Raw genomic sequence first — 288,358 nt, 5'->3', positions numbered from 1 at the left:
TGGAAAAGACTTGAGCTAGAGTTCCGTCGATGACTGGAGAAATTTATGAGTTTTTTTCACAACGTGGCTAAGTTAGTTTGTCTCAGGCGACGGTGGCATAGTTTTTTTTTTTTCCCCGGAAACTCGGGTTTTTCGTCCAAAAAACAGAAAATCGACCACAAAACACGCAATTTACAGACGGTACAAACAGAGCAATATGGCCTTATTCGCTCATGCTCCTAAAACCCTACCACCACAACAACATAAAGCTGGTAGGAATACTTTTTCAGTTTCTTAACACAGACATTAACAATCAGCCATCGAGAAGAAATGTAATAATCTGAAATATGAGAGTTATTTCTTGGATCAAATATGACAGGATCTTATGCAAAGAGGCGTTTAAAGAATACGGCAGTCCATTTAGAATTTTAATTTTGTAATAGAAACACTCACAAAGGTCGATCCACTTAAAATCGAGCCCAGATTTTAGGTATTTTTTGTTTCTTATAGCTATTTAATTAAAACAGATTACACTAGCCAACAAAATATTTTTTGTCACACCTCAGCAATTAAAATATGTGATTCAGGAGGAAATAAACGCGCTGATTCCAAAAATAACCATAAAGTCTCTATCATGTCTACATCAAAAGATGTGCCAACGTTTAATGTTAATATAAAGGGACACATATATATATATGTGTCCCTTTATATTAACATTAAACGTTGTTAATATAAACGTTGTTAATATACTCCTTTTACTGGGTTTCATATATACACACACGTATAATTCAAGTTTGTAATACAAGTATAAAAAGTATTAAACGTTCTCTCTAACTCATTTAACTTCTGAAAAATATCATAAATCATAGCGAAATAGTTATATTTCAATAATATATAACCAGCGTACCTGTGATTGTCCTTAAAAATGTTTGCTGCTAAGGAATGGAATTTTCTCTTGTATTCCCGCATACTCTCCCTCACAAGGGAACCAGCAGTAATCCCCAATCATTAAAGGATCCTAGCGACCTTGGTACCGCTTTTCCATCGTGGAAATATCTTGATGAAACCACTCCCCTTCTTCATCGCTCACATCTTCCAGATTTTAGGGCGGAAATTCCAGATGGGAATGGATAAAATGAATTTTCAACAGCATTCGACAGCTCGTATTTTTGTAGCACTCGAATAAATTAGACACCAACATTTCATAGTTTTCTTCTTTCCTATTACCCAAAAAACCATGTATTACCCCCCCTTAAATGATCGCCAATTCAACCTCCTTTTACTGGGTTTCAAACGCATCATATTTCAGGAGTTTCCTAATTTGGGATCCTACGAAAATTCCTTCCTTAATTTTGGCATATGTTAAATAAGGAAACACACTTCTTGAGTATGCAAATCCTTTGCCTTCTTTATTTAATTCTCCACGAAATTTTTCAACAATCCAAGTTTGATGTGCAGGGGTGGAAGAAGAATCTTGTTTGATTGCACTAAAAGAATATATTTTACATTACATTGTCCTGTTATGAATTCGTCCCGCTTGTCCCAATGTTCACAACGTAATGTTCTTCTGAGAAAAGGCAGTCCCACAAAAACAAAAAACAACGATATTTTGTGACCTCCCCCTCCCACCCGCAAACCAATAACCTTAAGATCACTGCATATGTTACAACCATAATCCTAGCATTTTATAGCATTTAGAACCCTAGACGCTTTCGTGACTTGTTTTAAGTCCAATTGAATGAAACACGGGAACTGATGGAAATTCGTTGCCATTATGAAGCAAAACAATTTTAAACTTAATTTTGAGGCATCTATGAATAAACGCCATTCATCTGACTTATGCACGACACCTAGTTCTTTCAGAAGTCCAATAATGTCTTTGCAAAAACACATACTGTCCTGCGTAGCAAAATATTTCGAAAACTTTTCATGTCTTTTTCGAATCACTGAAATCATTGCTTCTGCTGCTATATATTCCACTACTAACCTAGAACCTAACAGTTCAGTTTGTTCTTTCGGAAAATTTAGGTCTCGTATCATTCAAATCATTACAACCCTGAGAACATGTCAAATGTAACTCCCTCTATTGCTTAAAAGCAGCATTTAAGTTCTTGGAGCTAAAAATCGTGTTGGCTAGTGTTATTTTCGGAATTTGTTTTAAAAATACAATTTGTTTCCTAGGCATAAATTTTAACATTTTGTTTCATGACACTCCATTTTATCCCTTATCCTTGTAAAATTGTTTCGGAAACTGCTTTAGAATATTGAGGATAACAAATGAAACAAAGTAGAACAACTTATTTTTTATTTATAATTTTTTTTAATTGTAAGCGAGCAATTTTTCTTTTATAAACATTATCGAATCGCATTAAAAAAATACAATTTGGTAATGTTTCTTGTCTTTTCTGGGTTTGTGAGTAAGTGCAACAAGTGTCTTAGACGCTCCAGAAGAGAAACCACTGAGATTTTTCTCGGTACCCTTCTGATTCGACCGGGAAAATACCGAGAAGGATATGAACGATACCCATTTCGGTCTGACAGTGAACACTACCTAAAACAGGCGCGTGACTCTACACTGAGTGGACAGAAATCTTGGGATACACACCTAGTAACAGGTAGGCCCACCTTTCGCCGAGATAACAGCTCTCACACGGCGAAGCATTGAGTCCAGTAGTTCAAGAAAGCGTTCCGCAGGTATTTCCATCCACACTTGCTGCACCGCCGTCCATAATTCCGTTGCATTCCTGGGTGGAGGATCCAAAGCTCGAACGGACATTTCTACAGCATCCCAAATATGCTCCACAGGGTTCATGTCCGGTGAACGGCGAGGCCATTCCATGGTGGTAAAATCTGTGGAATGCTCTTTGAACCATGTTCTAGTCACCACGGCTCTGTGGGAAGGCGCATTGTCCTGCTGGAAGACTATATTGCCTGATAGATGACCATGAAGGGATGCAGATGGTTTGCAAGGATGGACACTAACCTGGACCGTTCAGAGATGCGTCTAGACGTACCAGAGGTCTCAACGTGTGTTGAGACCTCTCCAACGTGTGTGTTGTTGACATGACGGATGCATACTTCCTCCGGTTTCCTCCAGATATATACGCCCTCCAGTCCGATCGAAATAACTGGAAACGGGACTCATCGGTCCAGGAGACCTGTCTCCAATCATCCAGTTTACAGTGCCGACGTTCTTTCCCCCAGTTGAGGTGTAGAGTCCTGTATCGTGGTGTTAAATTTATGAACAACTTACAAACCCTTTACAACTGGATGCAAGTATCGAGAGTGAGGATTCTCTTGGACTTTTATCGATTTGCTATGGAAAGATCTCGGTTTCTGAATAGATTTGTCACTCACCTGTCCATTTGGAAGGGACAGGTGAAGGACAGACGAGAGTCATTAGTGAAGGGAAGAACTTAACTAAGCCTTTTCAATTAGCTGGTTAGACCACTCATTTTTTTTTCCTGGCTATTTTCGCTCCACCCCTCATGCATAAATTGGCGTGTCAGTAATCCATAGAGCTTACAATAAACTTCTGTCAATAGATTTTCTCCCCACCCATACCACTCTAGCAGAATTTTCTTGCGAAAATTTCTGTGGATTCTCTTTGATTTACGTTACAGTACTGAAATCAATCATCTCCAGAATGATTATTTCAAAATAAATTACATATTTTAAATAATCGTATTCAAAGCACTTGCTGAGTAACTTCAGTGAAGAAAGGCTATCTTTAAATTTGATCACCATCTAAATCTTTTATAACCAATAAGCGTTCAGGTCGCTGTTGCAGTACAAATTAGTCCTGTATTACCAGCCTTCCATTCACTATTTTCATGCTGTCCTGTTTCCTTTAAGATCTTTAGCCTTAGACACAGTAAGCTCTCCTTCTAATGCTTTCTTGACATAATCGAACATACACCATGTGCAGACATAATAAATACATGTAGCCTTAGATGCTAATGCGCTATATCAGTGCTACTCAAAGTGTGGGACGCGGACCGGTGCCGGTCCGCGACGAATTGGAAATTGGTCGCGGCGTTAATCTGATTAACTCAGCCTGAGTTAGTCAGGTGAGGGTAGCATGGTGTTTTCTCCTGGAAACTCGGGTTTTTCATCCAGCAAACAGAAAATTGACCACAGAACGCACGCAAATTACAGACAATATATACGGAGCAATATGGCCTTCGTCGTTGATGCTCCTAAACCCTTCTACAACAACAACAACAACATATGAATATAATAACAACAATAGTCCTTAAAAAGATTATCCTTTTGATGCCATATTTTTCAAAAATTTGAAAGTTAAAATTTCTATGAACTTTATCGTATACATTTTTTTTTTAAGTTCAACAAATCTTAAATAAAATTCATGTGCGATACCATACTTTCCTATTATTGATCTTAGCGTGAATATTTGATCCTGTGGTCTACACCTGACTCTTCTTCGCCAAGGTTATTAATTAATTTATTTATTTATTCAATTGATTGCTAGTTACAATCGCCCTTGTACAGTGTGCAAACTAGAGACGATAAGAAAATTACAACTCAGAGAATAAATTTATAAAAAATTGACAGTTTAAAAATAAAAAAGGTCCTTCGTGCTGGGTGTCTCAAAGAGGAGTATCCACAACATGTAAAGCTTAACACACTTCGCACACGAACAGCTTGTTGGCATCATAACACTAAGAAACAAAAATTATTATATTAGGGTAACCAGTAATTGATTACATTAACCCGTGTTTGTGTCTGTAAATTGAGTGTAGCCAGCGGGTAGTTGATTGGAGGAACAGACTTCCATCCCTTGTTGTGGAAGTTGATAGCCTAAATAAATTTAAGGCTCAGCTGGACAGGTATTTCGAACGAACGGAGGGGTGAAATGGGGTGTTTTTTTTTTTTTGTTGTTGTTTTTTTGTTTGGCTGATGCTGCATAAGCTTGCTTTCTTGCATCATATGACTCTACTAATGCTAATGTTAGTACTGTTGTCACTCAGTTGTTTGTTGGAAGATAGTCGTCCTGTAAGTCTTCTGGATCATAATTTTTCAGTTTACTTAAAACCGGTTCTGGATTTCCATTGTATTAAGCGGGAACATGCTGTCAAAGCTTTTCAAGGAGATTAGGTCGGAACGAAGTGGTTTGATTTGCAGACTGCATGATTACCTCAGACTTTGTAGGTGAGAGATGATGTCTGATAGGACTGGCGCATCATATCTACCTGTCAGTAACTTGCCCAAGGTATGAATATTTGTCCTGATAACAATAAATTTCCAAGGTGTCCACTCCATATTTGCATACAGAATGCCTCTTGAAAAAAAAAAAAAAACAACGCAGCCTTCGACTATGACCGAATAATTCAACCACGTTTTGAAAAATTCTCTGTGTCAGTGACTGAATTCGAAATCAAACCTTTTTTTTTGCCCAGCTTGGGAGGACGATGAGTATAACCACTGTGCTACTACGAAAGTTTAGGTTTTAGTGATCGGAAAATACGCTGCACACGAGAACGCATAAAGTTGGTAATACCATCAGTGTGCAATTGGGATGTAAAGTAGAAGATCCTGAAACTTAAGAATCAACTGTTAAATTATTATACAACCTAGACAACACCTCAAGAGGATTTACTTTTTCATTTATCTCGAAATTCTTTGTGGCAGACGCCTCCAGATAACGATAGCCGTTCACGGTCGTAATTAACAACTGTTCCGTCCTTGAACAGTGTGAAGAGAGATAAGCAACAGTCAGACTGGGTTTCGAAGTTCCTCTGATTAAAGATTCCACTAGGGAAGCAAGTTTTAGCAGCAATGACTTATCTCGCCGAGCTTTAAAGGAAGTTGATGAATACATAAGCACCTTGCTTATTTCATTTGAGTCTGATTCTGGGCCTCCGTAGAGAAATAGAGGGCCAGCACTGCCATAGCTTTATGAATCTTGCATTTCAAGAAAGGTATTTATAATTTATATCTTTCAAATATGTTAATTCCAATAAACTGTAGTTGTGATATTTTGTAGAATACAATATGACGTTAATAAATTCAGAGTTAATACATTCCAAACAGAATTTTTGAGGAATATAAAAACATGATTACTTTCTCTGGGTTTCATTCATTTTCTTCAACTATGAGGTGATAATTTTAAATGAGAATATATGAAAATGCAAATAACTTCAATTAAAAAAAGTACTAGAGACATGAAATTTACAACTCGCATTCATTATTCTGAATGTGTCGCTACTAGGGACAACCTGTAAAACTATGCATGCTCATGCGCAGCGCAAGCAGTAAATGAAACATGGCGTTCAATGCAGAAGAATGAGGAGTATTCATGGTGAAGTTCAGAATAGAGTTGTTTAAACTATTGAGCGTAATTTTTATAGGCAATCTCAGCTACGTAAGGCATCATCAAAATCTAGGGTATGTAGAGACTAAGAATGTGAATTTTGGGAGTTGTGTTCGCCCATCTACAGTTGTGACTGATGAACGCTAAAACAGGTCAGGAAGAGCCTGGAAACAAGTTCAGCTTCTCCCTAACCTGAGAGAAAAGGCCACACACACAACTCTTACTCGAGACCGTCTAATTAGGACGCCGCAAAAATGCCCATAAAAAGAGGTCGAAATGGGTTTGGAAAGACGGGTCGTCCCACCGAAATCTGCTGTACTATTCGTGACGACCATATGCACCACTCTCTGTGCCCTCGCGAGAAGCACGGTGGTTATAATCACTGTTCTTACATGGCGTGTAAAGGCGCCTCCGTAGCCTGGTGGGCAGAAGCAGCAGTGCGCAGCACACGCTTCTTGATTAGACCAGGGTTCCAGCCCGTGCCCATCAAATACGGAGGATGCCGAAAGGTCAAGGAATGACCACCGCATATCCCCGGAGCAATATGGCCTTAGTTGCTAATGCTCCTAAAAACCAAATAACAACAACATGGCGTGTAGAAAAGGCCTTGGTTAAAATCTATAATGAGGAGAAGAAGAACTCTAATCAGCATTTTTAAAACTGTGGCCCAGTAATTCGATGAAAGCAACAAATGTTTTTGTTTTTTTTACCCAAAAGAAATCTTGAACATTTTCGTCCAGCAAACAGGCAAACCAACCAGAGAACACACGCAGTTTACAGACTGGTCGTAAATGTGGCATATGGAACAAGTAATGACATTACGATCATCATGTAAACCACTGGCATGGTCCCAAAAAACTTATATAAGAACCTAGTAGCAATAGGCTTTCCAGAGAACACTTACATGAGTCTCCAGAAAACCATGATTCTGAATACCTGTAGACAGTAAGAAAGTTCCTCGACCAACAGTAAAAACAATAATAGTAACTGAACACAACCAACCACTCCATGCACTTCGTAGTAGTACAAATCACGGGGCAGAAAAAAAATCCCATAAAGGATAAAAAAAATCTTTAAAATAATAAATAAAACAACTGGTGAAAGAAAAAAAATCAAAATCAAATTTCTGATCGATGCGAAAAGCATATTACTCCCAGTGGCAAAAAATACGGCAAGAACATTCCATCAACAAATCATGGAAATTAAGGTTCAACAGTCCTTTTGTATACAGGCGTATGAACTACGGGTTATCAACTAGGGTAGAACAGTTGGTATACTCACCGTCCTCCCCCCACATCGAGTGGAAAAGATGTGAATTCTAATCCCGTCAATGATGCGAGGAATTTTTGTGGACTTTTTCACAATGTAGCCAGTTAAAAAAAAAAAAAAAGCGTGAAATACGGTTTGGGTAACAATCAAACAAAAGTATAGGGAATAGCTTGATGGCAGATGGTAGATAAAATGCCAGCATTTTACATATGCCAACTGAAGCTGATCAGAAAAGTGAAGGGCGTTTTCAAGAAAGACATTCACAGAAAAAAAACGAAAATTATATAATCAGAGGATCGAAGAATATCTGGATGCTTTCAAGCAGAACCTCCTTGCATTTGGTAACAGGAAGAAGCAAACAGAAAACTGGATATGAAAACCAGAGAGCCTTCTACAGGAACATTGGACAAGAGGAGAACAACAGACCCCCCCCCCCCCGAAAAGAAGGCACTTCAATTCTGGTGTAGCCTGTGGAGCAATGAAGTCAGCCATAATGGTCATGCCCCCTGGATAGATCTAGAATGGAAGAAAACCAAAGAATGAGAGATTTGGGAGTACAACAGTCGATCAGGAAGTCCCATAACTGACAAAAACCAGGTGTACATAACATCCACAATTACTGGTGAAAGAAGTTCAGCTACCCAAACAGGCACATAGAGCAGTTCACCCACATAACGCATCCTGACCCGATCCCAGCTTCTCTGACTCGAGGAATTGCCTTTTTGAAAGCTGACAAAGGCATCACAAGCCCAGAAAAATACAGACCAATCACCTGTCTCCTAACAATGTACAAGGTCCTGAGCAGCTGCATAACTAAGAAGATATCAGACCACTAGGAGAGCCAGAATACCAAGGCCAAGCAGCAGAAGGGATGTAAACCAGATTAACTAATCTGGTTAACTATTTTGATAGTGTCACTCAAGAGCTGGACTTAGGGAATAATTTCGCTGTTTATTTGGATTTCAGCAAAGCATTTAGACTTTGACCAAAGTATGCAAGGAGCAATAACTGCAGTGTCAATTGACCATTGATGCTGCAGTTATGGGGCAATCCTACAAGAAGCATTGCAACCTACAACATTCATCAGCTACTGCAAGGCCTTTGACTGCATGCCCCATAGCTGGCTGATAGAGTTACTGAAGATCTACAGTAACCAGACACTAACACACTTCTTAGAAGCAACCATGACAAAATGGAGGACCACTATCAGGGGGTCGGTGAAAAAAAAAAAACGACCAAACAAGTTACCATCAGAAATCTTCCGGGGAGCTACCGTGAGCCCACCATGGTTCTATCCAGCACTCAATCCACTATCCACTATTCTGAACAACAGCAAGTAAGATATACCTTTAAAAAAAGGAAGACCCTGTAAACCCTTTCTCCCCTACTCAAACTATATGGAACTGTGCCATAACAACAGACAAAGACAATCATACACAACAGACATAACCACTTAATGTACACGGATGACATCAAATTATATACCACAATAGATAACTCCAAAGCTATTCCGATCACCAAAGCCTTCAGAACTGACATCAGAGTGCAATTTGGCCTAGATAAACGCAAACCCATTGATTGCATCAGGGAAATATAGTTGGGCGAAACTGCCAACTTAAGACTGGTGAGGAGATTGCAGCCAAGACAGAGAGCCTTACAAATATCTGGGGATGATGCGGTCTCACCAGTTACAACACAAGGAAATCAAGGTCAATCAGACTGAGAAATACTATCTGAGAAATAGTATTTCTGAGAAATAACTAAGAAGCCTGCTAAAATCAAAGCTGAATGTTGGGACCATTGTCACAGCTGTAAACACTTACAGTTCCAGTACTAAGGTACTCCTTCAGGATCACAGATTGAACTAACACCAAAGTGGAGGAGATTATGAGATTAATCGGGATAATGATGAAGAGCCACTAACACCACGAAGTCGGCCATCAAGAAACTGGCCATAGCCTGGAAAGGCAGGAGGGGACTGACCTCACTGGACAAGAGAACGCAGTTAAGAACCTGCGGGATTACTTCCAAGAAAACGCAGCACAAATCTATCAAGCTATAAAGACAAATGGCCCACAACACCCAACCTTAACGAGGATACCCCACTCGCATGGATAGAAGATACAAAGACAGAAGGATAAAATCACATCCAATGCATGGTTCACAAACAGGAAGTTCTCCTCCAAGACTGAAAGATTCATGCTTGCCATCTAAGACCAGGTGATCCACAGCAGAACTGCAGGAAATATATTGCCAAGGATCCCAGATTGACAGATAACACATATCGATGATGCCAACCAGGCCACTGAAACAATCCAGCTCATCACTGCAGGATGCAGGTGATCACTCAGATGGAGTCACTCATATATACGACCAGGCAGCCAGGATAATGTACATCATAAGATAGCACAAAAATACCAGTTGATCAAGGAAAGTGAACCGCATTACAAATATAAACCCCAGATTGTAATAAAAACCCCTACTCAAACTATATGGAACTGTGCCATAACAACAGACAAGACAATCATACACAACAGACATAACACTCATTAAAAAAGAAGTAAAGGCCTGTCTACTTGATCGACGTAGAGGTGCCGAATGCCAACAACCTCCAGAAAACCTACTAGGAAAAGAAAACTTGTTTTTTTCTTAGAAAAGCTACTAGGAAAAAACAGTAAGTACACAGACCTAAGACACGAAGTCAAAGAAATGTGGCATATGGAACAAGTAATGACATTACGATCATCATGTAAACCACTGGCATGGTCCCAAAAAACTTATATAAGAACCTAGTAGCAATAGGCTTTCCAGAGAACACTTACATGAGTCTCCAGAAAACCATGATTCTGAATACCTGTAGACAGTAAGAAAGTTCCTCGACCAACAGTAAAAACAATAATAGTAACTGAACACAACCAACCACTCCATGCACTTCGTAGTAGTACAAATCACGGGGCAGAAAAAAAATCCCATAAAGGATAAAAAAAATCTTTAAAATAATAAATAAAACAACTGGTGAAAGAAAAAAAATCAGAATCAAATTTCTGATCGATGCGAAAAGCATATTACTCCCAGTGGCAAAAAATACGGCAAGAACATTCCATCAACAAATCATGGAAATTAAGGTTCAACAGTCCTTTTGGATACAAGAAATGAAAATGATAAGAAAGAAGTGGTTCTTGCTAGAGCAGGTATTGGATATGCTCAGAGCTGAACTGAATGGGATTCTGCAGAACCCATTGGCTCAATGTTGAATTCAGAGTTTTGTGTTGTGGAGAGAAATTAAAAATAGAAATAAACTGTTTTTTTTTTTCATCAACCTAGGAACTTGCAGTACCATTGAAATGTCATACAGGCCAATTGCTTATGTGGTATCCTATTGTCATTCTGCAATGGAAGTCTGATAACTCTGTCAATCGCTGCTTCTTCCATGCCTTCACCAATAGCACACTGGGTGGAAAAGACCCGAGTTCGAATCCAGTCAATGAAGCAAGGAATTTTTATGGGTCTTTTTCACGGCTGGGTTATTCTGTGTGTCTGCTTGTGATTGAAAGGTCGGAAGGGTAATTAACCAGTCAGGCCATTTTGTTTCAGAATGACTTATCTATATTGCTCAGTCTGATAAACAGCCACTGTAGTTTAATCATTTAAATGTAAGGTTTTACAAATGGAGAACAAAAATGCCGAAGTTACTTAAAAGCTAGGTAGAATGTAGTTAAAAGTGCTCCAAGGCAAAAAGGACAGGCTACAGTTCAGTCAGATGTGAAATTTTTCATGCAGTGTAAACAAATGGTTAGGAAGGCACATGGTGTCCTGTGATGTCACCTTCCCAAGGATGCCATTTTCATTTAGTCTGGTTGCCCTTCTTTGAGCTCTTTATAGAAGCTCTTATCTTTCTTCAAGTGTTATCTCCAGAACACAATATTCTAAAAGCAGTCTCATGTTCTGGAGATAACAATTGAAGAAAGATAAGAGCTTCTATAAAGGGCTCAAAGAAGGGCAACCAGACTAGGGAGGGATGCTAGTTGGTGCTCACGTGAAAAATGGCTTAGCAGGTGCAAATTCTGACAACTACACACCTTGCTCACAGAACCAGGGGACACAAATACAAAATTCTGGAAATAGAAAGCTGGAACTTGTGACACCTCTTTCAGGCAGTGTTTTAGATTATTGCAGAAAAAATTTAAATTATTGGAGAAAAAAGCAGTGAAATGACCATAATTTATCCAAAATAAATTAAAAATGTGGTACGAATGGCATCAATTTAATTGTATCTCATATTGTGACTATTCCTTCACAACGAGTTACTATGTATTGCATTACTTTGAATAAGTAACGCTTCACCAATGGAGACTATTGTTACGTATTCTCAGGGGATACCACCACACAGACAGCACCGTTTCAAGGCTAGCATCGGTGGGCGGGTAGGTACCCTAGTGTCGCAATCATACCAACCCAGTTTGAAGTATAATTTCACAATATAAGAGATGCCAGCTGGTGAATCCAAAATGATTGGTTAGTGTATCCGAAATGATTTCACTATTTTTATAGTGTATAACCAATCCGAAACATATTACGACTTGTAGCGTTTACTTTATTAATACCATTACTATATATACCAACTGGTATCTCTCGTATTGCGGAATTATACTTCACAGCTGGGTTGGTATGATTGCAACACAGGGGTAACTACCCGTCCACCGATGATAGGGCACTGTCTAGGTGGTGGTATCCCCTGAGAATAAGTAACAATAGCCTTCTCCATTGGTGAAGCGTTACTTATTCGAAGTAGTGCAATACATGGTAACTCGTGAAGCAATATGAGATACAATTAAATTGATGCCATTCATACTGCTTTTGTAGTTTATTTTGGATAAATTATAGTGATTTCACTGCTATTTTTATAGTGTATTACCAATCCGAAAAATATTACACCTTATAGCATTTAGTTTATTAATACTGTACATCTGTGAAGCAGCTTGAACAGGAGCAAGAGACTGAAATCACAGCTTCAAGTGCTGGTGATGCACAAGCTTTAATTTTTCAGCCACATTTTTCATGAATTTTTTTTTTTTATGCTCCCAAGCATCAAATGAGAAACTGCATGAGGCCCTGTAAATGCTTAACTAGCAATAGCTGAATAGACATAATTACAATATTCTGCAAGCTCCGACTTTTGAAATTATTACCAATGCTGTAAACTTGATAATCAGCCATCTGCCTCCCCGACCTCCATGTAGTATGTAGAGATTTTGATCTGATCCCAAGTTCGAATCTTAAGAATTCTATCCTCACACATCCAACATTTCTGGACTTAAGCAAATCAAGAGGCTACCTAGCAGAGGCAAACATCAAATGGATTTGTCCTCACACATCTGTGGCATACACCAATGAAGACACTCAAAATTACAGATTTACCATGAACCCGCCATCTTGGTGTACCACAGCCATTGTTGCCCACCAGGAAAAAAAAAAGTGAGCAGCTAGAGAGTGATAGAAGTGCCACACAATTTACAAAACTGGCCTCTCACCGGGTGTCAACGGCAACGACTGCAAGTAAAATAGCAACACGTGTCATTTCTGATGTAAACCACAAGCCAAAGGGTAAAAAGCATAAACATAAATAAAAATGAAAATAAAATTGTATTGTTCCCAAAATAACTGAAAATAAAATTTTTGAGCAAAATAATTTTTTTTTTACTAGGATTAAAAACGGAGGTATTTTGAAAATGGCTTGTCAACTTGACATTATGAAGATGAGAAATTAAAAACTGGAATCAACAGAAATTTCTAGAAACATAACTTATTGGTCTAATCCTAGTAGATCTGAAAACAGTAAAAAGCAAGTAGCCTTAGAATAAAATAACTTACACTGTAGAGGCAGTTTTGCTACCCCATGTCTCTACATTGTTATTTTTTGTTACACACATATATAAAATAGTTAATAATAATAAAAATTAGACATAAAAGAGATACAAAGCAAAAATAACCACAGTGGTTATTTATTCTTTATCTTTTATGCCTAATTTTTATTATTATTAATTAGTATAGGTTACACGTGTTGTGGATGTTTTATGCAGCCACTTATGTTTGTGATATTCTATTTTGTTTTTTGCCTGCATGAAGTGTTTAGCTGCTTTGCACTACTCATACTGCCTTCTACAATTGGTTCATATTTCAGATTATCCACTTCATTTCTTTATCCTTGCGGAGTGCTCAAACTTGACTGTTATTTCTGTTGCTGCATTAGGTCCTCTGGGGTGTATTTTATTCCTCTGGCAGGTTTATGTTTGAGTTTCTGCAAGTCGTGGTAATTTGCATTGCATTTGAAATGCAGAAATATTCACAGCCAATATGTCCAGTGGGCTTCTGATAAGAATAGATAACAGTTGTTTTATTTGTTCCTTGGGGTTAGTCTTATTTCTATTATCTTTAGTGGTAGGTTGATTACATTTCTCTTGTGATATTTCAAGTTTTGGCCGCAGCATTAACAAGTGGGCACTGGTCTAAATTTAGTATTCATTAGCTTTATTTGCCCTATATTTAGTATTTCAAAATTTTTATACATATTTTCCTACTTGTCTTCATTTTCCTCTTATGTCTGTGTTATGTTTCTTTGCTCTTCCGCTTTATATCAAATACATCAGGGAAACATACACATCAGCGTTCTAAAAGTACGGGTCTAAAACTGACCAGAATACTTGCAATATACCACACCCCATGTACGTTTTCTGACAGAATCTCAGTAAATTCAATTACTACTTATTCTCAATTGCCAAAATTATTTGCCGTATGATTCCTTTCGCCTCATATGTCCGTTCCGATATTCCCTGTCAGACTTGGTAATTTGGAATCTCCACTTTTCGATCTTCTCTGGCTTAAAATCTCTCTACCTCATTGTGTCAAATTCATGTTTTCTCTAGCATTCATCAAACTCCACTAATCATTTGGAGCTCTTTGACTTCCCCATTTGACTATGCTGCTGCAACAGGATCTGGAAAGGTTGAGCAGATGCGCTGAGAGGTGGCAAATGAAGTTTAACAATGGCAAATGTAAAGTACTACATATGGGAAACAGCAACCCTAGAGCAACGTATCAACTCTGTGGTACTACACTGACAGGGGTAGAGAATGAAAGGGACCTGGGGGTGGTTGTGCAGGCAGATATTAAGTCTCAGTGCAGACGGGCTGCAAGAGTAGCTCATGGTGTATTGTCAATGATATATAGGAATTTTTCTAGCAGGGATAAGGAGGTGATTATTCCCTTGTATAAGGCAATGGTCAGGCCACACCTAGAGTACTGTATACAGGTCTGGAGGCCTCATTTCAAGAAGGATGTACAGCTGCTGGAACGAGTACAGAGAAGGGCAACTTCTTTACTGCTGCCGAATGGCGTTTGCGACTTCGTTTTGATATTGTTCTGTCTAGCGCTGCGTGTAGAATTTGTGCTGTTGTCATGTGAAGCCAGGTGTTGATGTTATCTAGCCATGCCATTTTCGGTCTGCCTGGGCGTTTCTTGCCTTCGATCTTTCCCTCCAGGATGAGTGGTAGTAGGTGATATTTTTGTTGGTTCCTAGCGATGTGACCTAGGTATTTGCATTTCCTGCTGATGATGGTTTTGAGCAGGTCCCGTTCCGTGTGCATGTCCTGCAGGACCTGTGCGTTGGTTATCTTGGCTGTCCACGGAATTTTCAGCATTCTTCGGTAGAGCCACATTTCGGAGGCCTGGAGCTTTTTTGTAGTGGCTAATGTTAGAGTCCAGGTTTCTACACCGTAGAGCAGTATTGGCCAGATGTAGCATTTCAATGTGCGTAATTTGAGCACGATGTTCATGCTTCTGTCGGTGAGGAGGGTTCTCCATTTGGTGAATGCCTGCCTGGCTAGTAAATGGAACAAAGGGGTGCTCTTACGAAGAAAGGCTTAAGTTTTACAAATTACAGTGTCTGGAAACTAGGCACCAGCGAGGTGATCTGATAGAGGTGTATAACGCCTTGAATGGTTTGAGCATGCTCAATGCTGATGGGATTCTTCCTCTTGCTCAGAATAATCACCTGAGAGGGCATAAATTCAAATTGAGGAAAGACAATGTAGGATAGACGTGCGGAAATTTGCCTTTAGCCAGCGGGTGGTTGGTTGGTGGAACAGACTTCCATCCCTTGTTGTGGAGGTTGATAGCCTAAATAAGTTTAAGGCTCAGCTGGACAGCTATTTCGAACGAACAGAGGGGTGAAGTGGAAGTGGTTATTTTTTTTTTTTATTGGCTGATGCTGCATAAGCTTGCTTTCTTGCATCAAATGCCTCTACTAATGCTAATGCTCCCTTTGCAACTTGACTTTCTCCATTCCAACTTTCCTAAGTGAGGTAATTTTCCTTGGCGATTTTAATGTTCACAACTCCATCTGGCGTCCGTTTTCTAGTCACACCAACCCAGCACGTCGAGATGCTTGCTAAGGCTTTTGCAACTACTAATGACCTTGCACAGATTGTTCATTTACCTACAAGGATACCGGACAATACTAACCATACAACCAACATGGTTGACATTTTTCTCACAAATAAAACTTCTAGGTACACAGTCGAAGTGAGCGGTCCTTTAAGCACCGCAGATCACAACTTGGTGATTGTCTCTTCTCCAATGGAGCCTTTATCTCATGGCTATTCCCAACATCGTATTGTTTGGCATTACAAGAATGCAAAACGGGATGACCTGTGAGATTTATTTTCCTTGGTTGGATTACTGTTTCTAAACTTTTGTCAACGTTTGCTCAGATTGTGTCAGTGAAATTATTCTTGTAGGAATGGAATCCTTTATCCCACACTCCACTTTAAAATCTCACCCCTTATCTAAACGATGATTTTCCAATAAATGTGCTAAGGCTGTTCAAGAGAAGAACGTTGCATATCGTAATTGGCTTGTTCCCAATTCTTCAGTTTCATTTTCCGCCTACACCAAAGCTCACAACAATTGTAAAGCAGTTATTAAACAGTCCAAACTAGATTTTGAACAGAGTAGAAAACTTGCTTCTTGCCCCAAAGGCAGCCGAGCATTCTGGTCTCTTGCCAAAGCTATTGGCCACAACTTTTGCCCATCTCTGCTCCCACCTGTCAAAACCAGATGGTTCTGTTTCCGCTTCAACCAAGGATAAAGCTAACCTGCTAGCATCCCATTTTTCTTCCACCTCATGTATTAATGATCTTGGTAAAACACCTCCCACCATTCCCAACATGCTCCATTCAATGCCTCCTGTCAAAAGGATGTCAGGATTTTGACAAATCTTGATCTAAAGAAAACTCCAGATCCTAATGGAATTTCTCCACTTGTTCTCAAAACCTGTGCTCCTGTTCTTTGCCGCTTTTTTTCACTTTCTTATTCCCAAGGTGTTTTTCCTTCTGCTTGGAAATTTGCTCATATCCAGCCAGTTCCTAAAAAGGGTGACAAATTCCTCCCATCCAATTATCGTCCGATTACAATTACTTCTACTCTTTCTAAAGTAATGGAGAAATCAATTAACTGCCAACTTTTAAACTTCCGCCAGTGTCAATCCACTGATGATACTCTGGCCCATGTTACTCATTTGTGGACAAATTCAATGGAAAAGTTCGGTGAAACACAAGCAGTTGCTCTTGACATCTCAAAGGCTTTTGATCGTGTTTGGCATAAAGGTCTTCTAAACAAGCTTCCATCTAATGGTTTGTCAACTGTTTTTTCCAACTGGTTATCCAGTTTTCTCTGTGATCGCTCACTGAGGGTGATAGATGGCTCTGTCGTCTAACCTCTCCACTAATGCTGGTGTCCCCCAAGGTTCAGTTCTATCGCCCACTCTTTTCCTCTTGTATATTAATGACCTTATCCGCTTCAAATTCCTTAAATGCTGATCTCCAGGTAATTCTCTAGTGGAGCAAAGACAACTTAGTTGATTTCAATCCTTTTAAAACTGTCTTGTCTTATATCTCACAAAAAGGATTTTCTGCTCCTATGCTTATCTTTGGTGACACTCTTGATTTCTAGGCAAAATGATATATCTCTTTTGGTATTACCATAACTTTTAATCTGTCTTGACAGAAGCACATTACAAGTATTGCTTCCTCTGCATCTAAAAAAACTTTGTTTTCTCTTTTGTTCTCGGCATTACTTTTCTTCCAAACAGCTGTTCACTCTACAAATCACAAATCCACCCTACCATGGAATATTGTTCCCACATCTGGAGTGGTACCCTCAAAACCTCTCTCAGGCTTCTAGATTCCATTCAGAAGAGTGCAGTTGGGTTAATTAATGACTCCTCTCTAACAGAGTCTCTTCAATTGCTGTCTCATAGACATACTGTTTCTGCTGCATGCCTTTTCTACAGATACTTCCATGGGCACTGTTCTTCTTAATTGGCTTCTATAATTCCTGCTCTCTCTTTGAAAACAGTCCGAACACATGCTGCCTCCAGCCAACATCCATTTACTATCCAACTTCAAACTCACAGAACCAACTTTTCATCTTCCTCGTTTATTCATTCAACTGCTGTTTTCCAGCACAACCTTCCTTCTTATGTATTTCCTGAAAATTACAGTCTACAGAAGTTAAATTCTAATATCAACAAATATCTTCTTTCGTTTTGTCAACTTCCAACCCAAGCACAGTACCAAGTACTATAGGTTCTAATACCTCTCATGTTTGGGGGTTTCATAAAAAAAAAAAAAACATGTGAGGGAGCTGTTATTTGTTATTTGGTTTTAGGAGCATTAGTAACTAAAGCCATATTGCTCTGGGGATATGCGGTGGTCATTTCCTGACATTTCCGCATCCTCCGTATTTGGTGGTCACGGGCTCGAACCCCTGTCTAATCAAGAAGTGTGTGCTAAGCGCCTGCCCACCTGGCTACGGAGGCCCCGTGTGAGGGAGCAGAAATTCAAACTGAGGAAGGATAATCGCAGGAGAGATCCACCTGATCTGCTGCTGGCTGTAGGCCAGAAGGTGGTTGATTGTTGGAACAGACATTTATCTGTTGTTGTGGAGCTGGGTAGTTTTAATAAATTGAAAGAACTAGACAATTCATTGGAAGGAGTGGACAAGTGCCTTAGTTTTTTTTTTTTTTTTTTTTGTCTGATGTCTCCTAAGTTTTCTTTCTTGCATCATTTGCCACTAACTGAAGCCTAGCTTTGTCTCTAGTACAGATATAGCTAGGCTTCATCATCATCATCATCAGCCATTTTCAATCCACTGCAGGATGAAGGCCTCTCCAGCAACTTTCCAGTTCCTTCTGTTTTGAGCACTGGCCATCCATTTACTGCCCACAAACTCATGAATTTCATCTATCCATCTCCGCCTTTGTCTTCCAGGTTTTCTTCTAGCTCCTCTTGGGTACCATTCTGTTATTTTCTTAGTCCATCTGTCATCATGTCTTCGAGCTATGTGTCCTGCCCTATTTAGTAGTACAATGTAAACTAATTTATATTGTACTACTAAAGAATTTTTAAATACCCATCAGGTTGGTAATAATCATATTATTGCAAGTGCAGCTTTACTATTGCAAACAAGAACAAGTGTTAAAACCAGCATATTTTGAGGAAAAATCTAATCTGAAATGGATTTTCTAAGTAAATAAACAAACTAACGGCTACGGTACCAAATTGGAAACTTGATATTGGTTTTGATCTTGATTTTATTAGTAGTAGTGGTAATGAAGAACAATTTATAAGAAACATTTCTGAATTATCTGTGAATAATGTAATGCTATTGTATAGTGCTCTTAGCAGCCCTAAGAGCACAATACAGGCAACTGCAATGATCAATTTTGTATCTGCTCATAGCTGCCAGTCTGTATCACTCCCAAAAGTTTTCTGATCAACCAAAAACTGGCTGAACAGTATCAGCATTGTAATATCACAGAAAACAACTGTATAAATATTTACATTCATTTAAATAAAAGCTGTATTTTAATCATAAGGGGTAGCCTCATACGAGCCCTACAGTTATGGGTATATACACATTTATATTTCAATGAGTTCTGTGACTTTTTCTCTTTCAGCATATTTTCAGTTTTCTCCTTCTACCAATTACTATTAGGTATTTAGATATAGTCTTTATTGGATCGTAAGTATTTGATTTTTTTAAATATATTTAATATAACATCTGGAAATGCCATCTAAGATGGAATACTCTTCAAATAAGAATTTTGAGGTTGAAATAATTTGCGCCTCTTTAAAGTTTGCTGGTCTACATTTGTAATATCAGAGAAAACATCTGAATGAACTTTTACATTATCTTTTAAAAAAGGCTGAATTGTAGTCATTAGCGGTGGTTTTTTTTTAATTACAGGCTCTCGACTTATGGGTACCCGTTTATATTTCAATGAGTTTTGTGACTTTTTCACTTTTGTAGAACCAGTGGTTTTCTTCTTTTTCTGATTACTACTGGATATGAAATCCACATTGAAGTGCTGCTCCTTGTTGAAAAACTCACATTTGTTCTTCATGCGAGCAGAGTGAAGTTCTTCTTCTAACTTTTCAATTTCTTTCTTCAATGACACAATACGTTCTGTATATTCACTTTGCATGTGTTGCAATTTCTGAAATATAATAAAAACATAATAAATATGTTTGTATGAATGTCTTTGAATAAATATTGTACATATCTGAAAGAAGCATAATTATTCTATCATAGAAAAACATCTATGCATAGAATAGGAAGACATTTTATTCATACTATATATAAAAACTACAGGTATATACATACCAATACCTTTCTGGGGTAAATACTTTATTCCCACACTCTTATTTTGATGCCAGTGCACTAAATGCTGTAGTTTAATGTCTTAGTAGCAATTGCAACAATGTTATTGTAGCTTTTAAAAATAATACATCAGCATAAAAATATAAAATGGCAAAGCTGGATGTGCTAACCAACGCACAGGTCCTGCAGGACATGCACACGGAACGGGACTTGCTCAAAACCATCATCAGCAGGAAATGCAAATACCTAGGTCACATCGCTAGGAACCAACAAAAATATCACCTACTACCACTCATCCTGGAGGGAAAGATCGAAGGCAAGAAACGCCCAGGCAGACCGAAAATGGCATGGCTCGATAACATCAACACCTGGCTTCACATGACAACAGCACAAATTCTACACGCAGCGCTAGACAGAGAACAATATCAAAACGAAGTCGCAAACGCCATTCGGCAGCATTAAAGAAGAAGAAGAAGGATGTGCTAAAATTTAAAATCTGTCCATTTCTAAAAATGACTCCAAATTACGTGTTATTAATAGAGAAAACCAATTTATAGTGCAGTAAACCCCCGCTATTCGCAGTTTCGCGTATTCACGATCGCCGATTTAATATAAAATGAAACCTAAAAAAATGTGAATTTTAAAATGCGGTGAATATTTTCCGCCACAAAAAAAAAAAAAACATTGGCGTGGCTAAAATTATCTTTCCCGGTCAAAACAGCGCTTGGTGGGTGGGGGGGGAGAGGGGTGACAAAATCGCGAGCGTGGATGTTTCTCGCTAATCCTTGTTCAGTATGTGTTATGCGCTTGTCATGGAAGGTTTCGTCGTTTGCTTTTAATTTATATGCTTATAAATTGAATAAATTTATCAATTTATAAATTGATATGCTTACAAAAATGATAAATCTACCGTTTTGCAGTGTAAAACAGCCTTTTTCGAGTGTGTTAACGGAAGAAAGTGACTTTATTGTGGACAAGTTCTTTCTAACCCCTACAAAAATATGGCTACGAATAACAAGAGAAATGTGAAAATATCAAAGAAGGTGATGACATTAGCGAATAAAATTGAGTTATTAGATAAAATTTCTAATGGTGAAAGTGTCTCCTCAGTGGCAAAACATTATAAAATCGATGAGTCAACGGTACGGTCAATCAAAAAATCGAAAGAAATAATCCACCGTAGTGTCCATGAAAACGTGCTAATTGCTTCAAAAATTTTCTCTGTAACTCGTGATGTTAAATTAGAAAAGATGGAAAAAGCTTTAAATCTGTGGACAGAAGATCGAACTCAAAATAATTTACATTTAATATTAAATTGTTTCTAATTTTCATTTCTATGCCATATGCTTGCAATTCACTATGTACTGTCTATGTACATAGTCATATTACGAAGGTGCATACATAGACAAAATTTTAGACTAATTTTTCTTATATATTTCATACTTTGGAACGGAAACCCTTTATTACTATGGGAGCCATAACTCAGTATTCGCGTTTTCGGTATTCACGACATTTCTCAGGAATGTAACCCCTGCGAATAGCGGGGGTTTACTGTACTATAGAGGCAAAAAAGAATAGCTCAACTAAATTATACTTCACACACATTATATATATATATATATATATATATATATATATATATATATATATTATCAGTAAGGGTGATGTCATATGGTCACGAACTTGCAAGTTTTTGTTTTCATGAGCTTCTTTGTAAACAACTTCATTATGTATACTGTTTCTTTCCAGTTTTACTGTGCAGCACTATTAAAAATGTTGAAATATGAAGTTTTAACTTTAAAGGTAAGAATAGAAGTATGTGAATCAACCTTCTATTCAACCATGTCTCAACCGGCATGCTTTTCATTGCATAAAAGACTGAAAAAAATGTGCATCTCTTGAAGATTATGGTGAAATGTTTTATTGCCATAATCTTCAACGATCAAATTTTGAAGTCACTATTAAATAAATAATTTTCTGTTTATACTCTGGGATGACTGCATAAGATAACAGGAATTCACAAGAGAGAGAGAATACAAAAACATCACCATATTTAGCATCACACAGGATGCTCATTAAAATAAAATTTTCCTTATAAATGTAAAATTGTCACATTTATAAGAAAAATAATGAGAGAAACAAAGATAATGAATTTTGCATTTCACAATCCAAGGATGAAGACAATAATATGCTAGAACTTGATAATTCAGTCTCTTCAGAACAACCGGAACACAATTTCAGTTTGCTTAAAATCTCCTGCATCTTTTCTATGATTGTAATAAAATCCATTGGAAAACAAAATATAAATGAAAGTAAAGGAAAAATGACTGAAAATATTTTATTGCTGTTCAATGCACTAAAAACAACAAAAGCAGCATTGACTGAGTGTGATTATGTTTTTTCTAATGCTGCTAATTTTGGTACGAGAGCATTATTAAGCAAACAAATCCGATAACACTATGCTTTTAAAAAGTTATTTTGAAACAATTATTTTAATGAATTAGGAGCATTATTGTGATGTTAAAACTCCTTTTTCCTATAATGTTTTGCACATGTATGTTTTGTCCTGGGAATACCCAGAAAATTACAAGAATGGTATTTCTGGAAACACAGACACAAATAATAGCCAATACCTAACACTGTTCTTTGTATTTGAAATAGGACAACAGTAATTTTTACTTTTTTCAAACTTGTAATTTTCAAGAAAATACAAACATGGTATTCCTGGAAACACACACACACTGGTAGTATTAACTAAAACATTTTAGAAAATCTAGACAAGTATACAGAGGATGTTCCTCTGTACAAATCAGAATAAAAGTCTCTGCTATTAATTATAAAAAAAATGAAGCCAAAACCACAACATATACTGAGCCAAGTGATCTTAGTATCAAGGTAGATAATGTGCTGTTCTCTGTGCTAATAATAACACAGCTCATCCTTACTGCTTATTTTGACCTCCTCTCTACATGTTCAAGTAGTCTGTATTTGACGAAAAAAATCCAAAATTGATTGTTATCTGAAAAAGAAGAAAATTTTCCATAAAATGCTTGCAATTTATATAAATACTCCACAGGAAAGTTGGCAGGTGTGATTCTATAATAAACTAAAACAAAACTAATTTACTACTGCACCAAATTTACAAGAAATTTACCAATGCTAATAAAAAAAAAAAAACTGCGAATACACGCTATTTCAGATGTATGTAAAAAAAATAAAATAAACCAAAAAAATTGCCTTTCTGAAGATGTCATTGGCTGCACCACCTTGTGACACAGTAGTAATCTTTCCTGCAGTAATAATCTGCTCTTTCAAAATGGCCAAGTTTTCTTCATGCTAGAAAAGAAAATAAGTGGCTTCAGTAAATTTTAATCTAAACCATGTGTAAACAATTCCATTCATATAAAAGGAATATACTTTGCAATGCAACTTTAAAAATTATATACACAGTGGACTCAGATTATCCAGGGCAGTTGAAGAATATATTTTTGCAGATAATCAAAACCACAGCTAATCTGCAAAATGAAAGAAAAACTTGTCAATGCAACAAAAAAGTAAATTTACTTCCATCATATTTATATAAATACACTACAGTGTGAGAAAATTTGGAATAAAATTCAATATGTACATATTCTTTGAAAAAAGTAAACCATGCAGTTCACTCTTCTCTTTAGTTTGCTTTCTAGGGATGGTACTATATAAACTTCAAAGCATCTTCTTGAGGCACCTCCGAAGCCAGGTGGGAAGGAGCAGCAGTGCATAGCACACGCTTCTTGATTAGACCGGGGTTCGAGCCCATCACCACCAAATACAGAGGATGTGGAAAGGTCAGGGAATGACCACCGCATATTCCCGGAGCAATATGGCCTTAGTTGCTAATGCTCCTAAAAACCATATAATAACATAATAAGCATCTTCTTGTCAATAAAAGTGTGATTTGCTTGTTGTTCCATGTAGTCATGTAGAGCCTCACTAAATTTGATACTTGGGAAACTTTTTTCATGTTGGGTTTTTTTTTTTTTTTTTTTTTAATAAGCTGAAGTGTTTTCCAATAGAAAGATCAACCATTTTCTGTTTTTAACAAGATAAGTGCACATGGATAAAAATTAAAACAAGTTAGTACGCATGTTTGCAAACAGAAACAATTCATGATTTTTAACAAAAAAAAAAAAAAAACCAATGACTTTATTAGCATTAGCAGATGTATACAATGCAAGAAAGCAAGCTTACATAGCAACAGCATAAAAAAAATAAAAAAAAAAAATCTTCCCATTTCACCAATCCATTCTTTCAAAATGTTTGTCTAGTTCTGCCATGAATTTATTTAAATTGGAAGTTTGTTCCTAGTGGTTCCTTTATCTGTAAATTCTTAATGCATGAATAATCACTGCTGATAATCAGATCAATTTTTTTTAGATTGTGATGCGTTGGAGAATCATCCCCTTTGGTTCTCCCCGAACCACAGCACTTTCACTACTTTGTGCACCCTGCTTTGCTGCTCTAGACTGGGGCATGATTTCCATTTAAATAGAATTTAATTAACAATCAAAATTAATAAGATTTATAAATTTAATCGATAAATTGCCAATACTATACTAAACTAACAGATTTCTAATACAGTGCTACATATTACGTTATCTAGTTTTATGTTATACCTTACACTATCAAGTTCAAGATATCATCACACTATTCCGTATCGATCTAATATACTACAATAGCGAAAAGTTTCGAACGGTGCAAGTTTTACCAATACTAAGTAAAAACCTACAAAATCTCTATCTATATTCAAAATAAACTAAGTATCGTAACTATGAATATAAAGCTACTTCAAGAAAATAAATTGATATGCCAATTAAGTCAAAGTGGCAAAAATTTAAGAAAAACTTCTCTACTAGCCGGAGCTATAAAAACTTCCTATGCACAAAAATATTTTGCAAAAAATTCTTTTGCATAAATATAAAACAAATAAAACTACCACAACAGAAATTGAAAATTATGGTTGGCCTTCTATTTTCTACATATTTGTTTCAAAGTTATCTGTCGGGCTAAATGTTATCTTGCCTGTTTGCTGCTAAATTATAACCAAATTAGCCTTATGTTTAAGTTTAATAATTGGACCTAGTTACACAGGCAAATAACAATCAGAAACAGATAGCTCTGTTAATTATTGGTGGGATATATTTAAAGGGTTAGCCCTTGAAAAAGTCCCTTTCAATGTATCTATATATATCAATAATTAGCTACATAATCATTATTGTATTATATATTTATATATTATTACTAATTACATGTTTATTTCAAGGGTATGGGCTTGTAGGCCTACACAGGCTATCTTAGTCTTTATAAGTTATTTTGGCCTTATGGCCTGCTGTATACTGTTATGTTTATATACATATTCAGCATCTATACAGTACATATTATACTTTTACTATAATAACTAGATTACAGACTGATGTTGTTGTTGTTATTTGGTTTTTAGGAGCATTAGCAATTAAGGCCATATTGCTCCGGGGATATGTGGTGGTCATTCCCTGACCTTTCCGCATCCTCCATATTTGGTGGTCATGGGCTTGAACCCCGGTCTAATCAAGAAGCATGTGCTATGCACTGCTGCTCCTGTCCACCTGGCTACGGAGGTGCCACACACAGACTGATGTAATGTTCAATGTACTATCGATGGCATTAATCTGATCTGGCAAAAAACTTTTACATTTATCCCTATTTTCATATATATATATACTGTATATGTGTGTGTGTATATATATATATATATATATATATATATATATATATATAAAAAATGTTAAAATTATATATATAAAGAATGATAAAATTAACCATACAGCAATGACTAAAGGATTACTACTGGAGTAGCTACTAGGTAGAAAAAAAGGTGAGAATGAGGTGTATGAGAAATTCTGGTAATGTCTATAAAATGCAAACAAACACCTGTGATGGAGGATTCCATGTATTTGTTTCTGTCATCCAACACAGATTGACTTAGATTTTTGCAAGCTGTTACTCTGACACAGGATGATCAAAATTCTAGTGTGTGTGTGTGTGTGTGTGTGTGTGTGTGTGTGTGTGTAATCAAATCTGTTATATCCAGTGGTTATTGTTATTTGTTTTTTTTTTAGGAGCATTAGCAACTAAGGCCATATTGCTCCGGGAACATGCAGTGGTCATTCCCTGACCGTTCTGCACATCCTCCGTATTTGGTGGGCATGGGCTCGAACCCCGGTCTAATCAAGAAGCGTGTGCTACGCACTGCTGCTCCTGCCCACCTGGCTACGGAGGCGCCTATATCTAGTGGGTGTAATGCCACTAGTATTATATCAAACTAAACATCTGGCACTTTTGGGAATTGGGAGGTGCCAAATTTCAAAGCGGTAAACCTACTATAAATGAGCAGATTTAGAGGAGCCCATTTCAGTGAATATTAAACACAAACATCTGAACTTAATTACATTTGTGAATATTTATAATCACTATCTTGCCCTTTCACCTATTTTTGTAAACAGGATTTAAATTTTGTGGATAATGCAATAATCTTAATTCTTACAAACACAACAACTGGCCTAGAGAAACTAAGTAAAATAAACTAAGCATTTTACATGAACTAAGAGTTATTATTTGACTTATGAGACTAGCAGTAGAGAACAAAAATGTTGCAATTATAAATTATCAGGGGACAGTAAGATACCAAAAGTAGTACAAGCTAATCTACAATCAAGTCACTAAGGATGATTAGGCAAGCTAAGGAGGATTATCAAAAGTCTTTGGCTATGAATGCAAAGAAAAGTATCAAAGCATTTATTGCTTGTTAACACCAGAAGGAAAGGAATGAACCACATGGTTCATCAGACATGAATGGAATTAACTATTGACAATTCTGTTTAGATTGCTAAAAAAAAGTGAATATTTATGGATGAAGAAATATTTGGGGATGGGAATACCTAAAGTCTACCAAATTGTAACTGGGAGCTAAACAATTTTGTGACAACTGAAAAGAAAGTGGAAGAGAAATTGTTGAAGCTAAAAATAAATCTGCACCTGAGGCTAATAGAATCTATCCAATTATATTAAAAGAAGCAGGAGAAAGGTAAGCAAACCTTTGGCTATAATTATGAGAGCATATTTGGATTCAGAGTAGTTTCCTATACACTGGAAATGTATTGATGTCACATGGGTGGAAGGAGTTAAAGTGTGTAATTATAGACCTGTAAGCTTGAATTCTGTTTCAGGGCAACAGAATGGAGTCAGTAGTTAAACATTATTGCAGAATCATCTTAAAAGGAGTGAAGTAATAGAGAAATCATGGTGTGGATTTGTTGGGAGAACTTGTCTGAACAATCTGATTAGCTACAAAGAAGCACTAAACAAGCAAACTGGATGCAAAAAAAATAATAATTTTGACATCATACATTTAGATTTCAGAAATGCATTTGATGCTCACATGTAAGAAACAGTTGTACAAACTGGAGTTAGGGCAAGCTGCTGCTATGGATGAAGGGATGGCTGAGTGGCAGAAGGCAGAGCATGACATTATTATTAGCCATATGGTGCAAGGAAGCCAGAGGGTTATGCTGCACCAGCCAAAAAAATTCCGATGTTACCCTGAGAGAGAGAGAGAGAGAAAAGTATAAAGGAATCACCAAGAAAGAGAAGAATGATGATATCCAGCTCAAGACCCTGGGTGTGTCAAGTCCATACTCACCAGATGCGAGTCCATGGATTCATGGACTAATGTTCATGGAGTCCCTCAGGGTTCAATGCTGAGTCCCTTACTGTTTTCAATATTTAATAACAATATTGATGAAGGAATATCAAGCTTATTGTATGTCTGTCTGTAGATGATAAAAAAGTTGGCAGGATGGTTAATGACAAGATTCAAGTCCTATTACTGCAAAAAGACCTAGCAAAATTAGGCAGTTAAGCTGAGAGGTGGTAGCTGAGCTTTAACATTGATAAATACAAGCTACTGCACATGGGCAGCAGTAATTTCAATAAGATGGCAATTAGGTGGTAGCACAAACAAGGTGAGAGAGAATGAAAGAGACCTAGGAGTAATTTGGGTAATTGTACAGTTCAACATTAAGTTTCCTGAATAGTGCAGACTAGGGCTTGCATAAAACCGAGAAATTTCAAAACCGAGTTTAACCGAAGTTTACTCTTAAAACTGGTTTTAAAACCGATTTTCTCAGACTTAGGGAAAATAATTAAAAGCTACACAGGTATTTATTTTATCTTGGGTAGATTGTACAAATCGTAATAAAATCTTTTAAACAAAATCAATCACCTCTTATAGTAAAAAAAATAAAAAAATTAAAATGCTCCAAAAAAGTAACCAGCTTGAGATTATACAACATTACAAATTGTATTCAAATCCTTTGAATAAAAACTATCTTCTCGTATAGTAAACAAAAAAATAATAAGCCCTATAATAATAATAAGAAATAAATAAAAATAATGTGAAAAAAAACAGCTTGGGGAAATTACTTTACTATTTATTGCTCAGCTTTTTTCTGAAAATGATCCTTTAAAAAACACAGTATATTGAGCATTTTTCCTGATAGACTTGACCTTATTTTCGTGTTAAAGAGACCAGTGATCGAAAACTCTCTCTCAGATTGGACAATTGTTGGTTTAATGGTCAGCAGTGCTCTATAAACTTTCCCCAGCTTTTCACTTCTACTGCTAGTTGCCTCCAAAATTTTAAATTCTTTGCTGATTTCCAATTCACTCGAATATTTTGAAGGCTCTTCAGTTAATCTCTTTATTACACTATCATACTCTCGAATGAGTGTATCTCCAACATCGGAACTAGACGAGTCTTTGTTTTCTTCTAAAAGAACAGTTCGTTTATTTTCAGTTTCTTCATTCAACGCCAAGACTCCTTCGGAATGTTTTGCAAATAATCTCTGATAAATCTCTTCAGCATGCTTTTTCAAAACTTGCTTTCTTGGAAAATCAAAAGTTCTTGAACCTGAATCTTCTTTCCTAAACTTTTTGGAGTTGTTTAGATAGCTCAGAAAAGCCACAGTTTGGCAATTTCGTCTTGCATTGTAACATTGAAAAAAAGGCTTTGGTGAAACTTTAAAGCAAATGGGTTTTTTGCTGTATCAAGCAGAAATTCTATTGAAGACTCTACTTTAAGTCTGTCTTCTGAGGTATAGCCTTCAGAATCATTTCAACTGGTCGCAAAGTTTCACATAGCAATTCAAGTGTTTTCCAGTCATCGTCAGACACAGATTCAGTTGACAGTACTGCACATAGAGCATTTGGAATGCAATTTTTCAATTTCAAAAATCTCTCAATCATATAGAATGTCCATTCCCATCTAGTCTTGCAATCTAATATAAGTTTATATTCTTTCCCATTAAATTTTGCTTTAACAAAATTTTGTAATATGTTATTTTTGGTAGGCGATTTTTGAAAAAGCTTGCAAATTTTTCTGACTTTGTTAATAGTTTGTGCAATATTGGCCATTGGATTGAAGAAACAAATGAGCTCATCGGTAAAGTCGGTTTGATAAAACATGCCTTGCTGTCTTTCTTCAACTTCTTCATCATCACTACTTTCTTCATTTTCTTTGGGAGCCTCAGAGACTGTGGCACCATAATTGATTGTTTTTTCATCAAGTACATCTATAACTGACAGATGTATACAATGGGATATACATTGTTGATGATTAGGCGTAATTTGCTTGCCAAATTTAATCATCATTGCTGCTCCATCAGTGGTGCAGGCAACAATATCCTCATCCAAGTTCAAATCAAATTCCTTCAAGTGTCCATTCACAATTTGCTCAGTTCTCCTGCTATCAAGTGAACCATTAATCTCAATAAGACCTAACGACCAATGATTGTCTTTTGAATGCATATTTATATTCATATACCTTTTATTTTGTATAGACGTATATTCGTCTAGAGTCAATGCATACCGTGCACCTAAAACCAATGAATTTTTGAAATGCTGAATGAGTTCTTCTTTCTTAGTTTTATAATAATTCAGAACCATATTTTTAATTCCATTCACTGAGGCTGGGGGTAATTTATCGTATTTATTCCTATGAAGGTGAAGGCTTCATTGTATAAACTCACTCTTGGCAATTGAATTAAAATAAAATCCATCTAAAGCAGCTAATTTTGAAATCTCTTCTTCCATAGATTTTTTAACGATAAAGTTTTCTAATGTTCTTACCATTTTTATGAGAGGTTCACTGTTATTTGTTTAATGTCAATATGATGCATTTTCTTTCAATGCAACATAAAAAATGATGTAGATCCTCCAGACGACTTCATTATCTTCTGACATTCCGAACATTGTGCTTCATCTTTGCTTTTTCGAGCAAAATAATTCCATACATTTGATTTCATCTTAGTCATATTAAGAGTAATAAATATTAATTAGTAGGAATTTATATCACCGACAATTTTAAATAAAAATATTGAAGACAACAAAGACACAATACTATGCGTCACTCCCGCAAGCACTGAATGAAGAGTCTAAACGAGGCAAGTTTCAAAATTTTCACGATAGAAATTTTAATTTTATTTACTTGCAATTTTTTTTCCCCAATTAAATCTATTGTATTTTCAAAATTACATAAAAGCTAAATTTGGTGAAGCTGCTTTTTGGAGACCATTTGATCGCAAATTTAATAGGAATAAAGAAGCAAGAAACTTTCTACGATTGAAATTTGATGCAATATTCAGCAAATCTGTTTCTAGTGGGTAACCATCAATAAGGCGCGTTCCATAACTTGCCTGGCGAACAAGATAGATGGAACGGAGAAATGTTGATCATTTTCTTTTGCGCTATCGCTCCAACTCACTCAGTCGTAAATTTTATTTATTTTATTTTTAACTTTTATTATTATTATTATTTTTTATTTATTTATTTTATTTTTTATTTATTTATTATTTTTTTAAATTTTTTTTTAGGTCCTAGCCACTGAAATCCCAGGAAACTAGGTGGCAGGACCTGCCGGAGCAACTCGTCATGATTCTGGACACCCGGTTAGCCTCCACGTGGCAAGGTATGGGCAACGTCGGGCCCCACCAGGGGCCTGGCGGCCAATAAGCCGGACAAACAATGGGCACAACAGATGACATGGCCCACACACTTTCAAGTCTCTGGCTTGACAGTGTACTGTCCTCGATACAGCGAACATACGCGGAGATGGGAGAAATCCCAGGTGCCGTCTGACACGAACATACCTTATACCTTATATCAGTCGTAAATGAGTACACCTGCATCGTACCATGATACAGGTGGGAAGATAAGAGGTACCCCTCCTAGATTTGGGCCACTTGCCTGTGAGATTCGTACCTTAAAATAAAATAAAAAAAACATGTTTAAAACATAAAGCAGTTCAACGATCCAGACAAACGAACAAACGAAAGAAAATATGCGTAACAAAAACCTGTATTCGAGGCTAACTGAGAAAATATTCAAATCCGGTTTTAGAAGCTCGGTTTCGGTTTTAACAACTCAATATGAAAACCAATTTAACCGGTTTTATAAAACCGGTTTGCAAGCCCTAGTGCACACAGGCTGTTTAGGATATCTTATAGGATTCTGTCAATGATATACAGGAATTCTGCAAACAGGGACAAAGAAGTGATTACACTGTTGTATAAAACAATAGTTAGGCAATCTCTTGGATACTGCATACAGTTCTAGAAGCCTCATTTTAGGAAGGAAGTGAATCTGTTGAAACAGGGGCATAGAACAACAGCAAGATTTGTCAAGAACCCAAAAGGGTATACTCTTACCACAAGAGATTTCAGTTCAATGCAACACAACCTCATTAATCCAGCATGCTTGGGACCCAGCACATGCCAGATTTTTGGGTTTTTTTGAAGGCTATGCACATAGACTAAGTATTCGAGGTAATTTATTTTTATTAGATAATACCCTATTCCCTGTAATCTCTACACAATATTTGCCAGCATTAAGCCAAAATATTAACCTCTTTCGACAGTTTAGTCCAGTGAGTAATGTAACTGTCTAAGGAATAATGGTCACTGGTTAAAATGCTATCTCTGGTATGGGTGCGTTAAGACTGTTCAATATTTTTTAATATGTGATATAAACAGTGTGATATGATTTCAGCAACTGAATCACCTTAGAAACTAAATACAGGTTACTGTACTATTAAGTACCATAATGTGAACTAGTACTGAATATCTTGCAAAATGAATGATTTTATATATTGCAAATACATAATAACAATGACATACAGTACAGGAAATACTGTAAATGAGAAAGAAGCTGGTATTCGAAAATTACAGAAGAACCCAGATAAGATGTTTTCCAAGGGACTGGAGGTTTATAAATTCATACGCAGGAAAACTTTTTAGAAGGTAAAATGACCTAAGGGTAAAAAAAAAAAAAAAAAAAAAGAGGTAAAGTGCAGCCATTATCAACCCACTGCAGGATGGAAGCCTCCTCAACAATTCATGCTGAGGGAAATGGACCATAATCTGCCACGCTGGTCCAGTGCGGGTTGGCAGATCGACCGTATTCAGCAGTCAGGGGCTTGAACCCCTGGTCTACTCAAAGAGTGTGTGCTACTGCACTTCCGCTCCTGACCACTTGGCTACGGAGACCTAAGGGTATAAAATATTAACTACACAAATAAAAATGAAAAGATACACATACATAAGTTAAAGATGATTTTTAAGTACTATTTCAGAATTTATAAATATTTTACTCTGCCTATGGGAAACATTTTTAAACTGATGATTTTTTAACATTCTGTTCATTAAACTCATTACCAAGTTGGAAGAATGAGCTCCTTTGGAGTTTCAACATACCTTAAAAGGTCACAATTACAGTAAGACAGAGCAAAAATCAAAGTAATTCAAAACTGTTCACAACCATCATAACTCATCGTGGATACCACCACCCCTGGGTGGTGATATCCGTCGAGAATAAGTAACATCAGTCTTCTCCATTGGCGAAGTGTTGCCTATTGGAGGTAGTGCAATATCATGACAACTTGCTGTAAAGGCATTCACAATATGAGATATATCAGAAATAATGCCATTTCACCTACTTTGGTGGTTTACTATGAACTAAAATGATGCTTGGCACTCACTTGTCGATTACCAAAAGTTTATATTGTTTAATATTTTTTAATATTAAAAATAATGTGACCCTTAGCTGATTTATAGAGCTTCTTAATGTACCGTTATGTAATCGACTGAATAATAATAGCAATAAGAGCTTAATTGATGGTACTCACCTCAATTGATCTGCTTAGTTACATGGTATTGAAGTAGAAATGAATTAAATTAAGTTTAAAATAAATAGACGGAATTGTCAAAAACCTGTAATAAAAATTTGTACTACCTCATCCCTGTTTGTCATTTATAAAATATTAATATGAGAACTAAATGAAGCCAATAGTCACAACGAGTGATTTTGTGAAAAATGTCTTCAGTTGGCAATGATAGGAGAAAAGGAATTATGTATTTAAAGAATTCCTATGTTCCCATAATGCATTTTGAGACATGTAGGAACTTTACGTGCATAAGGTTCCAGACTGGTGAAAGCATGGTTGGAAGTTGTTTAGAACATTAAATTTAGTGTTATGGTGACACCATTCTACGACAAGCACCTCGTGTTGGAAGATTTTGTAACTAGATCCTAATTTAATAATTGCGATGGCTGAATCAATTAGGGGATTGTGGTTGTGAGTGTGCACGTGTATTGGAAGTTTTTGTGGTGCAATATTTTGCAGTAGTGCTCCCGATGTAGCATGCATAACACCCAGATTGACATTTAATTAAATATATAACGTTGTTGATGTTGCTTATTGGATATTCATGTGTCTCTTTATATGTATTAAAGATGGTCCCTAATTTATTATACGAAGGAAATATTAACGTTATGTCTGTATTGGCAAACACTTGGTGAAGCTGTCTGGTGAGTCTGCTAGACAAAATCTTGAATTGGAAGTTGATAGCTTAAATAAATTCCTCCTTGAATTTATTTAAGCTATCAACTTCCACAACAACAGATGTATTATTAATACTCAGTGCCAATAATGTTATATAAAAAAATTTTCATTCATATTTCAACAATCTCATATGTAAACAATTTTCGCAGAATAATGTTCATATAAATTTTAAAATTACTACTATTCAGTGAGATTTTAATTTTACCAGCAATTTAATGTTTAGAATCTCTTCATCCTTTTCCTTTGAATAATCAGCAAACGCTTCTTCAAGCTTTTTAATTTCATCTTCCTTTTGATTAAGTTGTTGAGTGTACATTTCAATATCACATATTCCTTAAATGGAAAAGAAAGAATAATTATTTTTTGTTCCTTACTTTTAATTTCATAATATCAAAATTACAAATATGTCAAAATAACAGTCATTAATGTAAGATAAATTAGAGAAGAAAAATCACAGCTAGAAAAAAACATTTTGTCTTGATTATTAAAAGCATATTTTTTTCTGAAAGAAAACTAATTTCATTTCCAGAACATTTGCACTAGCTACGGTGGGAGTCATTTTTGAAAGATGCTAAGTAGACTTTATTACTTAATTATTGGTTTTTGTCATCTTTTCATTTCAAATTACTAGTGCAGCTAACAATTGCATTTATCTGATAAAATACGTAAAATTCCTATTCCTTGCTTGGCATTGGAAATCACTCAATGACAGTCAAAAAAAGAAGAGAATTCTTTAACCATTACGCTGATATAGGAATGATATACATGCTATCTAATATTCTTTTATATAAATCCATAAGAGCTTAATTATTATTAGAAGTTTTTTTTAAGTGTACAAACTATAAATTTATAACAATACAAAACTGATTTTATAACTGTATAGGATAACACAAAATTTTATAGGATAACATTATTATTCTGCCTTACATATCACTTAGTTTAATATGGTATTTTTAACTTAAATTAAGGGAGAATTGCCAGGGGCAGTGAATCAGCATGAATCAGCATTTTATGAAATATGCTACTTGCTGCATGTTTGTGAAGCCATCAAATAGTGATACATGATACAGCCTTTGGTGTTTTCAATGCAAAAAAGTGTGAGGAGATTAAGCATAAATTTAACATTCTGATAAGCAATACGAGAACTCGAAGGATGGGACTGATGCCCTCAAAGGAATTAAAATGAGGGATAACACAGCAGAAAGCACTGGTCCCACAGGAAGTAGCTATTGTCAGTGACTCTATTGTTTGGGGAGAACAGAAAATAAAATTTGCAGAAAGGATAAGTGGAATAACAATTATTGGATGACTTAATGACATTGCAAGGTGTCATTAAATCATCCAATAAGTTCAATTCTTGTTGATTACAGAAATGTGGTGGTACTTCACTTCAACACTCCAATAACAAACGTTGGATTCAGTACTCAGAATACATACAAAAAACAGGAATAATTCCCAGTTATCCTGTTCACCAGATTCATCATACAATTCTGAAGTGTCTTCTCTGGAATGTTGATTGGAAATAGTAAGTGTTCATGTTTTGAACAGGAGCAACTATAGGATGCTATTGGGATAACCTACAGCTTTTCAATATGCAGATTTTAACTTTGATATATCTGTCACACAAAAATAGCAGTTGTCGTGACAGTACACGAGCTATCTCTACATTTGCATATACCAAAAAGAATACACTTACAAATAACATAAAACCATCCTTTCTATGCTGACTTTGCAACCACAGCAGAAATGACGAACCCAAAACTTGTCTTGATCACACATATGTATTTCAAAATAAGTTTCATAAGTACCAAAACTTGGTGCTTTATCTGATCCAGACTTTTATATAATATCCAAAAATATAGCAGAACAAGTATGAACATAACTTACACCCTCATTTGGTAGCCATAGAACTGTAAAAAAACTTATTACATGAATATTACAGGCTCTTATATATCAGAGCATTGACATACACTTATGTAAAACACATAAATGTTGCAGAAACAAACCTTCACCTGTACCAAATATTGTTACTAGAAGAAAAACCAATAACAAACGTTGGATTCAGTACTCAGAATACATACAAAAAACAGTTAAATATTAAAAAAAAAAAAAAAAAAATATATATATATATATATTAGTGTGCAACAAAACAACCCTGTCTTGCCATTAACAAGAAATAGGAAATGTGAAACAAACAGGAAGGAATAGGAAACAGGATCAAACCATTAACAGGAAGTATGCCAGATGATAGCATACTTCCTGATATCACTTACAAAGGCATCATTGGCAACACAAACAACATGGCACAAGTATTTGACAAGATAAACCACTGTTGCTGTTGTAAAATATTATATCACTATAACAGTTTCAACATTTTTATGCCATGCAGTTGAACCATATATCAAGGTGAGCTACTGCAACAAGATCTAGAAAAATTAGGCAGATGGGCTGAGAAATGGCAGTTGAATTTTAACTAACATTGGCAAATGCAAGGTGAAATGAACTAGTAAATGTCTGGGAGGTTTAGATCTTTTTGCAGATAAGCTTACTCTATTAGTTTGACAATTCATGGTGTATTCAATAGTAAGAAAAAGTGCTATATGAAGTAATGAAATTTTTGGATATGGCATACACATGGTAAGAACATACCAAGATCCTTGACATAACGTGGCCTTGACAATGCCCCCTCCGCATACACACTACTTGGACTCCCTCCAGGCACTATCTGGCAGAGTAGAGGTAGCAAGATTATACACTAGCTGATCAAGAAGCATCCTAAAGAGTTACAGATAGGTTCGGTCCGGTGTACTAACTTACGGCCAGCCTGCGAACACCGCTTTAGAGCTGTACCCTCGAAATGTAAGGAAGATTGGATCTCATCATGATGTTCATCATAACCTCAAAAGTCATCAGTCATACTGCATGATGGAAGAGATGGGGAAGGGTTGACCGGAAGTTAGCTCTGGAGACTAAACATGGGTTCCACCACTTCAAGCCTCCAATAAGCAAAGTGGTGGTATTGCACCAGTTGAGGAGTCATCTACCACCTAGTATTGCCTGGTAACACAGAGGGGCAGCATTCCTCCATGTGGTGTGGGTGCCACACCTCGACCACCCTGATTCACACCAGGGTGGTCACCCACAGTGTGCTTGTGCATGGAAGTTATACCCAGGATTACTAACAGTCCCACCATAATGAAGGTGAAAGCAGAGGATTTGGCTGTCGCTGACTGTCCAGACTTTCCTGAAATTGGGTCCACTTGACTTGAATGTTACCCGAATATCAGTTCCATCAGAGTTTTAAACTCCCAGTTAGCAAGTACAGCTTGTCTGGCATATCTAAGAGAATGTCTGACAACCTCAAGGACCAGAACAGGACCGAACATATTGGTAACTCTTTAGGAGGCTTCTGGATCAGCTTGTGTGTAATCTTGCTACCTCTACTCTGCCAGATAGAAATCAGACAAATAAATAAATTTGTCTGATTTCTACTGACCTGATTTTAATGAAATTTGGAATGGATTGACATATCTTTTTGAAATGTCCCCATAAAAATTTTTATGAAAATCCATCCACTGGGAGTTAAGTTGTTTCATGCAGATGACGATATGTGCATTATGCATACATGCTAATATATATAAAAAGGTGATACTCACAGTGTAATAGTGCAGTGATGGTGAACCTGTGAAATGCCACGTTTTGGGTGACATTCTAGCATTCACCAATACCCAACAACTGCTCCCTGTTTGAATTCAGTTCAGTTTTTGCATTCGTGCGAACAAAAAAGTCATTAATTTATTTTAATCAAATCAAATGCAATGTGTTCCATATTTTTTTTCTCAGTTCAATTCAAAATTATTATGAAAAGTAGGATAATTTTTTAGCGCACTATTTTAAGTCTAATTAATAGTGTGCATATTGTTTTCTCTATTGTAAATCATTGATTTTTCTTTTACTTTTTCTTACTTTATACTTCTGCATAATTGCGATTTCCTCCTGTTTGATTAATGTGTTGTATGAAACTGTTTTTAATAATGAAACAGTTTTTTCATTATTATTATTTTAGATGTGAGTTTGTTTTACTTATATTTCATTTTTGTAATTATTTAACATTTCAATTTATAATACATAACACCACATATGATTGGACTATTTTTTTTAAATAAATGAATATGTAAAGAATTATTTCTCTTTTGTTCTGGAAGGGGGGGGGACATGCCAGCACAGTCCAGTTAGGCATTTTCCGAACTGACATGCCAAGCCTAAAAGGTTCGCCATCACTATAATAGTGTATGTATCAATTGGTAATTATCTCTTAATCCTGAGCATTGCTTTGAAACCACTAAATTTTCATATCACATCCTAAACATTGACAGCTTTCTTTGAGCTTTAATTTTAATTTTTTTTTACAGGAGATATACAAGAATTAAGATTTATTATCTAGTAAGTCTGCAGCATAATGTAAGTTCTGATGCACTTTTCAAAAAAAATTTCATTAATTAATAAAAAATATTTTATTAGTTGCTAAACAATTTCCACATAAATTAGCTATACTCTGAAATTATCTAGAAAATAAGTGTTTACACTTACTCCTCATTTCTAAATTTTTATGAATCTTTTTCATTTCTTCCATCTCCCTTTTATGGGCTTCTTCTAAATTAGCCTGAAGTGATGTCATATTCTGTTTGTAGACCTACCAAAATAAAATGAATAAATAATGTCGAAAGCATTAGATGCTTTAACTGAATGTACTCATACTAGCAGAAACAATACATGTGTATTCAATACTGTACTGCATTTATTAACATAAAATTCAGTTTTGTGACAATGTAGTGTACAGTAGATGTACAAGTACACAAACAAATTTCTATAGAAACAACAAAATATATTTCCTTAACCACTCACGCATGAATCATATACTAAATTCCCTCTTAGAATAGCCTTTATATATAGGCGATATATGTTGGCACTTCTCCAATCCAAAGGAATCGCCCCCAAGTCCAAAGATGCCCTCATAATTAACCTCAATGGTTCAATACACTTCCTGGCAGTCTCCCTAAAAATTACCAGGTATATACCATTACCTCCAGGAGCCTTACTTGCTTTTTTGCTCAAAAGTTTTTCTAATAAAAAAATCATCTGTAATTACAAAATCACTAATTTCATATGGCTCAGCCTCACTCACACAACCTCTTCTCAGCATTTACTCATTTCATCAGTAAAGACCAATGAAAAGCACCTGTTCAATTCATCTGCAACATCAGCTGGATTATGTAAGACTTTTGCATACCCAGTGCACAAGGGTCTGATCTGATTAGCTTTCTTCTTCAGTGAATTCACATACGTGAAAAATTCCTTGTCCCCATTCTTTGCTTTATTAGCCAATGCTTTCTCATACACAACCTTCACCTCCCTAAGCTTATTTGTGGTACTATTACAGATCAACTTTTAGCTGTTGCAAGGCTTCAGTACTTTTCATCGCTCTGTAACTATCCCATGCTATCTTTTTCTGCTCTATTTGACTGGCCAGCTTCACACAGTCATCCATTTTGGCATCCTCCTGCAATAATTTCTTAATGGTATGTATTTGTTCATGGCTTCTGTGATTTTTGCTTTAAAAATATTCCATAATTCAAATGTATTTGCTTTCCCTTGGCAATCCACCCAACTTGTAGCCATATAGTGCTTTAAACTGTCAGTCTCCTCTTCTAAAGTTAAAACCCGTGCCTTTAGCTTTAACTACTGCAACATCTTTCATCTTCCAACTGACAATTGCATGATCACTTCCTGACAATGGTTCCTGTACATTAAGCCCCATGATGTCATCTGATTTGTTAGTAATGATGAGGTCAAGAATATTCTTACCCCTAGTACTTTCTCTATCACACTGGTGCAAATAATAATCTAGTTTATTTAAAAAAAAAAAAAATTCCCAATGGTGAGTTTCCCTCCCACTTATTCCAACCAATCTGGGCAGATTAAAGTCACCCATAACAAGACATTCATGACAGTCACCCATAACAAGACAAACAAACCTTCACCTGTACCAAATATTGTTACAAGAAGAAAAACCAATAACAAACGTTGGATTCATCCCATCTGCATGTAAAGACTTGTCATATTCTGCATGCTTGGTCATCCCATCTGCATGTAAAGACTTGTCATATTCTTCACCATCTTCTGGTCTGTAGATTACTCCCACTTTCATTATACCTTTCCTTTCAACTAACTCACACCACACAGATTCTATGCTGGTAAGATATAACTTCAGACTTAGCAAAATCTCTTTTCACACTCAGGCTGCTTTTGATAAGAAGCATGACTCCTCCACCCCTGCTATCTTCCCTAAATACATTATACATACCATAGTGGAACTCATTATCCCCAATTTCCAGGTGGCGCCACATTTCTCTTAGCCCTAATTATATCAGCATTAGTTGTCCTAACCAAGAGTTCAAATTCAGTCATTTTATTGACAACACTCCTGAAATTACTGTAGACACAGTTAAGACTAGGTAATCTTCTATAGTTTACTACCCTAACACGCCCCTTGAAGTTATTTAGGTTTGTCTCCCAAACTTTATCTTCTCCCTCACTTCAAACAATGCTATACACTCAGAACATCTTATCAAGATTGGCTGCTGTGGCAAAAACAAGAATTACTGAGGTGAGTGCAAGCAATACTTTGACCCATATCATCAGATAAATGTAGATCTAAATTACCCTTCTCCCTGCTAGTTAGAGGGGTTTTTCAGAGTATCCTCAATGATACTGGCAAAAATCCTTGCATCATCTTTGTTCAAATGGATACCATCTATACAAGGTGGGCATCTTTACTACTGCCCCCCCTTCTCTCTACCACTTTAACCCCCCACTTCATGTCTTCCTACTACTACCTTCAATCTTCCACTTTTTTTTCCTGGGATCTCCTTGTCTGTAGCCATAGCTACCACGGGGTTCGCTCTGCCAGTGCTTTACATCCCCTATTGCCTGCCCACCTCCTTGTGGCATTGGACAATAAACTAGAGGTTTTTGTGTGAAAACACAGGCCCCTAAGCTAAGAGGCTGGATGAACAACACAACCCACACAAACACTACACGAACACTCAATAACCTACATAAATCTGGCCTTTACAGAGTTTTGTATTCATCACATTGCCTGACGTGGAGTTGGGAGAAACCCACAGAGCTGCATTACAATTAACACTATACACTATGTAGTCCCCATATTCAAATTCTACATCCTTTATGTCTGAGTAACACTGTCTCCAATATCCTCCCCCCCACACAATGTCCACATTTGATGACTTAACCAGTACTTCAAATTAATAAAATTCATTTATTAAATTCTTAGCATTAGTGTATGCATGCACCAGTTTTTATTCCTGGTAACCTTAACCAGGCCCATGTGTTTGTTTGTTCCAAGAAGATGTAAGCTGGCCTTGAAATCCCTGATACTGTGCTTTCCAGGCTGCCACAACGTTTCAACAGAAGCAGTCCAAGAATCACTAACAGCTATGTGACTGCAGCTGCTGTCAATCAACAAGTCTGTGCATCTTTCCTAACTTGCAGTTTTCTGACCTACCTAATACAAGACTTAGCATTAGCAAATGAAGCAAGAAAGCAAGCTTATACAGAATCAGCCAAGCAAAAAAAAAAAAAAAAAAAAAAAATCCCATTTCACCTATTTATTCCTTCCAATAGTTTGTATAGTTCTACTTTGAAATATATTTAAGTTACCAACTTCCACAACAATAGACAGAAGTTTGTTCCAACAATCAACCACCTGCTGGCTAAAGGCAAACTTATACACATCTATACTGCATGAGTCCTTCCTCAATTCAAATTTCTTCCTCCCCCCATGTGTGTGGTCTGAGCAAGAGGAAGAATCCCATCAGCACTGAGCTAGCTCAATCCATTCAAAGCCTTAAACACCTCAATCAAATCACCTTGCAGGTTAGATGCTGCAACCCAGAGCAACGTATCAACTCTGTGGTACTGCACTGACAGTGGTAGAGAATGAAAGGGACTTGGGGGTGGTTGTGCAGGCAGATATGAAGTTCTCTGAGCAGTGCAGACGGGCTGCAAGAGTAGCTCATGGAGTATTGTCAATGATATACAGGAATTTTTCCAGCAGGGATAAGGAGGTGATTATTCCATTGTATAAGGCAATGGTCAGGCCAGACCTAGAGTACTGTATACAGGTCTGGAGGCCTCATTTCAAGAAGGATGTAGAGCTGCTGGAACGAGTACAGAGAAGGGCAACAAGATTAGTGAATGGAACAAAGGGGTGCTCTTACGAAGAAAGGCTTAAGTTTTGCAAATTACAGTGTCTGGAGACTAGGCACCAGCGAGGTGATCTGATAGAGGTGTATAGAGCCTTGAATGGTTTGAGCATGCTCAATGCTGATGGGATTCTTCCTCTAGCTCAGAAAAATCACCTGAGAGGGCATAAATTCAAATTGAGGAAAGACAGATGTAGAATAGACGTGCGGAAATTTGCCTTTAGCCAGCAGGTGGTTGGTTGGTGGAACAGACTTCCATCCCTTGTAGTGGAAGTTGATAGCCTAAATAAGTTTAAGGCTCAGCTGGACAGGTATTTTGAACGAACAGAGGGGTGAAGTGGAAGTGGGTTTTTTTTTTTTTTTTGGCTGATGCTGCATAAGCTTGCTTTCTTGCATCAAATGCCTCTACTAATGCTAATGCTAATTTGCAAAACTGAACCCTTTCTTGGTAAATCATCCCTTTGTTCACCTCACCGATCTTGTTACTCTTCTCTGTATTCATTTAAGCAAATCTACATCCTTCCTAAAATGAGGCCTCCAGACCTGTATGCTGTATTCAGGATGTGGCCTGACCATTACATTATACAATGGGATAATCACCTCCTTATCCCTGCTAGCAAAATTCCCATATATCATTAACAAAACCCCCATGAGCTGTCCTGGCAACCTGTCTGCATTTCTCAAAGAACTTCATATCCAACTGCACAATTATTCCCAGGTCTTTTTAATTTTCCACTACCCTGAGTGTAATACCATACAGTTGATACATTATTCTGGGGATTACTACTACCCATATGCAATACTTTGCATTTAGCAATGTTAGACTTCAGTTGCCATTTCTCAGCCCATCTGCCTAACTTTTCTAGATCCTGTTGAAGTAGCGTATTGTCATTAACCACCCTGCCAACATTTGTATCAACTGCAAACTTGGACATTAAGTCTGATATGCCTTCATCAATATCACTGATAAATACAGAAAACAACAATGGGCCCAACAACAAACCCCGGGAGACTCCACTAATAACATTATTCCATGAAGAGCAATGTCCATTGACTACCATTCTGTCTTCTCCCACTCAAGCATCCCTTTATCCATAGCAGCAACTTGCCCTTAATGCCACAATGCTCCAATCTGTACAGCAGTCTTTTATGTGCAAGAGTATCAAAAGCTTCCCTGAAATCTAAGTACATGATTTCAAATTTATTTTTTGCATCTAATTCCTTTGTGACCACATTACAGTACCCAATCAATCTGGTCAAACAAGATTTTCCCATAACAAATCCAAGCTGTTTGAAGTATAATTGCAGTCTTGTCTAGATGATCCTGTATTACTTCTTTTACCAGTTACTCTATTACTTTCTATTACTAACATTCTGAAATTACTCATGTCATACTTTGATACCCCTCCTTTGTGAATTGAGCATACATTCGCACATCTCCCATCCATGGGAACCTCGCTCCCCTGAATCCAAGGATTCTCTCATAATATAGCACCAGCCAAATTCCTTGCAGCCCTTCTATTTAAGTGTACCAGTTCCTGTAAAAAGTCTCTTAACAAGCAGAGACCAAGCTGAGTAATATCTACCACATGAGCCTTGCATAATCTCTCTTGGTATGAACTAATTGAGCTCTCATCATATACTCCCTCCTACCTTGTCTGAACAGAATTGTAGACCGTGTCAGTTTTAATGCTAACTCACAAATTTTTCTTAATGTTGCTCTATATTTGTTAATTAAATCCTCAGATCTCCTAATCAATATCATTAGCCAATGTGTACAACAATATCACCTTTTGTGCCCTTAAAAGATGATAGCTCCTCTATAATGACATCCACTTTAACAGCTGGCAGACATAACCTGGTCCTTTCCACCTGTCCATTTTGCCCAATATATTTTCCTTACAATTGAATCACTAACTAGAGCTACTTCCTATGAGAACAAGAATATCTGCTGTGGAGGATGTTGTGTTGTATGATGCTAGAGCATGGGCATGCATACGTACATACTCCATGGAGCCCACAAACGAATAATGCGTGCATGTTGCATGTGTACATATTTGAAAAAGGATTAATTGAGCCATTATTTTGAAGGATGAACTTTTCCGTTCCACATGTGGAGATCTTAGTTCAAGTGTCCAAGAGCTGAACTGTTTGCCCACATCTGAATTAGATCTATGAAACAAGTGCAGGAATAATAATTAGAGCCATTTATTCAAGTTTCATGCAACATATTACAAACATGTAACATATTATTCTCCTTCTCCTCTTTAAAAAAAGACATTTTTGCATGTATTTTTTTAAAGAGAAGAAGGAGAGTACATTAACATTTATTCTGGGAAGCCACACAAAATTGACTGGAGTGCTGTGGTCCATGGGCTACCAGTTGGAGAACAGTGTTACAAAATATGTATCTAAACTATTAAAAAAACAAAAAGGAATAAGGATATAAATATTCACATCAGCAACTTGATGATTTCTCTGCTTGAGTAATCCTACTTTATTCTTCAAGCACTCATTCTCATCTACAAATACAAAAGGTGGGAAAAATAAAATTAACAATAAAAGTAATCAATTGAATAATTTTAATTAATTTAAATAAATCAAAAATAAAATAATAAAATTACAAAATGCCAACTGAAATGAACAAAATTCCAGGTGTAAAAAACAAAAGCAGCTCATAATTCCAAAACTTGCCATTAAGTGATGCCTATAAAAGCCACCACTGTACAACATTTATGAAAAATCTATTCAGGCTTAATATACTGCAAAAACATCTACTGATAATAAAATCAAAGGCTCATGTTTTATCAAATTTCACTACTGGCAGAACAATGAAAATACTTGGTAAACACCACACATCAAGCACCACACACTCCCTTTAAGGGACCACACAACATGATCTCAGAGTTTGATGAAATAGAAGTCACTAAAGATAAGTTTGGCACAGGTGAAAAAAAGATTTCAAAGATGTTGCTGAAGAAATCATAATAGTAGCACTGAAGCAAACAAGAGACAGCACATAAATCCACCTCTATTCAAGTTACTGTATAACAGATGCATATATTGAAAAACTATACCATGCTTAGGGCAAAGTCCACAATATTCATCCACACTACAACTTTCAAATATGGAAGTTTACAACAGCAATAATAGTATAAATTTATTGGTTCTCAATAATGGAGCCTAGAAGAAGACCAATCATGAAGGTCACTTCTCAGAGCTGAAGATGGTTCCTTTGTTATATTCCAACCATTTTTTTTATGATAAAAACCAAAATATCTGGTTAAATCTGCAGCTGTAGCAACAATTTCATTATGAAATTTACTTTAACAGGTTTTCTTTAATTTACAGAATAAATTCAAAATGATAAATAAATTGAGACGTTCATAAGTGGCCACAGCATGACAGTAGTCCAGTAATAGGCATGCAAATATGGAGTTATGCATTTCATGTGCTCAGGTCTATGTTGCACCACAAAAGATAGTAAAATGTCCATAAAGAGCTCATTACAAACTCCTCTACCCTCTGAAATAAACACTGAATTTATTTATTTGACTTTCCTATTCTCCTCTGGTTCATTACACACTTGTACTTCATTGAGTCTTAGCGACCTGATAAATCTATAGAGACAGTTTGAAAATAAACACAAACAAAAGTGCTCTTTCCCTCGCACAAGAAACAATACTTCATTAGAGAAAACTAAGTATGCACAAAAAATAATGACATCCTAAATAAATTAAGAAAATATAAAATTTGCCATTTATTTTAAGCCATAGCCAAGTGGTCAATGCAAGGGTACAAATGTGCAAGCACTTAAATGACAATGGTTCAAGCCTTCATAATTAACAAGTACAGTGATGTTGAATGCTCTTTATCTCGCAAACTTCTGACCTTATGTGGTTGTCCCGGAATATAAACAGAAAATATATTTATTTAATATGTAATAAGTGACTCATTCAATTCTTCTAAGCATAATCTTCCCTGTGCAAAACATTTTTGTTCCATTCAAGATTTATTTTTAACCATATTAAAGAAGCATTATAAGCAATGTTGCCATGTATATTATAAAATGAGGCAATAACTGGTTTTTCTCTTGCATATGTATGCTGTCATCATTTGAGTATCACCCGCTGCTTTCGCTATTAGTACTGGTAATGTGATGTAAGGAAATAAAGCTTATACATCAACCAACAACAAAAAAAAAAAAAAAAAAAAAAAATCAACACCAGGTGGTGGAAATTTATTCTGACAATTACTCTTGGACTGAATATGAATTTCCACACATTTTCTGTGGAATTTTAATTCAAGAATTATTAGCATTAGCATTAGTAGAGGCATTTGATGCAAGAAAGCAAGCTTATGCAGCATCAGCCAAAAAAAAAAAAAAAAAAAAAAAAAGTAACATAAATAAATAAAAATAACCACTTCCACTTCACCCCTCTGTTCGTTCGAAATACCTGTCCAGCTGAGCCTTAAACTTATTTAGGCTATCAACTTCCACGACAAGGGATGGAAGTCTGTTCCACCCACCAACCACCCGCTGGCTAAAGGTAAATTTCCGCACATCTATCCTACATCTGTCTTTCCTCAATTTGAATTTATGCCCTCTCAGGTGATTTTTCTGAGCTAGAGGAAGAATCCCATCAGCATTGAGCATGCTCAAACCATTCAAGGCTTTGTACACCTCTATCAGATCACCCCGCTGGTGCCTAGTTTCCAGACACTGTAATTTGCAAAACTTAAGCCTTTCTTCGTAAGAGAACCCCTTTGTCCCATTCACCAATCTAGTTGCCCTTCTCTGTACTCTTTCCAGCAGCTCTACATCCTTCCTGAAATGAGGCCTCCAGGCCTGTATACAGTACTCTAGGTGTGGCCTGACCATTGCCTTATACAAGGGAATAATCACCTCCTTATCCCTGCTAGAAAAATTCCTATATATCATTGACAATACACCATGAGCTACTCTTGCAGCTCGTCTGCACTGCTCAGAGAACTTCATATCTGCCTGCACCACCACCCCCAGGTCCCTTTCATTCTCTACCACTGTCAGTGTAGTACCACAGAGTTGATACGCTGCTCTGGGGTTGCTGTTTCCCATATGTAGTACTTTACATTTGTCAATGTTAAACTTCATTTGCCACCTCGAAGCCCATCTGCTCAACTTTTCCAAATCCTGTTGCAGCAGCATAGTGTCAGTAGTGTCCTTGACAACCCTGCCAACCTTCGTATCGTCTGCAAACTTGGACATTAAGCCTGATATACCATCATCAATATCATTTATAAATACAGAAAACAATAAAGGCCCCAATACTGAACCCTGAGGGACTCCACTAATAACATTAGTCCACGATGAGCAGTGTCCATTGATTACCACTCTCTGTCTTCTCCCCCTCAACCACCCCTTTATCCATAGCAGCAACTTGCCTCCAATGCCACACTGCTCCAATTTGTGCAGCAGTCTTCCATGTGCAACAGTATCAAAAGCCTTTCTAAGATCCAAGTATATAATATCAAAGTTATTCCCTGCATCCAGTTCTTTTGTGACTGCATCATAGTATCCAATCAAATTGGTCAGGCAAGACTTCCCCTTAACAAAACCATGCTGTGTCCTAGCTATAACTGAAGTCTTGTCTAGATGATCCTGCAGTGCTTCTTTCACCAGTGCCTCCATTAATTTTCCGGGAACAGAAGTTAAACTCACAGGTCTATAATTACTTCTGTCAGCCTTTGATCCCCCTTTGTGAATTGGGGTCACATTTGCACATCTCCAGTCAATGGGTACCTCCCCTGAGTCCAAGGAAGCTCTCATAATTATGGCTAAGGGTTTGCTTACCTCCTTTGCTGCCTCCTTTAATATAACTGGATAGATCCCATCCACCCCAGGTGCCTTTCTTGTGTTTATCTTCAACAATTTCTCCTCCACTTTGCTCTCAGTTATTACAAGATTCTCTAGCTTACTGCTAGAATTGAATACACCTCTGGCATTCCCCTCGCTGAATAACTCCTCATGTGTGAATGTCGATGCAAAATATTCATTTAGTTTGTTAGCTACCCGAGCAGGGTCATCAACAGTTGACCCATCGATCTCAAGTGGACCAATCTGATTCATCCCCTTCCTTCTAGAGTTTACATAAGTAAAGAACTCTTTGCTGTTTTTCTTCGCATCCCTTGCCAAGGATCTCTCGTAATCTGCCTTCGCCTGCCTAACCTCCTTTGTAACTTGGTTACAGATCAACTTGTATCTATCATAGGCGTCCGTGTCACGTGTTAATTTGTATGTATCCCATGCATTTTTCTTCTCTGCCATATGCCTCATTAGTTCATCTGACAACCATTTATACAAGGGTTTTTGTCATCTTTATTGCTAGGCCCTTTAACATTATGAACTGTGTTCATGAGAAGAATATTTGTTTTTTTTAGGAAATGTATGAAATGATGATGGCATCCTTTATAAAATAAAAGTAGGGACTATAACACTTCTTTATTTGTTGTAATCATAAGGAATTCTGGGTTTATATTTTATAACTGTTCCAAACATGCTCTCTTTGAGGAGCATCTGACTTAGTTTGTATGGAGTGAAAAATTAACACATAACATTCTGTCCCTTAAGTCCACATGTGAGATCTAAAACTACTCTTATTCCTTGGTTTTTTGAGGTGCTTCGCCAGTCATCCATTCCAGGTCTGAGTTTTCAGAGCATTTACGAGGATGGTTCAATAAAGAATCGCCCTCACCTACTTCCACATATTGCAGAGTCATGATATTTTGTGTAGCATCATACATATCTCTGTACTAAAGGTGTAAAATTTGAGCCCTGTGTCTTAATGTGTTTTTCTCTTACAGAGCTGAACATGCGATGAAGTAGCATCATGGACAAAGTTGAAGCCAGAGCTGTAATCCGGTATCTGTTCTTGAAGGGGAAATCTCCTAAAGAAATCCACAAGGAGATGACTTCTGTATATAGGATGAAGCCCAATCCTATGGCATTGTGAAGCACTGGCATAGACAGTTTAAGTGTGGTCGGACATCGGACATTTTTGTTTTGTTTTTATGAAAACCCCAAACGCGAGAGGTATTAGAACCTATAGTACTTAGTACAGTGCTTGGGTTGGAGGTTGACAAAACGAAAGAAGATATTTGTTGACATTAGACTTGAACTTCTGTACTGTAATTTTCAGGAAATACATATGAAGGAAGGTTGTGCCGGAAAACAGCAGTTGAATGAATAAACGAAGAAGATGAAAAGTTGGTTCTGTGAGTTAAGTTGGATAGTAAATGGATGTTGGCTGGAGGCAGCATGCATTCGGACTGTTTTCAAAGAGAGAGCAGGAATTATAGAAGCCAATTAAGAAGAACAGTGCCCATGGAAGTATCTGTAGAAAAGGCATGAAGCAGAAACAGTATGTCTATGAGACAGCGATTGGAGAGAGACTGTTAGAGAGGAGTCATTAATTAACCCAACTGCACTCTTCTGAATGGAATCTAGAAGCCTGAGAGAGGTTTTGAGGGCACCACTCCAGATGTGGGAACAATATTCCATGGTAGGGCGGATTTGCGATTTGTACAGAGCGAACAGCTGTTTGGAAGAAAAGTAACACCGAGAGTGAAAGAGAAAAACCAAGTTTTTTAGATGCAGAGGAAGCACTATTTGTAATGTGCTAGTGACAAGAGAGATTACAAGTCAGCAGAATCCCCAAAAGAGATATCATTTTGCCTAGAAATCGGAGTGTCACCAAAGATAAGCATAGGAGCAGAAGAATCCTTTTTGCGAGATACAAGACAAGACTGATTTTTTGAAGGATTGAAATAAACTAAGCTGTCTTTGCCCCACTGGAGAATTACCTGGAGATCAACATTTAAGGAATTGGCAGCGGATATTCAAGAAGTTAAAGCTGATTGAGCAGGGCAAGGTTTCTCAAAATGGAAAGTGGAATGCAATGTGCTACCTCGGCAAAACTATGGATAGGATTTCAAGTCAATGGAAGGTCATAAATATACAAGAGGAAAAGAGTGGGGAAAAGAACTGAACCTTGGGGGACAGCATCATTAGTGGAGAAGTTAGAAGACAGAGAGCCATCTACCATCACCCTCAGTGAGCAATCAGACAGAAAACTGGATAACCAATTACAAAAATCAGGTGGCAAACCATAAGATGAAAGCTTGTTTAGAAGACCTTTATGCCTAACACGATCAAAAGCTTTTGTGATGTGAAGAGGAACTGCTTGTGTTTCACTGAACTTTTCCATTGAATTTGTCCATAAATGGGTAACATAAGCCAGAATATCAATTTGTCCATAAATGGGTAACATAAGCCAGAATATCACCAGTGGATCGCCACTGATGGAATCCACACTGGCGATCGTTGATCAGACAGAAGGTTTCTAGGTAGTTTAAGAGTTGGTGGTTAACTGATTTCTCCATTATTTTAGGAAGAATGAAGTAATTGCAATGTGACGATAATTGGATGGGAGGGATTTGACACCCTTTTTAGGAATTGGCTGGATATGAGCAAATTTCCAAGCAGAAGGAAAAGCACTTTTGGAATAAGAAAGTGAAAAAAGGTGGAAAAAACAGGAGTAAGTTCAGGAGCACAGGTTTTGAGAACATATGGAGTAATACCATCAGGACCTGAAGCTTTCTTAGCATCAAGATTCATCAAAATCCTTCTGACATCCTTTTGACGGAAGACCACAGGAGATATTGAATGGAGCGTGTTGGGAATGGTGGGAGATGTTTTAGCAAGATCATTAATACACAAGTTGGAAGGAAAATGAGATGCTAGCAGGTCAGCTTTATCCTTGGCTGAAGTCCAACAGAACCATCTAGTTTTGACAGAGGTGGGAGCAGAGATCGGCAAAAGTTGCAGCCAACAGCTTTGGCAAGAGACCAGAATGCTCAGCTACCATTAGGGCAAGAAGCAAGTTTTCTACTCTTAGCCTGTTCAAAATCTAGTTTGGACTGATTAATAACCACTTTACAATTGTCGCGAGCTTTGTGTAGGCAGAAAATGAAACTGAAGAATTGGAAACAAGCCAATTACAATATGCAACATTCTTCTCTTGAACAGCCTTAGCACATTTATTGGAAAACCAAGGTTTAGATGAAGGACGACATTTTAAAGTGGAGTGTGGAATAAAGGATTCAATTCCTACAAGAATAATTTCACTGACATGATCTGAGCAAACGTTGATATCAGAAATTTTGAACAGTAATCCGACCAAGGAAAAGAAAAGAAATCTCGCAGGTCATCCCATTTTGCATTCTTGTAATGCCAACCAATACGAGGTTGGGAATAGCCATGAGTTAAAGGCTTCATTGGAGAAGAGACAATCATCAAGTTGTGATCTGAGATACCTAAAGGACCACTCACTTTGACTGTGTACTTAGAAGGGTTATTTGTGAGAAAAAGATCAAGCATGTTGGCTGTATGGTTAGGATTGTCCGGTATTCTTGTAGGTAAATTAACAATCTGTGCAAGGTCATTAGTAATTGCAAAAGCCTCAGCATCTCGACCAGCTGGGTCGGTGTGACTAGAAAACGGAAGCCAGCTTGAGTTGTGAACATTAAAATCACAAAGGAAAATTACCTCAGTGTTAGGAAAGTTGGACTGGAGAAAGTAAAGTTGCAAAGAGAGGAAGTCAAAGAGCTCCAGGTGATTAGTGGAGTTGGGAGAATGCTAGAAACAACAGATGAATTTGACACAATGAGGTAGAGAGATTTTAAGCCAGAGAAGATCAAAAAGAGGAGATTACAAATTACCAAGTCTCTGACAGGAAATATTGGAATGGACATATGCACAAGTATCACCTTTGAGGCAAAAGGAATCATACAGTGAATAATTTTGGCAACTGAGATGAGCAGTAGTCGAATCAACCGATAACTGAGATTCTTTCAGAAAAGGTACATGGGGTTTGCAAACTAGTGGAAATGGACATCACTGAGATTAGAATTGAGGCCACGTATATTTGTGAAATGAACTAGGATGTGTTTGGGAGGTTTAGATCTTTTCGCTGATAAGCTTACTCTATTAGTTTGACAATTCATGGTGTATTCAATAGTAAGAAAAAGTGGGGGGGGAGGGACATGCTGTATGAAGTAATGAAATTTTTGGATATGGCGTACACATGGTAAGAATATACCTAGATCCTTAACATAACGTGGCCTCAAAAATACCTCGCGCATACACACTACTCTGACTCCCTCCTGTCACTATCTGGCAGAGTAGAGGTAGCAAGATTATACACTAGCTAATCCAGAAGTGTCCTAAAGAGTTACCAACAGTTCGGTCGGTGTACTAACTAGGGGCCGGCCTGCGAACACCGTTTTAGAGCTGTAACCTCGAAATGTAAGGAAAATTGGATATCGTCATGATGTTCATCATAACCTCAAAAGTCATTAGTCATACTGTATGATGGAAGAGATGGGGAAGGCTTGACTGGAATTTAGCTCTGGACACTAAACATGGGTTCCACCACTTCAAGCCTCCAAAAAGTAAAGTGGTGGTATTGCACCATTTGATGAGTCATTTACCACCTAGTATTGCCTGGTAACACAGAGGGAGCAGCATTCCTCCATGTGGTGTGGTTGCCACACCTTGACCCCTGCTTACGTTGGTTCACACCTGGGTGGTCACCCACAGTGTGCTTGTGCATTGAGGTTACACCCAGGATTACTAACAGTTCCACCATCGTGAAGGTGCAAGCAGAGGATTTGGTTATTGCAGACCATCCGGACTTTGCCAAAATTGGGTCCACTTTACATGAATGTTACCCGAATATCAGTTCCATCAGCATTTTAAACTCTCAGGTAGCAAAGTACAGCTTGTCTGGCATATCTGAGAGAATGTCTTACAACCTCAAGGAACAGTTGTGAAAGAAGGCTCAAATAAATTGCACATATTACACTTTTTCAACATAGTCCCCAGACAAAATGACACATTTTTGTCACCTCTCAATTCACTTCCACAGGGCAGTTTTGTAGAAGTCCTTTTAGTGTCATTCAACCCACAACGTGCTGATTCCAAAAAAACTGACATCACATTGCCATCATTTGGTTGCATCCTTGCCTTTTTTTTTTTTTTGGGAAGGAGGGTGATTCTGCATGCTTCCATTTTTTGACATTTATTTAGTTTCGAGATCATAGTGATGAATCCAAGTTTCATCCATGGTGACCAGCCATGAAAAAAAAAAAAAAAAAAAACTCTTCTTGCATCTCTTGGCATATTGACAACAACATTTCATGTGAACACTGTACCCTTTCCTTCTTCTGTTAAGGGTTTAGAAATCTGACAACCCATCTAGCAGACCCTTTACTCATATGCAACTGCTCATGGATGTTCTCCATAGACCCTATACTAATTTGGAGCTCTGCATATAGTTCTTTAATGCTAATAACAGTGGCCTTCCAGAATTATTGCCTCAATTTTTGCAACACTCTTCTGTTACAGCAGTTGTTGGGCATTCTGGGTTTTCTTCATCATGCACTGAGGTTCTTCCACATTTGAATTGTTTATATTAATGTGCAACAACACTGTAACCTGTGCAGTCTTCTCCATAAAAAGACCATGTTTTCATGGACTGTTTTGGGTGTTTTCCTTTGCAGAATGAAGAACCCCAATCATTGGTCTGTATTCCACTTTATCCACTGTGACACTTCAAATCCATTCAGGGCTGTAAATAAAAAACTGAACTGTCAGATCGAAACCAAAATTTGTGTAGTTGTTAGAGATTAAAAGGTATCAAAAAAAATTACCTTTCTATCACAACTACTAGGTGACTATAAATCTTTTTCGAAACCCCCCCCTCATATTAATTTACTGCTATACTGGTTATAAGACATAAGAATCCAGTAACTCAACTTGATCTACAGAATAGTATTTAAGTCACAATATCAGTATTACTTCAGAACAATCTACTGTATAGATAAACAATGATCACTCTGAAATGTTACTGATCTAAAAAAAAAAAAAAAAAAAAAAAATTGTCCACTTTCACTCTTTGTGAACAAGTAAACAGCTATTGTTTGGAATTAGAACAAAGATAACTTACGCCATATAGCTTCTCCACATTGTCATGGAACCAGCTGTAGCACAAAATTATGTTTGTGCTACAGCTGGTTAGTCTTACTGATGAAACTAAATCTTGGATCTTGAAAACATTGACAGGTTTAGATTCAAAACCCAATCTTGTCAAATGAGTTAAAAACTATAAATCATATTGGGTGAGTGAACAGCTTGTGTATTAAGTTCTTATTTTTCATATTTTTGTTCTTATTTGTTCTTGGTATTTTTTTAATATTTTTCTCCTTTAGCATATACTTTTAAAAACTGTGGTTTTGAAAAGAGGAAATCCATGAATGAGCATTTTCTGATTAATCATATATAAAAGATTAACACATCTTTCCTTCATTACTTTCATCCTTTGTTGTGGAAGTTGATAGCCTAAATACATTTAAGGCTGAGCTGTTTGCTATTTGGTTTTTAGGAGCATTAGCAACTAAGGCCATATTGCTCCGGGGATATGCGGTGGTCATTCCCTGACCTTTCTGCATCCTTCGTATTTGGTGGTCACAGGCTCGAACCCCGGTCTAATTAAGAAGCGTGTGCTATGCACTGCTGCTCCTGCCCATCTGGCTACGGAGGCGCCTAATGCTGAGTTGGACGTGTACTTGGAACGAACGGAGGGGTGAAATGGGAGCGTGTTTTTTTTTTCTTTGGCTGATGCTGCATAAGCTTGCTTTCTTGCATCATATGCCTCTACTAATGCTAATGCTTTCAATCTTGATATGTTTGCTTAAAAGTATATTAAAATGTTGATATATATATATATATATATATATATATATAAGTAATTCATTAAATACCTTTAGTATTTTTTATTTCAAAAAGTGCTTCCTCAAGATCAGAAACTATTGTCCTCAACTGCAATACCTCTGTGGAAGAAAAAAGTTTAAATATAATTAGAATTAAAATAATGAAAAAAAAAAAGCTATCTGGTAGCAGATTTAATTAAAAATTGATATGGAAGAATTATACATCTGTAGAGTATTTAATAATTTCAAGGGACAATAATCCTAACTACAATTTTGGGCCTTTTCTTTTTCTTTTTTTTTTTTGACTGCATTTATTACGCCTCTTTCAACTGAAAATGAAAGTTTCAAGATTGTATTGTAATAATCATTTAGCTCCAACTAAAATAATGAAGGATAAATATCACCCAATCACAATTGGGTGATATTTATCCTTCATTATTTTAGCCCTGACTATTGCCTTATACAAAGGGATAATCATTTCCTTATCCCCTACTAGCAAAATTCCTGTATATCATTGACAAAACCTAATGAGCAGCCTGTCTACACTACTCAGAGAACTTCACATCTGATGGCACAATTACTCCCGGGTATTTTTCATTCTGCACTACCCTGAGTGTAGTGCCACACAGTTGGTACATTACTCTGGGATTACTGCTACCCATATGCAGTACTTTGCCTTTGTCAATGTTAAACGGCAGTTGCCACTTCTCAGCCCATCTGCCTAACTTTTATAGATCCTGTTGCAGTAGCATACTGTCATTATTTTCTGCTCAAATGATTTGTGTAGCCAGTTTTGAAGCACCAATTTCAGACCAGGGATCCCAGAACCGAGCCCTGTGGACACTCCCGGTAAATATGCCTTTGGATCTGTTGGTATTTAGATTTTACTATGATCGACTGTTCTGAAAAGCAGCTTCGGATTAATCAATAGAGGTTGTGAGGGCATTCTGCCGATCTGAGGTAGTCCAGGTTGCTTTCCTACCACAGGCTGTCGAAGACCCCCCCCCCCCCTCAAAGTCAATGAACAGCCATTTCTTACTTGGAATTGGGTCTCCAGGTGTAGGACAAGGTCCAAGAGGGTCTCCTCACAAGAACAAGCTGGGGTAAATCCATATTGTGGCAAGATCAGATTCTGAGAAAAACAGATTTGTAATGAGTAGAGCTATTAACCATTCTAGGATTTTCCCAAGCTTTCCAGAAGGGCGATGGGTCTGAAGGATCTCGGCTCTGTAATTGATTTTTTGGCAATGAGACAGAGTAGTGCAGTCTTCCAGATTTGTGGGAAGCAAGTGAGAGAGACATTTGTTATATAACAGTAGGAGCTCAGGGTTAATTTTACCTAACGTAATGATGAAAGCATATTCCACCATGTCTAGTCCTGGGTATTTTTTGATGTTAATCTTCTTAAGAACTCCTTCCAGTTCCTGTTTTGTGAATGGTTCAATTTGCACCGAAGTTCAGTATTTTGCATTGTCTCTTCTTATTGTACTGTGTTCTGGAAGGTCTTCCGGGTGGGGGGGGGGTTATTGTCAGGAAAGAGTTCATTATTATTTTTATTAGCCATAAGATGCAAGGAAGCCTGAGGCTTATGCTGCAACAGCCAAAAAAAAAAACCGTGTTAACCCTCGAGAGAGAGAAGTAGAAGGGAATTACCAAGAAAGAAAGAAAGATGATTGTTGAGAATGTGAAGAAATACAGTACTACTGTAAGAAAGGTGCTGTGTGTTGAATGTGTAGTATTGTGTTGGTTTCTGTTGTGTATCCTGGCATTTGGCCACAGAGCCCCACACACACCGCTAGGAGGTAGCCAGCCTGCCCATTATTCTCTGGCTGTTTTCCGTCATGGTCACCTGAGCGGAGACCAAGTAAAAAAAATAAATTAATTAAAAAATTAAATTAAAATAATAAAAAAATTAATTAATTAAAAAATAAAATAAATAAAAATAAAAAATAAATTAAAATAATAAATAAAATAAAAAATAATTTTAAAAAATTATCTGCAGGGAAGGCAGCTACACGAGTTCAGTGGAGCAAGGTCCACCAGGCAAAAAAAAGGGGAAGGGAACAAGATTTAGTGAACTGCCTATGATTTAGTGAATTATTGGTGCAAGATTTGAAACATTGTTTAACAAAAATGGATTCAACCTCAGATGTAACCGACGTGGGCTATTCCATTAAGCAGTTTTGTTCTGTGATAGGTAAATACTTTATTATAGAATGCAGTTTTATTTTGCTGTTATGAACATTGAGGTTTCATTTACAGTTAAATTAATTTACTGATAATCAGTTGAAGACACCTTTATACCTTGGAAATGTGATAACGAGTCAATGATAGAAATTTCTGTCATCAGCTCATTATTTATACATTAATTAAGAATAATTGTGCGTGTGTGTATTAGACCATAAGTAGAAAAATAAAAGTACACAAAGAAGTTGTTTTTATTTTATCTTGTATCCTGAAAAGAATCCAAGATAGCAAGATATTGCAAAAGACCATCATATATCATGTATAGATAAAGATAGCTTAATGTAACAGCAGTCCATCAATCAGGTAGTCAGTTGCAAATAGCCCTGTGCAACTTTCCTGGCCAAAGCTAGATGTTTGTCTATTGAGGCCACAGTTCTTTTAACTCTTTTATTCTGCTGTTTACTGGCTTCTCACTGATGCTGATTTTTAAAATTTTCCTTTTTTTTTTATGTTTGAAAGTAAAGTAAAATCACATCATCACGCATACCTTTCCTACCAACATTCGCATGCAATAGTGTTTCTTGTAGCAAACTTTTACCACTCTTATCTGGAGTCTGAGATACAACATCTTGTCATAAGGCTTTGGTTTCACTAGCTTAAAAGAAACAAAACATGAACAGCTGACAAAAAATGGCATCTGTATTTAAATTTTCAATTCAGGGGATGAATGATCTTGAAAATTCTAAGAAATACTATGAAACATTCTTTATTACTGATTTCTCTTCTTTATTTTTGTTTGATATTTTGCAATGGAGTTTAACAGATCATAGTTAATAGAAGACAATTTCAGTTCAGTATATAAAGCTAAAAATTGGTTTTTTATAATTTGAACATAAAAAGATGCTTTTCAGATGCATTGTGAGTGTCTATATTCCACTTAGGATGCAAGGGGTTAAGGAATAAGCTCCTGGATACTTCTAATCTCACTCTGTGGATGTTGAAGGTAATCTTCAACCAGTAGTCCGCTGTGCCTATATATTTCATTTAGGATGCAAAGGGTTAAGGAATAAGCTCCTGGATATTTCTAATCTCAACTCCGTGGATGTTGAAGGTAATCTTCTGACTGGTAGCTGCTGGTGGTGGTGGTGGTGGTGATCCAAGACAGTTAGTTGCATTTCCAAAGATTTCAGCTTGAAATTGTCACACAAATTTGGAAAGAACACTCAGTAGTAGAATATGGAATTGTATCTAGAAAGACAGTTGATGAATTTCTTTTATAGCAATTCAGTTTGTTGTATCAAGGTTGTACATATCAGAGCAGCAATACAATATAGGAAGTACAGTTGCTTTAAAAAGAAGCACAGAGAACTGAGGGTCTTATAATCATGTCTGTTGTTTGAAGAAACCAATTTGTTTCACAGTGTACTGATGTGGGATTTCCTCAAAGATAGCCATCAGGGGTAAAGGGAAGGGTTTTTGCATTCGTAAAGTGACTACAGTTGACTCAGACAGTTTTTAAATTCTATACAGTGAGATCAACTGATGAAGTTACCAACAGCAAATTCTAAATGGGAAGCATTCAAGGAATTAATCTTGAAAGCTACTAGGCGTTTCATACCAACTAAGAAATACTGTTCAAAGTTTAAGCCTAAATGAATGTCAGATGAACTAATAAGACTCGTGGCAGAGAATAAAAATGCAATGGATCAGATGCCTATGGTAGATATAAAACAGTCCGTAATCAAGTGACAAACGAGGAAAGGCAAGCAAAGGCAGATTACGAGAAAATTTTTTTTGAAAAGTAAAGAAAAACAGTAAAGACTTATTTATGTAAACTCTAGAACAAAGAGGTTGAATCAGATTGGTCCACTTGATGTAAATGGTACAATTGTTGATGATTCTGCTCATATAGCTGAAAAACTGAATGTGTATTTTGCACCTACATTCACACACATGAGGAATTATTCAGAGAGGGGAATGCCAGAAGTTTATCAAACTCTAGCAGGGAGCTAAATGATTTAGTAATAACTGAGAGCAAATTGGAAGAGAAGCTGCTGAAGTTAAACATAAGGAAGGCACCTGGGGTGGATGGGATATATCCAATTATATTAAAAGAGGTAGCAAAGGAAGTAAGCAGACCCTTAGACATGATTATGAGGGCATCCTTAGACTCAGGGACTGGAAATGTACAAATGTTTCACAAAGGGGGTATTGAAAGGCAACACGACTAATTACAGACCTGTTAGTTTAACTTCTGTTCCAGAGAAAATAATGGAGTCACTGGTTAAGGAAGCACTGCAGGATCTTCTAGACAAGACTGCAGTTATAATTCAGACAGCATGTGTTCGTTAAGGGGAAGTCTTGTCTGACCAATCTGATTCGATGCTATGATGTGGTCACAGAGGAACTGGATTGAAAAAAATAATTTTGATATCATATACTTAGATTTTAGGAAAATTTTTAATACTGTTGTACACGGAAGACTGCTGTACAAATTAGAGCAGTATGGCATTAAGGGCTACAATAGATAAAAGGATGGTTGAATGGGAGAACACAGAGTGTAATCAATGGACACTGCTCTCCATGGACTAATGTTATTAGCGGAGTTCCCCAGAGGTCTACGTTGGGCCCATTGTACAAAGACAGGGTTGTTAATGACAGTAAAGACTGTACTACTGCAACAGGATCTAGAAAAGTTGAGCAGATGGCCTGAGAAGTGGCAACTGGAGTATAACATTGACAAATTCAAAGTACTGCATACAGGTAGCAGTAACCAACTGTGCAGTACTACACTCAGGGTAGTGGAGAATGAAGAGACTTGGGAGTAGCTCGTGGGGTCTTGTCAATGATATATGTGAATTTTGCTAGCAAGGATAAGGAGGTGCCCTGACCATTGCCCTTGTATAAGGCAATGGTCAGGCCACACCTCGAGTACTACATACAGGTCTGGAGGCCTCATTTTAGGAAAAACCTTGAGGTACTAGAACAAGTAGAGAGAAGATTGAGATTAATGAGTAGAAGTGTTTAAAAATATAAGCTTAAGTTCTGCAAATTACAGCATCTGGAGACTAGGTAACTGCGAGGTGATTTGATTGAGGTGTATAAGGTCTTGAATGGTTTGAGCAAGCTCAATGCTGATGGGATTCTTCCTCTAGCTCTGATTCTGCACCTGAGGGGGAATAAATTCAAATTGAGAAAACGAGGTTGCAGAAGAGAGGTGCAGAAATTTGCCTTTAGCTATTGATTGCTGGAAAAAAACTTCCATCTCTCATGTAAGTTGACAGCTTAAATTAATTCAAGGCTGAACTAGACAAACTTTTGAAGTGAATGGATGGGTGAAAAATGGGAAGGGATGTTTTTTTTTTTTTTTTTGCTGATGCTAAATAAGCTTGCTTTTTTGCATCATATGCCTCTACTAATGCTAAAGTCATGGGAAAGGGAAGAAAGTCACACAGCAAGGGAGCTAGGTGTTCAATCCTACTCTGTCAAAAAAAAGGGTTAGTAAATCCTACCCAGATACGATCAGGATTAGCAGATATATTTGTCAGAGTACAGCCTCTGAAATATATTATAATTATTAATATCAATTTATTTCCGAAGAAATGTCCCTTTACAGCTATGCAGCTAGAGGACATGAGTTACATACAGATAAAACATAAAATACAGACAAATGCATTGTATACAGAGCCAGATACAATATACGGCCTTAAACAGCCACTGGTGAAGATAAAAAACATAAAGTTACAACAAAACAAAAGTGCATACGGATACATCGGACCACGGATAGTGCGGCATCACAGAGAGCCCACCTAGAACATGACTAAGGCATACATGTCTGCAATAATGGAAGCTCTGTAGGTTCTGTCCTTGCAAAGTTTCTCAACATCTATGGCTAATCTATTAAATATTTGAAAGGAGTTATGTGGAAAGATGTTGTCCAGGGAGGACATGCTACGCAGCTTCGATCTGTATGGGGAGGTGTTGGACTGGCATCTTCTCCTGTCGGACAGTCTGGCGATGATATCCCATATATCGGGTGAGCTCAGTTTTCTGGATAGAAGCTGAGAGAGGGTAAGAAGGTTCCTAGAGATGATGAGATACCTCCAAGGAAGCGTATTAAGATTGGTGACCAGAACAGATTTTGGGATTGTTTAGCCATTGAAATGGCTAAATAGGGTTCACCCGGCAACCCTATTTAGCCATTTCAAGATCCAGAATTCCAGGGAGAGGAACCTGGCTTGGTATGATGAGGGTGCTGAGGACCATATAGTCAAGGCATATAATGGAACTGGGAAAATGCAACGAAGAATGTATTTGATGATAAGGTTTGGGTTATGAAAGTTGGAGATCTCTTGTTTTACTGCCCATAAAGCCGAATATGTTTTCGTTCGAGTGGCATTAAAGTGAGGCAAGAAGGTGAGGTCTTTGTCCCAGATGACATCCAAATCTTTATGTTGGGTGACTTTTTTAACCGGAGAGTTCGCTATAATGATGTTCACATCGTTGGTATTTTTCTTCTTGGTTTTAGAGAGTTGTGCAGGTTTCTCTTTATTAATGAAGAGCCCAGTCGTATGAAGGTAGTTTTCCAGTTCATGTAGCTGGCAGTTGGAGCTCACAGTAATAGACTGGGGGCATTTTGTGATGATGAAGAACTTAATATCATCTGTGTAGGTGGTAAAATTAGTACAGTTTGATAGGAAGGGATCTAAAGATGCGGCGAAGAGAACTTGGGGGAGCCCTCTGGAGCAGAGAATGTGGTGATTATGGTTTTGATTTCTGATCCATAGGGTCCTGGGCTGAAGGAGTTTCCTAAGGAGAACTAGGATGTTGCCAGAGATTTTGAAGTAGTTGCACAGTATGGAACATATTGCATGGGTGGAAAGATTGTCAAAGGCCACCTTAATGTCGAGGAACACAATATCCAGTTGCTCTTTGTTGCTTAAGGTACTTTCAATTCTGAACAGTGCGTCCAAGAGGTTGGTGATCATGGAACGTCCAGGTAGTACACTATGGAGATATGGAGGTTTGTGGCCGAACATGTGATGGGCGAGAGCAGAAAGTATGGCTTTTTCCAAGATTTTGAGGAAAGTGCATCCTAAAAATTGGTCTGTAGTCATTAGGCAATTTTGGGTTAGACTTTTTTGGAACACGAGAAACAATGTGTTCCAGATAGCAGGGTAAACTCCTGTTACGAGGATGGAATTGAATGCGTCAAGCAAGAGGTCAATGATATATACACTGCATAGTTTAATCGTGAAAATAGGGAATCCATCTGGGCCAGTGGTAGACTTGTTGTGAAGACTGTTGATGACCTCAGTAAGGCGTTCCTTTGTGATGGCTATTTTATCCAGTGATGTCTGGTTAGCTGGTGGATTAACCCGAATTAAGGGGTTTGGGGCAGATAGGGGCTTAGTTGCGAGCGAGTTAGTCCATGTGAGAAAGATGTCAGTGGTCATGGGGGACTGTTGGTTCTTGTTGGTGAAGATTCTTTTCCCAAGTTTCATTCTGTGTGCAATCCAGTCATTCTGGGCCTTCCTCCGAATGCTTAGGAAGCGTGCCCGATGTTTTTTTATAGAGCTGGTAGTCGGCTAGATCCCGTGTTCTTTGCCATTTCCCGTATAGTTTCTGTTTCATGATGAAGGCGAGTTTTGTGTCACTGGTAAACCAGTTCTTGGTCCTGGGAGACAGGCGTACAGATTTGGAGGCCCCTTCACAGGCGACGTCTTTTAACAAGTTAGCTAAATTGGTAAGCGTTTGATCAGGATGGCTAGCAGCAATTTTTTTCCAGTCTGTAGCTTTTAGTCTTTGTAGGATGATTTGAGGTTGCATATATTTTAATGAGAAGATCTTGAGTTGGGATTCTTTATGGTCATGTTGTTCAAGTTGTCAGGGAGAGCATAGGCTTTCACTATCAAAGGAAATTGGAAGGTGATCTGATGCAAACTTAAAAATCAGCGTTGTGAGAGTGAGATGGTCAAAGTTATGGAATAAGAGGTCGAGGTTTTGATGTCATCTTGTAGGTTGCGTATGGGTTATTCAGCTGGCTAAAGTCTGGGCACGAGCATGTACATATATATATGTGTGTGTGTGTGTGTGTGTGTGTGTGTGTGTGTGTGTGTGTGTGTGTGTGTTTGAGTGCACGTGTGTGCTGTGTCAGGTGGCCCCAAGGCATACGCCCATCTTCACCTAGAACTCCTGTTTTAAACAGTAATACCATTAAATGGGCCTGACATGAAAGAGGTGAAGAATGAAAATAGAAACCAAGAGAAAAAAATTTTTTTTTTTTTAATTTAGTTAAATTTATTTAATTGAGCTTAATTTAACAATTTTGTTCAATTTAGAACATGGCAGTAAATAAAAGGCATATAGGTATGCATGCATGTATGCATTTACATATGGAGTGTGCATAGCCATTAAGGTACACGCATGTGCGCATGCATTTATGCACGTGCCTGCATATGCATTTACATATGCAGGAGTACATGTAAATTGAGATTTGTGTGTGCACATATACATTTATGCATGCACGTGTGTGTATGCATTCAGGTATGCACATTTATTGAATAAAACTTCTACAGATATATAAATAACATAAAGAGATTTGAAATAGAATCAAAGTGAAAATAAATATTCTCTTAAAAATTTGTCTTTGGACAGGTTTTCAAAATTGTTGTAAAAAACCTGTCCAAATAAAAGAATATGGTTTTTATTAAACATATATTATTATTATTATTATCAGCCATATGGTAAAAGGAAGCCTGAGGCTTATGCTGCACCAGCCAAAAAAAAAAATTCCCGAGTTAACCTGAGAGAGAGAGAGAGAGAGAGAGAGAAGTAGAAAGGAATCACCAAGAAAGAGAATGATGATACTCAGCTGAGGAATATATTAAAATAATAAACAGATTCAGTTACAGGGGTAAATTATTTTAAAACATTATAATGCAGCAAATATTAGAAAGCAAAGAAAATAAGATTAATGACAAAAATACACAATTTATGAAAAAAAATTAAAGAAATAATAAAAAATAGAAAAGTGCAGGTATAGATGAAATAAATAATGAGTTACAGAAATCGTGATGAGAAAAGAATTACTGGAATATATTTTTAAAGAAAGGAACATATGAACTGATTGGGCAAAAATATATTAGTTTTTATATATATAAACTAATATCAGGTGGTTATAAAATAGGTTTCAGGAGACTCTAATGTCAAAACGGATAGAGATAGTACTGTGAAAATTGGTCGTATGTCATTTAGGGTACAGGGAAACGATTTGTAGAAGGAAAAAAAAAATTAGTTCAAATTTCTGCCACCAGGGGAGAAATTTGCACTGTAAATACGAGATGGAATACTTAACTTAGGATTAGATTTTAATAACAGAACTTAGAAATCCACAGATATTGTTCTATGTGCTTTCCTTCACTTGAAATGACATTCTGAAAACGGAAGACTGCGTGAAACACAATTTCGTGTAGCATCTCATTGGGGATGTTGGCAACATGCTGTTTAATGCTTGCTTTCAAATTGAAAAGCGTCTGTATGCTGCCACAGTAAACTGTCTTTCAGGTATCCCCATAGACAGAAATTACAGGGATTGAGATCTGCTGATCAGGCAGGCCAGAACTGCCGAAAGTCTCTAGAAATAATGCAATCATTTCCGAATGTTGAACGGAGCAATTCCTTCACTTGTCAAACAACATAGGGAGGGGCACCATCTTACATGAAGAAACACTATGGTCTCCAAGCATTGCCTTTCTTGAAGAGCTGAAATAATGTGATCTCTTAGAAGAGCACAGTACCATGCACTAATTACCGTACACCTTACGGTAACTAGTGCAAAGAAAAATGGTCCGATTATAAGCTCTGCTGTGAATTCACACCATACTGTGATGTATGGACTTTGTAGTGGTCTTTCAAGCACAGCAGATAGATGAGAATATTTGGCAGTTTTGTGCATTTGCAGACCCCATGAAGAGTGAAATGTGCCTCATCAGACCACAAGATCATTCAAGCCCATGTATCGTCAAGTTCCATACGAGCCAAAAATCGTAGAGCAAAGTTTGTTCGTTGTTGCTGATCACAAGACTTTAGTTCTTGCACTACGTGAATCTTGTACGGGAACCAGCGTAAAATTATTCGAAGCACTTTACATACGGTAGACCAAGGAAGGTTTAAGTCTCTTGACACACCTCTGGCAGGCATTACTGACTAGTAGTGTTTTGCATTCTGACCACTGCAACCGCCACTTCATCCACTACCTCTGTTCTGATACATGGTCGTCCCCTGCCTGGAATTACACCTAACTCCCTGTTCGTTTTTCAAATTTCTTTATTAGTTTTCAAAGCTCCACTGATGTCAAAGGTCCTTTACTCAAACCTTTAAGTTTTCAATATTCACTTAGTGCTGAATTAGTGTTACTATTATTCTGGTAGAATAGTTTTACTAAAAGGTCACATTCCTTTTTTTGTAAGAACCATATTGGTTATTGACGGTGGCGTTGGACTTGGTGCTTTTATCTAACAAGATGTCATTTGCATAAGCAGCATGCCTTGAAGTAAATGACATCTTTTACATATGTGCAGTGCCGTTTTTCCCTGGTGGCAGAAATTTGAACTATTTTTTTTTCCCTTCTACAAATTGCTTCCCCAAACCCTAAATGACATGGCCACTGATTTTCACAGTGCTAACTCTAACTGTTTTGACACTAGGATCTCCTGAATAGGAAAACTTATTTTATAACCACCCGGTATATATTTTATTATTATTATTACCCATATGGTGCAAGGAAGCCTAAGGCTTATGCTGGAACAACAGAAAAAAAAAAAAAAAAAAAAAAAAATTCCCACATTACCCCAAGAAAAAGAGTTTGAAATAGAAGGGAATCACCAAGAAAGCAAAGAATGATGATATCCAGCTCAGGACCCTGGGTTTGCCAAGCCCATACTCACCCTGGGGTAAAATATATATACAGTAGACTCTCGATTTTCCGGGATAGATGAAATAAAAATCCGGGAAATCAATTATAAATAATTGATTTCCCAGTTAATCCAAAAATACAGTACAGCAGATGTAAAACTCGACTTAAAAAGTCGAGTTACGTAATAACTCGGGAATGACTAATAAAATATTGCTCCTATATCCGTGATATGCTAAAATTACTAAAACCACATAATATCCTAAGAAGGATGAATAAAACTAGTTATATATTTTTCAATTAGCTAGTTATATATTTTTTATATATTAATTATATATATATATAGAAAAATAGTTATATATTTTTAAACAGCTCAATTAAAACTATCTGGGGAGAGCGGTGAAGTTGCTGGAGTGACACAAAGAAAACATTAAAGGAAGAAATTGACAGTAAAAATGATATATACACTGACATGCAAAACTTAAGGACCAACACTATTTCTGAAGGTTACAACCACAAAATCAAACGAAACAGCCTGTGGCGATTTGCAAACATGGCCGTTCAGTAGAAAGCTGGTGCACATGCAAAAATTTGAATCATGATAAAAGGGCTCACATAAACAGATAAAAGCGGAAGTTCAGCAGTTATGTGCAAATTACCGAATGGTGAGCACGATTGGTTTCATACAGTGCTATAGACAACAAAATGGTCAGAAGACAACATCTGGATGTCTTTACCCGGGTTCCAATAATCGGGAAGCTCGAGGAAGATCGAAGTGCGAGGAGTGTGGCAACAGAGTTCGTTATCACCCATAGCACTGATCGAAGTGCGAGGAGTGTGGCTACAGAGTTCGTATCACCCATAGCATCGTATCATGTGCGTGGTCGGTCTTCGGAATGACATGTACAGCTGTTCGAAGGACCAGTGGTGGTCATCCATGAAAAAGAACGTCCAATGATGACTGCTATATACTCCTACAGGCCAAGAGGGACCAACACCAGACAGTGGGATCCATTACAAACCAGCTGCACAGGATGCAGGATATCGCAGTTTACTGTGGCCAGGCAACTCCACAAAGGTGGACTGTTTGCCTGACGGCCAGAACACTGTGTCCCTTTAACTGTGTCCCATCGGAAACACTGTTTACAGTGATGCATCGAACACAAGGACTGGACAGCAGCGCAATGGGGTAAGGTACTCTTTACTGATAAAAGTAGATTCAGTCTCAGCAGCGATTCTGGACGTAAGCTAATCTGGCGAGAGGTTGGCACATAGTATCACCCCCGCAAACATCACTGAAAGGGACTGATATGGTGTCGAGGTGTTCTCGTCTGGGGAAGCATTATCTTGGATGGATGTACACAACTCCAGATACTGGAAGGCGGTACTGTAACCTGTGCATGCTACCGTACTGAGGTAATCCTTCCCCATTTGCATCTGTTCCGAGGTGCCGTTGGCCCCGAGTTTGTGTTTATGGATGATAATGCCACACCCCATCGCACTGCAGCTGTTGATATGCTTTTGGAAAGTGAGAACATTATTCGTATAGATTGGCATGTCCGTTCCACCGATCTAAATCCCATCAAACAAATATGGGATGCTCTGGGGAGACGCCTAGCAGCACATCCACACCCACCAGAAAATATTCACCAGCTGAAGATGGCGGTGACAGAGGAATGGACGATATTACTGCAAGAACTTATCAACAACATTGTTCTAAGTATGGACAGGCAGTGCAAAGCCTACATCGACATTAGGGGTGGCCATATCTCCTACTGAGGACCACCTCTTCCCTTTGTTTCATCTTTGGCAGTGATGCATCTGTGTCATGGCAGCCAGCACTATGTTGCCATTTTTGAATAAAGTCCCTTTGTACCGTTTTGTTTCCATTGTTGTTTCCTTCATCATTTCTGTACCTCACGAGGTTCCTTTGGTATGCTTTTCCCATATCCAGGCCACTCCTATGAGAAGCTACAGGTGAAAACCTGACTGGTCCTTAAGTTTTGCACACCAGTGTATTTCATAGCCTTGGTTATCATAGTTAACTTCATTAGTGCCAATCCCTTCACCGCTTCTCATATTCTGTCTTTGTCCTTTTTTATTGTGTTCACTGCTGCCACTGATAAATCTGAATTCTCCCCGCAATACCTGTTAATCTTTGGCCATTTTCATACATCCTTATTATTTTAATTTTCTGATCCAACTCGATCACTTTCCTTTTCTTGATAAATTTACTAGTACCGCTGTCACTTATTCTCTTAGTCAGTACCACATAATCAAAATTAAATTTTCTGACTGAAAAGAACTTCACAAGGTTAAAGCTAAAACTCACTATTAGCACCCCACGCAAGCTCACATTTTACTAAAACACATTTCTGGAGGTTACTACCATAAAACAATTAGCACTTTGTTAGTGCAATTCATTATAAATGGTAGTAAACTCAATTGTATTGAATTTGCGATAATACCGATAGCTGGAATTCTGTGGGATTTTACATTATTATGGTGAAACGTGCGTCTCTTTCACCGAAATCTTCAGTCTTAAAACAAAAAAACCTAAATAAATTTTAAGAATCTTGTCTTCATTCCTACTTTTAAGCTTGTTACTCCATATCACGCTTATGCAATTTGTGCGTGCCGTGATCGTCGGTATTGATTGCTTATTATTATTATTCTGTTTTAAATTTTAAAATCACAAAAAAGAAAAAAAAAAATTGAGTGAATTTTTTTTTTTTTTTGTTAGTTGTTGGCGCATCGGCTTCTGTCGCCATAATGCACCTCCCAAAGTTTTTGCATTTTACTCTGATCGAAGCCTGAGGTAGGATTCAAATCTGCGACCTTTGGGTTGCCAGGCAGGCACTTTACCCACCTGGCTAGCCAGGCCGGCATGAAAACAATTAACTTAAGTTCGAAGTTACGTAAGTCGGGACTTACTATATCCAAAAATTTTATCCAACCTACATAAAAAAATATGGCGATAGATAAAAAAACTTACCACACACTACTCGTGTCCAATACGACGCTTACCTTTATTTTTTTTCGATGTCAATTTTAAATCTAATAGCTTCCCTCTATTTTTTATAATGTCCCATATGGTTTCGTCACCAACATTATAATGGTTCATTAAAGATTTAACAGATGCACCATTTTTGTTTAATTGAAAGTGCAATAATTTTTTTTCTCTTTCCAGTGTGACAGAACACAATCGAAGCAGCACACTAAAACAAACTAAACATTTAGTTTTTTTTGAGCATCAGGTTTCACGACAGTGGGGATTGCAAAATAATAATCTCCCAATGACGACTTTATAATGCCCTGCTTATCACTTATTTACGACTTGAAAAATATGTTTATACCTATTCTAGTCATTACGTGAATTTCATGAGTTCTGGTTTATTTATTTTATTTTGAGTCGAAGTGTCCCGGTTATTCAAGTCTGCTGTGTATATATATATATAAATGGGTTTTCAATGCAACTCTTTTAAAAGAAAAGTGTAAAGAGTCACATAGAAAAGAGGTAAACAGTAGATGAAATGGTTTCGGTAAAAGCAAGATTAATAAATTAGGTATGAGAGATGCACCTAAAAAAAAAAAAAAAAATATATATATATATATATATATATATAGTTGTATTAATATTAAATTAAATTAAGTATACATAAATGGATGTGAAAGTTACACAAGGTGGCAGTAACTATAAAGGTGAGGAAAGTAGAAAAAGAATAACAGATTAGTAAAAGGTGAAAGAATATTAATATCCTACAGGTTATGATGAATTAAGTAACTTATGGGCTGAATTGCCAAGACAATATAAAGTGAGGGAACTGTAAAGTAAAATTAGTACAACAAAATACTAATAAAATGCAAATAAAAATGAAAATAAAATGGTATAACTGTCATCAGATATGGGGGAGAACATTTTTAGTAAATCGTCTAATATAGGTAATGCAAAAATGCTTAATCTGATGTCAGCTGAAATAAATATTGATACATGATCAGGTATTTCATCAGGGGACTACACCTGGCCATGTATCAGGAACTGCGTTTCTATGCTTATCCATAGTAGCAGAAGAAAAGTGAAAGGCTAAAAAGGAATGAAAATGAAATTAGCATTTTATAATACAGTATGGACAAGGTAAAGGTAGTCCCAATGCAGTGCAATTCATTTAGGTAAAAATTAATATAGGTAAAAATAAGTACCAAGTTGGGATAAAAATGGTTGATATCAATATGTTTAATATAAATATGTGGAATTTAGTGTAGGATTTAATTTTGTATACATAAGAAATCAATGTATTTTAAAAATAGATTTGGAATAAGCAAATGGTATAAGGGTGAGGTATTAAACTGAGGATGGGGAAGGGAAAAAGGAGTATTTTAAATAAAGGAGAAAAACATCAATAGAAGGAACGTTTGTTTCACCTTGTATTACACTAATAGTTTAACGAACTGAAAGAACTTTAGAATTAGACAGCAGAAAGATAAAAAAAGCATAGAAAAAGTTATTAAATAACGCTAAGCTTGCTGGGGTTGTGAAGCCCAACCTTGTAGTAAGGGCTCTGGCATTTGTAAGCAATTAAAGGGAGCTAATACCAAATGCTTGTATTTAAATGGAAAATGTGTGTCGAAACATGATGAGAAATGAATCTAAAACGAACTGAAAATATAAGACAGTGAAAGTGTACGATACCTGGAGTATGTCAAGAAATGCGAAGAGAAAATGAGCTGGCGGAAAAAATAAAGGAGAGGGGGGCTGAAATGCACAAATTCAGTAGAGTAGATGAATGCATGCAGGATTCAGCATGCAATTTATAGCAGCGAAGCGGACTTTGTAAGCTGCAAAGAAATTCAGAACAGTGGAAAAATAGAGACCTCTATAGTCGTATTTAGAATCAAGTGCATGGAAATAATTTATAATTAGTGTTGAAAAATGTAAAATAAAAAGAAACACGGTTGAAATAGCATCACTTTACAGTGATAGCCATACAAAATTAAACATTACCGTTAATATATAAAGAATTATACAGTGGCAAAAAACATGCGTACTCCAAATTATGGGGCTACGTTATAATAAGATGAAAAGTAAACGTATCAGAGTATGGTAAATAAGAATCATCAAATATTTTGAGAAATAAATAAATTAATAATTATAATCTATCCAAATTTACATGAAAGTACATCTAATGAAAAAGAACTGGTTTAAATCCAATGTAAAAATGTAAAATAACATGAAAAAAAAGTCCATGTATATGAAACAATTCCAAGGAAACATTTATAGTATAGCAGAACAGGAAATAATTCCATGCATATAATACTAGATAAATTCACAGGTAGTATCAAGTGTGAATTTACTGTGGAAATAATAGGAAATGAATCCAAGGAAAAAGAATCACTTGACATTACATACAATTATGAATTGATAACTCCAGGGATATAAGTAACATGGTGACTAAAGATGAAATAAATCCATGAATATGCAACAATTCCAAAGAAACATTTATGGTATAGAAGAGCAGGAAATAATTCCATGTATACAAAACTAGACAAATCCACAGGTAGTATCAGGTGTGATTTTATTATGGAAATAATAGTAAATGAAACCAAGGAAATATAATCAGTTGACATTATATCCAAAAATGCAGTGATATCATTCCAGGGATATAAGTAACATGGTGAATAAAGATACAAAGGTGGTGTAGTTAAGGATCCAATTATAAAAGAACAGGAAATAAGTCCACGTAAATTAAATAATTTCAAGGAACTTACTACAGTATGTAAGAACAAGAAATTAAGTTAAGCTATATCTACGATCTAGTAAGAACAGGAAATAATTCCATTTATATCAAAATTAGATATATCTACACGTAGTATCAGGTGTGGATTCACTGTGGAAAGAAAGAATAGTAAATGTATCCCAGGATAAAGAACCAGTTGACATATCCATTGGTAGTGTAGTTAAGAATCCAGTTATTAAAGAACAGGAAACAAGTTTATGGACACGAAACAGTTAAGTGGTATAGACCAAAGTCACTAAAATCTGAAGTCCATTGTATGATGTTAGTGGAAAAATCTAGAAATGGATATTCAAAGGTGTAGTACGTTAACATAAATTTGAAAAATCCAAGACCCACAAGGTAAATTCTACATATGATATCAACTGTATCCTAACAAATCATTAGAAGTTAGCCAAGACTCAATATGGACAGATAAATATAAGTAAGCCAAGATTCAACAAGGGAAATTAATTATAAGTAATTTCATGAATGATTATTAAAACAAATCCATTGGATATATGAGAAAAGTGAAAACATAACAGTAGAAACTTAGTGAGTAAAGAGCCAAAGTCATCAATCCAAAGAAAATAGTTGCATCAGAAATCATGTATAGCTGTTAACTACCAAGTAGTGGAAGTCCACCAGATAATATACAACTATACAGATACATTTAGAACTGACCAGTATATAGTAAATTATAACTGAATTTATTACTAATAACATGGAAAACTATATGGAAACAGTATTTTATAAAGTAGGTAGGGATATTATTGTTGATCGTCTTATTATAAAGGAGTTGTATAGCTTTGGTTACTGCATACATTAGCTAGGTTTGGGTACATATATTTTTATGTATTTTGTTGGAAATATTGGAATGCCATTTGGTAAGATAGATGACATCAAAGTTAAATTTATTTCTTTTATCATATATGTCAATATTATATGGAGGAGAAGTATTGTTAATAGCAATATTGAGGTCAAAGAAGTTGGCTGTGTGATTGGTGGAGTTTTCTTTATTTAGCTTAAGTTCACTAGCGTAAATAGCGTTGGCTATAGGTTCAAAGTTCGTATTTAAGACTAGAATGTCATCTACATATCTGAAAGCTAATAGGTTATAATTTGGATTATTTATGGTGTATTGTTTCTTCATAATGATGCAGGAATATGTTAACTCTTTAAACATTACCTTTAAAGAGTTACACTGAACACCCATTTATATTCCCTTAAGTTTTAGCAGTCTGTTGCTTTGCACAAAGCTTTTCTTTAAAATACGCCTACTTAATACTTAATGAATTTGATTATTAGACAGCCCAGGTATACAAATTTTTGTACTTGTTCTATTTGTTGATTTTGGATGTTTATGTCTTCTGTTTTTTCCGATTTGCATTACTTTGGTTTTATATATATTAATATTAATTCCATAATTGTTGCTTGCTTTATCGATGTTGTTAATATTTCTTTTAGTTGTTCTTTGGTTTCTGTTAAAATCACAATATCATATGCATATTTTATGTGGTTTATATTTTTTCCATTTATTATGGTGCCTCTTTTTTCTTCAATTGATTTCATTAGTTCTTCCAGGTAGATATTAAATAGATATGGAGATAAAGGGCATTTCAAATTTCTCTGTTTTAAGGTTGTTGAATTTTACTATTGCTCTTGTATTTTTGTAGAAATTATTTCCAAACATGATTATTTCATGATCAAGTGGGATTTTTTGTAGTTGCTTCATTAAATTTTCTCTTTTTACAGAGTCAAATGCCTGCTTGAAATTGATGAAGAACAGATAAAGAGGTTTCTTCTTATTCCAATATTTTTCTGCAATGATGTTTAATGTGAATATTTGGTCTATTGTTGATCTGCCTTTTCTAAATCCTGCTTGTTCTTCCCCTATTGTTTCTCCATACGTTTTAAGAATTCTATTTTGTAAGATCCTTATAAATATTTTATATATATATATGGTTTAAAAGGGTAATGGGTCTATAATTCTGACAATTTTCTTTATCTCCTTTTTTGTGTATAGGTACTATTATTCCACTTTTCCAGTCTTCTGGTATATCACCTGTAAAAATTAGACATTGCATCACCTCTGAATTTCCATAGTTCTGCTTGGATACAATAATTTCCAGGTGCCTTGTCATTCTTCATTTGGCTAATTGCTTTCTGAACTTTTGTTATCGAGGGTGCTTTATCTCTTCAGTTATCTAAGGCAAAAGTGTTTTTTCCTTCCCCTCTGAACAGGGTTTGGTAATATTTCCATATTTTTTTCATATTTCCATATTCTTTCCATTTTTTAATTTCGTACATGTTTCCTGTTTTCATATCGTTTTTATTTTTCATCATCAGTGTTTTCAGGCTGTATGTTTTAGAGAGTTCCTTTATAACCCGATAATAGCATAACAAGAAATAGCAAATCAAAACCACAAATATCATCCTGCCTCTGTGAAACCTTCTTACAATGCACTGAGATGGAGATAGCAACAAACAAAATGAAAGAAGGAAAAAGCAGTGCAGAAATAGAATTTGGGGAGTACAGTGTGTACAGACAGGATAGGAAGGGAGGAGGGGGTTTATGCTGTTAGTTAAGAAACACACACAAAATCTAAGGAAGTGCATCCAGTTAACATGGGCAGACAGTGCAATGTTGAGTGTGTTTGGTGTGGCATAAACACTGGGAAAGGGAAAATGAGACTAGGAGAATATTATAGGCCTAATGACTCTGATGAATACAATGAACAGTTGTGCAGAGAAACAGAATGGGCAGGTAAATCAGAATGTTTTGTAATGGGGGATTTTAACTTTCCAGATATTGACTGAAACTTGTGGGTTGGTCACTCGCACGTTAGTAAGACGTTTGTGGATTTATTGGAGGATTGTTTTCTACACCAACATGTTCGAGAGGCAACCAGAGTGAGTAATAATATCCTTGATCTGATTATCAGCAGTGATTATTCATGCATTAAGAATTTGCAGATAAAAGAACCACTAGGTGACAGTGATCACAGTGTACTGATGTGAGATTTACTTAAAGATGTAACTAACATCAAGGGTAAAGGGAAGGGTTTTTGTTTTTGTAAAGATGACTACAGTGGTCTCAGACAGTTTTTAAATTCCATACAGTGGGATCAACTGATGATGTTATCAATGGTGAATTCTAAACGGAGTCTTCAGGGACTTAATCTTGGAGGCAACTAAGAAATACTGTTCAAGGTTCAGGCCTAAATGGATGTCGGATGAATCAATGAGGCTTGTGCAGAAAAGAAAAATGCATGGAATGCATATAAACTATCAGGCGACACAAAAGCCTATGGCAGATATAAGCTAGTCCGTAATCAAGTCACAAACGAGATTAGGCAAGCAAAGGCAAATTACGAGAAATCTTTGGCAAAGGATGCAAAGAGATCTTTACTTATGTAAACTATAGAAGGAAGGGGATGAATCAGATTGGTCCACTTAACATAGATTATTCGACTATTGATGATCCTGCTCAAGTAGCTGATAAACTGAATGAGTATTTTGTATCTACATTCACACATGAGGAGTTATCAAGGAGAGGAATGCCAGAAGTTTATCAAACTCTACCAAGGAGATAAGTGATTTTGTAATAACTGAGAGCAAAGTGGAGGGGAAATTGTTGAAGTTAAACATAAAAAAGGCACCTGGGTCAGCTGGAATCTATCCAGTTATAATGAAGGAGGCAGCAAGGGAAGTAAGCAAACCCTTAGCCAATAATCATAAGAGCATCCTTAGATTCAGGGGAGGTCCCCAGGGACTGGAGATGTGCAAATGTATCCCTAATTCACAGAAGGGGGTTTCAAAGGGTGACACAAATAATTATAGAACTGTTAGTTTAACTTGTTCCGGGAAAATAATGGAGTCACTGGATTAAGGAGGTGATACAGGATCACCTAGACAAGAGAGCAGTAATAGTTCAGACACAGCATGGGTTTGTAAAGGGGAAGTCTTGTCTGACCAATTTTATTGGATACTACAATGTGGTCACAAAGGAACTAGATGCAAAAAATAATTTTGATATCATATACTTGGATTTCAGGAAAGCTTTTGATACTGTTTCACATGGAAGACTGCTATACAAATTGGAGCGGTATGGCATTAAGGGCAAGTTACTGCAATGGATAAAGAGATGGTTTAGTGGGAGGCAGCAGAGAGTGGTAATAAATGGACACTGCAACTACGTGGACTAATATTATTAGTGGAGTCCCCCAGGGTTCAGTGCTGGTCCCATAGTTGTTTTGTGTATTTATCAATGATATCGATGAAGGTATATCAGGCTTAATGTCCAAGTTTGTAGATGATACAAAGGTTGGCAGGGTTGTTAATGACAGTATGCTACTGCAACAGGATGTAGAAAAGTTAGGCAGATGGGCTGAGAAGTGGCAACTGAAGTTTAACATTGACATATGCAAAGTATTCCATGGGTAGCAGTAACCCAGGAGAAATATACCAACTGTGTGCTACTACACTCAGGGAGGCAAAGAATGAAAAAGACCTGGGGGTAATTGTGCAGTCAGATATGAAGTTCTCTGAGCAGTGCAGATGGGCGGCCAGAGTGGGTCATGGAGTTTTATCAATGATATATAGGAATTTTTCTAGCAGAGACAAGGTGATTATACCTTTGTATAAGGCAATGTTCGGGCCACACCTTGAGTACTGTGTACAGGTCTGGACACCTCATTTTATGAAGGATGTAGAGTTGCTAGAACAAGTACAGAGAAGGGCAACAAGATTGGTGAGAGGAACAAAGGGGTGCACTTACAAAGAAAGGCTTAAGTTCTGCAATTGCAGAATCTGGAGACTAAGTACCAGCGAGGTGATCTGATCGAGGTATATAAGGCCTTGAATGGTTTGATCAGGCTCAATGCTGACGAGATACTTGCGCTTGCTCAGATTAAGAACCTGAGGGGGCATAGATTCAAACTGAGGAAAGACAGTCATAGAATAGATGTGCAGAAGTTTGCCTTTAGCCAGTAGGAAGTTGATTGCTGGAACAAACTTCTATCTGTTGTTGTGGAAATTGATAGCTTAAATAAATTTAAAGCTGAACTAGACAAACACATTTGGAGTGACTGGATGGGTGAAATGGTCAGGGTTTTTTTTGGTTGATGCTGTATAAGCTTCAACTAATGCTAATGCATAAAAAACACCTGGCACAGACCTGCCAGAAATGGATGTGGTTAAAAAATTTGCAGAGTTCTACCCTGTTACTCTCCTAAGCCTACTAAAAAGGTACCTGACGGAAGGCACCTTTCCAACATCCTGAAAAACGGCAACCCTGAAACTTATAATGAAAAATCCGGACAAGCCACCACAAATTCCAACCTCCTACCGCCCGATTGCCTTGCTCTCTGTAATGGCCAAGTTACAAGAATGCCTTCTCCTATTTTGCTTAACCACCAGATATGAAAAACAAAAACTTCCAAATGACAAGCAATTTTAATTCAAAGCAAGTTGCAGCACAGTAGACACCATCAACAGACTTTGCAGTGGTCTTTGATCGACTATGGTGGCCCAGTGTTCTTCCGGTGGTCAAATGTTTCCAACAACCTATCAGCAGTTTAAGGTCATATCTAACTGGCAGAAAAGTCCAAGTTACCAATAGATTCCAGACAGTAACTAGGCACATCCACAGAGGCTGTCTGCAGGGCTCTGTGCTTGGTCTGTTCCTCTAGTCTATTGTCCTGGACAAGTTTCTGGGCATGGACCTAGGGGGACTGAGCCTTTGCAGATGACCTTGTCCTTTTTGATACGTGCCGATACCAGGATGACCCTGGAGACGATCGCAAATGGAGCACTGGTGAAACTTCAGAACTTGGCGGCCCTGCACAACCTTACCATCTCAGGAGAGAAAACAAAATCCATACTCTTTAAAAGCAGGCTACAAATCAGGAGACCACCTACAATGAATTAAACTTTACCCCAATACTGAAGTCAAGTACACTGAAGTAAAGCACCTAAGTGTCTTCTTAGACTCAGGGCTTACCTTCCACCACCACCCACCTAAAGCTAGCCAACAAAACTCAAAGGTACACTGCTATGATAAGACAGGTCAGCAGGGCAGACGGGGGGGGGGGGGGGTTATAATACAAGGCCCTTACCCTCGTACACCAAGTGGTATATATGCCAATTGTGTGTTATGGTGCCTCCATCTGGTACTGACAAGCCATCCTAGCAAAGAAACAAAGTAAGCTGGATTGAATCTACTACTACTACTATGTTCCCAAATCTTTTATTTACAAATACATAGTGCACAGTGAAAAGTTGTGGTGATTTTTATTTATATGAAAAAAATTACTACATTACATTACGAACATATAAAGGACTGTAGCGGTTGTAGTTTATATTGTATATTTTGAAGGTGAGTTTATTGTTATAAAAATATTATAAATACCATATAATAGGGAAGATCAGCATTTTTACATTCTGTCCACTCAACCACACATATACACAGTATGTGTGGGGGTAGCGTGTATAAGGAATGTATTGCGATCGTGAAAATTTTCAAAGTCGAATTTTTTACATATTAATTTTTACTAATTAATATGTAAAAATATGTGGGCAGAATGTCGGCAGATCTGCTGATACAGATTTTTTTTTACATATAACCAATAACGTTTAGTATTACTTAATATTTTATTAAAGAAGGTAAAATATAAAAAATTAAACTTTTTTTAAAATTTTTGTAAACTATTTTAATAATGCGTTAATTTGTGATTTTTCGTAATATTTTATAACTTCATTTACAAAATATACAGAATTAATAAAATTCTTTAATTTTAAAATTTTTCAGATAAATAATGTCCAAAAGAAAAACTGAAGGCGTAAATACTGTAAATAAAAAACTTGCAAAACATTTAAAAAGAATTGGCTTTTAAAACAAACTGATGCTGATATTCCATCATTAAACAAAAAAGCAAAGCCTAAAACTTGGAGATATTTTTCAATACAATGAAAAAAAAAAATGGTGTCGTCATGTGTACTTTTTGTGCAGAAGCAAAAGTTGAAGGAGAATTTAGTATAGGAAGAAAATGAGAAGAATGGAAACTAGATTATTTAAAATGGCATCTAAGTCAGAAGCTACATGTAGACGCAGTTATCAAAGTTACGTAATCTGAAAAAAGGTGGAATTTTAAGTATTTTGACGGAAACTGTAGAAGCATGTAACATAAAAAAGGAAAGTAGTGAATGATTGAAATCAAAATTTGATGTGGTTAAGGTTTTAATTAATGATGTGATATTAGCCATAAAAATTAATGCATCAATGAACTCTGTACAAGACATTCATGAACACATGGAAAAATTTATAGATATACCTAAAAATTGGAGAACCAAAAATTATTCATTTGAATTTGTTGAATGTATAAATTCTGTTCTCATAAAAATTGTATGAAATATGAGAATCTACTTTCCACATGTTAATTGTAGATGAAAGTACTGATATTTCAGTACAAAAAGTATGAATTTTGTATTTTAAATTTTGAGTAAAAATGAAACATATTACAAAACAGTATTTGGAGGTATTTTGAAGCTTACAAACTGTGATAGTATGTCCATTTTAGAAAAAAATAATTTTTTACGACAAATATGGGGAGAACAGATGGAACAAGTGTTATGCTTGGAAGTAAAAATGGAGTAGTAGCAATTCTCAAAAAGGAAATATTACATCTATCTGAACAACATTGTGTTGCACACAGAGAAGATTTAGGATTGGACAACGCATGCAAAAATGTATCTATTATGCCAAGATATAGAGACTTTGCTTAGAACCGTACACACAATGTTTAGCAGGTCTAGCATAAAAAAAGGAAAATTAGAAGAACTAGTTTACAGAACATGTATATTTTAGACCATTAAATGAAGTCAGATGGTTATCCAGACATTTTGCAGTTGATGCTTTAGTAAAAAATTATGAAATATTAATTAAATATTGCAATGAGCAGGTTAACGAATGTAATGATCCTATTAGTAAATACAGGTAGTTCTCAACTTTGAGTTAATTTGTTCCTAGCGCGCGCACTCATAAAGCAGATATTTATTTCCCATAGACATAAGGTTGAAAATAGGGGTTATGGTTCTCAACAATGAAATTAGTTAGCTAATTAGTTTATGTTTAAACAATGTTGTTGTTATTATTGTTGTTGTTATTTGGTTTTTAGGAGCATTAGCAACTAAGGCCATATTGCTCCCTGATATGCGGTGGTCATTCCCTGAATGACCTTTCCGCATCCTCCGTATTTGGTGGTGACGGGCTCGAACCCCGGTCTAATCAAGAAGCGTGTGCTACGCACTGCTGCTCCTTCCCACCTGGCTACGGAGGCGCCGTTTAAACAATGATTGATTTATCAAAAGAAATGAAAACGTAGCCTGTAAAATCAAGCAAATTATAATAATATAGAAATTATTTATGACTTACAAATGTCGAAGAATGTTTATTCTTCCTCATCATTGACTAAATGCACACTCGTTCATCACTCATTATTGGCTCGGCACTCGTTGGTTTGTTGCACAAGGAGTCATCTTCAGAAATGCTTCAAGAGGCATTTGTTTCCAAGATAATCTTCTCTTTTCTTTACAAATTTCAATAGCATGCATAAGCATTTTTTAACGGAATGCATAAATTGCAACTAACACGATTTGCGTGGAGTAACAAGTTTAGGAAAAAAAAAAAAAAAAAAAAAAGGAATGAAGAGAAGATTCTGAAAATTTATCTATGTTTTTTATATGATTGAAGATTTCAGTAAAGGGGAAACATTTCACCATAACTTAAAAACCACATAATTGCAGTTATTGGTATTATCGCAAATGCAAAGAGATCAAGTTTACTACCTGTTTATAATTGCTTGAAGCACCAGAAAAGCCCAATAAATAAGAAAGTGCAAATTCTTTTATTGTTTTATGATCATGACCTCCAGAAGTGTGTTTTAGAAAAATATCACAAAGGTGTTTAAAATTGATTCTTATAACGGAACATATGATAACGATGAACATGTAGTGCATTTTAATGATTTGAATTGGTAACTAATACAATTTACAAACCACGCTCACAACCTTTTATATGGCCCTAAGGTCACATTTGTGACCTTAAAAAATGACATTTTAGAGAGATAAATAGCTTAGTTATACAGCGAAAATTAACTTCAGAGATTTTGAAACGAATTACCAAAAAACAGTGTAATTGGGTTCACATTATGATATTTTCAAGATACGATATTTTATGATATGATAATGATATTTTAACGGTTCACATTATGATATTTTAATGATATAGTCTCTCTGGAACTGATATCATAAAGCAGGGTATATTGTATTGTATAGCTACACACGTGGTTTGGAATGCGGTATTTATGAATGTTTAACATTCATTTTTTGAAATTAATGTTCATATTTTCGATTTTGTTGATGCTTGATACTTAGAGGGGAAAAAACTCGTAAACCCGGGAACTTGTAAAGCGAGAACTGCCTGTACTGTTTACAAATTTTGACAAATATCATGTGGCATTAATTGCACTCAATGATATATTAGGAGGGCTTGCATCGCTTTGCAAATATCTACAAAAAAGTTGTTTAAACATTATTGATACACATCAATACATTAAAGCTAAAATAAACAAATTAAGAAGCCAATATCTTGGACAAAATATTTTCTGGAGTAAAAATGTGAAAAAGTATTATCAAAAATTCAAAGTGATGTTGACACTGCAGCTATAATTCACTTTATCAAATGAGTATGTGATCACTTAAATAACAGATTTCCTTAATAATGAATTAAACTATTGGAAAGTATTTGATATTAATGCTATCACAAATGAAAGCAATAATTTTAACTTTGGGAAACTTAATGTGATACGCCTTGCAAAAAAATATTCATGATTTATTACAAATAACGAAAGGGATGTTATTTCTAAAATATCAGAAGAATATTCGGAATTAAAATTTATAATTGCCGAAAAAACTAAAACTGGAACATTTAAAACTTTCAGTGACACTTTAAATTTCGTACTTTCAAATTTAGAGTTTTGCAACATATCCATTCTCTATGATATTATGGGAAGATTTCAAGCTTCACGTGCAGACTGCGAGTGAGGATTTAGCACTATGAATTCGTTTAAAACAAAAAATCGAAATAGAATACACAAAGATCATTTAAGTGACCTTATGAGAATCAAATTGCATTTAGCTAATGGTGCAACAATAAATATAGATGATGTCTACAAAGTATGGACTTCTACAAAGAACAGAAGAGAAAAATTCCAAGAAAAATAAATAATTAACTGTAAAGTATAAAGTATTTAAGGGCAAAGGCCTCATGCTACGAGGTAGAATGACTAATATGTAGGTTAGTGTTATACTTCATAACTGGATTGTCACTACTGCAACACCAAGGTACCTGCCCACCCACCGAAGAAAAGCCAACAAGCTTTGAAACAGTGCCGTCTGGGTGGTGGTATCCACTGAGAACAAATAACAATAGTCTTCTCCACTGGTGAAATGTTATTTATTCGAGATAGTGCAATACCATGGAAACTCGTTGTGAACGTAGTCACAATATGAGATATAACCAAAACAATGCCAATTTAATTAATTAATTTAACTACTTTGGTAGATAGCTATGTTAAAATGATGCATTTGCACTAACCTACACATTAGTTAACTGTAAAGTGTAAATTTATTGTTAACATTTTTTTTTTTTATTATTATGTATGTCCCTACTTATAATTAAAACAATTTGCAAAAAAAATATTGCACATATTTAATCTTGTCTGAATTTTTTTTTAATCAGGTGCATTTCTACACTGTGCAGCTATAAGAACAATTAGAGGGAGCATTGCTTATATCTACTGTAGACTTCTGCGTCACCTGATAATTTATATTCATCCCATGCATTTTTCTTCTCTGCCACGAGTCTCGTTAGTTCATCTGATCCATTTAGGCCTAAACTTTGAACACTATTTCTTAGTTGGTATGAAAAGCCTAGTAGCTTCCAAGAAAGTTTTCCAATGGAAAGCATGTTTTGAATGCCTTCCATTTAGAATTTGCTGTTGGTAACTTCATCAGTTAGTCCCACTGTATAGAATTTAAAAATTGTCTGAGACCACTGTAAAAGGTAAAGGTAAACTGCAGCCATTATCAACCCACTGCAGGATGGAAGCCTCCTCAACAATTCATGTTGAGGGAAATAGACCATAATCTGCTATGCTGGTCCAGTGCAGGTTGGCAGATCGACCATATTTAGCAATCAGGGGTTTGAACTACGGTCTACTCAAAGAGCGTGTGCTACTGCATTCCCGCTCCTGGCAACTCGGCTACGGAGACCACTGTAGTCACCTTTAAAATATATATATTTTAAAGTGTTTATAAAAGTTTATGCTGGTTGAAGAAGAAATTATAATTTATTTAAATAAGAAAACCAAAAGCTAATCCATTAATTGTTTAAACAAGTTAAGCTTGATATATTTTATTTTTATTTATTATTATTAGCCATATGGTGCAAGGAAGCCTAAGGCTTATGCAACACCAGCCAAAAAAAAAAAATTCCCGAGTTACCCTGTGAGAGAGAGAGAAGCAGAAAGGAATCACCAAGAAAGAGAAGAATGATGATATCCAGCTCAGGACCTGGGTGTATGTATATATATATATATATATATATATATATATATATAAAAACTCAAAAATCTTGTTAATTGTTTAACTGTATATGTTGTTAAAGTTTGGAATGCAATGCTATTCTCTTTATTCATCATCCTCATCTCAGCAATTTTTTTTCAAAATTGCTGAGATTTTTTTTCAAAATTGCTGAGGTGAGGACAATTTTTTTTTGGTAGGAAAAAAAAAAAATTTTTTTTTTTTAGATTTTAAAAGTAAAATAAATAAAAAGACTACCCAACAAGTTGTTTTTACACAAGGTTTAAAGTTTGAGGTTCACTGTCATATAAGTTGTGCCACTGCCCAACTCTGGTTGGTTTACTGTGTATAGAAATGATGCTATTGCAGTAACTTATATGACAGTTATATGATTTTGCAGTCCTAAATTGAGGCTTTTTAGCCCTAAATCCCATATGTATCAAACTGCGCCCCACTTGGAATCTCTTGTATTGTGAAAATAATTCATAACCAGATTGTCATTTGTATACTCTTCAGACACCTACCCACTCACCCATGAGGGATCAAAGAGCTCTGAAGCAGCCCTCTGGGTGGTGGTATCCACTGAGAATTAGTAGCAATAGTCTTCTCTACCAGGGAGGCATTACTTATTCAAAGTATAATGAGATAGGCACCTAGTTGAAGGAATTCACAAATAACAATGTTATATAATGAAGCCACTGTACAACTTCGGCTGATTTACTGTATATAGAAACTATGCTACTGAATAACTTACATGACAGTAAACTCAACTTGCAGTCAGCATTTTAGTTCCGGATCTTATGCATATCAAGTTTGAGATTCATTAATCCAAGATGGCACCCAAAAATACACATGCAGTACCACATCCACTCAAAGAAAGAACTTTGGATAGATGCAAAGCTCCTCCTAATCTTTATAATATTTTAACCATAATTTCTCTTTTTCTACCTTTTCAGTCATAAAATTATTCGATTCCCAGTAAATATTAGTTAGGTCTAGCTATTTCTGTGAGGGCAAATCAAATGGAAAGAAGATTTCTTGTTCCTAATGATAAATTGGATGCTAACCCCTACCGTTTCAGTGTTCTAATGGGATAGGATATTAATTTATGTTATTTGTTATGCATACAAGCAGAGGCATGATTGCATTTGGTAATAAAAATTTCAAATTTAAATTACTATTGAAGGCCTCCATAGCCGAGTGGTCAGGAACCCCAGTCTACTCGGGTTCAAGCCCCTGATTGCTAAATACAGTCGATCTGCCAACCCGCACTGGATCAACAGGACAGATTATGGTCCATTTCCCTCAACATGAATTGTTGAGGAGGCTTCCATCCTGCAGTGGGTTGATAATAGCTGCAGTTTACTTTTTTTTCATTTTTTTTTTTTATTATTATTATTTAAGCACCAGAGCTCGTGACTAATTATTTGCATCATGTATTTTTAGGTAAAAATGTGTATTCACAGGCAATCTGCATGTTTTGTGGACTGAAAAAGCCAGAATATCTCGTGGAGGGAACTAACTCCCAATTGAAGGGGACTTAAGAAATTCCTCTAGTCATTAACAGGAACCAAAATCCAGCCCTTTCCAAACAAAGTGACAGGTTGAATGTATCATGTCAACTAAGGTGCCACAGAGCTTGTTTGTTGTTTTTTTGTTAGTTGGTTTTTAGGAGCATTAGCAACTAAGGCCATATTGCTCCGGGATATGCGGTGGTCATTCCCTGACCTTTCTGCATCCTCGGTATTTGGTGGTGACGGGCTTGAACCCCGGTCTAATCAAGAAGCGTGCGCTACGCACTGCTGCTCCTTCCCACCTGGCTACGGAGGCGCCCCTATGCCAGAGCACCATGCTCAGTAATAGTGAGTGTATCCAATACGTCTCAGCAGAGCATAAACCAGTTCTTACCACAGATAGCTCACTGCAAATATGAGCTATCTATAGGCAGCAGTCAGTGAGCAAACAAATGTAATCTTTACATTTGTGCTGCTCACTGACTCCCAAGGTAAGCTGCTGTTGCATTATACAAAGGCAAAATAATCTAATCAGCTCAATCAAATATTCAAACATCCTCCAAAAGTGATCTGTTAAATGCTATCAAAACAAGAGACCCAGATATTTGAATGAATGAATGCATGATTTTTTTTAAGACAAGCAAATACACATCACCATCTGCATGGCATGAAGGAAGTTATCCTTATACCATCAGCAGCAACCAAAAGGCTTTTCTAACCTGGTTATAAAAATCGTAGGAATGAGCAGGATAGGTTCCTATTCCAGACATTAACTTTGAAAAGAATACATCTCTAATCATTAAGCAATCTTATTTTCATTCAAATCATTCCCATAAATGACCTAAATAACAAAGTATCACTGGATACATTCATTTATTTATGTTTATTTTCTAACCTTTTTTTTTTGTACTACAGAGCACCTTTCTTTAAAGCCCACATTTCCAAAGAAATCCAAATATCTTTAAAATTAAGTAATGTATATATACAACATGCAAATCAAGCATTTGCAAATTGGTCACATGGAACCACAATTAGTATAGTAGAGCAATATTAGATACTGCTTAACTAATTCATTGTGAGCTAGCATAGGGAGTTTCATATCAATAGAACAGTGTGCTTTTTACAATCTTTAAGTGCATTTCTGTTGAGTGTGTCTTGCAAATTTTTGTAGCCAAACAAGATAGCAAATGTTAAGAAACACCAAATTTACATCAAATTTTGTCATAAACTTGGGAAAAAAGCTCTGGAGATTTACAAAATAATTAAACAAGTGTTCGGTGATAATGCTGTGGGTAAAAACTTTTCAATAGCATTTATGTTTCAAAGGCAGCCAAACTTTGGTTGAGGATTTTGAGTGCTCAGGTCGCCCATCATCAAATTGGACTTATGAAAATGTTGAAAAAGTGCATAAAGTCACCTAAGAGGAGAGAAGATATGCGATTAATGATATTTGTGACATTCTAGATCTATTGTACAGTACACATTCAAAGCAGCATTTTAACTGAAAATTTAAACATTGGGCAGATTGCTGCAAAATTTGTGCCCCATTTGCTGAGCGATTTAAAAAAAAACAATAAACAAAACAGCTTTCTGTGGTGGGACCTACAAGCTCAGTCCAGAAATGACAAAAACTTCTTTCCAAGGTCGTAACAGGGGATAAAAGCTGGGTTTATGGTCATGACCCAGAGACAAAGCAGTCCTCCTAGTAGAAAAGTCTATCATCATCACATTCAAAAAAGGCAAGGCAGGTCAGACAAAACATCAAGAGCATATTGACTGTTTTCTTTGACAATTAGGAAATTGTTCATCAACAGTTATGTCAGGCCAAACTGTAAATCACCAGTTCTACACTGAGGTCCTAAGGCATTTGAGGAAGGATGCCAGGAGGAAACACTCAGGATTGTCTTCTGCATCATGACAATGTGCCAGCCCACATGGTTTTGTCAGTTCAAAAGTTTTTAGACAAGATCAAAATAGCAATGGTCTCGCATCTTCCCTATTCTCCTGACTGGCCCCTGTGTCTACTTCCTGTTCCTCAAAATAAAAATCCAATTAAAAGGATAGAGATTCAAAGACATCAAGAGATTCAAGCTGAATCACCAAGTGTTGGGCAGCATCTGCAAAAGGAGTTACAGAGATGCTTCAAACTGTGGGAGAATCACTGGGATTGTTATATATAAACTCTGGAGGGGACTACTTTGAAGGGAACAAACAAAAAAAATACCTTCAAATATTACTTTGAAGGAGCCAAAGGCAACATGTAACTAAAGTATAAAGAAATTTTACTGCCCCAATCATAAAACTTTTGGCTCATGCCTCTTATGTGCCTAAAATAAATTTAATTAAAAAAATAATATTAAAAAACCTAATAAAAATTTATGGAACATTTGCAAATCAGTTATATTGAAAACAACCAGTTTATACCACTTTTCATACCTTGAGTAAGCAATTTCTCATTTTCAGATGATGCCTGATATTTTCTTTCAAAATAAAGCAACTTTTCATTCAAACTTGAATTTTCATCACATGTTTGTTGAAAAGACTGAAATAAAAAAATAAAAAAAAATACTTAAAATGTATATAATTTATAAAAACATTTTATACAAATATGATCAACATCTTATGATAAAATATGATGGTCTCAATGAGTGGCACCATAAGCTCAAACACTGAGTGGCCACTTTATCAGGTACATCTATTCTTTTCATGAAACAGAGTGCTCCTTCAATAACAGCAACATGAGTTCATACAGTGATATAAAGCAGATGAGAGTGCATAGGAATACTACATGTATGTAATCCAGTGTGAGAATGGGCAAGACAAAAGATTTAAGTGACTTTGAATGTGTCATAGTAGTTGGAGACAGATACACCAATACAAGTACCTTGGAAATTGCAACTCTACTGGGATTTTCACACACAGCTATATCTAGAGTGCATAAGATTGGTGCAATAACCAAATAATATCTGGCCAACAGCAATCCAGATGTTAAAAGGATGAAAAGATTTTTGAAGGGATGACAGAAATGCTACAGTTAGTTGCATAACAACTCAGCACAACACTGTTGACCAAAGAGACATTTCAGAATGCAGAAGTCACTATACCTTGTTACAGATAGGATATTACTGCCAATGACCAAATGGGTTCCACTTCATTAGTAAAAAATAAGAAGGTATGGAAAAATGTTATTTGGTTTGACAAATCCTGGTTCCTGCTGTTTCAGGCTAAGGAGATACCAGAATATGATGAAAACAGAATGAGTCTATGAACTCATCCACCAGGCATCAACAATGGGCAACAATACATTAGGCCCCTTGATACCAATGGAACAATATTTGTATGCTACAGATAATCTGGAAATTGTTTCCAACCAGTGCATACCTTGATGATTGCAGTGTATTCATCTTAAAATGGGTTCTTCCAACTGGATACTACTATGTTACAAGGCCAGAATTGTACAGAAATGGTACCACAAATATCAGAATGCTTGCTGCAGTGGCCTCCTCATTTACCATCTCTCAATCCAATTGGACCAGCGTGAGATGAGGTGGATAGAGCAGAGAGCCACAACATGGACCAGCAACCATGCATCATGCTTTTAACACTACATCCATGCCACAAAAATATTCTGAGGACTAAAGGGACCTACTCGCTATCGGGTAGATGTACCTAACAAATTGGCCAACTCTGTATACTAGAAAGAATTTTTTATCTATGGATAATAATGACAGGAATAAGACAGATACTGTTACAGCAGGCTCAGGTATTTGTAGTTTGTGTACAAACTGCCATTCACCTAAACCACAATCATTTAGAAATACAGTAAACCCTTGTTAATCCGGTTACAGTTAATCTGGATGTCAGATAATCCGGATCAAAATATGAAATTTCTGTTCACAGTTGAGTACTTTGAAAGATACAAGGGATTTAGGAAGGTAGATGAGTAACTCTCACTGCACGTTCATTGACTGCACAGAGAGGGACAGAACATACATTACATTGTATGTTCTGTCCCTCTCTGTGCAGAACATACATTACATTGTCTTGGGTGTTGTTCAGTATCATTGTTGACTCTGAGTCGGACGGAAGTCCGACTCAGAGTCAACAGCGATACTGAACAACATATTTGCATACTTCTTTATACATATATACATATGTATATAAATTAACATATTTTATATAATTATGGGTTCTAAAGAATTGAAAAGTGGAACAAAAAGAAAACATGTTACTTTAACTATCATTAACAAGCTCAAAGTAGTTTTTTTCCAGGAACACCATTTTCAAGTGGTGTTCCTAGAAAAAAAAATTGCTGAAGAATATGGTATTGGCCAACAGGCTGTGTCAGATATTGAAAAACAAAATGAATCAGTATTAGTACTGGAAAATGATGCAAAAAGCAAACTTATACAGCATCAGCAAAAAAAAAAAAAAAAAAAAAAAATATCACCTGTCTATGCCCACTAACAGTTTGTCTAGTTCTACCTTGAATTTATTCAAACTACCGATTTCTACAACACCAGATGGAAGTTGGTTCCAAAAAACCCAAATACCCACTGGCCAAAGACAAACTTCTACACAATTATCCTGCAACCATCCTTCCTCAATTTCAATTTGTCCCCAGTGAGGAAGAAGGATTCCACTGACATAGAACTTATTCAATCCATTTAGAGCCTTAAAAACTTGAATCAGATCTCCTCACAGGTACCTAGTCTCTAGATGCTGAAGTTCCCAGAACTGAAGCCTTTCTTACTAAGAGCACCCTTTTGTTCTCCTTAATAATCTTGTTACTCATCTCTACATCCACAGCAACAGATCAACATGCTTCTACAAATAAGGCATCCAGACCTGTATGCAGTACTCAAGATGCGACTTAACCATTGCCTTAAACAACAGAATAATCACCTCCTTATCCCAGTGGCAAAATTCCTGTATGCTATTTACAAAACCCAATGGACAGTCATAGCAGTCTGTCTACACTATTCAGAAAACTTCATATCTGAATACATGATTATCCCAGATCTTTTTCATTCCCCACTCCAGTAAGTGAGGTACACAGCTGATAAATTAATCCACGATTACTGCAACCCATAAGAAGTACCTTCATTTTGTCAATATTAAACTTCAATTGCCACTTCTCAGCCCATCCAACTAATTTAAAAAGATCTTATTGCAGTAGCATACCCTGATTACCGTAATTAACTACTATGCCTACCATCTCATCTGCAAACTTAAACATTGGGCCCAATATGCCTTCATCAATATCAAAAACAATAACATGCCCAGCATTGAACCCTGGGAAAATCCATTAATAACATTTGTCCAAGAGAAGTAGTGCCCTCTGATAACTGTCTTCTACCACTCAACCATCCACAGCAGTAACATGTCCTTAATGTCACACTGCTCAATGCACAGCAGCCTTTTATGTGCAATAGTATCAAAAGCTTTTCTGAAATCTAAGTATATGATGTCAAAATTATTTTTCACATCCAGTTCCTTTGTCACTGTATCCATTCAGATTAAGACAGACCCTTAACAAATCCATGATGTGACTGCAGTATAAATGTTTTCCTCTCTAGGTGGTCCTGAATTACTTCTTTAACCAGTGGCTATTATTTTTGTAGGAACAGATGTCAAACTAACAGGACTGTAATTACTCCCTCCTTTGTGAATCGGGGATACATTTGCAGATCTCCAGTCTATAGAGACCTCTCCTAAATCCATGGATGCTCTCATAATTAGGGCTAAAGGTTTGCAGACCTCTTTTGCTGCCTCCCTTAATATAATTAGATCATACTCACCACAGAGATTATAAGAGATTATAGGAAGCTGATTAACTTCATTGCAGGCTAGTTTCTAGCTACTGCAGGCTTCTGTATCACCTGATAATTTACATGCACTCCCATGCATTCTCTGCTGAGGGTCTCATCTGACATCCATTTAAGTCTAAGCCTTCAACAATGTCTCTTAATTAGTATAAAAAGCCTAGTAGCTTCTAAGATTCCATCTGTAATTGGAATTCCCATTTAGAATTTACTGTTGGCAACTTTCTCAATTGATCTCACTGCACAGAATTTAAAAATTTTTGAGACCACTATAGTCACCTTTATGAAAGCAAAATATCTTCGCCTTGTGCTTGACATAGTTGCATCTTTATGTAAATCCCATATCAATATGTTGTGATCACTACCATCCAGTACATCTTTTATCTGCAGATTCATACTGCATAATGGGTCACTGCTGATAATCAGATCAAGAGTATCGATTTCTCTCACTGCCTCTCTACATGCTGGTATAGAAAACAGTCATCCAATAAATCCAAACTTCTTGCTATTGTGTGAGTGACCAACCACAAGTTCCAGTCAATATCTAGAAAGTTAAAATTCCCTACTGTAAGTCATTCTCATTTACTGGCCCATTCTATATGTCTGTCAATTTGCTTGCCAAACTCATCAGGCCTACACAACACATGCTTACTCTCAATTTTGTTTTCCTAGTACTTATATCAAACCAGAGTCACTTCACATTGCACTGGCCATCCATGTCAACTGGCTGCACAGCCTTAGAGTTTGTGATTTTTAACTAAAAGCTGACCTTTTTCATTCTCTTGTCCTGTCTATCCGTTATATATGCATTTTACTGATAAAATTAGGCTGCAGTTAAATGACCCACTTTGACACATAAGATGGGGGTGTCCTGTCTCTAGGTAAATATGTTCTTGAAAATATTCCAAAGCTATAAAAAAAAAGAAAAAGATGGAAGAATTAAATTTTAAAAACTGAAAAAAATCCTTCAGATACTATAACAACTTTATAAATATAAATGATGAGAACTGAAGTGTTAAGATATGTGCTGATAGATAAAAGTTATTAGCATTAGCATTTTAGCATTAGTAGAGGCATATGATGCAAGAAAGCAAGCTTACGCAGCATCAGCAAAAAAAAAAAAAAAAAACCACTCCCTCACCCCTCCGTTCGTTCGAAATACCTGTCCAGCTGAGCCTTAAATTTATTTAGGCTATCAACTTCCACAACAAGGGTTAGAAGTCTGTTCCACCAACCAACTACCCGCTGGCTAAAGGCAAATTTCCACACATCTATCCTACATCTGTCTTTCCTCAATTTGAATTTATGCCCTCTCAGGTGATTATTCTGAGCAAGAGGAAGAATCCCATTAGCATTGAGCATGCTCAATGCTAATGGGATTCAAGGCTTTATACACCTCTATCAGATCACCTCGCCAGTGCCTAGTCTCCAGACACTGTAATTTGCAAAACTTAAGCCTTTCTTCGTAAGAGCACCCCTTTGTTCCATTCACTACTCTTGTTGCCCTTCTCTGTACTTGTTCCAGCAGCTCTACATCCTTCTTGAAATGAGGCCTGCAGGCCTGTATACAGTGCTCTAAGTGTGGTCTGACCATTGCCTTATACAAGGGAATAATCACCTCCTTATCCCTGCTAGAAAAATTCCTATATATCATTGACAATACACCATGAGCTACTCTTGCAGCCCGTCTGCACTGCTCAGAGAACTTCATATCTGCCTGCACAACCACCCCCAGGTCCTTTTCATTCTCTACTACTGTCAGTGTAGTACCACAGAGTTGATACATTGCTCTGGAGTTACTGTTTCCCATATGTAATACTTTATATTTGTCAATGTTAAACTTTATTTGCCACCTCTCAGACCATCTGCTCAACATTTCCAGATCCTGTTGCAGCAGCATACTGTCAGTAGTGTCGTCAACAACCCTGCCAACCTTTGTATCGTCTGCAAACTTGGACATTAAGCTTGATATACCATCATCAATATCATTTATAAATATAGAAAACAACAATGGACCCAACACTGAACCCTGAGGAACTCCACTAATGACATTAGTCCACAATGAGCAGTGTCCTTTGATTACTACTCTCTGTCTTCTCTCCCTCAACCATCTCTTTATCCATAGCAGCAATTTGCCTCCGATGCCACACTGCTCCAATTTCTGCAGCAGTCTTCAATGTGCAACAGTATCAAAAGCCTTTCTAAGATCCAAATATATAATATCAAATAGGCAAGATATAATATCAATTAAATAGGCAAGAACAAAATGTATAATGGGAAATGAAAAGATGGATGATGTTTAAACATTTTTAAGTGGATTGTTTATGAGCTGAAACAGTTACCAACTTAAAAACAACTCACTTATCTTATTCTTTTCCTTTTTTCCTTATTTCATTAAACAACAATGGCCAAACCACTCCAAATGTAAAACAGTATGTTAGACAATGCTTCATGATTTGTTTTGACTACACATTCAGTTATTAGTGTTATATGTTTAGCGAGTAACATCTCACACTATATTAAGCTTTTGTTCAAATTTAATGTACAGTAGAGCGTTGAAAATTCGAACATCAATAATCTGAACGAGCTATCATTTATTTATTTTTTATGCTGGTGCTATAAAATAATTACAGTAAGACCGGTTATTATTATTATTAGCCAAATGGTGCAAGGAAGCCTGAGGCTTTTGCTGCACCAGCCACAAAAAAAAAAAAAAAAAAAAAAAAAAAATTTCTGAATTACCCTGAGACAGAGAGAGAAGAATGATGATATCCAGCTCAGGACCCTGGGTGTGTCAAGCCCGTAACTCACCAGATGTGAGCCCCTGTTATTGTGATCATGTTTGTGAATCGAATTTTGATTCTATTAAATGGCAATTCTAATAAGCAAAAATCAGAGGAATATTATCCACAGACCATAAAAATTAAGATTTTATATCTTGCACAAATTTACACTTTTATTACCTTACCAATTAAAAAATTAAATGATACGTGAAAATCAACAAACAAACTGAATGCTGAATCAACAAATGATCAACAAACTGGATGCTGTCCAACTCAACTACTCTTGCTGAAAAGAGTGATAGATCTGGCAGCAAAGAAACAAAGTTCGAAAATGGTGCAGCAAAAAATAATTATTTTCTTTAGAGGCCTATACATATGTGTATACATACACATGTATATACAGGCCTATACATAAGAAACCAGTTCCTCCGAGAGTGGCAAAACGAATGGATTAATGCAAACACTGGAGGAATTACTACCCTTTTTATACCTCAAGTTGCTGAATTTGACAAAAAAACTTTGGCCCTGGTTTAACCCAGGTCTTCACCTAACTTTCCTTCTATCCAGGCATGGCAGCCTAAACTCCAAGTTATTTACTCTGGGTTTGGCTGCATCTCCTCTATGTAAATATGGCTCACAGGAGACAATCCAACATGTAATCTTAGAATGTCAACATTATGTAGATATTCGATTTGAACTTCAGACATTGGTGGAAGTTTATGATGTAAATAACTTCAAGTTTTTAGAATGTAAAGAAAATTATCAGGCACTGGCTAACTTTGCAGACAAGGCTTTCCACAGAAGGAAAGGACTTGAAGACTGAGTATAATTATGTTATTAGTGTACTATTGCTGTATATAGTTGCCTTGGTATTAATTGTATTGTTATATAGCTAATATAGGGTATCAGGTCTGGTTCCTAAATGCTGGAAATCAAAAAGATGCTAAAGGCTTCTGGAAATCAAAAGGATGCTAAAGAAGATGTGCCATTAGCCTAAGTGTCAAAATAAGAATGATTAGGCTCTTGTGTTCGAGCCATTGGACCTCTAAACATAGATTCCAGTGACACGAGGGAGGACTTTTAAACGACATTCCAACTTAAGAGGCATAGTTCCCACATTCAAGAGCTCGAGTGACCATCTAATTTAGAAATCAAACAGATCATGGAGGATGACTAATGATAAGTTAAACCCTCAAGGCTTTTAATAGTGGTACTGGTCTTAGATCCCCTGGTCTTAATACATTTAGTCATAGGACCTCTGATGGATTGAAAATTCATTTGTATTTATTGTCTGACAGGCATATTGTTGGATGAACTGTATTAATGTTGATATTTTTGTCACTGTATTGAATAGATGCATTAAATACCAAAATTGCACTAATATCCATCAGATTCCTCAGATTATAAATGACTTGTCTAAACTAAATTAGTTACTATCATATTGAAGACTAGTATATTCGATAATTACTTTTATTCAGTGGCAGAAATACCCAATTAGGGGCGTTTGGTAAGTCTTTCAATTCTCAACAAGCTGCAAAGTACTGTCGAAACTGCATAAACTTCTGATGCTAGCAACATCAAAACAGTGGTGTCTGCTGACTGGACTTGTAAAATCTGTCTAAATAGCCAACTGTGAGCTATTGGTAATAATAAATAGCAGTGAAAATAATTTGCTATAGCCTCATTTTCTTGGCCTTACTGTTAGCATTTTGTATAAATGTAGATGTGCCAGGTTCACTGCTGGGTGGGCAGTGTCCTGGGACTTGGGCCTCTAATAAGGTGTATAAATTGTAAATCCTAAATTCTATAAATTGTAAAATATAATGTCTGACCTCATTGTAACCAAACTGGTAGGTTTTAGCTATCTGCATAAGTTTTGAATGTGAAGGTTAATGTAGAAATTGGTTCTTCAACATATTGTAATTACTGAGTTCCAAGTATTATGGACGACTGATATGTAATGCATAACACTATATGTTGATTAATATACAGGTAATATCTGAATAGATCAAATATTACCTGTGTCAATGTGCCAGATTCACTGTTGGGTGGGCAGTGTCTTAGGACTTGGGCCTCTAATACGGTGTATAAATTGTAAATCCTAAATTCTATAAATTGTAAGACTTCATTGTAACCAAATCGGTAGGTTTTAGTTATCTGTATAGCTGTATAAGTTGTGAATGTGAAAGTTAATGTAGAAATCAGTGCCGTCAACATATTGTAATTACTGAGTTGCAATTAATGTATAATTGGCTCTCAGCTGATGGAAGTTTTAATATATAGTCAAATGTGCAGCTAACTACATTGGTTTCAGGCAAGAGACTTATGTGATTGTAATCATTGCTATTAAGTTGGTGGCTCAAGATGTTTCGCTAAACTATAAATTGTAAATAATAGTACAGTTACTCTTCAGCGATGGATAAGGGAAAACCCTGGAGCCAGCAGAAAATAATAAAATACTTTGAATATATATATGTGTGTCATTGTAGTTGAAAGTTCCATTTTTTTTTTTTTTTTTTATTATTTATGTATGAATAAAACTACATAAGTACAAATTTTATTTCGAAACTTGCTAAACTTTTTTTTTTTTTTTTTTTTAGTCTCTGGAACAGTATTTTTGAATAGTTCGAAAATACAAACAAATCGGAAGTCAGAACTACCCCCGGTCCCAATCAGTTTGAATTATCGACGCTCTACCATACTTTAATTTGCCAGTAATGAACACTGGTAGTTTTGAGCTCAATATTCGTGAAACTAAATAAAACAATCTGAAAAGCTGGACTGTTTATACAGGGTGCATCATAAATATGTGGGACTCACTTCAGGGATGGATTTAGGACCTAAAAGCAATAAAAAAAAATTGTGTAAATATAGGTTTGATTTTGCCTTGTTTCCGAGTTACATCCATTTTTGTGTTCGAGCAATTCTTTCCACAAACTGAGTTGGCATAGCTGGCTCCATTCAACTGTTTACAAACAATGCTCAATATCTCAGAGGGTCTTGCTGTAGTTATGTAAACAAGATCCCATAGTGTTTTTTGAGTGATTTCAGTTGGTTCTCCTGGCCCTACATTTGGAGCTTTTTATTAATATTTAAGACTGTTCGCTGTGATAATGGAAGCTTATTCAATTCAAGAGATGGCAGACATTTATCTTATGTATAGACTCCCCCGTACTTCTCCTTCAACCCATGCACGGTACTAAGTACTATAGGTTTTGATACCTTTCGTGTTTGGGGTTTTCATAAAAAAAAAAAAAAAAAGACTTGCTAGATGCAATGCAGCCAAGGCAAGAAGTCTGTATGCAGAAAACTTCCCTAATCATCATGAGCCAAATAATAAGACCTTTCAGAGAATACAAGAACAGTCTGTGGAAACAGGTTCACGTTTAGAAAATGAGTTTCAGATGGTGGTAGACACATCAGCACCAGAACTGTTGATTCAGAAGAACAGATTCTCAATCATGTTGAAGAAAATGGTGACGGATACCATCAGCAACAGCAGAGAATGTGGGACATATGACTGCGTAGAGAATTTTAGAAGGACCAACAGCTTTATCCATATCTTCAGAAAGTACAAAGACTTACTGAAGGTGACTTCCTGCCATGAGAAGCATTTTGTACTTGGTTTCTGCAGATGTGTGCAGCGCCTCCGTAGCCAGGAGCAGCAGTGCGTAGCACACGCTTCTTGATTACACCGGGATTCGAGCCCATGCCCACCAAATATGGAGGATGCAGAAAGGTCAGGGAATGACCACCGCATATCTCCGGAGCAATATGGCCTTAGTTGCTAATGCTCCTAAAAACCAAATAACAAACAAACAGCAGATGTGTGCTTGTGATCAGCATTTCCTATCCACTGTATTGTTTACTGATGAAGGTAGATTTACTAAGGATGGTATGGTCAAATTTTCACAATACTTATTGATGGGCCGAAGAAAATCCCTATGCCATTGTTCAATCAATACACCAATAACAATTCAGCATGAATGTATGGGCAGGAATAAAATCGTGACAATTTAATTGGGCATATTGTTCTGCCTGGGAGATAAACAGGCACATCCTACTGCAATTTTTTAAGAAAAACTTTAAATGAGTTGTCGGAAAAAGTTACACTTGATGTCATTCGTCACATGTGCTTTATGCATGATGGTGCTCCATGTAATTTTAGCCATGTCACTAAAAACTTTTTGGATGAGCAATTCCCTAATAAAGATTAGGTGGTTGTGCAGAACCCATTGCCTGGCCTGCACACCTACAAACCTGAATCCACTTGATTTTCACTTGTGATACCATATGAAAGCCATTGTTTATTTCACACCAATTGATAACATTGAAATGCTTTGCCAACATGGGGAACAAGGCTGCCAGCAAATCCGACAGACATCTGGTTTTGAGTGGGTGAGGAGGTCTATAATGAGGCATTTGCAGGCTTATATTCAGGCACATGGTCATTTTGAGAATTTCCTGTAAACATAACCAGATAGCTGCTAGAATGCAAAAATGGCTGTAACTTGGAAACAAGGCGAAATCAGACCTCTGTTTTACATAAATTTTTATTTTTATTTTATTTATTGTTTTTAGGTTCTAAAATCTTTGTATTACGCCCTGTATAATACAAAGCTCCACAAACAATGAACTATGAAGTACTATCATGAGCATAAAATTTTTACTGTCAATGTAAGATTATAACAAAACTTGCTTTGATAAAGATCAAAGCAATTTTTATTATAATATAAATCTGCAAAAGCTATCACTATACCTTTTTCCAAGCGCAAAAGCTATTAAGTATCTCATCAACATCACTACTTTTAATGTCAGACTCAACTGCATCATCATCTTTGTTTGAGTGATCCATCCTGAAATAAAAACTATAACAGTGAGTAATCATGTATTTGTTAGATACTACATATACTGTAAATTATCTAAATAATATATTTGGACCAGTACCTAATATAAATTAAAAAAAAAAAAAAAAAAATAGAGAAACCGAAAATATATATATTCTTCGTGGTCTACATACTTATTTCAAAATGTTTTAATGTATATAGTACTGAAAATATAATTTAATATGAATTAAAATAGCATAATATAATATACCTGAGATGTGGTATACAAGTCACTTTACCAAGAATGGTGAAATCATTTTATGAAGAATGCATTTATTGGCTTTTCAAATTGTTCAAAGTGTCTTAAATTGCAGTCAAAACAACATTTCTTATCACCAAATCCTTTGAATCATTTTCTTACAGTGCCTATTTCCCCACTGATGAAGCTGCAGAAAAAAAGGACCAAAACCAGAGTATAAGCAATATACATTTTAAATAAATAACAATATACTTCTCCAATCAAGCAGCACTTTTTAGTGCTGCTTGATTGGAGAAGTATATTGCATTTTGCACTTTCAATAAAAATTTAAAGTGCATAATGCAATAGCAAAGCAACTACACAATGAAATCCATCCCAATATGACATCAATGCCCTTAGTAACCAATTCAGTTTATTCACTGTTTTATGCAGGCTGAGGCTACACCATCAGTCTGTATATAATAACTGAGCCTACTCAACCAACATACAATATATAAATATGTTCTATAGCTCTAGTTGTATGAGGTTCTTGCCCTAAATTTCTGCAAAATCTAAAGTTTTGCAAACTGCAGCATCTGGAGATGGGATACCTGTAAGGTGATCTGATTGATGTGTTTAAGGCTTTGAATGGCTTCAAGAAACTCAAGAAACAACAATATTCATTCACAGACCTTGGTCACTCCTGTTTTTGAAAAGAAAATTAGACTATCTTTCCTTCAACATTCAGATTCAACCTCTTTCTTGATTCTCTCAAGAAGCAACACTTGGCATGCCTTATTAATCCTTGGGCATTAGAGTATCTTCTGCATTATCTGCCTCAATCTGTTCTTATCTGTGCTGGTATTTGTTTTTGCATGTGTTTCACATATTTCCTGATATTTGCATGCACATAAAGACTTATTGGTTTCCTTTCCAAAACACAGAACTTCAGAAAACAGCATTCACAAAAGAAGAATAACTGAACAATCCTACCTACATTCAAGACCCAAATTGTTTTGAAATAGTCAACTGTACTTAATCAGCTATCATAAATAATACCATATTTACTGCTTTATATGTTATAAATATTAAATTAATATAAACAAATGATTTAGATGCATTTCCCAGCCCTTTACGCTTGTACACTTTATGAAAGTGTACAACTTTTTCATCGTAGCCCCCAGCACTGTATTGTGTCTTTAAAGTCCTCGGTAGGGAAGTAGAATCAATTCCTTACCCAAGCATAGCTGTGATTACAGAAGCAATTCTATTTCCTTTTGTAATGATCTTCCATTTCATCCCTTCCTCTCCAAAACTTGTTGCCTAATCCTACAATAAGATCTCTCTTTTGGCTGGAAAAACAGTTATTATTTTTAAAATCAAAGATAACATGAATACAAATAATACAAGTTATTTTGTTGTATATCTTGTATTTTTCAGAACTGTCATATAGCTTTCCCTCTAAAATATAAAAAATGGATAATATATAATAAATGATATATCATCATCATCATCATCAGCCATTTTCAATCCACTGCAGGATGAAGGCCTCTCCAGCAACTTTCCAGTTCCTTCTGTTTTGAGCACTGGCCATCCATTTACTACTCAAAAACTCATGAATTTCATCTATCCATCTCCGCCTTTGTCTTCCAGGTTTTCTTCTAGCTCCTCTTGGGTACCATTCTGTTATTTTCTTAGTCCATCTGTCATCATGTCTTCGAGCTATGTGTCCTGCCCAAGACCATTTTAGTTCTTTAGTTTTGATAAGAATGTCCTTTACTTGAGTTTGCTGCCTAATCCATGTGTTTCTCTTCTTATCTAACAGTCTGATTCCCAATATAATTCGTTCCATTCTTCGCTGTGTAGTTCTTAGCTTCTCTTCCATTCTTTTGGTGAGTGCCCAAGTTTCACTTCCATAAGTCATGGTGGGGAGTATACATTGATTCATTATTTTACGTTTCAGACAAACTGGGATATTGCTCTTCAGTATGTGACTATATTTCCTGAATGCTATCCATCCAAAATTTATTCTTCTCTTGACTTCCAGCCATTTATCATTATTACAGCTAATAACTTGTCCCAGATAAGTATATGACTCCACCTTTTCAATTACTGTTCCTTCAATCATTATTTCCCTTTCTGTGGCATACTTGTTCATCATTACTTTTGTTTTAGCCATATTCATCTTTAGTCCAAAATCCTTACTAACTGTGCATAACTGATTAAGATTTTCCTCTAATTCTTTGGGATCGTGGCTTATGACCACAATGTCATCTGCAAATCGTAAATGGTTTAGGTACTCTCCGTTCACATTGACTCCTTTCTCCGTTCACATTGACTCCTTGTCGAACTCCTTTCTCGATTTTAAATTTCCTACTGTCTTTGTCTAGTCTAATAAAGGATGTAGCACTCTCATATATTTTCTTCAAAATCATAATATATGGAGTATCTATGCCTTGTCTTTCTAGTGCCCGAAACATTGCCTTATGCTGTATGGAGTCAAATGCCTTTTCATAATCCACAAATGCCAGGCATAATGGTGTTTTATATTCATTTGCTTTCTCCATTAGCTGTGATATTACGTGAAGGTGATCCATAGTTGAGAATCCTGTCCTAAAGCCAGCTTGCTCTTTCGGTTGATTCTCATCAAGTATTCTTTCTAATCTGTTAGTAATGACCCTTGTGAACAACTTGTAGATTTGGGATAACAAGCTAATTGGTCTATAATTTCCAATTTCTGATTTATCTCCTTTCTTATGCAGCAAAACTATGATTGCATTATTCCACTGCTTAGGCATCACACCTTTTCTAATGCACTTTGTGAAGAGCCTTGCCAGTTTTTGTGTTATGTCTCTTCCTCCCAATTTTAACAACTCTACAGTAACTTCATCTTTCCCCGGGGCTTTCCGATTTTTCATTTTCTTCAATGCATGTTCTACCTCATCAGGAAGAATATCGGGTATGTCGTATGTGTTGCTACTTTGCAATCCATCTTCCCCACTGCTGGTATCATTCCCTCGCTCCTTGTATAATTCTCTATAGCAGTCTTCTGCTATTTGAATTATGCCTTCTCTGCTGTTTATAAGTACACCATCGCTATTCTTCAGTTTCAGTATCATTTGTCTTTCTATATTACTGCTCATGGCTGCTGATTTAAATCCTTTGTTTTCCCTTAATGCTTGTTCTACTTTTCTTGTGTTAAATCTTCTTATGTCCTCTCTAAGTCTCTTTCTAATGGCTTTGCATAACTCAGTGCACTCAATTTTCTCCCTGTCAGTGTTTTTCTTGCTCTTCATTTATCGTCTTTGGTTCATCATGACAAGTGTTTCTTGACTAATTTTTTCTTCTTTGGATTTCTGTTTCCCTATAGGTTTCTTGGGCTTTATCACTTTCAGGAAGTTGTAATATTCTTCGTCGATATCTTGGTCCTGAGCAGTCTGCAGAAGCTCAAACTTGTTCTTAAGTTCCAGTACATACTGCCTTTTTTTCTCCTCTGTTATTTCAAAGACCTTTGTATTATTTACTCGAGTCAGTTTTTTCCTTTCCTTTCCTACATCTATATCAAGTGTACATCTTACCATTCTGTGATCACTTCCAACATTTACCTTATTCAGGACGGTAACATCATTCACAATATATCTTCTGTTAGTGAGGATGAAGTCGATTTCATTAGTTGTTAATCCATTTGGACTCTTCCATGTCCACTTTCTGTTCACCCTTTTCTTGAAAAAAGTGTTCATTACTGACATTCCTTGAGATTCTGCAAATTCCACAAGTCTTTCACCAATTCCAAAATTTCCTATAGTTCCTCTTTCTGCACTGTTTTGCCTTTTTCCAACCTTAGCATTGAAGTCCCCCATAATAATAGTGTAGTGGGTTTTCTGCTCATCTAGAAGACTCTCAATTTCAGTGTACATTTCTTCAACCTCTTCATCATCATGGCTCGATGTTGGTGCATAAATCATTATAATCTTTAGCTTGTACCTCTTAGAAATCTTGAGTATTAGTCTTGACACCCTTGGTGATGTACTTTTGAATTCCAAAATGTTGTTTTTAAAATCTTTATGGACCAGAAACCCAACTCCACCTTCACTCCTTTCACTGTTTCCATTGGTGTACAGCAGATTTCCACTTGATAAACGTATAAGTGATTCATTTCTTCTTCTTGTTTCAGCCAAACCGATGATATTCCAATTCACATTTTCTAATTCCTTTTCCAGCTCTAATATCCTGTCTTCACCGATGAGTTATCGTACGTTATAACAAGCCAAGTTCAATTTCCGTGCATGGCAGCCTGGTCGTACCCAGAGATTCTTAGCACCCTCTGCTTCCACTCTGATCCTCTCGCTGCCGTAAGAGGGAGAGTGAAAGCTGCTGGGGACTGAGGGCCATTTGTATTGTTGTGCTCTCATTGCTGGAGGGTTTGGTCTTTTCCTCTTCACGCTGACCAGGCGTCTTGAAGAGAACCACTCTACACGTTCGTTGCCACCTAAGTGACGTAACAGGGCTTACCATCGAGAAGGTGTGCATGAGTGGATTTTAGGGAGGCAGGCCAACCGGACTTCTCCTAAATCTTCTGTAATAGAGAGATATTGGATCCATCAGTGTTTTAGGCTGAGTGTCTGATAACACACAGGATACCTGTTCCCCTCTAAGCCCCTTATACATGATATAAGGGATATAATAAAACTGCTAGCTGGGGGGGGGGGGAAATCACACACTAAAAGATTAACAGCAACCACAGACATGGGCAAAATCAATTCTTGCACTGCTTCTATTGTAATGAGCAGCAGCAAGTTGCTGGGGATTTCAAGAGCTGCTGAGAATCAGCATGGTACAAGTAAATACATGGGCTGTGTTAGGGTAACTAAGAGTAAGAACAGGTGAATGTATACTTCATGTACACCAATGCTAGAAGTTTAGTAAATAAATTTGATGAATTTGAAGTGTTGATCAAGGCATCAAAGGCAGATATAGTTGGGATATCAGAGACATGGTGTCACAAAGATATAAGCAGTGCAGAACTGGAATTTGGTGAGTGCAATGTATACAGAAGGGATACACAGGGTAGGAAAGGAGGAGGGGTTATGCTGCTAGTTAAGAAACACAAAATCTAAGGAAGTGCATCCAGTTGACATGGGTGGACAGTGCAGTGTTGAATTAGTTTGGTGTGACGTAAACACTTGGAAAAGGAAAATGTGAGTAGGAGTATGCTACAGGCCTAATGACTGATGAGTACAACAAACAATTGTGCAGAGAAATAGAGTGGGCCAGTAAATCAAAATATCTTGTAATGGGGAATTTTAACTTTCCAGATGTTGAATGGAACTTGTGATTTGGTCACTCGTACGCTAGCAAGACTTTTGTAGATTTATAGGAGGATTCTGTTCTACAGCAACATGTTCGAGGGGCAACCAGAAAGGGGTAATACTCTTGATCTGATTATCAGCAATGATTATTCATGCATTAAGAATTGGCAGATAAAGGAACCATTAGGTGACAGTAATCACATTTTACTGATGTGGGATTTACTTAAAGATGTAACTACCATCAAGGGTAAAGGGAACTGTTTTTGTTTTCGTAAAGGTGACTGCAGTGGTCTCGGCCAGTTTTTAAATTCTATACAGTGAGATCAACTGATGAGGTTACCAACGGTGTATTCTAAATAGGATGTCTTAAGGGACTTAATCTTGGAGGCTACAAGGCTTTTCATACCAACTAAGAAATACTGCTCAGGGTTCAGGCCTAAATGGATGTCAGATGAATTAATGAGGCTCATGGCAGAAAAGAAAAATGCATGGGATGCATATAAATTATCAGGTGACACAGAAGCCTATGGAAGATATAAGCTAGTCTGTAATCAAGTCACAAAAGAGGTTAGGCAGGCAAAGGCAGATTACGAGAAATCGTTGGCAAAGGATGCAAAGAAAAACAACAAAGACTTCTTTACTTATGTAAACTCTAGAAGGGGAGGAATCAGATTGATGTTGATAGTGTGATTGTTGATGATCCTCCTCAGATAGCTGACAAACAGTGACTATTTTGCATCTACATTCACAAATGAGGAATTCTGTAAGGAAGAGGGAACAGAAGTTCACTAAACTAACAGGGAGCTAAATGATTTTGTAATAACTGAGAGCAAAGTGGAGGAGAAACTGTCGAAGTTGAATATAAAAAAGGTACCAGGAGCAGATGGAATCTATCAGTTATATTGAAAGAGGCAGCAAGGGAAGTAAGCAATCCCTTAGCCATAATTATGAGAGCATCCTTAGATTCAGGGGAGGTCCCCATGGACTGGAGATGTGCAAATGTGTCCCCAATTCACAAATGGGGTTCAAAGGGTGATGCAAATATTTATACACCTGTTAATTTAATTTCTATTCTGGAGAAAATAATGGAGTCACTGATTAAAGAAGTAATGCAGGATCACACAGACAAGACTGCAGTAATAGTTCACAGCATGGGTTTGTTAAGAAGTTGTGTCTGACCAATTTGATTGAATACTATGACTTGTCACAAAGGAGCTGGATGCAAAAAATAATTTTGATTTCATATACTTGAATTTCAGGAAAGCTTTTCACACTGTTGCACATGGAAGACTGTTGTACAAATTGGAGCAGTATAACATTAAGGGCAAGTTGCTGCAATGAATAAAGGGATGGTTGAGTGGGAGACAGTAGAGAGTGGTAATAAATGAACACTGCTCTTCGTGGAGTAATGTTATTAGTGGAGTCCCCCAGGGTTCGGTGATGGGCCCATTGTTGTTTTGTGTATTTATTAATGATGTCGATAAAGGTATATCAGGCTTAATGTCCAAGTTTGCAGATGATACAAAGATTGGCAGGGTTGTTAATAACAGTATGCTGCTGCAACAGGATCTGGAAAAGTTGGGCAGAAAATGGCTGAGAAGTGGCAATTGAAGTTTATCATTGACAAATGAAAAGTACTGCATATGGGTAGCAGTAACCTAAGAGAAAAGTACCAACTGTCTGGTATTACACTCAGAGAGGTGGAGAATGAAAAAGACCTGGGGGTAATTGTACAGTCGGATATGAAGTTCTCTGAACAGTGCAGACAGGCTCCCAGAGCAGTTCATAGAGTTTTGTCAATGATATATAGGAATTTTGCCAGCAGAGACAAGGAGGTGATTATACCTTTTGTATAAGGCAGTCGTCAGGCCACATCTTGAGTAGTGCATATGGGTCTGGAGGCCTCATTTCAGGAAGGATGTAGAGTTGCTAGAATGAGTACAGAGAAGGGTAACAGTATTGGTGAGAGGTACAAAGGGGTTCTCTTACCACGAGAGGCTTAAATTCTGTAAGTTGCAGCATCAGGAGACTAGGTACCTGTGAGGTGAGGTGACTGAGGTGTACAAGGCATTGAATGGTTTGAGTAAACTCAATGCTGATGGGATACTTCCGCTTGCTCAGATTAAGAACCTGAGAGGGCATTGATTCAAATTGAGGAAGAACAGTTGTTCAGAAGTCTGCCTTTAGTCAGCTGATAGTTGATTGCTGGACCAGACTTCCATCTGTTGTTGTGGAAGTTGATAGTTTAAATAAATTTAAGGCTGAACTAGACAAACATTTGGAGTGACCGGATATGTGAAATGGGAAGGATTTTTTTTATTTTTTGGCTGATGTTCTATAAGCTTAATTTCTTGCATCATATGCCTCAACTAATGCTAGTGAACAAACCCACCGATTGGCATGTATATAGGTTCACTACATTCAAGTAGATGGTAATTCGATGTCAGTATGGATAAATGTCGTGAATTATCCAATTTTGAAAGAGGGATCATAGTGGGTGCCAAACGCATGGGTCACTATCGCAGAGGTGGTACAGAAATTGTACTATCACTGTTCAACAGTATCAAGAGTGTATTGGGAATACACCATTTCCAGGATAACATCTCATCGCAGACAGTGCTGTGGGCAGAGAAAGTTGGTGGATGAACATGGCCATTGACATCTGTCTTGCATTGTTTCAGCCAACTGGAGAGCGATAGTGGCACAAATCACAGCAAACTTCAATGAGGGTGGTGCAAGAAATGTCTCCACCAAGACTATCAGGTGATCATTAGTGACAATAGGTTATGGGAGCCGCTGTCCCACTACAATCCCATTGCTAATACCACAACACAGGACTCTAAGACCATCGGCACTGGATCTTGAATGATTGGAGACAGGTATCCTGGTCCGATGACCCCAGGAGACCAGTCCATGGATTCCCCATTCACCGGTCATGAACTCTGTGGAGCATCTTTGGAATGCTGTGGAAAGGTCTGTTCAAGCTTTGAATCCACCACCCAGGAATGTGACAGAATTATGGATAGCAGTGCAGCAAACATGGATGATGGATGGAAATACCTGTGGAACGCTTTCACAAACTAATGGACTCAATGACTCGTCATGTGACTGCCCTTATCCAGGTGAAAGGTAGGCCTACCCGTTACTAGGTAGGTATCTCATGATTTCTGTCCACTCAGTGTAGCTGGACAATGCAATGTTTAGTCAGTTTGGTGTGACATAAGCACTGGAAATGTATATGTATAGTATCTTATGTAGGACGGCACCTGAACATCAATTCATCTCCGCCTTCGTACACTGTGATGATTACAGAAGCACTGTAAAAGACCAGAAATGTGTGTAAAATTATGTTCATGCAGTGTGTGTGTGTGTGTGTGTTGTTTTGTTGTTTCTGGCCGTTTTGTCACCAGGCAGGCGATCACCTGGAAAGCCTGCCCAGTGTCCGTCTACACCACGGGGAGGTAGGCCACAACTACGAATGTATCGCGACCGCCCTCCAAACGCTCTGGTTTACCAGCTCTTACTGCCCTAATATCAGGGCAAAATAAAATAAATAATAAATAAATAAAAAAAAATAATAAAATAATAAATAAATAAGTAGTAATAATAATAAAGTACTTATATGTAAGAAAATAATAAAAACTAGATAATAAAATCCTGTCCGTCGGGCAGGCCAAACCCAGGGAACCAGCAAAAATAAATAAATAAATAAATACAAATAAAAGGTGAAAAAGAAAAATAATAAATAAAAAAAATTAATAATAAAAATTTAAAAAATAAATAAATAAAATAAAATATAATAAATTAAAAAGAAATAAAATAAAAATAAAAATAATAATGATAAATAAATAAATATAAAACTGAAAAAAAATAAAAATAGAAAAGAAAAAAAGAGGGGAAAAAAGTATATATATATCTATCTATATATATATATATATATATATCTGATCCCGCACCGGCCAAAAGCCAGTGCGGGCCTCCACTAGAAAGGCCAGTAAGTATTCCGTAGTTGAGTGAGAAGGCGTCTCCAGCGATCAAAAGCATGACGAGCAAATTCTTGCAGGGACTGGAAATTTTCTGTGGTGCTCAGGAAGTCCGGCTCATTTCCGGGGACAGTGATACTGGTGGAGAGAAGAAGATTCTGTCGAAAATCTAGGTACTGATGGCAGTGGTATAATATATGTTCCCAGTCTTCTGGGTCACCACAAGAACAGAGAGGTGATTCAGCAAGGTTGAAAGTTGCAAGTTTGGCATTAAGGGAGCCATGACCAGAGAGTAACTAGAGAGTGTACAGACCAGGATGAAACCATTTCTGAGTGGACTCTAACGTGGCAAAGGTGACGTTAGGTTGGCAGGGTTGTCAAGGACACTACTGACACTATGCTGCTGCTGCAACAGGATCTGGAAAGGTTGAGCAGATGGGCTGAGAGGTAGCAAATGAAGTTTAACATTGACAAATGTAAAGTACTACATATGGGAAACAGTAACCCCAGATCAATGTATCAACTCTGTGGTACTATACTGACAGTGGTAGAGAATGAAAAGGACCTGGCAGATAATTGTGCAGGCAGATATGAAGTTCTCTGAGCAGTGCAGATGAGCTGCAAGAGTAGCTCATGGTGTCTTGTCAATGATATACAGGAATTTTTCTAGCAGGGATAGGGATGTGATTATTCCCTTGTATAAGGCATTGGTCAGGCCACACCTTGAGTACTGTATACAGGTCTGGAGGCCTCATTTCAAGAAGGATGTAGAGCTGCTGGAATGAGTACAGAGAAGGGCAACAAGATTAGTGAATGGAACAAAGGGTTGCTCTTATGAAGAAAGGCTTAAGCTTTGCAAATTACAGAGTCTGGAGACTAGGCATCGGCGAGGTGATCTGATAGAGGTGTATAAGGCTTTGAATGGCTTGAGCATGCTCAATGCCGATGGGATTCTTCCTCTTGCTCAGAATAATCACCTGAGAGGGCATAAATTCAAATTGAGGAAGGACGGATGTCGGATAGATTTGCGGAAATTTGCCTTTAGCCAGCGGGCAGTTGGTTTGTGGAATAGACTTCCATCACTTGTTGTTGAAGTTGATAGCCTAAACAAATTTAAGGCTCAGCTGGACAGGTATTTTGAACGAACGGAGGGGTTGAAATGGGAGTAGTGGTTGTGTGTTTTTTTTTTTTTTTTTGGCTGATGCTGAATAAGCTTGCTTTCTTGCATCATATGCCTCTATTAATGCTAATGACTCTGATAAGTGCAACAAACAACTATACAGAGAAATATATAGTGCGCCAGTAAATCAGAATGTCTTATAATGGGGATTTTAACTTCCCAGATATTGACTGGAACTTGAGTTGATCACTTGCACACTAGCAAGACTTTTGTGGATTTATTGGATGATCGTTTTCTATAGCAGTTGTTCAAAAGGCAACCAGAGAGAGAGAGTAATACTCTTGATCTGATTATTGGCAGTGATTATTCGTGCATTAACAATTGGCAGATAAAGGAAGCACTAAGTGGCGGTGATCAGGGTACTGATGTGGGATTTACTTAAAGACATTACTATCATAAGGGATAAATGGAAGGGTTTTTGCTGTTGTAAACATTACAGTGGTCTCAGACAGTTCTTAAACTGTATACAGTGGGACCAACTGATGTTTTTACCAACAGCAAATTCTAAATGGGAACCATTCAAGGAATTAATCTTGCAAGCTACTAAGCCTTTCACACCAACTAGAAAAATACTGTTCAAGGTTTAGGCCTAAAAGAATGTCAGATGAACTAATGACTGACTGCAAGAAGAAAATTGCATGGGATGCACTCAAATTATCAGGAGACACAGATACAAGCCTATGGTAGATATAAGATAGTTTGTAATTAAGTCACAAATGACGTTAGGCAAGCAAAGGCAGATTACGAGAAATCTTTGTATAAGTGGAGGAGAAACTGTTGAAGTTGAACACAATTGCTGAATTTGACCATTGTATAAGTAAAGACTTCTTTACTTATACAAACCCTAGAAGGAAGGGGATGAATCAGGTTGGTCCACTTGAGATGGATGGTTCGACTGTTGATGATCCTGCTCAGATAGCTGACAAACTGAACAAGTATTTTCCACCTACATTCACACAAGGAATTCTGTAGGGAAGTGGAGGACAGAAGCTTATTAAACTCTAAAGTGAGCTAAATGATTTTTAGCAAACTGAAGGAGAAATTGTTAAAGTTAAATATAAGAAAGGCACCTGGAATGGATGGGATCCATCCATTTATATTATAGGAGGCAACAAAGGAGTAAGCAAACACTCAGCCATAGTTATCATCCTTGGACCCAGGGAGGTACCCATGGACTGGAGATGTGCAAATGTGACCCAAATTCACAAAGGAGGATCAAAGGGCAACACAAGTAATTACACCTTTTAGTGTAACTTCTGTTCCAGGGAAATTAATGGAGACACTGATTAAAGAAGCAGGATCATCTAGACAAGACTTCAGTTATAGCTTAGACACAGCATGGGTTTATTAAGGCGAAGTCTTGTCTGACCAATTTAATTGGATACAGTACTATGATGTGGTCACAAAGGAACTGGATGCAAAAAATAATTTTGATATCATATACTTATCTTTTGCTACAATTGATAAAAGGATGGTTGAATGGGAGAAGACAGAGTGGCAATCAATGGACACTGCTCTTCATGGACTAATGTTATTAGTGGAATCCCCGAAGGTGCAGTGGTGTTGACCCCACTGTTGTTTTATCAATGATATTGATGATGGTATATCAGGCTTAATATCAAAGTTTGCAGATGATACAAAAATTGGCAGGGTTAATGACAGTAATGGCAGTGTGCTACTGCAACAGGATCTAGAAAATTTGGGCAGATGGGCTGAGAAGTGGCAACTGAAATTTAACATTGACAAATGCAAAGTACTGCATATAGGTAGCAGTAACTCCAGAGAAACATACCAACTGTGTGGTACTACACTCAGGGTAGTAGAAAATGAAAAAGACCTGGGGTAATTGTGCAGTCAAATATGAAGTTTTCTGCACAGGGCAGACAGGTCATGGGATCATGTCAATGATATAGAGGAATTTTACTAGCAGGGATAAGGAGGTGATTATCCCCTTTAATAAAGCAATGGTCAGGCAACACCTTGAGTACTCCATACAGATCTGGATGCCTCATTTTAGGAAGGATGTAGAGTTGCTAGAACAAGTACAGAGAAGGGCAACAAGGTTGGCAAGGGAAACAAAGGGATCTTCTTACCAAGAAAGACTTAAGTTCTGCAAATTGCAGCATATGGATAGTAGGCACCTACGAGGTAATCTGATTGAAGTATATAAGGCCTTGAATGGTTTGAGCAAGTTCAATAAAGATGGGATTCTTCCTCTAGCTCAGATTACAAACCTGAGGGGGCATAAATTGAAACTGAGGAAAGACAGTTGTAGAACAGACGTGTGGAAATTTGCCTTTAGCTAGCAGGTAGTTGATTGCTGGAAAACTTCTCTCTGTTGATGTAATAGCTTAAATAAATTCGAGGAAGAAGTAGACAAAGTTATGGAGCAAATGGATGGGTGAAATGGGAAATTTTTTTTTTTTTTTTTGGCTGATGCTGTATAAGCTTGCTTTCTTGCATCATATTACTCTAATCATACTAATTTGTGGCACAAATAAAGTAACCATTTTTAACTAGTTCAAAATGAAAGTCTATTAAAAAAAAAAGAAAAAAAAATTCTTTAACTTGAATAATCCAGCGACAAGAGGACGAAAAGTATCTACTACAAACAAACGTTGGGTTTCCCAGCCTCTATATCGTATTCATGCCGGCTGCACTCACTTGCAAAACGGCATTCACTATAACGCAAAATCGTGATTAGCAGCAATCACTGCGAAACAGTGGGCGGACATGTCCATCACTTGTTGCCGCAAAGATGAAAGGGTAAATGCCTAGTTCTAAAAGTTAACCAAACAGCTTAAATAGCTAATGAAGTTTCATGTAGCTGCGAGGAAAAATTTGATTCTCCATGAAATTAGATACGGTGAACAATGGAGAAGGTCTGCTATATCGCACAGGTCGGAATCCCGGCATGTCAACCGCAAAGAACCGTCTGGTCTCACGGTAGTTAAATTGTTAAGTCAACCTATTTCTTTCAATTCGCCACGGGTTCTTCATCAAGATTCGCTCAGTCGTGGCATTAGAATGTGGAACTGATTGAATGAATTCTATTAATTTAATCAAACTAATTAGTAATTGCATTAATCAACAACAAGTTAACTGCGGGATTCTATTAGTCCCACTTACTTATTGGGACGCAGAATTCGAATTTGTAAATCATAACGGTTGGCAATCCCAATTACAAAAAGCATAGTAGTAGCATGTGATGCAAGAAAGCAAGCGTATGAGCTTATGCAGCATCGGCCAAAAACTTACACAATTCCCTCTAAATGTTTGTCCAATTCCTCCTTAAATTTATTTAACCTATCAACTTCCACGACAGATGGAAGTTATTTGAATTTATGCCCCCTTAGGTTCGTAACTGGCTGGCAATCCCAATTACAAAAACATATGTAAGGTACAGCAAACAGTTTCCACTTCCAAATTTTGAGTAATCCGAGGAGAATGAAAGTTTCTTCCACGGTATAATCATGTTTTTCTGAACGTTGCCAATATACTTCGGAGCATGGCATAAGAATAAAAAAAAAAGTTATATCCTAATGAAGGTTTTGTATATCCATGTATGAATTCTGCATCGGAACTTATCTAACAGATAAATAATAATAATAATAATAAAATATGAACAGATTGATTGCGGTTTGACAAACACACCTGTCGATTTTTTCCCTATCACACTTATTTTTGCATCAATTCATGCGTTATTTTCACTCTCAAGTCGAGACCTTGAACAGCAGTCACGCACTTAAAAATTTTATTAAATGCGAATTCACTTAACCTTCCTCGTACAACGCACATATCCCGAAAAAGTTAAGCATTACTACAACAAACTAACATTCCCAAATATCAGGGAGTTAAAATTTACCGCCAGCAACAGTTGTGGTTATACCAATATACTCGGTGCTGTCAACTTTCTCATATAACCAGGCAATGCGATTGGTTAACTTCATACGACGTCATGGTTTTCGCCATTCTTGTACTACACCATCTAGTGGGGGAAGAATCCATTTATCGATGCCAACATGGATTATCCATAGGACGGACAAACGTTGATGGTCAAACCGGAAAAAAAAGAAAGAAGTTTTAAATCCGAGACAATTAAAATCCAGAACCATAAAAATAAAAAAAATGGAACAATGAGAACTCGCGATGTTTGCGAAATATGCACTCTGAAAAATATATGCACCGGCGCTTATTAAAAAATATAATTTTTCAATAAGTGCTCACTGTTTAACTCAAATAATGCAGACTGGAAAGAAATAAGTACTCGATGCATCTTTACTGTTTGCAAAATCCAGATGTAAAGTATTTTTATTCTCTTAACAAAGTACTTAGAAAAAAGGAATGCGTGATATATAAAAACTCTAGTTAGGCATATAATTCGCACCCAGTTGCTAATCAGAAAAAAAGAGGCAATTGCATGTAAAATGGGCAGGAGTATAACAGTTGTACAGTTCTCTTATCGTCAATTTTTAATGTTATATTTCTGTGCAAAGTTACAAACTGCAAAAAAAAAAAAAAAAAAAAGTTGCTTCTTTTTTAGTATTTGTTATTAAATAGATCGAAAATTTATATACAGCAGGAAATTCGGTTGTGTTGTAGGCTCAATTTGGCTTCACCTGGCGGCCAAAGGGAGCAAACCCAGCAGCCGAATTTCATATTAATTTAAGCAGACCTCGCTGATGGCCCTGTATAATATATAATAAACCAGAGCCGCGCCAACCCAGTGGTGCGAGTGGTGTACTGCACCAGGGCGGAAATGACTAAGGGGCGACAAAAACTAAGAGGCAGTAGAGACCAATGTTCTTTAAACACTAAAAGAAACCCAAAGACTAAAGTTAAATTTCTCGAAGAATGTGTTTTGCCGTATTTTATATTAACAAATAATGAATTGAATTTCAAATTTAAAACTTTTGTTTTCAATATTTCTCAGATGTCTGAGGAAGGAAACGACTCTCCGGTGAATACAGAAAAATAAAAAATAAATGAAAAGCGACCAAATAAAAAAATGGTAATCGTTCTTTTTTGTACGATTACCAGGTTTCTGGACATCCAGCCACAGCCAGGTCCATCGAATTTGATTTCCTCTGACTTTACTACTATTGATGTAGAAACTGAAACATGTGAATTACTGTAATATTACGATTACCTGTCCAAGATGGTAACATTCCAATTCAGCAAGAAACCCTAGATGTAAATATAGCCAATTCGGATGAAGAGGAAAGTGAAGATCACAATACTGGTATAAAAGATAAACTAATTTCACTTAGAGATCCCAGTAAATGGCCACAAATTTTAAATAATAAAATAGGAATGTTAGTTGAAAAGAAAACTGAACAATTAAAAAATTTGATTATCCAAAAGATAAAGATAATAATAGAAGAAACTTCTCTATTGAATATTACACTAAAAAATTACAAAACGGTGAATCACTTTCGATTTGGCAAAATGTTATCTTTTGTTATAATTGTAAATTATGTTTAAATAATCAGTTCCACTTGTAAGCGGCAGTGGATTCAAATATTGGCAACATTTAACAACAAAGAAGTTGAATATTCATGAAAAGTGAAATATGCATGCTGAATGCACTAACAAATTAATTAATTTGCGTAAAAACTTACAATTACAAAATACAGACCATGCACATCATCAAAGTTTCATAAATTAAGAAAAAATAAGATCATCATCATCGTGAACTTGGCCCGGCTTAGGCCTTTTAAGACCTGTTCCGTTGTAGCTCTTGGAGGTGGTCTTGATCTCCTCATCGTTGTCTTGGTCGACCCACATCTCTCTTGCCTGTAGGTTTTAGTTAACGGCTAATTCTGGGTTCCAAAATTAGCCTGGGTTTATTCTTTCTAGATGGCTGATCCATTTTTTCTGATACCGTTTTATGTCATTTACTATGTTATCTACTTCTAATTTCTCGCGGCCCACAGGGCTAGCCGGGTGGGTTAAGTGCCTACCTGGCAACCCAAAGGTCGCGGGTTCGAATCCCGCCTCGGGCTTGGAGATCACGATGGTAACGCACTATCCGGTTGAATCTCACGGCCACGATACACGAAGGAAGCAGAAAAAAATTGATTCCTTCGTCAATTTCTCACATCATACGATAAAAAAAAAAATGTCTCGCGGATATCTAAATTCCTTTCGTGGTCTAGTCTTGTAAAGCCTAATCATGATCTTAAAAATCTCATTTGTGCTGCTTCTAGTTTGTGTGCATCTTTCTTATTTATGACCCAAGTCTCACAGCTGTGGAAGAGGGCTGATTTTGATGTGACGTTGTGCAGTCATAATTTTGTTTCAGTTATCATTTGTTTGCCGAAGTGGCGTTTAATCGTTCGATTCATTTTATTATATTTTTGTAGTTAAGTATGGATGTCTTTCCCTTCATTTGATATTAAATTTCCCAAATAGGTGAAGTCAGATATTTTTTGTATTATTTTGTCATCAATAACAATTTTGACTCTTTGTACATTTTTTCCACGCAACCCTATATATTTTGTTTTTGAGGTGGAGATTTACTTCTTGTACTTTTTATCATCTTCGGATTTTGCAATTATAACTCAATCATCAGCATATAATATAGTTTGGATTTTATTCCTGTTGTTCAACTGTATTACGCTGTTAATTGTTCGTTTCCATTCTTTAATAATTTTATTGATGAAAATATTAAATAAATTTTTTCTTTATTTTCTTTTTGTTTATTTATTAAATAAATAAACAGACCAGGGTATGTCTGCCAGAGGCAAAGGTTGATGACGTTGTAGAGCGAATATCATCTTTTAAGGGCACAAAAGGTGATATAGTTGTACACGTTGGCACTAATAATATTAAAAGTAGGAGACCGGCAGAATTACTTAACAAGTACAGGTCACTGTTGAACAAAAGCCGAGAATTAGGGTTGAATTTGAAAGTGTCTGCAATTCTGCCCAGACATGATAGGAGGGAGTATATGATGACAGCCTTGTCGACCAATTCCGCCCTGGAAAGATTGTGCAAGGCTCAAAGGGTAGAATTTTTTTCAGCCTCGACTGTACTTGTTAACAGGAGAGATTGTTTCTACAGGGATGGGATACACTTAAATAGAAAGGGTGCAAGAATATTTTCTGATGCTATCGAGGCAGTGTTAGGTGGGTCGGAAAACTGCTAGCTTGGGGGAGACAAAGACCAATAGATTGACAGTAGCCACTGGCAGAGGTGAAAGAGATTCTTGCACTGCTTCTATTAGAATGAGCAGAAGCCTGAAAAACAAGATGCATGATATTTCAGAGACTGCTGGGAGCCATTGCGGTACAAGTAAACACATGGGTTGTGTTAGGGTAGCTAAGAATAGAAACAATACCTCAAATTCATCAAATAAATTTGATGAATTTGAGGTATTGCTCAAAACATCAAAGGCAGATATTGTTGGGATATCAGAGACGTGGTGTCACACAGATATAAGGGATGCAGAACTGCAATTTGGGGAGTACAACGTCTACAGAAAGGATAGACAGGATAGGAAGGGGGGAGGGGTTATGCCATTAGTTAAGAAACACATAAAAACCAAGGAAGTGAGGCCAGTCAACATCGCTAGACAGTGCAGTGTTGAATCAGTTTGGTGTGACATAAGCATTGGGAGATCAAAATTGAGAGTAGGAGCGTGCTATAGGCCTAATGACTCTGATGAGTATAATAAGAAACTGTACAGGGAAATAGAGTGGGCCAGTAAATCAGAGAGTCTTATAATGGGGGATTTTAATTTCCCAGATATTGACTGGAATTTGTGGGTTGGTCACTCACACACTAGCAAGGCTTTTGTGGATTTATTGGATCATTGTTTTCTACATCAGCACGTTCGGGAGGCAACTAGAAGGAGTAATACTCTTGATTTGATTATCAGCAGTGATTCTTCATGCATTAAGAATCTGCAGATAAATGAACCACTAGGTGGCAGTGATCACAGTGTGCTCAAGTGGGATTTACTCAAAGAGGTAACTACCATTAGGGGTAAAGGGAAGGGTTATTGCTTCCGTAAAGGCGACTACGATAGACTGAGACAGTATTTAAATTCTATAGAGTGGGACCAACTGATGATGTTACCAACAGCAAATTCAAAATGGGAAGCATTCAAAGAACTTATCTTGGAAGCTACTAGGATTTACATACCAACTAAGAAATATTGTTCAAGGTTTAGGCCAAAATGGATGTCAGATGAACTAATGAGGCATATGGGAGGGAAGAAAAATGCATGGGATACTTACAAATTAACACATGACACAGAAGCCTATGATAGATAAAAGTTGATATACGACCAAGTTACAAAGCAGATTAGGCAGGCGAAGGCAGATTACGAGAAATCCATGGCAAGGGATGCAAAGAAAAACAGCAAAGAGTTCTTTACTTATGTAAACTCTAGAAGGAAGGGGATGAATCAGATTGGTCCACTTGATACTGATGGGTCAACTGTTGATGATCCTGCTCAGGTAGCTAACAAACTAAATGAATATTTTGCATCGACATTCACACATGAGGAGTTATTCAGCGAGGGGAATGCCAGAGGTGTATTCAACTCTAGCAGTAAGCTGCAGAATCTTGAAATAACTGGGAGTAAAGTGGAGGAGAAACTGTTGAAGATAAACACAAGAAAGGCACCCGGGGTGGATGGGATCTATCCAGTTATATTAAAGGAAGCAGCAAAGGAAGTAAGCAAACCCTTAGCCATAATTATGAGAGCTTCCTTGGACTCAGGGGAGGTACCCATAGACTGGAAATGTGCAAATGTGACCCCAATTCACAAAAAGGAGGAATTAAGGCTGACACAAGTAATTATAGACCCGTGAGCTTAACTTCTGTTCCAGGAAAATTAATGGAGGCACTGGTTAAAGAAGCACTGCAGGATTATTTAAACAAGACTTCAGTTATAGCTCGGACACAGCATGGTTTTGTTAAGGGGAAGTCTTGCCTGACCAATTTGATTGGATACTATGATGCAGTCACAAAAGAACTGGATGCAGGGAATAGCTTTGATATTATATACTTGGATCTTAGAAAGGCTTTTGATACTGTTGCACATGGAAGACTGCTACACAAATTGGAGCAGTGCGACATTGGAGGCAAATTGCTGCTATGGATAAAGGGGTGGTTGAGGGGGGAGAAGACAGAGAGTGGTAATCAATGGACACTGCTCATCGTGGACTAATGTTATTAGTGGAGTCCCTCAGGGCTCAGTGTTGGGTCCATTATTGTTTTCTGTATTTATAAATGATATTGATGATGGTATATCAAGCTTAATGTCCAAGTTTGCAGACGATACAAAGGTTGGCAGGGTTGTCAAGGACACTACTGACACTATGCTACTGCAACAGGATCTGGAAAGGTTGAGCAGATGGGCTGAGAGGTGGCAAATGAAGTTTAACATTGACAAATGTAAAGTGCTACACATGGGAAACAGCAACCCCAGAGCAACGTATCAACTCTGTGGTACTACACTGACAGTGGTAGAGAATGAAAGGGACTTGGGGGTGGTTGTGCAGGCAGATATGAAGTTCTCTGAGCAGTGCAGACGGGCTGCAAGAGTAGCTCATGGAGTATTGTCAATGATATATAGGAATTTTTCCAGCAGGGATAAGGAAGTGTTTATTCCCTTGTATAAGGCAATGGTCTGGCCACACCTAGAGTACTGTATACAGGTCTGGAGGCCTCATTTCAAGAAGGATGTAGAGCTGCTGGAACGAGTACAGAGAAAGGCAACAAGATTAGTGAATGGAACAAAGGGGTGCTCTTACGAAGAAAGGCTTATGTTTTGCAAATTACAGTGTCTGGAGACTAGGCACCAGCGAGGTGATCTGATAGAGGTGTATAAAGCCTTGAATGGTTTGAGCATGCTCAATGCTGATGGGATTCTTCCTCTAGCTCAGAAAAGTCACCTGAGAGGGCATAAATTCAAATTGAGGAAAGACAGATGTAGGATAGACGTGCGGAAATTTGCCTTTAGCCAGCGGGTGGTTGGTTGGTGGAACAGACTTCCATCCCTTGTAGTGAAGGTTGATAGCCTAAATAAGTTTAAGGCTCAGCTGGACAGATATTTTGAACGAACAGATGGGTGAAGTGGAAGTGGGTTTTTTTTTTTTTTTCTTTTTTTTTTGGCTGATGCTGCATAAGCTTGCTTTCTTGCATCAAATGCCTCTACTAATGCTAATGCTAATGCTAAATTTGGTGATAGTCCACAACCTTGTTTGACTCCTTTATTGGTGTTAATTGGGTGTGAGAGTTGAGCATTAAAATATTTTATGCAGACCTTTGAGTTTTTATATAGCCTTTGCTTCGCTTTCCGAAGTTGGGTTGGGATATTTCCTTCACGTAGAATCTGCCAAAGTTTTATCTGTTTACACTGGCACATGCTTTTCATAATTATTGGTTGATTAACAGTAGAAATGTTGGTAGATTGAATTCTCTTCTTTTCTCCAAAATTAGTTGTAATGAGAAAATGGCATCTATTGTGCTTTTCCCTCTTCTGAATCCACATTGTTCTTCTTCTAAGAATTGTTCACTGTATTTATTAACTTTAGTCTTTAGTATATTAGAGAATAGCTTTGAAGCAGTTGATAGCAGTGTTATCCCTCTGTAGTTGTCAGGGTTATTTCTGGAGCCTTTTTTGTGTAAATTGATTACTGTTCCTGTTTCCCAATCTTTGGGTATCTGTTGCTTATGCCATATGATGTTAAATAATTTTAGTAGTGTGTTTTTAAGTAAGGTGCAACCATATTTAAATAGTTCCACATCCAAATTGTCTATGCCTGGGCTTTTACAGTTTTTTGATTTTTGTAATATTCACTCTAATTCTTCCATTGTTATATTTTCTTCATCTTCGGTTACCACAGATTCATCTTTCAATTCCCTAGTGCAATGGTTATGCCATAGTTTGGAATAGTGTTGCTTCCATTGTGCTTGAAAGATGGAGTTGGTTTTTATTTGATCATTTGTGTCCAGTTGTAATTTCACTAATTAAGCTAAGCTATACATACGATCTATTGATTGTTTGTTTCGATTCTTCATTCCAAGTTCTTAGCCAGGTTTTATTTTTTATAGGATTGTATCCAAGACTTTCTTCAGCAGCTCCCAGAATTGGTTTTTTTCATTTTTGACCAGATTTTCTCTACATTATCACTTTCATCTGATTTGAGTTTATCTTTCAATCGACTTTCATACAGGAATTTAGTGCTTTCATCTTCCAACAAATGAATTTTTAATTTCTTAGTAGTTTTTGTTGGTATTTTCTTCTTTTTATTAAGATAATTTCTTTTTGTTTTGAAAGTGCTTTCTACTAGGTAGAGATCACTGTCAATTTCACTGCCTCTGAATACTCTAGTGTCTCTAATTTTGTAATTTAAATTTTCATTAATAATAATAAAATCTATTATAGACTTTGTGTTTCTTGCTTCCCATGTGAATTTATGGCTATTCTTGTGTCTGAAAAAAGTATTCGTGATTTTAAATTTATTAAAAAAGCAGAAGTATATCAAGCATCTTCCATTACTGTTGACCATGAGTTCGCCTTCTGATCCTATACATTTGTCCACTGACTGAGCACCAACACTTGCATTAAAATCTCCTGGGAGTATGAGGTATTCGTTTTTGTTAGTTTGGTCTATGATCTCTTGTAATTCGTCATAAAATTCTGCGGTTTCATCAAAGTTGCCTTCTACTGGTGCATAGATGCCAATAATTGTTATTGTATAAGATAGAATTTTTAGTCTTAATTTCAATATTATGGGTGATATCCAAGAGCAGTCTAATATTTTGTTTTCCCATTCTTTCTTTATTATAACAGCAATTCCCGACGATGCCCACATTTCACTTGGTATGCCTCAGTATATTATTATGAAGTTAGCTATTTCTTTGGTTCTTCTTCTTTTGTTTCGGTAATGATAGCTATGTCAAAATTTCTATTTTCTAGTTCCATGGTCAATTCATCTAATTAACGTTCAAAGTTGCTACTTTTATGTCCTTAATCGTAGTCCTATATCCATTGCCTAGGTCGTTATCCTTGAGATCCGACAAGTTTTTTCCCCTTGAGCTTATTTCGAGTATTTGGAATGTCCCCCGGATAGGTTACCAGCCTTTCGCGGGGTAAGTCTATTACTGAGGCTGCCACCTATTAGCCCCTAGACAGACTGCAGTTAAAAAGACAGAAAAAAATAAGATGGCAATCAATATTGAAGAGAATTGTTCTTATCATTCAATATTTGGCAAAACAAAATTTGGCTTTATTATTATTATTCTTATTATTATTGTTGTTGCTCTTAAATTACTTCTTCCTGATTGGGGGAATCCACTCATCCGTGACGGGTACTGCTAACAAGTACCCAGAGTAATTGTAATGTCTGGTGTTACTGCTGGTCGGGAACTCTCCAACTGTCCTACAGGTCTTCAGGATTGCGACTTTCTGGAGTTCCTTGAAGGCGTTTTCTGGGAGAAGTATTGCTGCTGGGCTGTTATGTAGGGTCTTTGGCACCATACGTGTGGTTGACACGATCATCGAGATGGTCGTTACTTCTGGCATATGCCACATCTCCTTGACCTCATGTCTCAGGTTTATGTACTTCCCAATTTTTTCCTCATGGGTTTTCTGGACATTGCTAGTGTTGGGCACTGCTATGTCATACAGGCAGGTAGCCTTTTCCACCTTGTCCACAAGGTTTATGTCCGGTCTGTTCTGCGTGATGGTCTTTTCCGTTATTAGAGCGAAGTCCCAATACAACTTGTGGGTTGGGGTGTTGTACTGCCTGGGGTTCACAATTGTAGAATGCTACACTTTCTTTGCCAATTGGTATTTCCTCGCTAGCTTCTGATGTATTATCCTGGCTACGTAGTCTCGTCTACGAGCGTGCTCAGTCTTACTGATCACCTTGCATCCCGCTGTGATGTGTTGGATCGTTCCAGAGGCCAGGTCGCATCGTCGTCGACATGTGTCATCTGACATTCCGGGCCCTTTGCAATGTATTTTCTATAGTTTCTGGAGTTGGATGACCAGAATGGATCCTTTAGTCACGGGGAAGAGCGTCCCGTTTGTGAGACATGCATTGGAAGCAATGTAGTAATAAATTTAATTGGAAGCAATGTAGATCATTGTAGTGTCTTCCTTGGAGAGTCTCCTTTGCCAAACTTTGTAGCTTCGCTTCTTGTGCCATCTGGGTGGGAAAGGGCTCCTCACTTAGGTTGATTGAGATATACCACTTATCCATCTTCCTTATGGCCTGGTGAAGTGATGCTGTGTTGTTCTCGAAGTAATAATTCAGGTTAACTGTCGCTGTTTTCTGTTGCTCCCTTCCTCTCTCTTTCCGAACTATTGTTAATCTCTCTACTGCTGACTTCGGGTGATGTTGACGGCTCTTGGTCATCATTGATCTTGTCTTTTGCATGATATCCTCTAGCTAGGTGTTAGTCCAATCTATGACTCCAAAGGAGTATCTCAGTAAAAATTTTCTGTTTATACTCCGGCACGACCACCAAGTCAGTACAGTTTACAATAAATCGTCAGTACAAATATTTATCGTATTTAGTAGTCATGGGCTTGAACCCTGGTCCACTCAAGGAACGCGTGCTATGCACTCTCGCTCGGGCTACGTCAGGCCTAAGTACTGGAGCTTCATGGGTGTTTAGAGCTTTAATTCCGATCCCTACGTTCAATTTTGCTTTCAGCAGGCTTCTGAGCCTTTGATGCTATTTTTCGGTCAGGCACTTCTTCATTTCCTTGTGCTCTAGCTGCTGAGCCTGCGTTATGCCTAGGTATTTTTAGGTCTCTCCTTCAGTCATAGCTTCGATTTCTTTACCAGGCAGGAGCTGGTAGTTTCGGCCGACTAATTTTCCCTGGTGCAGTATGCAGGTCTTGCATTTGTCTAGCCCAAATTCCATAGTGATGTCCTTGCTGAACTATTCGGTGATCCGGAGTAGTTGCTGGAGTTGCTTCTAGGGTGCCGCGTTGAGCTTGAGGTAATCCATGTACAGCAGGTGGGCGAGGATATACAGGTTCATTTTTCCTTCTTTGAGGATTTATCCATACTTGTTTCCGTTAAGCATGGTGGATAGCCGGCTGAATGCTAGACAGAACCACAGTGGACTCTCGAAGCATTTCTCTGCTAGATTCCTATTCTGATGGGGATTGGTTTGGTTGTGATGTTCTCGGCCTTCATGGTCGTACTCCATTTCGGCATTGTTGCTCCTCGGAAGTTTTGTCACTATCGGAATGACCTTATAGATCTTCAGGGTAACTATTCGCCAGGTATGAAGCACGGAATTGAAACCTTGAGGTAATCGATATAGGCTGAGTACATGTTTTGGTGCTTTTTGTAGGCTTGCTCCATAACAGCGATATCTATGGTTAATTGCTCAGCCGCTTGCATCATTTTTGCTCAGCCGTTTGCATCCTTTCTGCTGTTAGGCAATTATATTCCGGGTCTCCAAGTGGTCTGATATCTTCTTGGTTATGGAGCTGGTCAAGATCTTGTACATCGTTGGGAGGCAAGTGATTGGCCGGTATTTCGCCGGGTGTCTTGTATTTAGGCTTCATACATGTGACTTTTTCAGTGAGAAACTTCGGGATTGTCTCCGGGTGCCTTATCATTCGAGTGAACTTCTCTGCTAGGTGCTCGTGTGCAAGTGAGCTTCTTGTACCAGTAGTTGTGGATGTAATCAATTCCTGGGGTTCGCCAGTTGTGAGTGTTCCTGATTGACTGTTTTACTTCTTCTTCTTCTTCTTCTCGAATCTCCCAATCTCTCATCTCTTGTACGTCCTTGGTTTTCTTCTGTTCTACTTCTATCCAGGGGGCTTGGCTGTTAAGCCTTACATCACTGCTCCAGATATTTCCCCAGAACTCCTCGAAAGTCTTCTTCTCGGATGGTCCGTTTCCTGCTTTCTCATCTTCTCCCAGTTTCCTGTAGAAGGCTCTGGGAACTCTCTTTGTAGAGTCTTGATAAGTGGGAGGAGAAAGTTCTGCTTCAGTGTGTTCAAGTATTCTCCTATTCTCTGATTTCTGATCTCATGTTTGCTGTGGACGCTGGCTCTCTTGAGGATGCTCTTCACCTTGCCAATCAATTTCTTACTACTTTGGCCCTTTTGGGTCAACTGACCTATCTTGACTCTTAATTTTTTACCTTCTGCTGAAATATTCTTTCCCAAGCAGGCAGTTCCTTCTGTTTTCGGTTCTTGTGCTGCTGGTCTCTCGTTTCTTTTCCGTTAATCCTAGTGGCTGCTATGGCAGCACAGTATACGGCTGTATGGATAGCCTCCAGCGTTGTACGATTGTTGTCAAGGTAATGTGGTATTATTTGCCGACTGAGGTGGTCTGTTACTCTCCACAGGATTTTATTTGGCCTCTGCTTAGGTATCACGTGGGATCTTGTGGGATCCATTCCTTCGAATTCTGTTAGGGCCTTCTTCCACTACTCTTCTCTTCTGGATATCATAGATTCTTCTCTTTCCAGTTCGGCTACCTGGGTTGTACTTCTTCTTGCTCTTCCTCCTCTGGATCCGTAGTATGCCGTTCCTCTTCTGGTTCTATATTGACCATATTCTTTGTTCTTTGTAGTTGATCTCTCACATCCTGCTTGATTTTTTCCAAGATGGCAAGAGCTATTGGGTTCTTCGTGATGATGGTCCTTCTTTGGTCTGCTAATCGCTGTTCTTTGACTTGAATATCTGGGAATTGTTCCGGGATCGTTATATAGCAGCGAACTACATAACATTAATTGGAACCTTTCTCCAATTAATACAAATGATTGCCAAATTTGATTCCAACGTATTCAGATTGATAAACTTCACATGCCACATTATTTAGGATACAAAATTAAAAATGATATTTTAAATATAATAGGAAATAGCATAAGAACAAAAATTGTAGATAAGTTACAGGAACATAAATATTATTCTTTGATTTTAGATTGTACACCTGATGCCAGTCATTATTGCACACCCGATGCCAGTCATTGACATTTATTTTTAGATTTGTAATTTATAATGATGAAACACAAAAAATTGAAATTAGGAATCGTTTTTAGATTTCTGTGAAATTGAAAATACGACCGGTATGGGCTAACTACATTCATTTTAGAATTTTTGGAAAATTTTTAACATTAATATCTAAAATATGCGTAGGCGAGGACACGACAACAGCACCAAATAAGAAATAGAAAAGTAATAGCATTCAATAAAAACTTTTAGATATAAACCCCCGAGCCTTTTTCGTACCTTGCGCTGCACATAATTTGAATTTAGTGTTGAATGATGCGGAAAAATATCTTTCGAAACAATTGATTTTTCTTTGGAATTACACAGGAACTTTATAATTTTTTTTCTATATTAACGGTGGGCAATATTAAAAAAAAAACAGTCTCAAATCTTTCCTTAAAACTTTTATTGTCAGCAGCCAAAGCAACTTTATGTATTTTCGACTTTATGTATTATTATTATTATACTATGATTTTTTTTTTTTTTTTTTAGTGTGTCTCACCAACCATTGAAGTAAAAACGAAAGACGAAAAACCAAATTCTTAAAATTTTAATATTTACGATACATTTATTTACAGACAAATCAAAATACCATATTACTGATGATAGCAATTTTAAAATAAGACAACTGTGATATACAGTAAATATACAAGGTGATAATACAGATACCGAATTTAAAATACAATAAAATATACTAGGTTAAAAGCGCTAAAATACTAACTGAAGCTTTCAAAGGCTTCTGCCTTCTTGCTCAACAGTGTACAGTACTTCTATTCTGCGGTGCATCATTAAATACCAGCAGGTTCACGGTGCATCTCACGTAAACGTATACTGTTCCCGTCGGAACCGGAAGTGGCTCGGGAGCGTTTCAGGCAAAAACGTTCATCCCCTCCAAGGATTACCACCTCGAAGAGGGGATGAATACGTGTGCCCCTATCTCTATTTATATTATTCTCAATAGTAATATGCAAATATTAAAATTTTAAGAATTTGGTTTTTCGACTTTCGTTTTTACTTCAATGGTTGGTGAGACACACTAAAAAAAAAAAAAAAAACATAGTATAATAATAATATGGTCACAAGCAGGACGCTCTTCCCCGACACTGAAGGACACTTCATGCTGGCCATTCAAGACCAAATAAACAACACCAGAAACTATAGAAAATAAACTGCAAAGGAGCCCGGAATGTCAGATGATACATGTCCACGATGCCACGTGGCCTCAGAAACGATCCAACACATCATCGCGGGGTGTAAGGTGATTACCCAGACTGAGTACACTCATAGACTCGACCAGGTAGCCAGGATAATACATCAGAAGCAAGCGAGGAAATACCAGTTAATCAAAGAAAGTGTACCATACTACAAATACGAACCCCAGGCAGTACTAGAGACCCGAACCCACAAGCTGTACTGGCACCGCGCCATAATAACGGATAAGACCATCCCGCACAACAGACCGGACATAACCCTTGTGGAAAATATGGAAAGAGCTACCTACCTGATTGATATAGCGGTGCCCAACAACGGCAATGTCCAAAAAACCCATGAGGAAAAAATGAGGAAGTACACGAACCTGAGACATGAGGTCAAGAAGATGTGGCATATAAAAGAAGTATTGACCATCCCGATCATCGTGTCAACCACCGGTATGATACCAAAGACTCTACATAGCAGCCTAGCAGCAATAGGCCTCCCAAAGCACACCTACAAGGAACTCCAGAAGGTCGCAATCCTGAACACCTGTAGGACAGTCAGACATTTCCTCGACCAAAAGTGATACCAGACATTACATCCACCCTGTGCACTTGGTAGCAGTACCCGTCACGCAGTGGAATCCCCCAATCAGAGAGAAATAATAATAATAATAACCTCCAGCAACTACTCCAGATCACCGAAGAATTCAGAGCAATGATATTAAGATGGAATTTGGTCTAGACAAATGCAAGACCTTCAGATTGCAGCAGGGAAAATTAGTCTAACGAAACTACAAGCTGCAGACTGGTAAAGAGATCGAGGCCATGGGAGAGGCCTACAAATACATGGAGATGATGCAAGGTCAGCAGTTACAGCAGAAGGAAATTAAGAAGGGCCTGACCGAAAAATACGAACAGACACTGAGAAACCTGCTGAACGCAAAGCTGAATGGAGGGAACACAGTTAAAGCCATAAACACCTATGCAGTCCCAGTACTAACATACTCCTTCGGGGTCATAGATTGGAATAACACCGAGCTGGATATCATGAGAAAGACAAGGACAATGATGACCAAGAGCCACCAACACCAACACCACCCAAGATCTGCCGTTGAGAGACTGACAATTGCCCGGGAAGAAGGAGGAAGGGGCCCGATAGACCTCATTTAGCAACAGAAGACAGCAATAGTTAACCTGAAGAATTACTTCGAGAACAACACAGCACCAATCCACCAGGCCATAAGGAAGGTTGATAAGTGGTATACCCCACTCAACATAAACGAGGAACCCCCTCCCGCCCAGACGGTACAAGAAACGAAGTTAGAAAGATGGGCAAAGAAGACACTCCGTGGCAGACACTACAATGTCTACCATCAAGATCACATCGATAACATTGCTTCCAATGCATGGGTCACAAGCGGGACACTCTTACCCAAGACTGAAGGATTCTTCCTGGCCATCTAAGACCAGTAATCAACACCAGAACCTATAGAAAATACATCGCAAAAGAACCCGGAATGTCAGATTACACATGTCGACGATGCCACCTTGTTTCAGAAACGATCCAACACATCACCGCGGGGTGTAAGGTAATCACCCAGACTGAGTACACTCATAGACACGACCAGGTAGCCAGGATAATACATTAGAAGCAAGCGAGGAAATACCAGTTGACCAAAGAAAGTGTACCATACTACAAATATGAACCCCAGGCAGTACTAGAGATCCGAAACCACAAGGTGCACTGAGACCGCGCCATAATAACGGATAACACCATCCCGCACTACAGACCGGATATAACTCTTGTGGATAAGATGGAAAAGGCTACCTACCTGAATGACATAGCGGTGCCCAACACTAGCAATGTCCAGAAAAGCCATGAGGAAAAAATTAGGACGTACACGAACCTGCGACATGAGGTCAAGATGTGGCATATGCAAGAAGTATCGGCGGTCATCGTGTCAACCACCGGTATGGTACCAACAGGAGCGGATTAAGGTCAGTTCAGGCCCCGGGCGCAGAAGAAAATATTGGGCCCCTTAAAAAACAGAGAGAGACAGGAAAATAAAAATACATGTGAACCATTTTTTTAAATAAGTAAAAAATATTATGTACTATTAATGTTTTATTTACAATAAAATTTGAATATAATATATGTATAATTTAATTAATAATAGCATAATAATAATCACAAAGTTTTGAACTAATAGTTGAACATATTAGTTTAACTACTAGTTGAACTAATACGTTAAACTAATTTGTTGGGGTTTTGCGTGGGCCCTTCAGAAGTCGGGGCCCAGGGCGCGCGCCCGGTGCGCCCGCCGTTAAATCCGCCTCTGGGTACCAAAGACTGTACATAGCAGTCTGGCAGCAATAGATCTCCCAGAGAACACCTATAAGGAACTCCATAAAAGTCACAATCCTGAACACCTGTAGGACAGTCAGAGATTTCCTCAACCAACAGTAACACTAGAGTTTACAACCACCCTGTGTACTTGGTCGCAGTACCCGTCACGGAGTGGAATCCCCAATCAGGTTGGTTGGTTGGTGTCGTGTCCATTTGAAGTCAAATTGAACCATGCGCTGATATCACTGCTTTAGCTAAGTCCACGATCTTTTCGTTGTAGAGTTCTCCCTGAAAAGGGGATTCGTCCATGCTTTGCAAAGTCGCCTGAATTGCAGGACAGCTGAAGATGTGTTCCGGAGTAAGCTGTTCGTTCGGACAGTTTCTGCAAAGTTTATAAGTTCTGGTACCATCCGCACCAATTTTCATACCTGCCATGTGTCGAGTTCTCAGTCTGACAATGGTCTTAGTGATGTTCCTATTTGCATTAATCTCGCAGACTTGGTGATCAGTTTCTATATGTTTCTGTCTGAGTCTGTATCTGGCGATGGCATTAGCATCGTCTAGAGTTATGGTTTTTCTCGGGGGAGCCTGTAACCCCTAGAGGGCGCGTCCCCAGGTGGCGGATCGGGGAATGCCTCCCATTGGGTGGTAGAAGGGAAATCAAATACCTTCCGCGGACCAACAGGTAGAAGTCCAACCTCTCTACGGCAATGGCAACCCTTTTTCCATGTGAAGTCAATCCCCAATCAGGTAGAAATAATATATAAGAGCAACAATAATAATAATAAATTTCTACACAGCTCAGAAATTTTCTTACAACCATAAAACTAAAAATCGCACAAAGATATCACAATATCCCTAAAAAATGAGAGAAGAAGGTTTATAACTGTGAAAAAAAAAATAATAAATATTTCGAGCCAATGATAAAAATAAGGTTCATAATAATAATAATAAAATGCTCACCAACGTTATAAAAAGAAAATGAACATCAAGTACAGTATTTGAAGGGGAAAAAACGCATGTCAGTAGTACCAAAATGTGCACATGTAATTATCAGATACCGACTAACATTATTATCTGTGCTACTACTTTTTAAATAACAATGAGTATAAACACCTATGTGCCAAAACATTATGACCAGCGAGTCGTTAAGCAAAGCAAAGAAACTGCAGGTGAACTACGGAGAGTCCGCGGGTCAGGACACCGCATAAAGAAACACCTGGTACTCAGCTCCGTTAATCAATGTTACTCTTGTTCTTCACATGGGAAAGGCAGCGCACTTAAGCGAGTTTGACAAAGGCCAAATTGTAATGGCCAGAGGAATGAGTCAGAGCATATCCAAAATATTATATTTAGACCACCCGAATAATTAAATTCATCGACCGTGCTGTGTCTTATGTCTGTTAATTTCGTGTGTTCTATGGTCGATTTGTCTGTTTGCTGGACGAAACACCCCAGTTTCTGAGGGAAAAAACTTGCTATCTACACCTCAGCCCGACTAACTCAGTGACGGAGTGGAAAAAAGGCCCATTAAAATTCATCGCGTCATCGACGGGATTCCAATCCGAGCCCTTTTCTATCCGGTATGGGGAGGACGGTGACGATACAACAGTGCTACCGGCGCAGACGGTCAGAGAATATCCGAAACGGCACGGCTTGTGGGATGCTCACGGTCAGCAGTGGTTGGTACCTACCGAAAGTGGTCCGAGGAGGGGAAACCCACGAACTGCCGGTGAAGTTTGCACGACCACGGCTCATCGATGCTCGAGGTGAGCGAAGGCTTTCCCGGATGGTACGTGGCCACATAAGGGAGACTATGGCGCAACTAGGCGATAATTGGAATGTTGGCGACGAGAGTAGAGTGTCATAACACACAATACATCGAACCCTGATGAAAATGGAACTGCATAGCCGCAGGCTGCTCCGAGTTCCCATGCTAACCAGAGTTCACCGGGGACAGAGTCTACAGTGGGCACGCAAGCATCGAAACTGGACCTTGAGTGATTGGAAGAATGTCGTCTGGTCCGATGAATCACGTTTCCTGTTAGATCATATGGACGACCGGGTACGTGTGCGTCGTTTACCTGGGGAAGTGATGGCGCCAGGATGCACCCTGGGACTAAAACAAGCCGGTGTCTTGTTTTTGGTGATGTTCTGCTGGGATACCCTGGGTCCAGACATCCATTTGCCGGGCACCCTTACGTCTACCACCTACATAAACATAAGGTAGCTGACAAGGCACACTCTTTCATGGAAACGGTCTTCCCCCTCTGGCGGTGCCGTCTTTCAGCAGGATAATGCGCCGTGCCACACCGACCCGATTGTTCGAGACTGGTTCGCGGATGTTCCACAGGCTTTTCCGTTATATTATGCGCTTGCCTATCAGTGTACTCGTGAACCACTCGCTACAGCAAGACCGCACAATATCATGTGATTCCAGAAGCCCTGGGTTTTAAGTGATCTCTCTAGCAGTTAAGTTAGGGCAAATATATCTAGTGTTCTAAATTTACTCTGAAAAGTAAAGAGCATATTGCAACATCTAGACGCGTTGTGTTTTTCATCCCGGGACACCTCTTAGCTAAGGGCTGACCCGAAATGCCGCAATTAATGATTCTTAAAAAATGATTGTTAGTGATTTGCATGTATTTCAAAAAAATGATCACGACATAATTATAACAAACAAAAAAGGTTTATTTAACATATATGTATACAAATAAGTACAATATAATTGTATACAAATAAGTACAATATAATTGGTACATAAGTTAGATTAATTGGTATGTAATTGTTAAGTAAACTAACTGGATACAAGCAGTATCTTGCTTTAGCAATATTATAATTTTGTAATGTTCTTCATGTGACTTTTACACTAATTCTCTATCAAGTACAAAATTCTTTGTGTTTGGCATAACATACCCTTGTTCAAATACTAGAACAGGGAATTATATTACTTAATAGTGTAATTAATATTTGACAATTAAATTAATAAGTCGCATTCTCTATTAAAACTGCATACTAAAAAAAATAATACAATTGTCGGGGTATATTTATATATATATATATGTGAGGAAAAGATGTCTTATAAATGCATTAAAACTTATACAGATGGTAGTTCGGCTTTGAGTGATTTAATACCGTTTGTTATTTAACAATAAGGGTTGACTTACCCGAAAATATTCTGCACCGCGTCGGTAAGGGGGGAAATCTGTTCCAGACATCAATATAGCTCTTTTCTCATCTTTTCCCTCGTAATTATTAATTTACCTCTTCTTTACACAATGAAAAAAAATCGGCCAAAACTATCACTACTCTTTTCTTGTCATGTCTTGCTCAAAGTTAACTGTGTGTCTGTCTGTGTCTTGTTTTTCCCCTTTCAAATATATCCCCTCCACTTCCCCTCCTGAGCTCCCTAAGAATTGTTTAGTTCTCACGAGTCAACTATGTGGGGGGGGGAAGAATTAAATGGGTACCATGCACGGAGTTACACAGGAGAACAGGTGACGTCACTGAGGTGTAGCATTACGGCGAGCGCACCCCTGGGGTGTTTGAAATCGAAAGTAAAAGCTTAGCTCTGTGAAGTGACGCTATGTTCGTTGTACAGACCGTAAAAAAAAATATCAGGCACTATTAGGCAAAATTACTTCTTGAAAGTAAGCGAAAGGGCTGAAAAGTGAAAATATTTTTCACACGGAACATGAGGAAGACTTCCAGATATTGCCTTGGCCTCCAAGTTTCCCAGACATCAATCCCATCGAGCAACGCCGATCTGCGGCATCTCAATCACGGACCTTACAGGAGTTAAAGGATCTGCTGGTAACGTGTTGGTACCAGATACCACAAGACACATTTAGAAATCTTTTAGCGTCCATGCCTCGCCGGGTACGAGCTGTTTTGGCTGCAACTGGAGGACCAACATCATATTGGGTAAGTGGTAATAATGTTTTGGCTCATCACTGTATATTTAATTCTATATTCACACTATAAATAGCAATAGCGCAACTACTGATTCTCGGCATCCCGTCAGATTCATGAACGGACCCGTTATGCTCGTCTGAAACTAATCCAAACCAACCGTCATAGTCCATTTCATTCGAATTCCCAGTATACAGGCGAACTTGGAGATATGGCAATTGTGTCACTTATATACACGGCTTAATTGGCTTAATAAATTGATTCCGTTTAAACATAAAAGGCAGAAATTCGCGGATATAGTCATATACAGCCATATCAAAGGCACTGACGTGCCAAGTTAGAAAAAGACTGCTGATTGAATTTTTATTGTCGTACTATCGAATTCGCTTAGAGTTGTATACTTAAATTGAAATTTTTTGTGACCCTGATGAATCTACTGATCACATCTCCTGATCGTCAATAATTTGAGCGATAAGCAATAAATTTCTTCATAATTTACTATCGTTTCGTTTCATGACTCATTGTCACACTAGCGATTTTTTCACATGGTCATTATCAGGTATATATCACATGAAATGTTGCTCTCTTCTCCCTAAACGTATGGCTACGTACTACAGTGAAAATGGCCTGTGTTCGAATTCCCTCAACAAATATTTTCACAATGCAGCTGAATTATTCACGGAGTCAGGCGAGAATTACATCGATTTTCTCCAGAAAACGCGAGTTTTTCGCCCAGCAAACAAGCAAATCGACCACAGACAAATCACACTATTATATTTAGGCCCCTCGAATAATTAAATTCATCTGCCGTGCTCTGTCTTATGGCTGTTAATTGCGTGTGTTCTATGGTTGATTTGTCTGTTTGCCCTCGTGGATGGCACGGTTGGTATAACCACAGTCATCTCCACACTGGCCTGGAAAGACTTGAGTTTATGTCGATCAATTTTATGTGTATTTTTAACAATGCGGTTGAGTTAGTCGTCTCGGGATTCAATACCTTGGTGCGCACGTATGCCAAGTGGGAGCTAGCTCGACAACTTCAATCGCGTGTCACAGCTGACTGATTGCGGAATGTCGCAGTTTCAACAGTCCGCTAACGTCAAGTTCTTCTTTAAACTTGGGAAAAGTGCCAAGACACTGCAAGCATTATAGAAAGTTTATGGAGATGACGCTTTGAAGAAAACAGCAGTTTACGTGTGATGTAACCGGTTTAAAAAAAGACAGGAAGATGAACCTCGCAGTGGACTCCCTTTGATGTCACGAGACGGCGAAAATGTAACGAAAGTAGAGGAACTCCTGCGAAATGATCGACGAATGACTGCTGTTGTGATTGCTTATGAGGTTGGACTGTCGGTAGGTTAAGTACATTTGCATTTGTAGCACAGTGGTATCGTCACCGTCCTCCCCACACCGGGTGCAAAAGGCGCGGGTTCTAATCCCAACGACTACGTGGGTATTTTTAATGGGCTCTTTTCACTCCACGGAGAAGTCAGTTGTTCTCAGGCATAGATTGCAAGTTTTTTTTTTATCCCCAGCAACGGGATTTTTCATCCAGCAAAAGAGATAAATCCACCTGAGAACACACGCAATTTACAGACAAAAATACGGGTTTATGTATTGAATTACGGGTGACCTTAATATAATAATTCTTAGGCTCAGCACACAGGCTGATTAATCGCTCTCAGGCGTAGATAGCAAGGTTTCTTCTCCCAGAAACTGGGGTTTTTTGTCCAGCAAATCAGGCAAATCGGTCAGAGAACACATGAAATTTACAGTCAGAAAATGCTAGTTTATGTAATGAAGTGACCCTAATATAAAAATAATGTAGGTTCAGTACATACAGTCCTAATGCAAGATCGAGAGATGCGTCCCGTATGTCCGCGCAAAGTTTGTTCCACGCTTGCTATCAGAAGAACAAATGGAATGCAGGAAAACCCTCGCAGGTGATTTTTTCGAAAAATCTACATAGGATTCGAGTTTCCTAAGGAAAGTAGTCCACTGAGTATGAGAGTTGTGGGAAGTTTAACACTGTCAAATCTAAAGTACTACATATGGGAAACAGCAACCCCAGAGCAACGTATCAACTCTGTGGTACTACACTGACAGTGGTAGAGAATGAAAAGGACGGGGTAATTGTGCAGGCAGATATGAAGTTTTCTGAGCAGTGCAGACGGTCTGCAAGAGTAGTTCATGGTGTCTTGTATTAGTACCAGCCAAAAAAAAAAAAAAAAAGAGTAGTCCGCTGTGATAAAGATTCTTAAAACAATGTCGAAAAAGTACTGAATATTCTGCTCTTCGCATTCATCCATCACTCCACAAAGAAGTAATAAGAAAAAAACCGGGTAATTGGACGTAACCACACGGTTATTATAACCGTTAACATATGCTTGCCAATACCGTTACTTATGTTACTTTTCGCTATTCTTCTGCCGTTCTTAGTGCTCTTTTTTTTTTCTTTGTATTGGAATAACAATTAATTATGAAATTTCATACTAATAATCAGCGAATCGACATATTGTCCAACACAATTAGAAAACTTTAGAAAATGCACCAAAAAAAGAAAATGTTCAAGCCTGTTTCTATGCCCTGAAACTGTTGCCTCCACTATCTATGCGTTTTAACATGTAACAGGAATTAACATTGTCGTCTATGGGAGTGTTCACTCTGTATGCTACTACTCTGTATTAAACTGAAATCTCAACTTCTTGAATTACAAACTTATTATATGACTTTTGATTTGAATAAATTATACTAATGCTTCAAAACATTAAATGTCATCGTAATCGACTTTTAAACGTGCCACCATTTTTCAGCAACCATCGACCCTTGAGTGATGCACAGAATCACACTCAAGGGGTCGTTGGTTGCTGAAAAATGGTGGCACGTTTAAAAGTCGATTACTAAGATATTTTATGTTTTGAAGCATTTATATAATTTATTCAAGTCAAGAGTCATATAATAAGTTTGTAATTCAAGAAGTTGTGATTTCAGTTTAACTTTGTATATTAATTGTAAGCGGAAAAGATAGATTAACGATACTCAATTGTAATCTCATAAAAATGATATGATACTGTTCGAACACTCAGTTTTAAACATTGGTTATGGTCCTAATAAATATACGTGAGATTTAGGATGATAAAGAAGAGAAAAAGAAAAGAAAGAGCAGCTCCATTGTCTAGTCAGTACTGAATGTTAATGATTGTTAGTTATTCTTTGCATGCAGTTTCTGAACGTTAAGCGTTGAACAGGTAAACGTTGTTTACCAATTTTTTTTTTTTTAATAGTTGATGTGGCAATGTTATTAATGATTGTTTATGAACTTTTTCCACCATTTTTCACCACAGATTTGTTGATGGAATGGGAAATGGTAGTACATCTGGCAAGTCTTTAAAAATACGAGTACAAATATTTCTGTAAATATGGTTTTTACATTTGACGTTTCATGAAATTCGAAACATGATTGCAGTCAGGACACGTTTCAATTTGTGTTAATTCCATTGCTTGATGACTTTTAACACAAATTTTCCACGAATCTTTATTGCTGCACAGGCAAACATAGTAAAGTATGCATATGGATTCTGTGAAGGCTCAGTTCTATTTTTGAATATTTTCTTGATTTTATTTTTACAAGAAAATTGAATAATACTGACATGAATATGAAAACATCATCTTCCTTTAATTTTATTATTATTTTTAAAATATAATTATTCTAGTCAAATATTTGAATATTTACTGATGTTTATATGGATTGGAAAACTGCTATATATATTGGAAAATTGCTGGTCTAATATTTTAACAACAGCTGCAAGTGATTCTGAGAGATGAAAGTGATTCTTGTACTGCTTCTATTGTAACAGTCTGGAAAGTGAGGTGCCGAAGATAAAACCTGCTAGGGGTTTTCATGGGACAAGCAGATACATGGGCTATGTAAGCGTTACTAAGAGCTAAAGCTAACAGTACTACATTAAAACCAAGTTTAATTTATGAATTTCTTTTTGCCTTTCAAACAGTATTTAAAAAATTTGATGGTAGTAGTAGTAGTGATGCAAGAAAGCAAGTGTATGAGCTTATGCAGCATCAGCCAAAAAAAAATTACAAAATAATGCCCTCTAAATGTTTGTCCAGTTCCTCCTTAAATTTATTTAACCTATCAACTTCCACAACGACAGATGGAAGTTTGTTACAACAATTAACCACCCACTGGCTGAAGCAAATTTCTGCACATCTATTCTACATCCAAGGCCTTATACACCTCAATCAGATCACCTCGCAGGTGCCTAGTCTCCAACACCTGCAATTTGCAGAACTTAAGACTCTTCTCACCAATCTTGTTGCTCTTCTCTGTACACGCTCAAGCAAATCTACACCCTTCTTAAAATGAGGCCTCCAGACCTGAATGCAGTACTGAAGGTGTGGCCTGACCATTGCCTTATACAGAGGAACAATCACTTCCTTTTCCCTGCTAACAAAATTTCTGTATATCATTGGCAAAACCCCATGACCTGCCCTGGCAGCCTGTCTGCAATGCTCAGAAAACTTCATATCTGACTGCACAATTACTCCCAGGTCTTTTTTATTTTCTACCACCTTAAGTGTAGTACCACACAGTGTAGTATGAACCAGAGCTATAATGCTCAATATGTTCTACATTGATATCAATATTTGTAAAAGAATAAGAGAAGTTTGCATCAATATGATACTCTCCAGAAATTAAAACAAAAACAATTAAAAAAATCTAAAATCTTACATTACAGTAGAAATAATCAAATGAACACAATTAAAATCATTTTAATGCAATTAAAAATTGAGTAAAGAATTAATTTAATGAAAAAATTGCAAAACAAATTTCCTTTCTCAATTATTTTACATTATTTCTTACTGTAATGTAAAATTTTCGATTTTTTAATTGTTTTCGTTTTAATTTTTGGAGAGTATCATATCGAGGTAAACTTCTCTTATTCTTTTACAAGTATTTAAAAAAGAAATAACTGTTGAATTTCTATTTGTACAATTTTAATTAAATTTAAGATGCCTCAACGAAGCTTTCTAAAAGAACTAACTATAAAATTCCATGAAAATTTTGCACCAAGAGTCAAGTTGTTACATGCCAACAGGCATGGTGAAGACAGTAGGTCTTATGTCTATAAATATGTGAAGGCACATAAAAATAGTGGTTGTGCAAACCTTCAACCTGGCCATGAGCCACTACTCCTATAAATAAAAAATTAAATATTTTGTGATAATTGTAATAATTTTTTTAATAAATATGTAAAAACACTACTTTCCCAACATTTATGACATGGCCATAACATGGCCATTTATATTTGACTTCCCATATATAAATATTTTTGCATTCATATTACTCTGAAAAAGTAATCCCAAGTATTACAGGCATTGCAAATATGAAATTTCATATTTATACATGCAATAATTATTTTTGAATAAATTTTTTAAATATACTTTTTTTAGAAAAATTTATCACACTTTTGCAATCCTTCTGGAGGCCATTGTTGATATAAACACACAAAATGTTTATCTCTTCAGGAAGCTGAGAGATTAAGGTTTCTGTGAACATTCATTTCCAAGCATCATGATGAACGCTTGTAATTTTTGGTTGCATTTTTTTGAATTTTGATATTATTACCAAAACAGATAATGTAATTCTGGTTGAAGGTACATTCTTTTGTAGCATGGTAACCTAATTGCTGAAATAAAAGGTAAGCTGCCAGAATAATAATAAATGGTGCCTCCGTAGCCAGGTGGGAAGGAGCAGCAGTGCGTGGCACACGCTTCTTGATTAGACCGGGGTTCGAGCCCTTCACCACCAAATACAGAGGATGTGGAAAGGTCAGGGAATGACCACCGCATATCCCGGAGCAATATGGCCTTAGTTGCTAATGCTCCTAAAAACCAAATAATAACAACTGCCAGAATAACTGAAATTACATGTAGGTATAGTGCATTACCTTGATAGTAATGAAAGAAAACCAAAAAATTTTCTTGTTATTTCTAATATAGTTCTGAAAGGACATGATCATTTTTATGAAATATATTTGAAAAGGAAAACATTAATAGCCACAAGAAATTACAAATTTTAGTTTAAGAAACTTGAGAGGTACAAATCCTCTTCAAGCACTTTTGACAAGATTCAGTAAGATACATTTAAAATTTATGATTTGGTTGCTGATTTTTACTGAATCTTGTGTTCAGACTAATATGAAGGAGGTGGAATGTCTGTAAATGAAATAAAATTTTAATTAATTCCATCAGTTTAAAAAAATATAGTGTATAATACAAGTAAAACTGACAATTAAAATTCCATTCAAAATTACCAGCTTAAAATTCTTCCTAAGAAAAATTCTTTTATGATCATAAACTTCAGCTTCATAATAATGAATTGCTGGTGATATATTTTGGAGTTTCATGTTATTTTCCACAAAAATCATTGTGACAGTTACTGCATTAAAACTCTGAAGCACAGATCTTTTAACTGCCACAGGCATATGCTAAGTCAGCTGAACCATTTTCAAGTTACTCTCATAAATGTACTTTTTTTCACAAGAGATAAAATAATATGCCAGATGTAGCCATGGTACATGTGTCACAACTGTAATGTTCTTGTTTATATTCTGGCACAATCACTAGATCAGAGAAGGTTACATTAATTATTTTGATAATGAATAAATCACTAACTATAGAAGTTAGCACTGTTAAAGTTACATAACTACAGGAATCACAGGTATAATAGGCTTTTATACCATTCTGATTTTTTTTTTTTTTTTTTTTTTTCAGTATCCCAACATACAAGATGATTGTGGTTCCCCAAAAATTCAGAAAGTCATTTGTACTTTGTGTGGGCGCCTCTGTAGCCAGGTGGGCAGGAGCAGTAGTGCATAGCACACTCTTCTTGATTAGACCAGGGTTCGAGCCCGTACCCACCAAGTATAGAGGATGCGGCAGGTTAGGGAATGACCACTGCATATTCCCAGCCCGGATAAAGGGTGAGGGTTGACGTCAGTAAGGGCATCCGGCCGTAAAAATTGCATGCCAAAAACAATAAAAAACGCTGACCCCATATAATAATGGGAAAAAGGCAAGGACAAAAAAAAAAATTTTATTTGTGGGAATTGCATGTTCAAATTTGAAATGTGTACTTTTTTCGAAGAATTGCATGTTGAAAAATTTGAAATTTGAATGTGAATTTTGAAAAAAATGTATACTTTGTTTGAATTGCACGTAACTTATAAACAGACAAACACAGAGAAGTGATACTGCTCATACACTAACTAGAAATTATTAGCTACAGGTAGGAACCCAGTTGGAACTTTGTACCACTTAGTACTTTGGGTGTGAACTGAGAGATGTTACTTTTCAGTCAGCCCTTGTAAATAAAATTAAAGATAACTTCAAATATTATATGTAAGGCATATGGAAGATATTCTAGATTACTAAATCAGAATTACAGAATAATTGACACTTGCCCTTTTGTTTAGCAAATTTCTTGAATACACCAATCCCAGTGTAGCACAATTTTTTTTGCTACCAGTTGATTCTGTGGAGTGTTTCTTCATGAAATGTTGAAAATTAGTAAAAAATAAAAACATTTTTATATAAATGTTTTTAAAGATTTTATTCTTATTTTTAAAACATTCATTTTAATGTATGTTGCCCAACATTAAAATAAAATTATTTCAAGAATGAAATTGGAATTTTAAAAAAATTATGAATTTTAAAAAATGTAAAGTAATTAAAAAAATTATAAAAAGTTCATAACAAAAAACTCTACTTCTTTTTTGATGGAATACAGCAGAAACCCTCTGCTTAACTGACTTTCTGGATTAAATGCCTCTTTAAAACATACCATTTTTTGCCTATAGCACATTACAGTATTAGTAAATTACAGTATTAGCACATTACAGTGTATCAGGCACTAGTCCAGTAGTGCTCAGCACCATGCTAGCCTGTTGAGTTGTATGTTTCGTGGGAGGTCACTTGTATGTTTGTTGCAAACCATGTTTGCACCAGTAATATTATTTGTTAATGTAATTACAGTAGGTGATATAATTATAGTAATAGTATTTGCCATGTAGTGCAAGGAAGACACATGCTTTTGCTGCACTGGCAAAAAAAACAAACAAAAACAGTTAGATAACAAAATACAGATTGTTATTTCATTAATTTAGATAATATTTACAAATATTATTTAAATTACCAAAATGTGAGAGAAAAGAGTTGTTTTTATGAAAACTCAGTTGAATGTTGTGGAAAAACTTGATAAAGGGCTCACATCGGGTGTGTATGAGCGCTCTCTCTCTCTCTCTCTCTCTCTCTCTCTCTCTCTCTCTCTCTCTCTCTCTCTCTCTCTCTCTCTCTCTCTCTCTCTCTCTCAGGGTAACTCAAAAATTTATACTTGTTGAGTTTTGTGTGAGCAATGTAACTGTAAAAGATTGGAAAAAAATCTAAAAGCATTTTACTTTTAGTATGTTTCACAAGGATCTTTAAGTTCTTGCCCCACTTTAAAGAAACCAAAATTAGAGATAGTAAACAAAGCATTATGGCTGTGGGTTATGCAAGAAAGGCAACATAGTAATCCCCCCTACTTCTGTGAGGGGAGAGAGATCATAAGTCCTGGGTGGGGATCAGTAATTATGCATGCTGTGTTAGAGTTATTAAAAAACAAACAGGTGCACTTTTATTCACTTGTACACTAATGCTAGGAGTATCATAAATAAATTCGATGAAGTATTGATCAAGTCATCAAATGCTGATATTGTAAGTATCAGTTTACATTCATGAGTATATTTGGAATCCTAAAGGATAAGGGAAATATTAAATACCTTGGCTGTTGCATGTAGTTCTGTGAGTGGCACAAGAAAAGGAAGGCAGTGGTTTTTGAGAATGTAATTGTAATGTCCAGACTAAATCTATATTGGGGTAATGAAAACCAACACATTTCTCTTCAGAAAGATGCTAACCTGTAAAGGATTCTCTTCTTGTGGAATAATCAGATCATATAATATTAGTGATACTTATTATAAAAGCAAAATTGTCTTAAAATTTTAATGAAATGTGCACCTCCCACATTAATAAACATTTTTAGACTCAGATATACTTTCAGCAAGATGTCATATTACCTGATTTTTGCTGAGATGTCTTTGCCTATCTGGACCATCAGAATTTCTGAATGCTAGATTAGTCATTGGGAGAGGGGGGTGAATTCATGGTTACCTGCAATACCTTCAGACTTTAGTGCTGCTATTACTTTTTTAAAAACTTTTTTTTTATTTTGGGGGTGAAATTATGCCTTAGTGGTAGTGCTAATGTGAAATTATACCTAGTGATAGTGCTGTACACCAATGGAAACAGTGAAAGGAGCAAAGGTGGAGTTGACTTTCTCGTCCATAAAGATGTGAAAAACAACATTGTGAAATTCAAAAGTATATCACAAAGGGTGTCAAGACTACTACTCAGAATTTCTAAGAGGTACAAGCTAAAGGTTATAATGATTTATGCACCAATACTGAGCCATGATGATGAAGAGGTTGAAGAAATGACATTGAAATTGAGTCTTCTAGATGAGCTGAAAACCCACTACACTATCATTATGGGGGACTTTAATGCTACGGTTGGAAAGAGACAAAACAGCGCAGAAAGGGGAACTATAGGAAATTTTGGTATTGGTGAAAGACTTATGGAATTTGCAGAATCTCGAGGAATGTCAGTAATGAACACTTTTTTTTCAAGAAAAGCATGAACAGAAAGTGGACATGGAAGAGCCCAAATAGATTAACAATTAATGAAATTGACTTCATCCTCACTAACAGAAGATATACTGTGAATGATGTTACTGTCCTGAACAAGGTAAACATTGGAAGTGATCACAGAATGGTAAGATGCACACTTGATATAGATGTAAGAAAAGAAAGGAAAAAACTGACTCGAGTGAATAATATGAAAGTCTTTGAGATAACAGAAGAGGAGAAAAAGCAGTATGTACTGGAACTTAAGAACAAGTTTGAGCTTCTGCAGACTGCTCAGGACCAAGGTATCGACAAGGAATATTACAACTTTCTGAAAGTGATAAAGCCCAAGAAACTTATAGGTAAAAAGAGATCCAAAGAAGAAAAAATTAGTCAAGAAACACTTATCCTCATGAACCGAAGACGACAAATGAAGAGCATTGACAAGGAGAAAATTGAGTATACTGAGTTATGCAAAGCCATTAGAAAGAGACTCAGAGAGGACATTTAACATAAGAAAAGTAGAATGAGCATTAAGGGAAAACAAAGGACTTAAATCAGGCCATGAGACAAATGGTACTGAAACTGAAGAATAGCAGTGGTGTACTTATAAATAGCAGAGAAGGCATAATTCAAATAGCAGAAGACTACTATAGAGAATTATACAAGGAGAGAGGGAATGATGCCAGCAGTGGGGAAGATGGATTGCAAATTAGTAACATATACGACATACTGAGGAGCAATATCCCAATTTGTCTGAAACCTTTAAATAATGAACCGATGTATACTCCCCACCATGACTTATGGAAGTGAAACTTGGGCACTCACCAAAAGAATGGAAGAGAAGCTGAGAACAACACAGCAAAGAATGGAGTGAATTATATTGGAAATCAGACTGTTAGATAAGAAGAGAAACACATGGATTAGGCAGCAAACTCAAGTAAAGGACATTCTTATCAAAACTAAAGAACTAAAATGGTCTTGAGCAGGACACATAGCTCTAAGACATGATGACAAATGGACTAAGAGAATAACAGAATGGTACCGAAGAGGAGCTAGAAGAAAACCTGGAAGACAACGACGGAGATAGATAGATGAAATTCATGAGTTTGTGGGTAGTAAATGGATGGCCATTGCACAAAACAGAAGGAACTGGAAAGTTGCTGGAGAAGCCTTCATCCTGCAGTGGATTGAAAATGGATGATGCTGATAGCGCTAAAGATTTATTATATAAAACAGAGTTTTGTGTGCATACATATACATTGTGTGAGTCAGAATTATGTGTACACACTTTAACAATCCATAACTTGTGAATCTGATAATAAATTTAAATACTTTTTTTATTTATTTAAAAGCAGAATTACATGTTTGACTTCTATTTAAAAGGGAAAAAAAAAACTCATTTAAGATGTTCAATATTTCCTCCTTCACCATGTATGCATAAGCAACATCTTTTTTTTATTCCTGCATGCAACAATGCACAAGTCCGTTGAAATTCTGCATGTTTCCTGCTAAATGCTATCCACAGATCTTCCAGTATTTTTGGTTTTTGAGTGTATACCTCATGCAAAGAAATCTAAGGGATGTAGGTTGAGAGACCTTGCAGAGTATTCAAAAGAACTCCCCTATAATCTATCCATTGTTCCTGAAATTCCCCCCCCCCCCCATTATAAACCAGAACATTATCAAGTTTTTGAAATAAGATACAAGAGAAAGTACAAATTACAGCCAACATGTAACCAACACTGTACTTTGAACTGTTGAGAAAAATTGTGTGTGTGACACACACTAAGGACAATTTTGATACCTGAACTATCTATCACATATTTACTGATTTGTAGAAAGTTTTTAGCTTATTTTTACTCAAATAAAAAAAAATAAATTATATATAGATACATAGAATGTGGTAAAGAGAGAGAGAGAGGAGACAGGCTAATGAAACCGGAAGTCAAAACCATAGAAAAAAAGCATTAAGTACTTGAAAAATAAAAGTAATACATTAAAAGAAGTAACTAATGATTTTAACATCATCTTCAAGAGTCAGCCATCAAAACCAAAGGAAAGACAACAAGAAGCCTCTGTTTCAAACAGAGTAACAGAAATCCTCTCTGTTAAATGCAAAGTAACAGAAGTAAGGCCATTCTTTGGTTTTGATGGCTGATCCTTGAAGATGTTAAAATCATTGGATTTATAGCATTAGGTACTTCTTTTAACACATTACTTTTATTTTCAGGTACCTATGCTTTTTTCCATAGTTTTGACTTCCGGTTTCGTTAGCCTGTCTCCTCTCTCTCTTTACCACATTCTTCATATCTACATTCCATTATGGTCATTAGGTTCTTTCTGCTATATTTATCAGTGCCCCTTGTCCATAATTCATTTCAATATCATTTTTAATAATGAAATCAGTAAAAAAAAAAAAAAAAAAAAAAAGAAGAAACAGAACAAGTTTAACATAAAAAGATTTATTAGAATAAAAATACAAAAAATTATAAAACACAAAAATTATATAAAAATTTACTCAAGTTTGCTTACCCAACAATCCAGTGCATTTGTCTGTAGTAAAAAATTTCTCTTCAATTAAAAAGTTGTAAATATATAAATAAAACTGTTCCAAATAAAACATAATAAGTTATTTTTAGACCAAGCTAGCAAATACAGTGTATTCTGTATCCTATGGATACACATATTTACTCCCCCCCCCAAAAAATTATATATTAAAAAAAAAAAAATAAACAATTTTGTGTGTCTGATAAAATTCTAATATAAAAAGTATGAGACCATAAACTAATGAAACTAATTTTATAATAAACATACTTTTATGTGTATAAATCAATGAACTATCTCCTTTATACATTAACCAATGATAGCCAAGTGGTCAGGAGCGGGAGTGCAGTAGCACACGCTCTGAGTAGACCAGGGTTCAAGCCCCTGACTGCTGAATACAGTCGATCTGCCAACCCACACTGGACCAGCATGGCAGATTATGGTCCATTTCCCTAGCATGAATTGTTGAGGAGGCTTCCATCCTGCAGTGGGTTGATAATGGCTGCACTTTACTTTTTTTTTTTTTTATATATATAAAAATATTTATGAATTTGATTTAGTATTGAATTGGTAGTTTTATATGTGTCATATTTTTACCAGTTTCCATTTCATTCTGAATGATGCCAGCAACATTTGACTTGAAGAATAGCTTACAAAGAAAGAAAACAAAGAGCCATGCATTAAAGCGTACAAAAAAGTCATTGCAAAAACCACCATGGAATGTAAGTGCTTTTAAATTTTTTTATATACAATAGTCCTCTATTTATGATAGAGTGCATTCTTAAAAATTATGACATAAATCAAAACATTTGATTATAAATTATTAATTGGTAGTGTAAACAGGATGATGTTCATTCATAATTTATTGAAGATTTATCTTTGTTATTTGTCCCTTTTAGTGAAAATAATAGGAAGTTATGAGTGGTGAAATGCCACAAGCTCTAAGGATCATATGGCCCATCGGTGAGATTTCCTTACAGGCTATTCTGCTCTGAGCTGTACCACTGTCTCTGCCAGTGGTTAGCTAACTTATCTTGCAGTGTCAGCAGTGAGCCTTGCTCTTGGCAAGGCTCACTGCTGACACTGCAGTGCACCTTGCTCTTGGCATCTCTCTCTCTCTCTCTCTCTCTCTCTCTCTCTCTCTCTCTCTCTCTCTCTCTCTCTCTCTCTCTCTCTCTCTCTCTCTCTCTCTCTCTCTCTCTCACACACACACACACACACACACCCCTGGTGTAATTGCAAATTTGTTTTGCAGCACACATTATCTAGATTGTCTAACTTAATTCAATGATGGCAACCAATTTGTGGAAAACATGGTAGCAGGTGACCGACCAAATTTCTTTTTAATTTCCGGAAAAAGTTTGGAATTTTTTTGAACTCTGCTTTTACAGAATTTCAACTTTTCACTATTTTATCATTTCTTAATGGATTCCAATATTTATATATGATTTGATTTTTTTATTAAAAAAGTTTGAAAAGTTCTGTGTTTTATCTTTTATTTTCAAAAAACAAAGAAAATTAATTCACTTGAAAATACAAAAAAAAGAAAAAGAAGATAGGTTTTAGAAATGAAATATAAACCATCACTCTATAAGTTTTTTCTGTTCTTCACTTTAAAAGATATTTAAGTATGTGAAATTTCAAATATATGCATATATTTCTGATTATTACATATATAAATATTATTTAAAAAAAAAAAAAAAAAAACCATTTTACACTATTAGTTACTTCCATTTTCAGATTTAGTTCAAATTTGGCATGTGACAATCATGAAATTTGAAAATTACCTTTCCCACCTTCAAAGTAGTTTATCTCATGTGAATATCATATTTTGTTTTCTCATATGCCAAAGCAATAATAAATCTTTCAATTGCAGCTCCTATAAGACTATAGATATTTATAAAACTAATAAGAAAGCAAGTTACCTTGATTTTTTTTATAGGTTAAGGTTACTTGCTTTCCCACTATATGTAATATAAAATTTCGTGTGTAGCTAGCTAATCACAAAGTATCAGGCAGCTTGAGTGAATATTGCATTCTTTGTTATATGAAAATAATGATAAATCTTTCTAAAACAACTTATTAACACTGTAAAGATTATTGAACTAGTGGGAGAAGAATCACAAGTCCCCTTGAACTAACAAACAAAGACCTAATTTAAAATGTCATAACAGCATAGGTGTCTGTCTGGTCCAATGCCACTCTACAAGCAGAAAAGCAAATAATTGCAGACATGGTGACAGGTCACATGACAGGTTCTTGCAATTTTTAGTGGTTCTAAAACCATGAAAATTGTTTCAAAAATATTGAAGTAAAAAGCTTGCCTATATTTAAGAAGCTAGAAAATATTTCAGATTTCTAATTATTAATTAAGGGATACTTTTGAGGGTATGGTGACCTGCCACCTGTGTTAACTGGATGTTCACATGCATTATTCAGAATGAGTTTGTTTATGTGCAAGTTTTTCTTTGCACTATAATCCTTAATGAATGTGGATAAATATGAAATTATCCATTGTAATTAGGTTGCTGTTTCCCAGATTTTATCTTTAATTCACACTCTTAAACAGTTTATTCATGTTGTTCATAACCTGATCTCTTCCTTCAGTAATTTCAGCAGTGCTTGATGATTCCACACTATGATGAATTCTTTAATTTTGTCAGTATTTGTATGAATCATCATCACAGTGCTGTTAATCTTTTTAACCAGTTGTTTTAACCTTTCTAATTTGTTGCCAAAGCACTTGCCTTCTGTGATGTTTTTGCCACTGTACACATAACCATACTTTCTGGTTGTTTTCTACACATAATTGTAAGGTTTAGAGTAATGCAAATGTAGTTTGTTTATTTTTAATACAAGCTGCAGTCAAATGAACAAAACAGAAGTGCAGACACTGAACTTTTTGTAGTAAAAAAAGTGTAGTGTCTGAACTACTATTTGGAAAATGAAGAAGCTTACTGGCTACTTGGATGAATCTCCTTTGAAGTAGTTCCTTTGACACTGTATATGCACCTTGCAGTGCTTCTAAAATTCTGGAACAGTTCCTGGTAGGCTTCCTTTAGAATTGCTAATAGTTCTGTGTTGTGTTTTAAATAATTTCCTCATTTGTTGCAAATCTGTGATTTAAGAAATTCTCAGATGTGTTGAATGTGCAGGGGCATTGTTGCAATGCAAGTGCCAATTCCCTGAAACTGACTTTTTGGTCCATTTTCTACAAACAGCATTATGCAATTACCTTAGCGCTGTTTTATTGCATTCCTGGTTTTCTGCTTGATCATGCAGGACAAAACTCATAATGAACAATGCTTAGTCAGAATAAGCATGATCCTCACATTTGATTGAGATTGCCTTACTGTTTTGAGCCTTGGAGAAAATACTCTTCCATTGAGGGGACTGAGCATTTGTTTCCTGGTTATAGTCATATATCCAAGATTCATCACCAGTAATGATGAAAGAAACAAAGTTTTGGTCAGCAGCAGCAGCACATTGACAGAGGTCTTGGCATTTGAGAACTCACCACTTGGCTCAAATGCATGTTGCATTCCCAAATTTTGAGTTAAAATTGATTGATGTGTTGTGCCCCATAAGAAATACCAGCTTCACTGTCAACTTTGCAGGTAGTCAAGTTGCTAATGAAGCATCGATTACTCCTGATCACATTACAAACACAGGTGATTGAACCATTGGTTTATTGAAGTTGAAGGGCGGCCAAAGTGAGGATAATCTTTCAACTCTGAAACTGTTTTTAACATTTCTTTTGCACTTTTTCCTAATTTGAAACAAAATTGGATGAAAGTTGCTGCTCTGTGAAATCACTCATTTTAAAATGTGAAAAAACATAATATATCGTCTATTCAACATGTGCTAATTCATACTGACTGCGGTCAAATGAATGGATCATGTATTCTCTGTCAAGATGAGTGACTGAACCTGTTACTACAAGTCATAAATTTCAGTGATGCTACAGTTTCAAAATGCAAAGTCAGTTCTTGAACTTTTTTTATCATGCCTCATATCACAGTGTGTAAGAAACTGACAGAGAATTGTTGCAGAATTATTCCATGTGGCTCTGCAGAAACAGCAAAATCAGCTTGCTGTTTAACTGAGTAGATAACATAATTCTGATACGTCCTTCAGTTTTCATAATGCAGTTATAATGGAAAAATTGTGACTCATAGAAAACTGTTATAAAATATTCATGTTGCATTAGTATGCCATAAATAAAAACATAGAGGAGTACCTATATTTCACAATAATAGTTTCATAAATAATGTGTAATCGTTATAATCTTTCACATCTGATGTCAATTTCATCTGAATGAGGGGTATCATTAATGACTAGGACAGTGAGTGGGGGATGATTAACCACAGTGTCCACAGTTGCAGTCTGATGGAGAACTTCGTAATATCTGAAAGCCAGCTAAAGAATGACTTTCATATTAGTTTGTTGTATTTGATATCTTAACTCATACCACCCAATGTATATGCTATTGGCAAAGTGAATCCAGGCATTGTATAGAATGGCTGGCAAAGTATAACTAAACATTTTAAAATGCACTGCTTGCTTGATGTTTGTGGAGCAATCAGGTACGGGACATGATATAGCCATGGGGGATATCTTTGTGTGTGTGTGATGTAAGGAGTGTAAGGAAACCAGGCAACAACTCAGCGTTGTTATGGGCCGATATGAGAGCTTGAAGGACAGGGTGGATGCCCTCGAAGGATCTAAATTGAGGGGCCTATCAAGCTCTCAGCTGCTTGCATCAACACCAGAGTTTGCACTTAGTCATCACACAACACAGCAGCAACCCCCAAGGCAGAATGCGCTGGCCCCACAGGAACTAGTAGTTGATGGTGACTATTGTCAGGGAAACGGGGAACATGGTATATAAAAAGGATAGGTGGAACAGGACCAGGGTATGTCTGCTAGGGGCAAATGTTGATGACGTTGTAGAGCGGATATCATCTTTTAAGGGCACAAAAGGTGATATAGTTGTACATGTTGGCACTAATGATATTAAGAGTAGGGGACCGGCGGAATTACTTAACAAGTACAGGTCACTGCTGAAAAAAAGCTGTGAATTAGGGTTGAATTTGAAAGTGTCTGCAATTCTGCCCAGACACGATAGGAGAGAGTATATGATGAGAGCCTTGTCGATCAATTCGGCAAGATTGTGCAAGGCTCGAGGGGTAGAATTTTTTTCAGCCTGGTCTGTACTTGTTAACAGGAGAGACTGTTTTTACAGGGATGGGATACACTTAAATAGAAAGGGTGCAAGAATATTTGCTGATGCTATCGAGGCAGTGTTAGGTGGGTCGGAAAACTGCTAGCTTGGGGAGGATACAAGGACTAATATATTAATAGTAGCCACTGGCAGAGGTGAAAGTGATTCTTGCACTGCTTCTATTGGAATGAGCAGCAGCCTGGAAAACAAGATGCAGGGTATTTCAGAGACTGCTGGGAGTCATTGCGGTACAAGTAAACACATGGGTTGTTTAGGGTAGCTAAGAATAGGAACAGGTGCATGTATACTTGTGTGTACACCAATGCTAGGAGTTTGGTAAATAAATTTGATGAATTTGAGGTATTGCTCAAAACATCAAAGGCAGATATTGTTGGGATATCAGAGACGTGGTGTCACACAGATATAAGGAATGCAGAACTGGAATTTGGGGCGTACAATGTATACAGAAAGGATAGACAGGATAGAAGGGAGGAGGGGTTATGCTATTAGTTAAGAAACACATAAAATCCAAGGAAGTGAAGCCAGTCGACATCGCTGGACAGTGCAGTGTTGAGTCAGTTTGGTGTGACATAAGCATTGGAAGATCAAAATTGAGAGTAGGAGTGTGCTATAGGCCTAATGACTCTGATGAGTATAATAAGAAACTGTACAGGGAAGTAGAGTGGGCCAGTAAATCAGAGTCTTATAATGGGGGATTTTAATTTCCCAGATATTGACTGGAATTTGTGGGTTGGTCACTCACACACTAGCAAGGCTTTTGTGGATTATTCGATGATTGTTTTCTACATAAGCATGTTTGGCAGGCAACTAGAGGGAGTAATACTCTTGATCTGATTATCAGTAGTGATTCTTCATGCATTAAGAATCTGCAGATAAAGGAACCACTAGGTGGCAGTGATCACAGTGTGCTGAAGCGGGATTTACTCAAAGAGGTAACTACCATCAGGGGTAAAGTGAAGGTTTTGCTTTTGTAAAGGCGACTACGATGGTCTGAGACAGTATTTAAATTCTATACAGTGGAACTAACTGATTATGTTACCAACAGCAAATTCAAAATGGGAAGCACTCAAAGAACTTATCTTGGAAGCTACTAGGCTTTACGTACTAACTAAGAAATATTGTTCCAGGTTTAGGGCTAAATGGATGTCAGATGAACTAATGAGACATGTGGCAGAGAAGAAAAATGAATGGGATACATATAAATTAATGGGTGACATGGAAGCCTATGATAGTTATAAGCTGATCTGTAACCAAGTCACAAAGAAGATTAGGCAGGCAAAGGCAGATTATGAGAAATCCTTGGCAAAGGATGCAAATCAAAACAGAAAACAGTTCTTTACCTATGTAAACTCTAGAAGGAAAGGGATGAATCAGATTGGTCCACTGGATATTGATGGTTCAACAGTTGAGGATCCTGCTCAGGTGGCTATCAAACTAAATGAGTATTTTGCATCTACATTCACACATGAGGAGTTATTCAGGAAGGGGAATGCCAGAGGTGAAGTAAACTCTGGCAGTGAGCTAGATGATTTTGTAATAACTGAGAGGAAAGTGGAGGAGAAATTGTTGAGGATAAACATAAAAAAGGCACCCGGGGTGGATGGGGATCTATCCAGTTATATTAAAGGAGGTAGCAAAGGAAGTAAGCAAACCCTTAGCCATAATTATGAGAGCTTCTTTGAACTCAGGTGAGGTACCCATAGACTGGAGATGTGCAAATGTGGCCCCAATTCACAAAGGCGGAGGATCAAAAGGCTGACACAAGTAATTATAGACCTGTGAGTTTAACTTCTGTTCCAGGAAAAATTAATGGAGGCACTGGTTAAAGAAGCACTGCAGGATCATCTAGACAAGACTTCAGTTATAGCTCGGACACAGCATGGTTTTGTTAAAGGAAAGTCTTGCCTGACCAATTTGATTGGATACTATGATGCAGTCACAAAAGAACTGGATGCAGGGAATAACTTTGATATTATATATTTGGATCTTAGAAAGGTTTTTGATGTTGCACATGGAAGACTGCTGCACAAATTGGAGCAGTGTGGCATTGGAGGCAAATTGCTGCTATGGATAAAGGGATGGTTGAGAGGGAGAAGACAGATAGTGGTAATCAATGGACACTGCTCATCATGGAGTAATGTTACTAGTGGAGTCCCTCAGGGTTCAGTGTTGGGTCCATTGTTGTTTTCTGTATTTATAAATGATATTGATGATGGTATATAAAGCTTAATGTCCAAGTTTGCAGATGATACAAAGGTTGGCAGGGTTGTTAAGGACACTACTGATGCTATGCTGCTGCAACAGGATCTGGAAAGGATGAGCAGACGTGCTGAGAGGTGACAAATGAAGTTTAACAGTGACAAATGTAAAGTACTACATATAGTAAACAGTGACCCCAGAGCAACATATCAACTCTGTGGTACTACGCTGACAGTGGTAGAGAATGAAAAGGACCTGGGGGTTTTTGTGCAGGCACATATGAAGTTTTCTGAGCAGTGCAGACGGGTGGCAAGAGTAGCTCATGGTGTCTTGTCAATGATATACAGGAATTTTTCTAGCAGGGATAAGGAGGTGGTTATTCACTTGTATAAGGCAATGGTCAGGCCACACCTTGAGTATTGTATACAGGTCTGGAGGCCTCATTTCAAGAAGGATGTAGAGCTGCTGGAATGAGTACAGAGAAGGGCAACAAGATTAGTGAATAGAACAAAGGATTGCTCTTACGAAGAAAGGCTTTAGTTTTGCGAATTACAGTGTCTGGAGACTAGGCATTGGCGAGGTGTGTAAAGCCTTCAATGGTTTGAGCATGCTCAATGCCGATGGGATTCTTCCTCTTGCTCAGAATAATCACCTGAGAGGGCATAAATTCAAATTGAGGAAACACAGATGTAGGATAGATGTGCGGAAATTTGCCTTTAGACAGCAGGTGTTGGTTGGTGGAACAGACTTTCTTCCCTTGTTGTGGAAGTTGATAGCCTAAATAAATTTAAGGCTCAGCTGGACAGGTATTTTGAACGGAGGTGTGAAATGGGAGTGGTTTTTTTTTTTTTTTCCTTTGGCTGATGCTGTGTAAGCTTGCTTTCTTGCATCATATGCCTCTGCTAATGCTTTTTTTGCCCCCCATAGATGTGTATCCTGGAAAAGTATAATTTCCCTATGATACTGTTATGTGAGTCACAGTTCATGACTTTTATACAGAGTAATAAGGGAGAAATACTGCTTTCTCCACCATATTTTGCTGTAAATGAATTGGAAGGGATGCAAAATGACAGCCTAAATGAATCAGTTATAACAGTATACAGTGGATCCCTGCTTTACGATATTAATCCATTCCAGGGACACCAACATATTGTGAAAATATCGTAACGTTAACTCAATAACATATTGTTTTTTTTGTAATTTTTTCCACTATATAATTGTACTATATATTGAAAATTTCACTATATAACTAAGCTATTTATCTCTCTAAAAGGTGATTTTTATAACGGAATCGTATTAGTTTTATATTGAGAGAAAGACAATTGTAGAATTGATGTACAGAAATTCGCCTTTAGTCAGCGGGTGGTTGATAGTTGGAACAAACTTCCATCTGTTGTAGTTGAGGTCAGCAACTTAAATAAGTTCGAGGCAGAACTAGACAAACATTTGGCGTGAATGGATGGGTGAATTGGGAAGGTTTTTTTTTTTTTTTTGGCTGATGCTATATTAGCTTTCTTTCTTGCATTATATGCTCTACTAATGCTAATATAAAATACTGAATACCATATATTGTGGTGCTTCTTATACACCGGAATAAACATTAAAACGTGATACAAATTTTAAAATAAAAAATGGTGCCACATTTTTGCTTATTTCCCCTCCCCCGAAAATGTTGTGTAAAATGATAATTGATAATTATGGATCAGAGACAATCGTAAAGTGAAATAAGTGGGTGCTGTTAACTGGTCAGTAGAATCAGCCACTTTATTGAATCAAATTTCAAAAAATCAATTCAAATCATTCAAATGCACTTCTTTCATTGTTATCATATGTTCAGTTATAAGAATGAATTTTGAATGCCTTTGTGATATTTTTCTAAAGCACATTTCTGGAGGTCGCAATCATAAAACAAAAACAATTTTCAGTTTATTGGGCTTTTTTGTTTGTACGATCTGTTATAAACGGGTAGTAAACTCGATCTTATTGCATTTATGGTAATACCGATAGCTGGAATTCTATGGGTTTTTATGTTATTATGGTGAAATGTGTTTCCCCCTTCCATGAAATCTTCAATCATATAAAAAACCATAAATAAATTTTCAGAATCCTCTCTTCATTCCTAATTTTTAAGCTTTGTAAACGTTACTCCGTATCTCACTTGTATGTATTGTGTTAGTTGTGATTTGTGCATGCTGTGGTCTTTGTTGTTAATTGCTTATCTTTTTTTACTGTTTTAAATTTTACAGCCCAAAAAAAAATGTTAGTGAACAGAAATATTAATTAGTTAGTATGTACATATTATAGTAATACTAATTAAGCTATGTACGTAAGCGTAAATTTATTTTTATTTTGCCAACCTATGGAAAGTATTCTTCTGGTTTTCACATGTCATTTAATTTTGTTAATTGATAAGGCAATAAAGTGTAAATTTGTGCTTTATATCTTTACTTTTTTAGCCTGTGGATAATATTCCTCCATTTTCACTTATTAGAATTGCCACTTAATAGAATTAAAATTCAATTCTCAAACAGGATCACAATGACCAGCACTTACTACATATCATATAGTGAACAGTATTTGATTATGAAGAGTCCATTGTAAAGCAGGGACCCACTGTATATATTTGTTTCAACAGTGAGATAATCTCCCTATGATTTTATACAAGGGCATAGGGGAATAATACTACTCTCTTCACCTGATCTTGCTGTAATGAATCGGAAGGGATGCACGATGACAGCCTAAATTAGTTATAATGGATATAGATAGTATCCACAAACCTCCTTTACAAAACTAAAACGTTATTATGTGAATAATGTTTGTGATACAGATCTGAAACCATACCTGCATGGTAGAAGATATCTTAAAGTTTTAATTAGAAGTACATGATATGGACACCTTTAGTTACTCTTCAAATTTTTTGCCTATAATCCAACTCCCCCCCATATTCAGCACAGCATATCCCTGTCAATGGTGGCCAATTGCTTCATAAATGCTTAGTTTAAATTCTATAATGGTTCCCTGGCATAGGTGGAACATACACCTGGTCTTTTACAAATCCCCAGAGAGTAAAATCTAGAGAAATCAGTTTGAAAGCTTATGTGGGCCACAAAATCAGTCCTCTTCCATTCCACTTCCAGGAAATACTATATTAGATATGCAGAACTTCTTTGTGGTAACATGGTGGAGCTCTGTCTTGTTGGAAAATCAAGTTGCCATCATTGTAATCCTGAGGTTACAGCACAAAGAAATTCTGTAAAATGGCCAGATACACAATGCCTGTTATGATACGTTCTTCTTCAAAGAAGAAAAGTCTGTACATTTTGCAAAAACTCATTGTGCAACAGGCCAAATCCATCTATGATTACAGTGTTGCAATTTGTGCTGCTATCAAGTGCAACCTGCACATTTTCCAGTTGGTGAATAACCAACTGGAACTCTATCACCTGGAAGTGGTTTAAGGTTTGTATCATGTATCCTATTCGCACAATAGCATTTTAGGTTTGTATCATGTATCCTATTCACACAATAGCATTTTAGTTTTGTATCATGTATCCTATTCATACAATAGCGTTTTAGTTTTGTATAATGTATCCTACTCACACAATAACATTTTAGTTTTGTAAAGGTTTATGGACACTGTACAGGTAGGCTTTGATTTATGCCAGGGTTACATTCCACCTCCTCAGGGTCATTAGCTGAAGCAGCATAAATTGATGAAGAATTATAATGTATTTAAATGAGATAGGTTTTTTCACTACGAAAGTAGCAAGTAGGTATATTATTTACAACCTTCAAGGCTTAAATAGTATGCTTTGAAGGGCGCAATAAAGCCCTGATCCGTTGGCTGCAACAGTGAGGTGGTGTTGGGTGGCAAATTAATGACCTTCACATTCAGAACATCTTTAGTGATATCTTCAAGGTTGGCAGATGTCCTGGAGCATTGTCGAGAACTCAAACACTATTTTTGGGCAAGTTGTTTGCTGCACAAAATTGGGCCACCTCTGGCCATACCATTCACTAAAAAAGAGTCTGGGTCATCCACATCTTCTTATTAGAGCATCAGAAAACAGGAAGTCGAGTCTTCACAATGCCGTTCATAACACATGGATTCTCCAAATGGTACACCAACATTGGCTTTAACTTAAAAGTGCCTAATGCATTACCACCCAGAAGTAATTCTGGGGTAATGCATTAGGCACTTTAACCCCATCTTTTTCAGCCTTGAAACCAGGGGCAGACCTCTCTTCACAGGTTATGTACATCCTATCAGGCATCTTCCAGTTCAGCCCATTTCATCAACATTAAAGACCATGTCTTGGGGGGTGTAGCAGCCTTCATCCATTAAATTTTGTAATATGGGAGAATATTCCTCAATACCCACAGTCTTGGCACTATCCGCCTCACCAGTAAATTTTACAATGTGAATTCTGGTCTGGTTTTTGAACTGGGAAAACCAGTTCCCGCTAGCCAAAAATGACTCGGTCTCTCCCGATTCCACTGAACAAGCTCCTAGCCTTGTCCATAACCGCTGCCTGTGTTATAGGAATGTTATTTTGGTTCATATCGTCTATCCACAGCACTAATAACTTTTCCATTATATCACTCTTTGAATAAGTTGTTCTAGAAACGCTTACATTAAATAGTAGTAGTAGTATTTCTCCCCTCTGCCTTTGTATAAAAATCAAACTGCAATTCACTTACATAACCAATATAAGAGGGTGACAAAAAAAGTGTTTCTTACTGATTCATCTAGTTCATGTTTCATATCTCATCTGATGCATTTACAGTAAGGTACAATGGGTGGAATAGTATTTCCTTCCCTAAGCCTTTGTATGGAAGTTGGGAATTGTGATTCATTACATAATATATGGTGCTGAAAGAAAAATTTATTTCATATTTTGGCTGGACATTGTATAGAATACCTAGGAAATTTATGAAAAAAGTTTATTTCATACTTGGTCTGTAATATATATACTTCACTCTAAGTGGGACTCTTGAGTAGAATTCATTTTCACTTTTGGAACTACTATAATTCTTATGGTTCTAGTTGTTCACCATTCACTTGTCTCAGTTACTAGTGGTACTTCTTGCTTGGGAGATGAATTGTATGCTTTCATGCATGCCTATTTTGTAGTGGCATTTGATTTGCCTCAAATATCACCTATTACCCAAATCACTTATTGCAGTCATTTTGCAATAAATGGCCTTGTTCTTTGTGAAACAGAATATAAGGCTGTAAGTTTATTCACTTTTAAGAACCTTGCATTTAATTAAATAAATGAAAGTTGGAGTTTCTCAGGGAAGTGTAAATTTAGCCATCTTATTTTTAGTTTACAGTAGATTTTTATTTCTTATGTTATGATATTATTTTATTAAAACATCTTTCATGCACCTGTATGCATGAAAGATGTTTTATTTTATGTGAAAACATCTATGGTGGCACTAGAGTAAAACCATTTAAATTTTTGAACTGTTTAATTGAAACTTACTTACACTATTTAGAGGGTTGGTGTTGATCAAAATCTTGAGAAGCAGATTTTATTAAAGTCTGCATTTTATTCTTGCATAATATTCTGCTTTTATTTTTGCCTAATATTACTACTCTCTGCTTACTCTGCCAAATCAACATTAGTGACTGAGTTAGCATCATTTAGGAAGTGACATCATTTCCATATCTTACTCTACCAAATCAATGTTAGTGGCTGAGTTAGCATCATTAGCACCATTTAGGAAGTGACGTCATTTAAAATCTAACAGTTTCCTAATAGGAAGTGATGTCAATTGCATCATTTCCATAAAAAATTTTGTTACCAATCAGTTTTACTCTAGTGCCACCATAGGTGTTTTCACATCAAAAATGTCATTGTTTTATTAGCAAAAAAAAATAATTAAAATGTTAGTTTTATTACTAAAAATGTTAATTATAAAATGATATTTTTTGTTGGCATTAATCCCTGCTGCATAATGGCAGCTTTCCAGACCCCGTCCAAACTCATATTCCTATTCACTGTCCTAACAGTTTTTCTCCATCTTTTTTACTTAAAACTAAAACTACACTGTTGCCATTAAATTTGGGATATTCTGTAATTTATTAGCATTAGTATATGATGCAATAAAGCAAGCTTATACAGCATCAGCCAAAAAAGACCTTTCCATTTCACCTATCCATTTGCTCCAAATGTTTGTCTAGTTCTGCCTTGAATTTATTTAAGCTGTCAACTTCTACAACAACAGATGGAAGTTTGTTCAGCAATCAACCACACGCTGGCTAAAGGCAAACTTTTGCACATTTATTCTACAACTGTCTTTCCTCAATTTGATTATTAATCAGTCCAGTGATGTAATGAAGCTAACTTATTTTATTTTGTAATGAAAACTCCAAACACAAAAGTCATTACATGGTTTGAAGACTGAAAATATAGACGTCATCTCCTGCATGATAATGTTAACATTCAAGTTTAATATTAACAGATATTTGTTAACATTAGACATGAATTTCTGTGTATTGTAACTTTCTGAAATTCACATTTGAAAGTTTGTTCCAGAAAACAGAAGTTAAAGACATAAATGAGAAAGAGGAAAAGTTGGTTATGTGAGTTGGAGTTGGACAGTGAATGGATGCTGACTGGTTGTGGTATGTGTTCAGATTGGTTTGGAAGAGAGTGGGGAGAATTGTAGATGCCAATTCAGAAGAATAGTGTCCATGGAAGTATCTTTAGGAAAGGCAAACAGCAAAAGGAATAGAAATGGGAAGATGCCCATTTCTATTCCATAATTAAGAAGTGGGCAGTGGAATTTAAATGAGGGAGAGCCTGAAAGATGACCCAAGCTTTGGAAGATCTACAGTGTCCATTGCTCCAAAAGTTGTTGACAGTGTGCAACAGTGATCAACGAGTGACAGTTCAGTACATTGCCTGCATCTTGGCCATCTTATCTGAATGTGGGTACCACATAATAACAGAGGTTCTCTCTATGATAAGGTATCAGCACGATGGGTCCCGAAGGTATTGACAGCAGATCAAAAACACATAAGTGTTGTCAAGTCAAATGAACACTTGCATAATTTTCAAGCAGATCCAGCAAATTTCCTTGCAAGGTTTGTGACCATGGATGAGATGTAAGTCCACAACATTTGGCCAGAGGCAAAGGAGCAGTCCAAACAGTGGAAACACATCTCTTCCCCTCCAAAGAAAGTCAAATCAATTCCTTCTGCTGGCAAGGTGATGGCATTAGTTGTTTTTTTTTGAGATGCTGGCGGAATGTTACTAGCAGATTTCCTTCAGAAAGGCCATACAATTACTCAAGCATATTATGCAGACATTGAGGCATTTGCCTGAAAACAAAACATCAAAGATAAACACTTAAAAAACTCATCAAAGGAGTGTTGTTCCGCTAGGACAATGCACCTGCTCACAAGTGTGTCATCACCATGGCTGCATTTCATAAGTGCAGCTTTGAAATCATAGACCATCCCCCGCATTCATCAGACTTTCACCTATTTCCAAATTCGAAAAAATACTTAGCTGGCATCCATTTTCCTACTGACAGTGACATCATTGCTGCAATGGATGCATTCCTGGAGACCCAAAAGAAAACTTTCTGTGCATCTAGAATCAACACATCACAGTATTGGTGGCAAAAGTGTATTGACTCCAAAGGGGATTTTGTTGAAAAGTAACGTTACCATACTCTTCAAATGAACCCTTCATACTCAGGCCACAAACTTTTTCAAACACCCTTTGTATGCACTTTTGGTCCTTGGGAAAATTTCAGTTCCAGTTACAATTTCACAGCCCTCAATCACTCTCCACCTGCAATGATCAGCATAAATGAAAGTGTGTTTGTTACATCAACAAGAAACATGCAGATTGCTACCAAATTTTCAACATATTATTCTGTTGGCCCTTTGATTGGTTCTAAGTTCTTAAATATTCTTTTAGCAGCATTGTGCGCAGGTATATCAAACAACAGAAATTGGCAAAATGACTTCGACCTATGTGCAGTATAATCTGCCTTTAATTTCCTAAAGAATTATAGATTATTCTCAAAGAATAATGAGAATAATCTGTAATTCTTTAAGAAATTAAAGGCAGGTTACACTCCATGCTGTTTGAAGCGTTCATTATTTCGCCAATTACCATGGTTCTAAGTTCAATTCTAATTTCATAGCATTCCTTTCCAAGTCTCTGCCATCTCCTTCCTACTGAAACATTACTATAAATTTGGAACAGGTGTTCTGATCCAGTTGAAAATTTCAATGCTTACTCAAGAATATTTTAGGAATCTTTATAACAAATTTTAATATTGATAGGTTGACTTATTTTGTTATAAATCACGAATTATGACTATTTGCTAACATGCCTGCAATATAACACACTGAAAACATTAACTAAGTTGTGTACATGAAGCTTACAGACCTGAATGCAGTATTCCAAGGGAGGTCTCACCATTGTTTAACAAAGAGGAATAATAATATCCTTCTCCCTGCTAGCAAAGTGACTGTTGATCCTGATAGTACACCCGGAGCCTTCCTAGCTACCTGCTTGCACTGTAAGGAAAACATCATATCTGCTTGTATCAGAACCCCTAAATCTTTCTCACTTATAACCACCTTTAATTCTCTGTCCCTTATTTAACAGAATAAACTTCAGTTTCCAACTTTCAGGCTATATACAAAGGGTACTAGGAAAGTTTTGCAATACAGCTTTGTTTATTTAATTTTTTCAAAGTAATTTCCTCTACATTCAATACACCTCTCCATCCTCCAAAACCAATCTTTAAACCAGTTCTGCCAAGTTTCACTAGGGAGTAAAGCACATTCGTTGTCCCAAGCCCGTAGAAGGTCCTCATCACTGGAAAACCGCCTCCCTTTTAGCTTCATTTTCACATGCGGGAACAGTGCAAAGTCGCAGGGAGCAAGGTCTGGACTGTAGGGAGGGTGCTCGAGAAGTTTCAGTCCTGTCGTGGTCAAATATTAGGTGCAGGCTTTGGCGCGGTGAGCTGGAGCATTATCGTGATGGAGGTACCAGGTGTCCATTCTTGACTTTGGCCGCAGGTTCTTCATAGATCCAATGACTTTAGGCAGGCATTGTTCAGTATACCCCTTAGCTGTGACTGTCTTCTGCGTGTCCAAAACGACACGTTCCACAATTCCACTCGATTTGAAAAATACAGCTATCATTTTCTTCTTTACAGATCGGGATTTTCTGACAATTACGGGTGTGTCGTCATCATCAAAGACCCAAACTTTGTTTTGAGCCTTGGTCGGCAGATCGTAATAGTACAGCCAAGTCTCGTCACCTGTCACGATGTTGTTCACATACCGAGATTGTCCCTTATCAAACTTTTTTAACATCTCCCGGCACCAAGTCACACGTCGTGTCATCTGCTCTTCAGTCAGTTGATGCGGCACCCAGAGAGAACAAAGTTTCTTCACGTGCAAATGATCTTGCAGAATCGAACGAATTGCTGGTGCATTTAGGCCCAAAGTATCCTCTATCTGTTGGTAGGTCACTCGCCTGTTTTCGTCAAGCATTTTCCTCACAGCAGTAACGTTTTCCTCCGTAACTGACATTCGTGGCCTTCCCGGCCTCTCAGAATCCTCCAGAGTGAAATTTCCCCTTTGGAATTCTCTATACCACCTGAATATCGTTGTACGATGTGGACAATCATCATCTAGTGCAAGAGTCATTTCTTCTAAGCACTGGTCTATGGTTAAACCACGCACGAAATTATACCACAAAACTGTCCTTATCTCATTTCGTGACCACGATGCCATCGCAAGCACTTTACACTCTCACTACTAATGAATAACTGAACCCATCGACTTGGCGCGGCGGCTACTATGCACGCATGAACATGTCTCAACATGCAGCAACAAGCAGCTTCCTGCGATTCATTGTTGCGTCATATTGCAAAACTTTCCTAGTACCCTTTGTATGTAACTGATCTATGCCATTCTGAAGCAGTGTAGTCTGATCCTGATTGTCTACTATTCTACTTACCTTTAAATCATCAGCAGACTTTGGCAGTTTTCCCTTTATACTAATATGCCCATTAGTATAAAGGGAATCATTAATATGATCACTGAAGAAGATTAAATGGAAGAAAATTTAGATATAGACTGTTAAAGTAGAAAATGCCATGGAAAATATCAAGTGTGGAGAGGTAGTAGTTGTAGATGAAATTCAATGAAAATTATGAAAGCTGGAGGAAAAAATTTGTGCTATAGTGTACCAGCTAAATCTTTCTTAGAAAAGAGGGTTAGAAGTACTGTAGAACTTAAACAGTACTTACTTTTATAATATATGTAGTGAATTATCAGTAACTGCTATGTAAGCAACAGAATTTAAATAAAGTCTGTTCCAGTAGTAGATTTAAATCATAGAAATAATTTATTGCATTTAGCAAAATGAATTTTTTTTAAAGTAGGTCAATGGTTTTATGCAAAAACTACCACTGAGGATAATTTTACAAATATTTCTCCAGCGACATGTATGTTTGTGTAACTTTAATTTTATGTCCTGCTATTTATTTATTTATTTATTTATTTATTTTTTTTTTTGCATGTTCAGTAGGCTGTCCATATGCTGTTTCTTTTTACTAATTTTTCTGTCTATGGTTTATGTGCCAAAATTTTGTGGAGTGGTAAATAAAGTTCAGAGAGTAGGGATTGAGAAACACTAATATAGGTGATATTAATACACTAGAAATATTATGTTGTTTATTGTTTCATATTTTTCAATTGTGTATATATATATATATATATATATTTTTTTTTTTTTTATCAGGATACTCTAACAGATCTTTCAGTGTATCGAGCATCTCCAGAAGAAATAGTGAGTTAATAATTTAAAGTAATTTTCGCAGTTTTCATAATCCATAAAAATTAAATTTTGGTAGGGTGCTGATAAATTCTTGGCCTGACTCACTTCCTTTTCCTGACCCACTTCCAGGGAGCTAGCCATAATGGCCATGCTCCCTGGATAGACTTAGAATGGAAGAAAACCCAAAGACATAACAGATTCAGGATGATGAAATCCAACAGTCAATCAGGAAATCCCATAACTGGTGAACCCAAGGGATAAATAACATCCACAACTACTGATATAAGTTCATCCACACACAGGTAAAAATCAAGCAGGATGTAAGTCATATGATAGGCACCCTGACACAGCCCCCAGTCTCTGATTCAAGGAATCACCTATCTGAAGACTAAAGACAAACCAGGAAAAGTACATGTCTCCCAACAATGTACAAAATCGTGACCAGCACATAACCAAGAAGATATCAAATGATTTGGAGAGCCAGAACATCATGGCCAAGCAGCAGAAAGGATATAATCAGATGAGCAAAGGATGCCAGGAGCAATTGACCATTGACACAGAAGTTATGGAGCAAACCTATAAAAAGCACCGCAAACCATACACAGCCTATATTGACTACTGCAAAGCTTTAGACTCCATGCTCCATAGTTGGCTGATACACCAATATACTTCCTAGAAGCAACCAGGGTGAAGTGGAGGACTGCCATCAAGGTTGAGAACATCATGACCAGACTAATCCCCATTAGAAGAGGAATCTTCTGGGGAGATGCCATGAGCTCACCATGGTTCTGTCCAGCACTCAACCTACTGTCCACCATGCTCAGTGACAGCAAGTATGGACATACCTTTAAAAAAGGAAGAGCCTGTACACCCTCACTCACCTAATGTACGTGGATGATATCAAACTGTGTGCAGCAACTGAGAAGAGTTCAGCGCTGACATCAGGATGCAACTTGGCCTAGAAAAATGCAAGAACCATGGATTGAATCAGGGAATCCAGTTGGCCAAAATTATCAACTGAAGCCCAGTGAAGAGAGAGATTGAAGCTATGACAGAGGGAGAGACTTATGTAGATAATGCGGACTGAACAGTTAGAATACAAGGAGTCCAAGGTGATCTGACTGCAAAATACCATCAGAGACTGAGCAGCCTGCCAAATGCAAAGCCGAATGGTAGGAATGTGCTCAAGCCATAAACACCTATGCAGTCCGAGTACTAACATATCCTTTGGGATCATAGATTGAACCAACAATGAGCTATAGGAGATTATCAGATGGACCGGGATAATGGTGACCAAGAGCTGCCAACACCACCTGAAGTCAGCAATCGAGAGATTGACTTCAAAGAAGAATGAGGGAGGGCTTTTAGTAGACCTCATTGAACAACAGAAGAAGGTGATTAAGAACCTGAGGGATTACTTCCAAGAAACTACAGTGACAATCTACAAAGTCATAAGGAAGATGGACAAAAAAAACACCTCAATATACTGCTCAATCTCAACAAGAAGATGCCACTCACACAGACAAAAGAAAAAAACAGAGAACGTTAGCAAGGAAGATGCTCCCTTGCAGACATACAATGACCTCCATTGAGATAAGATGGCTTCGATGCATGGCTCTCTGACCGGGCTAGCCAGGTGGGTAAAGTGCCTGCCTGGCAACCCAAAGGTTGTGGGTTCGAACGCCTCGGGCTTGGATCAAAGTACTGCAAAAACCTTGGGAGGTGCATTATGGCCACAGAAGCCGATGCGCCAACGACTACCGAAAAAAAAAAAAAAATGCATGGCTCACAAGCTCTAGGGCTCTACTCTGAGACTGAAGGATTTATGCTTGCTGTCCAAGACTAGGTAATCAACGTTAGGAACTAACGAAATACATTACCAAGGACCCTGGAGTGACAGATGACATATGTTTGATGATGCCATCTGGCCCCATAAACAATCCAGCCCATCACGTTGTGTGGGTGATCACCTTGCAGGATGCAAGGTGACCGTCCAGACTGTGTGCACTCATAGACAGTAGTCCACCAGGATAATACATCAAAGAAGCTAGTGCAAAATTACCAGTTGACTAAAGAAAGTGTACCGTGTTACAAGTATGAATCCCAGGCCATACTTAGAGACCTCTGCTCATAGAGCAGTCCCTAAAAAAGCATTGCACTCTGACATAGCTATGACAGCGAACTTTTCATTTGTTATGATTCATACGATGCATATAACAGCACGTGATGCATAAGGTTTCTTCAGCATTTTAGGCAAAGTATTCCAGTTTTTTTTGTTTTTTTTAATATTCGAAATAGCTGCCAAAAAGCTCTAGATAAAAATCAGTGTGGTGAAGTTGACAGTGATTAGGTGAGTGGATTACCACCTAGTCGGATTAGGTTATTTTAAGTTATTTTGTGATATTTTGATTTGAATTTATCTTTTGAACTTGTGACAAGCTTATCTTATTAGCTTATAATTTGAGTGTACTTTGTGACTTTTTGTTTTTATTTTGTTATCCCTCTATATTTCATGAAATGAGTAAAAAACAAAAAATTGAGGATGAGTGTCGTACATTTAATGAGGAATGGAAAACTAAATATTTTTTCACAAGCTTTAAATATAGAGCTGTGTGTCTCATTTGAAGTGAAAGTTTTTCAGTTTTTAAAGAATATAACATTAAGATAATCAACTCAATTGGAAATTACCTCTACAGCAAAGTGTTTTTATTCAACAAAATGATGAACAGGAAGTTGCGACAAAAGTCAGTTATATCATTGTCAGCAAAATCGCAAAAGCATGTAAATCATTTTCAGATGGAGAGTTCATTAAGGAATGCATGTTAGAAGCTAGTACAATGTTATGTCCTGCTATGAAGGCAATGGTCAGGCCACACCTAGAGTACTGTATACAGGTCTGGAGGCCTCATTTCAAGAAGGATGTAGAGCTGCTGGAACGAGTACAGAGAAGGGCAACAAGATTAGTGAATGGAACAAAGGGGTGCTCTTACGAAGAAAGGCTTAAGTTTTGCAAATTACAGTGTCTGGAGACTAGGCACCAGCGAGGTGATCTGATAGAGGTGTATAAAGCCTTGAATGGTTTGAGCATGTTCAATGCCGATGGGATTCTTCCTCTTGCTCAGAAAAATCACCTGAGAGGGCATAAATTCAAATTGAGGAAAGACAGATGTAGGATAGATGTGCGGAAATTTGCCTTTAGCCAGCGGGTGGTTGGTTGGTGGAACAGACTTCCATCCCTTGTGGTGGAGGTTGATAGCCTAAATAAGTTTAAGGCTCAGCTGGACAGGTATTTTGAAAGAACAGAGGGGTGAAGTGGAAGTGGGTTTTTTTTTTTTTTTTTTTTGGCTGATGCTGCACAAGCTTGCTTTCTTGCATCAAATGCCTCTACTAATGCTAATGAAGTCTAAATTCCAAAACATTACTTTGTCTCGGCATACTATAGCTCGACGTGTCGAAAATATAGCTGGTAACTTGTAGAGCAACTATCTGTAGAACTGAAATCTCTGAAGTGGTATTTCCTGGCTCTCATTAGCAACTGTGCAGTGCCTATAAAAGGCACTGCACAGTTGCTAATTTTCATTCACGTTTGTAACAGTGATTTTGGAATTGTCGAGGAGTTATCCATGGAATCAATGCAAAACAGCACAAATGGATCAAATATTTTTGAAAAACTAGAAAATTATCTAAAGCGGTGTAATTTACCCTGGAATAAAATTATTAGTGTAACAATGGATGGTGCGACGTATTTGACTGATAAAAATAATGGATTATTGAAATTGATTGAAGACAAAATAAATGAGACTGATCTAAAACACAAAATAATACCAATTCATTGTATTATCGATCAGCAAGTCTTATACAAAACTGTACTCAATGTGGAGCATATAACCACACCTTTTATAAAGATTGTAAATTTCATTTGACCCAAGGGATTAAATCACCGACAGTTCATAAGCTTTCTAGAAGACCTTCATTGTGAAAATACCAATGTACCTTATCATAGTCATGTAAGGTGGTTAAGTTTAGGAAACATACTTCATAGAGTATGGGAACTGAAAGATGAAATTATATTTTTAGAAATGAAAAATAACTGCAATTTCACTGAGCTTAAAGATGAAGGTTGGATCTGCAATTTTGCTTTCACGGTGGATATTGTTATACACCTCAATATATTGAACAAAGAGCTACAAGAGGAAAATAAATTTGCACATGATATAATAATCAGTGTGAATTCTTTCCTTCTTAAACTATGCTTGTTTTCTTGCTAATTGAGTACTAAAAACCTGGTCCAATTTCCTACAGTGGAATCTCTAACAAATATTTCAGAAATAAAATTTGTTGGTTATACAACGTCAATCAAAAACTTAATTGAAGAATTTGAGACCAGATTCCTTGACTTTCAAAAAATTGAATCATATTTATCAATTGTGCGGGATCCATTCTCTTCAAGCATTGATAATGCACCAGCTGAAGTTCAGCTTGAGCTTGTTGATTTAAAATGTGACTCCAGCATACAGCAAACTTCAAAACCAGTATGATATTAGAGAATTTTATAACATTCTTGACCCAAAAATAGTTTTGCAACAAGAAAAATGATGTCAATTTTCAGTTCCACCTATAAGTGTGAACGAACATTCTCTGTAATGAACATTAATAAAAACAAACACCGAGCATCACTGACAGATGCCAACCTTCGTTGTGTTCTGAGAGTTGCCACTTCAAAATTAATACCTGACTGGAATAAGATAATTAATGATTGTAAACAGCTTCATAAATCTCATTAAAATAAGTTGTTAATTTATTTGTTTCTTGTATTTATTGATTGTATTGCTTCTAGAAATCTTGATAAATCATGTTGAGGCCAACTATAAGGTGACTTTCTGATCACTGTCAGAACCTACATCCACAACAACTACGGCCACAAGTACTCCCAAATGTCTCAATGCAGCCTACTTAAAAAAAAAATTTTGCTCAGGCCTGCTCTACATTTTGTTATTTTTATCATAAAATACAGGAAGAAAACACATTCATGGTTTTTTGGGTTTTTTTTTTTTTTTTTTTCAGCTTATATGCCACATAAATCAGCCACGAATGTGCACTTCTATGGATATCATAAGGGTAACATTTAATTTTATTACCTTGTGAACTGGTGTACTATATAGAAAAAGCATATGGTATTAACAAAATTCGTGTGTATTGGGGAATAGAGTGAATTTTGGAGGGTTGGAGTCATGAATTAATCTAAGCACTGTTTCCTGCAATGTTAAAGATTTTTAGGAAAATTTTGGAATACTATTCCATATATATGTGGAAATAATATTCACTGGCAAGGTATATTTTGCATTTGCATAGGATAAATATTTTTTCCTGAAAAAGAATAATAATGCTGCAAATAGGAAAATCTTGAAGCTATTGGTGTGCTATATTTATGCCAAAAATTATTAGCTGATAGCAGATTTGTATAAATGATTTGTTTTAAAATTTTGCCCTTAGAGAGCAAAAAAAATTAATAGTTAAAATAATATACAAATTTCTGAGGCTTACTACAGCATTTCTATACATTTTAACTATTAATTTAACTACTAGAAACATTTTTAAATTATTGAAATGTTCTTGAATATATGTTGCTACATAAACTTGCTGATAAGTTCTGCATCTGTGAAAAAATAATCCCATGCCATTAAAAATGATCTGAATGAGAAATCATTTATAATATTAACCATAGACTAATTTTTAATTACAAAATTGCATAACCGAACGAGATGTTTGAATAATACAGCCTGTTAGTAGATTGCAACAAATGTTTTTACCAGTTTTATAACATTTGTACAATGAATTAATTAGTTTAGCACATAAATACTATTTATTGATATATATATGTAAAATGAAATCCAGCTGGAAGGTAGAGGTTTTTTGACCAAAAAAAAAGTAATGGAAGTGAAGACATTGTGACTATAATTAAGAAATCACCAGAAATAAAGTTTAGAATTAAATAAATTAATCACTTAATATTAAATTGCAACTCTTTATTTTTATCAAATTTAGAAATAACTTAATAAATGTAAACAACTTAGCAAAAACTAAGTTGTTTACATTTATTAAGTATAACTGAGTTTAAATTATTGCTAGCAGTCATTCTGAAATAATTCCAAGAATCTCTGATTTGCTTGGAGAATACATTATAATGAGTAACTTTTTTTTTTTTTTTTAACTTAATTGTTGTCACACAGACATTTGGTGCCTTTACAAATAACAGTACATAGGTAGGTATTCTGATATAGGGAATTCTATCTTGAATTGTAGGCCTGCATGTGTTTGGTAGCCATTTTGTGCAACTTACTGCTGCTTCAGTGATGCTGTTATGTTTCAGTTGAATATTTTTTTATTTTTTAATAGTTTCTGTTTATTCAATATAGCATGATTAAATTAAAACTTTTATTTGAATGTTTATTATTGTCCTTTACCAGAGACGAAGACATATAATGCATCAATCCAAAAATGCAGAATTAGCTAAAATTGAACTTCTAGAGCAGAGATTATCAAAAAGTAAGTCATGAATGCTAGAAGCTGTGTAGTTGTTATTAATTTATATATATATATATATATATATATATATATATATATATTTTTTTTTTTTATTATTATTTATTTTTTTTTTTCATCTTATATATCAGATTGGATCAGAAAGTTTCAGAACTGATTTTGTTAAAAACGTTTGAACATAGAATAAAAAACTATTTTAATTTGTAATCTAGAATGTCTTTACAATAGGTAGAGACTTATTTTTATCTGTTGGTAATTTTTTATCATCATTTTGTAAATTGCCTCTTATTGCTTCTCTTTTCTTTCATCTCACTTTTGGGATCATTACTATTGATTTATTTTATATTAAACGCACAACTAACTTACGAAAATCAGAGAGAGAGAGAGAGAGAGAGAGAGAGGTTTACACAATCACAACAAAATTATGAAAATCATAGATAGGTACTTAACACTGAAAAGACAAAATAAACAAAAAGAGAAATGGACTACAAGCACTGATAAACATGACTGTATGACTTTAGAGTTGACTGGCTTGTGAATGGTAAAAAATGATGACTGAATGCATGACTTACAAGTGCCTTTTTTTTTTTTTTTTTTTTTGCCAAAAATAATGCTCAAATGTTATTGTATCAATATTGTTAATTGAAATGTCAAATTGAAATGTCAACTGCATGGGATGGGAAGCACATTGCAAACCAAAACATCGTTAATCAAAGACATCATTACAAGGGACCACTGTAATTATATAATTGAACAAAAGAAATAAATAAAGGAAAGAAACAAAGAAGTTTAAAATACAGTTTATTTTATATCATGACAGCATATGTAATTTACCTGCTGCAGTCTATGACAAACATTGGTTACCTTTAATTCAAAAAAAAAGTTCAGAACAACATTTAGATAGTGCTGCAACACAGTTCTAGAGCAATGGTTCTCAAGTGCAGCCACGGTTGCCAAATGTGGCCACCAAGACATTTCTGTGCAGTCACCAGACAATTTTCATAAAAATCACAATTTTTTATTAAATTTCAACATTTAAAAAAAATTAATTTATATACAATAAAATATCATATGAACTTTTATAAAAGCGATATTCAATGGTATGAGACATTTATTTTAAATACTGACAAAAATTTGCTGATATTTGTCGAAAAGAAAATTTAGAAACTTATATACCACATAATGGTGTTTTACCACCCATCCAATATTTTTTAATTTGTTTTTATATTTGCAGTTTAATAACAAAATATTACAGTAGTTACAAATTTGCATGATGTTGTTCTACAAAACTCAAAAATATATTTCTCAGCTGACTTCAGGATAGAATCTTAAATTAGATAACTTATTATTAGTTTTTACAATCACTTTAGGAATTTTATTATTCCTATGTCATATGCATATAAATTCCATCTAACTATAATTTTTATAGGTAAAATAAATGTCTTAATAAAAAAAAAAAAAATAATTGTGCAGCCACTAGCTAAATCTTGTGGCCATTTTTGCAGCCACCAGAAAAGAACTCTTGAGAACCACTGTTCTAGATTGTTCTGGCTTAAGCCAAATCATGTTTAGTGTTCTGATTTTTGATTTGTAAAAATTGGTGTGTGTATGTTTATCCCTTCAAATTTGAGGCTAAATATTTCATATATGAGAATAAAAATGCTTTTTAAAATTTGTGTATGATTATATTTTGGTTATATATGCAGGGATTTGGAGGAGTCCACTTGACCTTTGCTCAAAATTTATTTAAAATCTGAGATATTAGCAGGTCATTTGTCTAAATTTGAGAATTAATGAAATAAGTGCAATCTTTCTTGAATAAAATGTATTGTAAATTTACTACAAGCAGCAATCAAGCAGTGAACTCATGTGGGTATCAGGCAATTCCAAAGTAAGGGACTTTAATTTGATAGATGATTCTTGAATTTTGTACTGTAGTCTTTGTTGTGATTTTTGTGTAAATTTGCAGTACATTTAATTCAAGACAGGATGACACTTATTTCATTAATTCTGAGACCTTTCAAATTTTGACAAATGACATGAGCAGATCCCTTACATTTAGGAATGAAAGAGTATCACAAAGAAATTTAAAGAAGTCTTTTTTTAAAAAATTTAAATATTTTAATGATTATGGGTATCCTCTTCTACTGTGTTTTTATCAGTTATTTTTTTATTGATAGAATTTGGAAGGATAAGTTTTGTGGACATGGGCTTGATTATTTTTATATTAAAATAATAACAATATTGAAGTCATTTGGAAAGCCACACTTTATTCATTAATTTTTTTTTAAAAATTGCCAGTCACAAGAGGTATAAGAACCTGTAGTACTTAGTACTGTGTATTGGTTGAAGGGTTGAGAATATGAAAGAAGATACTTGTTGATATTACATTTCAAAATTTTTGTAAATTATAATTATCAGAAAATACGTCTGAAGGGAGGTTGTTCCAGAAAAAATGGAAGTTGAAGGAATAAATGAGGAAGAAGAGTTGGTTCTGTGAGTTTGAAGTTGGACAGTAAAAGAAGGCTGACTAGTTGCAGCACACGTTTGGACTAGTTTGGTAGAGAGAGCAGAAATTATAGAAGAACACTATCTATATAAAAGGCATGCAACAGAAAAAGAACATCTATGAGACAGAGAATAGAGAGATTTCATAAAAGATGCATCATTAATTAACCTACTGCCCTCTTTTGAGTGGAATCTAGAAGCCTGAGAGAGGTTTTGGGGGCCCTGCCCCAGATGTGGAAACAATATTCCATGGGATTTGTACAGAGTAAACATTTGAAAGAAAAGTAACACTGTCAGCAAAAGAGAAATCCTAGCCTTTTAGATGCACAAGAAGCAATATTTGTAATGTGCTTGTGCCAAGGGAGATTAGAAGTCAGGATAATCCCCAAAAGTGATATATCGACTTGCCTAAAAATCGGAGTGTAACCAAAGATAAGCATAGGAGCAGAAGAATTCTTTTTGCAAGATATAAGACAAGACTTAGTTTTAGAAGGATTGAAATCACCTAAGTTGTCTTTGTCCCACTGGAGAAATACCTGGAGATCAACATTTAAGGAATTGGTAGCGAATATTCAAGAAGTGTCTGTAGCCGAGTGGTCAGGAGTGGGAGTGCAATAGCATACACTCTTTGAGTAGACCGGGGTTCAAGCCCCTGACTGTGGGCGCCTCTGTAGCCAGGTGGGAAGGAACAGTAGTGCGTATCACATGCTTCTTGATTAGACTGGGGTTCGAGCCAGTCACCACCAAATACGGAAGATGTGGAAAGGTCAGGGAATGACCACCACATATCCCGGAGCAATATGGCCTTTGTTGCTAATGCTCCTAAAAACCAAAACAACAACCCCTGACTGCTGAATACGGTCAATCTGCCAACCCGCACTGGACCAGCATGGCAGATTATGGTCCATTTCCCTCAGCATGAATTGTTGAGGAGGCTTCCATCCTGCAGTGGGTTGATAATGGCTGCACTTTACCTTTTTTTTTTATTCAAGAAGTTGAAGCTGAATGAGCAGGGCAAGGTTTCTCAAAATGGAAAGTGGAATACAGTGTACTATCATTGACAGAACTATGGATAGGATTTCCAGTCAATGGAAGAAGGTCATTAATATACAAGAGGAAAAGAGTGCAGGAAGAACTGAACCTTGGGGAACACTAGCATTGGTGGAGAAGTGAGAAGACAGAGCCATCTACCATCACCCTCAGTGAGTGATCAGAATGAAAACTGGATAACCAATTACAAAAAACAGTTCGCAAACCATAAGATGAAAGCTTGTTTAGAAGACCTTTATGTCAAACACAATCAAAAGCCTTTGAAATGTCAAGAGCAACTGCTTGTGTTTCACCGAACTTTTCCATTGAATTTGTCCATAAATGGGTAACATAAGCCAGAATATCACCAGTGAATCAACACTGACGGAATCCATACTGGGCATCGTTGATGAGGCAGAAGGTTTCTAGGTAGTTTAAGAGTTGGGGGGGGTTAATTGATTTCTCCATTACTTTAGAAAGAGTAGAAGTAATTGCAATCGGACGATAATTGAATGGGAGGGATTTGTCACCCTTTTTAGGAACTGGCTGAATATGAGCAAATTTTCAAGCAGAAGGAAAAACACCTTTGGAATAAGAAAGTGAAAAAAGTCGGCAAAGAACAGGAGTAAGTTTAGGAGTGCAGGTTTGAGAACAAGTGGAGAAATACCATCAGGACCTGGAGCTTTCTGCACAAGATTTGTCAAAATCCTTCTGACATCCTTTTGACGGAAGACCACAGGAGGCATTGAATGAAGCATGTTGGGAATGGTGGGAGGTGTTTTACCAAGATCATTAATACATGAGTTGGAAGAAAAATGGGGTGCTAGCAGGTCATCTTTATCCTTGGCTGAAGTGACAACAGAACCATCTGGTTTTGACAGAGGTGGGAGGGAGCAGAGATGGGCAAGAATTGTGGCCAATAGTTTTGGCAAGAGACCAGAATGCTCAGCTACCATTAGAGTAAGAAGCAAGTTTTCTATTCTTAGCCTGTTCAAAATCTAGTTTGGACTGGTTAATAACTGCTTTACAATTGTTGAGAGCTTTGGTGTAGGCAGAAAATGAAACTAAAGAATTGGAAACAAGCCAATTACAATATGCAGCATTCTTCTCTTGAATAGCCTTAGCACATTTATTGGAAAACCAAGGTTTAGATAAAGGAAGACATTTTAAAGTGGATTGTGGAATAAAGGATTACATTCCTGCAAGAATAATTTCACTGACACGATCTGAGCAAACGTTGACATCAGAAGTTTTGAAACAGTAATCCGACCAAGGAAAAGAAGAAAATAAATCTCACAGGTCATCCAATTTTGCATTCTTGTAATGCCAAACAACACGAGTTTGGAATAGCCATGAGATAAAGGCTCCATTGGAAATGAGACAATCACCAAGTTGTGATCTGAGGTGCCTAAAGGACCTCTTACTTTGACCATGTACTTAGAAGGGTTGTTTGTGAGAAAAAGATCAAGCGTGTTGGCTGTATCGTTAGGATTGTCTGGTATTCTTGTAGGTAAATGAATAATCTGTGCAAGGTCATTAGTAATTGCAAAAGCCTCAGCATCTCGACCAGCTCTGGGTTGGTGTGACTAGAAAACGGAAGCCAGCTGTACTTGTGAACCTTAAAATTACCAAGGAAAATTACCTCACTGTTAGAAAAGTTAGACTGAAGAAAGTCAAGTTGCAAAGAGAGGAAGTTGAAGAGCTCCAAGTGATTAGTGGGGTTGGGAGAATGGTAGAGACAACAGATGAATTTGAGAGAATGAGGTAGAGAGATTTTAAGCCAGAGAAGATCAAAAAGAGGAGATTCCAAATTACCAAGTTTTTGACAGGGAATATCGGAATGGACATATGCACAAGTACCACCTTTAAGGCAAAAGGAATATGTTACAATACATTTGCTAGATCAGTTATGGATTAACTCCAAATTTATCACATATTTTGAAAATCTTCTTAAGAATACAGTTTACATATATGCAAAACACATTCTTGAAGGATACTTCTTATAAGTAAAGTAAACATAGATGCTTTATCAAGATTCTGACAGAGTTTGATGTCATTACATCAAACTTGTGCACAGTGGTTGGTTGTATTAGTAGGACTTTTTTTAAGAATGCCATGATTTTTTTTTTTTTTTTCCTTTTTTACTTCAAATGTGCTTAATTTTTGAAGATGACACCTATGAGGGGGTGATCAAAATGTTCAGAGGACAGTGTACATCAATACCTCGCTTAGCACAGCTTCAAACAGCATAGGTTTCACTATAACACGGTTTTCAATTAAGTTTAAGTCAAAAATTTACTTTACATATTAAAACTCTTTCAATAGCCTAGACACATACTCTACGTATATGCAGCATTGTTGTAGCCTAGGAACACGTACTTAAGTGCTGCAGTGCTAACTCTGTTGTCTCACATGCACATATGCCAATAGATTCCCTCAGGCAGACACCGGCAATGTGCAGCAGTGTTCAGTATTCTTAATTCCATCCTGACAAGACGAAATGATAAATTTTCATTTCACAATTTATTTTTTATCCCTTTTAAATACAATTGAAAATATATTTGCATCTTTGCTAGAACCCACTGTCAACAACATGCGTTCTGTTTGGCAGCATGTTTTGCCTCATTTGGCAAATTATTTCACTGGTTTTGAATTACAAATTCAGACAATTGCCAAAGACATTGTGAAGATCAGAAAAGACTTGGGATTTTAAACTTTTTGACAGTGCCAATGTACGTGACTGCATTGACTCACATGCAAATGACTTAGATGTGCAATTCTCCTTGAAATTAACAATTGAAGCTACAAAAACTTGTACGCTGAGAAAAAGAAGAAACAACTTCACCAGACTTTATTATTGAAATACCTAAATAAATATGCAGTTTTCCTCTTCTGAATATGCAGAAGAGGAAAACAATTCTGAAGTGGATAACACTGAAGTGGCACCAAAAGAATTTTCAACAGAAGAATTGGAGAAAGTTTTTTGGGGGGGGGGGTTGACGTGGCCTGCAAGGCAATTATGAATGGAGATCCGGATGTTGAATGTAGCATTAAGATACTGCATATTTTACAAGATAGATTTTGATGCTACAAAAACTTGTACGCTGAGTAAAAGAAGAAACAACTTCACCAGACTTTATTATTGAAATACCTAAATAAACAAAGCTTTTTTTCTCATCTCTAATGATGTTACCTTTCATTAATAAAATTTTTGCAATATTTTTAATTTCAAAACCTTTTAATTGGCCATCAACCACAAATTGTTTATAGACTGTTTCTCTGGTATGCATTCAATTAAAACCCATTATAATTATACCTCAATCAGCATGGTGTCACATAACGCGGTATAGTTTCGGTACCAATTATTAGTGCTAAGCAGGGTATTGCTGTATATACAAAGGGTACTAGGAAAGTTTTGCAATATGACGCAACAACGAATCACAGGAAGCTGCTTGTTGCTGCATATTGAGACATGTTCATACGTGCATAGTACCCACCGCGCCAAGTCGATGGGCTCAGTTATTCATTAGTAGTGAGAGTGTAAAGTGCTTGCGATGGCATCGTGGTCACAAAATGAGATAAGGACAGTTTTGCGGTATAATTTCGTGCATGGTTTAACCACAGACCAGTGCTTAGAAGAAATGACTCTTGCACTAGATGATGATTGTCCACATCGTACAATGATATTCAGGTGGTATAGAGAATTCCAAAGGGGAAATTTCACTCTGGAGGATTCTGAGAGGCCGGGAAGGCCACGAACGTCAGTTACGGAGGAAAACGTTACTGCTGTGAGGAAAACGCTTGACGAAAACAGGCGAGTGACCTACCAACAGATAGAGGATACTTTGGGCCTAAATACACCAGCAATTCGTTCAATTCTGCAAGATCATTTGCATGTGAAGAAACTTTGTTCTCTCTGGGTGCCGCATCAACTGACTGAAGAGCAGATGACACAACGTGTGACTTGGTGCCGGGAGTTGTTAAAAAAGTTTGATAAGGGACAATCTCGGCATGTGAACAACATCGTGACAGGTGACGAGATTTGGCTGTACTATTACGATCTGCCGACCAAGGCTCAAAACAAAGTTTGGGTCTTTGATGATGACGACACACCCGTAATTGTCAGAAAATCCCGATCTGTAAAGAAGAAAATGATAGCTGTATTTTTCAAATCGAGTGGAATTGTGGAACGTGTCGTTTTGGACACACAGAAGACAGTCACAGCTAAGTGGTATACTGAACAATGCCTGCCTAAAGTCATGGGATCTATGAAGAACCTGCGGCCAAAGTCAAGAATGGACACCTGGTACCTCCATCACAAAAATGCTCCAGCTCACCGCGCCAAAGCCTGCACCGAATATTTGACCACGACAGGACTGAAACTTCTCGAGCACCCTCCCTACAGTCCAGACCTTGTTCCCTGCGACTTTGCACTGTTCCCGCATGTGAAAATGAAGCTAAAAGGGAGGCGGTTTTCCAGTGATGAGGACCTTCTACGGGCTTGGGACAACGAGTGTGCTTTACTCCCTAGTGAAACTTGGCAGAACTCGTTTAAAGATTGGTTTCGGAGGATGGAGAGGTGTATTGAATGTAGAGGAAATTACTTTGAAAAAAATAAATAAACAAAGCTGTATTGCAAAACTTTCCTAGTACCCTTTGTAAAATTTGTTAAATTATACAATGCTCAACAAAATTAATAGAATAAAGTGTTTTTCATAAATATTTTATTGTGAGCAGCATCATTGAAGGGGAATATTTGATATAATAGGCATCCTGGCATGCAAATTCCGAGCATCCAATAAAAATCGATCTACCACCTTACAGAGCTTCACGTTATGCAAATTATTCATGCCTATAAAAACACGACGACACATCACTTCATTCCCATTTTTAGCTTGCCCTGTGAAATAGCCACATCTCCAGCACTCAGGATGGCAGAGCATCGTCATTTAGATGATTCTTTGAGATGGTGGGTTGTTACATGACTTGAAGCTGGGCAGTCACAGACCGAAGTGGCATGTTGACTTAATGTGTCATGCGGTGTCGTCCCAGCACCATGGATGCAGTTTCTGGAGACAGGAACCATTACAAGCATAGCTGCCCAAGGTTGCTCGAGGGCTATGTCAACCAGAACAGGCTACTAACTGACTCTAACAGCAAGACAGAACTCTCCAATGTCCTGTCATCAACTATCTCTTGAGATTGCTGTGTTAAAAAGGCTCAATTCAAGTGGACTGTACACAAGGAAGCCAGTTGTTTGTATCGCATTAACCCCAAACCACTACAGAGCTCTTCGAAACTGGTTCCATGAACATGTGACTTGGAGCCCCAACAAATGGGGTACAGTTCTGTTCTCTGATGAGTCCCGTTTTAGCCTACAAACAAATTCTAGATGTTATTTCATCTGGAGACAACGAGGAATGCGATACCATCTCTCCAACGTCAAAGAAAGAGATGCTTATGGCGCAGGCAGTGTTCTCGTGGGGAGCAGAATAAGGATCAGTAGCCACGCCCCCTCTTCATGTTTTTGATAGGATACCATAACTGCATAGAGGTACCGAGAACTGATTCTTGAACCCTATGTGTGACTTTTTGGGGGGGGGGATGCGGTTAACACAGGTTTTCCTTACATGCACGACGATGCCAATGCACACAGAGCTCAAGTGGTGGAGGAATATCTTGAAACTGAAAATCCAATCAAACACATGTGGGATGCTCTCGGACATCACATTGCATGCTGACAGCAACTCCTTGGTCACTTTGTTAGCTAAAGTCTGCATTGGTGGAAGAATGGGATTGGTCGTTGTTGTTATTTGGTTTTTAGGAGCATTAGCAACTAAAGCCATATTGCTCCGGGGATATGAGGTGGTCATTCCCTGACCTTTCCGCATCCTCTGTATTTGGTGGTCACAGGCTCGAACCCCGGTCTAATCAAGAAGCGTGTGCTACGCACTGCTGCTCCTGCCCACCTGGCTACGGAGGTCCCATGGGATTGATTGCCAGCCACAGAATATTATAGAAACACCCTTGTGTTGAGCATGATTCACCACTGTCAAGCCTGTTGGAGCAGGTCATATGCCATACTAATGTCATGTGACCATATTTTCGAGCATCTTGTATCGACTTCTGTAATGTGACCTTTTTGGTAATTCTTATACAACCTCTATAAACATCCCTTATACCTGTCCAAAGTTTCTCACTGTCTCCTCATTTGGTACACCACCGTAACAAATTTTATCCCGGTTCATTGCAAGCTGCACAAGTTACACCAGGTGCCTCCGTAGCCAGGTGGGAAGGAGCAGCAGTGCGCAGCACACGCTTCTTGATTAGACCGGGGTTCGAGCCCGTCACCACCAAATACGGAGGATGCGGAAAGGTCAAGGAATGACCACCGCATATCCCGGAGCAATATGGCCTTAGTTGCTAATGCTCCTAAAAACCAACAAAACAAACAACAACAAACAACAAGTTACACCACATTTTCTATGTGTTCTGTTAATTTTGTCAAGCAGTGTAGAATAGTTTGTTTTGATAGCTTAAGGTCTTATAAAATAACATGAAAAAAAAATTGCACATCATTGTCTTATGCAGTTTCTAAAATTTAAATTTTGTGTTGGCAGGTAGAAGAAGAATAAATATCCAGCAAATTGAGCATAATTCAGTAATCAAATAGGTGCCTCTGTAGCCAGGTAGGAAGGAGCAGCAGTGCGTGGCACATGCTTCTTGATTAGACCGGGATTCGAGCCCGTCACCACCAAATATGGAGGATGCGGAAAGGTCAGGGAATGACCACCGCATATCCCGGAGCGATATGGCCTTAGTTGCTAATGCTCCTAAAAAAAAAAACCAAATAACAGTAATCAAATTTTTGACCAAAGAGGGCAAAAATGTTAAAGAAATCCATGAAAGAATAACTAGAGTGTTTGGGAACTATCTCCCAGTAATGCTACTGTTGCAAGATGATTGGCAGAATTCAAAAGAGGATGATCCAAAATCTTGTCAGCCATCTGAAGCAGTCAATTCAGAAACAGTTACTATCATTAAAGAAAAATATTTTACAAAACAGAATTAAAGTGTCTGAACTTAAAAACAATACTTAATATTTCCCATGGAGCCATTTTAACAAATAATATACAAGCATTTGGGAATGTCCAAGTTTGTGCAAGATGGATTCCTAGAAATCGTTACATTTGTGACAAGCATCACAGAGTGGAGTTATCAAATGAAAATTTAGAATTAATTCTTGCTTAATCCAGATAGATTTTTATCCTGTTTGGTGACTGATGATGAAACTTGGCTACATTCATATGATCATGAGGCCCAAATTAGAAAGCATGCAGTGGAAACACGAGTAATTGCCAACCCACAATAATGGGAATATTATGCCAAAGTTAAGATCTGAAATTTTGGAAAAAAGACAAAAGTTGGGTCATTGGGTTTGCTTTTCTGTGACAATGCACAAAGCCCAGGTTGCATATGCCATAATTCATTCAGATTTAGACAATTAAATCATCTCTCATATGGCTCAGATCTTGCCCCAAGTGACTGTTATTTATTTAGAAACTTAAGTTTTATCTTCTTGGAACTCATTTTAAAGATGATGAAGAGCTAAAGACAGCTGTAGAAACCTGGTTTGTTGTCCTTCCTAAAGTTTTTTTTTTTTTTTAAAGGATTAGTTCTTTGCCGAGTAAATACAGTGTATTGAACTTTAGGGTGAATACATTTGAAAAATTACTTAAAAAAAAAAAAGAGAATTTTGTTCTCATGTCTTTTATATTTCATTCTTACAACATTTAGACCACTTCTCATGGATTAAAAAAAAAAATTGTTAAGCCTATCATGAATATTTTTCATAGTACTTCCATGTTTTGCAAGCTGTTTAAAATTTTAAAAATTAATAATGGGACACACAATAATTGCACTATGCAACTCGTAAACCCTAGAACTCGTAAAGTGAAAACTAGTAAAGCGAGAACTGCCTGTACATATTTAAATGGTATTTACTATAAAATTCTCTTTCAGTAGCAGTACTGAAGACAAGCTAATTGTATAATTTTTATATTCCAGCGAGAATATCAACTCCAGAACAATATAAAGAGAAACAAGGAAGAAAAGCTGAAGTAGGTTATTTACAAACATGTCTAGTAAATAAATACTTATTCTAACACTTTCCCTAAAATACTTTTTTGGTTTTGTAAAATCTCATAGATTCTTTGTAAAATTATATAATAATGTCTGGAAAGCTTCTCATATCTCACTATAGCTTAGCACAGTGGTTCCCAAACTACTAAGATCTATGGACCTCTTTCAAAAATTAAAAAGTCTTGAGCCGATGAGGCTCAAGTCTATAGGGAGCTTACATAATTATGGGTGGATGTACATTTTAGTGTACTACTAGCATTAGTAGTAGCATATGATGCAAGAAAGCAAGCTTATACAGCATCAGCCAAAAAAAAAAAAAAAAAAAACCACTTCCCATTTCACCTATCCGTTCACTCCAAAAGTTTTTCTAGTTCTTCCTTGAATCTGTTTAAGCTATCAACTTCCACAACAACAATGGAAGATTGTTCCAGCAATCAACCACTTGCTGGCTAAAGGCAAATTTCCTCACATCTATTCTGCAACTGTCTTTCCTCAATTTAAATTTGTCCCCTCAAGTGCGTAATCTGAGCAAGAGAAAGAATCCCATCAGCATTGAGCTTGCTCAAACCATTCAAGGCCTTATACACCTCAATCAGATCATCTCACAGGTGCCTAGTCTCCAGACACTGCAATTTGCAGAACTTAAACCTCTCTTGGTAAGAACCAAGTAGCTTGAGTACTGTATGCAGTACTCAAGAACCGCACCTTGAACCACACATCTGGAAGCCTGATTTTAGGAAGGATGTAGAACTGCTGGAACAAGTACATAGAATGGCAATGAGATTGGTGAGAGGAACAAAGGGGTGGCCTGACCATTGCCTTATATAGAGAGATAATCACCTCCTTATCCCTGCTAGAAAAGTTCCTGTATATCATTGACAAGACCCCCATGAGCTGCTATGGCAGCCTATATGCACTGCACTGAAAGTGTCATACTTAACTGCACAATTTCCCCCCAGATCTTTTTCATTCTCTGCTACCCTGAGTGTAGCACACAGTTAGTACATTACTCTGGGGTTACTGCTACTCATATGCAGTATTATGCATTTGTCAATGTTAAATTGCCACCTCTCAGCCTATCTGCCCAACTTTTCTAGATCCTGTTGCAGCAGCATACCATCATTACTGTCAATAACAACTCCTGACCTTTGTATCATCTGCAAACTTGGACATTAAGCCTGATATACTTTCATCAATATCATTGATAAATTTAGAAAACAATGGTCCCAACACAACATTAGTGCACAAAGAGCAGTGTGATGTTGTGTAAATCCCTTCATGGTTAAAAATAATGAAAAAGAATCATACACAAAAAAAAATATTTGTGGTAAAAATGAATTAAAATATTAAAACATATGAAAATTTATTAATATCCATGATAATATAATTTAAAAAAAATGAATTCTTCTTATGACTGAATAACCAAACAACCAACGGAACTAAAATTTGTAATCTGCACTGTGAGTATCACAAATTTCATTAATAGTGGCAGAAGCTAATGATAAGATATTAAACATAATGTATCCGCTCAGTGATATTAGCTCTAAAACACTTAGCTATGAATCTTGATAGTATAAAATTAAATCTCACCTTAGAATACAAGAAATGAACAATGGCATCAAAAAAGTAATGGTAGTACATTGCAAAAACATAGCTGTTCTTCATTGGTTGATTAAATGGAAGCAAGAAATTTGCTTTGTGAAACACAAACTTCAGTTGAACATTACGGTGCGCAATCGAGAAATAGTTGATAATGTAGTTAATAACAAAATCATAAAACGTAAAGCAAATAACTGTGCAGACCTCTTCTCCTCAAATGCTATGTCCATATTAACCAGCAGAATGAACCTAAAACAGATAATGTAACCACATTATCTTAAATAAATCTATAACAGACTTTCGGAACTGAAGGTCAAAAGTGAAACCACAAACACCTATCTATTCAGTGGAAAATGATGCAAGAAAATAAGCTTATATAACATCAGCCAAAAAAAAAAAAAAAATTGTATGACATTCCCTTACAGTAAACTGATATTTATTTATTTTAAAAATAATGCTCCAGTTGATTAGATTATAAGCATTTTGTTTTCTTCCTGTCTAAATAAAAGTTTTATATTTAAGCTACTGGAAAATTTCTTCCTTCCTTTATGATTTTGTAACATTTCATTTTTCACATGCTTATTGTAAAAGTAATAAATAACAGTGGTGTGCTTTTAAAAAAAATGGTAAATTTAAGAAATGAAATTCAAAAATGCCATATTTATAAATGTGTGATATCATGTGAAGCAGGTAGAAATTAATCAATTGTAAAAATGCCGACCGGGCTAGCCGGGTAGGTAAAGTGCCTGCCTGGCAACCCAAAGGTCGCGGGTTCGATTCCCGCCTCGGGCTGGATAGTGGATGGTGCCGAACCAACCAGTTGGTTGGATATCCCAGCCACGATACACGAAGGAAGCAAGAAAAAACTGGTTCCTTCGTGTATTGATCACATCATACGAAATAAATAAATAAAAATTGTAAAAATGTGTGATTGTATGTGTACAGCTAAACATTGTTTAATGACATTTTGTTTAACAATAATTTCATTATAATAAAATGAAAATTAATGTTAATATTCAGTTTGAAACATCCCTCACCTTGTTATTATTTCTGAGGATCAATGCCAGGTGATCCTCAGAAATAATGCTCCCACATTAACTGCTAATCAATGATTAAAAAGTTTTGTAATTTTTTTATTTTCCTTCGAAAATTTGAAAATACATCAGGTGGCTCTGTCACCATCTTTGTAACTATTTGGCTTTTTTGGAATGGCATAGTACTGGAAAAGTGATAATGCTGCATTTGTTTACAGTTACAGGTTGTTTTTCTTCTCCCACTAGATCAATAAATACTAGTCTTACTCCAGTCGTTCTTGAAAATTTTTTATTGTTTTCATATAGTAAAGATGAGAACACAAAACTCACATTCTCTCAAGATGAATGCTCTCAGCATGAAAGAACATATGATCAAATTTTTTGAAGCATGCCAAATTTGAAATAATTTTGAAAAACTTGAAACTGAAAGTAATTACAGTATTGAATGTTTTTTTTTTTAAATTTTTTAAATAATATTTATAAACATAATAAGCTGAAACATATGTGCACCACATTTGAAATTTCATGCATGTAATAGTCTTTTAAACTAGAAAATGGAAGAGACTGATGTTTTTGTTTTAATATATATTTTTTTATTTTTTTTTCTCCAGATTTTTTTTATATAATGGGAAGTGCAACACACAGCATGTTTTAAAATTTTTTAATTTAAAAAGATTCATATAATAAGTGTTGCAATTCATTAAAAAAAGATGAATATTAACATTGTTCAAGCAGAATTCAAAAAACCCAAAACATTTTCCAAAAATCAAAAGGAAAGTTCAGCACCTGTCAGGTGATACACTGTTTTTGCTACACTTTATATGCAGGTCAACTAACTGGTGACCTGCTGGGTCACCTGCCAGGTTAAGAAGTACACCACCAAATAGCAGTGCTCCAAGCTGAATTATCATTTAATAAGTGGAAGGTACTCTATTTTTACTTGTTCTCTGTTTATTTGATTTATTCATTAATTTTAGTTTAATAATTCCTTTAAATGAGTCCAAAACACTCGTGAATGGAATTGAAATGTAAATGGAGCTTGGAGAATACCATGGCCTGGTTGTATTCAAAATATATATGGTATACAAAGTGAAGAGTGCAAAAGAAGCTAGCTTGGATAATGTTGAAGAGGTTGATCAGTCAATATATTTTATTATTAGCAGTAGTACTGGCAAAAGATTCAAGGAAGCAAGCTTACACGGCATCAGAAAAAAAAATCCCCTGCCCACCTCACGTGTCTAGCTCATCCCCAACTAATAATATGTTTAATTCTTCCTTAAATTTATTCAAACTACTCACTTCCACAACATGATGGGTGTGAAAACTAGCACTTTCACAAGTGCCTAGTTTTCAAATGGTGTAATTTGCAGAACTGAAGTCTTGTGGTAGGAGTACCCTTTTGTGTACTAGACTAATCTAGTTGCTCTGCTCTTCTCTGCACCCCTTTCAAAAGAGAGTGACATCTTCCTTAAAATGTGGCTTCCAGACTTTATGCAGTACTCAAGATGTAGCCTAACCATTGCCTTATAAAATAGGATAGTCACCTCTTTGTTCCTTCCCGGCAAAGTTCATGTATATCATTGATAGAACCCTATAAGCTGTTCTGGCAGCCTGTCTGAACAGTTCGTGGGGTTCTGTCAATGAACTTTTCTGGCAACCTGTCTGCACTGCTCAGAGAACTTCATGTAACACTCTACGGTTATCCTTACACCTCTTTCATTCTCCACCACCCTGAGTGTGATGCCACCTAATTGATACTTTATTCTGGAATTACTGCATTTAAGACTGATAAATGCAGAACCTTGCATTTACCAACATTAAACCTCAATTGCATCTTCTCAGCAAATCTGCCTAATTTTTCTAGGTCTTTAACCATTGTATCATTAGCATTAGTAGAGGCATATGATGCAAGAAAGCAAGCTTATGCAGCATCAGCCAAAAAAAAAAAAAAAAAGTTCCACTTCACTCCTCCGTTTGTTCGAAATACCTGTCCAGCTGAGCTGAGCCTTAAATTTATTTAGGCTATCAACTTCCACAACAGTGGATGGAAGTCTGTTCCACCAACAACTACCCGCTGGCTAAAGGCAAGTTTCCGCACGTCTATCCTACATCTTTCTTTCCTCAAATTGAATTTATGCCCACTCAGATGATTATTCTGAGCAAGAGGAAGAATCCCATCAGCATTGAGCATGTTCAAACCATTCAAGACTTTATACACCTCTATCAGATCACCTCACTGGTGCCTAGTCTCCAGACACTGTAATTTGCGAAACTTAAGCCTTTCTTTGTAAGAGTACCACCTTTGTTCCATTCCATTCACTAATCTTGTTTCCCTTCTCTGTACTCATTCCAGCAGCTCTACATCCTTCTTGAAATGAGGCCTCCAAACCTGTATACAGTACTCAAGGGGTGGCCTGACCATTGCCTTATACAAGGGAATAATCACCTCCTTATCCCTGCTAGAAAAATTCCTGTATATCATTGAGAAGACACCATGAGCCACTCTTGCAGCCCATCTGCACTGCTCAGAGAACTTCATATCTGCCTGCACAATTACCCCCAGGTCCTTTTCATTCTCTACCACTGTCAGTATAGTACCACAGAGTTGATACGTTGCTCAGAGGTTGCTGTTTCCCCATATGTAGTACTTTACATTTGTCAATGTTAAACTTCATTTGCCATCTGTCAGCCCATCTGCTCAACCTTTCCAGATACTGTTGCAGCAGCATAGTGTCAGTAGTGTCCTTGACAACCCTGCCAACCTTTGTATCGTCTGCAAACTTGGACATTAAGCTTGATATACCATCATCAGTATCATTTATAAATACAGAAAACAACAATGGACCCAACACTGAACCCTGAGGGACTCCACTAGTAACATTACTCCATGATGAGCAGTGTCCATTGATTACCACTATCTGTCTTCTCCCTCTCAACCATCCCTTTATCCATAGCAGCAATTTGCCTCCAATGCCACACTGCTCCAATTTGTGCAGCAGTCTTCCATGTGCAACATCAAAAACCTTTCTAAGATCCAAATATATAATATCAAAGTTATTCCCTGCATCCAGTTCTTTTGTGACTGCATCATAGTATCCAATCAAATTGGTCAGGCAAGACTTTCCTTTAACAAAACCATGCTGTGTCCGAGCTATAACTGAAGTCTTGTCTAGATGATCCTGCAGTGCTTCTTTAACCAGTGCCTCCATTAATTTTCCTATAACAGAAGATAAACTCACAGGTCTATAATTATTTGTGTCAGCCTTTGATCCTCCTTTGTGAATTTGGGTCACATTTGCACATCTCCAGTCTGTGGGTACCTCCCCTGAGTCCAAGGAAGCTCTCATAATTATGGCTAAGGATTTGCTTACTTCCTTTGCTGTCTCCTTTAATATAACTGGATAGATCCCATCCACCCCAGGTGCCTTTCTTGTGTTTATCTTCAACAATTTCTCCTCCACTTTACTCTCAGTTATTATAAGATTCTTTAGCTTACTGCCAGAGTTGAATACACCTCTGGCATTCCCCTCGCTGAATAACTCCTCATGTGTGAATGTCGATTCAAAATATTCATTTAGTTTGTTAGCTACCTGAGCAGGATCATGAACAGTAGACCCATCGATATCATTTGGACCAATCTGATTCATCCCCTTCCTTCTAGAGTTTACATAAGTAAAGAACTCTTTGCTGTTTTTCTTTGCATCCCTTGCCACAGATTTCTCTTAATCTGCCTTTGCCTGCCTAACCTCCTTTGTAACTTGGTTACAGATCAACTTGTGTCTATCATAGGCTTCTGTGTCACGTGTTAATTTATATGTATCCCGTGCATTTTTCTTCTCTGTCATATGTCTCATTAGTTGATCTGACATCCATATAGGCTTAAACCTTGAACAATATTTCTTAGTTGGTATGTAAAGCCTAGTATCTTCGAAGATAAATTCTTTGACTGCTTCCCATTTTGAATTTGCTGTTGGTAATATCATCAGTTGGTCCCACTGTACAGAACCTAAAAAATCTCTGAGACCACTGTAGTCGTCTTTATGAATGCAAAAACCCTTCCCTTTACTCCTGATGATAGTTACATCTTTATGTAAATCCCACATCAGTACACTGTGATCACTGTCAGCTAGTGGTTCCTTTATCTGCAAATTCTTAATGCATGAATAATCACTGCTGATAACCAGATCAAGAGTATTACTCTCTCTGGTTGCCTTTCTAACCTGTTGCTGTAGAAAACAATCATCCAGTAAATCCACAAAAGTTTTGCTGGTGTGTAAGTGACCAATCCACAAGTTCCAGTCAATATCTGGGAAGTTAAAATCCCCCATTATAAGACTCTCTGATGTACTGGCCGACTCTATTTCCCTGTACAGTTTCTTATTATACTCATCAGAGTCATTAGGCCTATAGCACACTCCTACTCTCAATTTTGATCTCCCAATGCTTATTTCACACCAAACTGACTCGACACTGCACCGTCCAGCGATGTCGACTGGCTTCACTTCCTTGGATTTTGTGTTTCTTAACTAATTGCATAACCCCTCCTCCCTTCTATCCTTTCTGTAGATGTTGTACTCCCCAAATTCCAGTTCTCCATTCCTTATATCTGTGTGACACCACGTGTCTGATATCCCAACAATATCCGCCTTTGATACTTTGAGCAATACCCCAAATTCATCAAATTTATTTACCAAACTCCTGGCATTGGTGTACAATCAAATCAAGTGTACAATCATTTGCAAACTTAGACAATAAGCTTGTTGTGCTTTCATCAGTATCATTAATAAATACTGTAAACAGGAGCCCAGCACACTGAATCAGGGATTCCAGTAATAACATTAGTCCAAGAAGAGCAGTGCCCATTTATAACCACCCTCTGTCTTTGGCCACTCAGCCACTCCTTTGTCCATAGCAGTAACTCTTCCCTAATGCCACACTGCTCCAATTTATGTAGCAGTCATTCATGTGGAACAGTGTCAAAAGCTTTACTGTCATCATATATTTTTGTGGAAAAAGATGAAGACACATGAAAGAGCAGCAAAGTTAACATGAACAAAAAAAAAAAAAAAAACATGAACGCCACCAGCTCTTATCCAAGAGAAGAGTACTCAGATGTAGTCTCATTTATACAACTTCAACCATAGGCACTTATAAAGCAGAAGGCTCTTTGTCTGTGACTAAGATTTAATAAAACAATAACAAAAATATTCATTCCTTTTTTTTTTATTTTATAATTTTTCTTTCTTACCTGATTATGGGCTTTGTGGGGATGATTCTACATTGAAGTAACAGTTCACAAAGTTTCAGTCTTGTCTTTTATTGTTATGCTACTATGTTGGTAGACCGTTGTTGCTACTAATTTATCAAAATAAGTAAGCCTTTATCTTTTACTATTACTGTATAACAACGGTTATATTTAAAATTCACCACACAGCTTAGCATTTTTCTTTTATTATTTTATATTTTTCTGAGACTGCATCCATCAAAATTACGTGGGAACATAATTTTTATGGAAAATTACCTGTTGGCTTCATGACATTTCAGTTTATGACTAATTTTAAAAGAGCCAGTAATTTCTTATAGGCAAATGAAAATGTATAATAAATAACTGGGAGGTGTTATTGAATATTGTGTCACGTGTAAGTGAGTGATTTTATTTAATTGACTGGTTGCCAATTCTGTAAATTTCTCACCTTTGTAAGACAGAGTTGGCTTACATTTTTCTGATACTTGCATTCTGTTTAATTATTATTAATCACATAATCAGAATTCTATGATACAATTAGTGCTGTTTAGAAAGTGTATCTGATATGTAAAGCTTCTTCCATGAATAATTTTATCTTTTATTCTTAGGTATTTCATGACATACTATTGTCTGCATTTTCTCTTGAACTTTTTTTTGCTCAAGTAAATGATGCTATGAATTTGAATTCTGACAACAAAAATTTAAAAGCCACTGTTCTTATGTTCTAGTAGTAATTTTTCTGATCATTGGTAAAATACTTGTATTTATTGTATACATTTATTGTATAATATTTGTAATAGGCTGTCTTCTCTTATTCTATCTCTTTTACCCAAATTTTTAGTTGCATTCTCTGTATGATTCTCTCTTTTGAAAGGTAATTTACATGTTGGATGTTTCTTTGTTAAATGCAAAACCTTGATTTTGGTGTTCATTGGCATAATTAGGAATTTTACTTTTTTTTGCTCTGATGAATGGTTCTTATTCACTTGCTGTCACTGAACTTTACTGTGGGAAAAGCAGAATCATTTTTTCATCATCAGAAATATTCAGAACTATTTTTGTGATGGTTTGGAGGTTTTTTTTTTTTTTTTGTTGTTGTTCATGTTCTGTGAGGATATTAATTAATATTGTAGTCTTGTATAATTTTCATTAATACAAATACACTGAGTGATCACTGAATTATGACCACCTACCTAATACTTCGTAGGTCCTCCTTTTGCCCTCAGTACAGCAGCTATCCGACGTCGCATTGATTCAACTAGATGTCAGAAGCATTCAGGAGGTATGGCCAATCAAGCTGTGGGTAATGAGGTCAGCAATGCAGGTATGGAGGTGATTGGTGTATCCAGACGCCTGATATGCCTTTTCATAGTGTCCTACAAGTGCTCTATGGAATTGATATCTGGGGAGTTCGGAGGCCAATCGATATGCTGGAAATCAGAACTGCGTTCCTCAAACCATTCCTGCACAACAAATGCCTGATGGCTTGGCGCATTGTTATCTTGGAAGACACCATCGCCATTCGGGAAAAAGTGTAACATAGCAGGGATGTACACAGTTAGCAAGCAATTGGCGATAGCGGAGACCACTGATACGTTGTTCCACATGCACCAGGGGTCCAAGTTCCTGCCAGTGAAACATACCCCACACCATACAACCGCCTCCACCGGCCTGCACTTTTGATACCATGTATGATGGATGAAGAACCTCATGTTGTTGATGCCAAATCCGTACACGACCATCCACGGTGTGGAGTAAATAACGTGACTCATCTGACCAGCACACCTTCTTCCAGTCTTCTAACGTCCAACTTGCATACTCTTTGCACCGGGTGAGTCTTTTACGCCGATGAACCTTGGTTAGGAGAGGATGCCGTAGGGGTCGTCTGCTGGTATAGCCCATACGTGCGAGCATGCGACACATGGTCATGCCAGATATTGTTCCAGGTTGGAACAATATCTGGTTGGCCCATGTTATATTGGGTAGTCAACTCTTCAACAGTGCTGCGCTTGTCCGCCTATATGGAGTCGTCGGACCCAGCGCTCACCTCTAACATCAACCTTTCGCTGACCTTTGCAGTTTTGCCATCGGGTCATTGTTTGACCATTTTGACACCAGTCCTGGTTAACTTTAACTACGGTGGCTCTCCACCAGTTCAGCCATTTGGAAAATTGAGGCACCAGCTTGTCGAGCACCCACAATCTGTCCTTTATCAAATTTTGATAAATCCTTCCTTTTACCCATAACACTCAGAATTTTACTACCTACTGAACCACTGACACCTTATCTATGCTACGTAGTCCGACTAACTCTACACTCTCGTACTTCACGTGGTCAACGGGTCACATTGTTTTTCATAGGGGTGGTCATAATTTAGTGTATATTGCTACAGTGCTATAGTAAAGTTGTAGAACACTGGGGAGAGTGTAGTGTTATTACTGTTGTACGTAGCATATCACATAGCAATAGTAGTATAGTATTCAGTCTTAATGCTGTAGGACTAATTCAATTTTTTTAATGGAAATTATGCCTTTTACTAGAGCAGTCAAGCATATGACCCAGAGCAATGAGGATGACTTGGCTCAGGAGGAATTGCCAAAGTTTGTTGTTTGTTCTTCTGCAGATCAAGAACTTTATTGCATGCACTGTGTATGTATGCAGGCCTAACTTTAGTTGGACATAATGCCACAATAGATGGTGTACTGCATGCTAGGTGCAGCGAGAGTGAGGAAATTAAATACAAATTTCGTGTTTTGATGATGAATTTGAGTGCTTGAAGTAGAACAGTTATCTTTTAAAGGCACAAAAAAGGTGATGTAATTGTACATGCTGGTATCAATACTATTGAGCCTACATATTGAGGCTTTACTTAACAATGAAGTTAAGTATGGCAATATTCCACTGTGTAGCATCAACAACACACAAATGAATGCCACCCCTTTGTGTCACCAGGCAGTACTAGGTGGTAGATAACTCATTATCCAATGCAACACAAACACCACCACTTTGCTTATTGGAGACTTGAAATCATGAAACCAATATTTAGTTTCAAGAGGAAAGCTCCGGCAACCCTCATCTCTTCTGTCAAGCAGAAGAGATGAGGGTTGAGATAATTGGCACCGTGACAAGATCCGATGTTCTTCGGTTTACAGCTCTAAAACTGTGTTCACAGGCTGGCTGCTAGATAGTCCACAGGACCAAACCTATTGGACACTCTCTAGGAGGTATCAAGATCAGCTAATGTATAATCTCACTGCCTCTACTCCACCAGCTAGTGACTCTGGGGAGTCTTAGTACTGTGTATGTAGGAGAAAAAAGGGAGTTTTGTTGAGACCACATTATGTCAAGGAGATGGGGATAATTTTCTTGCTATGTGTACCAAATATTTCTTTATCTGTACAACATGTTCTGCCTTCCACTATCTACTGAATGCATTAGGAATAGCCAAACCAGTTGCACTTACCTCAAAAATTTCCATTTGATTAATGATCTCCAGTATGGTAATCATTAGGTAAGTGCAACTTCCATTTGATAATGATCGTTAGTATGGTGATAACTAATCAAATGGAAGATTTTGAGGTAAGTACAGTAATTCCATTGGTGGTGATCCACTGATGATATATTGTGTTATGTGATTCATCTTTTGAAGACGTGAACGGAAAAATTCGATGATACTCAAGCAATTGCTCTTGACATTTCTAAGGCTTTTGATTGCATTTGGTATAAAGTCTTCTAAACAAGCTCCCATCTTGTGTCCTGATGACTGTTTTTGTGCAATTGAGTATCCAGTTTACTGTCTGGCTGCTTACAATGGGTGTGGGTAGATAGCATTTAACGACTTTCCACTCACTGGAAATCCCATCCATAGTTTTGCTGATGAGAGTACTACACTCCTTCCAGTTTGAGAAACCTTGCCCTGCACAAACAGCCTCAGTTTCTCAAATGTCCACCACCAATTTACTAATTCCTGTATTATTATTACAGAAAAAAATAAGTCTGTTGTTCCTATTCTCATCTTCAATTACTCAGATTTCTAGACATGATCACATATCTCTATAAAGGATTATGCTGTCTTCTAATCTCTCATGGCATAAGCACATCACAAATATTGGTTCCTCTGCATCAAAAAACTGGGTTTTCTTTTTCATTCATGGCATTGCTTTTCTTCTAAACAAACTCTCTGTACAAATTTCAAATCCTCCCTACTATGGAATGTTGTTCCTACATCTGGGATGGTGCCACCAAAACCTCTAAAGTTCCTTGACTCCATTCAAAGGAGGGTAGTCAAGTTAATTAATGACTCATCTCTTACAAAGTCTCTCCACACTATACACTGGTGTTCAAAGAAATTGCATCACCTCTTAAAATTATAATTGTCGTCCGAATAACCAAAGTATATGGCAGTATTTCTTACAGATTGCATCAGATAAGATTGACACGCATAGGTGATAACATAATATTCCATTGACTGTTACTTTCAATTATATCAGCACGCTCTGCAAGAGTTGCAGTCATTCCTTGCTTGTGTCATGATGACGAGTTATGTGCAGTTGATGCCACAAATGCACATTCAAGGGAAGCATTCAAGGAAGTCAGTTATTTTCTCGAATTAGAAGAAATTCAACCTGCATGGCTCTGATGGGAGACAAATGATTCACCGTAGACATGGTGAAGAATACCATCCAGACTGTATGGTGTCTACGGTAAAATTCCCTACCAGCCAAATGATATGGGGGTGCATTTCATATCACGGAGTAGGTCACCTGCAGTTTATAAAAGGTTCCATAAATGCCAATGAATACCTGGCTATCTTGGAAGGCAAATTGCTGCCAACCATTAGAGACCATTTCAACCTACCAAGTAACTGCATCTTTCAGGATGACTCTGCACCTTGTCATCAGGTGAAAAGTGTAAGTAGGCACTTCTGTAGTTACTTTAGCTTCATTTCTGCATTAGAGGTTCCACAGTAATGTGTTTACATTTGTTACAAGTGAGAAAATGGTCGGAAGAACGGTCTATTACAGCTCTTAGCTGTCCAGGAAACAGCCCTTACCTGAATCCTACAGAGAACTTGGCATCGTGTGGAATCTGCAGTTACCAAAAAGAAACCAAAGACCCTCCATGAACATCAGGAAGCCATAATTCATGTTTCGAACCCAAACTATCAGTTGATTATCTTCAGAAATTGAGCTTGTCAATTCCTCGATGGTGTGCTGCTGTCATCAGGGCCAGGGGCAGTTCAACTAAATATTAGTTTGCATCTGGTGATTTGCATTTTGTTTTCCATTTAAAATGATAAATTGAAGCGAATTGAGGGCTTTGGTAACATTTCAGCCATAATTGTCGTGTTTACCAAAACTGTTGTATAAAAGTTGCAAATGCTCATTTTGGAATATTTTGAGAGCACCTGTCAAATATTATTTAGCTTTGCCTTAACTTTAAAAAAATTATAAATATCTGGTTGCCTCTCGAGCAGCATGTTCGAGAGGCAACAAGAGAGGGTAATACTCTTGATCTGGTTATCACCAGTGATCATTTGTGTATTAAGAATTTGCAGATAAAGGAACCACTAGGTAGCAGTGATCACAGTGTATTGATGTAGGATTTACTTAAAGATATAATTACCATCAGGGGTAAAGGAAAGAGTTTTTGCTTCCGTAAAGTTGACTACAGTGGTTTCAGACAGTTTTTAAATTCTATACAGTAGGATCAACTGATGATGTTACCAACAGCAAATTCTAAGTGGGAAGCATTCAAGGAATTAATCGTGAAAGCTACTAAACGTTTCATACCTATTAAGAAATATTGTTCAAGGTTTAGGCCTAAAGGGTTGTCAAATGAACTGATGAGACTCGTGGCAGAGAAGAAAAATGCATGGGATGCATATAAATAATCAGGCGACACAGAAGCCTATGGCAGATATAAGCTAGCCTGTAATCAAGTCACAAAGGAGGTTAGGCAGGCAAAGGCAGATTATGAGAAATCTTTGGCAAAGGATGCAAAGAAAAACAGTAGAGTTCTTTACTTATATAAACTCCAAAAGGAAGGGGATGAATCAGATTGGTCCACTTGATATCAGTCGTTCGACTGTTGATAATCCTGCTCAGATAGCAAACAAACTGAATGAGTATTTTGCATTTATATTTACACATGAGGAGTTGTTAAGGATTGAAAATGCCAGAAGGTTATCAAATTGTAGCAGGGTGCTTAATGATTTTGTAATAACTGAGAGCAAAGTGGAGGAGAAATTGTTGATGTTAAACATAAGAAAGGCACCTGGGGTGGATGGGATCTATCCAGTTATATTAAAGGAGGCGGCAAAGGAAGTAAGGAAACACTTAGCCTTAATTATGAGGGCATCCTTGGACTCAGGGGAGGTCCCCACCGACTGGAGATGTGCAAATGTATCCCCAGTTCACAAAGGAGGATCGAACGGTGACACGAGTAATTACAGACCAGTTAGTTTAACTTCTGTTCCGAGTAAAATAATGGAGTCATTTGTTCAAGATGCATTGCAGGATCATCTAGACAAGACTGCAGCAGTAATTCAGACACAGCATGGGTTTGTTAAGGGAAAGTCTTATCTGACAAATTTGATTGGATATTATGATGTGGTTACAAAGGTACTGGATGCAAAAAATAATTTTGATATCCTACACTTGGATTTCAGGAAAGCTTTTTACACTGTTGCACATGGAAGACTACTGTACAAATTGGAGCAGAATGGTATTAAGGGTAAGTTGCTATAATGGATAAAAGGATGGTTGAGTGGGAGAAGACAGAGGGTGGTAATCAATGGGCGCTGCTCTTTGTGAACTAATGTTATTAGTGGAGTCCCACAGGGTTCAGTGTTGGGTCCACTGTTGTTTTGTATATTTATCAATGATATTGATGAAGGTATATCAGGCTTAGTATCGAAGTTTGCAGATGAACAAAGGTTGGCAGGGTTGTTAATGGCAGTGTGCTGCTGCAACAGGATCTAGAAAATTTGGGAAGATGGGCTGAGAAGTGGCAACTGAAGTTTAACATTGATAAATGCAAAGTACTGCATATGGGTAGAAGTAACCCCAGAGGAACATGCCAACTGTGTGGTACTACACTTACGGTGGTAGAAAATGAAAAAGACCTGGGAGTAATTGTGCATTCAGATATGAAGTTTTCTGAGTAATGCAGACAGGCTGGCCCCGAGTGCCAAGCGATAGTTCCCAAGCGATCTTTCTAGTGCGATTTTCTAGCGATTTTTCCTAGGGCGAGTACTAGTGCTTTAATAATCCCTCCACCGCTCGCAACGTTACTGCTGACCGCTCGCAACGTTACTGCTTCCCTCGCTGAGCAACGTCACTGCTTCACCGCTAGCAACGTTACTGCTAATCCCGCTTGCAACGTTACTGCTATCGCTAGCAACGTACTGCTCTCCTCTTCTGCTGATCGCTTGGTCACTGGTTGGCACCGCTCCTGCCTCCACGTGGCGGGGTCGGTAACCTGGGAGAAGGAATTCCCTCTTCCGGGGCTAAAAGGAGCAGCGATGGATTGCGATGCATATCCATCGCTAGAGCCCGCGGGCTCCAGACCCGTCAACTCTGATTCAGAGCATGACTTGAATCGTCCGAAGAGACTACGGACAGAAAAACAAACAGACATGCCAGCATTTCTGATAATGCATTCCCTATCCACACAACCTATTGGCAAGCTATCGCCTTTCCTAATACAGAAATGTTTAGAATCGGTTGTTGGATCTCCTAAAATGGTTAAACGTCTCCAATCCGGAGACCTTCTAATTGAAGCTTCTAAGCCAAATCACTCAGAAAAATTGTTAAAATTAACAACTTTTAACAATATTCCTGTGTCAGTAACAGCCCATAACACTCTGAACACCTCTAAAGGAGTTATCAGTGAATGGGACTTACTAAATGTGTCTGAGGAAGAAATCATTCAAGAGCTTAGCGAACAAAAAGTGACTCATGCACGGAGAATTATGACGAAAAAAGATGGCAACCTATTACCAACCAGGTCCATTATTTTGACATTCAGTACTCCGAATCTCCCATCTTCTGTAAAAGCAGGTTACTTAAACTGCAAGATTCGACCCTACATCCCGAATCCCATTCGCTGCTTTAAGTGCCAGAAGTACGGCCATTCTCAGACAGCATGCCGAGGCGATGCTGTGTGCCCTATTTGCGGCTCCAAGGAGCATTCCCAAGGAGACTGTACAGCTTCCACTCCCACTTGCCCAAACTGTAAAGGAAGCCATCCTGCATTTTCTAAAGCGTGTGACCTTTGGAAAACAGGGAAAAAAATCCAAAAGTATAAAGTGGAACATAAAGTCACATACCCTGAAGCAAGAAAGCAAATAATGCTAACCATGCCTAGCCGATCATATGCATCGGTCACAAAAAATAGCCACTCAGCTGCAACCCAAACAGATGTCTCCATCGAACCGAATATTTCCTTTGCCACCTGGGCCAAAACTGCGCTAACTTATAATAAGAAAACTACAGTCAGTGAAACCAGCAACACCCCAATCAGCATCCCAACTGATGCTATCTCAACCTTGCCAGAAACAACGAAATCAGCTACTATTGAAAACCAGAAGAAATCGAAACCAAGGATTAGCAACATGGAAATGGAGGTTCAGTCAGAGGATGAAGAGACAGTACTTGAGTTACATGCGAATGATACCATGGACACAGGACGCCCAACATTTCCCAGAAATGAAAAATCGAAACTAAGCAGACAGAAACCTTCCCAAAAAAAACAGTCAGATCAATCTTCCTCCAATAAATCCAGCAAATGAATAAATTCCTTCAATGGAACTGTAGAGGATTACGCAGTAATATAGATGACTTGAATGATTTACTAATACAAACTAAAGCAATAGGTGTATGTTTACAGGAAACCTTTTTATCACCACAAGTTTCTCTGAAAATTAAAAATTATTCTATGTTTAGACGAGACAGGGATTCTGACACTCCTGCTCGTGGTGGGGTGGCTATTCTTATCAGAACTAACATACCGTCAAGACATCTCCAACTACAAACCTCTTTAGAAGTTGTAGCAGTTCGGATAGCAATGGGAATATCATTAACCCTTGCATCCATTTATATCCCACGAAATTATCCTTGCTCGCAGACTGAACTTGACAACCTTATCACGCAATTGCCACCTCCAGTCTGTTTGCTCGGCGATTTCAACGGTCACCATCCATTGTGGGGATCTCCCATCATGGATAGGAGAGGCCAATTAATAGAAATGTTCCTGGATAACCATAACCTGACTCTGTTAAATTCTGGCTCTCCAACTCACATCCAACTACCTACAGGTAGTACATCAGCCATAGACTTGTCAATATGTTCAGCATCTCTTTTTCCAAGCATGGAATGATCAGTGCTAAATGATCCATTCCACAGTGACCATTTTCCTATCATCAATACAATTCAAACACAGACGGTATCATGTCCTAAAGGCAGTACTACTTGGAACTTTCATAAAGCAGACTGGAAAAACTATTCAACTTGTGTTTTACTTGACAAACTATATGTACAACAAAATCATATTGATGTTGTAACTGACCACATTACAAGTCATATATTATCTGCAGCAGAAATTTCCATTCCAAAATCCAACCAGAGCAAGCGGGTACACCAAAATCCATGGTGGAATGAAGAATGCTCCAAAGTGAAACGAGAAAAAAACCGTGCCTGGAACCAGTTTCGCAAATTTCCAACTACTGCCAACCTAATTATGTACAAAAAACTCAGAGCCAAAGCAAGACAAATTAGGAAGACAGCAAAACGTGACTCCTGGATTAAATTTGCCTCAGCTATTAACAAAAATACTGACACTCGAATCATCTGGAAAAAAATTCAAGCTCTCAATGGGAAATTTCTACCGCAGCAATCTCCGATAATACAATGCAATGGGCAGGACTTATCCTCTCCTACTGACATTGCAAATGCTTTAGCCGAATCGTTTTATAACATTTCTGCCTGTTCCTCTTATGCGATCTCCTTTCAACGCAATAAAACTGAATCAGAACGTCATAAGTTTAATTTCTCAACTAGACTTTCACTTCCATATAACCAGCTGTTTACTCTATCTGAACTGAGAGAATCTTTGAGCAAATCTCCGAACAGCGCAGCAGGACCAGACGGCATTCACTACAGTATGCTGAAGCATCTGTGTGAAGCCGATCTCGGCACACTGTTACTCTTTTATAACCGGATCTTCTCTGAAAATACATATCCTCTGTCATGGCGTCATTCCTATATTTGTGCTATTCCAAAACCAGGCAAAGATCCTTCTCTAGTTGAGAATTACAGACCGATATCGTTGACAAGCTGTCTGGGCAAAATCTTTGAAAGGATGGTACATAAGAGGCTCACCTGGATTCTAGACTCCGAAAATCTCCTTTCTGATCACCAATATGGCTTCCGTAAAAACAGGTCCACCCTAGATGTACTAGTAAAAATTGAATCCAACATTCGTAATGCCTTCGTGAGAAAACAACATCTAGTGATGGTCAACCTGGATATTCATAAAGCATTTGACACCACATGGCGTCATGGTATTATTAAAGATATGCATCAGTTGGGGCTGAGAGGACATCTCCCTTTAATAATTCAGAACTTTTTAAAATTGCGTACATTTCAGGTCCGATATAAAAACATGCTGTCAACATCTCACATTCAAGAAGAGGGTGTCCCACAGGGTTCCATATTGAGTCCAACCCTATTTGCAATTAGGATCAACAATATTTTGGAAGAACTTCCAAAAATGATTGAAGTATACATGTATGCTGACGATCTCACTATATCCTGCCAATCGCAAAGCATGAATACTATCGAAAGACAGCTACAAATTGCTTTAACGAAAATTCAATCCTGGACCTTACAAAATGGATATAATCTCGCTGAACAGAAAACCACTACCACTCATTTCTGCAAACTTCGGTCACTTCATCCTGATCCAGAGCTAAAGATAAATAACGTGCCAATTCCTCTTGCTCACAATATCCGTTTCCTCGGTCTGATACTAGACAGGAAACTGAACTTTCAAGCACATGTGGCCTATCTTCGTACCATCTGCTTGAAGAAATTAAACATCCTCCGGTGTGTGTCATCCATGTCATGGGGTGCTGATCGTCATACCCTCATCCATCTGTATAGAGCTCTCATCAGGTCTCGCTTGGACTATGCCTCTCCAGTATATGATTCAGCGAGGAAAAGTACTTTAGAACGGCTAAACACCATCCAGCACTGTGCTTTGAGAGTCGCTCTAGGTGCATTCAGAACTTCCCCGGTTCAGAGCCTGTACATCGAAGCTCATGAACCTCCCTTACATCTTCGCAGAAAATCATTACTTCTGATGTATTCCGCAAAAATCCGTAGTCTGCCCTCTCATCCTTGTTGGAGATGTCTCTACAATACTGAATGTGAGTCATTTTATATCAGTAAACCTAATGAAAACCGACCTGCTGCACTTAGATTTAAGGAACTGGCTCAATCATGGAACATAGATATCAGCAATATATTTCAGGACAAAACACCACCAGACCCACCCTGGGAAAATATCTGTGCAATATATGATGACTACTTTCAACAGTGGGGAAAGAACACGCTGTCTCCTTCCAATATCGCACAGTTACATGCAACTTACACTCTTTCTAATTCAAACGCATGTGAAATATATACAGATGGATCAAAAACCGAGACCCAAGTAGGTGCTGCTGCAATCTTCCCAACATTTAGCACTTCTGTCTCATTGCCAATTGAATGCAGTATCTTCGCTGCTGAGCTCTATGCTATAAACTTAGCTCTGGATCACATTATTGAACAACTAATTCCGTCTGCTTTAATATTCACTGACTCACTCAGTGCTGTCTCTGCCATAAATACTAATACCAAATCCTCTCACCCTGTAGTAAAACAGATTCATTCTAAGTTACTTGCCTGTATGGAATTGAACCAAACTGTGACATTCTGCTGGATCCCAGGACATTCTGGAATATCCGGCAATGAAAGAGCAGATCATGCAGCCAAACAACCAGAAACCACTATTTCGCAGACTTTTCAAGTTCCATATACAGATTACAAACACATTATACGTAAAGCATGTTATAACAGCTGGTCATTAATCTGGAAAGGTTATCCAGGAAATAAACTCTACCAAATAAAACCGGAACCAAAGCTGTGGCCCTCCAGCTTCCAGAAAAGCAGACGAGAAGAAACAATCTTAGGAAGGCTCAGGATTGGGCATACTCATCTCACTCACCTGTATCTGTTAACTAATGAAAGCGCTCCACAATGTCCATCATGTCAAGTACAACTGACCATTCGTCATTTGTTAGTGGACTGTCCTCTCTTTCAAAACATCCGCTTAGACACTTTTAAATCGTTAACTAATATGCAGACATCAATAAATTTAACTCAGATTCTGGGAGATGATCCTAATAAAAAAGAACTGTTTACTTTCCTAAACCGGATAGGGATATATAATAAAATATAGTTATTTCATATTCACCATTAGGAAGACACAATATGGCCCAAGTAGCCTATGTGTCGTTAAACACAACAACAACAACAACAACAACAGCAGACAGGCTGCCAGAGCAGGTCATGGGGTTTTGTCAATGATATATAGGAATTTTGCTAGCAGGGAAAAGGAGGTGATTGTCTCTCTGTATAAGGCAATGGTCATGCCACACCTTGAGTACTGCCTACAGGTCTGGAGGCCTCATTTTAGGAAGGATGTAGATTTGCTTGAGTGTGTACTGAGAAGGGCAACAATATTGGTAAGGGGAATGAAGGGATCCTCTTACCAAGAGTGGCTTACGTACTGCAAATTGCAGTGGCTGGAGAATAGGCACCTGTGAGGTGATATGATGAGGTGTATAAGGCCTTGAATGGGTTGAGCATGCTGAATTCTAATGGGATTCTTCCACTTGTTCAGATTACAAACCTAAGGGGGTATAAATTCAAATTGAGGAAAGACAGCTGTAGAATAGATGTGCAGAAAATTTGCCTTTAGCCAGTGAGTAGTGAATTGCTGTAACAAACTTCCATCTGTCATTGTGGAAGTTGATAGGTTAAATAAATTTAAGGAGGAACTGGACAAACATTGAGGGAATGGTTGTCTGATTTTTTTTTTTTTTTTTATTATTATTATTTATTTATTTATTTTTTTTTTTTGGCTAATGCTATATAAGCTCATACGCTTGCTTTCTTGCATCACATGCTACGATTACTATTATTATATTTTGTTTATATTTCTATTTGTGATGCTAGTCATTAATGTAACATACCATCAGTTAGAAATGTGAAATTCCTAGGTGATGCACTTTATTAGGTACACCTACCTATTAGCATGTTGAGCCTCCTTTAGTCTTCAAAACAGCCTGAATTCGTCTAGGCATGGATTGAACATGCTGAAAACATTGTACAGGAATGGAGTACCATGCAGACGTGTGTCGCGCAGTTCCTTGAGGTTCAACGGAAGTGTAGGCCTACAGCGAACAGCCCTTTCTAGCTCATCCCAAAGATGTTCAGTAGGATTGAGATCCGGGGACTGAGCAGCCCACTGCAGCAAAGAAAAGTCATTGTCATGTTCCTGGAACCATTCCATTGTGATTCGGGCTTTGTGCACCGGTGCATTATCCTGCTGGAAGTAACCATCTGACTGAGGATAAACTGTCAACATGAATGGATGCACTTGGTCAGCAACAATGTTTAGGTACGATGTGGCATTCAGACGGGAATCTATGGGTATCAGTGGGCCAACGTGTACCAAGAAAACATTCCCCACACCATAACACTGTCCCCACTACCGTGCACAGTAGTCGTCAGACATGACAGCACCATGGATTCATGTTGTCGCTGAATTCTGAGCCTTCCATCAACATGATCCACCAGGAACTTCGACTCGTCAGACCAAGCAATTGTTTTCCAGTTCTGGTTTTGCTGTGCCCACAGGAGGCGTGCTCTCTTGTTCTTCATTGATAACAAAGGTATGCGATGTGGCCATCGGCTGTTGTAGCCCATTCGCAATAAAGTGCGTCTAGTGGTCCGTTGCGATATTTTGTTCTGCGCACCAAGGTTGTATTCTGATGTGATGTGCGACATTGTGGCTCGTCTGTTTGCCTGCACAATTCTAGCCATCCTCCTCTGACCTCTCTCATCAACAAGCGATTTTCTTCCACAGGAGTGCCATTAAGAGGATGTTTTCTGTTTGTTGCACCATTGTCGATACACCTTTGAAACTGTGGCATGAAAAGTTCAGGAGAACTGCCATTTCAGAGATGCTTTGTCCAGCACATCTTGCACCTACTACCATACCATGTTCGAAGTCAGTTAGATCACTCCTTTTCCCCATTCTTGCTATGGTTTGTATGCTTAACTGATACTAGAAAGGTTGTTCTGCTGCATTTATATCCACAACTGGGATCATGTGACTTGCAACATTGCGGGACTAACCATTTGTGTGCACAGCAGGGTGTACCTTATATAGTGGAAGCACAGTGTACATTCATATAGATAACATATTTACTGTACTTGGAATGTAGCGAAATGCTACCCATAATCACTGTTTTAATAATTCTATATAAGGCTTTGTTTCTTAACATTACTGTATCCCTTTAAAAATATTTTTTTTTCATCACCTAACTGCTTATTATGAGGAACAGTGTAATTGATATTAGTTACATATGATTGCAGTAAAATTGTAGTGCAATTTTTTTTCTCTTGATATGTAGCTTGCCTTTACAACATTTATGAAATTTATGAAACATTTATTGAAATTTAAATATGTATTGAGAGGTTAAGAGACCTACTCATTTCAAGTTTGAAATATACTCATCTGTGGTGAGAAGACTTTAAAAACCCTGATTATTGCTAACTAGTAATTATTTCTGGTCAGTAGTAGTTGAATAGCTGCTAGTATTTAAAAAAAAAAAAAAAAAAATTAGCTATTCAGTGAGAGAAATTATATTTAAATAATAAAATCACTTTTCTCTTTAAAAGTTTCTCTGTTTTTTTTTTTTTTTATCTTTTCAGAGGTACTTTGGTGTTCCTAATATCACCTTTGCTCCTAAATATAAGCTGACAAGGTATGCTTATTGAAATGATATTTCTCTCTTTTTTATTGTTATCAGCTATTTACATTATTACCAAAATTGCATGTAATAGGACTTAATGTCATTTTTTGTATAACAGCCAGATTTAATGAAAATACAAAAGTCTTTTTACCCTTTCGTGTTAGCATGGTAGTTTCATAACCTATTACTTGTTTGGAGACTGGAGTAATTCTTTTAACTCTTTTTTTTCATTTGGCGTTGTCAGTGGATCACAGTTAAGGGGAGGAGTAGGATTTTTTTCCCCTGTGATTTTTTTCTGGATTTTTCAACCTGCAAAACTTGTCATGAACATACACTTATGCAGACATTATACACACAGTGCAATATGGCCTTGCTAATGCACTATGCCGCCGTAGCCTAGTGGTTAGGTGCGCGAGTGCATAAGTACACGTGCCTTGAGTGACCGGGGTTCAAGCCCGTGACTGCTGAATACGGTGCTGTTTCTTGTATTCTGTCTATCTATTGTGAACTCCTCTGACCGTTTGGTCATCCCGGAGTATAAACAGAAAATTTATTATTTATTAATGGCTTTTTCTCCTAATGCAATTTTTTTCCACCTCATGATGAGTACTGTTACCAAATGCACGGGGGTTGTCAGTCGTGTTCAGTTGCTCTTATGATTACTTTTGACCAAGAACTCTGACTATCTAAGGTGTTCAGGATGATGGCTTTCTGGATTTCCATGTAAGTGTTCTATGGGAGCCCTGTTGCTGGCTAGGTTTTTATAGAGGCTATTTGGCACCATACAGGTCATTGACACAGTGATTGGGGTGGTCATTTCTTTGACTTCCTCTCTTAGGTCTGTGTACTTCCTGATCTTTTCCTCATAGGTTTTCTGGAGATTGCTAGGGTTGGGCACCGCTGTGTCATTTAGGTAGGTAGCCATTTCCTTCTTGTTGATGAGGGTTATATTTGATCTGTTGTGTGGGATCATCTTGTTCATTATTATGGTGCGGTTCCCAATATACTTTGTGAGTAGTGGTCTCTAATACAATCTGATGATCATACTTTTAATATGGTACACTTTCCTTGATCAACTGGTATTTTAGCACTAGCTTCTGATGCATTATCATTTCAACCTGGTCATGTCTATGAGTGTACTCCATCTGAGTGATTACCCTGCCATCTTGCAGCGATGTGCTGGATTGTTTGTAGGGCCAGGTGGCATTGTTGACATGTCATCTGTCACTCTGTTGTCCTGACAATGTATTTACTGTAGTTATTGGGGTTGATTACCTGGTCTTGAATGGCAAGCACGAATCCTTTGATCTCAGGGAAGGAATAATAATAATATTATTATTATTATTAACAACATGTCTTCTCAAGGATCTGATCTTTCAAATTGTGATGCTGCACTATGAATTGCCTATGCATGCTATGCTATAAATAAGTAACAGTAACAGTTCTCTAAAAGAGAAGTATAATGCTTCTTATTCTTAATGGTGTGAAACCCTCCAGATAGCCATTTCAATACTTATTGACACTTAATTAATAGGAGGCTAGGTACCACATCAGTGCCTCACCTGACAATCCTGTTTATGATTTAACCCATAAGATATGCAAAAGTGTGTGAAGACAAATTTTGAAGTTTGAAATATTAAATGCTTTTGGCCTGACCATAATATTTCTATTTATTTTAAGATTGTGTTTGTTTTTTACAGAGCAGGCAAATTGAATGACATCTTTTGAAAAGTACTGATCTCTCAAATTGTAAGGCTACCATCAAAAGTTGCAAGCATGTTACACAGTGTAGTATGGCAACTCATGGTTGTAGCCTTACAATTTTAAAGATCACTTCTTTGAAAAGATTTTTGCCTTTTCATTCAGTTTGGCTGTTCTATAAAAATTGACATTAAGTCAATTTTTATAGAAAGTCAAAATGAATGAAAATGTTTTTATAGAACAGTTCTGAGTCCTATCTATTGAAGTAATTAGACTAGCCAACAAAATATTTTTTCATACCTCTGCAATGAAAATATGTTGTTCTGGAGGAAATAAATGTGCTGATTCTGAAAATCACCATAAAAAGTCTATTATGTCTACATCAAAAGATGTACCAACGTTTAATGTTGAAATAAAGGGATATATACATATAATTCAAGTTTATAACACAAGTGTAAAAAAATATTATACATTCTCTATAACTCATTTAACTTTAGAAAAAATATCATAAATCATAGCGAAAATATATTTCAATTATATATAATCGGCATGCCTGTAATTGTCCTTAAAAATGTTTTCTACTAAGGGATTTTCTCTTGTATTCCTGCTTACTCTCCCTCACAAGGAACCCAGCAGTAATCCCCCATCGTTACAAGATCCCATCGACCTTGGTACCACTTTTCCATCATGGAAATATCTTGATGACACTCCTCCCCTTGTTCATCACTCACGTCTCCCAGATTTTCAGGGAAAAACTCGAGATGGGAACTAAGAAAATGAATTTTCAATGACATTTGACAGCCCATGTTTTTGTAGCACTCGAGTAAATTAGACACCACCATTTCATAGTTTTCTTCTTTCCTATTACCCTAAAAACCATGTCCCGCCTTAAACGATTGCCAAGCTGCAAATTCAACCTCCTTTTACTGGATTTCAAACGCATCATCTTTCAGGAGTTTCCTAATTTGGGGTCCTACGAAAATTCCTTGCTTAATTTTGTCATATGTTAAATAAGGAAACACACTTCTTAAGTATGCAAATCCATTACCTTCTTTATTTAATTCTCCACGAAATTTTTTCATGACTTTGTTTAAGTCCAGCTAAATGAAACACAGGAACTGATGGAAATCCATTGCTATGAATAAATGCCATTCATCTGACTTATGCACGACACCTAGTTCTCATGTCTTTTTTGAAACACTGAAATCTTTGTTCCTGCTGCGAGTATATTCTACTGCTGTAACCTAGAACCTACATGTTTGGAAGATAGATTTATAACCCTGAGAATATGTCACGATCAATTAAGATTTGGAAAACCTTGGCACAGCCTATAAAAATCCTCACCAAAAAGCTAAGGGTGCTCTTTTCAAATTGTAAATTGTTGCGTCGGAATTTGAACCTAAGAACCATAGGTAGAAGTCTGATTATGTTTATCACAAGAAAACCTAGGCCAGAATCGATTGCTAAAATTAAGAGAATTAGCTTATATCTGTTAAAATAAATAAGTATGTTATATATTACTGGCTAGATTATGCAAAATTGGCATATTTTGGTAAAACTTAACTTCCTCTGTATTTAATAACTGTGACGTGATGTGAAACTATCATGGTGATTTTCGAAATCTACACATACAAATTGGTTAAAAACAGCATTTAAGTTCTTGGAGGTAAAAATCATGTTGGCTAGTGTTATAATCAATTGACAGGATTAAGAGCAGTAGATACCTCATGCTTGGTAGCTTCAGTTTCCAAGTTGTTGGCAACCTTAAGAGTTTGAAAAATCAATACCTTTATAGCTCAAACTTGGTAACTATTTTGAAAATATAAATTTTCATTTATATTTTTAAATGTGTGCTCAGATTAATTATGGTATATTGCAATATTGATTATAGTAGATAAAAATTGATAAATCCTTTATATTTATACATATATTTCAGCAAAGGATGAATGATAATGCATGAAACTTACAGAGTAACATGAAAGTTATCCCTATAGAAATAAGTGCTACCAATGTTGCCATTGGGATAAAAAAAAAGATAATTTACTGTGCTCTCTCTTTCCTTACTCCCCTCAGCCTAATATATCTAAATCAACATCTTAGAAGTTTTGAAAAGCCATTAATAGAGTAAAAGCTAGCTAAATATTAGCTTGGTACAAATACATGATGTGCTACTTAATGACATATCAAGACTCTGAAAAATTTATTCCAAGAGGCCAGGACAGCACAGAAAATGAGGCCAAGGTCTCATCAAAAACAACTTTGATAAGAGATGGCCACTATTGATTACAGCTGCTTGTAAGGATCATTGTGGGATATCAATGCTACAAAAGTGTGATTTTCTGTTTCCACAGGAAAGATCCATATCATCTTCACCAAACAGAACTTTATTTAGTTTGTATTTAACTGAATAAATACACATCTTCATATATGATATTAGATATAAAAGTGTCTTAATTCACATTTTAGCAATGTGAATTTCCTTAAATGAAGCTTTTTTACTAATATGTTAACATGAATTGATGTGTCCATACTCACTTGAGTGAATTATGCGAGGCTAAACATGTTATGTAGCAGCACATAAATTACAAAAATATTAATATATTTTAACAAAATTATGTTCCAATACAGTATCTCTTAGTGTAGTATCAGTAATGAATACAGTATATGATTCTCATTATTATCATTACATAAACGATTGCTTTTGCTTCCTCGAGGAATAGTAGAGCAAACTGTAGGAGGAATGATTTATGTGAAAGATGGGCAAGCCTGTAATCGATCTAGGAGTAGAAATATGTGGGAAAAGTGCAGAAAAATATTTTTTTTTGTATTGCAAAATTACCATCAGAAAAATATTGGCATATCCGTTGCAAGTCAAATTGCTTTTAACTGAATCGAAACCAAATCACATATTACAAATTTATAGTCAATAATGATCGAGCAAAGAAACAAGGTTTATAGGAGATAAAATATGCTATGTTCTATAGTTTCAAAACCAAGCTGCACTTAGCTGATATACTGTTTTATTGAGTTTTAAACCATAAAACAGAGATCAGCAACCTATGGCCTAGTATCTGCACCACTTTTGGAACTCCAAATTTTCATTTTTTTCTGTTCAGGGATTGCCATGATTGGAATGAGACAAATTTTTATGGCACTGCCTGAAAATCTGTCCTTTTAGAGATTCTTGTAACTAAATCAGAACTGATTTTCTTATTAAATTCATTAGTGTGTTAGGTTCCAATTTAAAGTCTCGGCCACAGACTGAACTGATTATGACATTTCAAAACCCAAGAGATTGAAAACAAATTCGCCAACAACAGAGTTTCCTGCATTTCTAATTTTGCATTCACTTTCAGAATAATGTCTTAGTAAATTATCTCCTTTCCTCATCTAGAAACACCTGGAGAGTATTGCAGGATCTCCTAAGACTGTGAAGAGGCTGCAATCAGGAGACATACTTTTAGAAACAGCAAACCATAGACATTCAGAGAAACTCTTACAACTTTCAAATTTTGCTGGGATACCTGTTAAAGTATCTCCCAATGCTATCCTAATACATCCAAAGGTGTAATATCCAGCTGGGATCTGTTGAATGTGACAGAGGAAGAAATAACCCAAGAGCTTCAGGATCAAAATGTTATTGCAGCAAAAAGAATCATGATGAAAAAAGACAATAACCTTACACCCACCAGGAATATTATCTTTACTTTTAATTCCCTAAACCTACCGTCATTGGTAAAAACTGGTTATCTGCTTTGCCATGTTCATCCCTATATTCCCAATCCCTTGAGATTGGGAATATAGGGATATTACAAGTGTGGCAAAAGTATGGCCACTCTTAGACGACATGCAGAGGAAACCCAAACTGTGGATCTTCTGATCATACATGAATGTTTGGCAACAGAAAAGACTTGTCTCAACTGCAAAGAAAACCATCCTGTGTACTCTAAAACTTATGACAGATGGAAAACAGAAAAAAATTGTTAAATATAAGGTTGAGAACAAGGTAAGCTATCAAGAAGTCAGAAAAATAAATGCTCCTACTATGCCCAAATGTACCTATGCCAGTATTGTACAAAAACAACAAACAGTGTTCACCCAAACTGATGTTACTGTCCCCTCAAACATATCAATCTCCGACTGGGCTCGAGCTGTCCTCTTACAGCAACAGTCCAATATCCCTAAGTACTCAGACCAGGCAAATAACACTCCTCTTACAATACCAGCAACATCTCCTTCCTCACCAGTGATTGCTTCTATATCAAGTAGTAAAAGTTCCAATTCAAGAAAGAATATCTAAGACAACTCCATGGATACCGATTACTCATTCAACCAGGAAGATCCGATTTTAGAAATATATGCGAAGGAAGTTATGGACACTGGTCAGCCTATATTTCCAAAAAAAGACAAACAGAAGTCTGACCGACATAAAACTGCCATACTGAAAAAGCAGTCAAATACAGCTCCTTGTACTCATCTCAAGTAATACCTTATATTTTACAGTGGAATTGTAGAGGACTTCACAGCAATATTGACGATATTCATGACCTATTCATCACTACTCTCTAGTTGGTTTCTGCTTGCAAGAAACCTATTTAACTTCCCAAATTTCTGCCTCCATAAAGAACTACTCTATATATCGAAAAGATTGCAATACGTTGAATGCTGTCCCTGGTGGTGTGGCCATCTTGATCAACTCACAGATCCCAGTGAAGAAAATTGTTCTTCAAACAGAAATTGAAGCTGTTGCTGTACATTTCATTGCACAGATTGTGATAACGCTTGTTTCAATCCATCTTCCACCAAATCACACCTCCTTTTACAAAGATCTTGAAGACCTTCTAATACAATTACCTTCCTCTGTTTGTCTGTTGGGAGATTTCAATGTCCACCACTCCTTATAGGGATCTTCTAAATTAGATAGATATGGCTGACTAATTGAAACCTTTCTGGATAAGCAAAACCTTACCATTCTAAATCCAGGTGGGCAGGAGCAGCAGTGCGTAGCACACCCTTCTTGATTAGACCGGGGTTTGAGCCCATGCCCACCAAATACAGAGGATGCGGAAAGATCAGGGAATGACCACCACATATCCCCAGAGCAATATGGCCTTAGTTGCTAATGCTCCTAAAAACCAAACAAACCATTCTAAATACTGGTGCACCCACTCGCATACAATTACCAACTGGACAAACTTCTGCAATCAATCTGATTCTGTTTCCAGTCACGGAATGGTCCGTTATAGATGATCCCATGAGCAGTGACCATTTTTCAATTGCTTGTGATTTGCTCACTACACAACCACCATTAGCCCAACCCTGCAGGAAATGGAAATTCTCTCAAGCCGACTGGGTAAAATTTCAGTCAGCTGTCAACCTGGACGAGGAAATTATACGAATACAGCCGATAGATGAAACTACAGATTATATCATGTCAAATCTATTATCTGCAGCTAACTTCTCAATTCCGTTGTCAAATCACACGTCCTGACAGCACTATAACTATTGGTGAAATGATGAATGCACGAAAGCAAAGAAGTTAAAAAATAAAGGTGGAATTTATTTTGTAGATCCCCAACCTTAATCTTATTAACTTCAAGAAGCAAAGGACAAAAGCACATCTTATTCAAAGGCAAACCAAGAAGAATTCTTGGATGCAATTTGCATCTACTGTAAATAAAAACACTGACTCCAGGTTTATATGGAAGAAAATTAGGCAGATTTCCGGCAAGGTTTCCAACCATACCTTTCCTTATTCTTTCGTGGAATGGGCAAGAACTCTACTCCCTAGGATATAGCAAATGTCTTGGGCAAAACCCTTGCCCAAGTTTCAGCAGCATCAACTTATTCTCCAGATTTCCAGAAAATAAAGTCCATAACTGAACAACGAATCATAATCTTTTGAACCTCTATACTCCTGTCTGTCTATTGGGAGATTTCAATGTCCATATAACCAGCCTCTTCAATATTCTGAACTTCTACATGCCTTTAAAACAACAAGCAACAGTGCCGCTGGGCCAGATGGAATATATTACATCATGTTACAACACCTTGATGACAAAAATTTTCAAATACTGCTGGTATTCTATAACCGAATATTTCTGGAAAACATTTATCCTGCCTCTTGGAACGATGCCACAGTCTGGGCCTTTTCGAAACCCTGAAAAGATCCTACCAGTCCGTATCCTACCAGTTACAGACCAATTTCCCTCTCCAGTTGCCTCAGTAAATTACTTGAAAAAGGTATTCATAATAGACTTGTTTGGATCATCTAAGCGCAAGAACTAATGAGTAATAACCAGCATGGCTTTGGGAAGAACAGGTCCTCCTTTGATCTCATGATCAAGGCTGAGTCTGCAATTCACAATGCCTTTGTGAAAAATGAACATCTTGTTATGGTATCTAGATATAGAGAACGCATTTGATATATCCTAGCATCATTGCATTCTCAGTGACTTTCATTCTCTTGGTCTGCAAGGCAACCTGCCTATATTCATTAGGAACTTCCTCCAGAATCATTTGTTCCAAGTTCAATATCACAATTCGCTTTCTATGACATTTTTACAGGAAGAAGAAGTACATTTCCTAGTTCATTTCACAAATATATGTGGTCTGAATTCTGATCTTGATGATGGGCATTTCCACTTGCAGTCTGCCAAACCCCATGTAACTGAGATAACTGAGATTTCTGACAGAATCTCAGTTATCGGTTGATTCAACTACTGCTTATCTCAGTTGCCCAAATTATTCGCTGTATGATTACTTTCACCTCAAAGGTGGTATTTGTGCATACATCTGTTCCGATATTCCCCGTCAGAGACTTGGTAATTTGGAATCTCATCTTTTCGATCTTCTCTGGCTTAAAATCTCTCTACCTCATTGTGTCAAATTCATCTGTTGTGTCTACCATTCGCCCAACTCCACTAATCACTTGGAGCTCTTCGACTTCCTCTCTTTGCAACTTGACTTTCTCCAGTCCAACTTTCCTAACAGTGAGGTAATTTTCCTTGGTGATTTTAATGTTCACAACTCCAGCTGGCTTCCATTTTCTAGTCACACCTACCCAGCTGGTCGAGATGCTGATTGTTCATTTACCTACATGAATACCAGACAATCCCAACCATACAGCCAACATGCGTCATCTTTTTCTCACAAACAACCCTTCTAAGTACACAATCGAAGTGAGAGGTCCTTTAGGCACCTCATATCACAACTTGGTGATTGTCTCTTCTCCAATGGAGCCTTCATCTCGTGGCTATTCCCAACCTCGTATTGTTTGGCATTACAAGAATGCAAAATGGGATGACCTGCGAGATTTATTTTCTTTCTTTTCCTTGGTTGGATTACTGTTTCAAAACTTCTGATGTCAACGTTTGCTCAGATCGTGTCAGTGAAATTATTCTTGCAGGAATGTAATCCTTTATTCCACAATCCACTTTAAAATGTCTTCCTTTATCTAAACCTTGGTTTTCCAATTAATGTGCTAAGGCTATTCAAGAGAAGAATGCTGCATATTGTAATTGGCTTGTTTCCAATTCTTCAGTTTCATTTTCTGCCTACACCAAAGCTCTGAACAATTGTAAAGCAGTTATTAACCAGTGCAAACTAGATTTTGAACAGGCTAAGAGTAGAAAACTTGCTTCTTGCCCTAATGTTAGATGAGCATTCTGGTCTCTTGCCAAATATTTTGCCCATCTTTGCTCCCCTCTGTCAAAACCAGATGGTTGTATTGTCACTTCAGCCAAGGATAAAGATGACCGGCCAACATCCCATTTTTCTTCCAACTCATGTATTAATGATCTTGGTAAAACACCTCCCACCATTCCCAACATGCTCCATTCAATGCCTCCTGTGGTCTTCCGTCAAAAGGATGTCAGAAGGATTTTTGACGAATCTTGATACTAAGAAGGCTCCAGGTCCTAATGGTATTTCTCCCCTTGTTCTCAAAATCTGCACTCCTGAACTTACTCCTGTTCTTTGCTGCCTTTTTTCACTTTCTTATTCCAAAGGTGTTTTTCCTTCTGCTTGGAAATTTGCTCATATCCAGCCAGTTCCTAAAAAGGGTGACAAATCCCTCCCATTCAATTATCGTCCGATTGCAATTACTTCTACTCTTTCTAAAGTAATGGAGAAATCAATTAACCCCCAAATCTTAAACTACCTAGAAACCTATCTCATCAACGATGCCCAGTATGGATTCCATCAGTGTCAATCCACTGGTGATATTCTGGCTTATGTTACCCATTTATGGACAAATTCAATGGAAAAGTTCGGTGAAACGCAAGCAGTTGCTGTTAACATCTCAAAGGCTTTCGATCGTGTTTTGCATAAGGGTCTTCTAAACAAGCTTCCATCTTATGCTACAAGGTTCCATCTCTTGCTACAAGGTTCACCCTGTGTTAAATCAAATCAGAAGTCTCCTATTGCAAATTGAAAAATGCCATCAATCAGTGACCTTTTGCTGGATACCAGCACATTCTGGGACAGAGGGGAATGAACTCGCTGACAAAACTGCCAAAGGTCCATCAATTTTTGATTTGGCCTCCACCCCAGTCCCACCCTCTGACTATAATCACATCATACAAACATCATGTCTTGCAGAGTGGAAAGATCTATGGCACACCCAAATCAATAATAAATTCTAGTTGAAACAGGAACCAAAGCTTTGCTGCTCTAGCATCAAAACAGTGCGAAGAGAAGAAATGGTACTTGCATGGGCACGAATAGGACAACATATCTGACTCACCTCCATCTACTCACAGAAGAAGATCCTCCTCAGTGTTCTGCACATTTAACAGTAAAACATATCCTGATTGAATATCTGCACTATCAACATGACAGAACATCCATACTGTTTTCCCTGACAAATCTACGAGAACTGATGACATTATGACATTTTATTGGCGAGGATGCAAACATCAATGAATTTTTCTCTTTTCTAAAAAAAAATTGGACTATATCATAAATTCTAAAAGATCTTGGTATTAAAAATGAAGTGGTTACATCTGAACTTTGTTTTTAGCTTTTTCCTATGAATAGACACACTATAGCCCCAGCAGCTTATGCACCCCTAAACCCCCATAACACATACATATTTTTGCAAAATAGCAACAGGTAGTTTGTTTACATGTTAAGACTCCCCATTACCATTTTGAAAATTTACTGATGGCACCAGAAACCACAGACAGTAAACCCAACACACACACACACACACACACTGAACTCAAAATATCGCCATCCTGCGTAGGAATATGCTGGATTAAGCCCTATATAAACAATTACAGGAAAGGGTGAGGAATGAAATAAATATCATTATAAACCTCCATTAATTTGTTAGTAGAGATAAGATTAACTAGTGTCAAAACAGCAGATAATTTTATAGCTATATTTAAATATGAACATGTATTGTTCTTAAAGATAAATTTCATAGCCACATATCATTGTGAGACAGAGTTCATGAGGTATTTTGCACTTGAATCACAAGGGAGGGCAGGTCAAAAATGAAAAATTGTGGTTGCATATTAAGGACGGAATGGAATAATGGGAAATTTGCACTGGTAAAGGCACTTGATGCAAGAAAGCAAGCTTATATAGCATCAGCCAGAAAAAAAAAAAAAAATCTTCTCATTTCCCCCATCCACTCACTCCAAATGTTTGTCTAGTTCTGCCTTGAATCTATTTAAGCTGTCAACTTCTACGACGACAGGTGGAAGTTTGTTCCAGCAATCAACCACCCGCTGGCTAAAGGCAAACTTCTACACATCTATCCTACAACTGTCTTTCCTCAATTTGAATTTATGCACTCTCAAGCAATTATTCTGTGCAAGAGGAAGAATCTCATCAGCACTGAGCATGCTCAAAAAAGGTGTATAAAACCTATTCAAGGCTTTATACACCTCAATCAGATCACCATGCAGGTGCCTAGTATCCAGGCACTGCAATTTGCAAAACCTAAGCCTTTCTTCATAAGAGCAATCCTTTGTTCCATTCACTAATCTTGTTGTCCTTCTCTGTACTCATTACAATAGTTCTACACCCTTCTTAAAACGAGGCCTCCAGACCTGTATACAGTACTCAAGGTGTGGCCTGGTCATTGCCTTATAGAAGGGGATAATCATCTCCTTATCCCTGTCAGAAACATTCCTGTATATCATTGACAAGACACCATGAGCTACTCTTGCAAACCGTCTTCACTGCTCAGAAAACTTCATATCTGCCTGCACAACCACCCCCAAGTCCCTTTCATTCTCTACCACTGTCAGTATAGTACCACACACTTGATACGTTGTTCTGGAGATACTGCTTCCTATATGCTGTACTTTACATTTGTCATTATTAACCTTCAGTTGCCTCCTCTTAGCCCATCTGCTCAACTTTTCTAGATCCTGTTACAGCAGCATACTGTCAATAGCATTATTAACAACCCTGCCAACCTTTGTATCGTCTGCAAACTTGGACATTAAGCCTGATATACCATCATCAATATCATTAATAAATACAGAAAACAACAGTGGACCCAACACTGAACACTGGGGGACTCCACTAATAACATTAGTCCACGAAGAGCAGTGTCCATTGATTACCACTCTGTCTTCTCCCCCTCAACCATCCCTTTATCCATAGCAGCAATTTGCCTCTGGTGCCATTCTGCTCCAATTTGTGCAGCAGTCTTCCATGTGCAACAGTATCAAAAGCCTTTCTAAAATCCAAATATATGATATCAAAATTATTCCCTGCATCCTGTTTCTTTGTGAACACATCATAGTATCCAATCAAATTGGTCAGGCAAGGCCTCCCCTTAACAAATCCATGCTGTGGCTGAGCTATAACTGAATTCTTCTCTAGATGATCCTGCAGTGCTCCTTTAATCAGTGCCTCCATTAATTTCCCTGGAAGAGAAGTTAAACTAACTTGTCTGTAATTTCTTGTGTCGCTCGCCCTTTGGATCCTCCTTTGTGAATTTGGTTCACATTTGCACATCTCCAGTCTATGGGTACCTCCCCTGAGTCTAAAGAAGCTCTCATAATTGTGGCTAAGGGTTTACTTACTTCCTTTGCAGCCTCCTTTAATATAACTGGATATATCCCATCCACCCCAGGTTCCTTTCTTATGTTTAACTTCTACAATTTCTCTTCCACTTTGCTCTCAGTTATTACAAAATCATCTAGCTCACTGCCAGAGTTTAATTCACCTCTGCCATTCCCCTCCCTGAATAACTCCTCTTTTGTGAATGTAGATGCAAACTACTCATTTAATTTGTTAGCTACCTCAGCAGGATCATCAACAGTTGAACCATCGATATCAAGTGGACCACTCTGATTCATCCCTTTCCTTCTAGAGTTTACATTAGTAAAGAACTCTTTGCTGTTTTTCTTTGCATCTTTTGCCAAAGATTTCTCATAATCTGCCTTTGCCTGCCTAACCTCCTTTGGGAGTTGGTTAGAGACCAGCTTATATTGATCATAGGTTTCCTTGTTGCCTGTTAATTTATATGTATCCCATGCATTTTCTTCTCTGCCACATGTCTCCATTAACCTTGAACAATATTTCTTACTTGGTATGTAAAGCCTAGTAGGTTCCAAGATTAATTCTTTGAATGCTTCGCATTTTGAATTTGCTGTTGGTAACATCATTAGTTTGTCCCAGCGTATAGAATTTAAATACTGTCTCAGACCATCGTAGTCACCTTTACGAAAGCAAAAACCCCTTTCCTTTACCACTGAATGTAGTTACTTCTTTGAGTAAATCCCACTTCAGCACACTGGGTTCCTTTATCTGAAGATTCTTAATGCATGAAGAACCACTACTGATAATCAGATCAAGAGTATTACTTCCTCTAGTTGCCTCTCGAACATGCTGCTGTAAAAAACAGTTATCCAATAAATCCACAAAAGCATTGCTAGTGTGTGAGAACCAACCCACAAATTCCAGTCAATATCTGGGAAATTAAAATCCCCCATTAACCATTAGTAGAGGCATTTGATGCAAGAAAGCAAGCTTATGCAGCATCAGCCAAAAAAAAAAATAAATAAATAAATAAAATAAAATAAATAAATAAAAAAAAAAATAAATAAATAAATAAAAAATAAATAAAATAAAATAAAATAACCACTTCCACTTCACCCCTCTGTTCGTTCGAAATACCTGTCCAGCTGAGCCTTAAACTTATTTAGGCTATCAACTTCCACGACAAGGGATGGAAGTCTGTTCCACCAACCAACCACCTGCTGGCTAAAGGCAAATTTCCGCACGTCTATCCTACATCTGTCTTTCCTCAATTTGAATTTATGCCCTCTCAGGTGATTATTCTGAGCTAGAGGGAGAATCCCATCAGTATTGAGCATGCTCAAACCATTCAAGGCTTTATACACCTCTATCAGATCACATCGTTGGTGCCTAGTCTCCAGACACTGTAATTTGCAAAACTTAAGCCTTTATTCGTAAGAGCACCCCTTTGTTCCATTCACTACTCTTGTCGCCCTTCTCTGTACTCGTTCCAGCAGCTCTACATCCTTCTGGAAATGAAGCCTCCAGGCCTGTATACAGTGCTCTAGGTGTGGTCTGACCATTGCCTTATACAAGGGAATAATCACCTCCTTATCCCTGCTAGAAAAATTCCTATATATCATTGACAATACACCATGAGCTACTCTTGCAGCCCATCTGCACTGCTCAGAGAACTTCATATCTGCCTGCACAACCACCCCCAGATCCTTTTCATTCTGTACCACTGTCAGTGTAGTACCACACAGTTGATATGTTGCTCTGGGGTTGCTGTTTCCCATATGCAGTACTTTACATTTGTCAATGTTAAACTTCATATACCACCTCTCAGCCCATCTGCTCAACCTTTCCAGATCCTGTTGCAGCAGCATAGTGTCAGTAGTGTCCTTGACAACCCTGCCAACCTTCGTATCGTCTGCAAACTTGGACATTAAGCTTGATATACCATCATCAATATCATTTATAAATACAGAAAACAATAATGGACCCGATACTGAACCCTGAGGGACTCGACTAATAACATTAGTCCATGATGAGCAGTGTCTATTGATTACCACTCTCTGTCTTCTCCCCCTCAACCACCCCTTTATCCATAGCAGCAATTTGCCTCCAGTGTCACACTGCTCCAATTTGTGCAGCAGTCTTCCATGTGCAACAGTATCAAAAGCCTTTCTAAGATCCAAGTATATAATATCAAAGTTATTCCCTACATCCAGTTCTTTTGTGACTGCATCACAGTATCCAATCAAATTGGTCAGGCAAGATTTCCCCTTAACAAAACCATGCTGTGTCCAAGCTATAACTGAATTCTTGTCTAGATGATCCTGCAGTGCTTCTTTAACTAGTGCCTCCATTAATTTTCCAGGAACAGAAGTTAAACTCACAGGTCTATAATTACTTGTGTCAGCCTTTGATCCTCCTTTGTGAATTGGGGTCACATTTGCACATCTCCAGTCCATGGGTACCTCCCCTGAGTCCAGAGAAGCTCTCATAATTATGGCTAAGGGTTTGCTTACTTCCTTTGCTGCCTACTTTAATATAACTGGATAGATCCCATCCACCCCAGGTGCCTTTCTTGTGTTTATCTTCAACAATTTCTCCTCCACTTTACTCTCAGAGATTACAAGATTCTCTAGCTTACTGCCAGAGTTGAATACACCTCTGGCATTCCCATTGCTGAATAACTCCTCATGTGTGAATGTCGATGCAAAATATTCATTTAGTTTGTTAGCTACCTGAGCAGGATCATCAACAGTTAACCCTTCGATATCCAGTGGACCAATCTGATTCATCCTCTTCCTACTAGAGTTTACATAAGTAAAGAACTCTGCTGTTTTTCTTTGCATCCCTTGCCAAAGATATCTCGTAATCTGCCTTCGCCTGCCTAACCTCCTTTGTAACTTGTATCTATCATAGGCTTCTGTGTCACGTGTTAATTTGTATGTATCCCATGCATTTTTCTTCTCTGCCATATGTCTCATTAGTTCATCTGACATTCATTTAGGCCTAAACCTTGAACAATATTTCTTAGTTGGTATGTAAAGCCTAGTAGCTTCCAAGATAAGTTCTTTGAGTGCTTCCCATTTTGAATTTGCTGTTGGTAACAGCATCAGTTGGTCCCACTGTATAGAATTTAAATACTGTCTCAGTCCATCGTATTCACCTTTACGAAAGCAATAACCCTTCCCTTTACCCCTAATGGTAGTTACCTCTTTGAGTAAATCCCACTTCAGCACACTGTGATCACTGCCACCTAGTGGTTCATTTATCTGCAGATTCTTAATGCATGAAGAATCACTACTGATAATCAAATCAAGAGTATTACTCCCTCTATTTGCCTCCCGAACATGCTGATGTAGAAAACAATCATCGAATAAATCCACAAAAGCCTTGCTAGTGTGTGAGTGACCAGCCCCCAAATTCCAGTCAATATCTGGGAAATTAAAATCCCCCATTATAAGACTCTCTGATTTACTGGCCCACTCTATTTCCCTGTACAGTTTCTTATTATACTCATCAGAGTCATTAGGCCTATAGCATACTCCTACTCTCAATTTTGATCTTCCAATGCTTATGTCACACCAAACTGACTCGACACTGCACTGTCCAGCGATGTCGACTGGCTTCACTTCCTTGGATTTTATGTATTTCTTAACTAATAGCATAACTCCCTCCTCCCTTCCTATCCTGTCTATCCTTTCTGCAGACATTGTACTCCCCAAATTCTAGTTCTGCATTCCTTATATCTGTGTGACACCATGAAATCCCAACAATATCTGCCTTTGATGTTTTGAGCAATACCTCAAATTCATCAAATTTATTTACTAAACTACTAGCATTGGTGTACACGCAAGTATACATGCACCTGTTCTTTTTCTTAGCTACCCTAACACAACCCATGTGTTTACTTGTACCCTAATGATTCCCAGCAGTCTCTGAAATATCCTGCATCTTATTTTCCAGGCTGCTGCTCATTCCCATAGAAGCAGTGCAAGAATCACTTTCGCCTCTGCCAGTGGCTACTGTTAATCTATTAGTCCTTGTATCCCCCCAATCTAGCAGTTTTCCGACCCACCTAACACTGCCTCGATAGCATCGGCAAACATTCTTGCACCCTTTCTATTTAAGTGTATCCCATCCCTTTTTTTTTTTTTTTTTTTGGCTGATGCTGCATAAGCTTGCTTTCTTGCATCAAATGCCTCTACTAATACTAATGCTAAAATATAAGGTATTACTTGAGATGAGTATAAGGAGCTGTATTTGACTGCTTTTTCAGTATGGCAGTTTTATGTCGGTCAGAATTCTGTTTGTCTTTTTTTGGAAATATAGGCTGACCAGTGGCCATGACTTCCTCTGCATATATTTCTAAAATCGGATCTTCCTGGTTGAATGAGTAATCGGTATCCATGGAGTTGTCTTAGATATTCTTTCTTGAATTTGAACTTTTACTACGTGATATAGAAGGAATCACTGGTGAGGAAGGAGATGTTGCTGGTATTGTAAGAGGAGTGTTATTTGCCTGGTCTGAGTACTTAGGGATATTGGACTGTTGCTGTAAGAGGACAGCTCGAGCCCAGTCGGAGATTGAAATGTTTGAGGGGGACAGTAACATCAGTTTGGGTGGACACTAAAATTATGATAGCTTACTAATATCTTGATAGCTTACCTTGTAAGGTAAGACACCTTGTAAGACACCTTACCTTGTATTATAAGACATTCTGATTTATTCGCCCACTCTATTTCTCTGTACAGTTGTTTATTATACTCATCTGATTGGCTTCATTTTGAGTTAAATGCTAAGGCAATTAAGGCCATGTGGCATCAGCATGTATCTATTAATCGCTTGTATTTCAGCCTGGCTTCCATGAGAGTAAAATCATATCTCCGTTTTAATCTAAAATTTGCAGATCCAAACAGAAATAAGCTTTTATAAAAAGTTCTGATTTGCACCAGGAAGCAAACTTCAGACCTTTTTTTGAATAGGTGAAGTGGAAGCCATTATACTTCTATAGACGACATAAACAGGTAATCATATTTAGAATATGATGAATAAATAGTCTAATTGCAGTATTATGATCATCAAACAAGAAAGAATACACATGCATGCATACATACAGAGTTGGCTTTGCAATACTTTTGCCTATAATACAGTCCATACACATTTTGTCATGGACTCCACAAGTTGTTGCAGGGTGTTCTGTGGTAGTGCTATACGGGTGTTGCACAGTGTGTCCAGTAATGTCTGCACATTTCGGGCGAATAGTCATGGCATATAGTTTAGGATCTACTGGAAATTAACATTCCAGTTCTTTTCCATTAGATCCCAAATATGTTCAAATGGGTTGGGATCAAATGAGTTGCACAGCTACAAGAGGACAGAGAACTCATTATCGTGTTCCTGAAACCAGTTAGCAACCTGGCCTTGTGTCATGGTGTGTTTTCTTGTTGATAAATGCTGGAGTTGTCAGAATACACTGTCATCATGAAGGAGTGTAGGTCTTTATAAAGGTGGACATTCCCATTGAGCCATCGATTAGAGGATCTAGGGCGTGCCACAAAAATATTCTCCAAACTATAACACCATTGCAGCCTGCCAAACACCAACAGTGCATCCAGATGCCATGGCCTTTTGCTGCTTTCTCCAAATGCAGATATGCCCATCATAATAGAGTTGGGTCCGGTGCATGCAATGCACAGTTTCTTGTGTCTCGCAGTGAGCAGTATTCGTGGCAGCCATCAACTGCCATAGCCTATACAAGCAAATGTTTAACATACAGGCTATGTAGGCATTTGTCTTTCTATTCCTATATTGTGCTGGGTGGTTAGCTGAACCAATATATTGCATTGCTGCTGTGTTACAAGATGAGAAAGATGATGCTTACCATGGCATTATTCACACATAGTTCTCCCACATGTGATCCTAGGCTGGTTGTTCAGCCATGTTGAGCCAGTCATGGTAGGCTCATGACACCATAGAACAGGAGCAATTAATCATATTAGCTGCTGTTGAGATACTGGCACCTGCATGTCTTGCTCTCGCACAATCACATTCCACATTCAGAGTCAGAAATATCTTGAGTGCGGCATATTCTTCCTTGCCGTACTGCAATCTTATTTCAGCTGTTCCTGACTTTGAGCCTTTACCAGCATCACAGACAGTCTATTCCTGTACAAGAAGGGAGGTTGATAATACAAAGACAACTCAGTGTATATTAGCTTTAAGAATCTATGCATACCCTACTTCATGTTAGTATTCAGAATGATAGCCAACAGAACATTAGTACTGTATTAGTTATTTTATTATTAATAAAAACATATATATTCATAAAAGTGGAGATGTGACTAAATCACCTATCTTTACTTTAATGTTAATGAAATTATGAATTTCTATACTGATATTATTATTGTTGCAAATTAAGTTGTTTATTAATTTTAAAAATGAATTTTGTTCATATTCAGTATGTAGTATAAACAGGAACAAACCAAAATATATATTGCATAAGTGCAGTGTTTCTGTATGTTATTTGAACAACTCTTGCAACAAGTAAACAGTTCAAATCAGATAATTGTATTATAGAAATTGTAAAGAAATATTGGTATATACATATTTAAAATTAACCATAGTACATAGAAACACAGGATACTTAAACTTGAGAATATATTATAAAACATTATAATTGACAGAGCCCACTTCTCACCAATACAAATAGAGGTAATAATCTCCTATAACAGAGATGCTAGCCCTTCAATCCCAGGATTCTTTTATCACTGTTACCAAACCAAGACAAATAATACTGAAATAATTTAAAAATTAGAAAGGTGTGTAATTGTCCTTGAGAAATTCTGTTCCCTCCCTCCTATCTTTTTTATTTATCTCCTTCCTAATCTTAAAGATTACTACAGTTATTCCTAATTTCTTTAACATTTGATCCTTATATTAACCCTTCTGCAACTGGGTCTTTATGCAAGTGTTCCTGTTACATCCAGCTAAACTGCAAATTGGTACCTCCATAGCCAGGTGGGCGTAGCAGCAGCGCGCAGCACACGTTTCTTGATTAGACCAGGGTTTTGAACCCCCTGACCACCAAATACAGAGGATGTGGAAAGGTCAGGAGATGACCACCGCATATCCTCAGAGCAATATGGCCTTAGTTGCTAATGCTCCTAAAAACCAAATAACAAACAAACATAAACTGCAAATTAAACTGGTAGACAAAAGGTAAACTGTAAATGACATGTACAGTAATTTCCAAAATAACTGATACAAGTCATATTTGGTACGAGTAAACATGAATTAACAGTGCGGTGTGAATTTGCAGGTAAAATTGTAATTTCTGAGATGTGCAAATGAGCCCATGTATAATCTGAAAGTGAGTATCAAGCAGAGGATGTTACAGACCTTAGTAGGGAATATAATTACTTCAGACATCTAGGCAACCCTAAATATAGGCTCTTATGCTATTAATGAAAATGGGAGCCCACCCTTCCAGAGAGCTCTCTGTAACTTGTGATGCTCTGGGGAGTGGCTCTGACCTGCAATTTGTTCCCCTCAGAGTACTCTGTACATGCATGAGATTCAAGTCTTAAATGCTGACTCCATTTGGGAAATATCTTCATTCTGAGGAAAGTCCTTCATCACTTGCACTATATTAGGGGAAGGACATTATCACCCATAAGGAACTGGGGACCTGCAGCAACCCTAAAAAGTCTGACTAATGCTTCAAAGATTTCAACCCTATACTACATAGTGTTTTGTTCTCTTGAAGATGATAAACTCTCTACATGCATTGTGCATTATGCCCACACAGACCATATCCTTTACATTATTCCTCTTCCCTGATGTTTTTGGATTGTTTCATCCGACCAGATGAAGATATATCAAGAATCAGACTGTAGATTGAATTTGGATTCATCCATTAAGATCACATGGGTTCAGTTTACATGTTTGCACAAGCAGCTGAAATGGGCTGTTCTTTGAGATGAGGTGAGAGAGACAAGTGATGGGCTACCTTGCATACAGATACTTCTACTGCAGCCCATGGGATAAGTTAGGAAGATGATATTCCATTCTGAGGCAGTCACAGACCTAGAAAAGAGGTGTGCTGTTATTTCCTTATGTCATCTATCATTTAGAACCTGATGTGGCTCTTTGGGATGCTTTCCTTGTCACCTGGAACTGTCTTCACAATCAGGATATACTATTTAGTGAATATTTAGAGCCTTGCTACCAACACCACAGTGAATCACTCATGTCTGTGCAATTAGAGCATAAAATATTACTCAGACTTGCTTGGTATCCATGCACAATTGAACTGCGCAACACACTTTGAGACTGCACTGTTTAAAGTTGCCTAATTTTCCATTTCAGAACAATGTGCATGCATTCCCATTTGCCTCAGTTTTTTGACCCGTGTGCACAATTTCAGTTCAATTTTCCAAGGGTAAGTGTGCAAAATTATATTAACTTTTCTCTATCAGTGTATCTAGACACTGATTCAAAGAATTTAAGGAACTCATTATAGTATATTACTGGAAAATTTTGTGAAGTATGTTATAATAAGTGTAGCCTGATCTGTAAATAACTTGATGAAAAATATTGAAGCCTATTAAAAATATGAAAGTGACATTTGCATAATAAATGTTTACATAGCCCACTGTTATTGCCTGATGATATGCTGCAAGATTTTTGCATGAAAGAGGAATCAGGTAAGTTTAATGTATAACTTTCAGAATTGTGTAATAATACTGACAGAATATTAACTTGAAAATTTATGATACAAATTTAATTATGAAATTCATCAATTTAATTATGAAATTCATCTAACTTCTTTAAAAGTTTTTTTCCTATATTATATGAAATACATAAAAAAAAAAAAAAAAATTCCATGTGGGTTGTCGTGAGCCCACACACGAGCATTGTACTGATTGAAGAAGCCTTCCCGAGTGAAATAAGCCTCATCCGTGACAAAACATAGGCTGGAAAATTCAAGTCTTGAATACTTTCTTGGAGAAACCACTGCGCAAAAGCCATACGTGCAGGATGATCTTGGGGGAGCAGTAACTGAACCCTTTGGAGATGAAAGGGGTGTAAGGAATTGTTGTGCAGACACGCTGTACACTGCAACGAGACACTCCTAAGGCAGAGGCAACGGCACGTGTGCTGGTAGTAGGATTATTCTGGAAGTCATTCAACACACTTTCTTCCATGGCGGGAGTTCGCGTCAAACGTGGTCTGCCCGCACTACTCCTGTTACCTCTAAATGACCCATAATCGCACAAATTTTGATGCACATATGCAAACAAATGGTGGTCCTGCACATGTCTGTCTGGGAAGCGTTCTCCATAAATTCTTTGAGTGGCTCGTCCATTGCCCTCTGTTAATCCATACACTAGGTGCATGTCTGCCAGCTCACAGTTCGTATATCGATGCATGCTCTTCATGCGGCGACTACTGCTTGAATGAGTAAACCAGAAATTTTCCCTCTCATGAACTAATGAACAGCGCCATATACCGACTTATGGTGACGTTTCTGGTTATGGGTTCCTATGCGATTCACATTCCTTTAGATGTTATCTACCTCCCCTAAACATTTGTACCAATATTTTTTGAGACGTCCTGTATATATTGAGCTTCTTGAAATTGTCACAATATGGGCACCTTTCCTGGTGAGATTGGTAGAGGGCACCCATAAAAGGAAAGACTTCAAATATATGGGTTGCTACAGAGCATGGAAACTGGGCACCTTAGGGAAGATTTGATTGAGGTGTATAAGGCTCTGAGAAAATAAAATAAAATGAATGAGGGTGAAATTTTCACTGTTTATAAACATTTCTGGAATTAGGGGCCATGAATTTAAATTACAAAGGGGGTGAGGGTTTAGACTGGATTGCAGAAAGTTTTCTTTTAGTCAGCAAGTTTTTAATTATTGGAATAAATTGCTTTTGTGGGTGGCTAAGGCTGACAGCTTGAAAAAATTCATAGCTCAGCTGGATAGATAGCTACACGAGGAAGGAGCCAAATGGTGGTTTATTTTTTATTTATTTATTTATTTATTTATTTTATTATTACTTTATTTTTGGCTGGTGCAGCAAAAGCCCAGGCTCCCTTGCACCATATGGCTAATACCGATACTATTTCAATTTGCCCCTTTATTGATTGAGGCAAGTGAAACAAACTCACTAGGGGACAAAATTTTTAAACAAAACTAGATGGTTAGTATTTGTATCAGCATGTTAGATAAAATACAAGGGGTAAGAAAGTCCTAGCCTTGATCATCATGAATTAGATAACATCGTAGGGGTTGAGAGTACATGAACCAGGAGGTGATCAGACAGTTCTAGGTGGGAAAAAGAAAAAGAAAGAGGTGGCAGTTATAAAAGGTAAAGACATCGGTATTACTGTCAGAAAAGGGAACTGTATGTGTAGGTTATAATTATACAGGAAACCCTTGATTGGTGCAGTTAATGAATCCTTGAAATATACCGCACATATTAAAACCGCACTAATCAAACTTAAGAAACAATGGGAATAATTATAATGAATCCTTGAAAATTATGAAATTGTAAAAACATTTTTTCTTACTCAATACGTACCTATAATGCACTGCATAGTTCTTAAATTATTAAGGAATAAATTTAAAAAAAGATAGTATGATTTAAATTTTATTTTTTGCAAAAAAACTTATCTAACTTCATTTGAACAGTGGTAGTTTTCTTCCTTTCCTCTATGGTTTTGCGATAACAATCAATTTGCTTATCTAACCCTCGACGAATGTTCATGCTTCTCTCTGCATCTGGATCAATCTCTAGTACGAGTTCTTTTGCTCTTTAAAGTGTATTAAATAGTTCAAATTTTTTGAATGAAATTTCTTTGAGAGCAAATTGCTTTTCTTCTGCTTCATTTTCGTCTTCTTCCTCGTATGCATGTTGATGCTCAATTTCAAGAAGATCGTCGTTACTTAAGTCTTTTGAATGCGATTCCAATAATTCTCCAATGTTTTCTGAATCTACTTCCTCAAAGCCGAGGTCTTTTCCAATTGTAGTAATTTCATCAATAACTTTGTTGACAGGATTAATGAAACCGCAAAAATCATTTGCGCATTCAGGCAAAAGATTCTGCCAGACTGCTCTCATGCAGCTGTTCGTCATTTCTTCCCACGATTTGTGTATGTTCTCAACTGCTTCTTTAATATCGTAATATTAAAGAAGTTTAATATTAATAATAAAAGAATATGAGTTACCAGAGCAAATTTCAATTTCAGAGTGGTATGGGGGTGCTGCTGTCAAGCATTTCGGAGTCGATTCTCATGCATTTAAGTTAGAAGACCCTGGTGAGTGCGTGTCACGTATTTGCCGCTTCAGGCATCGTTGTGAGTTGCCAAGCACCGCAAGAAAAAAACAGCGCACTAATCAAATTTGATAACGCATATATTAAGGGGATAGTATCAAAAAAATTTTGTGCACTAATTAAAATCGCACTGTTCAAAACCGCATTAATCAAGGGTTTCCTGTATATAAATTCACTTTATATATATAACAAAAAGAAAAATTAAAATAGATGCAACTCTAGTACAGCTAAACAAAGGAGTTTACAACTAAAAATGCACATCACACAAGCATTTGGCAAAACAACTAAATCACAAAAAAATATCCAAAAAAAAAAAGGTAGACACACCATTCAATTACCACACAGCAAGGAGTTAAGCCGGCTATTCTCTTTCTGAGGAATAGCATTTGCACTGGCAGCACTTTCCAGGAATCCAGCTCAATGGATGAAAAGTCAGAACACAATATTCACAATGCTATTGACATGCTTCCTGTTCCTCACTAACAAAATAGAAAAGTTGTTTTTCATGAAGTATTCTCCCAGGAATTCTCCAATGGAATTTTTTTTTTGATTAACATTAAATTGTGTTCAATAAATAGTGTAATAGTCATGTTCATCAGCTTATTTTTAAATTTAGCTAGGATTTTGTCAGTTAAGATTTAACATTCTTAGAACTTCTTGTATTGGTGATTTGGCATGAATGTCATATCATGTAACTAGTAGTGTAGTGCATGGTTAGTGAAATTGTGGGTATTAATTATGGTAAATAAGTATCTGCAAATGCTGTAAGTTGTCATATTTTTGTGTTTTTAGCTAACAAATTTTATTTCTAGTAAGGCTATAACTAACTTAAAACTCTATAAATGTAATGGTATATCATAATATATATAACATACATTTGATAGTGTAATACGTATTATTACATTTAAGTATCTATTAGTTTAGTGGACAGTAATCCACTAAGTTTCTGTCCACTAAAAACATGGGATACCTATCTAGTAACAGGTAGGCCCACCTTTTGCCTGGATAAGGGTAGTCACGTGGCAAGCATTGAGGCCACTAGTTTGGGAAAGCGTTTCATAGGTATTTCCATCCATGCTTGGTGCACTGCTGTCCATAATTTCATCACATTCCTGGGTGGAGAATCCAAAGCTCGAATGGACCTATCCACAGAATCCCAAAGATGCTCCACAGGGTTCATGTCCGGTGAACGGCGAGGCCATTCCATGGTGGTAAAATCTGCGGAATGCTCTTTGAATCATGTTCTAGTCACCGTGGCTCTGTGGGGAGGCGCATTGCCCTGCTGGAAGTGTCTATTGCCTTGTGGATGCAGATAGTCTGCAAAGATGGATATGTAACCTGGACCGTTCAGAGATGCGTATAGACGTACCAGAGGTCCCAACATGTGCCAGTTGAACACACCCCAGACCATTACCAACCGTCCACCTGCCTGAACAGTTCCTTGTTGACATGACGGATACATAGCTTTGTGTGGTTTCTGCCAGATACGCACCCCCGTCCGCTCGAAATAACTGGAAACGTGACTCATCCAACCAGAAGACCCATCTCCAATCATCCAAGATCCAGTGCTGATGTTCTTTTTCCCAGTTGAGGTGTAGAGTCCTGTGTCGTGTTGTTAGCAATGGGACTCTGGCGGGTCGGCGGCTCCCGTAACCTATTGCAACTAATGACCTTGGTGGAGACATTTCTGGCACCTCCCTCATTGAAGTCGGCGGTGATTTGTGCCACTGTTGCTCTCCAGTTAGCTGAAACAATGCAAGACAGACGTCAACAGCCATGTTCATCCGCCACCTTTCTCCACCCACAGTGCTGTCCACAATGAAATGTTATTCCAGAAATGGCGTATTCCCAATACACTCTTGATACTGTCAAACGGGGGTAGTGCAATTTCTGTACCACCTTTGTGATAGAGTGACCCATGCATCAGGCACCCACTATCATCCCTCTTTCAAAGTTAGTTAACTCAAGACATTTATCCATACTTACATCTAATTACCATCTACATGAATGCAGTGATACAATGTATGTACCTATATACCTGCCAAGCGGTGGGTTCGTCCACTAGCGAGAAGGGCGACAGCATCACGTTGCCCAGGAACCAGTATCCCATGAATTCTGTCCTTTCATTGTAATATTCTAAAATTAAATTGATTTTAATGGAAATCAGCCTCAGACTAGAGCAGCAAAGCAACAGACTCAAAGTAGAAAGAGTGCCATGGCTTAGTGGAGGTTCTCCTATGAATCATGGCCTTAAATATATGCTATTTGTGCATTGTTTGCAGACCAGACCTGCAAATGGGACCTGGAATGGGAGAGATGGCTATCTGTGTGTTTAGTGCAAAGAGTGAGGAAATTAGGTGCAAACTTGGCTTTCTGATAGGCATTTTAGAGCTTTAAGAATAGGGTGGATTCCCTCAAAGGAATTAAAATGGAGCCAATCAAGCTCTTAGCTGCCAAACTTAATGCCAGAGCTTACACTTTTGCATCGGGCAAGAGATCAGTAATCCTCAAGACAATGCGCTGGTCCCACGGGTGCTAGCTATTGTCAGTGACTCTGTTGTCAAAGAAATAGGAAATATATTATGCAAAAAGAATCGATGGAATAGGAACAGTGTATGTCTGCTAGGAGCAAAAATTGATGATGTTGTAGAGCAGATATCATATTTTAAGGGCATGAAAGGTGACACTGTGTGAAGTATACCTGAGGACTTGCATAACAAGTGCAGGGATTGTTGAAAAAAGTCAAAAGTTAGGATTAAATTTGAAAGTGTCTGCAAATCCTGCCCAGACACAATAGGAGGGACTACATGTTGAGAGCCTGGTCAATTATATATATATAATCTTTATTGTATACAAACGTGGTATATACAATATACCAGGGGTTTTACATTGGCTGGTGGACAATAGCCTTGGGGAGACGGGGCCCACATCAAAGTTCGGGCTCATCCCCCAGAGCCAACAATATAATAGAATCAGTGTCAGATTATTTACAGGATATATGCTTTTGACAGTATTTACAATGAAATAATAAAGATATTCATATTACATTATGTTATATTAATATTTATATTCATAAAGATATTCTTGACTTTATTTACAATATATTGAGCATTATTATGCTGCCCTTATCAATGTGCACTTTGCCTGGCCAAGGTCAGGCTCTTAAGGATCTGTCTTCGGTACCTCCGATCCTTCACAAACCTACAGAGGTCGCTGTCAATTGAAAGGATTGTGGGGAGCACCTCCCTGGGGAGAAAGCGGTCACTGAGCGCTAGTCTGTTATAGTGAGCTATTAGCATGGGAGCTGACCTCAGTCCGGATAGAGGGATCCTCCAGCCACACAGTTCCCAGATGCTTGGCTCCGAGACGATTCCGATTGTCATCTTGACAGAACAAGGCGTTTTTCAAATACAAGATCTGGAAGTCGGGAAAAATGAAGTGACATCGCCATCGCAGTTGTCCTTTGCTGGGGTGGACGATGATGTTTTTACGTGATCCAACAAAGGAGCCGGTATTCGGTGGAGTACACGCGCTTGATGTTGGTGGAGGCCGTGGACCCCCAAATTTCCGAGGCATACAGTACGACGGAGTATACTGAGATGTATATGTACCGACGAGTCACATCCAGATCCCTAACGTGGAGCAGTTGTTGTTTTGTGGTCCAGCGCATTTGACAGAATTTTGCCGTGAGCTTGTCAATGTGACAATTTTGACAGTATTTACAATGAAATAATAAAGATATTCATATTACATTATGTTATATTAATATTTATATTCATAAAGATATTCTTGACTTTATTTACAATATATTGAGCATTATTATGCTGCCCTTATCAATGTGCACTTTGCCTGGCCAAGGTCAGGCTCTTAAGGATCTGTCTTCGGTACCTCCGATCCTTCACAAACCTACAGAGGTCGCTGTCAATTGAAAGGATTGTGGGGAGCACCTCCCTGGGGAGAAAGCGGTCACTGAGCGCTAGTCTGTTATAGTGAGCTATTAGCATGGGAGCTGACCTCAGTCCGGATAGAGGGATCCTCCAGCCACACAGTTCCCAGATGCTTGGCTCCGAGACGATTCCGATTGTCATCTTGACAGAACAAGGCGTTTTTCAAATACAAGATCTGGAAGTCGGGAAAAATGAAGTGACATCGCCATCGCAGTTGTCCTTTGCTGGGGTGGACGATGATGTTTTTACGTGATCCAACAAAGGAGCCGGTATTCGGTGGAGTACACGCGCTTGATGTTGGTGGAGGCCGTGGACCCCCAAATTTCCGAGGCATACAGTACGACGGAGTATACTGAGATGTATATGTACCGACGAGTCACATCCAGATCCCTAACGTGGAGCAGTTGTTGTTTTGTGGTCCAGCGCATTTGACAGAATTTTGCCGTGAGCTTGTCAATGTGACAATTTTGACAGTATTTACAATGAAATAATAAAGATATTCATATTACATTATGTTATATTAATATTTATATTCATAAAGATATTCTTGACTTTATTTACAATATATTGAGCATTATTATGCTGCCCTTATCAATGTGCACTTTGCCTGGCCAAGGTCAGGCTCTTAAGGATCTGTCTTCGGTACCTCCGATCCTTCACAAACCTACAGAGGTCGCTGTCAATTGAAAGGATTGTGGGGAGCATCTCCCTGGGGAGAAAGCGGTCACTGAGCGCTAGTCTGTTATAGTGAGCTATTAGCATGGGAGCTGACCTCAGTCCGGATAGAGGGATCCTCCAGCCACACAGTTCCCAGATGCTTGGCTCCGAGACGATTCCGATTGTCATCTTGACAGAACAAGGCGTTTTTCAAATACAAGATCTGGAAGTCGGGAAAAATGAAGTGACATCGCCATCGCAGTTGTCCTTTGCTGGGGTGGACGATGATGTTTTTACGTGATCCAACAAAGGAGCCGGTATTCAGTGGAGTACACGCGCTTGATGTTGGTGGAGGCCGTGGACCCCCAAATTTCCGAGGCATACAGTACAACGGAGTATACTGAGGTGTATATGTACCGACGAGTCACATCCAGATCCCTAACGTGGAGCAGTTGTTGTTTTGTGGTCCAGCGCATTTGACAGAATTTTGCCGTGAGCTTGTCAATGTGGGGGGAGAAGCTCAGTTTGTAGTCGAAGACGACTCCCAAGTCTGTATGCATCTTGACTGACCACTGGGAAGGAAATGCCGTCTAGAGAAGCTTGAATTTCAGTGGGTTGGCGCTTCAGAGAAAAGACAATTTGGGCTGATTTGGCAGGGTTAATGAGGAGGCAAAATTGATGGAGATAGGATCCTAAGTCGTGTAACTTTTCACAGATCTTTTTATTGATGTTTGAGAGATGTTCGCCGGGGTTAATCTGAGTATATATCTTAATGTCATCACCATAGCAGAGTATGTCTTCTCTCTGTTGCACAAACGGAATAATAACTGCGGTGAATAATGCTCTGGAGAGAACTCCGCCTTGGGGAACTCCCGCAGTGATCTTTCTCCAGATTGTGTGTTGATCCGCTTTAAGAAGAATGGTTCTGTTAGAGAGCAGGGCTGTGATAAACCACAACATGTCACCTTTTATGTAGAAGTTGTTTTCTAGGAGGTGAACAAGTGAGGGGATACTGATGGAGTCGAAGGCAGCTTCCAGGTCAATGTAGGTGACAGAAAGCTCTGCTTTAGCTTCTAGTGCACTAAGAATGGTGTTGATTATCGATGTTAAATTGGTGACTGTGGATCTACCTGGAATGCCATAGTGAATCTGTGGAGGTTTGTGAGGCATGATTTGATTGGTGATGGTAGAAAGTCTTCTCCATGAGCTTCAAGAGGCTGGAAGAATGAGAGATTGGTCTGAACTGTTTAATGAGGGTTGCAGATTGGCATTTAGGGTGTGGCCTCACAGCATATCTGTTCCAGAGAGGGGAAAAGTAGTGCTGCGTTAAGACACGGTTAAAAATTGATTGTAGAGGATCGATGATAAACGAGCTAAGACATTTAATCATGAATTGTGGCACAAGATTGGGGCCTGCAGTTGCAGTGGGTGGCAATCCAACGTGGAGTTCCACTGGGGACTCTGAAAATAATAATTAAAAATTAACAATAATTACTTATTTCCTTTATAGTTTTATAGTTGTCTACTTTCATTTTTAAAATCAAATTCTTTTATGTAGTCAGAAAATTGTTTTTATTCTTTCTGAAAATGAAAAAAAAAAAAAAAAAATGCTGCGTGTACGTAGTACATTGCCAGCGTACAGTGAGTGTCGCGCATGTTCTGTGACAATTCGCAGCACGTACCAGCAGATATAGTTAGTGTCGCGCATGCTCAGTGAAGTCCGAACTTCTCCATCAGAATATATGGACCAGCAGATACAGAGTGTCTCGCATGCTCCGTGACAATTCCCAGCATGTAGGCTGGCAGACACAGCAGCAATCAGGAGATAAAGTGAGTGTTGCACATGCTCAGTCAAGTTGGAACTGCCTGTCATAATACGATTCACGACAGTTCCGAGCTGTGGTGGCTTGATGGTTGACTGTGTCTCACGACACTAAAGTGCAGGATTACCGTGGAATTTTCAAGTTTCTACATTTTTTTTCCCTGCTAGATCCTCTTTCCCTCTTTAGGCACTCTAGAGGTAACAGTGATGTGCTGTATGATTGTTACAATATCACTTTAGAAAATGCCAATATATACCGAGCATTGCATTAAACAAACCTGCTCTAGTTGCTTCAGGAAAGTTTTTTTTTTTTTTTTTTTTTTATGAAAACCCCAAACACGAAAGGTATCAAAACCTATAGTACTTAGTACCGTGCATGGGTTGAAGGAGAAGTATGGGGAGAGGGGGATGCCGGAAACTTTGCTCTTTAAACACGCATTGATGTGTATGGATCCCTATTCCAGGGCTCTTGTGAAAAATGTTGCTGAATAAAAATTTAAAAACTCTTAATAGCCTCTTACACAACAATCTGCAATTGTTGTTGTTGTTTTTTTTTTTTTGGAAGCTGTTGTTGTTTAGAAGCAACAACAGCTTCCAATGGACAGAAAGCCAAAAAATGAAATTGTTGTGGCTCCCTTTCACATCTCCATTGAAAGCTATACTGAAATTTTAGTAACAGTGAAATAACATTTCAAATATCATACAGTAATACATATGCTATATCAGAAATTAGTATTATTCATTTTAGAATACTTTTAATTAAATATATAATGTACTATACATACATTGTTTCCTTAGACATGTTTGCCACTCAGATTGTTTCTTATAGTCCATTTTGTTTTCCCTCTTAAGAAACCAGTAGTAATCTCCCATCATTGCAGTAGTCCAGCAACCCTGGTACTGTTTTTCCATCCTGGATATGTCCTGATAAAGTTATTCCTCATGCTCATCGCTTACATCTCCCAAATTCTCAGGGAAAAACTGAGATGGGAATGAAGAAAATGAATTTTCAGAGGTATTTGGGATTTTTCATATCTTATAATAGTGCAGCATAGTCGACACCAGAAGTTCATAATTATCTTTTTTCCTTTTCAAAGAAATCCATGGACAACTGCTTTAAGCAATTATTAAGCTATTAGTTCAGCATCCTTTAACTCTGTTTCAGAAAAAAATTCATCATTTTTGAGGAGTTCCTTTATTTGAGGCCATTGCAAATTCCATCTTTCAATTTTGCATCTGTTAAATTGGGAAATACTTCCCTTAGGTAGCAGATTCTACTTCCTTCTTTATCCAGAACCTTAGCAAAATTCTTCATTAGTCCGAACTTTATACGCAAAAACAGAAGAATCTTTTTTGGTTCAACCAGTGGAACATATTTTATATTACTTCTCACTGGAAAAAAATTCCTTCTACTTTTCCCACTGCTGCACAATGTAATGTTTTTCTAATACAGCACATATCTGTCCCACAAATGTAGAAAACAACAGTAGTTTGTGAAACCTCAGGCCTGAATTACTCAGGCCAGTGAGTAATTCAGTTACCTTAAGATCACTATGGACATTCCAAGCAGTCATGGTACTTTTTTTGCACTCAGGATTTTGGACATATTTTCCTATTTCAAGCATGAAGTAGAGTGGAATGCATTTCTATTGTGTAGCAAAACTGCTTTTAAATTAAATTTTAAAACATCAATAAATATATGCCATTCATTAAATTAATTAACTGCAATGGATTATAATTTTCTGATTGGTAGTTCAAATCTGTTGGGGTACACAGTCCAGCAAAGTCTGAAACAAGAGTCCTCGTTATATTCATCACTACTTCCTTTTTCTGGTGACCTGCTGTTACTAGATCTCCCCGTGATTTTGAGGGATCTGTAACAGCAAGTCTTCATTATGTAGGACGGCCTTACTGCAGATATATTTTGATATGTTAGGATATTTGATTCTGTGCTTACTTTTTTCTGGACATCCCTAATATTTTTGTCATGCAGAAATAGCAATTGTCAATGTAATTGCATGGTTCTGCAGAACTTTTAATACTTTTACTTTTAATACTTTTAATTTTTTCAGTTAGCCACATCCTCACATTAGCAGTACAGTTATATAGCATCTGTGTGGAGCCCAAGTTTTGTCCTTATCACCAATCTTGCAACCAAAGTATAAAGAATACGCAAGTTCGGTAATGTTGTAGATTTTCTTCCTCTGAGTTTTTATTGTAAATTGTCTGCACATGTCAGTTATTCAGACACTTCCTTTGCTTCTGCTTAACCATTTTAACAGTGCAGTGCTAATCAAAACATGGAAGAAACATACAGTATACAATAGATATGTAGATAAACTGTAAACATGTTCACACTAACTACAGCTGTCTTTCCATTACTGAATGGGAGTGAGACAGTGGAAGTCTCTTCACAAGCTAATGTGGGTTAGATTCAGAAAGCGTGTTATGCAAATGTTCAAATGATCCGTCCACATGAATTTGCATGAACACAGTAACCTTCAGAATTCCAGTCAATCAAAGATGAAAAATTATATGGGAGATAAAAAAAAAAACCTGGACTGAGATCATAGCAAAACACCCTGCTCTGAGGCTCTACAACAACAGCTCCACAGCTGTCTATGCACACATGTGAGAAGGCAGTTTGTGACTGGTACATCAATCTCCTTGAAATTTGAAGCTATGGGCCTGCCTATTAACACAAGAAGTCTGTATATTTCACGACTTGACCCAATCACTCCCCCTTTGACCAAGTCATTTCTGTATTAGTGCAGGACCTGAAAGTCCAGGTGCTTGTCAACCAGCTGTCACCAAAAAAAGCAAGCATTACTCCTAATATAAACCTCATTCAACTCTTTTAGAGCAGTAGTATGAGATCATGTTATAGCTCTCTAGAACAATTTTGTATTCCTCCAACTGTTAGCTGACTCTAAATGACCTTTGCACAGCTTCCTGGTAACCCAAGATACATCTGTGTGAGCTGGGACACCAATGGACTAAGTTGCAGTTGACTTGAGTATCCTCAAGACAACTGCAACTTAATCCATTGCCTTGTGGGAATGAATTCAGATATCCCATTGCCCATTACAATTCATACTTTGCAAGAAAAGAACAAGTCCCCAGTTAAAGTGCCAGCCCAGGTACACCACCTTAACTAGAATTCCTCAAGCAGTATCACTTGTCCTGATGTGTCAGAATGCACCAAGCCTAGGGAATAAGATTTAAATGATCAGATTTTTCTACCTGGGAATGTTGATGTTCTTTTTATCACCAAAACATGCCTGTGACTCAAACAACAGGATATCATTGTTGCCCCCACCAGCTGGTTTCGGGTATACCTTCAGAAAAAAACTGGTGCATGTGCTTGGCACACACAGTAGATGGTTTTATGTGAAACATCCTTGACTTGGAAGAGAGTTAGCAAAATCTAAGCCAATGGCATAATTACTCATTTGATTGTAGCCATTTGAATGCCTGCAATCAAATGGTAGCTTCAGGAAGTATTGATTACAACAATACAAATTACAATAATTTGCCTCTGGTGGAAGCTGTAAATGCCGTCACTTCTGTGTTGCATTTTTCGTGACTGATCAGATTTACTTGGTTGCGGTGTCCCCCAAGGATATTTTATGTCAAAAAACATGGCTGCAGTGTGGCAACATTTTTCAACTACTCCTTTTAATTAAATTGTAGTAATCCATCTCATTATGAGGCTCTGATGGTAACAATATAAGCAAACATCTCTAATAATCAACATCTGCACTGTTTACATTTCACCATCGGCTGCACTTGTAGTTGCCAGAGATTTAAATCTCTCACTCCAGTTTGCTCATAAAAAATGATGACTAACTGTTCATCTAGCGTCTGCCAACATAAAACTAATCAACAGCCATCTTAACCAGAGAAAATAATCAGTTGGATTATTAGTGTCTCTTAGTCCATGCCATCCTATACTGACTAACCACCTATTTTAATGTATGATTAGAATACCGAACTGCTCTTAGTATCCATGCCATCCTATACTGACTAACCACCTATTTTCATGTATGATTAGAATATTGAACTGCTTTCAGTTCTGACCATGAACCCATCAGCAGAAATGCTCCTCTCTACACATAATCCTGTCTATGGTGATCCCACTGAATTGGCTAAAATAATTAGTCCTAAATATCTCAATACTTAAAAATGTCAGGAGGCTGCTAAGAACATTCCATGGCATGTTCAAGAATCATGTGAACCTGTTTTTACTATTACTATAACCAAGGCTAAGATGCGTTTAGGGCTAAAGCCTCAAGCTGCGAGCAAATTTAGACTATGTATATGAATATGAGATATAACTTAAAACGATGCCGCCTTATAAATATTCTGTTTATTCAGAAATGGCTGTGTATTAATGATGCTATTGCACTTAATATATACATATTACTATAACCTCAAAGTGGATATATACCATTGCAAATTATGCTTTACCAAAAAAGGTAATAATCACCGCCCATTTAAAAGTTTGGTATAATATAACCCTCACTGAGGGGTTCTGTTGCATAGTTGAAGTAAATGACTGTAATCAAGGACTTTGTCAAATCCTACCTAAATGTGTGGGAATGTCCCTTTCATCTGGAAGAATTTTAAATTCCCAAGCCATTTAGTGACAATCTAGCAAGAGCAGGTAGATCATGTCACTAGATTTGAAGCTCTCAGTGAACAACCTGACCAGCTATGCATACCTCATAGCCCACTGAAATTTGATATTCTCCACTCAGTTATCATCTCAAGACAACTTATCAGAGAAACTAACTTATTTAATATAGTTAGGTAATTAATAGTTAGGGTGTGATGTTACATGGTTGTTTTCCATTAAGATTATTACTATATTTAATACCACTCTTATACCTTGTGAAATTAATAATATAGTTTAAGCTATTTGCCTAATCTACTATACATTAAGGTGACGTTTAAAGTATCTTACCGATACCCATCATCACACCATGCTGTTAGGGGAACAAAAAATAGAGAGGGTTACAAATCTGAATATATTACAAATATAATTACCAATATTACACTTACAGTTACCAATAGTACAATTACAATTGCCATAATTACAATTACCTGTATTTTAATTACAGTTGCCATTACAATTTTGCTAATTGTTTATAAGCAAATTTCAAACTTAGAATTGTTTATTAGCAAAATTGTAATGGTAATTGTTAATCAAAATGTTAATCAAGAAATGGCAATTGTAATTGTAATATTGGTAATTGTAATATTGGTAATTGTAAGTGTGATATTGGTAATTATATTTGAAATATATTCAAATTTGTAACCTTTTCTATTTTTTGTTCCCCCAACAGCATGGTCTGTTGATGGGAATCGGTAAGATACCTGAAATATCACCTTAATGCAGTGGTTTTCAATCTTTTTTTAATAACGACACCCCTAAGTAATTTATTTTATTTTGCGGCACCCCTACTCAATTTTCTCAATATATATATATATATATATATATATATATATATATATATATAATATTAAAAAATATATGTTATATTTATTACAATAATATAATTATAAAAATTACATTTCATAATATAAATTATACATGTTGTCTCAAAAATACACAGCATAACTTCAGGAATGAGTTCCTCGTATGTAGACAATAAAAATATTTTATATCAACATAGTTCCGGAAATGCTTGGTTTCCGAGTTTTGAAGGTTTGTCTATGACACTTAACTGTTCGTATCACCTTATAGTAATTGTTAAAAATGTCCACGTTCTGCCTGAATACAGGCCTCACATCGACGTCTTATGGACTCGCGAAGACGATACCAAATTCCTGGCTTGTTTCGTATTGTCCCATACGTGCTGATTGTGAAAGTTTTGGATTCCGTCTCGTGAACTGTGCTTCATCTGTGAATATCACTAAGGCAGGAATGTGAGGAGCTGTACCACACTGCTGCAAGAACTACTGGCAGAACATTACACGCGCAGAGTAATCTGCTGATGATAAGGCCTGTACTCGTTGCAGATGGTAAAGATACAGTTGGTGTTCTCGCAACACTCTCCAAATAGTCTAACGTTGAACAGCTAGTTGCATTGCTATTCTGTGTGTGCTGATTCCAGGAGTGGCATGCATAACGTCCAAAATCTCCTCCTCTACTTCAGGAGTCTTAGATCTTGGTCATCCTCTGTCGGCAGCACAACGTGTAAAGGTCCCATGTTCACAAAGGCAGCGATGGATACCTTCAAACGTTTTCCTGTCTGGTCATCTTCGTTCTGAGAACCTTTCGTGGTACAAATGATGAGCCTCTAGAGCATTGCCGTCTGCCAAACCGTACATAAAGTGCATATCCGCTTGCTCCTGATTTGAGTACATGGTCGGAATGGAAAACCACCAGATTCTGTCAGTACCTTGTGATGAAGGAAATCATCTGCGGGAGATAAGACATTCCGGTTAATAACTTGGGAACCAAGAATTTCTGGAACTATGTTGATATAAAATATTTTTATTGTCTACATATGAGGAGCTCATTCCTGAAGTTATGCCGTGTATTTTTGAGACACCCTGTATATATACAGTATATAATTTTATTCTTTATGTAGAGGTACTAAGTAAACATCAATTATAGATCACCACAAAAGAAAAAAGATACTGTACACCTTTTTATTATGAAATAAACATATAAATTAAAAAATAATAAGTTTAAGTAACTTAAACCCAAATTACGCGGCACCCCTGGAATGTTGTTGCAGCACCCCGGTTGAAAACCACTGCCTTAATGTATGGTAGTTCAGACAAATAGCTGAATAAACTAAATTATTAATTTCACGTGGTATAAGAGTGGTATTAAATATAGTAATAATCTTAACTAACTCATTGCCAACCTCTGTAATAGCAGGATCAGATTACATTCCACATACTTAAGTGGACTTAAGTACTACAGCTCCTCCTGGTGATCTATAATGCCATATTTTTAAAAATACGTCTTCCCATCTGAATGGAACAGCTATTTAATCAGGCCACTTCCAAAACTGCCAAACCCAACAGACTAAACGTTTTTGGCCAATCTGTAATGCATCATGCCTCCTTAAACTCTTTGAGAAAATCCTATTTCCCATACAAACCAACCATCTGTTTTCATCTCAAATCCATTATTCACTACCAACCTGCTTGCAAAAAGTAGTATCTTGTCTGCCTTTGAATGTAGAGGAGCTCATAATCACCTTTCTAGACATCGAAGCAGCATTTGATACAGTTCAAGTATCTGAACTCCCAAGTGTCCTCAACCCTCACAATAACATTTCAGAAGTCTGTGTTTCTTCTCTTCTCCTTTGTAACAGAATTATCTGGCTTAATTGAAATGTCTTCACTAGGGCTATTGACACTAGGATCCCTCAGGAGGAGTTTTTCTGGATTATTGCATTCATGGAAATCATTGCACCACTAATTTGGAACAGCCAAGATTTCCTTAGTTGTGCTGACAATTTAAAAATTCTCATTCCGTACATGCATCTCACCCAAATAACTGCTATAATAAGTGCCAGTCTTATTTTTTACCTCAGGAAATTTGCCCTTGTGTCAACCAAATGAAATTGACAGTTGTTGTCTTCTCTCTCATCAGTAGTTGCTCCAAGCATAGAAAACACCTTGATCCCTACTGTCCCAGCCCACACACACATTGGAGTAACATTTAATCCAAAGCTTCATTTCCATCGGCATTTCAAGAACATCATCATGTGCAACAAGTCTTAACTTAAGTGGATGACTAAGCAGCACCTTCTGTTTATCAATGATCCTACAATAGTCAGAAGATATAGCTGAACCTTAATCTATCCATTCTTCTCTATTCAGTGGAAAGCTGAAGATGTCTGTAGCCCCTTACAATTAAGCTCCTCCTTGCTGCAGAGTTTTGCCTGCTCGAGTTGGCAAACTGGAAATCTCAACTCCTGCCACAGAACTGAACCACGTAACTGGCTTTATTCCTGGGAATTTAGCATCTTTTCATGCTAACTTGTAAAGCTCTTGAATGATCTCTACTCCACCAATATGGGACACATCTTGCTAATGCATGTGTCCCATATTGGTACTTGTACCTGTGGAAATTCTCTAAATTTATAAATGCAGATTTTTGTTGTCTGTATCCAACCTAATTACTCTACCAATTGTTATATTGTGGCTTGATTTTTACACTTAAATACATATTTTCTTGTCCACACCAACCTAATTATTGTACCAATTATATTGTGCCTTAGGCACCTCCGTAGCCAGGTGGGCAGGAGCAGCAGTGCATAGCACATGCTTCTTGATTAGACTGGGGTTCAAGCCCGTGCCCACCAAATATGGAGGATGCGGAAAGGTCAGGAAAGGACCACCGCATATCCCCGGAGCAATATGGCCTTAGTTGCTAATGCTCCTAAAAGCCAAATAACAAACATATTGTGCCTTGATTATATTATCAATCCAAAAGTTCTGAGACATAGTATATGCCAAAAGCATTTGGACACACACATACAGGTAATTGAGAAAAGGCTTTTAGTTTAAAAACCTAACACATAGTAGAAGTCACCCATATGATAGCCTCAGCCCTCATGGGTATACTTTATACCAACTTCTGGTGAGTGTTGGCTAGAATTTTTCTTGATTCTTCCTGAAAAGTAGCTCCCAAAACCACTTAGGGAAAAGAAGACCATTTTGGCCACAGCCTGATCTAGCACCCTAATTGACTATAGTGTTTATTACAACTTAGGTCTATGCTCTGAACCAGCTAGTCCAACTTTTCAACACCATTGTCCACAAACTGATCCTGTGTGACCCTGGCTGTATAACATAGTGTTATCATGCAGTGATACTGACAAGGCCTGTTTCCATAGCTATTTGGTAGATGACTCATCAACCAGTGCAATATCACCACTTTGCTTATTGGAGGCTTGAAGTGGTGTACCCCATGTTTAGCCTCCAGAGTAAAGCTCCATGATGTCTATCATAACCTTTTGAGGTTATGATAGACATCATGGCGAGATCCAATCTTCCTTACATTTCAGTTCTAAAATGGTATTTGTAGGCTAGCCATTAGATAGTCCACTGGACCAAATCTATTGGTCTGGTGGAACTATCTAGGAGGCTTCAAGATCATCTAGTGTATAATCTTGCTGCCTCTACTCTGCCAGATAGTAACTGGAGGGAGTCCAAGTAGTGTGTATGCTGGGTATATTCTTGCCATGTGTATGCCAATTCCAAAAATTTCATTACTTCATACAACATGTCCTTGGCCCCCTTTTCTTACTTCTGAATACACCATAGTACTGGCACAGCACAGGTAGCAGTACTAAGCCCCCCCCCCCATCGGCATGACTATTAATAATTGTTGAAAACATCCAAGTAGGACTTGGACTTTGTTTCTAGCACTACTGCTAAAGGACTCAGTCTGAACCAGCTGAAACAGCTCCACACCATCAGATACCACCAAACTTCATGGTCAAGACAATAAACTCCAACTGCATGTGGAGACTACCTGGAAGCACCCTTCAGGTGTAGCCTCTACCCCAAACATGTCCAACAAAAGAAAACATTGTAAGAGATTTGTCAGTCCAAATACCATTTTGCATTGACAAGCGATATTGGGCTTGTGTGCAGCTGCCCTATGCCTCCCCCTCTTGCTTTCCCAGAAGGTCCACTAGACTAAAATCATTAGATACCCATTGTCAAAGTATTAAAACTATCATATGGTTACAGGTTGACCAACCAGATGGATTCCTACCACTCACAAAATTGATGGTGACAAGCTGGATGTCGAACAGAAATCTTTGACTTGGTTTGACTTTTTAACTACACATTTTATTTGTATAACATAAGTATCATATATGTGTTGGGATGAAGTAAATTAAAAAATTGGTTAATTATAATGTGATGTTTGGTATTCTTTTAAATAAGTAATTGATTAAGGACATTTGAAAATTTTATCCTCTGGCAAATGTGTTGAGAATATGCAGTCTATAATTGTCATTCTTAAAAAAACATTAAGTTAATTTAATGATGCTTTAATTATTATAACTAAATTTTAATTTTATATTTCATAGAATATAAGAATGATATTTCTACTTTGATAGTACATGTTGTGCTAGATATGAGCTAGCTCAGTGGCATGAGTTTTTTTCATGGAAACCTTATGCACTTCTTCGTGATAGAAGATGGGCAAAACATTAAAGAAATCTTTACCTTTTTTTAAGATAATACATAAGTGTGATTGCATTTAGAATTACAAGATTTTAAAAATGTTTCCTGCATGATTTTAATAGGTGCAATATGACCTTAATAGCTATAGACCACTGGCAGTTTTGTGAACTGCCACTAAACCCTTTAAAATTATTTATCATTGCTGTGTTTACATATCTTTTCCCTCAGATCAGAGATTTAAGTGGACAGAGCAAAAAACTCCTACAAAGTGGACAATTAACTCAGAAGGACCCAATCAAGCAATTAATGACACAGCTAAAATTAAGAAACTCAAATCTGGCTTAAGGAAATGTGATGAAGACAATGATATGGCAACATGTGCTGAAACACTAGAAGTATGATTTTTTATGTATTTTCAGGCTTTACAGTCAAGCATTTTCATATAGTATCGAGTTATAATTCTAGTGAACTTTAACCTTTTCAGTTGAATGTGTGAGAGTTTGGAGCAATGAATTATCTGATAAGCTTGTTCAGTGGTGTTAAGTTTTTCCTGGAATTTTTGTTTTGTAAAAATAAAAATGTCTTTACATAAATGCTTTCAAATAATAAAAGGTAAAAGGGTAAAGTGCAGCCATTATCAACCCACTGCAGGATGGAAGCCTCCTCAACTCCAATTCATGTTGAGGGAAATGGACCATAATCTGCCACGCTGGTCCAGTGTGGGTTGGCAGATTGACCATATTCAGCAGTCAGGGGCTTGAACCCCGGTCTACTCAAAGAGCTTGTGCTACTGCACTCCTGCTCCTGACCACTCGGCTACCGTATATGGTCTTATTTTGATTTGATTGTCCAACATTTGAATTAAGTTATCATAAATCGAATCAGAATTTAAAAAAAAAAACAAAAAAATTATATAAAAAAACTTGTTACTTTTTTATGCAGTATCTTCTACATCTGTTTATTTATTATTCAATTGATTTTATCAACTTCCTTTTCTGATTTCCAAAGAATTCCTTCAATTTTGTGCCCAAACTGAGGCTTATTAATTGCAGTTTGTTCTCCACTTGTCAAAGCTGTTTTCATGCACTCTTCTATTAGAACTGTCTCTACTAATAGTTGGAAACACAGATAAGAGATGACAAAATGTGCTAGGTTTCAAAACAATTTGAATATTAATAGGAACATTTGAATTGATTTTCAAAATGTTTGTATATCTACATTATATGACCAGTTTAATGGACACCCTTCCAAAAATATTGTGTACTGTGCCAGGAGTTGCCTCAGACATACCAATATGAAGCTTGTAGGTGTGTCTGTATACCAGCAGCAATAGGACATTATAAGCCATTATGGGTAATGGTTGAATGTAGCAACACTAAACTTTGATTTTATGAGGTTTGGAGGAGTTGCAGCTGTGTGCTGGAATTCCTCGAAGCCTCATAAAATCTACTGTGGTGGATCTTATTCAAAAAGAGAAACCATAATTAATATCTCAATGAGGAAAGGTTTCAACAACCTCACTAATTCATGGAAACTTATTTGATGTAGCATAAAGAGAATAGCTCGTGTCTCATCCATGCCATCTGCATTGGGCTGCAGTTCCAAGAGGCCACATAAACATCCATCAGTCATTCATAGGGAGTTGCATATCCTTGCATTCAGTGACAGGGCAAATACATGTTCAATATCATGGTTACCAATAAAAAACTGTACCACTGTAAATGATAACATTTCCTAGGTTAATGAACTTGGAAACAGTAGCAGAAGATTCTATGGGGTTATGAATTTTGCTACATGTTTAATTTCAACGGAAATGTTTGCATGTGTGAGGATTGCCTAAGGAACAGTTCCTATTGCAGTGTAATCGTCTCAAGTGCAAAGTTTGATGGAGGCAGTGTAATGTACCATCATACTGCCGCTGTCAAACTTTTGAGTGAGTTAGTATTAGTATTGTCAACATGATAAAAGGAAGCAAAGCTTATACAGCACCAACCAAATACAGTAGAACCCGGATAAGAAATACCCGCATAAGAAGTTTTCCCCTGTACTAGGTTTGGTTTTGTCAGTTCTAATTTCATCTCTGTATGTTGTTAATGTATTACTTTCCCACATAAGAAGCTTCCCGGGTGAAAAATTTTCCCACATAAAAAGTTTGTGATAAAAAATGCACAGTGTTTTATTATAATGACATTTTCTTAATACATTTTTTAAATATAGAAATGATTTATTTTTAATATTAAAAAATATTAAACAATATAAACATTTGGTAGTCGAACGAGTGAGTGCCAAGCATCATTTTAGTTCATAGTAAACCACCGAAGTAGATGAAATGGCATCGTTTTTGTTATATCTCATATTGTCAATTCTTTCACTATGAGTTGCCCTGATATTGCACTACCTCCAATAGGCAACGCTTCGCCAATGGACAAGACTAATGTCACTTATTCTTGGTGGATACCACCACCCAGGAGTGTGGTGGGGTGCTAGTATCTGCTGAGAATCGATTGGTGAAGTGTTGCCAATTTGAGAATCCATTGTCGAAACGTTGCTTATTCGAGGTAGTTCAATATCTGGGCAACTCATTGCGAAGACATTCACAATATGAGATAACAGAAACGATGCTATTTCATCTACTTCGGTGGTTTACTACAAACTAAAATGATGCTACGCACTAACTTGTTCAATTAGTGAATTTTCCATAGTCTGAGGCTTTCAGCACTAAAACCTTTTTAGTATAAACATTTTGATATAATGGAAGTGACATATTGCAATTGCTTTCATCGATATCCATAATTGGATACATCGACCACATTAAGCATTTAGTTGTGAACGGTTCTGAATTACTTAGTGGATTGTTGCTCTGTCTTATTGTATTTGTGACCTTTTAAGGTATGTTGAAACTCCAAAGGAGCTCATTCTTCCAACTTGGTAATGAGTTTACCAATAGCAGAATGTTAAGCAATTAGAAATCTTCAGTTTAGAAATGTTGCCCATAAGCAGAATAAAATATTTATAAATTCTAAAATAGTACTTAAAAATCATCTTTAACTTATGTATGTGTGGAGAAACAGTGTTGTGTCGCTGGGAAAAACAGAATTAAATGAACGGGTTGAGTTAAAATTCGTTTAATAAATTAGGAACAAAAACAAAAGTAATAAACACGAGAGCTTTCGGACGGAGGACATCCTTCTTCAGTTGTGACTGACCATTGTTGTAAAAATAACAAATATCATGTGTGTGCCATGGTGGTCATGCATTGTGAGAAATCGTGTGTTAGAGGTGCTTGCAACAATTAGCTGATCGAAGTGGAGGCTTGCAGTTGTAGTTGTAATACTTGGGAATGCTCTGACAATGTTTGTCAGCTAGGAGGATGGTTGCCTTAGTGATGGGGTTGATGCAACATCCTCTGTTCCTGTTAAAGGTACCTATACAACATGAGATGTGGAGCGATTCCAACTAAACACGGTGACGGCAGTTGCGGGATTGGTCAATAATCTCGACGTTGGGTGTGGATCGATGTTGTGCTGGGTTGACCAGAAGTGCTCAGCAATCACTGTTTGATCCACATCTGCCAAATGGGTGGCTTTCTCATGCTCAGAGACCTGATTACTGCCTGTTCTTCTGCTGGTTCCCCCAGCGTAGCAGCCATTGCAATCATGGCAGCAAATACGGTACACTAATCCACTCTGCAGTGGGGGGGGGAACTGGTGTCTTAACCCTCGAAATGAGGGACCGCAACTTTCTTCCTGGAAATTGTAACACTTTATCCCATGGGCCTGTAACACCCTAGAAATTTGTTGTCACAGCTTCGGGTAGTACGGGATAAATGTGATCGAGGTGGGGTCATCATTGCGTGGGCCCTGCAGTTAGAAACTTGGTCATGGGCCTGTAGATCGCATCTATCCAGGACACTGGTAAGGTATCCACACTTTGTCAGATCTGCCTTAACCTTAGTAATCTCAGTTCGCCTCTCATCCTCAGAACTGGAATGGGTTCAGCCGCGGGTTAGTAGGGTTCGTGCTGTGCCGAGAAAATGGCTACTTATATGTGCTGACCTGTAGTTGGTAAATTGGCGAGCACACATCTGCTTGCAGAAGACTGAAGTCTTTAGACGCAAACCTTACTTTACGCAAACCTTACGCAAACCTTTAGACGCAAACTTTAAACGCAAAATTTATTGTTCAAGGTTTAGGCCTAAATGGTTGTCAGATGAACTAATGAGGCATATGGCAGAGAAGAAAAATGCATGGGATACATACAAATTAACACGTGACACGGACGCCTATGATAGATACAAGTTGATCTGTAACCAAGTTACAAAGGAGGTTAGGCAGGCGAAGGCAGATTACGAGAGATCCTTGGCAAGGGATGCGAAGAAAAACAGCAAAGAGTTCTTTACTTATGTAAACTCTAGAAGGAAGGGGATGAATCAGATTGGTCCACTTGAGATCGATGGGTCAACTGTTGATGACCCTGCTCGGGTAGCTAACAAACTAAATGAATATTTTGCATCGACATTCACACATGAGGAGTTATTCAGCGAGGGGAATGCCAGAGGTGTATTCAACTCTAGCAGTAAGCTAGAGAATCTTGTAATAACTGAGAGCAAAGTGGAGGAGAAATTGTTGAAGATAAACACAAGAAAGGCACCTGGGGTGGATGGGATCTATACAGTTATGTTAAAGGAGGCAGCAAAGGAGGTAAGCAAACCCTTAGCCATAATTATGAGAGCTTCCTTGGACTCAGGGGAGGTACCCATTGACTGGAGATGTGCAAATGTGACCCCAATTCACAAAGGGGGATCAAAGGCTGACACAAGTAATTATAGACCTGTGAGTTTAACTTCTGTTCCCGGAAAATTAATGGAGGCACTGGTGAAAGAAGCACTGCAGGATCATCTAGACAAGACTTCAGTTATAGCTAGGACACAGCATGGTTTTGTTAAGGGGAAGTCTTGCCTGACCAATTTGATTGGATACTATGATGCAGTCACAAAAGAACTGGATGCAGGGAATAACATTGATATTATATACTTGGATCTTAGAAAGGCTTTTGATACTGTTGCAAATGGAAGACTGCTGCACAAATTGGAGCAGTGTGGCATTGGAGGCAAGTTGCTGCTATGGATAAAGGGGTGGTTGAGGGGGAGAAGACAGAGAGTGGTAATCAATGGACACTGCTCATCGTGGACTAATGTTATTAGTGGAGTCCCTCAGGGTTCAGTATTGGGGCCTTTATTGTTTTCTGTATTTATAAATGATATTGATGATGGTATATCAGGCTTAATGTCCAAGTTTGCAGACGATACGAAGGTTGGCAGGGTTGTCAAGGACACTACTGACACTATGCTTCTGCAACAGGATTTGGAAAGGTTGAGCAGATGTGCTTCGAGGTGGCAAATGAAGTTTAACATTGACAAATGTAAAGTACTACATATGGGAAACAGCAACCCCAGAGCAACGTATCAACTCTGTGGTACTACACTGACAGTGGTAGAGAATGAAAGGGACCTGGGGGTGGTGGTGCAGGCAGATATGAAGTTCTCTGAGCAGTGCAGACGAGCTGCAAGAGTAGCTCATGGTGTATTGTCAATGATATATAGGAATTTTTCTAGCAGGGATAAGGAGGTGATTATTCCCTTGTATAAGGCAATGGTCAGGCCACACCTAGAGTACTGTATACAGGCCTGGAGGCCTCATTTCAGGAAGGATGTAGAGTTGCTGGAACGAGTACAGAGAAGGGCAACTAGATTGGTGAATGGGACAAAGGGGTTCTCTTACGAAGAAAGGCTTAAGTTTTGCAAATTAGTGTCTGGAAACTAGGCACCAGCGGGGTGATCTGATAGAGGTGTACAAAGCCTTGAATGGTTTGAGCATGCTCAATGCTGATGGGATTCTTCCTCTAGCTCAGAAAAATCACCTGAGAGGGCATAAATTCAAATTGAGGAAAGACAGATGTAGGATAGATGTGCGGAAATTTGCCTTTAGCCAGCGGGTGGTTGGTGGGTGGAACAGACTTCCATCCCTTGTCGTGGAAGTTGATAGCCTAAATAAGTTTAAGGCTCAGCTGGACAGGTATTTCGAACGAACAGAGGGGTGAAGTGGAAGTGGTTATTTTTATTTATTTATGTTACTTTTTTTTTTTTTTTTTTGGCTGATGCTGCATAAGCTTGCTTTCTTGCATCAAATGCCTCTACTAATGCTAATGCTAATGCTAATGCTAACCCTCATGCCGGACAAGGGTATCCAAGAAAGGAAGGGCATTGCCCAACTCCAGTTCAATGGTGAATTGAATGAAGGGTGACAGAGAGTTCAGGTGGTGTAGGAATCGGTCTCCCAACTTCCAAGGAATGACCACAAACATATCATCCACGTAGCAGCAACAAAAGGCTATGGGATCTGGCAAACCCACAAACACGCGACCCTCCAGCTCCTCCATTGCGATGTTTGCCGTGACTGAACTTACTGGTGAACCCATGTCTGTACTGTATTTGCCGGAAAATGGACTCACCAAACATAACACGGCACCACGAGTCAGGCACAATCTAAGGGGGGTGCAAATGTCGGCAGTTAGAGATCTGCTGCTCAGGGTCTGGTCGTTGTCTAGAAGCTCCTTTGCACATGTGATGGCTAGTTGGACCGGGATTGAAGTGAAGAGAGACACCACATCAAATGAAGCCATTACCTGGTCATCTGAAATGGATACACTGCTAACTTGGTCCAAGAATTTCCCACTGTTTGAAATGGTGTAGGCAGTCTTGTCCACCAGGGGCGAGAGCAGACCGAAAACAAACTTCAATAATTTGTATGTTTATGTATGTGTATCTTTTCATTTTTATTTGTGTATTTAATATTTCATACCCTTAGGTCACTTTCCCTTCTAAGAAGTTTTCTCGCATAAGAAGTTCTAAACCTCCAGTCCCTAGAAAAACTTTTTATTCGGGTTCTACTGAAAAAAAAAATAAATTACCTATTCCTTCCCATGATTTGTCTAAACCTTTCTTAAATTTATTCAAACTACCCACCTCTACAAATTAGGTGGAAGTTTATTCCATCAATTTATTACTCTTTGGTTGAATGCTTATTTATATATCCCATGTGTGTTTCCTCTGAGAAAAGGTAAAAATGCTATCAGTGTTTAGTTTACTTAACTCTTTTAAAACATTATATGTTTTAATTAGGTTATTACACAGATGTCTAGTTTCTAGAGACTGCAATATGCAGAACCCCAGTCTATCTTTTAGCAGTGCAGACGGGCTGCCAGGGCTGGTCATGGAGTCTTGTCAATGATATATACACATTTTGCTAGGAGGGACAGGGAGATGATTATCCTGTTATATGAGGCAATGGTCAGGCCACACCTGGAGGCCTCATTTTAGGAAGGATGTTGAGTTGCTAGAACGAGTACAAAGAAGGGCAATAAGATTGGTGAGGGGAACAAAGGGGTGCTCTTACCAAGAAAGGCTCAAGGTCTGCAAATTGCAGCGCCTGGAAAGTAGGCACCTGCGAGGTGATCTGATTGAGGTGTATAAGGCCTTGAATGGGTTGAGCAAGCTGAATGCTGATGAGATTTTTCCTCTTGCTCAGACTGAGAACCTGAGGGAGCACAGTTTCAAATTGAGGAAAGATAGTTGTAGAATAGATGTGCGGAAATTTGCCTTTAGTCAGTGGGTAGTTGATTGGTGGAACAGACTTCCATATTTTGTTGTGGAAGCTAATAGTCTAAATAAATTTAAGGCTGAGCTGGACAGGCATTTGGAACGAATGGAGGGGTGAAATGGGTTTTTTTTTTTTTTTTTTGGTTGATGCTGCATAAGCTTGCTTTCTTGTATCATATGCCTCTACTATTGTTAATGCTAATGCATGTAATTATCAAATCTTGGTTAGAATATCCTTTTGTGCTCACAACTAATCTTCTCTGTACACTTTCCAGTGGATCTTTTCCTTATAATGAGGCTTCTAGACCTCTTTGTGAGATCTCAAGATGCATTCTTACCATTTCTTTTTACAATTGGGTAATTACCTTATCTCTGTTGACAAAATTCCTTATATCATTGACAAAACCCCATGAGCTCTTCTACAGCCTATCTGCATTGCTCAGAAAACTTCATATCAGACTGTACAATTACCCCATGGTCTCTTTCATTCTCTACCTACTTGGATGTGATACCACCTGATATGTAACTCTGGACTACTGCTGCCCAAATGCACCTTGTATTTATCGCTGTTAAACCTTGATTGCCATTTCAACCCATCTGCTGAATTTATCTAGATTCTCTTGAAATAGCATACTCCGATTACTCTCATTAACAACTATGTCCACCTTTATATCATTAATAGACTTAGATATCATACTTGAAATACCTACATCAATATCATTAATAAATATTAAAATCAGTAAGGGCCCAACACTAACCCCTGCGAAACCCTACTTATCACATTAGTCTATGAAGAGCAGTGTCCATTTGTAACCACTCTTTATTTCCTACCACTTAACTATACCATCTCTTTATCCATAGTAGTAACTTGATCCTAGTGCAACATTGGTCCAATTTATACAACAGTCATACATATTGTAGTGTCAAAGCCTTTACTGAAATCTAAGTATATGATGTCAATATTATTTTTTGCATTCAGTTCCTTTCTAACAACATCATAATAACTAATCAAACTGGTGAGACCTAATCTCCCTTAACAAATCTATATTCTGATTGCCTTATGGCTCTACTCCTATCAAGGTGATCCTGAATTATTTCTGTAACTATTGATTACATTATTTTCCCTGGCACAGAAAATAATGGAATCAATAGTTAAAGAAGGAATAGTTAATGGAATAGGAATTAAAGAAATAGGAATCAACACTAGCAGTCTACAGTTACCTATTTCACCTTTTGAACTACCCTTGTAAATTGGATATACATTTACACACCTCATGAACCTAAGGAGATACTCATTAAAATGGCTGAAGGTTTAACTACCTCTTTTTCAGCTTCTTTTAACATAATTGGATAGATTTCCATCAGCTCTAGACACTTTGTTCACTTTTAGCTGAGCAATTTCTCTTTTACCTTACCTGCTATTATTATAAAATTACTTAAATCCCAGTCAATGCTAGATATACTTTGTTAACCCTGTCTCCAAAAATTTCATGTGTTAATGTAGATGCAAAATATTTATTCAATTTATTAGCAATCAGTACAGGATCATCATTAATTATAATATGCAAAGAATTCCTTGCTGGTTTTCTTTGCAGTCATGGCCAAAGACTGCTCATAATCTGACTTAGCCTGCCGAACTCCTTGAGTAACTTGATTACATACTGGGTTGTACTTTAGCATTAGTAGGGAATATGACTCAAGAAAGCAAGCTTATATAGCATCAGCCAAAAAAAAAAAAAAAAAAAAAAAAAAAACCACTTCCCATTTCACCCATCTATTCTGTCCAAATGCATTTCTAACTCAGCCTTAAATTTATTTAACCCCTCAACTTCCACAGCAAGAAATGGAAGTCTGTTCCAACTATCAACCACCTGCTGGCTAAAGGCAAATTTCTGCACATCTAGATATACTTTGTTAACCCTGTCTCCAAAAATTTCATGTGTTAATGTAGATGCAAAATATTTATTCAATTTATTAGCAATCAGTACAGGATCATCATTAATTATAATATGCAAAGAATTCCTTGCTGGTTTTCTTTGCAGTCATGGCCAAAGACTGCTCATAATCTGACTTAGCCTGCCGAACTCCTTGAGTAACTTGATTACATACTGGGTTGTACTTTAGCATTAGTAGGGAATATGACTCAAGAAAGCAAGCTTATATAGCATCAGCCAAAAAAAAAAAAAAAAAAAAAAACCACTTCCCATTTCACCCATCTATTCTGTCCAAATGCATTTCTAACTCAGCCTTAAATTTATTTAACCCCTCAACTTCCACAACAAGAAATGGAAGTCTGTTCCAACTATCAACCACCTGCTGGCTAAAGGCAAATTTCTGCACATCTATTCTACAATTGTCTTTCCTCAATTTGAATTTATGCCCCCTCAGGTGAGTAATCTGAGCAAGAGGAAGAATCCAATTAATGTTGAGCTTGTTCAATCCATTTCAAGGCCTTATACACTTCAATTAGATCACCTCGCAGGTGCCTAGTCTGCAGAAGCTACAATTTGCAAAACTTAATCCTTTCGTTGTAACACCAACCCTATGTTCCTCTCACCAATCTTGTTACCCTTCTCTGTACGTGTTCCAGCAGCTCTACACCTTTCCTAAAATGAGGCCTCCAAACCTATATATAGTACTCAAGGTGTGGCCTGACCATTGCCTTATACAAGGGGACAATCACCCCATCATCCCTTCTAGCAAAATTCCTGTAAATCATTGACAAGACACCATGAGCTACTCTTGCAGCTTTTTTGCACTGCTCGGATAATTTCATATCTGACTGCACAATTACCCCCAGGTTTTTTTCATTCTCCACTACACTGAGTGTAGTACCACCCAGTTGATACGGTACTCTGGCATTGCTGTTACCCATATGCAGTACTTTACATTAGTCAATGTTAAACTTCAGTTGCCACCTCTCAGCCCATCTGTTCAACTTTTCCAGATCCTGTTGCAGTAGCGTACTATCATTACTGTCGTTAATGACCCTGCCAACCTTCGTATCATCTGGAAACTTAGGCGTTAACCCTGATGTACCTTCATCAATGTCATTGATAAATACCGAAAACAACAATGGGCCCGACAGCGAACCCTGGGGGACTCATTAATAACATTAGTCCATGAAGAGCAGTGTCCATTGATAACCACTCTCTGTCTTCTCCCACTCAACCATCCTTTTATCCATTGTAGCAACTTGTCCTTAATGCCATACTGCACCAATTAGTACAATAGTCTTCCATGTGCCACGTTATCAAAAGCTTTCCTAAAATCCAAGTATATGATATCAAAATTATTCTTTGCATCCAGTTGCTTTGTGGCCACATCATAGTATCCAATCAAATTTGTCAGACAAGACTTCCCCTTAACAAAATCATGTTGGGTCTGAACTATAATTGCAGTCTTGTCCAGATGATCCTGCATCGCTTCCTTAACCAGTGACTCCATTATTTTCCCTGGAACAGAAGTTAAACTAACAAGTCTGTAATTACCTGTGTCTCCCTTTGATACCCTGAGTCCAAGGAAGCTTTCATAATTATGACTTTGCTGCCTCCTTTAATATAACTGGATAGATTGCATCCACCCAAAGTGCCTTATGTTTAATTTCAATTTCTCTTCCACTTTGCTCTCAGTTACAAAATCACTTAGCTCCCTTAGGATTATAGTTTAATAAACTTCTGGCATTCCCCTCCTTGAATAACTCATCATGTGTGAATGTAGATGCAAAATACTCATTCAGTTTATCAGCTTCCTGAGAATATCATCAATAGCCAAACCATTGATGTTAAGTGGACCAATCTGATTCATCCCTTTCTTTCTTGAGTTTACATAAGTAGAGAACTCCTTGCTGTTTTTCTTTGTATCCTTTGCCAAAGATTTCTCATAATCTGCCTTTGCCTGCCTCACTTCCTTTGTGACTTGATTACAGACTAGCTTATATTTGCAATAGGCTTCTGTGTCACCTGATAATTTATATGCATCCCATGCATTTTTCTTCTCTGTCACAAGCCTCATTAATTCACATGACATCCATTTAGGCCTAAACCTTGAACAGTATGTCTTAGTTGGTATGAAAAGCCTAGTATCTTCCAGTTTAAGTCCCTGAAGACCTCCCATTTAGAATTCACTGTTGGTAACATCAACAGTTGAGACCACTGTAGTCACCTTTACGAAAGCAAAAACCCTTCCCCTTACCCCTGATGGTAGTTACATCCTTAAGTAAATCCCACATCAGTACACTGTGATCACTGCTACCTAGTGGTGCCTTTCTCTGCAAATTCTTAACACATGGAGAATCACTGCTGATAATGATAATCCGATCAAGAGTATTATTCCCTCTGGTTGCCTTTTAAACATGTTGCTGTAGAAAACAGTCATCCAATAAATTCAGAAAAGTCTTGCTGGTGTGTGAGTTACCAACCCACAAGTTCCAGTCAATATCTGGAAAGTTAAAATCCTTCATTATAAGACATTCTGATTTACTGGCCCACTCTGTTTCTCTGCACAATTGCTCATTACACTGATCAGATTCATTAAGACATACACCTACTCTCATTTTCCCTTTTCCATTGCTTATGTCACATCACAATGACTCAACATTGCATTGTCCACCAGTTGGATGCACTTCCTTAGATTTTGTGTGTTTCTTAACTAACAACATAACCCCCCCTCCCTTCCTGTCCTGTCTATCCTTTATATACACATTCTACTCCCCAAATTCCAATTCTGCACTGCTTATATCTGTGTGGCACCACGTCTCTGATATCCCAACAATACTGCTTTTGATGTCCTGACCAGCACTTCAAATGCATTGAATTTATTTACTATACTCCCGACATTGGTGTAGATGCCAGTATACATTACACTTACTCTTAGTTACCCTAACACAACCCATGTACCGGGTGGTTATAAAATAAGTTTCCCTATTCAGGACACCCTAGTGTCAAAATGGTTAGAATTAGCACTGTGAAAATCGGTGGGTTATGTCATTTAGGGTATGGAGAAGTGATTTGTAGAAGAAAGGAAATTAGTTCAAATTTCCACCACCAGAGGGAAACCAGGCAGCACATATGTAAAAGTTGTCATTTACTTCAAAAGACACTGCTTACACAAATGACATCCTGTTAGATAAAAGCAGAAAGGCCAAAGCCACTGTCAATAACCATTATGGCTCTTACAAAAAAGGAATGTGCTCTTTTAGTGAAACTGTTCTTCCAGAATAATAGTAATGCTAATGCAGCACTATGTTAATATCGGAAACTTAAAGGTTTGTGTAAAGGACCTTTGACGTCAGTGTGGCTTCGAAAACTAATAAAGAAACTTGAAACGACCGGGGAGTTAGGTGTAATTCCAGGCAGGGGATGACCACATATCACAACGAAGGTAGTGGATAAAGTGGCAGTTGCAATGGCCTCCAGGTCAGAATACGAAACACTACTAGTCAGTAGTGCCTGAGGTGTGTCAAGAGACTTAAACTTTCCTTGGTCTACTGTACTTAAAGTGCTTTGAATAATTTTATGCTGGTTCTCGTACAAGATTCATGTAGTGCAAGAACTAACTCTTGTGATCAGCAACAACGAATTGACTTCGCTCTAAGATTTCTGGCTCGAATGAGCTTGTGGTCTGATGAGGCACATTTCACTCTTCTTGAGGCTGTAAAGGCACAAAACTACCGAATATGGGGAACTTCTCATCCATCTGCTGTGCATGAAAGACCACTACAAAGTCCATATGTTACAGTATGGTGTGGATTCACAGCAGAATTTATAATCAGACTATTTTTCTTTGAAGAGTCTACACCTCATAGCCACCGTGAGGTGTACGGTAACTAGTGCACGGTACTGTTCTCTTCTAAGAGATCACATTATTCCCGCTCTGCAAGAAAGTCAATGCTTGGAGACCGTAGTGTTCATGCAAGATGGGGCCCCTTCCCAAGTTGGTTGACAAGTGAAGGAACTGCTCTGTTCAACATTCAGAAATGATCACATCATTTGTAGAGACTTTCCACAGTTCTGGCCAGCCCTATCACTAGATCTCAATACCTATGATTTCTGGCTATGGGAATACCTGAAAGACAGAGTTTACTGTGGCAGCATACAGATGCTTGTTGATTTGAAAGCAAGCATCAAACAGCATGTGGCCAACATCCCCAATGAGATGCTATGCAAAACTGTGTCGCACGCAGTCCTCCGTTTTCAGAATGTCATCTCAAGTGAAGTAAAGCACATAGAACAATATCTGTAGGTTTCTAAATTCTGATAAGTAAAATATGATCGTAAGTTAAGTATTCCATCTCATGTTTACAGTGCCAAATTCTCACCAGGTGGCAGAAATTCGTACTACTTTTTTTTCTTCTACAAATCTCTTCCCCCATACCCTAAATGATATACCCACTGATTTTCACAGTGCTATCTCTAACTGTTTTGACACTAGGGTCTTCTGAATAGGGAAACTTATTTATAACCACCCTGTATTTACTTGTTCCATGATGACTCCCAGTACCTTGCTTTGCAGGCTGCTTCTCATTCCAGTAGAAGCAGTACAAGAATCACTTTCACCTCTGCCTGTGGCTACCGTTGATGAATCCCTCGCCCAAGCTAGCAGTTTTCCGACCCACCTAACACTCCCTCGATATCATCAGTAAATATTCTTGCACCCTTTCTATTTAAGTGTATCCCATCCCTGTAGAAACAATCTCTCCTGTTAACAAGCACAGACCATGCTGAGAAAAATTCTACCACGTAAGCCTTTTTAAGCTTTTGTGCGAGGAAACTCTGCAATTATATGTTGGATGTAGTTTTTCAACATTTCCATTCTTTTTGAATCCCCATTGTTGACTTGCTAGTCAAAAAAAATTATTGAGAAATCCCTATATTTTATTGTTTGAAAATCCCCCTGTTACATTCTGTGCTATTGAACTTGTGCTTGTGGAAAAATCTAGATTTCAAAGTTTTATTACTGTTGGATAGCACACCAGGCCATCCAAAATATTTGTCATCCAAATGTTGAAGTTATATTCCTACCACTGCAGTTGTACTAGGTTAATACAACTTCTTTCATTCAGCCATTAGATCAAAGCATTATATCCAACTTTAAAACTCATTACATCAGAAAAATGTTACAATGGATTTTGAAAAAAAACTGATTCCGAATCTATTAAAGTAATGCCTCATTGAAACATTTCTCAATCGTGGACTGTAACAGAATCAGTTTTATCGCTGAAAGAAGTAAAACTGTCAACAGGTGTGTTGGAAAAATGTATGGCCAAGAGTCAGTTCATTCAGGAAATATGGACGAACTGGCAGAAAATGGAATCAGTGCAATAGTAGAACTTGCTACATCGGTAGGAGGGGAAGGTTTTGATAATACGACTACTGAAGTCCTCGGGAGTAGCACAGTTGATGAAATTGCCCTCCTCCTCCCCACACTGGGTGAAAAAGACCAGAGTTCGAATCCTGTCGATGATGGGAGGAATTTTTATGGGTCTTTTTCAGAATGTGACTGAGTTAGTTGGGCTCAGGTGAGGGTAGCATGGTTTTTCTCCTGGAAACTCTGGTTTTTCGTCCAGCAAAACAGAAAATCAACCTCAGGACACAAGCAATTTATAGACAATATACACAGAGTAACATGGCCTTAGTTGCCAATGCTCCTAAAAAATAAAAAAAGATATTATTACTGAAGACGTTCAAGAATTACTGGTAGAAAAAGAGGCTGGCAAAGTGGATTTGGTGGAAATGGCATCGGAGGTAAAACCAAATCAATTCGGAGGATGATAGCGCACTTGAAAATTCTAAACTTCCAAATTTTGCACTAAAAAGCATACAGGAAGACATAGACACCGACCGGGCTAGCCAGGTGGGTGTCTGAATTACACCAGGTGGGTGTAATTCCTTGGAAAATTATAAATTGTTTTAAATGTAAAAATAACAGCATATTTGGTTAATAATTTGTATAATTACAATGCAGTATGTATTGTAATTATACAAATTACAAATTCTATTGTATGTATATTGTATGTGGCTGTAACTAGGTGTCTCTTAAGAGAAAATTAAGATAATAATAATCATGTTAACTTTCTGTGGGAAACTCAGTAAGCTTTATCACAATCACAGAGCACAAAAAATAAATGTTAACTTTTTCATTTGTTCCAAGAACCAGTGATAAACAAATCAGCATAGAACAAAATCTGTGCTCACAAGTCATAGCTCCATAACACACACACACTGTTTACTTTTGAATGCATTCTAAACATTTGGTAATGATCACATCACTCTGTATATCATGTTACCATAAATTTCAGTTCCTAGATTTGGTGGGGGGGACACTGCTGACTTACAGTAAGGCAATGTTGGTAACATGTATGCAATTTCAATAAACTGCGACTGAGTCTTGCCAACCCTTCTTCACAAGCAGAAATACAACATGAAGTCCTTATAAACAAGGTAAGTGCAAATTAAATGTTGGTTGAATTGCTGTACCAAATTTATATATGAATAATACACCTCATAATTCTTATTACACATTACTTACTCATTTTCTTTTCTTATTTTCTTATTTTTTTTAAATTTATTTATTTTTTCTTATTCTTATTACACTTTATTTCACATTTTAATTCTTATTAAATTTTACTGATGCTTAACAGCAATATGGCTAAACATAACACACAGCAATAACTGACTATTAGCATCAGCATAAGAACTTTCTAATTTAAGATGAAATCCATATATATTCCAGGTTAATTGATAAAGTAAGTAATTAACGTAATAACGACCATTTTAAAAGTGCTAAACTTCTACACTACAGTCATGTCTTGAACATACTTAGCACATAGAACCAAATACAGACATTTTGGGGATATCAGAGACATGGTGTTACTCAGATATAAGGGATTCAGAATTTGAATATGGGGGAGTACACTGTTTACAGAAAGGACAGACAGCACAGGAGGAGTTATGGCCTTAGTTAAGAAGTGCATTCAGTGGACATGAGTGGCCAGTGCAATGTTCTGGTGTGACATAACCACTGAGAAAACAAAAATGAGTGGGAGTGTGTTATAGGCTTAATGACTGTTATGAGTGTAATGAACTATTGTACAGACATATTGAGATGGCCAGTGACTCAGAATGTCTTATAATGGTGAACTTTAACTTTCCAGATATTGACTGAATCTTATGGGTTAGTCACAGACTAAACATGAGTTTCACTACTTCATGCTTCCAGTGATATTCCAAAAAATTAAAAAATTCACCTCTCTACTAAGATGAAAAAATAAATTGTTTTCAATGAGAAAATTTATTTGAATTCATTCAATCAAACAGAATATAACACTCAACAAAGAAAAAAGTAGAAAAAATATAACTATAAACTATTACTCAATTTGTTTTAATTAACATAAAAACAAACAACCAAAAAATAGAACCTCAGTCAACAGAAAACTGTTATTCATATTACTCTAATTTGCATAATTATTTGATTCTGTATGTAATTATAAATCTTTCTCAATAACACTCTAATTGTCAGAATTTTATATTTAGGGCCAAAAAAACATGTGCACTGAATTAACTATTGAGGATGACTGCAGAGAATCCAAATTTATTGATCAGGAACATGAAGATTACTCTGAAGATGATGCAGAGCCCAGTATTATTTCGATAGTGATGGATATTTTGAAGAAATATAGTCAACAGTTTACTGAAGTAAGAGTGCTTCTGCTTTTTAATGTAAATGTTTATATTAGTTTGTTTCTCATAAGAGTGCATGTTTAGTATAGACACTTTTCTCCACTGGTATAGACTCATCAATATCATTGATAAATATACAAAGCAACAATAGATACAACACTGACTTCTGGGGGACTCACTAATAACATTAGTCCACAAAGAGCAGTATCCATTAAAAACCACTCTGTTTTCTACCACTCAAATGTTCTTAAATATATGACAGTAACTTGCTGTTAATGCCAATCTGCTCCAATTTATATAGCAGCCTTTTATGTGCAACAGTATCAAAAACTTTTCTGAAATAAAAGTATATATCCAATTCCTTTGTTACAACCTTGTCTGACCACTCAGATTTGTCAGACGAGGTTGCCCTTAACAGATTCGTGCTGTGACTTCAGTTGGTCCACTTGATATTGATGGCTCAGTTGTTGTTGATCCACCTCAAATTTCTGACAAACTGCCCCACACCCTTCCAACATGTTTCAGCTTATACAGTAACTTCTCATGAGGGATTGAGTCAAATGCCTTGCTAAAATTCAAATAAACTATGTTGAAATTGTTCCCTACATCTAGGCTAATGAGTCACTATGTCAAAATGGCCTACTAAGTTAGTTAAACATGATTTTCCCTTAAAACCATATTGTGTGTCCTTCAGAATGCCATGTGTATCTAAATGTTCCTGGATTGCACTCTTAATCATTTCCTCTAAAATTTTTCCTACCACTGAAGTCAGACTAACCAGCCTATGGTTGCTAACTTCACTCTTAGAACTGCCTTTATGTATTGGTGATACATTGGCACTTTTTCAATCTAAAGGAATCTCTCCTAAGTCCAAAGATGCCCTTGTAATTAACCTCAAGTTTTTCTAATAAACAATCCTCTCTAATTACAAAATCACTAATTTCATGTGGCTTGGCCTTATTTGCACAATCTCTTCTGAGCATGCAGGGTCATTCTTCAGTAAAGACCAGTGCAAAGTACCTGTTCAATTTATGTGCAACATCAGCTGGGTTTTCTAAGACTTTCCCTCACCCTGCACAAGGGTCCAATCTGATTAGCTTTCTTCTTTGTTGTATTCACATACATGAAAAATTCCTTGTCCCCACTCTTTGCCCTGTTAGCCAATGCTTTCTCATACACAACCTTGTCCTCCCTAACCTTATTTGTGATACTATTACAGATCAACTTGTAGCTGTTTTATGCTTCTGTACTTTTTATTACCATGCTATCTTTTTCTGCTCTATTTGACCAACCAGCTCTGCAGTTATTCATTTCAGCATCTTGCTCCCCAAATGTTTTCTTAATGGTATGTATGCATTTGTGGCTTCTGTGATTTTTTCTTTAAAGGTATTCCATAATTTAAATGTATTTTCCAACCCTTGGCAATTCACCCAAGTAATAGATGCCGTATAGAGCCTTAAACTGTCAAAGCCCCCTCTTCTGAAGTTAAAACTTGTGCCTTTACTTTTAACTACTGCAACATCTTTCTTCATCTACTAACTGATGACTGCGTGATCACTACTTGCCAGTGACTTGGCACTACTTGGCAAAAATCCTTGCACCACTTTTGTTGAAATGAATACCATCTCTGCAAAATAGATTCCTTCTACCTACAAGTGTAAGCAATGTTGATCTTGCAGATTCTCTCAAGTCTTGAGTTAATCCACAAGGCATTCAGCTTATAATCTTGCCTATCATGTCTAGGCAGAATTGCAAACATGTACACATTCTGACCTAACTCATGGCATTTTTTCAACATGGTCCTATATTTATCCAACGAATTGTCAGGTCATGTCTGTTTAATATTGTTAGTTCCCACATTAATAATAATGCTGTCCTTGACCCCTGTAAAATCTGACAATCTGTTGGTAACATCATCAATTGTTGCTCCTGACAAGCACACCTTAGTTCTGATCCACCTATCTTTATTACAAAAAATATTACCTGTTTCTCTGACCATAGTCTCCCAATAAAACTACACTGGTGTGCAAAACTTAAGGACCAGTCAGGTTTTCACCTGTAGCTTCTCATAGGAGTGGTCTGGATATGGGAAAAGCATGCCAAAGGAACCTCGTGAGGTACAGAAATGATGAAGAAAACAACAATGGAAACAAAACGGTACAAAGGGACTTTATTCAAAAATGGCAACATAGCACTGGCTGCCATGATACAGATGCATCACTGCCAAAGATGGAACAAAGAGAAGAGGTGGTCCTCAGTAGGAGATATGGCCACCCCTAATGTAGGTGCAGGCTTTGCACCATCTGTCCATAATTAGAACAATGTTGTTGATAAGTTCTTGCAGTAACATCGTCCATTCCTCTGTCAGCGGCATCTTCAGCTGGTGAACATTTTCTGGTGGGTGTGGACGTGCCACTAGGCGTCTCTCCAGAGCATCCCATATGTGTTCGATGTGATTTAGATCGGCAGAACGGGCAGGCTAGTCCATGCAAACAATGTCCTCACTTCCCAAAAAGCATATCAACAGCTGCAGTGCGATGGGGTGTGGCGTTATCATCCATAAACACGAACTCGGGGCCAATGGCACCTCAGAACAGACATACATGGGGAAGTAGTGTGCACCAGTTACAGTACTGCCTTCCAGTCTCTGGAGTTGTGTACATCCATCCAAGATAACGACTCCCCAGACGAGAACACCTCAACCACCAATATCAATCCCTTTCAGTGATGTTTGCGGGGTAATACCGTGTACTGACCTCTCGCCAGATTAGCTGATGTCCAGAAGCGCTGCTGAGACTGAATCTACTCTCATCAGTAAAGAGTACCTTAATTAAAGATTTTGTGGTTCTGACCTTTAGAAATAGTGTTGGTCCTTAAGTAAGTTTTGCACACCAGTGTAGAACTTCTTCAACCAGAGCGGCATGCACTTGACTATTCTTATCCAGAACCCAAATTGCTGGTGCATCACTTGACAGGTCTTGAGATACTGGAGCCCCTGATGAGTTCCCACTTATATTTGTTTCTAGGGAAAGCACTCGTTTCTTCAGTGCCTGATGTAACCCCCACTGTACATGCTGCTTCACTAGCATCATGTGAAATTGAATTGAAAACTTTCTCATAATCAGCAAATGCTAAACGCCATGGCTTGTTGAAGTCCATTGACTCTTTCAGTTATTTCATTTATGACATGAAAGTAGTTGGTCGTGGAATAAATGCTCATAAATCCAGCTTATTTTCTTAATTGCGGACGCTTCAGAGTGTCCAGCAGCATGTTCTCCAATTATGTTGTGATGATTTTAGTAAGTGCTTTATATACCTGAGAATAGGTTATGATTGGTTAATAGTTTCTGATGTCTGATTTTGCTCCCTTCTTTTGCAACAGAACAATCATAGCACTGTTTCATTCTTGTGAAATCAAAATTGTTGCCTACACATTGACTATTCTTGCAACTTTTATACAGATTGGTGTTTCACCAAATTTGTGGTGAAATTGCACACAAACTTCAACCACATTAGCAATATATCTACATAATGAAGAAAGGTAGTTGTACATAATGAAGAAACGCGCCTCCGTAGCTAGGTGGGAAGGAGCAGCAGTGCATAGCACACGCTTCTTGATTAGACCGGGGTTCAAGCCCGTCACCACCAAATACGGAGGATGCGGAAAGGTCAGGGAATGACCGCCGCATATTCCCAGAGCAATATGGCCTTAGTTGCTAATGCTCCTAAAAACCAAACAATAATATAATAATAATGAAGAAAGGTAGATGTACATAATGAAAAATGTAAATATTGCTAATATGGTTGAAGTTTGCATTAGCAATTTGCATTTACTTTAGCAATACAGGCTGACCTCAATTAACACGATTAATTCATCCTGCGAGCGCATCGTGCAAAACGGAAACGCGTTAATCGAATATTATAATTAATAGGAAAAATTATAATTGGTCCTTGACCTTCAGGAATGTCCATAAAGAATTTTAAAAATACCTTTTAAATAACTTTTTAACTGTATACCATGTAAAAGATAATGAAAATAATTATGGGATTAAATGTTTATTGCATAAAATAGCAGTTCCCAAATTGTGTGCCGCGGAATATTTTAAATTTTCAAGGAAAACACAGCGATACTCGACATTGGTCGGACACTGTGCGAACTACTAGCTCGAGGTAGTTCACAGTTTCAACATTTCTTATTAAGTTGTTTGGACCTAACTATGGACTAAACGGAACTGTTAGCAACTTTTGGTCTAGGTGCGCCGTGAAAAAATTACTGAGACACTAAGGGCGCCATGAATCGAGAAAGTTTGGGAATCTCTGACATAAAATACACAGTGAAGAAACAATTTGTTACGGAAATATTTGAATGGAGTCGTTTGAATAGTGTTGACTTTCTCTTTTCATCAATCAATTTCCGATAGCCGACAACAATTTTCTCTGGGCCCTGGCGAAATAAATATTGCAAAGAACCTCAAACCTTTTGTTTGAGGTTCTCTGTTACGAAAGATTTCATCTAGTTCTTTTACTGTTATCTCCTTCGCGGTAACATTTTCATCTGGCTCATTTAAAAATTACAATTTTTAAATGCAAGTCTGCATTGACTTTATTAGCGGGAGACAAACAAGTAACACGTCGTCTTCCGATGGTTGATGGAACACATTGAGGCGAGCAGTAGGCAAACGTTTGTTTATTGCCCGTTCGAAACGCGGTAAGCTTAACGCAGCATTCAACTCTTTTTTTATCACATAAAATAACATATAAAAAAAAAAAAAAAAAAGATTGCATTAACTGGAAATTTGCATCATGTAAAGTGAAAATGTGCACTTCATCTCCCCACCTTTTTCCTTCTACCACATATATTTTTCCTGCCAGCTCATTTCTGCTACGCATTTCTTGAAAACTCTAGGTATCATTCACACTTCTTATTATACTTTCGGTTTCATTTTAGATTCGTTTCTCAGCATGTTTCAACCTACATAATTTTTTTCTTACAATACAAGCATTTGGTATTAGCTCCCTTTATACTAACTTTTACATAAGCCAGAGCCCTTACTATAAGGTTGGGCTTCACAACCCCATCAAGTTCAGTGTTATTTAATAACTTTTTTCTTTGCTTTTTATCTTTCTGCTGCCTATTTCTACCATTCTTCCCATTTGTAAAACTATTAGTGTATACAAGGGTGATACGAATGTTCCTACTATCCTACTTCTATTGCTATTTTTCGTCTTTATTTATCTAAAATACTCCTTTTTCCCTTCCCATCCTCAATCTAATACCTAACCCTAATTAGGTATTAGATTGCTTGTTCCAAATTTATTTATTGAACTATTGAATTCCAATCTACACTAAATTACATCCTTTAAATCCTACACTAAATTTACATATTTATATTAACCATATTTATTCTAACTTGATCCTTATTTTTACTTTAATGAATTACACTGCATCGGGACTACCTTGTCCATACAGTATTAGAAAGTGCTAATTTCATTTTTGTTGCTTTTTGACCATTCACTTTTCTTCTACTACTATGGACAAGTATAGAAATGCAGTTCCTGATAATGGTCAGGTGAGTCCACTGATGAAATACCTGATCATGTATCAATATTTATTTCAGCTGACATCGGATCAAGCATTTTTGCATTACCTATATTAGACCATTTACTAAAAATGTTCTTCCCCCCCATATATGATGACAACTGTACCACTTTCTATTTTTATTTTTTATTTTATTGGTATTTTGCAGTACTAATTTTTCTTTACAGTTCTCCAACCTTCTATTGGCTTAGTAATTTAGCCCATAATTTTCTTAATTCATCATAACTTTTAGGATATTAACATTCTTTCACCTTTCACATATCTACTACACTTCTTTTACAACTATCCTCACCCTTTAGTTATTGGCACTGTGTAACTTTCACATCCATTTATGCACACTTTATTTAAAATATTAATACAAACATATATATGTGTGTGTGTATATATATATATAATATTATTAAAATATAATATTGACAGAAGTGAAAGAAGGCAAAAGTACCACAAAATTGCATCAATGTATTTTTTCTTTATCAGTCTGGCAGTGAAATCCAGTTCCAGCCTTGCACAGCAAAGATGTGCGACTCCAACTTCTGCCTGACTTTATAGGAATGCCAGCATGCAGGCCATGTAATTGTAATTCTTAATTTAAACCAGTTTTTGCCACGAAGAAAAATCTGGAGAACAAGGACACACTAATTTCTGTTGTTAAAACCTTCTCTAGGTAGTTAACAATAAACTAATATGTATATTTCATTAAAAGAATTGTTTATTTACCTAGCTAATATCTTCTTCAAAAAAATGTTTCTATTTTTACTTGTTTGTTTGTTTTTGGTTTATTTATTTATTTATTTATTTTTTTGTTACCAAAGTCAAAATTGTAAAAGTAAGAAAATTATTTTTCCAGATTTCGGAAAAATATGAAATGGAAAGAAGGGCAAGAAAGCAGTTACAAAATGAGGTCCGTGAGTTGCGATTGCTTGTTAATAAGCTCAGTATAGTAAGTACCATGAATCCCAAATATATCCCTCTTTTTTTTTTTTTTTTTTTTTTTTAAATGAATACCTTTTTTTTAAATGAAATACCTTTAGTGTTTTTGAAACACTGAAGGTATTTCAACCTATAGCAGATAGTAACATACTGAGTTGAAGGCCATTGATCATACTACATGATGGAGGAAATGGGGATAGCCAGAGCTTTGCTCTGGAGACTAAACTTGGGTTCTACCACTTCAAGCCTCCAATAAGCAAAATGGTGATATTACATCAGTTGACAAGAGTGATCTACCACCTAATTTTGCCTGGTAACACAGAAGGGTGGCATTCCTCCATGTGGTGTGGGTGGTCACCTTCAGTATACTGTGTCGTATTTCAGGACTTGCACACAGGGGTTATACCCAAGGTTACTAACAGTCCCACCATTGTGAAGGTGCAAGCAGGTGGAAGAAGAATGAATATCCAGCAACTTAAGCATCATTCAGTACTCATATTTTTGAGTATTTTGGAAGGTATCATCCAGTTATTGCCACAGTTGCAAGATGGTTGGCAGAGTTCAAAAGTGAACAGGAATTAGTTGAGGATGATCCAAAATTTAGTTGATCATTTGAAACAATCAATTCTGAAACAGTTGCCATCATTGAATAAAAAAAAATATTAGAAAACAGAAGAAATTAAAGTGTCTGAACTTGAAAAAGTACTTGACATTTCCCATGGAAGCATTTTAACAAAAATACATGATGGTGTATTTGGACATGAGCATTTGCAAATGTCCAAAGTTTGTGCAAGAAGAATTCCCAGAAACCTTTCCATTTGTGACAAACATCAAAGTGTAGTGTCATCAAAAGGAATATAAAATTAGTTCTTGCTGCTCCAGATAGAATTTTATCCTTTTTAGTGAAACTTTGCTTCATTTTATGATCTTGAATCCAGATTAGAAACTAGAAAGCATGCAGTGGAAGCACAAGGGTTCTCCAGCCTTACAAAACTTTTGAATCAAATCATCAGCTAGAAAAGTATTAGCCTCAGTTTTCTAGAATACAAAAGGATTGCTATTAATTGATTACCTTGCACCTAAAACCAGGGAAATATGCAAATTTCAAAGTTGAAATTGTATGTGTTGTGGGGGGGAAGGAATGGGCAGAGAACGATAAAAGTTGTCATTGAGATTTGCTTTTTTGCTTTTCCCATGCACAGGCTAAAATTCATGAATGTGGATTCCAACAGTTAAATCACCCCATTCCCATACAGTCCAGATCTGGCTCCATGTGACTATTATTTTTTCAGAAACCTCAAGGCTAATCTTTGTGGAACTTATTTTAAAGATGATGAAGAGCTAAAAGCCGCTGTGGAAACCAGTTTCTTGATGCCCTATTTCCTCGATGCCCAACTTGAAAAATTTTTTTTTTTTTTTTTTTTTTGAGGGATTAAACTCCTTGCAGATTAAATACAATAATGCATTGAACTTTGTGGTGAATAAATTGAAAAATAAAAATCATAGAATTTTATACCTATATCGTTTATAATCTGTTCTCAAAATGTTTTGGTCATCCCTTATAATAAAATGAAATTGAATGCAGAAATTAGGGGGAAAAAAATCATAAAGACATAAAAATTTAGTAAAAAATTGGGCACCGGGCACCTTGAATATACTTAGTCTTAAGTATTATCTGTGTAAATTGCTGGAGTGTCCTGTAATTGGTCGTGATAATAAAAAAACCCTGGCCCTTACTCAAAACTAATTATTTATTTTATTTTATTATTTTTTATGTAGTCAGATTATCAAACTGTTGTGAACTAATTTATGCCAAAGACTGGTTCTGCATTTATAAATTATTGTTCAGTTTTATCCTTTAGTTTAAAATCAAGACTTCGGGTTTTTAAAGCTTGCTCAAAAAATGGTTTATGCAGGACTGAGCTCATCACCATTTTCAATCTTAAGATCAAAAACACCTGATAGAAATCTGAGATTGCAAAACATCATTATAAATGCTCCCATGCTTTTAATGTAAAAGAATTTGTAATTATCAGAGAAGAAATGGATTTTATCAAAAGAAAAGTTAAGGAAGTTATGTATGTAAGAAAATTTAAGATATGACACTAAATAGAGATATGGGCATAGATGCATTATGGATACACCTTTTCATCAATTTATAATTAACATTTTTTATTTAATTAATTTCCGGTTTCATTTCTTCATTTCATTTTTTTGGGTGTTTTTTTTTTTTATGTAAACCCTAAACACGAGAGGTATTGGAACCTATAGTACTTAGTACTGTGCTTGGGTTGGAGGTTGAGAAGTCGAAAGAAGATATTTGAACTTCTGTAGACCGCAATTTTCAGGAAGGACATGAAGGAAGGTTGTTCCAGAAAACGGCAGTTGAATGAATAAATGAGGAAGATGAAAAGTTGGTTCTGTGAGTTTGAAGTTGGACAGTAATGGATTTTGTCTGGTGGCGGCACGTGTTCGGACAGTTTTGAAAGAGAGAGCGGGAATTATAGAAGCCAGTTCAGAAGAACAGTGCCCATGGAAATATCTGTAGAAGAGGCATGCAGCAGAAACAGTACATCCATGAGACAGCGAGTGGAGAGACTCTGTTAGAGATGAATCATTAATTAACCTAACTGCCCTCTTCCGAATGGAATCAAGAAGCCTGAGAGGGGTTTTGGGGGCACCACCCCAGATGTGGGAACAATGTTCCATGGTAGGGCGGATTTGCAATTTGTACAAAGTGAACAGCTGTTTGGAAGAAAAGTAACGCTGAGAGCGAAAGAGAAAACCAAGTTGCAGAAGAAGCAATATTTGTAATGTGCTTGTGCCAAGAGAGATTAGAAATCAGGGTAATCCCCAAAAGAGATATATCATTTTGCCTAGGAATCGGAGTGTCACCAAAGATAAGCATAGGAGCAGAAGAATCCTTTTTGCGAGATATAAGACAAGACTGAGTTTTAGAAGGATTGAAATCAATTAAGTTGTCTTCACCCTGCTGGAGAATTACCTGGAGATCGACATTTAAGGAATTGGCAGTGGATATTCGAGAAGTTGAAGCTGATTGAGCAGGGCAAGGTTTCTCAAAATGGAAAGTGGAATTCAGTGTACTATCATTGGCAAAACTATGGATAGGATTTCCAGTCAATGGAAGAAGGTCATTAATATACAAGAGGAAAAGAGTGGGGGAAAGAACCGAACCTTGGGGACACCGGCATTAGTGGAGAAGTTAGAAGACAGAGCACTCTACTGTCACCCTCAGTGAGCGATCAAAGAGAAAACTGGAAAACCAATTACAAAAAACAGTTGACAAACCATAAGATGGAAGCTTGTTTAGAAGACCTTTATGCCATACACGATCGAAAGCCTTTGAAGATGTCAAGAGCAACTGCCTGTGTTTCACCAAACTTTTCCATTGAATTAGTCCATAAATGGGTAACATAAGCCAGAATATCACCAGTGGATCGACACTGACGGAATCCATACTGGCGATCGTTGATCAGACGGAAGATTTCTAGGTAGTTTAAGAGTTGGCGGTTAATTGATTTCTCCATTACTTTAGAAAGAGTAGAAGTAATTGCAATGGGACAATAAGTGGATGGGAGGGATTTGTCACCCTTTTTAGGAACTGGCTGGATATGAGCAAATTTCCAAGCAGAAGGAAAAACACCTTTGGAATAAGAAAGTGAAAAAAAGGAAGCAAACAACAAAGTTCAGGAGTGCAGGCTTTGAGAACAAGTGGAGAAATACCATCAGAACCTGGAGCTTTCTTAGCATCAAGATTTGTCAAAATCCTTCTGACATCCTTTTGATGGAAGACCACAGGAGGCATTGAATGGAGCATGTTGGGAATGGTGGGAGGTGTTTTACCAAGATCATTAATACATGAGTTGGAAAAAAAATGGGATGCTAGCAGGTCACCTTTATCCTTGGCTGATGTGACAACAGAACCATCTGGTTTGGACAGAGGTAGGAGCAGAGATGGGCAAAAGTTGCGGCCAATAGCTTTGGCAAGAGACCAGAATGCTCGGCTACCATTAGGGCAAGAAGAAAGTTTTCTACTCTTAGCCTGTTCAAAATCTAGTTTTGACTGATTAATAACTGCTTTACAATTGTTGCGAGCTTTGGTGTAGGCAGAAAATGAAACTAAAGAATTGGAAACAAGTCAATTACAGTATGCAGTGTTCTCTTGAACAGCCTTAGCACATTTATTGGAAAACCAAGGTTTAGATAAAGGACGAGATTTTAAAGTGGAGTGTGGAATAAAAGATTCCATTCCTACAAGAATAATTTCACTGACATGATCTGGGCAAACGTTGACATCAGAAGTTTTGAAACAGTAATCCAACCAAGGAAAAGAAGAAAAAAAATCTCACAGGTCATCCCATTTTGCATTCTTGTAATGCCAAACAATACGAGGTTGGGAATAGCCACGAGATGAAGGCTCCATTGGAGAAGAGACAATCACCAAGTTGTGATATGAGGTGCCTAAAAGACCTCTCACTTCGGCCATGTACTTAGAAGGGTTGTTTGTGAGAAAAAGATCAAGCATGTTGGCTGTATGGTTAGGATTGTCCAGTATTCTTGTAGGTAAATGAACAATCTGTGCAAGGTCATTAGTAATTGCAAAAGCCTCAGCATCTCGACCAGCTCTGGGTTGGTGTGACTAGAAAACGGAAGCCAGCTGGAGTTGTGAACATTAAAATCACCAACTTGGGGTTTAAAATTGCTGACAAGGGAACAGATCTTTAGAAGGTAGAATAGATTACTTAGTCTGTCTGATTAACCAGTCAGAAGGTCAGTTACATTCTGACCACTGAGGAGAGTCACGAATGTGATTGAGGTGCTGGTATAGGCTCCGGAATGTGATGCTTATAAAGGTACCCACAGAGAACAGTGGCTTAAATTGTAGTTATCACCTGATAGAAATTTTGGAACTTCTCCAGAGCTTGACAGTACTACTCATCCTTAATATAAGATGAAAAGGAGCGAAGGATTACATAAATTGCATTACCTCCTATTACTTTTCTGTAATCCAACCATAGATATTCACATCATAGTGACTTGCAAACAGCCCAACAAGAGATCATTTTTAAATGAAGCTATGAAGGAGAGTGAAGATGAATGAAGATACAAGAGGGAAGATACAAGATGAATGAAGATACAAGAGGGAAGATAACATTGCAAAATGTAAAAAGACTATAAATATGATGTGTATAATTGAGGAAATTATTAGAACCAGGTTAAACTCCAGAATTCTGGAAAACATCTGGGACAAACTGCTGCTCAATAAGGACATGGATTTTTACTTGGCTTTGAATGTTTTGAGACTGCATACTGCCACACCCCTATAGCTTACATACAAATTTTTATTAGCACTCCTCTTCAAAACAGTTTCTTCCCTGATCGTGATATATAAGTATTTTAATGTTCCTGCCTTGAATGAAACATTGCTGGAAGTCTTCAACTGTGAGCCAGTTGAGTTGTCATATTCTTTTAGTTGGTTGGAATACCATCAATCATCATTATTTCAGCTTTGAAGATAAGAAAAAAAAAAATTACATTTTGCGAAGTTGGGTGGATATGAATATGGAGGATGTAGTATTTTAATCTCCCCCCCCCCCCAAAATTGTCTGACTATCCTGGAAAAATTCATAATGAATGATATCCTGAATTTAATTTAAAAAAAAAATGCTTCACACTGACCAAACCTGTCATGCTTTTTTGGATGATAAGAGTTTGATGATATCCACTGAGATAACAATTGGACTGCCAGTGCCAGCCATGCAGCCATGTCTGTATTGGTTCCCTTTCCACTCATCTTTTCATTTCCAAACATTAAATATTTTGGTCATCATTCAACAGCCTTGGAACAAATTTTGCTGACACTTGAAGCTTGTCAAGGTATTCAGTTAGAATTGCCTGGCATGATTCAGTGGAAATTCCCATTTCATCAGTAGTTTCTCAAATGGTTAATGGTTAAACCAGAACAGATTCTGCTCTGCTTTTCTTACTTTTTAAAAAAACCTTTTATGTGAACAGTTGAGGGAATAGAACTGCATTTGTGTTTCATCCATTGATAAACAACAGCCCTACTTGAAGGAGTATCACCTTACTTGGTGCAATTTTAACACATCTGAAAGTTTCTGTTCCATTTTTCCTATTCTTCACTCAAACCTTGTGCATACATGTTCTGTCATATCCATTATGATTATGACAAAGGACTAAGACCAATATGAACTTCAACACAAGCTGCTCATTACTGGTTTGGTAGAGCAGGAAGTGACTTGAGCAAATATGGTGACCCTTCCAACACTTCTTTTGTGATAAATAAAGTTTAGAATTTTTTTGTTGCAACCTCATATTTTTGCATCAAATTCACACTATGCTTTTTTTCTTGTAACTTTCAGACTTTGTTGTAATATGGACACCACACTTCTCCAATGTAGTTCAGAAAATAGGTTTTACTAAGCATATGTACAAGTTCAGAATGATACAGAGCTCTCCTGCATAATTTGCCCATTCTGACACTACATTGAGTTGACCAATTTTTAAAAGTCTGGGTTTAAATCCTATCTCTGATAGGATTTAATCCTATCAGAGATTTAAACCCAGACTCCTCCTCAGTTTTGCTGAAGTTAGTCAATCTCAAGTGAATGGGATAGAGTTCTCCATGTGTTATTTTAGTTTTTTCATACAGCACAACTGCAAATCAGCCCAAGAACGAACACACACACACACACACACACACACACACACACACACACACACACACGTACAAACAATACATGGTAAACCATGTGAACTGGCATACCATTGGAACTGATGCATTACTACCAAAGCAGTTGATGTGTTAAATACATCCCTCCCATTACTATTTATTAATTGTTTGTCTCAGTAAGACTTTGATGAAAACTTTGACAAGTTCATTGTAATGTTTCATTCATTTTAATCATATAATTTAATGTTTACTTGGCATTAAAGAGGAAGCCCAGAAACCTTTGTTAGTTTATTATTTGGAATTGTTTAAGGTTAGTTTAGTACTGTGTTCATACATATCAAGTCTAATAGAACAGGCTTTATTATATGTTGCACTTAACTTAGGTAATAATAAATATCCTTGTTTAAGGATACATTAATAAGTAGTTATTTTTTTATTTTAAGTGTTATTCACATCATTGAACTCTGATTTTTGCCAGAGTTCATTAAAATTATTTGGTAATTAACTCCTATACTATGATTCTTTAAAATGTCTTTTCATAGGAAGTTGCATATCTTAGTAGCAAGCCACAGTCAAAGCAATTAGTTAATTCACAAATGATCAATACAAAAAAATCACTGTTGTCTTCTAAGAGTGAACTGCAAGAGTCACCTTTATCTTCTTCGCTGCCGCCATCACCACCTCTGACAATGCCTGTTTCATCAGCAACAGTGGTATCACCTTGCATGTCACCAGAAAAAGCAGAAATTATGCAAGAAAAACATATCCCTGCTTCCTCCAATCCAGTAGATGATGTGCATATCAGACAAGCTGAAAGAGAACAAGTGAAACAATTTGATATTAACCATACAAATATGGCTGTTGGAAAATCAGTACATGACACTGAACAGCAGCTAACTTGTAGGAATATATGCAATTCAACAGATTTATCCTGTGCTGTTGTTACCATTAAAAATCCTACTGAGGAAATAAAAAATGATATTCATTTTCTATGCAAATCCAATACTGTAAATTTTGATGACACCACAGTAAACACAAAAAATGATTATCAAAGTATAGTTTCATCTGTCTGGCCGACTCCAGCAGTAATGCTCTCTCCTCCACTACAATTAGATATGTCATTCAATAAACAACATCAGTCAACAAATAAGAAGTCTTGTGGATTTTGTTTAAATTCTCAGTTATCACTGTTAAATGACACTGACTTTCCTCAAAGAGACATATTTATCAATACATTTTGTGATGTGCCTTTAATAGATGGTAGTGTAATATCTGGTATCTGTGACAATACACTAGAAATATGATTATCTTTTCTTTTTTTTTTTTATCATTAGATGCTTGTAAGTTGTTGTTATGTGTTGTTTATATATGCATGTATATTTGTCTGTGTAACTTGTTTATTTTAATGAAGTTTGACAAAGTCTGATTATTGAATGTTGTTTTAATGCTTTTGCTTAATGCTCACCTGTAAAAATTTTCTGATAACAAAGTGCACAGTGTCGAAACAGTTTCCATAATAAGGGAGAAATTCACAAATAGTGTCAGTATATTAAACTGCTAATACATTTTGTGCTTCTAAGCAAAAAATAACTATTTTTACTGTTAATTGGTTTTATATATATATATAACTGTGAACAGACACAATTTGACCTCAGTAGCCCTTGTGTCATTAATCCAACAACAACAACAACTTATATATATATATATATATATATATATATAAAATGAAATTTTAAATTCCATATTTTTGGTGATTGTAGTACTTCTGTGATGTTACTGTCAGTGCCTTTTTATTTTTATCAAACCGGTTGTCCATCTACTTAAAATAAGATATTAGTTATAGATAGTAAATTATCTCTTATTACAGTTATAGATTTATGAATGGTATTGCCATATGTTACAGTATACACTGTTCATCAAAAATTTTAGACGATGACTGCCTAAAATGGCATTGCCATCACATTTTGTGATTGGCCAGTAGATCTAGGAAGAAATTTCTTTATTTTATAGAAGTAAACAAGAATACAAGGACAACAGCAACGTGCAGATTTTATCCATCTAACAATCAATATTCTCCATGGAGGAATCTTGGAATCTAGTGTGTACCTCATGTCCTTACTTTCTCTGCCAGCTTGCATTACATTATAGGAATTGCTTTCTGTTCTGTATAAAATTAACTCATAACTTAGGAGACTACAAAATATTTTTGCAGAGCTCTATTTCTTTGTTAATATTTTTAGTTCACTTTTTTTTTTTTTTTTTGTTTTTTTAATTTAGCAGTATGCAAGTTTAGATAACCGGACACCTTGCTTGTGTATGTATTTCCTAAATTATGCATTAATAAACCTTTGTCTTCATAATCTTCGCTTGTCTCTGTTCTGTAAATCTTTTTCATTCATACTGATGTATAAAATGAATTACTGCTGTTAGTAAAAACTCTGCAGTAATCATTTCATTGAATTTAATTTAATTGGATTTATAAGTTAAATTCCCTTCAAAACTTGGTCACAGAAGTTTTTCTTCTCCCACACATTAGCGGTATTTAATACTCCAGATAGGTAAACAAAAAGTCAGTGATAATACTTATTTGTAAATTTGCCACTTGGCCATTATAAGTCTAACATACAATTGCCTGCTTTATGCCATTAATTTAATATGTGGTAATGAGGAGAACTTCATTATGACAAATGTTTCTTATATTTTTCTATCAAAGAGACATATAATATTTTCTTTGCTCTCTCTCTAATGTGTGCATACCAAATTGGCTTCTTATGAAACCATCTTTATTCCTAAATGGTATGCTATACTCTTATAATCGTTGCTTGCTAATGCTAACGTCACATTATTTAAATTGATTTCTGAATTGTGATGTATCCTATTATGGTGCTGACTGTCAAATTCCTTATTATGGACTACCTCTAAATCAAAGTATGATGGTAAAATAGTCTGTAATTATATGTACTTTGATCATAAATTAATATATCTCCTAACTTTAAATTTTATTTTTCTGTGCTTTGAATGAAGTGCATAATAAAAACAACCATAACCTGAACAATTTTTATTGGGTCAGCTCTGAGAGCTATGACATCTTGAATCAGTCTTGTTTAATGCTACTTTTTTGTTCTGAGTACTGTGTACTGTATTTTTTTCTTTAATATATATGTTTTTCCTTCAAATGTGATATTTTTTATTGAACAGGGTTAGAATAACTTTAAACACAATTTTGTTAGTAATTGAATGTGATACCTTGCTACTTAGATAATTTTTAATAATTTAATTTGGCTTTTTTTAAAGCAGCTTCATGCTTTAATATCAACTAATCACAAAATATAGTCCATAAAGTGAACTTTTCATTAGGAAGAACACATCTCTTTCAGAAATTATTAATATTCTTCATTGCCATTCATTATATGGTTAACAGTATTTCCATAATAGACTACGCAAAATTTAAATGAAAATATAAGTATTTTTGATGGCATTGATCTCTCCAATTGTGGGACTATCATTGTGAGTTTCTCATACTACTATACTATAAATAAGTAATACTTGTCTAATAAGAAAAGTATACTGTTACTTATAGTGTGGTGCTATACCCCCTCCCTTCCAACAGCTGTTCAAGTACTTATTGGCATCTTATCAGTGAGAGGCTAGGTACCTCAGTGTAGTACCTGACAAGCCAGTGATGACAATACTTCTAAAATGAAAACTTGCATCCAATTTTTATAAACCAGTAATAATTTGAATAAAAAGATAAAAAAATCTTTTCTAAGGCATCAATCTCTCAAATTGTGAAGCTACTGCCACAGATTACATGCTACACTATAAATAAATAAAACTTCCCTAAAAAGTGACGTATAATGTGATGCTTCCTCCCACCCTTTCCAGATGGCTATTTCTGTACAACATTAACACCTCATTACTTACCAGCAGCCTCACTGTTTGACAGATCAGTGGCCTTAAAAAGATTTTTATATAATCATTCAAATTCTGCCTATTTTATAAATATGCACACAAGTCATATTATGAAAATATAGTTTTATTATTCTTAGTGGTTATCTAACTCTTTGGCCTGTTTACTACTGACAGGTCATTGAACAATTTGAAAATAAGTATTTTTGAAGCTCAAATCTGAAAACTAGTTTTTTTCATTATCGGTTATAACACTGATAAAGTGCTAGCCTCCCAGCAGCGAGATGCCAATAAGCACTGAAACTCGGTCTGGAAGGCAACATCACATTATGAATAAAGTTACATGATAAATCTTGTTTTTGAGAAGTGTTGCTTTCTTAGTGTAACATGTAGGCAACTCATAGTGGTAATCTCACAGTTTGAAAGATCAATGCTTTGAAAAGATTTTTATCTTATCATTCAAATTTTCTTGGTCTGTAAAAAAATCGATTCAAGTCTTATAGTAGAAAACAGCATTATGTATTTGAGTGTTATTTTTCCCACTTGTTTTCATATCAGATTGTTCTTGTAAATAAACAAGACCTACTTTGATATGATCCGGTCTAATATGCACAATAAGAAAGAAGTACAGATACACAACGTTCAGTTATATCAAATATAAATACTTTAGTGCACATTTACTCTCAGCTATTCTAAGTTGATCCACAAACCAGAAAGAATAAATGGATATATATATATATATATATATATATATATAGCTAGAATCAACACTTAGTAACTTATTGAATATAAAATTTCAAGAATTTGTTATGGATATATATAATATTCATGAGTGATTGTTAATGTATGATATGACATATATATGATAGTATAATAATGAGATTTTGCTTATTTTCAAAAGCAAAATTATTTTCATCAGTTAAAAGCGTAGCTAATGAAAACAAACAATATAAATAACAAATATATTTTATAGATGTGAAGATGATGTAAATTATGTTCATTCTGTGTGATAATGAGGTATTCATGTACAGTACATATAAAAGTATTATTCTTCAATAACAGATGTTATTTATTATAATGATTCTGACAATTAAATTGTTTTTGACATACAAGTGTATCACTTGTCATTTTGTTGGTTCACACAATGCAAGTCACATTCTTAATTAGCACAATTTTATCCAGCTCCATTATCAGACTGTGTTAACCAATATTTTTATTAAAAATTTGAGGGGGAAAAACCCATTTCAATTATAATACTCACATTTTAATATGGGTTACTTAAGAGTCTGAATCCATCTAACTAGGTAACCCACCCACATCTCCTAGTTGGTTCCTAACTAGGCTTGCATTGAAAAGTGGACATTGAGTGAGGAACCAACTGGGTTCCTCACTCAATGTCCACTTTTCATCTTATGGTGTAGCCTGTTAGTAAGTTGCCAGTGTGAGACCAAGCCAACCAAATTGTTTAAATTACAAGTTGAAACCCTATTACTTTGGTAGGACAATACAATCAAAACTCATGCCACCTGGGATGTTGCCTGAGTCAGAAAGTTCCTTGGTGCACTTGTCAGAGAAACAAGACAGTACAAAGAAGTGGAATTAGCAGAAGAACCAGTTTCCAAGAGAAACAGACATCTGTGCAGTCCTTGTTGTTGAGCCATGACGATAAAAAAAATTTTCCCATGCTGCTTTTTTTTTTTTTTTTGTTTCGAAGAATAGCAATTATATCCACTGCTGGCTGCAAGGCATAGTATTTTTGAATTTTAATTGTACATTCTAGAATTATTTTATTTTTTTTACAAATAATATTTTTAATGTAAATAAATCATGATTAATTTAAACTTTTATGATTTAACTAGCTGATAACTCGGCTAAACTATTCCATATATTACTTCTTTATGATATGCTTTTTACCTCCTACCAGCACCCTCACAGCTAATACTGGTTATAATTGCTGTCCTTCTGCACACGAAGTAAAAAAGGGCCTGGGTTTGAATCTCATCTCAACAGAAGGAACTTTTAAGGGCTTTTTTCACATCATGGCTGAATTTGTTAGTCTCAGGCAAGTGTTGCATGGTTTTTTCTCTCAGAAACTTGGATTTTTAATCCTACAAAACAGACAAACCAAATATAGAATATGTGCAATTTTCAGATGTGCTATAGTAGTATGATGCCTCATTGCCTTATTTGCCTCACTGTCAATTCAAAACAAACCAAACCTCCCACCAAGGCTATTTCCAAAAGCTGCTTTACCATAAAATTGTTTCAAGTTTATAAGATATGTAAACATTACACTGTATTCTGTGTTGTTTAAAATTAAATAGTGCAGGAAAATTTTTTTCACAATTAGCATTAGCATTAGTAGAGGCATATGATGTAAGAAAGCAAGCTTATACAGCATCAGCCAAAAAAAAAAAAAAAAGAAGGAAAAAACCCTTCCCATTTCACCCATCCATTCGTTCCAAATGTTTGTCTAGTTCTGCCTTGATTTTATTTAAGCTGTCCACTTCTACAATGACAGATGGAAGTTTGTTCTGACAATCAACCACCTCCTGGCTAAAGGCAAATTTCCACACATCTATTTTACAACTATCTTTCCTCAATTTGAAATTATGTCCCCTCAGGCGATTAATCTGGGCAAGAGGAAGAATCCCATCAGCATTGAGCTTGCTCAAACCATTCAAGGCCTTATACACCTTAAATTAAATACAGAACACAAAGGACTTCATCCTCTTGTGTTTCACAGAACAGAACAGTCACTAAATGAAGTAACATATAATGATCTTTGTTGAATAATGTCATCCATTTGTGACTTTCTGCTATATTAATTTAATATTTTGTTACCCCTAACAAATCAAGAGTTCGTGGGTAGTAAATGGATGGCCATTACACAAAACAGAAGGAACTGGAAAATGGCTGATGATGAACTAATTAAATTCCAGTAACATATGGCTTGAATCTTGTCTTTAAAAATTCTAAATATATTTCATTAGCACACAGTATACTGTTTAAATATCTTATAGTCACAGTCCCGTGTTGAAAAATGCCCTTCATATCCATATTGTTTCAAGTCCTCATTAATAATTTGTTGGGTTTATGAATACCTGAAATTTCACAGAATTTGTATATGATCAGGATTTTGCTGTAACTTGTAATTGCTGTTTTTTGCAATAAGAATTTCATGAGGGAATAGCATTTCCCTCAATAGCATTTAGTCACAAACTAAATAATGCTTGTTAAGCTATGCATCTCTGTTCCCTTTAGTAGTTTTAGTACTCCACTCTGTCATAGTAATCACAGTTCTTTTTTTTTTTTTTTTTTAAATATCTATGAAATATGTGTCATGGATATTTAAAGGAAGTCCATAAATACAGGGAAATATTTTCTATATGGACTTACCTGTATTATAAATACAGAGAAGTCCATAAATACAGGGTGGGCCGTGTGTCAGTTTACTGAGAAATTATTTGTAAAATTTAATTCTTTCTTGAAGTCAGTATCATTTCCATATTACATCATTGTTATGTTACACATACATGATCTTGTTTATGACATTTAAATTAATTAAACTTTTAAATGAGTTCAAACCTGCTTCAATAATTTACTTTTTGATAAATTGCTTCTTAATAAAGTGACATACAGCCAACCTTGTATTATTAAATGCTAAATACATAATTATACATTTAATATTTACTTGTGTACTAAATATGTGAAATATGAATATGCTGTGGTATTGCAGTAACATGGTTTAAAAACTGAGCACATATAGGTAACGAGTTTGGCCTTTTGTATTGAATACTATATGGAACAGGACAGCCGGAAACACCACAAGGCTGTCATTGCCTTATATATAGTCAGTATAACACATGGAGTTTTTTTTTTTCAAGACTGTTGTGAGAGCTAGTTATCCACAGTTTGCAAATTCCACAGGCTCTTATCAGTGAATCAGAATTCAACAAAATTAAAAGAAGTTAATAACCAGAGAGAAAAAAGGGGTATATTATTATACAGCATATTTCAACTGATTAAAACAGGTCTGAGTCCTTCTAGTGATGTGGGGGAGACCACTCCCCCACATCGCTACTGCAGTACAGCCTGAATGCATCTTTGAGAGAAATGTAAAAGTTTTTTAGATGACAAAATTGTTCTGATAATACACAGGTGACAAGTACTGCAGTATTACTATCTTTCTTTTTCAGATGAAAATAATTCACTGTTAAAAACAAAAATTTACATAGAATGATTATATCTGTGCTCACAGCTCTCAAGGTGCATCTTAGATGATCTACACAGTGGAAAGAGCAAAAAAAAAATTTGTACTCAGTGGTCTAAGTAAACTGTTACGGATTAAGCATGAGCAACTGTGGAACTCCAGTTTTTGAAACAACAGACGTAAAGAAGTTGTTTTTACCAAAACACGAATGGTACGCAACCATCTGAGGCATCTTTCTCCTTGTGGGAAAGATTCTCCACATTGCATTCAGTGCCACTTCTTGTTAACTATGAAACATGTCCTAATAGCTGTCCACACTACCAAACTGACAAAACTGCAGCCTTTGTATCTTTGTCAAATTTACATGTGCCATTAGCACTACAACAACATCATAGGAAATAATACCATTTTGACCGAATTATTCAGTTACCAAAAACAGTCACATATATGATCACCTTTAATTCATATACATTTTCCCTCAATAGCATTTGAATAGGCACAATATGGCCATAGCAGCTCTTTCATCATTAAACCTTAGCATACTTTCTCCATACACTACTTGGTAGACTTGTCATCTGATACAATATTTTTTCATGCTAGGTACTATCACTGAAATTTTTCATCCACATAAGGGACTGAGAATGAAAAATAATTGGCTTGTTAAAAACCTCAGAAATGATCATTGGTTCATATGTTCCATGAACCTGTGATCATTTATGGAAATATGGAAAAGCTTATTACAATAGATTATTCAAGTGGAAATGATCTTGGGCAAAACAGGGTCGTACAGACAAGAACTTCCTTCTTAGCAAGCATCACTGAAGATTTAATCCCAGCAGATATCTGTAGCAAAAGGACTTTCCAGGTCCTTGATAATGAGAGATTTAGAACTTTTTTGTATTTATTTTTTGCAGAGAATAGCATTGGTGGTTGTATAGCGATCCTAGAACTCACTTCTTTCAAAGGTGAAGGATGATGCCAGTTTCAGGATTGTTTCGAGGCAATGAATTGAAATAAAATTACTGTCAGAGTACTCCAGACTCCTCCCATATAATGTAAAAAATTAGACTATTTGAATATAAAGTGTGAATAATTTTATTCCTGCTATCCAGTTTCCAGATTGTATAGAAATAAAAAAACACACTTTCCTCAGGATATCCTTGAATTTCATAACATCTTTAAATTTTTTTTATTTCTTAGGAACATATTTTGTGATCTCCAATGCCTACTTTCTTTTTACAAAATAGATAAAAAGTTCTAAGTTGATCTAATGGAGCTTCCAGCCAGTGTCTTTCAGTATTGTAAATAAATGGCACTTGCTATTAATCCTTGTTTCAAGGTGGCATCTCTCATATTGTGGAGTTAACTTCGCAACTGTGATGGCACGTCTGCATTACCAGGGTACCTGCCCACCCACTGATGAGTGAGCTAACAAGTTCCGAAACACATCTGGGTGGTGGTGCTCACTGAGAATAAATAACAGTAGTTTCCTGTACAGGTATCTCGTTGTGAAGGTAGCCACAATATGAGATAAAGTCTAAATGATGCTGTTACACTACGTATGTAGGTAAACTTATGGGTAAACTGTGGTGTATTTATGAAATTAACTATATATTATAGTTATATAGTTAATTATATAGTTAATTTCAACCCATAACATATTATGCCTTGAGCATTTAGTCTTCAAAATATTTTTCAAATATGGATCTGCCTATCAATATGAGCTCAAAGCAACCATTAGATGGCTACAATACTGCTTATATTTAGTATAGAGAACAGTTCATATAAGTCACGTGATTTTCTAGTTCATGGGTTCAGTACATGCTCTGGTTTGATTTTTTTTTTTTTTTTTTTTGTTGGACAGTAGTAGTGTCAGAACTATAGTATTTTCAATATGTAAAACTGAAGCTTTTCTTGGTAAGAGTACCCTTTTCTTTCCCTTACTAATCTTGTTGCCCTTCTCTGCATCCTTTCCAACAAATCCACATATTTCCTAAAATGCAAATTACCCTTTTTCATACTGAGTTTGAAAAAACACAGTTGGTATGTTATTCTTGGATTACTGTTACCCATATGCAGTACCTTCCATTTGTCAGTGTTAAACTTCATTCACTACTTCTTAGCCTATCTACCTAATTTTTCTAGATTTTGTTGGAGTAGTATACCTTGGTTACCGTCATTAACCACCCTTCCAACCTTTTGTATCATCTATAAACTTAAACATTACATCTGATATGCTGTCATCAATATCATTAAAAAATATAGAACACAACAATGGGCCAACTCTGAACCCTGGGGAACTCCATTAATAACAGCAGTCCAATAAGCACAGTGCCAATGATAACCACTCTTTGTCCTCTCCCACTCAATCATCCCTTTCTCCATTAGTAGTAGATTGCCCGTAATGCCATCTACTCCAATTTGTACAACAGTCTCTTAATAGTGTGAAAGCAAACTTATACCACATCAGCTGGGGAAAAATATATATCTTCCTGCATCATCTGTCCATCACTTCTAATAATGCTATCCACTTTCACTACAACAGTTAGAAGAGTTTGTTACAATAATTAATACCCAATGGCTCAAGACAAACTTCCTCACATCTATCCTGCAACCACCCTTCCTCGATTTGAATTTGTCCCCTCATGTATGTAGTCTGAGCAAGTAGAAAGAATGCCATCAGCATTGAGCTTGCTCAAGCCATTCAAAACCTTAAACACCTCATTCAGATCACCTCACAGGTGCCTAGTCTTCAGATTCTGCAATTTGCAGAACTGAAGCCTTTCTTGATAAGAGCACCCTTTTGTTTCCTGTACCAACCTCATTGCCCCTCTCTGCGTCCATTCCATCAAACCTACTTCCTTCCTTCCTGAAATGAAGCCTCCATACCTGTATGCAGTACTTAAGATGCATCCTATTCATTCCTTATACAGTGAGATAATCACCTCCTTATCCCTGCAAATTCCTGTATGTTATTTACAAAATCCCATCAGCTGTACTAGCACTTGTCTGCACTGCTCAGAGAATGCCATATCTAACTGCGCAATTGCCACAAAGTCTTTTTCATTTTCCACTATCCCGAGTGTAGTACCACAGAATTGGTATGTTAATCTGGAATTACTGCTAGTCATATTCAGTACCTTGCATTTGTCAGTGTTAAATTTCAACTGCCATTTCTTAGCTCATCTGCCTAATTGTTCTAGATATTTTTGCATTAGCATACCTTGATTACTGTCATTTACCACACTGCCAAAGGTGGAACAGTATCAAAAGCTTTCCTGAAATCTAGGTATATGATATGAAATTTATTACTTGCATCCAGTTCCTTTGTTACTACATCACATTATCCAGTCAGATTGTGACAAAATTGTCCCTTAACAAATCCATGCTGTGACTGCGGTATAACTGCACTCCTATCTAGATGGTTCTGAATTACTCCTTTAACCATCATCTTCTCCATTTATTTTTCCTAGAACAGAAGTCATATTAGCAGGTTTGTATTTACTCACTTCACCCTTTGATGCTCCTTGTGAATTGGGGATGTATTTGCACATCTCCAGTCCATGGGGACCTTCCCTGAATACAGCAATGCCTTCATAATTATGGCTAAAGGTTTTCTTACCTCTTTTGCTCCTCCTTTAATATAATTGGATAGATCACATCCACCCTAGGTGCCTTATTTACAAGTATTAAATCCTTGTTAGAATTTAATACTTGATTGTAATCATATATAGGGTGCATATTGCATACTATATATAACTTGCAAATGATAGATAGCCTCCCAGAATAAGTAACACTGGTTACTATATTATTGGTTATAACATTAATAAATACATAATCCCAGTCCCATCTTTTCCTTGCACTGGGAATGCTTGTTGACTCGCAACATTGTAATATTGCCTTTTCTCACATGCTTCCATAACCAATTTAAACATCAATGTGTTCTAAATAATTATGATATAAGGATTTTGCAGTAATTTTAATATAATCTCTCTCTCTCTCTCTCTCTCTTTGCTTCTAACAGTTATATTATTTATATTGTATTATATTATACAATTATGGTACAAGTGAAAATAAAATATTCATTATAATATAAACATAATAATTTTTATAAATACAGGGTGTTTCAAAAGTGATGGTCAATAACTTAAAGGTGAACTGTACAGACTACAATATGCAAAAAAAGCCTAGTAAGTTAATTCCTTAAGTGAATCGTTTTTGAGATATTGCACATTTCTAGTTGGGATCCACCACTGACTTGTTTGTTTAGGTTAGGT

General features: G+C 37.1%; 2 protein-coding genes across 3 annotated transcripts; one reads left to right on the top strand and one right to left on the bottom strand.

The window, feature by feature from the left end:
• Positions 1 to 19,656: 19,656 nt before the first annotated feature.
• On the bottom strand, positions 19,657 to 113,452 carry LOC150078971 (coiled-coil domain-containing protein 152-like). 2 transcript variants are annotated; one of them, XM_090383445.1, is made up of 9 exons: positions 113,197 to 113,452; positions 98,766 to 98,862; positions 87,835 to 87,940; positions 55,421 to 55,489; positions 45,017 to 45,081; positions 38,865 to 38,967; positions 34,480 to 34,607; positions 23,540 to 23,638; positions 19,657 to 20,138 (listed from the first exon to the last, which is right to left on the bottom strand). In XM_090383445.1, exons 2-9 carry the CDS (start codon positions 98,859 to 98,861, stop codon positions 19,716 to 19,718), a joined length of 1,089 nt encoding a protein of 362 aa, XP_090239571.1. In that variant the 5' UTR covers position 98,862; positions 113,197 to 113,452; the 3' UTR covers positions 19,657 to 19,715. The 2 variants fall into 2 exon arrangements, with proteins under 2 accessions (XP_090239571.1, XP_090239572.1); XM_090383446.1 differs by lacking the exon at positions 55,421 to 55,489.
• A 22,452-nt stretch (positions 113,453 to 135,904) lies between these two features.
• On the top strand, positions 135,905 to 277,263 carry LOC150078970 (uncharacterized). Its single transcript, XM_090382907.1, has 11 exons — positions 135,905 to 136,163; positions 145,900 to 145,994; positions 163,507 to 163,554; positions 170,010 to 170,088; positions 181,690 to 181,742; positions 204,690 to 204,742; positions 226,086 to 226,141; positions 245,607 to 245,773; positions 262,569 to 262,730; positions 269,162 to 269,254; positions 276,502 to 277,263. The coding sequence occupies exons 1-11, from the start codon at positions 136,118 to 136,120 to the stop codon at positions 277,261 to 277,263; spliced, it is 1,614 nt and encodes a 537-aa protein (XP_090239033.1). The 5' UTR covers positions 135,905 to 136,117.
• Positions 277,264 to 288,358: the final 11,095 nt, after the last annotated feature.

This window comes from Mastigoproctus giganteus, chromosome 10, assembly GCF_048544385.1.
Source record: "Mastigoproctus giganteus isolate SK-2022 chromosome 10, ASM4854438v1, whole genome shotgun sequence".
In the NCBI taxonomy this organism is placed as follows: domain Eukaryota; kingdom Metazoa; phylum Arthropoda; class Arachnida; order Uropygi; family Thelyphonidae; genus Mastigoproctus; species Mastigoproctus giganteus.
The sequence above is the reverse complement of the archived record's forward strand: the minus strand, read 5'-3'. Positions and strand labels throughout refer to the sequence as shown.

Bases quoted from the DNA above. Each gene is read 5' to 3' on its own strand.
- LOC150078970 (XM_090382907.1), top strand. From the start codon at position 136,118: ATGATAAAGAAGAGAAAAAGAAAAGAAAGAGCAGCTCCATTGTCTA. The intron at 163,555-170,009 runs GTGAGTTAATAA...GTCCTTTACCAG, and splicing joins GAGCATCTCCAGAAGAAATA to AGACGAAGACATATAATGCA. The intron at 204,743-226,085 runs GTATGCTTATTG...ATGTTTACATAG, and splicing joins CCTAAATATAAGCTGACAAG to CCCACTGTTATTGCCTGATG.
- LOC150078971 (XM_090383445.1), bottom strand. From the start codon at position 98,861: ATGGATCACTCAAACAAAGATGATGATGCAGTTGAGTCTGACATTAAA. The intron at 45,082-55,420 runs GTATTTAATGAA...TTGTATTTGTAG, and splicing joins TGAAATAAAAAATACTAAAG to ATGAGAATGAGTGCTTGAAG. The intron at 23,639-34,479 runs GTAAAATTAAAA...TTTCTTTTCTAG, and splicing joins TTCTAAACATTAAATTGCTG to CATGAAGAAAACTTGGCCAT.